At 35.7% G+C, this 288,358-nt stretch overlaps 1 protein-coding gene and 1 pseudogene across 2 annotated transcripts; one reads left to right on the forward strand and one right to left on the reverse strand.

Annotated features, from left to right (window-relative positions):
• The first annotated feature begins 16,922 nt into the window (after positions 1–16,922).
• Positions 16,923–124,417, forward strand: Frk (fyn related Src family tyrosine kinase). 2 transcript variants are annotated; one of them, XM_005340844.4, is made up of 9 exons: positions 16,929–17,122; positions 17,272–17,924; positions 65,509–65,630; positions 104,023–104,186; positions 104,960–105,128; positions 109,607–109,765; positions 117,529–117,710; positions 119,009–119,174; positions 119,557–124,417. In XM_005340844.4, the coding sequence occupies exons 2-9, from the start codon at positions 17,554–17,556 to the stop codon at positions 119,766–119,768; spliced, it is 1,545 nt and encodes a 514-aa protein (XP_005340901.1). In that variant the 5' UTR covers positions 16,929–17,122; positions 17,272–17,553; the 3' UTR covers positions 119,769–124,417. The 2 variants fall into 2 exon arrangements, with proteins under 2 accessions (XP_077875495.1, XP_005340901.1); XM_078019369.1 differs by lacking the exon at positions 65,509–65,630 and having other exon boundaries at positions 16,923–17,122.
• A 137,464-nt stretch (positions 124,418–261,881) lies between these two features.
• On the reverse strand, positions 261,882–265,574 carry LOC106145406 (kinesin-like protein KIF2A; annotated as a pseudogene).
• Between the last annotated feature and the right edge of the window lie 22,784 nt (positions 265,575–288,358).

Here is a 288,358-nt window from a genome sequence, read left to right on the forward strand (position 1 = left end):
TTCCTTTAGATATCTACCCAGTCATGGGGTAGCTAGATCATATAACAGTTCTATTTTTAGTTTTTTGAGGAATCTCTATATTGTTTTCCATAATGGCTATACCAACAGCAAACAAGGGTTCCCTTTCTGCACATCTTCTTCAGCATTTTGTTTTTTGTCTTTTTAAAAATAGCTACTGTAGGACTGGGGCTGTAGCTTAGTGGTTGAGCGCTTGCCTAGCATGTGTGAGGCATTGGGTTTCATCCTCAGCACCATATACAAATAAATAAGTAAAATAAAGACATTGTGTCCCTCTACAACTAAAAACATTATATATATAATTTTTAAAAATAGCTATAGTAACTAGGGTGATATAATATCTCATTGTGGTTTTGATTTGCATTTTCCTGATGATTAGGGATGTTGAACATTTTTTTTCATATACTTATTGGTCATTTGTATATCTTTTTAAAAGAGTTGTCATTTAAGATCATTTGCTCATTTTAAAGTTGGGTCATTATTTTCTTTTGTTGTTGAGGGGTTTGTTGTTGTTGTTGTTGTTTTGTTTTGTTCCTTGCATATCCTGAATACTAATCCCTTGTCAGATAAATAATTTTTAATATTTTCTCCTGTTCTACAGGTTTTGTCTTTATTCTGTTAATTGTTTCCACTGTTTTACAGAAAATTCTTAGCTTAATATAATTCCATTTGTCTAGTTTTACTTTAGTTGCCTGTGAATTCAGCATCTTCCAGAAAACCATTGCCTAAACTGATGTATTGAAGTGCTTCCCCTTTGTTTTCATAGTTTCAGGTCTAGTACTTTCATAGTTTTGGTTTTAAGTCTTTTTTACCACCATTTGTTGAAGAGAATGTCTTTCCAAAGCATGTTTTTAGTGTTTTATATAGAGATGGGTTGCTGTAGACACATGGGTTCCTGGGTTCTCTGTTATGTTCCATTGTATTATGTGTTGCTTTTTATGTCAATACCATGTTGTTTGGGTTACTATAATTTTGTGCTGTGCTTTGAGGTTGAGTATTATGATTCTTCCAGTTTTGTTCTTTCTGCTTAAGATTGCTTTGGCTATTCAGGGTCTTCTGTTTCTCTGTATGAGTTTTGTTGTTATTTTCCATTTCTATTTATAATTCCATTAGCATTTTGACTCGGATTGCATTGACTCTGTAAATCACTTTGGGTAGCATGGACATTTAATAATTAATAATAATTAATAATATTAATTATTTCAACCCATGAATCTTGGATTATTTTCCAGTATTTTGTCCTCATCAACATTTTTCAGTATTTCTAATTTCCACTGTAGAAATCACTCACTGCTTTGGTCAAATTAATTTACAGTTATTTTATTTACTTATTTATTTTCATAGCTATTGTGAATGGGATTGCTTTCTCAATCTTCCTCAGCAAGTTCATTATTGGTGTATAAAAATGATACTAATTTTATATGTTGATTCTGTATGCTGTAATTCATTTATAAGTTCTAGTAGGTTTTTGTTGGAGTCTTTAGATTTTTCAATGTATAAAAGCATGTAGTATGCCCCTTATTTCTTTCTCTTGACTTATTGATCTGGCTAAGATTTCCAATTCCATGTCAGATGAGACAGATGAAAGTGGATATCCTTATCTTGTTCCCAATCTTAGAGGAATATATTTCAGCTTTTTCTCATTCAGTGTGATTTTGACTGTGAGTTTGTCATACATAACCTTTATTGTGTTGACATACATTAATTCTATACTTAACTTTTTGAAGATGAAGCTTTTTATTATGAAAGGAAATTGCTTTTTTTTTTCTTTTTCTTTCCTTTTTTTATTGTATTGGGAATTGAACCCAGGGGCACTTTACCACTGAGATACATCCCCAATCCTTTTTATGCTTTACTTTGAAACAAGGTCTTGCTAAGTTGCCGAGGCTGGCCTGAAACTTGTGATCTCCCTGCCTCAGCCTTTCAAATTGCTGGGATTACAGGCATGCATCACTATGTTCTGCCGAATACTGCATTTTACTGAATCTTTTTCTGCATCTATTGAGGTGATCACATCGATTTTTGCTCTTCATTCTGTTGATATAATTGATGCACTATCTTTGTTAAATTGCATATGTGAACCATCCTTATATCTCTGGATAAATTCCACTTGATCATGATGTATAATTCTTTTGATGTGCTGTTGGATTAGATTTTTTTGAGGATTTTTGTATCTGTGTTCATCAGGAATATTGGTCTGTAATTTCCCTTTTTAGTTCCTTGTTTAGTTTTAGTATGAGAGTAAAGCTGGACTCAGAATGAGTTTTGAAGGGTTCCCTTTCTCTCAACTTTTGGGAGTATTTTGAGAAACATTGGTGTTAGTTCTTTAAATGTTCAGTAAAATTCAGCAGTGAAACTATCTAGTCATGGACTTTTGTTTTTTGGGAGATTTTATTACTGATTCAATTTAAATAACCATTACTGGTATGTTCAAGTTTTCTGCATTCTAATGATTCAATTTGGGTAAATTATGTATCCAGAAAAATTTCCATTTTTTTAGATTGTAATATTTTTCTTTTTAAAGAGTGACATTCTTTGCCCCTATTTTCTTTCTTTCTCCTCTTCTTCTTCTCCTTCTCCTTCATTTTCTTTTCTTCTTTTTTGTGGTTACCAGGAATAGAAGCCAGAGGCACTTAACCACTGAGCCACATCCCCAGCCCTTTTATATATTTTATTGAGAGAGAGTTCTTGCTGAGTAGCTTAAGGCCTCCTAAATTGCTGAGGTTGGCTTTGAACTCGAGATCCTCTTGCCTCAGCCTCCTGAGTCACTGGGATTACAGGCATGAGCCACTATGCTCATTTTCAAGTGTAGGGCTCAATCATTCAACAAATATCTGTCATTTTTCAGATTTTTTTCCCAAATTCTGTGGGTGTTACAAAGATCAAACAAGTATAGATCTAAAGAATCTTGTTTATAATAGAGTATAATATCTTTCTTGTAGCCCTTTGTACTTCTGCTTCATAACTCTTAGAAAAATTATTATTTCTATAGCTGTATGTCTAATACTGTCTCATCCATACACTAGTCTATAAATTCTTTTTTTTAAGAAATTCTTTTTTTTCCAAACATACATATACATATATATTTAGTTGTCAATGGACCTTTTATTTATTTATTTATTCATTTATTTATATGTGTTTCTGAGACTTGAATCTAGTGCTCACACATGACAGTCAAATGCTCTACCAATGAGTCACAACCCCAGCTCCATAGACTATATATTCTATATAGAATATCACTATATCTTGTTTTATGTCTACTTACTCAAAAATCAGGCACTATGCCTAATACCTAGTAGGTGATGCTCAATAATTATGCAGTGACTAAATTATAGAAAAGAAAACTATTTTGGAATTTGAAGAGGGCGACATTACTTCCAAACCAATTTACACCTTATTTAGATCTGTGTCACCGTTTGCACCGATAGTGTTCATCAGTCACATTTTTTGTTTGTGATGCTGTCCTTACATAAAAGACATAATGCTTCATATTAGCCCAGTGCCTAGCACATAATAGGAGCTCATTAAATATTTCTTGTCTCAGTGAAGCAAAGGCAGTAAACCTTAAGATGAAACAAATAATTGTCAATAGACAAGTCACAGTTTATAACAGCCTCTAGAGTACGCTTCCTTCAACTGGTCCATTGTATGGTTTGATCTTCTAAGGCATGAGTGTTACAATTGCTTCTGATAGACTAGCAAATGAGTGCTTTTGTCATTGGATAAAAGTTTGATTGCATCTGACACTGACCAGGCAATGAAACCAGTAAATGGTCTCCACTGACTGAAGATGGACCCTCAAGTAGAGGACAAAGAAGAGAATGATGAAAGGGAGAGATTTTTCACTTTCTGTACATTGGAGCTAGGCTCATAGAATGGATTTGTAACTCAATTCATATGTGCTTTTTAAAAACTTGACAGTGAATTTCTAATGATCATAGAGACATACAAGTGTGTAAGGTCAACCATGTTGTAATGTGTACTGCTTTGTGGAGGTGAGAATAGTACACAGATTATAGGCTTTTTGCACTTACATTAAACTATATGCATATGTAACATTATGTACATGGGGGACAAGGTATGACTTGTGGTTTAACTTCAACTGAGGAAAAGCACACCACCTGTCAATAGACTTTTATTATATATCGAACATGTTTACTTTGATTATTATCTGAGGAAAATTAAACCCCTGAGACTTGGTTACTTTCCTAAAATGAGCAATTCCAAGTTTCAAGGCCCAAGACACCAGTTACAAGTCTGTAAATTGCTATACCACATATGATATTATACATTATGCAGTTTAACAGATTTTTCAATATAACACTACAAAACATCATTATTATAAACTTAGCTATTAAAATTCCAGCACTCAACAGATAATCTAACCATTCTAAAGAAGCTTTTATTATTTTTGAAGACCTATTAGAGCTATTTATTGAATTTAATAAAATATTTCTTTGAGTTTGATTTTAAATAACAGGAATTTATGAGAACAATAAGTTTTTTTAAATAGAGAAGCAAAGGAAAAGAAATGCTTCAAAACACAAAAAACAACAGTAACCCTTAGTGTGAACAATAGAAATCTGAACATGACTGCTTAGAGATAGTCCAGTATCAAAATAAAGATAAGTATACTACCTATTCATCACGAGACCAAGAAAAGGCCTCACTGGACAAGAAATTCTTGAAGTTCTACCCAAGTACTTGGCGTGGACATTGGAAGATTCTAAATCTCAGAAGTTTAGTACAAGAATTTCTTTTTCTTAGATTCTATATAAAGTCATGCATGTGTGGGTAAGAAGCAGTGCATTTGTTCCTGTTATTGTTGCTTATGATTAAAAAAATTAGTAATGTTTTACAAAGCTCTTTTAATTTTAAAGTACTAATTAGATATATGGCAAAATTCTGTTTCCCCTTGGGTTAGAATTTTGTTACTGTTATTGGGATTTTTGCAAACACTACCTCAGAAATGCAGTATTATAAGAAAGGGAAGCCTGTGGCTCAGGTTATAGATTTGTGTTCATTATAATTAGAAGGATATAAAGTGAATTACTATTAGCATAATATAAACCTAGACTGGGGTTCAGGAGCTAGGGAGCCTAGCCCTGGAGAATTGAATAGTCACTTTCCACCTTGAAATGTACCTTAGCTACATTGTTTTCTTCTTTCATTCCAGAGCCAGGAGTCATCGGTGTCAGCTAAGGACAGCTCAAAATACTGTTTTTATTTTTTTAAGTGCTTTTTGGTTGTTAATGGATTTTTTATTTTTTAAATTTTTATTTATTTATATGTGGTGGTGAGGATCGAACCCAGGGTCTCACACATGTCAGCCACAACTCCAGCCCCAGAATTCTTTTTTGACTGGACTTCTTGAAGAGAAGCTGTGTGGTGGTCAGAAACGACCCTCTTGTATTGAGCTGAGGATTCCTGACTTTATCGTCAATAATACCTCAGTGTCCTGAGGCAAGTCACTTTATTTCTAGGCTGTTATTATTTTTTCCACTTTAGAATGATGTAATTGAACTAGTGGTCTTTCAAATATTTTGCAAATATTTGCAAATTGTAGGGATTAAGTGATAACAATGTTTTCAAAAGTAAGCAGTTGTCGTCCATTCCTTCATCCAGTTGTGATTCTATCTGACCTAGTAATGTACATTTAAAAAATCTTTTCTACAATAGTATTAGGTAAGAATTAATCTTTGACAGGAGTTAAACTATAACAGAGATGCAGCTCTGCTAATCTCACTTTGCACACAAGGTTTGAAATTAGCCAATAAACTTGAAAGATTAACAGTAAGAAGCATACTGACGTCCTACAAACATTCATGTTAAGTCTGCCCAATCACAAATTTTTTTATCTCATGCTTGTCAAAATATCAAAGAGAAGTGCTTAAAAGAAAAACAAACAAACAAACAAACAAACAGACAAACAAAAACCTCCCAACAATCCAGAGACTTCCAGGTCCTTCAGTTGTCTGTCATTTGGGAGAAAGTGTGTTATGTCTAACAGATTAGAGAGGCTCCTTAGTATTACTAAAATAGTTTTGCTTTAGATCAGAGTAAAACCCATTTTATGAAGTATATGGCCTTAGCAAAATCAATTCACCCAGTAGACCATGGTTGCCTATCCCCACTTTATTTTTAAAAATGTTATCTATTTATTTTTACAGTGCTAGAATTGAACCCAGGACCTCACACATGCTAGGCAAGTGCTCTACCACCAAGCTACACTTCCATCCTGATTTCCCTTTTAGGAAAGGCTTCTCAGTTGCTTCTGGGAGATTGTAATGCTAGAATACTAATGTGGTCTTATTAGAAAACACATTTTCTACCTAAACCTCTTTGCAGATATCTTTAGATGTTTTTTTCCAAATCTATTTATACTATGCCTATTTCATGTCTTAGACAATGTTAAACAAAGAAACAAAGAGTTTTAGTTGTTTTTTTTTAAGCTGAATTGATTTGCTTGCAAACAAGAAAACTCATTAAATGGATCACTGTGGAGAAAATCCACGGGTTTTCAGGTGTTAAAAATGAGGATGGTAATGTTCCTTGAATATTGAAAATGCACCCTCTAGATAAGACAGAATGAGTCCCATGTTCAGTGTTGGTTGGATGTTTAATGCAGTCCATTGTTGTTGGTCAGGAATGACACTATAATTGTTAACAGTAAAGATCTAGCATGCCAAGGCTCCTCAAAGTTCATGTCCTTCAACTATTTCAGCTATTTAGATAGCACTAGTTGTGATAAAATTCAGCATTTGATTTTGATGTCTTCCAAATGCTACTGTTAAGTAAAAAAATAGAAATTATATATGAAAAAAGAAATTGAGTTTAACTTGGGATATATCCCCCCACACAATTTTGAGCCCATGTCGACCTTCTGGAAATCATTGCTTCCCTTTAAATTCTAAGTCTCAATTGAATATGTCTAATGGGTTCCTCTTTCCAGAATGAGGATTATGCTCTTTAGCTAAGCAAACTAGGATAAATTTATAATTAAGTTGTTACCATCTCCTTCAAATACTAAGGCTATTCTTTCACCATCATCATCATTTTCCTCTGAAATAACTCAAGCTCTTCATAATGTATTTCCCATCCTTTAGCTCATTTTAACAGATGTTTGTCATTTCCCCTGGTGTCAGGCTAATGTCTAAACCCCAAAAGATGACTAAATGAGGGACTGGTGGAGGCTAAGATGAAACAGATGAAGAATCCCAAGGCATCAGCTTTTATTACAGCCAAAGGAAGTATTTGAATTTCATCTAGAAGAGAAATTAAAAAAAAATAATTGAGCTGATGAATGATAGCAAGGGGTAAGATGAGACTTTTTGGGGTCTAATTATGTAATGGCATCAGACAAAACATCTGGAGCCTGAGAAAGTTTCCATATGAATCTTGGCATCAATCTCCACAAAAATGTACAGGCATCATTATTTGACTTTGGTTATAAGATAATATCCAAAAAAGGGATATTCCACTTTTTCTTTCATATTAAAAAATGGTACTCTATAATTAGTACAAGTGTCCTGAATTCTCTTCTAGAAATAAGAGTTTTCCACTGAACTATCAGTATCTTTTTATCTAATGCAGCTATATAAATATTATTTGATCAACAAAAATATGTTTTTGATATATCAGCTGATTATATGACAATTATTGTTTGATCATCTGTGGATAGCTAAGTTTTGGGGACATTGCAGTGATGAGGGTAAACGAGGTCTTTATTTCACTGGAAGCAATTTCTAGAAGGGGTAATTGTATTAAACAGACAGGCAAAGAAATAGACCACAAAAATACAGATTGTGATGAGTGTTGCAAAAGCACAATTGTGCTGACAAGCTGTATTAGTTCCCTTGGGCTGCTGTAACAAAATGCCTAAACTAATGGCCTAAAACAGCAAAAAATTATTGTTTCTTGGTTCTAGAGGCTATATTTTTGAAAATCAAGGTATTAGTAGGCTCCCTTTCTCTAGCTAGCCTCTTCTAGAGTCTGGGGTCTGTGGTAATCCTTAGTATTCATTGGCTTATGGATGATCACTTAAATAACATGGCTATCTTCTCCCAATATAACTTCATGTGGTGTTGTCTCTGTGCATGTGTGTGTCCAAATGTCTCCCTTTTAATCTATAAACTTGTCATATTGGATGAGTGCCCGAATGACCTTATTTTAACTTTATAGCTGCACCAGGACCATATTTCTAAATAAGGTCATATTCGTAAATGCTGAGAATTAAGGCTTTGACACAAGTTTTTTTTTTTTTTTTTTTTGCGGGGGAAGGGGGACACAATTAAACCCATGACACATGATAAGAAAGAAGCTAGGCTGAGCAGTTTTGCAGCTTTAGACAGAGTCGTCAGGGTAATCTCTTTAATGATGTATTATTTAGGCTGAGAACAGAAGAATCCATCCACATGAAGAATGAGAACAAGAATGTTGTTGACTGAGGAAACAGTGAGCAAAAATTCCTGGTCAGAAAAGGGCCTTCTCTATTGCCTTGGTGAGCAGAAAAGTGGCTGCTGTGGCTGGACCATAGAGAGTCAGAAGAATGGTGCCCAATAGAGAGAAAGGGGTAGGCTGAAGATAGCCCCAAAGGGCCTTATTTCCAGAGACAGGGAATTTGGAGCTTATTTTATGTGTAATGGGAAGCTATTGAAAAACAAATCTAGTTTATATTTTACAATGATTGTTTTTGGCTACTATTTGGAGAATAGATTTTGGTGGAAGAGAATGGAAAACAGGAGACCACCTATGAATAGAACCACAGTCTAGATTCTCCTTAGGATATTAGGAAATATAAGACATAAGTTCCAAGTAGGAACATAAGAACTGGTAATCTATCCAGGAGTTCCAGAACACTCTCTGCTTCATCTGAGTCTCTTTAGGGTTCTAGAAATTATAAATAAACCTAAAATAAATATTAAAAAAGGAATATAAGAAACCACCTTATGTCTCAAGTACAGAATAATATGTATGGCTGGGGAAAAAACACACACACACAGATACTAGACTTTATAAGCTCTTATTAACTATGTTCTAGATGAATGGTATTCATTAATTTTCACTCAACATAATATATTCATTGAGTGCCCATTAACTATTAGGCATTGTGCCAACACTGTAAACAAAAAAGTCTAGGGTAAAAATGATAAAGAGGTTAGCATGAGCTGAGTGAGACAGACATGAAATGGATGATAGAAATAGGTATGAGAGCTGGGCGCAGTGCTACATGATTGTAATCCCAGAAGCTTGGGAGGCTTAGGCAGGAGGATCAAGAGTTCAAAGTCAGCCTCAGCAAAAGTATGACACTAAGCAATTCAGTGAAACCCTGTCTCTGAATAAAATACAAAATAGGGCTGGGGATGTGGCTCAGGGTTCCCTGAGTTCAATCTCCAGTACCACCCCCTATACCCCCCAAAAGAAATGTGTATGAGACATGGTTAGGGGACACAAATGAGGGAGTAGTGAATTCTGTCTAATTAGTTGGTCAGGAAAGAGTTGATAAAGATGGACACACTTTTTTTTTTTGATTCTTAAAGGTATCAAGTACCCATATTTATCTGGCAATACATTGGATGACAGTAAGATAAAGGGATAGGGGTTGAGGTAATCATATCATGTAGAAGACAGGCTTCAGCAAAGGGCAACAGGTGCAAACAAAACAAAACAAAACAAAACAAAATGACATGTTTGGCTACATTGAGAGAATGTTATCCAGAGTATAGTTTGGAGTAAAACTAGACATAGTAGAAATTTTTCTTTTTATTTTTTGTGGTTGCTTACCATATTGAGCTCTTTTTGATGTGTGAGAAGTCTACCACTCTGTGAGCTGGGGAGGAAGAATTCAGTCTTCCTCCATGAAAGATCTGTCTGAAATCTGGTGCTGAAAGCTAGCTCAGACCTTGTGGAAAAGACAGTGTTATCTAGTATACAGTGGTGATGGAGCCAGTAGTAAAGAAGCCATCAACCTCTGATGGTGCAGTTTCTTTTAACTTGTCCTTATAGCCAGACTTTGAGGGCAGTCTGGTCACCTAGCTTCCCTTTATTTTTGTTGGCTTGCACACCTTCAAAGACCACTCCCTTCAACTAGATCCTACTTCCTACAGTTTCACCACCACCCAATAGTCCATTCAATTATGAAATCAATGGATTTATCCATTGATGAGATCAGAACCCTATAATCCAATAACTTCCCAAAAGCCCCACCACTGAACTTGGCTGCATTGCAGACAAAGGCTTCAACTTGTGTCTTTGGGAGGACATTCAAACCATAACATACAATGGAAAAGACTGAAGTTAATGAAAGATGAGATGATGAATGTGACTTTCAATGCCATCGTAAATATGGCCTTCATTCTCAAGGGGCCAGTAGCCACTGAAGTTTTGTTTCCTTCCTTTTTTATAACTTTAAAATTTTGATATAATTTTATATTTGCATGTAGTCAATACATATAATACAGAAACATTTCATGTGCACTTACCTATCTCCCTCAGTGATGACACCTTGCAAAACTACACTGCTTCATCACAACCCAGATACTGGCATAGTTACATGGAAGACACAGAATATTATCATCCATTTTAGTTTGGATTTAAAATATCCCCCAAACGAGGACTCATACATGGGTTAATCCATTCATGGGTTCACAATTGAATGGACTTTTGTTCGTTAACTTTTCTTTTTAGCTGAAAGTAACAACTGAGAGGAGAAAAAGTTTATTTTGGGATCACAGTTTCAGAGGTTCATTTCACAGACTACCTACGAGAGAGAGAGAGAGAGAGAGAGAGAGAGAGAGAGAGAGAGAGAGAGAGAGAGAGGAGAAAAGGCTGCAGGGGAAATGAATCCTTCTAAGGCATGCCCCTTCCCAGAGTGACCTACCTCTTTCAGCCATGTCCCACTTGTTCAGTTTCCACTCAGTCCATTCAAACTAAGATGGACTGCTTTGGTCAAAGCTTTCAAAATCTAATCATTTCACCTTGAAATATTCTTGCATTAAAACAGGAGCTTTTGGGGGATACCTCATATCCAAACCATAATAGGATTATTGGAAGGTGGTAAAAACCATGGAAGGTAGGGCCTAGTTTGTCACTGGGGGCATGCCCTGGAAGTGCATATCTTGTCCCAACTCTCCTTTCTCCTGTTCCTATTTCCACGCTGCCATGAGATGAGCAGCTTTCTTTCACCACACTCTTCCACCATGATGTTTTGCGGCATCTTAGGCCTAAAGCAATGAAGCCAGCTCACCAAGAACAGAAAACTCTGAAACCTGAGCCAAGATAAGTCTTTCCTCTTTGTATTTTTTTTTCTCAAATATTTTTGTCACAACAATAAAAATCGGACTTATACATTATCACCACAAGAATCCCTCATGCTGTCTTTCTATAGCTACATCCGTAACCTCCAACCTTTCTGTCAATCACTAATGTATTTTTCATTTCTATAATTTTATTTCAAGATTGTTTTATAAAGTGAATCATACAATAATGTATTCTTTGGGGATCAGTGTTTTTTTTTTCATTCAACATAATTTTACACAGATTTACCCAGGTTTGTGTATATATACATATATCTATATCTATCTATCTATATATATATACACACACACATATATATAGACACAAACATATATATATGTGTGTGTATGTATAAACATATATATATATATATATTTTATTGCTAAATATAAGTCCATGATATGTATCTATCACTTATTGAAGGACATCTGAGTTTTTTCCAGTTTAGACCTATGATGAGTGAAGATATCATAAACATTTGAATGTACATTTCTTTGTGACCATAAATTTTCATTTCTGAAGAATGTGTCCAATATTATAGCTGCTGGTTTGTGAAGTATTTACATGTTTAATTTTATATTTTTAAAAACCCTGCCATTTATATATATAAAAAAAACCTTGAGAGGTTCTACAATTTCATATTCCTATCAGCAATTTCTAAGTGGGAATATATAGAGAGCTCATGCTCTAGCTATGGAATGAGTGGATCCAGTCTCTCCACTTCGTTACCATCCTCACTTGGTGGTGCTGTTTTATTTAAGTCATTATTATAGGTGCATAAAGTTATCTCATTATTATTTTAATTGGCCTTTCTTGATGATTAATGATGTTGAACATTTTTTTCCATGGGCTCATTTTCCATCTATTTATTTTCTTCAGTGAAATGTTTGTTCATGTCATTGTACCTTCTCAAATTGGATGTTTTGTTCCTTACTATTGAGTTTTGAGACTTCTTTGCACATTTCAGATATTTATTCTCTTTTTAAAAATTTTTTGTAGTTGTAGATGGACAGATTACCTTTGTTTTATTTGTTTATTTTTATGTCATGCTGAGGATCAAATTCAGTGCCTCAGGCATGCTAGGCAAGCCTCCACAACTGAGCTACAGCCCCAGCCCCAGATATATATTCTTTGTGAGATATTTAGTTTAAAGTACTTTATATGTTTTCTCTCATTGTTTTCATTTCCTTAACAGTTTTTCAGGGATCAAATTTTTAATTTTGGTGAGGTTTATTAATTTGTCCTCTTATGAATAGTGCTTTGTCAAGCATCTAAGATCTCTGTCTAGATTTAGATTCTGGATATTTTCTTCTTTTTCCCCCCAGAAGTTTTATAGTTGTACATTTTACATTCAAGTCCATGATCCATTTTGAATTAAATTTGTATAATATGTGAGATTTAAATTGAGTTTCTTTTTTGTGTGTGTCTTGTGGAGGTTCTCTTTTTTTTTTTGTCTATGGGTGTTCAACTGATCCAACATCATTTGTTGAAGGCTATATCTCTTTGACTGAATTCCCACCCCCACCTTTTTCCATTTTTAAGATCACCATAGGTGAAAAGAAAGTGTAAATATTTGTGATACATTTTTTTGATTCAAGAAAAGGAATGAGTGAATTAATATCAAATAGATTTGGAATTTCAGTGAATTTATACAGCAAAGCTATCAGGGAAAGCAGGTAGCAGCAGAATCCCGGAAAAGAACAGTGGGTGATTTAACAGAGTTATGAGAAATTGCAGAAAACAGCAGCTGACCAGATTGACGTATAAAATAATGCTGAGCAGTGCTGAGGGCCTAGCAAGAGCTGGAGACTGACAGTTTATCCTGGGATGAAACTGAATAGCTGGGGGATTTTGCATAGCAGGGGAATGATGAAATTTATTTAATGTTGTGTGTATTGAGGTGGGTATATGGAGTCCAGTACTTTCTCTCAAGAGTGAAAGAGATTATTTGGGGCAGGAATGCATGAAGGAGGTATGGGATTTTTTATTCGTACCTTGAAATGTAGGCTGAAATCTGCTGGGAGGAGAAGGAATATGAAGAAAAAGAATGCCAAAGGAGGCAGAGTTAGATATGGGAACAGATAAGTCTTATTGGGAGACCTAGTAAACCAATTTGGCTGAGCCAAGGGTTACTGTGAGCCCCTAATGGAGGGGGATGTTGAAAGGGTGCATCTGATAAAGACGGAGTGAAGCACAAATTCTTTAGCTTTGAATTTCTTCTAGGCAATGAGCATGTGTTGAAGGTTATAGTGCAGGAGAGTGACTGAAGAAGATTAATCTGGTGGCAATTTGCTATAAGAATGGGGCTCAGAGGGAGGGATGGAGAGGGAGAGATTTAGGAGACTGGCAAAGGAACCCAAAGGTCAGTGAATCAAAAAAAGGAAAGGAAGGGGCTAAGACAAAGGACAGAAAGTCACTCCTCTGTGCCAAGGCACTTGTCACACTATAGACCTTTCACTTCTGTTGGTGAATATTAACTTAATATTATGTCATATATAATATATTATGACTTAATATTGATGTTTTCTTCCTTCTTTCTTCCCTTTTTTTCCCTTCCTTTTTCCTATTTTTCTCCTCTCCCCTTTCCCTCCTCATCTTTTTTCTTTCCTTCTGTCTCTCTCCTCTTTCTTCCTCCTTTCTTCCTCTCTCCCTCTGTTCTTTCTTTCATTTCTTCCCTCTCATCCTTCTCACCCTCCCTCCCTCTGTCCTTCTTTTCTTTCCTTCCTTCCTCTTTCTGTCTTTAGTAATTTATTCAACTCATACTTATGAGTATCTGCTACTCACACACTGGACATTGAACAAGGCTTTGAGAATTCAGAGAAGGGAATTCTATTCTCCAAGGAAAAGCAGACAACTATGGGAACCCAAGAAGGACTCAGCAAGCAACTGAGTATAAGTGTATGACAGATTTCAGGGGTGCAGAGTCCTACTAATCTATTACGGCAGAGAAGGTGATGCTTCAATTCATCCTGAAAAAATCACAAGGAAGTCATCAACAGAACAAGTAGAAGAGGAGGCAGGGGTGCTGCAGGAAGAGGGCTTGGAATCTCAGGAGCTGTTTCTTTTCTTTTTGTTTGTTTGGGGAACTGTCAGAGCGTGTGCTTGTGAAGGAGGGTCTGTGAGGTTGGAGGAATTTGCAGGGCTGTGTGTGAAATACTTAAAAGTTTAGGTTTTATTCCAAACATCTGAAAGGTTACTGAAGGATTTTACATAGAAGAATGATATTAGATTCTTCCTGATCTGCAAAACTGAGGATTTGCAGTCTTAGGCTCTGGAGTCAGACTTGAGTACAGGGCATGACTCATCATTCAACTATTTGATGGCTGTGTGACTTTAAGCAAGCCACCTGACCTCTTCAAGCCTTTTTTTTTTCTAAAATAAAATGAAAACTACTACCTTCCTCATAGTTTTCTTTTTTATTTAAAGTTTCGTGAGAATTAAATGATGTGTCAATTGTCACATTCTTAGCAGAGTGCCTGGTACACAGAAAGTCCTCTGAAACTGACAGCTTCTCTTAATTAGTGCTTGCGTCACCTGGGTCACTGCTACTATCATAACCATCTCTCCATAAGCTGTTACAAACACCACTTATCTTGGTATGCAAGATGAGCCAGAGATAGGAATGAGCTGAAGGAAGGGAGACCAATTAGGAGGCCTTTGAAATAGTCTAGAGATAAATACTCTTTTTTCTGTTTAGTGGCCAACTGTCATTCAGATGGAATTTAAAAAAAAAAATCCAAAAAGTTTGTGGAGTCAATGTAAAGGAAGATTGAGCAAAATTTAGTGATTGATTAGCTGGAAGAAACCAGGGAGCCAGTAAAAGATGATGGCAAGCCTTCAAACTTGGGTGACTGGAGGATCCTGGTACTTTCCTCAGGAGGAAGTCTCTTCCCACCCTGTACTCTGCTTCTCAGGCCATCGATGGACAGAAGTCCATCATTGGATGGTTGACTGCTTCTTCACTTTCATTCACTTGCTCTGTGACTCTGCCATGCAAGCTGCTGCTTTGTCTTTTTACAGAATGCCTTGTCATAACTATAGTGAAGTCATATTTGAATTTGGAATCTTCAAATTTTGGAAGTCTCAAGCCCCACTTACAATTTGGGTTTAACACATCTCTCTGGTTGTTTCCAAATCTGCTTTCATTTCTAGATCATGTAGACTTCAGCATCTGCAACTTTGTTTAGGGGCATTAACAGGATCCTATACTTGCAGGGTACCTATTGCTTTTGGGACAAAATAATTTTATGGTTTGTCAGTATTACATAATTTTTATTTTTCTCTTCTGTCTAAAATATGGAATTATAAATGCCTTCTATTTTAAGTCCCATGTCATAAAAAAATCAAATCAAAACAAAGCAATACAATAAAAAACCTAGCTCAGCTTTTAGCTTTTCTATTCCTGAAAATTTTTACTTCTACTCTGACAAGGGGGACAAGTGGAGAAACCTGGGAGCATGACAAGATTTTGTTCTAACCAAATGATCTGTCCCTTGTACCTAGTTTTAGAGCAACATAGCTGTGGCTATGATTCTTTGTTTTTTTTTTTTTTTTCTTTCTTTCTTTTTTTAACTTTCATTATTCTAATTGCTGAAACTGCCTTGCAATTCGAGAAAGAACAGTAGTGTTGAGATTGTGTTAGGGCTAGGTTATCCAGGTTCCAGACTCTGACAGCTCTTATCTTGTTTTTAAGAGAGAAACTTTGTTTTGCTGCTGGGATTTGAATCCAGGGCCTTGTGATTGTTAAGCACGTGCTCTACCATTGAGCAATACCTCCAGCTCCTAAGAGAGAAAATTTTAAATAAATATCTTATACAGGAACAAGTGGCATATCTCAAACAATTTGTAATGCTCTCTGCTGGTTGATCTGCCCAAAGTCCTTGTCCAGTTGTTCTTGAGATTCAGGAAATACATTTGTGAGAAAGCTGCCCTAAATTAGGGGAAATAGATCAATGCTCTCAGCCTCATCAGTCCCTGAACTCTGCCACCATCCCTGCCAAGTTAGAAAGAACCAGTATAGAGCTGGGGGTCAAAGTTTAACAGAAAGATTCTTCATGGTGGTTCACAAAGAGCACTTCCACTTGTTTTTCTCTACTGGTCACCTAATGTGTGTGTGTGTGTGTGTGTGTGTGTGTGTGTGTGTGTGTGTGGATGTGTGTGTGTTTCAGAAATAGTATGTGAAGGATGGGAAATCAAATGTCTCTGTGGGAAAAAACAGTGTTTCAGGTTCTCAGAGTTTTAGTCATCTGCTCTCTTACTTTTCCAGACTGTGAATATACTTTAAGGCCATTAAAATCTATTCCTGGTGGTTAAAAAAAAAAAAAAAAAAAAGGGTAGGGACTCAGTGGTTCCTTCTCAATTGCCCTGTGTCTGGCAACAAATATCTGAACACTCTGATTTGCCTTTTTTATTTCCCCTAGTGGTTGCAAAACAATTCTACTCATATTTGTGGTGGAAAAAAAAAATCCTCTGCCCTGATTTCTGCGCTGGGAATATAGCAAAACACAGGCTACCTGTGCTAGCCTGTTTCTCCAGGATAAAATGAAAGGAATTTGGCTCCCTGGTAAGGGGGCTGGCCTATCCTGGGTGTGTGAGAAGGGAGGGGTAACTGGGACGGGAATCCCATTTAGATCACAGAAGAAACCAGGAAGTAAGGAGAAATTATTACAGTCTGTACATAGCTCAGGATGTTAAAGGCAATCGTTTCTGTCTGTTGGTTATTCATTAGCAAAACAGAAAAGAAAAGTCAGGATCAGGACGGGTGGAACCACAGGAGCACACTTGAAGCCTGGAAAGGGCTGTGGCACAGGTGAGACATGGAGATTTTACCTGGAAATAGTATCTTTCTCTTGCTAACTTTTTTCTTTAGACAAAGGGCAAGGTGGCTCTTTCTGCTCTCAGATATTTATTTAAAGTCCTTTTAATTTACTTTTATTTTGTTGTGGGATTCCTGAGCAGACAGGAAGAAGAGGCATTTTCCCCCTGAACAACTGCCCAGTTCCCACTTGATTTTGCTCTGGGGCAGCAGCTACAGCTGAAGAAAACCAGGAGGTGAATCTCCCCAGGCAGGGCTTGCTGCAACCAGATCTGCGGGACTGCTCTGAAACAGGACTTAGCACACTCTCCAAAGTATGGTGAGTTGGAGCTGATTTCAAAGTTACCTGGAGAAGAAGAGAAAGTGGATCTGTGGAGACGACGGGGAGAGGGAAGGCCCTCTCCCCCTCTCCTAACCAGGGCACCATGGGCAATATCTGTTTGAGGCTCCGGGCACACTTGGAACCCTGTCTCCCCTGCGTGTCCCAGGAGCCAGACAAGTCGGTGGTAATTGAGAATCCAGGGGCCCACTGTCCCCCTGAAGCTCCTCAGACTGGGAAACATGAACCCGAGAGAAGCCAGAGGCGCTACTTTGTGGCTCTGTTTGATTATCAAGCTCGGACAGCAGAGGACCTCAGTTTCCGTGCAGGTGACAAACTCCAAGTCCTGGACACTTCCCATGAAGGCTGGTGGCTGGCCAGACACTTGGAGAAAAGGGCAGATGGCTCCGGCCAGCAACTGCAGGGCTATATTCCTTCTAACTACGTGGCCGAAGACAGGAGCCTACAAGCAGAGCCGTGAGTAGTACAGACCTGCACTTTATATGTTAACTCTCTGAGGGCTGGGTACTGAGTTTTCCTTCCTACCTATCTTCAACCTCCTATTCTCCAGAGTTGCATAGAGAGTGTATGGAAGTGCTGGTAAAAAAAACCCATTAGTTGAAACATACCTTTCTTGCAAAGTCAGTGTGAAACTTGCAGGTAATTGTTGCTGAAATGACTTTGATTACAGTATGCATACCCATGGGCCAGGTGCACTTCCATCAACAGAAACAGGAAATAAGCCAGCGGTCACTTTAAAAACAGAAATATATTTCATTTGCAGGTAAACCATAAGACTCTCTTAAACCATCCTTTAAAATCTAAAGTTCAGCTCTCTTTTGTTTTTGTTTTGACTTTTGAAGCACATATCAAGTCCTAACATGATTCTTTTTTTAAAAAAAATTTATTTGTTCTTTTAAGTTATACATGACATCCTAACATGAATTCTAATTCTTTTCATTCTTAGTAGTCACACACATAGGCTAATCAACATAGAAGGTGACTTCTATACAATTCTATTTTTTTTCCCACTAAAATCATGACAGAGACATTTTTTCTTTGAATTCCCAGATTCTGAAGTATGTGACTCAAATTATGCTATCTTTTGGATATGATGATTAAACATTGGCCAGGTACAGAGAGTTACTAAAGTTTAACAAGAAAAATAAAGAGAACATTTCTCTGAAAGAGTAGATAAAGATTTGATCCTGGAAAAAAAAAATGAAAAGACTTTATCTGGGTATTTGAATAAGTCCTATGAATTATAGTGCAACAAAGGAGCAAAATTTTATGTACTTGGTTGTTCCATGCATCCATCCATTCATCCATCTATCCAACCACCAGGAGGAACAGTAGTGGATATGATGAGTGGGGAAGAGTCAGCTACTGCTGATAGTTGAATATACAACTATCAGCTGATAGTTGGATAAACTGCAGTCTTGATGATGGATATATGGGGTCTGGTGAATTGAGAGCAAGTGGAGACTGTTGTGGGCCCCAGGCTTATTGCTGCCTGGTTTCAATGAAATTCAAGACTGAGAATGTCTCTCATGAAATGTACTCATTTTATAGAATGATTCTTTAATGGAAGAATCTTGGGGATTCACTCATGATCTCATATAAGTATTTTTTTTTTCTTTTTATGTGGTTTGCAATGTCTCTTACTGTCCCAGGGAATAAGAAGATAGGCCAGGGAACATTATTGTTAGTTTCCAAATTCATATATCCTAATATGAAAGGTGATTTGATGATTTTTGAGAGTCTTTTCAACATCAAGAGCTTATAAAAAGTTTTAATTTATACCTAAATAGAAATGAATTGAATTTGTACTTTTGATGAATGGAATTGATTAGTTCTTAAATGAGAAAATCACCTGTGTGAACATTTATTTTCTATAATGATCTACAAGAAACATATTTTCTTATCCGTGGAATGTTTACTTATATGTTTTTATTGTCACATGATTTCTATGTAATAAATGGCTCTATGCATATTTTATATTCGGTGTAACGTATTAGAAAAATACCATAATGTTAATATTTAGTGCCTTGAATTCATAATCTGCTAGGTTTAAATAAATTAAATATTCAGTTCATTTAACTGTGTAATGCCTCCATCTCCTCATCTGTAAAAATCTCTAGAGTTGCCTAGATTTCTGAATTTTCTGATTATTTGGGAACACAAACTCTTTTATTTTATTTTATATATATATATTTTGGTACTGGGGATTGAACCCATGGGTGCTCTACCATTGTTCTACATCCCAGCCTTTTTATTTTATCTTGAGACAAAGTCTTGCTAAATTGCTCAGGTTGGCCTTGAACTTGTGATCCTTCTACCTCACAAGTTGAAATTACAGGTGTGGGCCACCACATCTGTCTTGGAAACACAACTCTTATTCTATCAAGCATTCATTCTATAATGCTGAAAAAAGCAGGCTGACAGACTCAAGATAAGCAATCCAAAGGTGATCATGCACTGGGTAAAAGGCATGAGTAGTGTCCTTATTAATTTAGATGGTCTTTGCCTACAAGCACAAAATAAAGCAGCTAAAGTATTGTGGCTATTTTTTGATTCTCATGGGCCATCTGTAGCCAAGAATACTCGTTTTCCCTCTGTACATAACTCCTGACCTTTCAACTTGAAATCAGTTCTCAGCAGTGTTTCCATCTGTCATTGCCAGCTCAGATCTTTGCAGTGAGCCTCCTTGGAATCACTATACCTACTGGAATAAGATCCAGAAAATGCTACCATTCTGCTTTCAGCCCAGGACAGCCCACTTGTTTCCTTCTAAGTGCACATAGAGGCCTCACCTTTGAACCCAGATTACTTCTGGAGGTCTTTGCCACCATATGGCTAAATTTCTTTAATACTTTTAGGGCAAGTAGCTGCAGCCTCTTGAATTCTACTCCATTTCAAAGAGAAATAATGTGGGGTGTGTGTGTGTGTGTGTGTGTGTGTGTGTGTGTGTGTGTATGTGTGTGTGTGTGTTGGGGGAATTCTTGGGATTGAACCCAAGGCCTACACATGCTCTCTACCACAGAGCCACAAAGAGAAGTGATTTTAACTTAGCAGTCATCAGAAGGATTGTCTCAAGAGGCCTGCTCAGTGCTGTACTATGGAAGGAATTATACAAAAATAACTTACTTTAATATCTTTAGTGTGTTTTTTTCAAACTATAATTCATTTTCACTATGAACACTGTGAAAGTTCATGTGGTTTATTGAGCTCAGGAAATATTACTAAGGGAAGATTATTGTTTATATTCATACATGTGAGATGGGTAGGTAATGGGAAGCCAATGAAAGTTGGATCATCTAATTTCTAATTAGAACAGTGTAATGCAGTGTATATTAGTGTTCATATGTTTATGTCTTTTTGTTCTGGTACTGGCTACTGAACCCAGGGATGCAACATTCCCAGCCTTTTTTATTTTTTATTTTGAGACAGGGTCTTGATAAGTTGCTGAGCCTGGCCTCAAATTTGTGATCTCCTGCCTGTGTTTGCCACCCTGCCCAACTGTTTATATCTTTATTCTTGACTTGCATAAGTAAGAAATTTAGTGCAAGTACTTCAGGAGTTATTAGTGCCAGGGTAAATCAGTTTGGTTTGTCAAATTCTTTTCTTTTTTAGTACTTGAAAGTAGAGATGTTGACAAAAGAGCTAGTCTATTGATAAAAAAAACCAATTTACTAATTGATGATTATTCCTCTTAGAAAGGCTGTAACTTTTCTGAGTATCTTACATTAAGTGATATAAAAGCTCAATTCTTAAATAATTTTGTCTCTGTGAAGAACCATTACTGCATTTATCTTATCTTCAATTTGAACTTATTCATACAACCTTTTATAGAATTTTTTCCCCTACATCTTCAAAATGAAATCCCTCATGAACATTACTCTCGGGGCCTTTTTACTCAGAGCTTTCTCTCTTTTTAAAAATATTTATCTTTTTAGTTGTAGTTGGATACAATACCTTTATTTTATTTATTTATTTTTATGTGGTGCTGAGGATTGAACCCAGGGCCTTGCATGTGCTAGGTGAACATTCTACCACTGAGCCACAACCCCAGCCCCACAGAGCTCTCTTTAAATATAATATTTAGTGTTTTTCAAGATATAAAGTTAACCCAGAAAATAATGAAATGGAAATTACATATGAATCTTGAAGTCAAGAAAAATGGCTTCACATTTTGCTAATTTTAATGTAAGAAATTCAAGCATTGCAATATATTGATGAAAAACAAAATGATCAGCAATAATGTAGCATCATTTATCCATAACTAGTTTAAAAAGTTGTTTGCCCACTTGCTTAGTGTCATGATGGGCAAAAGGTGTGACTTATGCAGTCGAGGGGGAGAAATAAAGAATGTCCACATGTTTCTGCCCTTTTCAATACTTTATTCACTCAAATCACTCAATATAATTTCACTCTATAGGTTATTAAAATTCTTAATCAAGAAAATGACAAGCCTTAATGCTAGACACTACAATAGACACAATCAATTCACAGCAAACAACTCTAGATTAATTCTAAGCACTGCAGACACACTTAATTATGACAGGCTCATGACAGACATTCCCTCTGCATGCTAAGCTCAAGTGTCAGATCAAAAGTCTCAAGCCTTAGGGTCCAAGTCCAGCAGATGCACATTCACTCAGACTGTGGTGATCAGATCAGGGACCAAGGCAGACTTCTCCTGGGGTAGAGCTGACAGTTGGCTGAGGAGGTGGGTCATAGGGAGAAGTCCTTTTCTCACCAGAGTCAAGAGGCTGCTATAGAGTTTGAGAGTGGTGAGAACAATGCAGAGGATCAGGCAGATGATACGAATTGGGATGTCAGTCTAGGTCCTCCTCAGGTCCTCAGGCTTGTGTGCATCAGTGTAGGTTGGCTGAAAGTCTGTTCATTTGTTCCATCATTTATACTAAATTTTGGGGCTTCTGACCACCCTTTCAATCCTTATCAGCTGCTGTGGGATTTCTCAGTGATGTCATTCGCCCTGTGATTAAAGCATCTGGTCTGGTGGTCCCCACCCTGATTTTCTTGTTTCTTGCTTTTATCAGAGTTAGGACAACATAACATTGACTTCACTCTGAGTTTATCAGGGTGGGGATTAGTGACTTGTTTGTACTTGAGGGCCATACTGGAAGGCTCCTTAGGCATGCCTGGTTAGACTTCAGGTTTCACACTGGAGTTTTTAAATGAAGTTGCTTAGGCTAAGGCCTAAGGCCATCTTTACATTTAGTTGTGCCTTAGCTATTGTCTGTGTCTGAACTAGGGTCAGAGATGAAGTCCCTTAGTCTCCTGGAGAGAGGACTGGTAAGAGGGGAGTGTGGAGAGAAGCACAAAAAACAGCAGCTGATGGTTTTCACTTCACCCACTTGACCACACAGGCCAAGGGGTAGCAGTTAGCATAAACAATTTGAATTTCCTTTGCGGGTGGAGGATTCTTGTTACGGTAACAACAGTGAAATACACTGCTCCAGTTCTACTCCATAAGCTTCTCAAAGGCATAAATTTAGGTTTTCATAAAAAATAAAATCTGAGCTTGGAGTGTAGCTCAGTGATAGAGGACTTGTCTGTTGTGCATGAGGCCCTGGATTTGATTCCCAGCACCATGGAGGGAGAGGGGGTGGTGGAGTGAGGGGGACAATGAATCAATAGAGTAATATCTAAATCTCATATTTTAATTAAGCTCCATCTCTTTCTGTGTTGTATTCTTGTGTATGCTCCTGCTGGAGAGTCCACAATTGTGCTCTCTGTCCATTCCATGAGCCAGGTATGGTGCTAGGTGAATGATTCAGCAAAGTCGAGGAATCAGTCTTTGTTTTGTTACTTGCCTAATGTGGCTTTATGTTCAGAAGTGTCTCAGCACTGCATCCGAAACTGTAAAGGCTATGAAGTTCTGTCCCCCCACTAACTTGAGGATGGCCTACCTTTGTGTATCCGAAGCCTGGAGGAGCCAGGGCTACAATGGTGTCTTTGTATGTCTTGTTAGCACTTTAGCAAAGAAAGCACTTTAGCAAAGGAAGAAGCAAAGTAGAAAGTTTTTTTCTTCTCCTCAATTATTTTTGATTCTTTACCTGCTCAGGATTCTAGGGGCTGCCTTGAAAAAGAAAGCAAGAGTAAATATTTGTAACTTATAATTATGTTGGTAGTTTATGGGCTAAAAAGATTAGAATGTTAATAAGTACAAAGGTAATGAAATTTCTCTCTTCGTTTAGAGAATATTTTCCTTCTCTTTAATGTGTTAGACAAGATTTAAGATTTTGTATCATCCAAGGTCACTGCCATTGTCTGGCTTGAAGAAAGTACATGGTGAAATGCAGTAGTCTATGCTCTGAAGATTCTTACATCTTCGTTTTAGAACCTAGTAAGGTTTTCCTGTTTGGTAATTTAAATATTGAAGAATTTAATAATTATCAAATACTAGTTATATACAAGGTTGCTAATCATTTTTTACCTAGATGTCAGTTTCTTTCTTAGCTGGGATGTGAATCCAGGTTTTGAATGTCAAATTAGTCAAAGAGAAATAATATGGCTTAAAAATTAAAATTACTATTATAAAACAAGAAAGAAAGAAAGAAGAGAGAGGCATCAAAATATTCCTAAGTCAATCTTACATAATGGATTTTTATCTACTTTGAGTAGTTAAGTCACTAGAAAGTGGTTCTTTATCATTCCACAGTGGTTCTTTATCCAGACTGTTTCTTTACCTTGGTGTTTTTTTTCAAGGAATAATAAAAGCACATGTGTTGACATGAAAATAATGCATTTTCAGTTCTTCTCTAAGATAAAATATATTTAAATACTCTAGTTTTTTGAGACTAAGCAAATATATATGTGTGTGTGTGTGTGTGTGTGTGTAAAATATACATATTGCTTTGTATCAAATCAAATGTTTTGGATAAATCCAAGATGAGATTTTAGAATTTATAATTAAAATTTCTCAAGAGCATGTTTAGATGCCATGTGTTTAATTAAAAGCATCTATTATTAAACGACATTATTACCTATAGGATTACGAGGTATTCTACTCTCTCCATCCATTAAGTTGTCATTATGAACCATTTCTCAAGATGTTAAATAATAATATAACAAATATGTTGCTAAAATAATTAATTTAATACAGACTTTCATCTCAGGTATAATATTGAATAATTTTTCATGTTAATATTACCATACAATGTTTATGTTAATAAAACTATTTACCTCAATTAGTTACATAATGAAATTTTATGTAAATTGTCAACATTTTGACACAAAATTATAGTTAACTACTAAATTAAAATAAACTGTATAAAAAAATGACAAAGTCTCCTGAACTATGAAAAAACGTCTTTTGTTTAAGCCATTGAAAAAAAGGAAAAGTCAGAAAAAGAGGAACAAATTGAGATACATTGATATCAAAGTTAAAGTTTAGTTAATAGCATTTAAAAGTAATGGCGATAAAACTTGATTACCTGTATTTCAAAAATACCTTTGAGAAGCAATGAAACATCATAGTATGGAATCATAAAAATGAGCTGGGTATCATCTTTTCTAGGAAATGTAATAAAGGTGATAATACTATAAAAATTTCAATTGCAAGTATTGATTTTTTTTTCTTTTAGGTTTTCAACAAACAATGGAAAAAAAATCTTGTGAAAGTAAAATAAATCATTAACTACTGAACTGTAGTCTTAAAGATTAAAACCTAAATTCCACCTTGATTGAATTTACTCTTTGAAAACACAAAAGATTCTATTGGATTTGAATGGGCTTGTTTTGATGCAAGTAAATTCAGTTAAGTACATGGACTGTCTCTGATCATTTATCTTGATGTTCCCTTTTGACAAATAATACTTAAGCATCTCACCAAAATAATGTTGTCAAAGAAGACACAATCTTCTATACAGTGAAGCATGACTAACTTATTTTTTTTCTTTAGAACCTACTATGTACTATGCACTTTAATTTGTCTTGTGTTCCCAAGGCAGAAAAATCAACAAACAATTCTTTGCCTCAATTAACTAACTGGTTGTCAGCTCAAAAAAAAATTCCCTTTGGATTTTCCAACTATGAGTACTACACTGAGAATTTACAGGGTAAATAAAAACTAGAGCTACTTTTAGGTTCTTCCAGTAGATATTTTAACAGTCCAAATGTTAGTGGTCTAGAGTTTTAATAGGAATAATATGCTGGTTGTTCTTTTTGACATGTAGTGTAGTATGCTTTAAAGACACAGTATAAGGACTCAAAGATTCTGGAACTGAATTTGTCTTTGTTATCACTTAACTATCTGATCTTGAGTAGTTTCTCTTCTGGGAAATAGAAATGATTATGACATCTATCTCACCTGATCATTGTTGGACATTAATGAGATGCTGTGCAGAAAGGGTGCAGAGCAGAGAACCCGATACATACGAAATTTGTAAATATTGTATAATATTATTTAGTCAGTAGCTTTTCCTTCACCTATATAAATGGATCATTCTTTGTACATCTCCATTCTAGTCCAAGCTCCCGATATTCTTTCCCTGGGCTGGTCTCCTGTTCTGAGCATCTTTTCTGTCTTTGAAAGTTCCATGCTGTCACCAGCAGACTTGGCCTTCCCATGGTCTATTCTGTCTGACGGCAATCCTCTCCTTCCTCTACTTTCCCTAACCAGCTCTAACTCATTATTTAGGACTTGCCTTTTTTCGTCCCTCCCATCCCAGGCCTTTCTGAGAATTCTAGTCTAGATTAGGTGTTCCTGCCTTGGAGCCTTTTAGCATGCTTTGTCAATATTATTAATTTGTTTTTGGTCAGACTAGGAGCTTTGGATGTGAGTGATGGGAAGGGGAGCCATTGCCTATCCCCTGAGCTTAGAGTGATGCTAAGCATAATAAACATTGGTTGGGTAAATGGATAATTAAACGAATGATCACTCCAAATCTCAGGTCTTTTAAAAAGCAGCTGTCAGAGTACCACCCCCTCTTTTTTTTTTTTTTTAACTTTTTCTCTTTCAGTTGCTTTTTAATACCAGGAAAACTACATTAAAGGCACAGACTGTTATCCATTCTTCTCTCAATGAATTGTTCATACTTTAATTTTTGTTTAGAATTGCATTAATAGTAGCATAATTCCAGGATCACAGAAATCAGTTGCTCTAGTATGCCCCTGGGATGAAAATACAAAATTCATAGACTGATTCAGATATTCGTTATAATGTAGAATGAACATAAAGCAAGCAACAGATTGTAAATCTCATGAAAATGGCATCTAAATATCACATGAACACATTTAAAACCATATAATGGTTACATTCAAAGTTGAGGAATTACTGACCAGAGCATTTAAATGGACAGAAAACCAAAACCCAATTTATAAAATTAACGTTTTGGGACCAGACTTATTTCAGTTTTTATGGTTGACATACATAATTTAAAATTATTATGTATATGAAATACTTTTCAGCTAATACATACTGAAAGTTTACTGAATATTAATAGATTTTTCACTGTTACATTCCTAAACCTTATCAAACAAAATAATTATATCTTCTTTTTGCTAATTTTCTTTCTAATTAGCTGCTAATTTCTCTGCAGCATTTTGTGGCTCCCATTTTTAATGGGGGTTCTTAGCACTTCTTAGCATTGAAAGCATTGGGTTGCTTTCCCCGGGGAAGGTAGTTGTGCAGATTAATAGCAGCTTTAATGATATTTCAGGGCTCCTTACAGCTATTTCCCAAAGCCTGCAACTTTAGTATTAGTTTATGTGGCTGTTTCTTTGAAGATTAATGTAATAGAAGAATTTTGCTAAAATGCATAGATGCAAATATAAATCACGTGATCCATATTGCCCACCTTATTGCTTATTTGGCTAAATTCATATGCTTAATAGACTATCCTTTGTCAGAATCTTTCTGTAGTGTCATTTTTTTCAACAAAAGTGTTTTTTAGATGTTTTTCTATTTAAAAATTGAGTTAATTTGCATGTTAGTCTTTAATGTTTTTATTAAGGTCTTCTTTTTAAAAACTTACATGGCATATTTTATAGTGCTTTTACATTTAGGCTACATTTCTCAAATCTTTTTTTATGATTTCTGTGGCATTTTGAGAGTAAATGACAATGCAACTCAAGAAATGGCAATTACTATAAATTTTGAACTTTATTTATGTAAGGTATACATAATATATTTTATGTGTATAATTTTTAAGGAATTTAGGATCTTATCACAAATATTTTCTTTAACAGAAATGTTGCATACTGCATTGGTAGCTTGATTTGGATGATTTGGAAGAATCCCATATAGTTCTTAAGGTCACTGTAATGCTATCCTAACCTCACATATGTCTTTTTTGCCATTTCTGAATATTAGCCAATTATGACAGACCAAGACACCATCCTGCAAGCCCCAGCACTGTGCTGACTGCCAAGTCATTGCCCAGGAGTCATTCCTCTAAGGAGCCTGTTATTCCTCTGAGTAACAGGACTCAGAATGATTTCCTTAAGTCTTTTTGGCACTTTTGATGATTGAAGAAAAGAAGTCCTAAGAGACTCATGTATGCATTCAACAAACTTTTTGTATCCTTTCACTTTATTAAAGGCATTGTTTTTCCATCATGGGAGTTATAAAAAATTAATAAGATGGTGTTTCCTCTGTAGAGAATTTTGCAATCCCTGGAGGTAAGACTGAAAAAACCAAGAATGTTATGTCAATGCCCTTCAACAAAAGACCACCAAGACCCCATCTGTAGTGGTACATTACTTGTTGCAGAGAAGAACACACAGCATGGAGAAGAGTGGATCATTTCTGTAAGAGGATGTTAGAAAGGATTTAGAAGTTTGAGGGTGTGATTTTGGGGAGAGTTGAAGCAAGCAGGGGTTTGCTCTGGATCAATGCTGTCAAGACACGAAGATAAATATATGATTGGGTGTCAATAAATATTTTTGAGAAGAAGGAAAGACTAGTAGCAGATTAATGCTGTAACTGGTGCTGAAATAACAGTCATTCAGGTTTGTCAAGATAGATAGATGTTTGGTCATTTTTGTGGTTGGACAATGTTCATTTTTTGTGGATGTTCAAACATGATTCTGGAGTGATACGATCATGTTTTTGACTTGATATACATCATGGTCACAGGGTGGTCTTGTCTGATGTTGATGTTCTATGAAATAGTTCATTCAACAGGGAACGCTGAGGCCTGACCATAGTACCTGGCCAGCTCCCTGATGCCAGGGGCTGCTCATCTTTCTCTCAGTATGGACAGATGCTGATCAGTGTACAAGAGTGGCACAAATTGTCATGAAGTACACACTTGAAAAAATAATTACTTAATGCCTAAATGAAGAAACAAATATGAGAATAAATGTGCAGAAGTAGGAGAGATCAGTCTTGATTTTGGGGGAAGTTGTACCCTTTTTTCAGTGTTTAGCTTACATGATCCTCTTCTTGGAAGCATTTTCTAATCTTTGCAGAAGGAATGAACATGTTTTCCTATGATTTTGGTTTATTGTTAGCAGAACAATAGATTGTAATAATTAGCATTTGAAGACTTACTATTTATTGTGTTACCCACCATATAAAGAACTCCATTTGCATGTCTTGTGTACCTCACAACAACCCAATGAGATAGATAGATATTATTATCCTCATTGGCAAATGTGGAGGCTGAAAGTAAGTAAACTCCTTGGTGGAAGGTCATTAGAGCTTAATTTTGATTTGTGTCAGTTAAAAAAATGAAGAGTATGGAGGTGAACAATCTCATGAATAAAGACAAGAAGACTTAAGAGGAAAGGAAATAACAATATTTTTGAGTACCTTCAATATGCTAAGCACACAAAACTAATTTAATCTTTATAATAGCTCTGTATGGCAAGTTTTCTTATCACTATTTTTAGGGTTGGAAAATGGAAACTAAAATTAAATAGATTCTAGAGTATTCTTATCTGGTAAATAGTAGAGGCAAAACTATAAATTAGATGAAGAAAAAGAGAAAGTGACTGGAATAGAAAAATATGTGATTTGGCACCAGGTGCAGCGTTAGCAGAAATAGTCATTTCGCACAGTAATTTTTTATGGGGATGGAAGGAACAGTTAAAGCAGAAAGGGAAGAAAATGCATTCAGTTTTTAGGCATGTCAAAATTTGAAGTTGTAAATAGGACATCTCAATGAAAATGTCCAGGAGAAATTTAGAAACACAAAAGTCAAGACAAAGGAACAAGGCTATTCTGTAAGGATGGATTCTGAAGTCTTTCACAGAGAGGTGCTGTTATGGATGTAAGAGGAATATATAAACAATGGAACATTGTAGACTTCTTGAAGATTATAAGAACCATAGCAGCAGAGTCTAAAAACACAGGAGAAGGAGGCATTTCTTTAGAAATGCCCATAGTTTAGCTGAGTATATGTGATGTGTAGGTTGTGGCATGACTCCCTTTGTTCCTGCCTCCTTGTGTCCCCACTCTTGGGTAGTCTCCTGCCATATTGACAATGAGCTTGATGAATTTACTTGTTTTGATGAAGGGCATGGTAGCAATTGTGACAAAAGCAGAGACTTCCTTGGAAAGTACTTGCATGTTGTGGTTTGCTCTCTCACTGCTCTTGGAATTCTGCAGCTACCATGAAAAAAACTCAAACTAACCTCCAGAAGGATGAGAGGCCTGATTGGTCCCAGCTGACCAAAGATTCATGATTAATCCTGCTAAGATCAGTGGAGCCTGTCTCAAAGTCCTAAGCCTTTAGATTTGTGAATTAGCTAAACAGTATGCAGCAAAACCTAATATAAGAAAGAACAGTCTGGACAGGAAACAATGAAGAATTAATAAAAGTAGAAGGAAAAAAAGCATCTTTTTAAATTAAGAAAATTGAATATAAAGGATTTGGGGATATAGCTCAGTTGGTAGAATGCCTGCCTCTCATGTACAAGGCTCTGGGTTCAATCTGCAGCACCACCACTAAAAAAAAAAAAAAAAAAAAAAAAAAAAAATCAAGATGGTGGTTTGGGGTCAGAAAGATCAAGGTAATGAAGAAGAGAAAGGATTGTTGGCTTTTTGGAGGATTATTGGGGAGACTGAAAAACAATTTCATAAAGTAATGGTAGGTCAAGGCATGCAATAAAGATAAAGTGCTGTAAAGAGGAACTGGCTTTTCTATCCAGGACTCTGCACTGAGAAGTTTAGGCTGAGTTGGGTCCTAGATGCGTATTGTATGATAGGGGTCACACATAGAGTTAGGTTCACCCTGAGAATGAGAGCTGACGGGAACCCAAGGCCAAAGGACAGTGGAGCCCAGCTGCCTCCACTTCTAAGCAGAGTCTGTAGGGTCTGAAAGGATTGGATCTGATTAGAATTTGAAAAAATGTTTCATCCTCTCTAGGGTGTCAAAGTTGGTAGGTATTCGTCATCACTGGATATCCAGCATTTGAAAATTGAGGTATGTTGAGAAAAGGTTTAGGGTTCATTTCTAATTTTGTGGGTCTGATCTTCCCAAAATTATTTTTAAAAATTCATCAGTTTTTCTCCTAGGTACTCAACTATCAGATTTGGGGGTCATGCTGTGGGAAAAGTGAACCCAGTTGTAAGTCTTAGAGAGGCAGTAAATATAGGTTACTTTAAAGAAATTTATCTGTGAAGGAAAGTTCACAGATCAGATATAGAACAGCAGATTAAGGAGGCATAAGGATCAGAATTTGCTTGGAAATACTAAATCAGCCTAATTATTCTTTAAAAGTACTTCAATAGTTAACTATATATTCTGCATCTATGTTTAAAAAATTTCCTTTCTATGGTATTCTAGTGACACTATTTTGTGAAACAAAAATAATGCACTCTGGTCCACCTATGTGAGGAATCTTTTATATACAACATAAATACCCTGGTCTCTGCACTTTCTGGAAAACCCCTGAGGAGTGGGTTAGGAAAGCCCTAAGTTTTCTCCTCTGATATACTATAGTTACAGAATATTCCTCTGTTTAGCCTCAGGCTATTATAATACAGCAACGACAGTGATGTTTCAGATAAAAACAATACAAAACTGACTCAGTAACTTGTATTTGGGTTATGTAATAGTTGATACCAAAACAGGCAGATATTGGTTTTGATGCTGAATCACTTTGAACTCTGTGATCCCTTATCAAAAGTCTGACTCAGGGAACTAGTAGTTAAGAAAAATAAAAATTCATGTTATTGACTTAGCAGGTCCTGGCAGAATGATGGAAAGCAAAATAGTTTCATGACTGTTAGTGGAGACTAAAGAACCCCAATAGATAACTTTTCACTTTTGAAGATTTTGCTCTTTAGTAAAATTCCGACTATTTTTTGAAGACTTAATGTCCATTTCTAAAATTTTTTAGTCTTATAAAATATTCTAGTATATCAATAATTTTTTAAAAAATGTATCTTTTAAAAATATATTTGGTAAATACAAAGAATCTGTATAAATTTTAGTAAATTTTGAATTATAATTTTTTTTAGCCCATTTTTTTTTTAGAGACAGTGAGAGGAGAGAGAGAGAGAGAGAGAATTTTTAATATTTTTTTTTTTTTAGTTCTCGGCGGACACAACATCTTTGTTGGTATGTGGTGCTGAGGATCGAACCCAGGCCGCACGCATGCCAGGCGAGCACGCTACCGCTTGAGCCACATCCCCAGCCCCTGAATTATAATGGTTAATGAACATCCCTACAACTGGCTAGCCCAAGAATTAAATTATTACTAACAATGAACCTTTGAGTTCCTCCTCTAGGTCCATCCTTAGAGTAAAACCTTCTTCCCACAAAACACTCACAGTAACTCAGTTCACAATAGAGAAAGACGGGAGTTAGTCCAAATGTCCACTAATGATAGAGGAATAATTTGTGGTTCATGCATTTAATGGAATATTATACAAGAGTGAAAATAATGAATTGAATGACATGCAAAAGTATGGATGTACTTTGGAAGCATAAATTAGAGTGAAAAAATAGTTGGAGAGACTAAATAAAGTCCCTCAATAAGGAAAACCAAATAATATATTGTGTTGGCATGCATGTTAGTACACTACAAAGTAAGGGAATGATAGGTTGCTATTTGATTTACTCATCTGAGTATTGTGAATTCTATACTTCTGTAGACTTTTTTTTTTTGGTACTGGGTATTGAACCCAGAGCCTGTGCATGCTAGGCAGATACCTCACCACTGAGCTACATTCTTAGTCCTTATTATTTAAAGTTCTTATTATTTAGTCTTCATTATTTAAAGAAATTCTAAGAAGTCGGGACTGGGAATGTAGCTCAGGAATAGGATGCTTGTCTAAAATATGTAAGGCCTTGGATTAAATTAGCACATCAAAACAAACAAAGAAACAAAAAGCAACAACTTTTTTTTTTTAAGAAGTCTCTTATTCTATAAAAAACAAAGGCTAGCAAGTATGTTGGTCATAAGTGGTCAGATATAAACATATGTAGTTCATGGTTTGTTCTATCTTACAATATTCTTTTCTTTTCTTTTTGGGATCGAACCCATCCCTAGTCCTTTATATATTTTTACTTAGAGACAGGGTCTCGCTAAGTTGCTGAAGGTCTCCCTAAGTTACCAAGGCTGACCTGAAACTTTTGATCCTCCTGCCTCAGCCTCCCAAATCAGTGGAATTACTGGCATGCACCATGTGACTGGCACAAAATTGTTTTCACAGAATTATCCTTTAATATTCTGCTTCTAACCTAAATAGAGATAAAAACTGATGATGACTTTTCCAATTTCTGATGTCATTATTTACTTTTAAAACTTCTCTACCCCTTAACCTGTGAACCATGGTCTCCTATAGTTTCAAAAATATGCTTGAGATTGTCCATGAACACTCTGAAATTGCACATAAAATTTATATGACATTTTCAGACAAGGAATTATAGATTTTATGATATTCTAAAAGAAATCATGTTTAGAACGTAGAAGAACCTGTATTCTCAAATTAATGTTAGCAAAAGGTTGAAGTTTGTTCCTCTTGAAAAGTTGATTTGTTTCCTTATAGCAGATACTAATAATTTATTGCACACCACAGTTTTCTTCCTTCTTAGCTGCCAGGAAGCTCAGAGTCCAGTTAAAAGCTTTGTCATAATGACAGCATTTGACCTTAAGTCTGTTGTTTTCCTCTTTTCATTCTCTTCTCTTTCTAAATTCCTGTTTGTTTTTGTTTTGTTTTGTTTGTGTAGTGCTGGGAGTTGAACCCAGGATTACTCTACTACTGAGCTCTACCTGGCTCTTTTTATTTTTCCTTTTAAAATTTCTTTTCTTAGAACATATATTGAGTTTTTCTAGGGGTCTGTATTGTAATCAACTAAACATGTAAATACTAATGATTAGTCTAGATGTATGTTACACTTTTGAAACCCTAAATTATAAAGAAAAAACAATTTTACATTTTAATCTGTACACTCACTAATCAAAAATACATTTTCAATAATTGTCTTTCTGAGCTTGGTTGGGATACTTATATTCTGCCTCTTACCTTGTTTAGTTCATTGCTTCTCAATTCCTTCAGGGCACATCTTTGCCCTTTCTCCTTGTCTATGTGTGTGTACATGTGCACGGGATTAATTTTTTTGGTAACTGGGATTGAACCCAGGGGTGCTTAACCACTGAGTCACATACCCAGCCCTTTAAAAATATTTTATCTAGAGACAGGGTCTCATTGAGTTTCTCAGTACCTTGCTAAGTTTCTGAGGCCAGCTTTGAACTTGCGGTCCTCCTGCCTCAGTCTCCTGAGTGAGCTGCTGGGATCATTCTAGCCATCTCTTGATCTGTAAAGTGAGGCAGGAAAGCATTCTCAGAAGGGCTTTTAACCCTGAATGAGACCCAGGTACATTAGAAAAGACAAAAAAGTGTGAAGAAAAAATAGAGACAAAGGACAGGAGGGGACATAATGGCTTACGATGTAAATTTTTTTAAAAAGGCACTTTTTTCTAAACTTTTAAAACAGACATTAGAAAAAGTGTGAGAATACACAAACTTCTGTTTAATAGGAGTATAAATAAAAATAAAAGGAAATAAATTAATGTTCAAGGAAAGCAAATACGATGAGATTATACTAGGAACTACAGAAAACGAGAAGAAGGATTGGTGAGCAGATGATAGCATTCATTGGTTTACAGTTGAGGATTAGGGTTAGGGTTAGTCAGGGATAGTGTGTTAGCTATGGAAGTAAGTCAGACGAATGTAGGCATTCAGGAAGTTCATGATTCTGTGCTTACATTATTTTAACTATATTTTAAAAAATATCTCTGGAGTTTTTGCATTTGTGTTCTGAAGCATTTGTATTAAGGAGACGATCACCCGATCTCAGCTTTTCAATTCATACTTTATTGCTGGGTCCAAAGTGAAGGAGATATAATGCTAATCATTATTACTGAAAGTCAGTTAAACCCATTTCTTCCTGCATTATATCTCCTTGATACCATCTAAGTTACCTGTGAAACTTTGTTGTAGGTTATCTTTCATAAAGAAATACAGAAACTTGTTGGATAGAGAGAAAACCAAGTGATTTTAGGGACCTAAAAATGAATTGACCTGTAAATTTGGCACAAAGGGTTAAACAAACTTGGGAGTGAGGCAAGAAATCTTTTATGTTTGCCAATGGAAATTGGCTATATAGGCAAGTTGGTAAAACCAAAGGCTGCTGCAGGGAATTAGAATAAGTTAATAGCTTTTCTTGCTCCCAGTGACTCAGAAAGTCAAGAAAGCACTGGTATGTTCAGATGGCTCTGCTACTCCTATTAGGGCAACTCTGAAAAAAGTGTTATTTAATGACTTACTAGTCAAAGAAAAACCATGTTAATCATAATAATAACAACTTTTATTCTGTTGGCATCTTCACAAGTAGAATAGAAAATAGCTTTTTAAGGAGTTAGAAGAATAGTTAAGACATGAATGACAGAAGGTTTGTATAAACTTCTGCACAGTTCTAATGTTGATTTCTAGGACAGAGCTTACTTATTTCCTTCAACCTATCTATACCTTTACATTTATAGTTAAATGGACTGATATTTGTCTTGTAAATCTATTTCACTTTAATGGACAAAATACTATTTTTTTTCCTTTCCAAAGGAATGTTATCAGTTGATCTGAGTTTGAAAGTCACTTCACAGAATCTAATCTTTCTCAAATGTAAAGGAAGAACATCTCCCAGGAATCTTTGCTCAACAGTTCTGGGAAGATAAGATATTTTCAAAAGCATTTTGCCTTAATATTTCTATCTGCATCATTGTATACTGACAGGTGCTTGAGAGCCCTTGGTGATTTAGTTTTGTACAATGAGTATTATAAGAAAAATGATCCAAACTTATTTTTCAAACCTTTGTTTTTCATTATCCATTTGACATATTTTAGCAATTTTTGGTTATCATAATTTTGTGCCACTGGAAAGGAAGAGGAGTATAAATAATAAATGGTTTAGTTTGATCCAGCAGAAAGTCATTGTATTTGCTGAGGACAACTTAAGTAATTGGCTCACTGCATTCTAGGAGCTTACCTTATCTAATGATCTCAGCCTCTGCAGAGAGAGAAGAGCAAATTACCCCTGTTACTGGAAGATTTGTCATGGAAAGAAGCTTTGTCCAAGCAAAGAAGGAAACTTTGCCATTTCTTCTTAAATTGCTGGTCTATTTTCAGAAACAAAGTATTTACTCAAAGTTATTAAAGAACAGAACAGACAGCTCTCCCACTGCCTGCTCTTTTTGTCCACTTTACCTGGAATGGAAAAATGAAATTAAATAACACTTAATGGAATTTGCAGGTAATAGTGATTAAGAAAGAGAGCCAGATGAAGAGAAAGAAAATATATGAAATGAGGACAAGATGGTGGAGAAAAAGGATAGGAAAAAGGGAGGAGAAGGCAATACTTAAAAATTTTTATCACCAAGGAAGGTAGCAAGTTTCAATCTCTATGAATGCTCTCTACTGTAAATAGAAACCATAGTAACAGACATTCACCTGCTCACTGTTTATTTGTGGGTAGTTGTTGCAACACAGAAATTCAGTACCTGTTAGTACCAAAATGAAAAAAAAATCAGTACATTGGAGATTAAGGAAATATTTAATAATAACTCTACCAAGGGACCAATGAGTTGAACACTTGATTTAAGGACATAGCTCATGAATGATATTGACAATTATCCTTGCTTTTTCCTTTTTTGATATAGGCATTCATTACATTTAATCCAAATGTTCTAGCAATCATGCGCTGATAGTTTGTTAATCAAATATGGTAGCAGATTATAACTTTGAAGCAGAATTTTCAATCATTGTTATTAGGAAGAGTGTTTCAGAGAATATGCTTTAAATGGGTGGTGGGAATGAATAACGATTGTGGTTAAATTGGAAAAAAAAATAAGGCTGTTGGCAAGTTTAGAATGTACATGATTTTTTTTTCCATCTAAATGCTTTGGCCCTGTGGTGATCATCTTTCTTTTCTTTTCATTCTTTCTTTCTTTTTTAACTTTTTTTAGTTGTAGATGAACACAATACTTTGTTTTATTTATTTATTTTTATGTGGTGCTGAGGATCAAAACCAGTGCCTGAACCATGCTAGGCAAGTGCTCTGCCACTGAGCTACAAGCCCAGACCTTTTTTTAAATTAATTTTTTATTTGTTCTTTTTAGTTATACATGACAGTATAATGTATTTTGACATATTATATGTACATGGTGTATAACTTCCCATTCTTGTGGTTGAACATAGTCGTACATTCATATATGAACATAGGAAAGTTATGTTCAATTCATTCTATTGTCTTTCCTATTCCCATCCCCACTCACTCCCTTCCCTTGTCCTCTTTGTTTGACCCAATGAACTTCTATTCTTCCTCCCACGTCCTTATTACATGTTAACTTCCACATATCCTAGAAAACATTTGTCTTTTGGTTTTTGGGATTTGCATATTTCACTTAGCATGATTAGCCTCCAGTTCCATCCATTTACTGGCAAATGCCATAATTTTATTCTTTATGGCTGAATAATATTCCATTGTGTATGTATACCGCATTTTCTTTATCTATTCATCTGTTGAAGGGCACCGAGGTTGGTTCCATAGATTAGCTATTGTGAATTGAACTGCTATAAATATTGGTGTGGCTGCATTACTATAGTATATTCATTTTAAATCTTTTGGGTTTATGCCGAAGAGTAGGATATTGGGTCAAAAGGTGGTTTCATTCCAAGTTTTCTGAGGAATCTCCATACTGCTTTTCATAGAGGTTAGAATGTACATGATTGTTAAGCATTCCATGGGCCCAACTGAAATTGGAAAAATGAGTATTGATTTCTTATAAAAATTTCTTGACCTCTTATAAGTTTACATTTATAATTTAAATTCTGGTTAATAAATAATTAAGTTATTTAATTACAACTAATTTCTTTTTGGAAGGCCATGCAGCAGCAAACAAGTAAAATCAATATTCTTAACTCTTAAAAACAATTCTTGTCTCTACCTCCCCTCCAGCTATTGCACATTAAACTCCTTTCTTATATAGCAAATCTGTTTGCAAAAGTTGTCTGAACTTAGGTCCTATTTCCTTCTTTTTCTCCCTCTTTTAAAATTGTTTTATTGTGGAAAATTTCAAACATCCTAAAAGTATAGAAAATAGTGCCCCCACATACTATCAGTCAACTTCAAAATTATCAACACATGACAATCTTGTATCTTTTTATTTCTTCTTCCCATTTCTCTACCACCTCTTCTGTATTATTTTAAGCAAATTCTAGACATATACATGTTCAAATGCAGATATATTTCTATCTGAAAAATATTTTGTAAGTAAAAGACATGAAATGCTATTGATAAACAAATAAACATAATTACAATAGAATAAGTAATCCTAATATTATCAAATATCCAACATGGAATTTCCCATAGTCTTGTTGTTTACTTTTTATGGTTTATTTATTTGAATCCACATTCATGGATTTATTTTGTGGTTTGTTTGTGATCCAGACACAGTTTATACATTGTGACTGGTTGATTTGTTTCTTTTAATCTCTTTTATTTATTTATTTGTGGTGCTGGGGATTGAGCCCATGGTTTCTCACATGCTAAGCATACATTCTAACACTGAGCTACACCCCCAGCCTCAGTTGCTTTTAATATATATCGATCCTCTATGTTTACTTGGATTTTGCTACTTTATTATCTCTTGAACTCATTGCAATTAGACTTCTCCTTTTTACCACTTTAGAAAGCTGTTCTTATCAAAGATCAATAGAGAAACTTCACATCACAAAGCTTATTGGCCAGTTTCTAATCTTTGTTATCTTATCAACATCACTTAGTACTCTTGATAACTCCCAACATCCTAATCCTTAATACACTTCCTTTAACCAATCCCCAAGATAGCCACTCCTTTGGTTTTCTGCTATACCACTGACTCAGCTGTTTTTGCTGGTTCCTTTTCTTTCCCTTAAACCATTAGATATCAGAGTGCCCAGAGCTCAAAACGTGGTTCTTTATTTGCCCCCACTTTCTTGTCCCTCTCAGTGATCTATTTGACATTACCATTTCCAAATGGAAATGTCTAAATTCTAATCATTTCCAATACTTCCAAAATTGAATTCTTTTATTCTCCCCATGAACCTTTTTCACAAAATCTTCCCCAGCTCTTTACCTGGCAAATGTTCCTGTTTGCTCAGACTAAATATCTTACAATCATCTTGACTTCCATTTTCCTTTCACACCTTTCTTCCAGTCAGTCAGCACATCATTTTGTCTCTTCCTTCACCATATTTCCACCAATCCTCTTACCAGCTTCTGCTCTCATTGGGTCCGATCCACCTTGATCTTTGGATCTGGCTTAGTAAGGTCATAGTCTTTACAAAACTCTTCCATTCCAAATTCTCCAGCAGTTTCAGATCTCCTTCAGTTAACCCTTGAATCTCCTTGCAGTGGTTTATAAGGTCTTAATGATCTTTTTTTTTTTTTTTTTGTGGGGATTGAGGGTAGGGGTGAATTGGAGGCTTAGTTGAAAAATCATTTTATAAATTCCGTTAAGAGCCTAGAATTTGAATTTTACTCTTCAATAAATTTGAATAAGGAGAAAAATAACTGGCCCAAATGGAATTTAAAAGCTGAAGAACTTTGTAAATGGTGTTATAGATAAAATACTTTGCTCTATACTGAACCCTTGATCTATAGGGGTAGGCCAAATTACCCCTAAATACTTAATTTTGATATTTATTGGGAAAAAATGTCCTTCTTTGTCCAGGTACGTATTTACAACCATCCTAAAAATACTGGTAAGCATAGCCAGCTTCAAAGTCTTTGTGGGAAAGACTATTATTTTCACTCAGACTTTTTTTTTAGTTGTAGGTGGACACATATCTTTATTTTACTTTTATGTGGTGCTGAGAATCAAACTCAGTGCCTCATGGGTGTGAGATGAGCACCCTACCCCTGAGCCACAATCCTAGCCCCTTCACTCAGACTTTTGAACTGAACCGCGGCCTTTTAATTAGCTTATGCTTATGTTTCCTCTGTGTCTGGCATTTCCAGCTGACTGTGATTAATAAGTGGCTGTCTATGTTTCAGTGCAGTCTTGGGAACACAGTCTTTCTTACTTCAGAATCTGAGCACAAGAAGGGAACATCTGAGAGCTGAAGAAAATTATCTCTAGTATTTCTAACAATGACAACAAAAGGCTGTATTGTTAATAAACAGGTATCTGGATTTTAATCAGAGGCATTTCAAAATTTTGATTACATTTTTATTTGTATCTTTAAAGAAGGATTTTGATTTTCAGTGAATTCAATATAATATGTACATGCCTAAAATAGTTTTTTTTAAAGCTCTCTTTAAAAATATTTTTTTTTTTTTTAGCTGTGATGGACCTTTATTTTATTTATTTATTTTTATGTAGTGCTGAGAATGGAACCCAGAGCCTCACACATGCCAGGCAAATGCTCTACCTTTGAGCCACATCTCTAGTCCTCTAAAATAGTTTTAACATAAAAAAATACTGAGTCAATTGTGCAGCACCACCACATAGAATTACTCTCTGAGAGATGTTTTTCCCTCCCCTAGGAAATTAAATACAGCTATGAAATATAAATGAATATGTGTTTGCTAAAATGCTACTTGACATTTTAGTTGTAATTAACAGGACTTCTAATATTAACTAACATTAATTAACAATGCAAAGTGTTTAAACATGGAGTATAATAACAATGCCAAGTAGATTATGCACACTCATCAGTACACCTCATGTTTCTTGAAGATTTATCTTAGAATTCTGTATTATTAAATGTTTATTAAGCTTACTGCACAGATGGTGATTCTTCTGCTGTGTTCGTTCTGCAATTATTTCACCCTTCTTAGCATGCTGTGGTGCTGGAGGAGACTCCATGGTCTATGCTAAGGTTTAGAAAGGGACCACCTTGGGTGAGGGATTAACTGGAGGTATGATTCAAAGCTGACTTCGTGATTTGATTTTGGTTATGTTAGCATTGTATTTTTTTTTTAAAGGACCAAATGTTTACTACTTTCTGCTTATGAAAACTAATAGAACCTCATTATAATTATAAAAAGTATCTGGCAACAATGAAAAATGTGAGGAAAAATTCTGTCTCATCTGAACATTGGACATAGTAACAGTCGGTATTTTTCATGTATGTCTTATTAGGAATTCTTCTGTTGTTGCATGTTGGTCTTTTAGGAATTGTGTGTTATACATGTACATATATATGATGCCAGATTTACATACAAGACTTGTATGCATGTGTGTATGTATGTGTTTGTATAGTTTTTTAAAAAGAAAAATGAGATCTAATAATATATATGTGAAGCTTCACCACATACATACACCATAGCTTGGTGTTATTTTTTCCTCTTTACCTTGTCATTTCTATTAGGTGAAAACTAGTATCACATTAGTGGGCATTCCCCCCCCCCCAGTCCTGGGGATTGAATCCAGGGTTGCTGTTTCACCACTGAGCTATATTCCCAGCTCTTTTTAGTTTGTTTTTGTTGGGGGGGGGCAGGGTCTTATTGAGGGTCTCATTAAATTGTTGATGGTCTCACTAAATTACCCAGGATGGCTTCAAACTTTTATCCTCCTGCCTCAGCCTGTAAGTAGCTTAGCTTACAGGTATGTGCCATCAGGGTAATATACATTTTTAAAAAAATTAGTAGAATTTGAAGTATTTAGTATATGAATTGATCATTATGAGCATTATGGGGAGAGCAACCCTTTTCCTTTTATATGGGTTGTGAGTAATGTTTACCTGTTTTATTTTGTTTGTTTGTTATCTCTGCAGATCAAACCCAGGGTCTAATGTATGCAAGGCATGGGCTTTACCAGTGAGCTCCATTTAAGCCCTTTGTTTGCCTTTTGACTTTGATTATGGTGTCTTTGTGTACAAAACATCATATTTTAAAAATTTCATATAAATCTACTTGTCAATGTTTTCTTTTATGATTTTTTTACTTGTCTTGCTTTTCTCAGAAGGTACAATATTAATGTCTGCTGTGTGCTCAATATTGTGGGTGAGTCTGGGAGGTATTACAGGGTCCCTGATTCCATAGACCTTGGAATTCCATGAGGGATTCTTTTTATCAGGAAATAATCTTACTTTGGGTATTTCTCTGTTACCTTCTCTTGTGTGTATTTTGAATCTCAATTTAGTTGTAGTTCAGAATAATGACAAAGTTTTATTAGAATGGAATGATGATAAATCATTGTGTATGAATCTAGAAAGAATCGTAATATTGGTAAATTTGGGAGAGTTCAATTTGCTACTTAGTTAGATTGACATCTTTAAGTAGTTTATCAGAAACTGTTGTGATCATCTTTCAGGAATTGAGAATATCTGAGAGTACGGTACATTTTTCATGTGAATCGTTGTGTCATTTCTTAAAATGAATTTTATTCCCAATCCATTGTCTCATATTTTGAACATAAATGGGTCAAATATGATTTATTTTTATGACAGTCCTACCCTTCAAAGAATAAATTGAAAGAAACTCAAACTGCATCTATTTCTAGAAGATCTTAGGTATTTTGATGGTGAAGATGGAGGTCACATGATTTTGAGGTGGTCCCTGGACCCTAATTCTAATTGGCTTAGATGAACATAGACTCATTAGATTGATTACTTATTTCTTTAAATTGGATGATGTGGAGACCAGAAATTTGGAGTGTTGTTCTGAATGTGCTTTTTGAGAAGTTTTTTATTTTCTATTTTTGTTTGTTTCTCAGTCATCCAAATTGTTACAGGTCTAGGGTTTTTTGTTTTTTGTTATAGGACCTTGAAGGTGCTCTACCTCTGAGCTACATTCCCAGCAATTTTTATTTTTTATTTTGAGAGAAAGCTCTCACTAAGTTGCCCAGACTGGCCTTGAACTTGCTGTCATCCTGTCTTAGCCTTCCGAGTTGAGCTGGGATTACAGGTGTGTGTTACCACGTCTTACTGAAGGTCCTGTTTAAATCCAGCTGCATTATGTCTCCTTCTAACCACTACAGATAGATGTGATTTTCCTCTTCCCTGAAATTCCCTTAAATATTGTCACTCAATCAAATGATCCTGTGATGACATTTTTGAATATTACTAAAAACCTTTTCCAAATAAAATATGTATTATCAAATAAGATATGTATTTTTCAAATATGCAAATATTAAAAATATCTTCTTAGTTTTCATATGCATGTCTTTTACATGAAAGTATCAAGTATACACATTCTATTTATTCCTATGCATTTTAAGGTACTCTTCAGCCTTCATATTAATTTTTCCAATTTCCATAAAAATCTGACAGTAAATGGACTAGAATTTATTTAGCAGTTCTTTTTATAGTAAGCATTTATGTTTTCTGGCACTTTTTATTTTTCCAGTGTTTAGAATAATATAGCAACAACGATCTTCCTACACAGAAATTATTTTCCAAGTTTCGTATGATTTCTTTAGGATTGATTCCCAGAATCTGAATTATTGAGCCAAAGGGATGAACTATTTTAAGGCTCTTAATATGTATTGCCAAATTTCTTTCAAAAGGATTCCACTGATATAGTACAGAGTGGTTACATGTTCACAAAGTCCTCATCACTACTTGATATCATGATCATTTTTTCTAACACCAGGAAATCACAATTGCTTCAACAAATCTTTTTCTATACTAACAAATTTGAACGTTCTTCCATGTGTTCCTTTTCTAATTAGGCTAATAAATTTTTAGACTTTTGACCATGTAAAAATTAAATATACTTCCTCTTTTTACATTGTGCATAGACTCTGTCAAAAGAAAATCATCCACCCAATGTATTAGTTTGCTAAGACTGCTGTAACAAAGTACCACAAATGGGGCAGCTTAACAGAAAAAAAAAATTTATCGTCTTACAGTTCTCAAGGCTAGAAGTCTGAGGTCATTGTTTGGTGGGCTGTTTTCTTCTGAAGCCTGTGAGGGAGGTTTGTCCCATGCCCGTCTTGTGGCTTCTGGTTGCACTCTGTAGTCTTTGGAGTCCCCTGTCTTGTAGGTATGTCTGCCCAATCTTTGCCTTCAAGTTTACACATGTTCTCTCTGTGTGCTTGTCTGAATGTTCTATTCCTCCTCTCCCCAACTCTTCTAAGCACACCTGTCATATTGGATTAGGGACCTGTTCTACTTCAGGACAGCATCATCTTACTCATTATATCCACAATGACCCTATTTCCAAACTGGGTCACATTCTGAGGTACAGGTTTGGAGGACATACTTCAACACGTGCCAATCAGTAATTCTCTTACACTGTATTTAGGCAGAGAGCATTTATGTGGTGATTTCTACTACGCTACATCTCATACTAATCATTGGGAGTAGAGATGCAAGGTACAGCTTTGGTCTTTATGGAGCAGAAAATTGAGATGTGGAGCCTACTGCTCTCTGTTTAGCTCAATTTGTGTACATATGGATGTATATAGGCAAGTATACATGTATCTGTGTGTGTATATACGTATATCTTACAGTAAGCTGGAGTTTAATCTACTTTGGCCCCTCTAATTGTCCTTATGTTCTGGCTGTGGCTGGTAGGGTCTTTAAAAAAATACACCAAATTTTTGGGCACTGTAACAACTCAAGAATTATTCTAGGCTCACCTTTTCCTCAGTTACTTAGAATTTTCTTATTAATCTGCATGTCTTGTTCACCATCTCACTGATTGACCCAGGGCACAAGCGTTGGTGCTCTGGTACATTTCTATGCCATTTTTCCTGAAAGTAAATGCTTATCTCCTGTTTGTTGTACCTTTTCTCTTTTCTGTTTTTATCAGTATATGTTATTTGTGCTTGCTATTCACATTTTGTTCCATGAGTGTAGAGGAAACTCAATTGCAAATAATAATTTGAATATGCCTGAATTTGTGGCACAGTCTACATTTTGGATCTTGCATTGCAAATGCCTATAGTACAAGTGAAATAAACCTCAATTTCTTCTTTTTAACACTTTTAATCCCACTATGATTTTTAAGAGAAGTAGTTTGTAAACATCAGTGGATTTTTTAAGTGAAACTTTCATTTTGAGATAACTATGAACTCATGTGCAGATGATAAAAATATGATGACATCTTTCAAAGTGACACTACAGTATTGCAATCAAGATACTGACACTGATACCGTGAAGGTACAGTTTATTCTATACCAGGGTCCCTGCTGTTGCTTGTGACAGCCAGCTTACCTCACTTTTGCTTCTCACCTCCACTTCCTCCTCTTCTGCCTTCAGCCTCCAGCCCAGAACTCTGGAAATCACTAATCTCCATGTATTTTATTTTATTTGAATAATATATAAGTTGAATCAGATATTTTGGAGTTGAATTCTTTTCATCTAATAAAATTCCCTGGAGATTTAATCCAGGTTGCTGCATGTATCAGTGATTTCTTCTTTTTCATTGCTGTGCAGTTTTCCAGGGTTTAGATCTACATAGTTTAAGCATTCACTCATTGAAGGGGATCTGAGTTGTTTCCAGTTGCTCTCTGTTATGAGTAAAGACACTGAACTCTCTTGGACAGTTTTTTTTTTTTTTTTTGTGTGTGTGTGTGAACAGAAATTTTTATTTCTCTGAAATAAAGGACCAAAATGCAATTGTGGGTCATTTGATACTTGTATGTTTATTTTTATAAAAATCTGCAAAGCTCATATTCAGAGTAGTTGTAACACTTTATTTCCATCAGCAATATAAGAATGATTGCTTCTCTGCATCCTCATTCTCATTTATTCTTTTTAATTTTAGCCATTCTAATGAGTGTTAATATTTTCTGATTTTAATTTGCATTTTCCTAATGGTTATGATGCCAAACATCTTTTTGTGTTTAACTTCTTTTTATTATCTTCCAAGAAATATTTATTTATACCTTTTGCTCATTTTTCTACTGTTGAGCTTTAAAGAATTCTGTATAATTCTAGATATTAATTCTTCATAATATATGTGGTTTGCAAATGCTTCATACATTTTCTTTCAGTCTTTAGATTGTCATTTTATCCCCCAAGCAGAATGTTTTCACTTTGCTGAGGTTTAATTTAATGTGGGGGACAGTTATGGGGACTGAACTCAAGGATGTTCTACCACTGAGCTGCCCCAGTCCTTTTTACTTGTTTTCGAATAGGGTTTCATTCAAATTGTCAATGCTCTACCTGGAACTTGTGACCCTCCTGCCTCAGCCTCCTAAGTAGCTGAAATTACAGGGTTGTGCCACCACACCTGGGTATTTTGAGGTTTAATTTATTATGCTTCCCTATTATGAATCATACTTTTTAATGTCAAGTCTAAGAACTGTTAGCTTTCTGTCACTGTGACAAAATACCAGAGATAAATAACTTATATTGTAAAAGGTTTATTTTGGCTCATGGTTTTAGAAGTTTCATTTTGTGGTTGTTTGGCTTCGTTGCTTTGGGCCTGTGGTGGCACATGTGGTAGAGGAGGCCTGATCACTTCATGGAGGACAGGAAGCAAAAGGAGAAGCAAGAAGAAGCTGGGGCCCCAATATTGCCTCCCTATGCATACCCCAAGTGACCTATTTTCCTTCACTTTGTAAAGGTCCCACCATCTCCCAATAGCACCACATCTAGGGACTAAGCCTTTAATGGATAGGTCTTTTGGCAGGGATATTCCAGATCCACATTATAGCAAGCTTTTATGTAGCTTTAGATCTTGAAGATATTCTCGTTTTTGATTTGAGAATTGGGTTAGAGAATCAATTGGTGTATCTTCTCAACTGAAATCAGTAGTCTTGACAGCAAAATTGAAACCTATGTAAATGAATAAATGAATGAGAGCATTAGCTATAGTCTCTCTCTCTCTCTCTCTCTCTCTCTTTATATATATATATATATATATATATATATATATCTCGAGTCTTTCCTTTAAAAAATATGTATATGTATATACTGTGTGTGTGTGTGTGTGTGTGTGTGTGTGTGAGAGAGAGAGAGAGAGAGAGAGAGAGAGAGAGAGAGAGAGAGAGAGAGAGAGAGAGAGAGCAAATGGTGATGGGGATTGAACCCAGGGCTTTGCATATGAAGCAAGCACTCTACTTACTGAGCTATAATCCCAACCCCTAAAATATATTTTTGATACATGTTAGCATTGTAAAGAAACATTAAGTGCAGGTTTTGTTGGGAAGAAAGGAAGAACCTGGAAAGAGGGTACCCTCTTTCTCTGTTCTTTACAGAGTTACTGGTAGATTTATAGAATGAAGGGCATGCAATAGAAATGTTGAGGAGTGATTAAAGTATTGGGTGTTTCCTTGTTTAGTTCTACTTTGCCCTTTGCAATAACCCTGTATGGAAGGCACGATAATTACCTGTTGCAAGATGAGAAGACTGAGACCAGAGGTTGTGTGACATGCAAAACTTACTCATTTACACTGACTTAACTGGCTGACTTTGGATCCAAGTCTGAACAGAGAATGACAGCTTGTTCTAACACTGTTTACCATCCTGAATTATGGAACCAATGTTAGATGACTCATTATTAACAGAGGATTATAACACATGAAGATTAGCGATAGGTGAGGGCATGGTTGAGAAACAGACTGTAACAAACAAAGGCAGAACCTCCTACGCTGGGTCTTTAGGTCTTCTAATAAGACTTTCAGGTCTTTTAAAAGGTCAGAATTACAAGGATCTGTCTTCAGGCTTTGTTATTTCTAGAAAGAACTTGATTACTTTGAAAGGATGTTTATGGCCCAGATATAAGTTCTTGCTGACTTCATTATTACTGATAGGAGTTTTCTTCAGAATTGAAATTCAGTGGAATATTTTACAGTTCAATATGGAATAAATTTCTTATATAGATTTTAAGATAAAGTTTTAGTCATTTTTGTAGTGAAAGTGAAAATGGACAATGCATTTTGGTTTAGTTTCTGATCTTAATATATGCTTTCTAAAACCCCTAACTGATTAGAAGCATAATTTTTCACAAGAAATATTACAGATTAGTGACTTTTGACTCCAGGCATTAGCCCTGACTAGACCTCTGAGACTTGTGAATATTTCTAGGCCTTTATAAACTAGGAAAATTTTCCCTTTCATGAATCTGAAATTCATGCTATTCTTTAATTTAAAGTTTTTATCTTCAGAAGCCCTTTTAAAAATGTAAATAGCTTACCAGAAAGCAGATATTATCTGCAACCAACTTACATTTTGATACCTATCCCTTGCTGAGAATAGGGAAACACAAGGTGGAAGAGTTACATTCACAAAGGTCATTCTAACTGAGGTGTGTGTGTGTGTGTGTGTGTGTGTGTGTGTTGTATTTAGGAACTCATGGCAGTAGAGGCATAACTGTTATGAAAAGCAGATTTCTGAGGTCAGACTTTCCAATTGAATATTTTTTAAAAAAGCAAACCTAGTTCTTTTCAAGTCTAAGGAAATGTAAGGGTTATACAGGGCACATAATTTAGTTGTTCTGTTTGGTTTGTTTTTTGCAATACCAGGGATGAAACCCAGAGGCAATCTACCAGTGAGCTACATCCCCTGTCCTTTTGTTAAGAAAAAATTATTTATTTATCTTAGTTGTCAATGGACCTTTAATTTGTTTATTTATATGCATTGCTGAGAATTGAACCCAGTGCCTCACACATGCTAGGCATGCACTCTGCCACTGAGCCACAACCCCAGATCTTTTGTTTTATTTTTGAGATAGGGTCTTGCTAAGTTGCTCAGGCTGTACTTGAACTTGCAATACTTTTGCCTCGTGGTCCCAGTTGCTGGGATAACAGGTATGCACCACTGCACCCTTCACATACTATAGTTTTTAAAAACATGTTTTTTCCTGAACTATAGTTTATATATGCCAGAATATACAGATATTAAACTTACACTTTAATAAAATTTGATAAATTTAAATACTCATGTAAACACACAAAAATTAAGATGTAGAATATTTTTATTACCTCAGAAAATTCCCTTAAGTCTCTCCTCTTCTCCTACCCCTTCACAAACACCATTTTGATTTCTATCATCAGACCTTCTTTTTTGCGTTTCTGACACTCACATAGATGTAATCATATATTTACTTCTTTGAGTCTTGCTTCTTTGGCAATAATAGTTTTAAGCCCCAATTATATTGTTGTTATCATTAGTTTGTTTATTTTTAGTGTGGATTACTAATTTGTTGTATGACTATACCACAGTTTGTTTTTTCAGTCTCCTGTCGATGGGCTGTTCTCCATTTTTTATTACAATTTGCTAGCAACAATTTCTTGCAAGTCCATTTGTGACCATAATGTTTTCATTTTTCTTAAGTACATATCCAAGAGTAAAATGCTATGTCATTGGATAAGTAAGTTGTCAAATTTATTGTCATATAGTTACTGATATTTATTATTATTTTAATATCTTTGATGGTCCCACCTTTATTAGCTGATATTGATAACTGGTTTTTGATTAGTTTTCTTAGACAATATTGCTAGAGGCTGCCTTCTCTTTTTTCCTTTTTCTTTTCTTCTTTCTTCCATCTTCTTCTTTTGTGGTGCTGAGGATTGAACCTAAGGCTTTGCACATGAAAAGCAAGCACTGTACTGCTGAGCTATATCTTCAATCTTTTTTTTTTTTAATTTCATTCTGAGGCAGCATCTTGCTAAGTTGCTAAGGCTGGCCTCAAACTTCCAATCCTACTGCCTCAGCCTCTTGAGTAGTGGAAATATCAGGAATGTACCACTGTGCCTGGATTGAGACCTTTTAGTAATCTTTCCCAAATCAACTTGTATCTTTGTATGTTCTTTCTATGATTTTTAAAATTTGACCATTTTCCACTGTTGTCTTTATTTTTTTCTTTCTTTCTATGTTTTTAAAGTTTAATTTCTCTTCTTTTTTAATGCTTCTAAAGGGAAGATCTGACCTGTTTTTTTTAAAAAAATAGAAAGATTTGCATTAGGGTACGCTTTGAACATTTATGTCAAACAGATTTTGCAAATTTCTTATTTTTGTTATCAACAGATTTTTTTAAGTGACATGACCATTGCTGTAAGTTTAATTTCAATTAATTATGTATAATGAGCATGAAAACAGCAAGCAGCATAAAGTAGTCATAAGGCAGAAAATCCTTTTTTCCTATTATTGTCAATCCAAATTCCTAAAAATAGTACTTTAATTTGGAGGCAGAAGTATGATTATATATCTCAGACAATTGTACTGCCTAGCTCCTTTTCTTGGAGCCTCTACTTTATCAGCCATTACATGTGATATTTTGTCTGCACCATTGACATATTGATCACACATGTCAATTATGAAACATTTCGTTATGATAAATTTATCTTGAAATATATTTCTCCAGTGACCTGATATCAAAATGATGTATAGCATGGGTAGGTAGCTTTTTCTGACTTCTTGTGTTTACCCCTTTCTTTACTCGACTAAATGTGTGTTTTGCCAACCATAATGTAAACTTGTAAGTGTTCATGGTCTTTTCTGTCCACCCCCCCAGCTCATAGTAGATAAGTATTGATCTATTTCAATGTTTTTTTTTTGTATTGATCTATTTCAATATTTTTGGAATGTTTCTTAGCCTTGAAAACATTTATAACCCATCCACATGGTTAAGATTAGAAAATTGATCCTTGTTGAAACTGGGTGTTAGATAAAAGTGAATATTATGCTGTTTCCTTCACTTTGGAATGTACTTGAAAATTTCTATAATGCAAAGTTTAAGAATGTCTATAACAAACAACACATGGAAACCCAAGGAGTTGTGAAAACAGTGTTTTGCCATTGAGATTTCCAGTCTTTGAAAATATTTCTTTGAACCCAGATAGAGTCAGTGAGTCTACAGCACATAGAATTTGAAGGGAAAATTTACTTAAATAAAAAGATTACAAAACTATGTATATAGAGCTTAATAAGAAAGGGAATATTTACCTAAATTAAAATAAGAGATCACTTCCAATTACTTAAAGAAGCAGTTAAGTAACACACATTACAATAATAGCAAATTTAATTTAATTTTATTGATGCTTTCTATATATTTTTTTTCTCTATTTTTCAACTTAATTCTCTTTGACTCTTCACGTGTCAGTGATTTGGTAATATTTTCTGTGGAAAAAAAAAACAAGTGGTTACTTGGTTTTACTTTCAAATGTTTGATCAAATTTTTATTGTTGTTGATACCTTACTTAATCTATCAATCAGTTATTATATATCTATTTTTGAAGTACCAGAGATTGAATCCTGGTTGTTTTACCACTGAACTACATTTCCAGTCTTTTTAAATTTTGAGATAGAGTCCCATTAAGTTGCCAAGTTGCAATCTTCCTGCCTCAGTCTCTTTCTTGAAGAGTTGGGATTATAGGTGTGTGCTACACTGCCCAGTTATTATGGATACTCTAGAAAAGTTTCTTTTTGTTATTTAATTGTTCGTAACATCAGCTATGATTTTAATATTGCTTTGCTTTTTTTGAATCTCATTCTACTTTCCATTTACAACTTTTGATTCTTATGCAACCAAACGTACATCAGAACTACAAATGGGAGTTAGTGTTTAGCTTCATAGGAGTGTATTCTGTTACTCTGCAGGAACATTTTTAGAACCTGTAGTATTGCTCTTAAAAAGCCATAGCTGCTTTGTACTCTGCCAATGCCCTAGCAATGCTGATTATTGCATTATTGCATTAGAGCACGGAAAGTAATTCTATTTCTCTAGTTCAACTCTCCACAAAATAGAAATATTAAGGCATCTTCTTAGACCACCCCAAGATTTGCCATAAGAATGAAGCATAACATAGATCATGATACTGTGAAGTATAAAGTGGAATACAAATATTGTTTTTGTTTTTTCATTACAGTTATTTTTGTCACCTTTCTTATAGGGTTGTGATCATCTGATTGACTCTAAGATTACTCATCTGGGTAAAACCTGTTTTATTCCTTTGCTGTCTATACCAGACCTCTGATATTTCTTTCTATATGCTTGTCCTACTGAGTGAAATGATTTCATCAGCTTTAACGTTTAGCTATAAGAGTCATATCTCCAAATAATCCTTTGCTCATTCACTTATGTATTCATTTTACAGTATTAAGGGTATATTTAATGCTAGTATTACTGGGCCTGGCAGTTGTAGTGACAGACTAAAATACAATAGCCTCTTGTTAGCTCCAAGAGAGATTTCAAATATAAAAGGAGGAAGAAGGAGTTACCAAATAATACCCAAAACAGGTTGAACCAAGGAAAGGTGTATAAAGGAGAGGAACATAGGAACTCAGACACAAATGACCTAGAGAAGGTTTTTCTACCACAAGTCTTTGGGTTTCCACTCAAAGGATAAGTAGGAGTCAATGGGAGAAAACTTATGTAATGAATCTAGAATCATTTGCCTTTGCAGAAATCTGCTCCTCAGATCTATTTGGGGGGTCCCAATTCTAAGGCTGTGGTGTACTTCTGTTCTGTGCCCTCATTCCATCATCAGGGCATTTCAAATATATAAGATTTAAAAATCTCTTTCCTGGGTTGTGAAGGATACGTCAGAATTTACTCTGTGTTTTGCTGAGTTGTATTTTTTTCCCCCAGTTAATCCTGGACAAAGGGGCTAGTATTATGTTTTAGTATCTCTAGTAAAGTCTTTGTATCATCAAAACTGTGGAATGAAATTTTATTTAATAAAATTTGCTAATTAGTTAGGCAGCCACTGAGATGGGACATACTTCCGTTTCTTCAAACACATATCTGAATATACACAATTTACATGATTTTTATAAATACTATTCACATTGTGGATCATTAAAGTATATCCCCATATGAAGGCACTTTGTAAGAACATTTTAGACCACTTCAAGAAATTCATAATTTTAATAAACGGCATTACTTAAAACATAAATATGACTGATAGACACTCTGCCCATCTTGTTTTCCTAGGACACAGACTTGTTCTAGACAGTAAGAGTATGTATAATTCTGTTGCCACTGTACACCATAGATAATGGTGTGAGAGATGCTCTGCCTAAGGATTTGATGTGCTAAAAAAAAAAAAATTTCTATTTTCAAAGTCTGGCTCTTTGTGTTGCTGAAATCAAGAGCCGAAATAGATGAGCTTTTATTGAGCAGAACATTTTAATGAGTGTTGGAATACACAAAGGTAGTTCCACAATCTAGTATGGAGTGAGGATGAACCAAACTGATTTGCATACAAAAGCAAGGGGAAATTATGTAGTAAAAGCCTGTCAAAGAGAGGAGAGGAAGAAGAGAGTAGACTTAGCAATTGGACAGGGGCCCTGGACAGAAGGGAGAAGAAGGTTTGGGAAAATTGCTCTTCAAGGCAAGGGCTATTACATTTCTATAAACAGAGTTTTCTGGTAGTGTTTGAGCTTATTTTGTACTGTGGATTGTATTTAAAACTTTGTTCTTCATTGACTTTGCACAACATTTCGATAGAATTTATGTTTTGCATGGATTGAAAATAAAAGGGTGCACTCCAGTGTGAGGCGGATTTTAGCAGCACCACTTAGGGCTCAGGAGTGGACTCCAGACAAAGTCCTTCCCTTGCAAAAACAGGGCTATGCTTTTCTAAAGGCAAGTCCTGGGTACTGTGCCTCAGAATTCCCTGCTGTGCAGGGAACCTGCAGCACCCTGAGCTCTACTTCAGCCCTTCTTGAAGTATTTACTTGTACGCACACTTTACTTGGGACATTTCTCAGAAACTGGAGTATGAGAACTGAGTTCTCAAAAAAGTTAATCCTTAGGTAGCCCTGGCAGAGCTGGGGACTGGGGACAAGGTATGCCATTCCCCTAAATTCCAGGGAGTGAGACTGTCATTTATCTGCAACTGTCTTTTTTGCTAATTCTATGCAAAAGCAATCAGGAGTCTAATTTTAAAATTTCAGAAGAATCTACCACTGCTGGCTGAGCCTTCCCTTTGTTTCCTGACAAATAGCTTGTTGACATCAAAAACAAAAGGTGTATTTTCTGGCACTGATTCTGGCTTTCTTTTTGAAAGGAACAAGCTGCTTTGTGGACATGATCAGCGTCTGCTATTTTCAAGTCAGTGAGTGGCATTTGTATAGTTATAAACAGCTGTAAGTTATTAATCTTGGTGTTACAATTGGTAATTATTAATGCTAGCCAAGTTTAGTGAGTACCTGGGTGCACAGAACCAAATTATTTAAGACAGAAGATGAAAGCCTGCTCTGATTTTTGGTGGATCCTGTGTCTCACATCTTGGTTGCCTAGGGGTGGAGGGAGACCTGTTTTATTTTAACCTCAAAGAGCAGTGAAACTAGAACACATCTGTGCATCCATGATGGTAGCTGCAGACACACACACACACACACACACACACACACACACACAAGCTTGTCTTTGTGAAACATATGAATTAAAATTAGGCAATATAGAGATTCTGCTATGCATTTTATGTTTACCAAAAGTGAAAAACAATTTCATTTCAACATGTTGCCTTTTATATGAATTTAAGAGCTATTGATGAAAAATCCTACCTTAAATAATTCATTATAATTAAAAATGTTATTTCTATTCTGAGTATGATTATTTTTCATTTAACGGATTCCTCCCTTTTCCTTAGCTAAAGAGTCACAGCTCCCAAGGAGCTCTTTGGAGGGTCTATTTAGCTTCTGCTGTTTTGTATTTCCATACACATCTGTGATAGAAATGAGTAAAGTTGATGGGCATTGTTTATTTCTTAATTAGAAAGAAATGCTAATAGATCTCAGTTAAGCTGCTGTTGAGAAATGTGGTTATTGGCTTCAGTCCTACAATGGATTATGATCCTCATTCATTTATGGCTGTGAAAGAGTTGATCCAATTTTTCTCCATAGCTCTATTTATTCTCTTGATTACTTTGACTTTAGAAACACAAAGGAAAACCCTCTGGAATTCCACCTGCCATATACAGCTGCCTACTAAGAGTAATTTTAAAAATGCACTCCTTCCTTCTTACTTTGCTTTTTTTCTCTACTCCATTGTTTTTATCACCTTCAAATACACATATTTATTTTGCCCATTGTCTTTCTCTATTAGTATATGAGCACCACAAAGTCAGGAGTTTTTGTACCATTTATTGCACTATTTTATTCTACCAAACTATAATTGTGCCCAGTACATAGTAGGTACTCCAGAAGCAATTGTTAAATGAAAGATAATGAATGAATTTTGTGGCAGTAGGCCATGGTGGTGGTTTTGTTACCAGTTCTTCTGTGAATTTGGAAATGAAAGTTAGCCTTATGGAAGGAGATGGTTAGTTGCTGTCATGGCCATCTTTGAAATTTTAATGAAATAACAGATTATTTTCCAGAAAAATGAATGTACTTATTAAAACAAAATTTCCTATGAATTCATATAAAAATTTCTTTTCAATTCAGAAATCTGATGGTTCCCCTTTTTTGTCTTTCCCCAAAGAATAAATCTTCCTTGATCTGCATTCCGTATGTATCCTCACTTAAATTTGTTCATCAATTTTTGAAGAACAAGCTATGTTTTCCTGTCATTTTTGCTGATGAACTCAGAACTTGAAACTATCTACTGTGTTAAACATTCATAAAAGTATCTGATCCTCATAATATTTTTTCACATTTTGCTGAAGATCTGTTTATTCCATGGAATTAGTAGTTTCCATATGAATTACCTATACACATCAAAGACCAGTACACATCTCTTGCTTCTTCCTGTCCACTGTTACCCATAAAACCAATCTGCTCACAGATATATAATGGTTCACCCATGTGTGCCTACGTGGTTGTCCTTCATTTCTTTGGATTTCTCATCTCTTAAATCCTATTCAAAGTGTATTTGCCTTAGGAAGTTTCATCCTTGTTATAGCTAACAGTTAATTTCTCCAACTGCATATCCTTACAATTATATTCTCTTGTTTTGTTTTTGTATTTTCTTTCTTTTTCTTTTTCTTTTCTTTCTTTTTTTTTTTTTTTTTTTGATACTGGGGATTGAACCCAAGGGTACTTAACCACTGAATCACATCCCCAGCTGTTTTTTTTTTTTTTTTTGTATTTTATTTAAAGACAGGGTCTTGCTGAGTTGCTTAGGGACTCACTGAGTTTCTGAGGCTGGCTTTGAACTTGCTTGCAATCCTCCTGCTTCAGCCTCCTGAGCCACAGGGATTACAGGTGTGTACCACTGTGCCTGGCTATACTTTCTTTTTTTATACCTTTATTTATCCATTTTTATGTGGTGCCAAGGATAGAACCCAGTGTCTCTCACACATGTTAGGCAAGCGCTCTTCTACTGAGCCACAACCCCAGCCCTTCTTTTTGATTAATTGCTCAAAGTAGTTTTATTTTTTTAATCTTCAGAGTCTCAAAGGAAAGGTAATAGGCTCTTCTTTTGCCTCTTCAACTATTCTTCATATAATATTTTTCTTTTTTTTTCTTTCTTGTTTTTTTATTGGTTTTTCACAACATTACAAAGCTCTTGACATATCATATTTCATACATTAGATTGAAGTGGGTTATGAACTTCCAATTTTACCCCAAATGCAGATTGCAGAATCACGTTGATTACACATCCACAATTTTACATAATGCCCTATTAGTAATTGTTGTATTCTGCTACCTTTCCTATCCCCTACTATCCCCCCTTCCCTCCCCTCCCATCTTCTCTCTCTACCCCATCTACTGTAATTCATTTCTCTCCTTGTTTATTTTCCCATTCCCCTCACAACCTCTTATATGTAATTTTGTATAGTAATGAGGGTCTCCCTTCATTTCCATGCAATTTCCCTTTTCTCTCCCTTTCCCTCCCATCTCATGACTCTGTTTAATGTTAATCTTTTCTTCCTGCTCTTCCTCCTTGCTCTGTTCATAGTTGCTCTCATTATATCAAATAAGACATTTGGTATTTGTTTTTTAGGGATTGGCTAGCTTCACTAAGCATAATCTGCCATCCATGTCCCTGCAAATTCCATGATTTTGTCATTTTTTAGTGCTGCGTAATATTCCATGGTATATAAATGCCACTTTTTTTTATCCATTCATCTATTGAAGGGCATCTAGGTTGGTTCCACAGTCTAGCTATTGTGAATTGTGCTGCTATGAACATTGTTGTAGCTGTGTCCCTATAGCACGCTCTTTTAAGGTCTTTAGGGAATAGTCCGAGAAGGGCAATAGCAGGGTCAAATGATGGTTCCATTCCCAGCTTTCCCAGGAATCTCCATACTACTTTCCAAATTGGCCACACCAATTTGCAGTCCCACCAGCAATGTACAAGTGTACCCTTTTCTCCACATCCTCGCCAGCACTTGTTGTTGTTTGACTTCATAGTGGCTGCCAATCTTACTGGAGTGAGATGGTATCTTAGGGTGGTTTTGATTTGCATTTCTCTGACTGCTAGAGATGGTGATCATTTTTTCATGTATTTGTTGATTGATTGTATATCCTCCTCTGAGAAGTGTCTGTTCAGATCCTTGGCCCATTTGTTGATTGGGTTATTTGTTATCTTATTGTCTAGTTTTTTGAGTTCTTTGTATACTCTGTATATTAGGGCTCTATCTGAAGTGTGAGGAGTAAAAATTTGGTTGTTTGGTTTCCACTGCACAGCGCACCACCCAGCAAACTCTGTGATGTCCTCTTTGGATCTGCAGGTCAGACGCCACCCTTCCACTTGATTTACTTGGAATCCTTTGTCATTCATAATGTCCAAAATGGCAAGACTTTCCCAACATTCTCTGGTGGGCAAACCTGCCTTGGCTCCTGAGAGTCACAGCTCCCTGTAAGCAGCTCTGAAAGCCTCTGGTGTGCCTGATGGGGACGGTGCTTTTAATTATCATGAAATCAATGTTAATGACATATTTCAACACATTAAACATGTAGAAAACTGTTTAACTGTTAGTTGTTCAGGTAATAAGGTATATCAGGCAAAAGTAGGTTCAGCCACCTTCAAGATGTATATGATGTTTGAGATGAAAAAATTTCATAAGGCTAAGTGATGGCGTAGTACATGGGATACTGTTGAAATTTAAGACAAACCTATGGCTTTGCTGATGTCTGTTCTGATGGCATGTGTATGTGCAGTAACATTCATGAAATATTTGAATATCATCTCTGGTATAGGCAAAAAAGAAGACCAATGTTCTCTTTTTTTCTTTGTTAGAAAAATTTGGATCCAAGAAATACTGAGTGGGCTACTAAGCCCATAGCTTAACATTATAACCCATCTTAAGTGAGTCCATACACCAACTGGCTAAACTCAATGTTAGTATTTTTCATTCCCTGAAGATAATGCCCAAGGAATGTTATTTTGTAGATCTTTTAGGAACACTCCATGCTTTAAATAAAGTAAGTTGATATAAGACAATTTATGACAGTGTGAATTAATTCACTTTATTATTAATTAAATTAAAATATTCCTTTCACTGGACATGGTGGCGTGTGCCTGTAATCCCAGCAGCTTGGGAAGCTGAGGCAGGAGGATTACAAGTTCACAGCCAGTCTCAGCAACTTAGTGAAATCCTGTCTTAAAAACAACAAAGAAACAAAAACCAAATAAAACCTAAAAACAGGATGGGGATGTAGTTGAGTGGTTAAGCACACCTGGGTTCAATACCTGGTACATTTTTTTTTCTCAGAATGAGGAAGAAAATGATTCATGTGAAAGAAGATTATTGTTTTTGGAGGGGAAATAGAAAAATAGAAAACTGCTACTGCCACTTCAGAAATTTAATGCCCCATCTATCCATTAAGAAGAATATGAGTACCCTAAGCTTATTCATAGAATCATAAGAATGAACATATGTAATGTTTTGTGACATAAAGGAATTTTTCAAAGCATTATATAAGATCACTTGCATTTATCTTCTTTTGATGTGACACAAAGTATTCAATGGTTAATAATGTTAAGTCATAATCTAATTTCTGGGACAAACATTAGCACAGATATTATTGGAAAACAAAGTAGATGGATTAAATTTACATTTTTACTTCAGACTTGATGATTGTCACACTCACACACACACACAAACACACTACAATTTTAAAAGAGAAATCATTATTGACTTCCATTTCTTTTTGCATAAATAGGGGCTTTTGTAAAACAACAGCATGTTTTGAGATTGAATGCCTGTTTGAACTGTGTTGTATTCTTTGTAAACTTTTCCTGTGAGCAATTCATACTTTTGATAAGTAGACTCAGGGAAATGGGTTCAGGGTATAACCAGATTCTTTTGCAAATAGTCACCTCCCCCAGTGAGGGACACACAAATTGGCTCACCTTACTTCCTCTCTCCTACAGTAGTTCCTTCAAAATTCTACTTTTAGAGTGACTATCAAGGTGAGCAACAGCAACAAAACAAGCTTTATCCAATGACCCAAGAGAGCACTTCCTGGTTTCTGTGTGACTGCATGTCCTATCTCAGATACTGACCTAAAGTGACATTGTTACTTTATCACACATTCTTTACATGTGCGTAGCCCTGACAGGCTTGTATTTTGAAGGACAGAGAGGTCAGATTAATTTTTGATCTTTACTTTCATGTACAAATGGTCTCTTTGGGAGAAGAGAAAGAAGTCAGATCAGAATCTGTGTTCTAATGCCAATTAACATCACAACTATGAAGGAACTGGCCCATAGAAGATAAGGCACTTTATGTTGTTGCAAAGTGTGTAGCAAACAGAAGTAAAAGATTACATGAAAACACCACATTATCTGAAGTTCAATGGTCAGTATAAACCCAAAGACTATATAAAACACCCTCACTGGAGTACAATGTATTGATGGTTTCATCAACAAGTATTTAACTGCTCCAAAGGCCAAAGCTTCCTGCCAGAAATAAGTCAAGTCAGACTCAGTCCTTGGGCCACAAGTGTACATAAGGAATAATCTAAAATAAACAAATAAAATATGTGGTACTAGTTTGTGTTTGCTTCATGTCAAACTAGAAGAGTAGTAGTCACTGAATATTGCAGGAATTCTGAATAAGCATCATGTGTAAGTAATTCTTTTACAACTAATGGTCACAGTACCAATTTAGCTGGAGCAGATGAAGGAAAGACAAAGTTGAAGGCACAGGTGAAGTACAGGTGGTAGAGACCCTGCAATTCCAGCTTAATGGGTTTTATTCTAAAAGCAATCAAAATAACACAGTGAAACAACAAAATCCACATTATTTATGTGTATATGTTGGTAAGATGTACCAGTTCATACTTTTAGAAGATAAACCCAGTGTTGGTGGAATGAGCAGAGAAAGGAGACTGAGATCATGCCTGTAAAAACTTGTGACAACATTGCCTGGCTCCTGGTACATGATCAATAAATATAAGCTCTTAATTTTAACTTATTTTAAAGAGAAGAGATTGCAGAATATTGTCATAACACATGTGGTGATGATGAACTGGATGGAGGTTATACTGGGGGCAAATGGAAATGAAGGGACTTCACAGAGGCCTTCCTGGCAATGTTGTTGAAACACAATAGCTGAAGGGAACATGGAGCCAAGCCTTTCATTTAGGTAAGATAAATGACTGAATGTGGTTACGAGTGTGAACTGCAAACTATAGGCATTTTGCCAAGTTTAATACCATGGAAATATCCCAAGCCACACTGGTGAGAACAAGATTTGGTTTTAGCTGTCATTACACATATGGCTATGATGACAACAATAAAGACACCCTTAGCCCTGAGCTACCACAGGGATCTTCTCCCAGGTTACTTTCCCCAGTCATCAGGCCAAGTTGACCCCAAACTTTCCTTTTTGCATTTTCTGGGAGAAATATATATTTAAATATATATTTAATTTTTTTCTGGGATAGGTTTTAGGACCTTGTTTCTATTTTTATTTTCAGGATTTGTCTATGGTAGTTGAAGACCAGCTGTTCTTGTTTTATTTAGGGAGACAATGGAAAAAATATACATTTGGTTGATATCTATATTATGTGAGTGTTGATATTTAAGTGGTAATGCTATTTTTTTTAAATTAAAGCTCACTTTATTTATTTATTCATTTTGGTAAAATACAGATTAAGGTCCTCTTCCTCTTTTTGAATTAGTAAAATGGGCTACTGCCACCTGGTGGCAGATTATCAGGAACGATAGGCAGGGATGAACTATGAACATAATTACAGATCATGTTCAATCATGAGCTCAAGTTCAACAGGTCTAAAACAATTTATAATTTATCCTTTAAATTAGTTTTCTTAAAATGGGTTGAAAACAAATGTGTCCAGATATCAAGCTCTACACAGATGTGATTTTTTCTTAATCTGAAAACAAGGCTGTGAGGGTTGTTGTTCCCACCTACAAAGGAGAAAATTGAAGTTGGGAGGTTAATTAACATCTCCAGTGAGATGCTGTCACTCTTAACCATTAGTCTACACTGCTTTCTAAGGTGTTGACGGGCACACCATCTGTAGTCATTCAGAGTTGAACCCTGGTGGTGCATGGACTCTCCCATCATTGCACTTCTCATGTTCCTTTGGGTTTTTTCTTGTCTCTATCAATTCTAATTGCCAACTTTCTAGTCCACACCTTTACAACACCTAGAGTTTGTTAAATAACTTAATTTTTTATATTTAAATAAATTATAATGTGATCTACAACTACGTCTCACTGTAGACATTCAAATTATACAGAAGAGCACAAAGTAAGAACTGAAAGTCCTTTGTCATCACTTTTATCATATCTCAGAGAAGAAGCACATATGAGTTTCGATTGGTCTTAAAAATATAAATAGGACTATATTATTCCGATTGCTCTGCAATGTACTCTTTTCATTTAATGATGTCTTGAAGATTTTTCTCTGTCATGTTGTAGCCTTTTACCCACAGTGGATACTTGATAAATTGTTTGCAAAATAAAAGTTAGACTTTAGTCACATATTCCTTTTGCCACAAATAGGCATTAACCTTTTTTTTTTTTTTTTTTTTTTTTTTGGTGGTGGTACTGAGAATCAAACCCAGGGCATTTTAAAATTGAGCTATACATCCCTAGCCCTTTTTATTTTTATGTTGAGACAAGGTCTTACTAAGTTGACCAGGCTGCTGGCCTTCAACTTGTGACTCTCCCTCAGTCTCTTGAACCATTAGAATTATAGGCATGTGCCACCATCCTTGGGTTTTTGCTCAGTTTTCATCTAATGGAAGCATTTATTTCTCCTGGGATATAGGTTATCATAGGTATTGTGTCCTTTTAGTTATTATTAATCAATAGCTTCTTCATGGCATAGTTGTGGTACAGCAAATAGATTATTTTCATGAAATATCAATAGTGTGTATCTGTCTTATGTAAATATCTAATTTCTTTACTATTTCTATAGGTCAATAGTTCTCAAGATTTAATGTACATCAGATCCACCTGGGAGGCTTGTTATAACCCAAATTGCTGGATCCCACTTCCAGAGATTTTGGTTCCGTAGGTCTGGAATGAGGCCTGTGAATTTCCATTTCTAATAATTTCTGTGTGATGCTGATGCTCCTGGTCTAGAAACTCTACTCTAAAGACCACTGCTCTGTTTGGGTCACCTGTGCAATTTATATCTCATATGATATCTAGATCCCTTCTCAGTACTCATTGTTTTACTCCCTATAAGAACTGCAGGTTAAAGAGGGGGTCAAAAATGGCTGTGATGTGCCACCAAACCTCTGGTATGCATGTCCTTTCACAATAGGGCCAGCAGGGACACTTAAAGGCAGAACTGAAGAGAATGGCAGTCCTGCCAACAGCTCAGACCTCAAATTCAGGAATAGTTTTCACGAGTGCAGAGCGTGGAACTAGCTATTGTTTTCTCATTAGTCTCTGTGGCATCACATGCTCCAAAGATTGCAATCCATAGCAGGTGCGTCATCTTAGAGTATGAAGGATGGTATTACGATGCCGCTACATCCAGAAAACAATTTATTATTTATATTCTCTTCCTGGTAGGAGCTCAGCCAAGTAAAAAAGTGACCTGATGCATCCAGTCAAATATTTATATCAATTTCATCATTACTGTAGATTCAGTACTGAGTCCATAAAGCAATTATACCCATCTGCTAAACAAAAATCCAAAATTGAGACAGGATTTTTAAAACTTACTATAGAGTTTCTTTATAGTAAAATTGCTTAATCTTTAATCATTTGGTTTACAAAAACTGCTTGCTTATATGTATGTTGGGTAATGGAAACATCATTTATAAGGTTGATTATCTAAAATACTAATATAATGTGTATACATAAAACATAATGGAATGTTTGTACTTGAGAATGAAATATAGGAGATAAAAATTATAATTTAAAGAATTTAATTTTCTAGGTAAGTTGTAATTCTTGTAAAGGTTTACGTATTTATGTTTTGACCAAGCATTTTAATGTATATGAATAATCAATGCACTTTGAATGAGGAAAATGCATTGAGCTGATTAGGAGTATTTCATCCATGGTGCTTCTTCACTTGAAATACTGTGTGAAGAAATTTTGTCATTTCTGTAAATGGATTTTAAATATTAAATTTCACTAGGCATTCATGTATTCATAAAAACATGTATACTTTTTTTAATGTCTTTGCTTAAACTTTATGCAAAGGATATTATATTGGTATGTAAATTTCTTCTACTTCCTTTTGTCTCTGAACAATTTATGCATTTCAACTTCTGAGTAAAAGTACACTTAATATCCATAACTAAGCTTATATATGTCGAAAACAACATTTATTATTTATTTATTTATTCATTTTTTTGGTGGTACTGGGAAATTAACCCAGGGCCTCATGCATGCTAGGCAAGTGCTCTACCACAAAAATTGTGTCCAACTTTTCAATGTTTGAGTTCTTTAGTGAATTTTTTTGTCATGTTTCTCCTTTGGCACACTCACCATATAAGTCAGGAAGTGAAATTGAGTAATGCCATATTGCTCTATAAATTTGTTGAACCAAATTATATTGCCACTAGTATTGTGTGAAGTTTTTTTTTTTTGGGGGGGGGGACTGGTAATTGAACTCGGGCACTTTGCCACTGAACCACATCCATAGCCCTTTTTATTTATTTATCTTTAAATTTTGAGACAGAGTCTTGCTGAGTTGCTAAGAGCCTGTGTTGCTGAGGCTGGCCTTGAACTTGTGATCTTCATGCCTTAGGCTCCTGTGTTTGGATTACAGGCATGCTCCACTTGCTGGCTGTATAAAGTTCTTATTTCATATTTTCTCCAATATTTGATAATGTGAGAATTTTAAATTTTGGTCAGCATGAAAAGTGTGAAATTGTTTTTCATTGTGGTTTTTATATGTAATATTTAATTAGCATAGATAGACTGTGCTTCTTCATTTTTATTAATTATTTGGGTTTCCCATTTCTGTGAACTATCCAATTATGTACTTTGCCATTTTTTTCCTACGGTTTTGTCTTTTGTTTTAGATCTCAATATAATCTGAATATTAATTTTATTTTTTGTTATATACTTTGAAAAATTTTCTCCAAGTTTGTGACTTGTATTTTAATCTTATTCCATAGTAATCTTGTTGGTGAGGGAGTTTTAAATTGTAATGCAATAAATATTATTAATCTATTCCTTTAAGGTTTGTATATCTTTTTCTTTTTGCTCTAGTCTAATGTCCTTAGAAAGTTTTAAAGTTTGCCTTTTATATTAGATCCTTATGTGAAATTATTGTGTAAGCTGTTGGTAGCATCTATATTTCTCTATGGATTATTAATGATATCAGCATCATTTATTGAATAATTTGTCCTTTCATCACTGTTCTATATGTTCGGTCAGTTTGAGTTTTTATTATGTTTTTATTATTTAGTATTCCCTTGACTTATTTCTGAAATAGTAGGAAACAGGCATTTGTATTTTCTATGAATTTGTGACCTGCTACTTTGGAACTTTTCCATGTTTTTCATTGTTTCTGTTGGACCAATAATAGTCTATGACTGTTAATTTGGTGCTGACACTGAATCAGTGTGGCATCCATTAGTTTAGTTCCCCCCCAGTGTTTCCAGTTCTCTGTCTTCTAAATGGTGGATTGCACTTTCCCCTCTTTTTGATTTAGGCATGGCATGTGACTGCTTGCCAATGGATTCATTCATGAGTCAAAGCTTGAAATAGAATCTCTGCATCTAACTCTTATATTTTTGAAAGGGTAAAGATAAGAGGGTAAAGACAAAGGGTGAGGTGGCACCAAGAAGGTACTTCTCAGCCAGAAGTAGCTTTTTCATATAATCTCTTCATTGACTAAAGTTTCCTTTGTATTAATAAATTCCTCTTACATGTATTTTAGTGGGGTTGGGCCCCAATGGAGATGGGAAAAGAAAGGAATTAATGTTTGGGGGAGTACACTTTTAATCCCTCACACTGCAATATTAATTGAAATATTTGCCTCCTAACATCTAGGTGGTATTAGGTAAGCAGTGGACATTTGGATAGTGATGATGAGTAATTTTAGAGACTGGATCATGTTGGCTTACATGACAAGGTCTAGAGAGGGGCTTTGGCTTTGATAGAAGGAGAGAACAAGATTTCAGATTGTAGGGATGAGGAGGGGTGTGGAGCAGGCATCCCCCAAGTTTCTGCTTCATAATTTATTTTATGGACATCCTGAAAAATCATTCAAGTGCAAAAGTCACTATTTATATTTGTAACAACTTATTTAGTGTGTCAGATGTTTCTGATGTTAGGACACTTTCTTGCTAAGTTTCTTGCTTTTAAAACTGAACGCTGATGTTTAATTAAGGTTTTACATCTCTCTCTTTTTAGATGGTTCTTTGGAGCAATTAAAAGAGCAGATGCAGAAAAACAACTATTATATTCAGAAAATCAGACGGGTGCTTTTCTCATCAGAGAGAGTGAAAGCCAGAAAGGAGATTTCTCCCTTTCAGGTATGGACATTATTTTGTGGAGTTGGAATATAAATTTGAGAGTCTGCACTCATGAACCTGCTGTGTGGATATGGACATGTTAAACATGCCTTCTTTTGTTTTCTTCATAATAACTCCAAAATTAAATCTACAGAACTACTCAGGAGTAATATAAAAATTAACACAAAAATTTCCTATGGCTAGTAGTCTCTATAAACAGTTTCAAATATATGTACTCAAGATATGAAAGTGTAAGCACATAAATCTGGCTGTGTTTTTTCACTTCAGCATTATCTAGGATCCTTTTAGGGAAATGATAAGCAAGAAACAAAAACTATACTGTCTTCAAATTTAATTTGGCCATGATATAATTGTATATATGCACATATGCACACATATAATATGTGCATTATAATGTATATGTAATGTATAAATTTTAACATATTGTAACACATACAAACACACACATATGTATGCATTTGCATTTTACCTGTCTTTGCCTGGTAAATAGGAAGTGAATTGAAATGCTGAATGCAAATGCATTTAATTAACTCATGATATGTATGATGTCATCAAATGTAGTTTTCCAGCTGAAGGTCAAGTACGTGTTTCTCCACCCTAGAAAATACAGAATCTTAGGAGACCTGAGAAAGAACTTTTGAGAGTTCAGGTGATACATGTAGGTCTTTGCTTTTAAATATCTTTAAAGGTTTATGTTGCAGTGTTGCAGAATGGCCTTTTCTTAAAGTCTCTACAGTAGTTTAGCTCTAAATATCAAAATTTCTCTCCACTTGCCTTATCCTGATCTCCAGTGGAAAAAAGCCTGTCCTTTGTGTTATTGTCCTCTTATTCAATTTTCCTGACTAGATGTAAACCTTGTTGGGGAAGAGACTTTGCTTCCTTTCATTCCTTCAGATCTGGAGTAAGTGCTTAGTACATGTGATGTCCCATACCTCACTGTGTCTGCCTGGCTCAGAGCTAGGAGTCAGGACAGCTTCATGGAGTCACAGTGAAGCAGGTCCTGAGCCCCCATGTGTTGGGAACTTTGAACCTGTACTCTGGTCATGAAATGTGTTTTTGGCATCTGTTACCTTTCTGCTTACCTGGTGGTCCTAAATATTAGAGCAGGTGGGTTGGAGCTGGAGAAAATCAAGAATGGTATTATTGAGTCAGATTTTGCAGAGGGTCCTTTTGCCTATTCTGATACTAAATCTATATGATTTTTCAAAATCATGTGGATTTGACTCAACTCCTACATTCACGGACGAGAGGTTAGATAATGCTGTTCTGATTATCATTCTTGAAATGTGTCCAAGTTTAACATGTCCCTAACCTTTTAAAAGTTGCTTATACCCAGGGCAGTAATCAAATACTTCATTATGAGCTCAGAATAATACCCTACCTGGTTGGGACTTCACACTAATGTATACCTGTACAAATTCAGGTGACATGAATATTTTATATAACATTGTTCTGATTATAAAAAAATTAAAAATTTATATAAACAGAAACAACTCAAATAAGAATTATCTAACATATCACTTTCTGAAAATAAATTTTGTGTTTAAAATATTTTTTCTGTCAACCTTTTTTTCTACACTCCATCTGCATATATTTATATACAATCATATACACTTACACCTTCATACACAGGAAACAAAATTGAGACCATCTTGTAAATATGGAAAAATCTATCTATGTATATGTATGTTTATGTGCACATATAAGCATATGTATACACACAATTTTGTGTGCATGTGTAATGTGGATCCAGGCTCCATTTTAAATTCTGTTTTGCAGTATCCTGTGACCATTTTTGCATGCCTTTTAATATTTTTTTAAAAGCTACATAACATTCCACTGTATAAACAAGGATCATTTTATTTGACCTATTTCAAGTTTTGCACATTTTGTTATTTTCAGTGATTTTGCTATTATAAAATATGATATAGTGAAGATTCTTGTAGATAAATACTTGAATATTTAAGTATTTTCATGAGCATACTATGTATGGATGAAGAAAACTGAATCTTTTGAAGTCTCTATGCTTAATAAGAAGAGATACATGAGAATTCCTTGTTTAAATGCATTCATATTAGTTTATTTGCCTTTGACAATATTTATATATTAAATTAGGTAGTAGTCATTTACAGTTAGGTGAAATGTTTCAGATCAGCATTAAAAATACATAAGACTAATATCTCCATGAGAAAAATAACAGCAACAGCTGAATTACGTGATTTTATCTTTGAATAACATTTAGGCTATAGCAATGGCTCAGAACATTCTCTAAAAAGAATATTATGGAGCAAAACAGATTTACAGGCTTAGAACAAAATTACGAGGATATTGGCTGTTGTGTGCTGTGAATACTCTAGAGCTTGCTCATGGATTTAGGAAGCTTTGTAGGCCTTGCTCAGAGACCAGCATATCATTATAGATTCTTTTTCAATGAAGTCAAACAATTTAGAGTCTTTCAAACAAATTATCTGATTGCCGTGTATTCACTGGGAGATAAAGTAAATGCATCCTATTATGTTCCCCTGAAAGGAAACTTTTCTTATTAGCCAGAGGAAAGGCTATGTTGGGGAAAAAAATGGAAAGAAAAAGGTCTTCAATATATCCACATTAAATAAACAAACAATCCAATTGCTGACTGTTGATTATCACTAAAAATCTTCAGATGTACCGCTCATGGATTTATTTCTTAGTGCAGTTGTCTCCTTAATCAGTCAGAATTGATGGTCTTCAATTTTGCTGACTGCTGTGCGGGTAAAGGCAGGCAAATAGTATCCTTTTTCTACTCCATCTTTCCCACATGAGTTTTCCTTAGAAGTATTGTCTTTATTCCTTGGGCAGCACTGGCTTGCAGCTGTCAGGGAAGAGCTTCATGAGAGAGCATGATTTATTGATGCTGGGGTGGCTCTGAGAAGCAGCAGCCCAAGGTTGGGGTGGGTGCTAATTGGGTTGTTGTGATCCTTGCGTGTCTGTCGGCTCTTGTGAGGTCTGAGTAGATCGGAAAAGAGAGTTAGGCCATGACACCTCTCATAACGGCAAGACACTAATTAGCTGTGAATTACAGCAGCGCTTTTGGATATTACATATTATATGTGGTAGCCAGAGAATCTGTCTTCATTAGATGCATGACAGGTAGTTTTAGTGGCCCTACTGTTATTTGTCATTGGTAGTGAATTGTTTTTCTGATGAAAAATATAAATTTCTGACTGCATGTCACTGGTTTGGCTACTTCTTGACATCAGTCAATTACTTAAAAGGAAATTATTACACCATTATGTACAACTATAATGCACTAATAAAAATATGGAAAATAGAGAAAAAACAAAAAGGAAATTATTATTGTTATTACCATTAATATTAATTTAATATTTGGTGTCCTATAAAGCATTGATATTATTGTTTAGAGTAAATTTTAAGGAACGTGCACTTTGAGGGCTAAAATTCAGCTGTGAAGAGTTTTTCAAAACTCATTGCACCTTATAATTTTGCTTTAGATGGTTTACATATAAAACTTACAGAGAAGGAAGGGGAAATAGCTCAGTTGGTAGAGTGCTTGCCTAATATACCCGAAGTCCTGGGTTCACTCATCATCACCACCAAAACAACAACAACAAGAACAACAAACAAACAAACACCACCAACAAAAATCCTACAGAGTAGGAAAGAGACTTCCAGATTCATCCTTGGTGAAACACTTTAAAGAACAAATAATAGCAGCTTGCAGGTGGTTGAAAAAGTGACTTCATTGAAGACAGACAAAGGGCTCGTTGACAATGCTTCCTGGAGGTGAGCTTGTTTATTTATACATTAGTTTATTTCTTCAAGAAATATTCAGAGGGGGAGTTTAGACGGGGAAGGAAGCGGTACAGTCCCATCCCCCACAGCGGGCACTCCACCAAGGGAATCAGCAGTCAGCATCTTGAGCAGCTGATATATCCACCGCCATTCTCCGACAGATCTCAACAACAAAACAGGTGTGTGGCACTCAGCCCATCCCCCATACATCGGGAACTCGCATAAAATCTCTCCTAGGCTTGCTGGGGGAGGGAGAATCAGAGTGAGCCTGCATAAAGATTAGGGGGGAACTAGAGGCACCTGACCTGCAACCCCCCCTACCCATCTGCAGCCAAAACGAAACCTGTCTAGCTAGCGCTGGGGAGGGGCAAGCAGGAAAAATCCAAAGGACAGAGTGCCTTGGATCCCAATTGCCAACTGTGGGACCCCGGAGATCCAGGCCCACTGATTCGTGCGGCCTGCCCTGCGGCTACAGAAGGCTAGCAGGAGAAACCAGGAGGCTAGAGGCAAGGCCCTTGAGACTGGGCAGCTGGAAATTGCAGGCCCGCCGGCAACAGTTCACCCACTGCCCGCCGGCAACAGTTCACCCACTGCCCGCATAGCTGGGCGGTAGGAGAACACCCGGCCGCAGGTGACCGATCACCCGCCCGCGGCCTGTGATACTGGGCGGCTAGAGACCGCCTGCCTGCCGCGACTGGGAGCTGAAATCAAACAGAGACAGTCCAGTCACACCACCTCATCAGGACACCCAGGCAAGGAACTGGGGCCGGTCATAGCAAAGTAGTGTCGTCACTGGAGCTCGGACGTCGGATCTTCCTTCACAGTGGAATCCACGTCAGCAGGCATAATTTAACAACACTAAGGAGAGGCATCAGAGTAATACAGAACCAAAACAAATCTATAGAAGAGAGTAGAAACACGACAATCAAATAGAGCTGGAAAGCAACGGGGACAACATGAGGAAACAAGGGAAAAAAGGAGTACAAACAATGCAAGACAACTTAATTCTACAAGAGGACATAGAAACATCAGAAGCAGGGATAGGGAAAGAACTCAAGGCATACCTAACTCAAATGGAAAGGAATATTAGAGAAGACATGAGACAGCAAGTCCAAGCAATAAAAATATATTTTGAAAATGAATTAAACAAACAAATTCAAATGGCAAAGAACGAGCTCTACCAGGAGATAGAGATCTTAAAAAAGAATCAAACTATAATCCTAGAATTGCAGGAAACTATAAACCAAATTAAAAACTCAAACGAGAATATTACAAATAGACTTGATCAAGTAGAAGTCAGAACATCAGATAATGAAGACAAGGTTTATCAACTTGAAAAGAGTATAGTCAACACAGAAAAGATGCTTAAATCCCATGAGCAATCTATTCAAGAGATATGGGATGTCATTAAAAAACCAAATTTGAGAGTCATCGGGATAGAAGAAGGCACAGAGATTCAAACCAAAGGAATGGACAGCATATTAAATGAAATAATTGTAGAAAACTTCCCAGAGATGAAAGATGGAATGGATTGCCAAATCCTGGAAGCCTACAGGACCCCAAACATTCAAAACTATAATAGACCAACTCCAAGACACATAATTATGAAGATAGCCAACATACAGGACAAGGAGAGATTATTAAAAGCTACCAGAGAAAAGAGACAGATTACATTCAGGGGTAAACCAATTAGGTTAACGACTGATTTCTCAGCACAGACTTTGAAAGCGAGAAGATCCTGGAACAATGTATTTCAAACGCTGAAAAATAATGGATTTCAACCAAGAATACTGTATCCAGCAAAATTGAGCTTCAGATTTGACAACGAAATTAAAATCTTTCACGATAAACAAAAGCTAAAAGAATTTGCAGCAAGAAAACCAGCACTGCAAAGCATTCTGAGCAATATACTACAAGAAGAGGAATTGAAAAATAGTGCCCAAAACTAACAACAAGAGGTATCTCAGTAAAGGAGGAGGAAAATAACCAAAAAAAGTAAAACTAGCCAAACTAAAATAAATAAATAAAGAAGCATGACTGGAAGTACAAATCATATCTCAATTGTAACTTTAAATGTTAATGGCCTAAACTCACCAATCAAGAGACATAGGCTAGCAACCTGGATCAAAAAAACAAATCCAACAATATGCTGCCTTCAGGAGACTCATATGATAGGAAAAGACATACACAGGCTGAAGGTAAAAGGTTGGGAAAAATCATACCACTCACATGGCCCTCGGAAGCAAGCAGGAGTGGCCATACTCATATCAAATAAAATCAACTTCAAACCTAAGTTAATTAAGAAGGATAAAGAAGGACACTATATACTGTTAAAAGGGACCATCCACCAACAAGACATAACAATTATCAATTTGTATGCACCAAACAATGGAGCTGCAATCTACATAAAACAAACGCTCCTCAAGTTCAAGAGTCAAATAGACCATAACACAATAATTACGGGTGACTTCAACACACCGCTCTCGCCATTAGACAGATCCTCTAGACAAAAACTGAATAAAGAAACTATAGAACTCAACAGCACAATCAATAACCTAGACCTAACTGACATATATAGAATATACCAACCATCATCAAGTGGATACACGTTCTTCTCAGCAGCACATGGATCCTACTCAAAAATAGACCATATATTATGCCATAAGGCAAATCTTGGTAAATATAAAAGTGTGGAGATAATACCATGCACCATATCTGACCATAATGGAATGAAATTGGAAATCAATGATAAAAAAAGGAAGGAAAAATCCTACACCACATGGAAAATGAACAATATGTTATTGAATGATCAATGGGTTACAGAAGACATAAAGGAAGAGATAAAAAAATTCTTAGAGTCAAATGATAATACAGACACAACATACCGGAATCTATGGGACACAATGAAAGCAGTTTTAAGAGGGAAATTCATATCCTGGAGTTCTTTCATCAAAAAAAGAAAAAACCAACAAATAAATGAACTCACACTACACCTCAAAAACCTAGAAAAAGAAGAACAAAACAACAGCAATTGTAGTAGAAGACAAGAAATAATTAAAATTAGAGCAGAAATAAACGAAATTGAAACAAAAAAAACATTGAAAAAATTGATAAAACTAAAAGTTGGTTCTTTGAAAAAATAAATAAGATAGACAAGCCCTTAGCTATGCTAACAAAAAGAAGAAGAGAGAGAACTCAAATTACTAATATACGGGATGAAAAAGGCAATATCACAACAGACACTACAGAAATACAGAAGATAATTAGAAAGTATTTTGAAACCCTATATTCTAATAAAATAGAAGATAGCGAGGATATCGATAAATTTCTTAAGGCATATGATTTGCCCAGATTGAGACAGGAAGACACACACAATTTAAACAGACCAATAACAAAGGAGGAAATAGAAGAAGCCATCAAAAGACTACCAACCAAGAAAAGCCCTGGACCTGATGGGTATACAGCGGAGTTCTACAAAACCTTCAAAGAAGAACTAATACCAATACTTTTCAAACTATTTCAAGAAATAGAAAAAGAAGGAGCTCTTCCAAATTCATTCTATGAGGCCAACATCACCCTGATCCCAAAACCAGACAAAGACACTTCAAAGAAAGAAAACTACAGACCAATATCTCTAATGAATTTGGATGCAAAAATTCTCAATAAAATTCTGGCGAATCGAATACAAAAACATATCAGAAAACTTGTGCACCATGATCAAGTAGGATTCATCCCTGGGATGCAAGGCTGGTTCAATATACGGAAATCAATACATGCTATTCACCACATCAATAGGCTTAAAGACAAGAACCATATGATCATCTCGATAGATGCAGAAAAAGCATTTGACAAAATACAACATCCCTTTATGTTCAAAACATTAGAAAAACTAGGGATATCAGGAACTTACCTCAACATTGTAAAAGCTATATATGCTAAACCTCAGGCTAGCATCATCCTAAACGGAGAAAAACTGAAGGCATTCCCTCTAAAATCTGGAACAAGACAGGGATGTCCTCTATCACCACTTCTATTCAATTTAGTTCTCGAAGTACTAGCCAGAGCAATTAGACAGACAAAAGAAATTAAAGGCATAAAAATAGGAAAAGAAGAAATTAAATTATCGCTATTTGCAGATGACATGATAATTTACTTAACAGACCCAAAAGGATCTACAAAGAAGCTGCTAGAGTTAATAAATGAATTCAGCAAAGTGGCAGGATATAAAATCAACACGCACAAATCAAAGGCATTCCTGTATATCAGCAACAAAACCTCTGAAATGGAAATAAGGAAAACCACTCCATTCACAATATCCTCAAAGAAAATAAGATACTTGGGAATCAACCTAACAAAAGAGGTGAAAGATTTATACAATGAAAACTACAGAACCTTAAAGAGAGAGATAGAAGAAGATCTCAGAAGATGGAAAAATGTACCCTGTTCATGGATAGGCAGAACTAACATCATCAAAATGGCGATATTACCCAAAGTTCTCTACAGGTTTAATGCGATGCCAATCAGAATCCCAAAGACATTTCTTGTAGAAATAGATAAAGCAATCATGAAATTCATATGGAAAAACAAAAGACCCAGAATAGCAAAAGCAATTCTAAGCAGGAAGTGTGAATCTGGAGGTATAGCGATACCAGAGCTCAAACTGTACTACAAAGCAATAGTAACAAAAACAGCATGGTACTGGTACCAAAACAGGCAGGTGGACCAATGGTACAGAATAGAGGACACAGAGACTAATCCACAAAGTTACAACTATCTTATATTTGATAAAGGGGCTAAAAACATGCAATGGAGGAAGGATAGCATCTTCAACAAATGGTGCTGGGAAAATTGGAAATCCATATGCAACAAAATGAAATTGAATCCCTTTCTCTCGCCAGCCACAAAAGTTAACTCAAAATGGATCAAGGAGCTAGATATAAAAACAGAGACACTGCGTCTGATAGAAGGAAAAGTTGGCTACGATCTACATATTGTGGGGTCGGGCTCCAAATTCCTTAATAGAACGCCCGTAGCCCAAGAGTTAATGACAAGAATAAACAAATGGGACCTACTTAAACTAAAAAGTTTTTTCTCAGCAAGAGAAACAGTAAAAGAGGTAAATAGAGAGCCTACATCCTGGGAACAAATTTTTACCCCTCACACCTCAGATAGAGCCCTAATATCCAGAATGTACAAAGAACTCAAAAAATTAAACAATAAGATAACAAATAATCCAATCAACAAATGGGCCAAGGACCTGAACAGACACTTCTCAGAGGAGGACATACAATCAATCCACAAGCACATGAGAAAATGCTCACCATCTCTAGCAATCAGAGAAATGCAAATCAAAACCACCCTAAGATACCATTTCACTCCTGTTAGATTGGCAGCCATTATGAAGTCAAACAACAATAAGTGTTGGCGAGGATGTGGGGAAAAGGGCACACTTTTTCACTGCTGGTGGGACTGCAAAATGGTGAGGCCAATTTGGAAAGCAGTATGGAGATTCCTGGGAAAGCTGGGAATGGATCCACCATTTGACCCAGCTATTGCCCTTCTTGGACTATTCCCTGAGGACCTTAAAAGAGCACACTATACGGATACGGCCACATCAATGATTATAGCAGCACAATTCACAATAGCTAGACTGTGGAACCAACCTAGATGCCCTTCAATAGATGAGTGGATAAAAAAATTGTGGCAGCTATACACAATGGAGTATTATGCAGCACTAAGAAACGACAAAATCATAGAATTTGCAGGGAAATGGATGGCATTAGAGCAGATTATGCTAAGTGAAGCTAGCCAAGCCCTAAAAAACAAATGTCAAATGTCTTCTTTGATATAAAGAGAGCCACTAAGAATAGAACAGGAAGGAAGAGCATGAGGAAAAGACTAACAGTAAACTAAGACGAATGGGGGGAGAGAAAGGAAGAGAGAAGGGAAAACATATGGAAATGGTAGGAGACCTTCAGTGATACACAAAATTATAAGAGGTTATGAGGGGCAAGGGGGTGGGGGGAAAAAATGGGAGAGAATTGAACAACAGCAGAGGAGGTAGAGAGGGAAGATGGGAGGGGAGGGGAGGGGAGGGGGGATAGTAGGGGATAGGAAAGGTAGCAGAATACAACAGTCACTAATATGCCATTATGTAAAAATGTGAGTATGTAACAGAAGTGAGTCTGTATTATGTATTTGGGGAGTTCAAAACCCAATTGAGTCGAATGTATGAAAGATGATATGTCTTGAGCTCTGTAATGTTTTGAACAATCAATAAAAAAAAAAATCAAAAAAAAAAAGAAATATTCAGAGTGCCTATTATGTGCTAGGCTTTCTGCTAGGTGAAGGGAAGCAAAGCTCAGAGGGGAACAGTCTCTGGATTAAGTCTAGATATAATACAGTAGTCTTATAAGAGAAGAGGGGGCAGGGGCCAAGCCTCCCAAGAAGATTTTGGGAGGGCTTCCTGGAGGAGGGAGCATTTGTGTTCTCTATCAATTTGTGTTACAAGGTGGCAGTGTGATTATTTTTGTCAATGACAAGTACACAGACCTCTGAGTACATTTTGTGTTTTGTGCAGTGGTTGGAAAGGTGTAGGAGAGTGGAAGGATGTGTGTATGTGAAGTGTGTATGTCTGTGTGTGTCTGTGGATGGAGGGGCAGAAAATGAGTGGGGAAAGTTGGAGCTAGAAGGTTGAGGACTTTGTTCACCATACTGAGAAATTTGGGCTTTGTTCTACAAAGGAAAGTCCTAGGCAGGAAGTGATTTATCTGATCTGTTTTAGGTAGTTGCCTTCAATGTGAAGTATGGATGAGAAATTTATAGACATAAGTCTGGGGATATGTGAGGAGAGCAAAGACAGGGGCATCTCTTGTTGCTCTCTGAAATCACAGGTGAAAGGCAGAGTCCATCAGGTGAGAGGCAGAGTCCATCATTATTCTGCAGAAAAGCATTTTGGAACCCAAATTGGTGGGTTGCACATTAATTCCCTGTTCCAGCACAGAGTGTCCCCCATCAAAGCGATATGGTCATTCTATGGCTTTCTTTTTCTTCTTCTTCTTCTTCTTCTTCTTCTTCTTCTTCTTCTTCTTATTATTATTATTATTATTATTATTATTATTACTATTATTTTTTTTTTTAATGGGGCAAGTATGAGAGTGGTCCTAGGACTAGGGATAAGAAGACTACTTTGGGTTTAGCAGTCTCATTGTAATGTCAAGCATTTGCAGGGTTGTTTAGAAAGCCCCAAAACTTATGGACTTCAGGTACTGTGGGAAACTGCAGCTCCTCTTTCTCAGAGAAGCAACTGGGGAGCCAGTAGGAGCTGAGTTTAGGTGCAAGCTTTCTTGCTGGGTGGGGGTGATGGCATTCATGCTGAGTGGACCCTTTGCATTGCAATCCAGAAAGAGCTCCTAGGATTTTCTTAAAGTCCTACTTTTCTGCACAGATGTTGGCCTGAGAAAGGATCAAGTTATGAGAAATGAAGAGAAGGGAATACAGGTGAGAGATATCTAGAAGATAGAACCCATGGGAATTGGTAGTTGATCAGAAATAGAGTAAAGTAAAGGAGGGTGAAAATTGGCTGTCAGACTTCTGAATTGAGTTGGGGAGCAGTGGTAACTTCAGCCAAAAAAAGTCTGTAGGAGGATGTAATTTGTAGGGAGAGAGAAGGGAGAACCAGGGCAAATAGCCTCAAAGGTGTTTGATGTACTTGTGAGTGGACATTGTAGTAGTTCACATTCTTTTGTGAGCTGTTTCTTGTTTATTTATTTTTAAAACCTTAACTGAGGTTAATTGAGCCAAGAATAACCAGGCAGTCCTTGAACCAGGTTCAGAGTTGTTTCTACTGATTTTGAGGATAGCATTTCCTGAATTTAAATTTCATTACAGTGAACATATACGTCCCATAGAATATGCCAGAGTTTTGTAATAAGTTTATGATTACTGTGAAGTCTTTTCTAGAGGATGTAAGACATACTTTCTTGTGACATAATTTTATCTTAAAGTAAATATTCTAGAATTATATTCTACAATTTTTAGGACCTAATGAATGTTTTACTCTCCAATGTAATTGATCTCTGTTGCTCAAAGTATTGCACAAATGGTAGAATTGTCTTCATAGAAAGAATGGCTCTTGATGTAGTATGTAATATTCCTATGATGGGGAAATCACGTGTTTATTAAGAGGAACATTGGTACTGTGAAATGACCAGAATTATCTGAAGCAACTTTCTGAATAATATGGATGAATAATCTGAATGACACCATAGATGTATAAATGTTATTATTTCTGCATGACTTATAAGTTAATTCTGAAGGCAATCCAAAAATAATGAGAACAAGTCACTCATGGTGGTGCATGCCTATAATCCCAATGACTCAGAAGACTGAGACAGTAGGATCCCAAGTTGGAGGCCAGACTGAACAACTTGGTGAGACTCTGTCTCAAAATAAAATAAAAAGGGCTGGGGGTATGTTTCAGAGTGCCCCTGCGTTCAATCCCTCATTACACACACACACACACACATACACACACACACACACACACACACACACACACTTGCATACATGCACACACAAAGTTATGAGATCAACAGCAGCTTCCTTAGGAAATATTCTCATGTTGACCATTGACCTTGTGAGTATACTTCATTTTGAATTTACACATTGAAAGATTCACTTATTTATGAGCAACTCTTTCACTATGGGTAACAATGTGCTTTTCAAACTAGACTGTAAACTCCTTGAGCAGAATAAACATTTTCATTGCTTCTGTTGCATGCATGTTTCTATCTCTATAGTTTCTACTAATTCTGTGAAGATAGTAGACCCTCTAATGCTTACCTCTTCATGCTGTGGCCTACTAGGAAAAAAGCTAAGCAAGGCCACTGTCACTTTTTAAAAACCTCTGAAGTTTGGGCTGTGTAAGATCACAAATAATTCTCCTATCTGTTGTGTTTCAGACTTATGTTAGAAAGACAATTTCACACCTTGACAGGTTAGGTTTTTTCCAGGTAATAAGACTTTTATAGAAGAGACAAATTGGAAAAGGATATCACTTGTTAGTGTTACCCTCTATCTCTCTGCCAGGCGCCAGAGTTCAGACTGAAAGTCACTTTACAGAGGCTACTCAGCTACCATTATTGCTCCCAGATCTTCCAGATCTGCTGACTCATTCTAAACTAAGTTTGGCCCAGTGGCAAAAGTTCAGGGTTTCCTTGTCAGTCTTCTGAACCATCCATTCATTCTTCATTGAAAATTGATGTGAACCTTGTGACCACTAGAGTTTCTCAGTATCCTGTTCTGGTTTAGCCATGAATGTAAATACAATTCTTTATCCTGAGTAGGGCCAAGTATTAAATGTTTGGAAAAAAAATTGCCTCTTGGATTTACTATGTAATGAAACTTCTGTGGACTCTGGGAGGATTTTGATGTTGGTTAAAGATGTTTTGCTTTTTTAAAAGTGCACATGCTGCAGAAAGGGAATTTTATGTTGATAACTCTGGTATCTCATATAAAATGTATTAAATTTTAAACATGTTGGTGCCATCTTAGAAAATGTCTTTTAATTAAAGTCATAATTTAGTTGTGCTCAGCTTAATTGCAAATATCATTGACTATAATTGCAAGTGACTTTTTGTGAGTTATGGTATATGGAGGCTTTTCTTATCATTGCTACTGATAAGTTATATTTCAAATGTCTTAAATACTCTATAAAATTAAATTAACATTTTATTATGCAGTACATATATTTGTGTTTGTCTGTATACACTCACATGCACAGGCAAAATACGCACCCCCCCAGGGCACTGACTTATTGGGAAATCCACAAGGAATCCATAGTATTCTTTATAGGACTTATTCTTTATCATCCCCCTACCTGCCCCTTTTTGTTTGTCTGTGAACCCCTAATATTGATGCATTAAGGAAAGGACTTCTTGTTATGTGTACTTAGTTTTATTAAAACATTTTTAAGCTATTTGAGGGTAAGAGCAACAAAGAAGTGATGCATATTATTTCACTTTGAATGTAACTATAAAAGTCAATTTCAGATATTAAATAAGTAGAAATTTTATTGATAAGTCATATAGAGGTCAGTGAAGTTGCTATCTTTTTGTAATTCATAATACATTCTACTCCTTTTTTTTCCATTATAATGCTACCAAATTAAATTTATTCTTTATTTACATTTGTCTCATTGTTATAGTTACAGATCAATCTGGTGGCTAAGAATCTCTGAACTTGGCATCCCCTTAGTTTCTCTTCAACTGTTCAAGAACAGATGTGAGAGGTTCAGAATTATAGTAGCCCTATAAACTAAGTCTATCAATCAGTGATTTGTTAGAATCTGGATAGATATTTTTCCCAGATTCCCAGGGAATGTAGAGAAACTGAGATGTTGTAAGTGGCTGAAACAGACTTTGACCTTGGCATCAGATTAGGGATGATCAAGAAGAAGGTAGAAGGATGCTTTGACTTCTGCTCACTTTGTATGAACAAGGTGTTTTGGTTTGAATCATCTGGAATGTTCTCCAAAGGTTCATGTTTGTTAAAGACTTGGTCCCTATGTAGCAATGTCATGAGGTGGGTGTTTAAGAAATGATTGGATCATGAGGGCTCTGACCTTATCAGTGGATTAATCCATTGATAGTTGAATGAACTACTAGGAGGTGAGGCCTGGTGAAGGAAGCAATTCTCTGAGAGCATGCTCTGGAAGGCCATATTTTGTCCCAGTTCCTTTCTTCACTGCCTCACCCCCCCACTCCCTTCCTGGCTGCTATGAGCTGAGCAGATTTTTTTTTCGTGTACCTTTCTGGTCTTCTGCCCTTCTGCCATGAAGTTCTTTCTCATCTCAGTCCCAGAGCAATGGAGCTAACTGACCATGGGCTAAACCCTCTGAAACGGTGAGCCAAAATAAGCTTTTCCTCCTTTAAATTGTTTATCTCAGGTATTTTAGTCATAGTCACGAAATGCTTACTAACACACCAGGAAACTAGTCGGTCTGTGCTCTCCTGTGTGGAAGTGATGTTGATCTGGGCCTTTCTGAAGCATCCATGTGTTGCCCTTTGTTTTCTACATCCAAGGGACAACAGCTTCCCACCCAACAAATGTTACAAGTGCGAAAGATGATGACCGATACTAGTGTGTTGCAGACTGGCGTGTGAAGCTGACCTTATGAAATAAAGGGAATTAAAAGCATGGCTTTCTTGTGGTCATTTGCACAAATTTGTTTTATTAAACAAACATAAACCCCTCAGCATTACTGTCAATTTGAGGTGGTTTGAAACAATGAATATTGATTTCTCACATTCTTAAGGCTGAAAGTCCAAGATCAAGGTGCTGGCAGCTTTGGTGTTTGGGGGCAGGGGGCTAAATGTCTGGTGTGTAGACAGCTGCCTTCTTTGCTGTATCCTCATGTGACAGAGACAGAAAAGAGGTCCTGGTTTCTTCCTCTTATAAAGTTAATCCTATAATGGGAGCTCTACCCTTGTGATCTTCTCTAACTAATTGTCTCCGAAAGGCTCCATTTCTAAGTACCATCGTGTTGTGGATTAGGACTTCAATAGATGGACTTTTTTGGGGGGCAGGGGAGGGCGTTGAGGGAGGTGGGTACAGAAATCATTAGGCCATAGCAATGACAAAGTATTGAATTCTGTTTTTTTTTTTCTTTAATTGCCAGAAAGCATGCCAGGAGAGTAGGAGAAGATCCACCCTTCTTCCAGCAAACTCATGGGGGTTGGTGTTTGCTAGTCTTAGGCAATCTTTAGAAGCTTGGTGACTTAGCAGCCCTGCTATGTCTGAGCTAACAGAAGGAAATGTATCCTCTCCAAATGGATAGATGAGCACAGGTGCATATGTTTTCCCCTAAATGACAGTTTTTTTTATTCAAGGATGAATATAAAAGGAAAAGAGGTCATGACATTCTGGATACTCAATAACAGAATTTCCCAAATTATTTTTTAGAACATGAATTATTTGGTAAGCCAACAATGTTCCACAGAACAGAAGGTTCAGCAGCTAAGGGCATTAAAAGAACATCATACTACATTTCCTCTGTCTTGACTCTACAAAGCATATTAAAGAGTCTCTGGAGTCTGATGGAAAAATAATTATATTTTCTCAATGGAGAACTTCCCAAACTAGTCGGCATAGAATTATTTCTTTTTATATGAAACATGGTTTGGAAAAAAAAATAGGAGCATAAGAGATGGCAAACCTGAAGGTAGAGAAAACATTCACTAAAAGGAACAGAAGAAAAATTTTGAAAACCATTTGGTTTGAAATCATAGAATACAAGAAAGCACACATTCTATGAAATTAGGTATAAAAAGCAGCATGAAAAGGCAATAGATGAGAGATAGCAAACAGTAAAATTGTCACTGCAGGGAAGCTTTCAGTGATATAAAGGGCATTCTTGAGAAGCTCTCTGAAGAGATAAGAAAAATAGATCAAAGTTTGTGAAGACAGATGATGCATAAACAGGAGATATATCTTAGAAACTTATCAGAATAATTAAATGCAAACAATAGTAAATATGTAGTAGAAGGAAATTTTCCTGAGATTTTGTTCTATAAACCTGTTTGCAAATCGAAAGAATGCAGTTACAAACAAAATATATGAAAAACTCTATACCTAAGGTGTCTTTTTAAAGTGCTTTAATGTCAAGGATAAATGAAAAAAAAATTCTGTGAGCATCCAGGAAAAAAAAATCACAAAAGAATGAAAATTGAATTGGACTTAGAATTCTCCTTTATAACATCAGAGATGAACACCCAATATAAATTTTTCCCCTTATTGATAAAGTAAATATATATATATATATATATATATATATATATATATATATACATTTTGGGGGCCTAACTTTATTGATAAAGTTGGTAAGTTGCATACTTTGATCTAAACTCGCCAGCTGTTAACAGTTTGTGATGTTTACTTTCTCCATCACTCATATGTCTGGATTTTCATACATCTACTTATAAGTTACAGTTTTCAGGTGGCTTCAGCTCTATAAACTTTAATATTAGTCTGCATGTCCTATGATTGCAGACATTCTTCCCCATTTCCATAGTGCCATTATTAAACCAAGAAAATTTCACACTGGTTTCTATTACAGACTACATACTCGGATCTCTCCAAATGTCCTTTCTAGCTCTTTATTTATTTGTTGGCTGATACAATAAGGGCTTAGGCATTGCATTTGGTTATCATATCTCATTCTTCTCTTTTATCTGGAGGAGTCAAAAGCCTTCAATAGCTCTCTTTTACAAACCACATAAATTCCTATTTACCTTGCATTTCAGCCCTTTAAGCTGAAACCCATTTCCAGCTTAATCTTTCATATTGCCTTAGATCACACTGTGCTTCTTGAAAGATTCACACCAGCTATTGCATGATTAAGGCTTGAACTTCCCAGCTTCCTAATCTTTATTTTCACTTTCTTTGAGCAAGGTACTCAGGACTTAGCACCTTGTCTGGCATATACAAAGATTTTTTTGTTTGTTGGTTTTTTGATAAATGCTTGTTTATGAAAGCTGGACGATTTTAAAAGGATGCTACTGACTTTTTTCCTTGCCTCACCTTGCTTTCATATAGAAAAGGAATTTTCAGAAATATTGGGAGGGACATTTTGTACTCTTTTAAAAACATAAATGTATTCTTCAAGTCATCCATTCACTCACTCACTATAGAACTTTCATTTGTGTTTACTATGAGGCATGATTGTGTAGGCAACTAAGTAGCTTACATTGTGACAAGTATAATGATCAAGTTGTGTGTACAGTGCTCAACAAAACAGAACAATTGATTTTCTGGAAGGGATTAGTAAGGTAAGCATGATGGGAGAGATGAAACAATTTGCACTGTACCTGGTAGTGAGTGAAACTAAGAAAAACAGTGTGCACAAAAGTTAATTTTTTGTTGAGATAATGTCCATTCTTAAGAATTTTCTTTCTTTTAAAAATCATGATACTCCTTAAGAATTGAAAATTATTTTTTTTCTGACACACTTTTGATTTCTTTAACAAATAACTGGCAGATCTGTAAATTGCCCATCCATCATCCGTATGCCTGAATAACTAACAAAGGTATTAGGTTGTAATGTTATCAATGTGGTTATGATAAATTCAATATGGGTTATATTTTTAGATAGCATGACAGTACCAGAACTGAGATTGACAGGTCTCTCTGGTTCTTGGGTCCATATATTAACTTAATAATCTCATACTGGAAAAAAAAAGAGAAGGATTAAAAATCTTGAGCAGTGAAGACAGAGGGGGGCAAAGAGAAGAAGGAAGAATATTTGAAAAAGCATGGTGTCACTTTTGGATTGGACAGGAAATTAAGATGTCTTGGCTCAGTAAATGAAAGCCAGTGACCCACAACCCTCCTAGTTCCTCCTTATTTCCACTAGGCCTGAGAAGTTTAGTCTAGTTTATGTCTCAAGTAAGTAACATCTAAACAAGCATTGCATCTCAATTTAAATTATGTAAGAGATTTCTTTGTTACTCTAAGTGGCAAAAATGTATTACTGAAAAAATACTACAAAATAAAATCTGCCTAGAGTATTTTATGTGTTGGTAAAGAGACATTGTCTACAATTTATTTTATGTGTGCCATATGTGATCTGTTTATTTTGAAATCCAGACCCTATGGCAGCTTTTCTGTCCCCCACTCTGAGCATGGGCCATTGGAAGACTTTCAATCAAATTTGCTCCCTCTTGTGGAGTGTCAGGAAATAACATACCATTATACAAACAAAATACAGGGTTTTGTTTTTAGTTTTCATAGCCCATTCATTTACAGAGAGGGGGAAGATATCTGATTTTAGCTGAAAACAAATTTATAATTTCAAAATATTTCTAGGAACTTGTGCTCTAAATGAAAATGTATGCAACTGGCAGGAGTTTAACTTCATTAATCTCTAAAGATTGAAGAAGGTTTAAATTTTCTTAATGATTTTGACATCTATTATCTATGTGGTGATTGCTATGCAAAATGTGTTCATAATATAAAAGCTGAAAGAATAAATACAATCCAATTTAATAAGATAGTAGCTCTAATTTTAAACTGTGATTTAAAATGATATATGCATATTAGCTAATTTATAACTATTTATTAGTATCCCATCAATCATGAAGTCATTTCTAATGCATTTTAGAAACGTGCTTTGCATTAATTTATTAGAAACTTTGGCACAGAAACTATAATCTGAGAAAGTATTCTGTTGTCTTAAAAGCCTATGCATGACAGGGACTAAATTTATTTTCCTATTTATTTCAGTAGGGCAGGGACTTTCTTTCAATCCCTTCTCCCTGCAGAGCTATTTCTTTACCACCTGCAGATGTTTGTAAAAAGGTTTTGTGAAAATTAAAATATGGAGGAGGAGAAAGCATAAAATAAAGGGCAAAACCAAAAATTTATATTGCCTGTTTTTATATAATTATAGAGAACATCATTTTCTATATTTCTGTTACATGTATAATTCTGAACAAAGAGGTAATCTGGGCCTTAAAGAACTTGAGATTCATTAATTCATCCATCAAATATTTATTGAATGCCTACTATGCATCTGTTAGTATTCAGAGGGCGGAGCTACAATGGAGAACAAGATAAACTCTTCCTCTAGAACAAACATCCTAGTTGACAGGGGAGAAGAGGTGCCAACCATAAAGAAAGGACATACTTATGAAGGAAACATAACTATTTGTTGTGATACTCTAGTTTTTAATAAGTAAGCAAATACTCAAATTGAGGAAACATTTTATCTCTCTGTACACAGTAGTAGGCATAATAATAATAATAATAATAATAATAATAATAATAATAATAACAGGTGGAGTAGAATTGGTGATGGTTTTCTTACATTGGGAATTTGAAAGAAAACTGAGAGCAGAATTTTTTGCTAAGATTATCTTCATTGGAAAGATAAGGTCATCACAGTTTCAACTGGATAATCCCATTAACAGAATTGGTGCTTATAATACACAATTGTGAAACCAGTTTGCTTGGTCTGGGTTCTTTCTCTTACTAGCAGTGGCTTTGGGCATATCACTTTGCTTTTCCATGCCTCAGTTTCCTTTTCAGAAGAGTAGAAATTAAAAAGAGCATCTACCACCAATGGTACAGAGTAGAAGATACAGAGACAAACTCAAATAAACACAGTTATCTCCTATTAAACAAAGGGGACAAAAAATTCTCTGGATAAAAGGTAGCCTATTCAACAAATGGTGCTGGGAAAAGCAGATAGCTACATGTAATGAAATGAAATTAAACCTCTATCTTTCACCCTGCAAGAAACTCAACTCAGATGGATCAAAGACTTAGGCACAGAGACCTTGCGCCTACTAGAAGTAAAAATAGGTCCAAATCTTCACCACATCAGCCTAGGATCTGACTTCCTTAACAAGACTCCTAAAGCACAAGAGTAAAATCAAGAATCAATAAATGGGATGGATTCAAACTAAAAAGCTTCTTCTCAGCAAAAGAAACAATCAGTAATGTGAAGAGAGAACCTACAGAATGGGAGGAGATCTTTACCACCTACACATCAGATAAAGTATTAATATCTAGGACATATAAAGAACTCAAAACACTTAACACCAAAAAAAAAAAGTAATCCAATCAATAAATGGGCTAAGGAACTGAACAGACATTTCACAGAGGATGAAATACAATTGATCAACAAATATATGAAAAAATGTTCAACATCTCTTGCAATTAGAGAAATGCAAATCCAAACTATTCTAAGATTTCTTCTCATTCCAGTCAGAATGGCAATCATCAAGAATATAGGAAACAATAAATGTTGGCGAGGACATGGGGGAAAAGATACACTCACATTGCTGGTAGGACTGCAAATTGGTGCAACCATATCAAAAGCAGTATGAAGATTCCTCTGAAAACTTAGATTGGAATCACCATTTGATCCAGTTATCCCACTCCTTGGTTTACACCCAAAAAACTTAAAATCAGCATACTATAGTGACCCGGCCACATAAATGTTTATAGAAGCTTAATTCACAGCCTATGAAACCAACCTAAGTGTCCTTCAATAAATGAATGGATAAAGAAAATGTGATACACACACACACACACACACACACACACACACAAACACACACATTACTCAGCTTTAAAGAAGAATGAAATCATAACATTTTCTGGTAAATGAACCGAGTTGGAGAATATCATGCTAAATGAAATAAAAAAACTAAAAGGCCGAATGTTTTCTCTGATACGCAGATGCTAATTCACAATAAGGGGGGCTGCTAGGAAGAATAGAATTATTTAGATTAGGTAGAAGGGAGTGAAGGGAATAGAGGGGATAAGGGAATAGGAAGGACTGTAGAATGAAACAGACATTATTACCTTATGTATATTATATTATATATTACCTTATGTACATATATGACTGCACGACCAGTGTGATTCTACTACATGTATAATCAGAAAAATGAGAAATGATACCCTATTTTTGTATTATACATTAAAGTGTATAAATGCATTCTATTATCATGTATAACTAATTAAAAAGAATAAAGAAATTTATAAAGTAAAAAAATAAAGAAAAGAGCATCTACCTTTTTATGGTGTTATTTGGATTAAATGATTTAATAAATGAAAAGTGCTTAGAATGCAACTTGGCACAAAGAAAGCCATATAACATTTGCTGTTGTCATTAGTGCTCAAACCTGATCAACAAGAAACATGTATTGAGCTTGCCTGTGATTCTAGCTGAGTGTCCCTAGCATCACAGTGGACTATGAAGCTTTGACAATTTCCGTGGGAGATGGACAGAAGAAGATGTTAGACTTATTATTTTTTCTCTGTAATTTGTGGTGTACTGTCTATATTTCATTTTGTTAATTTTAGCAATTTAGGAAACAAAACTGGAGGATTAGGTAAATTGGCAGAGCTACTATGAAGGGTCAGAGGAAAGCCCAGTGAACAGAGCAGGTCCTGGTGTCAATCCCCATTATTCCACGCATAACCCATGTTTCCCTGGCTGTGACTTTGCCATGATGATTAAGCTCCAGAATTTTCAGGTTTCAATTCAATGTTTAAATTTGTGTCTTGGTTTTCTCTTTCAGAAAGTGGATATTTTAGTGTCTACCATATTAGACTCTCTTTCTGTAAATCTTCTTGTTAGAGTATTAGTTATAGAGAATTTGAACAGGAGGGATCACCTAGTCAAAACAGTTTTCCTAACTAAAGGAATCAGAGGCTCGATAGGATAAGTTACTTGACCAAGATAATCAGATGGGAACATATAGCTAGGTCTACAACTGGATTTTCTGATATCTTTAAATAGTATTCAGGATTTGCAATGCTTTCTTTAGTGTGTTCTATAGTAATAACTTTTTGCACCTAAAACTTAGTCACTTGAGGATTGCAGGCTGGCTGTGGCTCAGCAGGACACTGCATGGGTTGCCAGGCTCAGGCTCATCTCCCTGTCTTTCTTCCTGGGATGCAGGCCAAAGGAGCTACCCTGTGTTATGACAATCTCATGGTGGAGAACAGAAGATTACGGGAGAGATTGAAACCATTCATACTACTTAAAGCTTCTGCTAGGATCTGCTTATGTCAACTGGGATTACAGGGAAAAATAAGAGAAATAAATATTAAAACACATACAATAGATCACATTCTGCTTGGGCCTTACCTCTATATATTTATTATTCATGCATTCCTTTATGTATCTACCTGTTCTTGAAACAGGTACTGAGAACTCTCAATAGTTAGCTGCTCCATTTACTAAGGTCAGTCCCTGGCCACAGCCCTAAGTCAGTGCAATGGAGAAGGATGGTCTGCCTATTGGAAATTAAGACATAAATATCTACACATACTAGTGATGAAAAAGTGGTCTTAACTAACAGTTAACCTTATGAAAGTACAACTTTATTGTTGTACTTTCTGACTACTACAAAATGTATGTACACTACGATAAGCATTAAATATTTTAGTAGTAATGATTTTGTTGCTTCTTGGGAACTTTCCTCTTTATCTCAATAATTTAATACCTTCCTTTTTATCTCAATAATTTCATTCTAGATTGTAAATCAGAAATTATGGCCATCTGCTGTGTGCACCTCAGTTTCACTATCTGTAAAATAACTTCAGCACCTGTCCTGTCTACTTTATTGGTTGTTGAAAATATACATAACATCTAAAAGATGCTTACTATGTGATGGGCACTGCCCTGAACCTTTTTCCATGTGTTAACAAATTTAATTTGTACATCTCTATGAAGTACATTCTATCATTATCACCAATTTATAGATGAAGAAACTTGAGGCACAAAGAGATTAAGATAACTTGCCTGAGGTCACACAGCTAGAAAGAAAAGACTCTGGGATTTATAGTTGGATAATCTGTCTTAAACTTATTTGCACATCTATCCCACCATACAATAAAAAAGAATGTGTAAAAAATGCATCACAAACTCTAATAAAAGAATATAGGGGGCTGGGGCTGGGTCTCAGCAGTAGTGCACTTGCCTGATATATGTGAGGCACTAGGATTGGTTCTCAGCACCACATAAAAAAAAAAAAAAAAAAAAAAACTAACAAGAACTAAAAACTAAAAAAAAAAAAAAAAAACCCCAAAAAACAACAACAAAAAAAGAATATAGGATAGAGATTTCATTTCTCATTCTTTTAAAAACAAACATTGTAGCATCTGTATATTTTAAAGCATTACTGAAAAAGAAAACTGAGCTGCAGTGTGTTAGCCCCATTCCATCTTCATCTTCATTGTGTTTCCTATTTTCTGAAAGGGCTGATGATGAGAAGCCACTCAAGGAGAGCCCATGTCAGGGACAGACTTAGGGGTGTCATCTGCTTGGAGTTTTGGTAGCCTGTAACTACAACTTCCAGGCATGGAACAATGGCCCTGAATTAAGCATATTCATTTTAATCTTTATAATGATCCTCTAAGGAGTTTTGTATTCTGCTGTACAGACGAGGAAACTGAAGGTTATAGAGCACAAATTGCTTTGCAAGTAAGTAGCCCAGCTCATTTCCATCCCAAGACCAAGTCTACGCACTTCCCCACCATGCTGCCTCTCAAGGGAGAGGCTCAGGGTGAACTCATTTTCACCGTCAAGGGACATTCTTTCCGCAGGTCCTTAAGGATGTTTATTGAAGCTTTCTTGAATTGTGATAGAAAAATGCTTCATGAACTTAAAATGAAGACCTCTAAATTATCACCATATCAAAACAAATTTTATTTCCAAAAGTAATCAAGTAACATAAATTGGGCTTTAGCAAATTCATGATAGGATTGGATTTGGGGCACGTTATTCAAAGTCTAATTCAGCAGCTTTTGGAAGTTTGCTAGTCCCTTAGACTTGTTTGGATAGGAGGAAGAAACACAGGTTTATGATCTTTCGACTGGGATTACAGGGGAAAATAAGAGAAATAAATATTAAAACCCATACAATAGTTCACATTCTGCTTGAGCCTTACTTCTCTATATTTATTATTCATATATTTATTTATGTATCTACCTGTTCTTGAAACAGGTACCAAGAACCCTTAGTCTAATCGGTTGCAGAGTTTAAGACATCAAACTATCTGGGGTTCACTCTCAGCTCTGTTACTTAATAGCTGAGCTGAATAACCTTAACAAATTATTTAAGTCAACTTTGCCTGATTTTCTCACAACAGGGCTGATGTTAGAATTCACTGAGTTAATGTATACCAAGCTCTTGGCACCACATTTGACAGACAATAAAAACTTCATATTAGTCATGATGATGATATAGTTTTGTGCCTGTTTGAGGATAATAAAGAAATTAAGACATGGTTTCCACAATCAAAGGGCTCAAAGTTCAGTGGGAGAGGTATAGTGAAAATATATAGGAACAATATTACTATTGAGTTTAATAATAAAATGAGTTTAATAATAAAATGAGTTTAATAATAAAAATGGAGGTACAGTGGGGTATTAAGGACCTAGGAGCTGCTCTTGTTGCTGTGTTTCTGGCATAGGCCAGGAGGCTTAAGAAAGGAAGAGATGCCTGAGCCCAGGCTTGAAAAATGAATTAGTCTGTAATAGATAAATAGAATGACATTCTAGTTATACTTAGTAGTTTATGTAAATACACAGAGATGGGGTACAAACAGAATAGTACCTTCAAGGAATTATAAATAAGTGTTTAAAAATTCAGGATAGGGTGCAGCAGAGAATTCCATTATAGGACCTGAACTTCAGACAATGGAGTACATTTGAATTTTAAGGAGGAGAGAAAAAAGTTCAGATCTACATTTTAGAAAGAGTACATTGGTAACCATGGGAGAAAGACAGTAAGCCTGGAGACTGAGAAAGTAGCATATGACCTTATTTCAACCAGGAAAGAGAGATGAGGGGTCACTCAGCAAGGTGACGCAGTTGGGACGAAGACCGATGAGACACAAAGCTCAGTCAGAGATAAGAAATTAAGAAGAGAAAGGAATCAAGGGTGATCCTCAAATCTGTTGCTTCAGAGTCTGGTTTTCAGGATGGCGGTGCCATTCACTGGGATGGAGAATTCAAGATAAGAGGAAACTTGGAGAATAAGAAAATGTGAGTTAAAATTTTATTGGTTTTATTTGAGGTTCCTTCAGGCATCCAAAAGATGAGTGAGGACAGCATCCCAGAGACAGAAAAGTCATCACACATTTCCTACAGTAGTGGAAGCTGAAGGTCTGCAAATAATAAGAACAAGTTGTGACAGATTAAATGATGTCCCGGGTCAGAACCCATATTGAAAAAGCAAACAGAGGGGAAAAGCCTGAGAAGTTGTAAGACCAATAATGAAGTCACAGTATTAAATAGGGTAAATGTTTCAAAAAGGTGTCAGTTACAAAAATAGACCTTATACACAGCCTGATCATCTTATTATTGAACAGCACTGTAGCACTAGATTTGTTTATTTTAGAGCTGTGAGCAGTGCCTTGTGATAACAACCTAAGAATCTCTGCTGGTTGACAATAGATGGAGATGGTGGATGAAGATTGTGTGTTTCAGAGTTTCACTGCCTGGTTTTGAACTATAGCACTCATATCTACCTCTTCTGTGTCCTGAGCAATTTATTATCTCCATATGTTAGTTTTCTGTCACTGTGAGGAAATATGTAAGATATACACCTAAAAGAGGAAAGATTTATTTTGGCTCATGGTTTCAGAGGTTTCAGTTCATGTTTGGTTGACGCCATTGCTTTTGGGCTTGTGGGAAAGCAGAATATCATATCAGGGAGCATGTGGTGGAACAAAGCTGCTCACTTCATAGCAGCTGGGAAGTAAAAGAGACAGAGGTGAGGGGCTGGGGATGTGGCTCAAGCGGTAGCGCGCTCGCCTGGCATGCGTGCGGCCCGGGTTCGATCCTCAGCACCACATACCAACAAAGATGTTGTGTCTGCCGAAAACTAATAAATAAATAAATATTAAAAAAAAAAAAAGAGACAGAGGTGAAGAGGTTGTGGTCCTAACAGCTCCTTCAAGGGCATACCCTAGTGACCTGACTTCCTTCCATTAGGTCCCACCTCCTAAAGGTTCTACCACAATAGTACCGCAGGCAGGTGATGAAGCCTTTAGTTGTTCTTTGGGGATATTAAAGAACCAAACCATAGCACTCCATAAACTTCATTTTTTTGTAAAATAGCAAAAAATTTCATATTTCATAGTGTTATTATAAAGATTATTAAAGTATTTCACTTATGAAAGCACTTTTGCACTGTGCTTGCTTAAAGAAGTACTTAATAAATTTTTATTATTATGCATGAAGAATGTTACTTTTTGCATAGAAAGACAGAGATGTTAGCCCATCTTGCATTAGAATGTGTACTTTGAATGATTCTCTGAGAGTAATGATGGATTTTACTGAGTAATTCTCACTTGTTTAGCTGATTCACCCCTGAATGGGTAAGAGTGAATTGGAAGAGAATTGGCCAGCATTTGAAGTGTAGGTTGTGACCGGGTCCAAAACGTAGGAGCCCTGATGTCTATAGACAGGAGAAGATAGATCTTCCAGTTCAACAAGAGAAAGCAAATTTGTCATTTCTTTACTTTTCATTCTATTCAAGCCCTCCGTGGATTGTATGATGCTGGTCCACAGTGGTGAGGGTGATTCTTCTTTAATGATTCAAATAATAATCCTTCAAGAAATATCCTCACAGACACACTGAAAAATTCTATTTTACTAGTTCTCTGGGCATCCCTTAGTCAACTCAAGTTGATGCGTAAAATAACGTCCCCAGTACCCTTTGTCTAATACATGTTTGAAATAAACAGCAGAAACATCTTTTATCATGGATCCTTGTTTAATATGGTGAGAATTTGGAAGGAAAAGAGCTACATGTTTTTAGAAATAAGAATGAGTAATTAGCAAATTAGTTCCCTTGAATATGTTAAAACAAGGTAAAAAATGGAAGGAGACAATATTCTATTGTGAAAGTAAATTAGCTTATACACAAAAATAATTCTTTGTAATGGAGAGGAAAATTAAAAATAAAAAATTAATCTGAAGTCATTTTAATTACCATCCATTACATTTCTTAATGATTTTCATGTTTACTTTGTTTAATGGGTCCACTAATTACTGGAACTCAGTGAGGCAAAGGGGAACAAGAATTGAGGCTCACATTCTTCACCAGGAAGGTTTTTTTGAGAGTTCTGGGAGTTTTGAGGAGAAATAACATTCAGAAAGCTTTGAAATATGTAACATCCTACTGAGAAATTAACAAATTCTTCAATCAGGAAACAGGCAATAAGTGGTTAAAAGTTCCTATAGTTCTTACTATCATTATGTCACCTCCATGACCAGACTTGGATTCCAGCCCTGCAAAAAGCTAGCAGATTACTTGTTGTTTTTCTCATCATTAAAAATATTTTAAAAAATCTTTAAAACTTCTTGTAGTTCACATTCACTTTCTATTTTCCCCATGAATTTTCATTAACATTAACAGAACACTAAAATTTGCAAGAAATGTCTAACCTAATATTGTCCTTTCAGAGGAATCTCATAATTTGAAGCTTCAAACATCCTATGAACAGTATCCTGTAGAACTAACTTATTCCATTATTGAGTAATTCACTTTTATTTGAAATTGGGATTTTTTTGTGTGTTTAGGAGGGGTACTAAGACATTTTGTTATTTCTTATTTCATTTGTGCATGTATTTATGTCTACAAAATGTTTTAAATTGATTTAAAATAACAAAACAATATAAAATACAGATAATTATAAAAAAGACAAAATCAATGAAAAAGAACAGAGAAATAAGTCTTGCTGTGCCTCTACTGGGAGATAATTATCACAGTTTAGAAATCAGTTTAGCGAGGGGTTCTCTGGCAGATAAGGTAAGGTAAAAAGGGAAACATTATGCTTCTCATGGGCTTATAGAAGATAAGATAAATTATGATTTTAAGAATTAAATTAAAAGAGAAATGAGTTTTATGGGTTCTTAATATAAAGAATATCAAGTATCACACTGGACAACGTTTTGAGCAAACTCTGTAGCCATTGTCTGTAGATAGTTAATTTTTAAATTGTTTCTCTAAAAATTCTAGAAGCATTATATGTATGTTCTTATTTTAAAGGCAATATACCTTTATGACAGTTGGTTTAGAAAACAGATGTAATAAAACACCCACAAATCTGCCAGTCGAACGGTTATTTTCATGTTGGCAAATTTAATCATCTTTGCTCATATGTAATTATGGCTTCCACAAGGAACCTCAGCTGGATTCCTTTAATAGTAAATGGCTCCAGGACATGTGAGCTGCCAGATATATCCTCATGTTTGCAATTATAATATTCTGTAAATTTTATATCCCCTCATTTCACTTAATACATTATTTCTAGATAATTTTTGCAATTATACAATTTTTAAAATTAACTCGATTTTTGATTTACTACAATTTAATAGTTATTTCATTCTATAAGTATACTGCATGAACATCCTAATGCATATTGCTTTTCATCTTTTGTTTGATTAACTGTGCTGTTTTAGTTTCCTATACAAATGTTTTTATTAAATTTCATGTTGGAAAATGGCTCACAATAATGGACATTATAAGAACCAATTTTTTTTTTTTTTTTTTTGCTGTGTGTTGATGTATTTACCAGTAAGGATGTTTTTGATGATATTGCTTATTACATTTTCTGTGTTTTCTTTATGAGGATCTATGTGAGAAATTTCTTTCTCATTTTAATACCAGAAATTAATAGGTGTGTGTGCGTGTGTGAGTGTGCCTGTGTGCATGCACTTGCACATGAATGCTTTGGACTAATAGTTTGTTAATATTTCCTTCTGAGAATCAGGTAACTGAATATTTTTCCTTATTTACCATGAGCTGCTAGAAAAGCACATAGCCAAATCTTTGGTCTATATCTCATCAGTTTGGATGGGCATCTGAAGCCACCCATGTAAAACATATTCAGCCTTATCCTAGAGTCATTGTCCTGTCCTTTACCCTCTCTTGCTTCATCCACATATGTTTCTTATATCTTTTTATAATAGAATACTATATTCTTTATTTTCTTAAACTTTTGGGGTCCTGGGGATTGAACCCAGGATGCACTTGGCCACTGAGCTACACTCCTATCCCTCCTCCACTTATTTTAAATTTTATTTTATTTTGAAACTTATGCAAGCCTTTGAAGCTTTCTGAAATAAGGCAGGCACTAACTAAATAAATGCATGTAAATATTTAAATTATTTCCTTAGGGTAAGTTTTGAAAAGTAGAAGCACTGGCTCCTATGTTGCATTTTGTCTTAACCCAGTGAAAGATTTTCTGCAGGAAACTGAGAAAATATAATTCAAGTATGTTAATTTCTGGTGATTTATTGCAGATATAATACTTTGTGAGAAGTTAGAGTCCCAAGAGGAATAAAGAGTCAAGCTGTGGTTTTTTTTTTTTTTTTGAGTTTCTCTGCAATATCAAACACTGCAAAAACCGTTTTCATGCGAAACTGTGTTAGACTTTCAATTAAATTAGCTGACAAAATATTGAATGCTACAATTATGTATTGTTAATTTACCCTTCTGATTTAGACGCCAGATATACAAACAATAAAATCGACATTCTGTTCTGAAAATTTAGGAGCCAGCTAAATTGGATTAAATTTAGGAGTCAGAAATTGATGCAGGGGTGGAGGGTTGGCTTCTTTCCATGAAGGGTTGAATTATAAAGGTCTTGAGAGTAGGACCAACATTTTCCTCAAAAAATGCGACAAGCATTTGAACAGATACATGGTTCAGGGCACAATTTCTGTGCTTCATGGCATGGAAGAGAGAACTTGATTTTTGTCTGCAAAGGTTTCCAGTTTCCGATTCTGTTTCCTCTGTAACCTCAGCTGGGCTTCTAGACTTGTAACAATCCTGGAAGTCCCCAGGACACAGGAGCTATCAGCCATATCCCCGAATAACTGTTTTAGTGAAAAGCTTTTTTGAGTCATCTGAAATAGACATTTGAACCTTTGCCTGATCGCTTGACCAGTTTAAAAGTAAAACTTACTAACCAACATCCACAGCACAGTGAATATTCTTTACTAGGAGCCAGGGATATTCTGCACCCACTAGTTGAGTTATATGCATAGAAAGAATCAGTTCTGTTTGTTCTCTTTGGCCTCAATGGATGTTGTTTCCCCCAGAAAAGGAAAGAGCCACTCTTTTTTTTTTTTTAACATCTTATGTATTTATTTATCTTTATGTGGTGGTGAGGATCAAACCCAGTGCCTCACATGTGCTAGGCAAGTATTCTACTACTGAGCCAGAACCCCAGCCCCAAGAGGGCAACTCTTTAACATGATGCCACTTCAATGTTTTAGACAAAACTAAACTCCTTTCAAAGTGCTCATACTGGAGTTCTACTCTATAATACTGAGCAAGAATTCAGTATAGAATAAGTACCTGTGTTGAATTCTATTTTAATGGGGAATGCAGCCTAATAACTCAATTATGTGTTATTTACTTATTAGTGAAGAACTAACTCAGCATAACTTCTGAGGCAATAGTATGGGGAGAGTCATGGTTTCAAAATGTACAAACAAATCCCCCAAAGACCAAATAAACAAGAGTTTGTAAGTACAGAAATCTTCTCACCTGGAATTAATAGCAATTTCTTCACTGAATATGTTGGGTAGCCACTGGGCTCTCTAGGCATTAGTTGCAGAGAGTAGAAAATGTTGCTTTGGAAGTGCCTCTTTTCAGTAGACAAAGCTATTTGATAATACTGATATTGTAATACCCGAACTTGCACATTGCACATTAGAAATATCTATCATCCTTTGTGAACAATGACACTCAAACTATCCCTGTGGGGTATATAGATAAGATCATTATTCTCATTTTCTAGATAAGGAAACTGAAATGAAATTCCTTGCCTAAGGTCAAAGAACAAATCACTGGCAGAATAAGATTAGGGCAGAGAGTTCTTGATTTTCAATCCTTTGCTCAATCAATGGAGTCATATTGTTTTACTCACTATGGGAACAGATTATTATCAGTCAGTAGGAATAAGACTGTGCCCAGATGATGCCAGAAAACCTGCTGAAAAATGAAAATCTGTTCACTCAACCATTCATTTATCTATAAAATACCAAACTACTTGTTAGACTGATATTTTTCACTGAACTGACTAGGCGTCTTTGTGTCTTTCAGAGACAGCTTCTAACTTCATGTCTATGTTGTGTTCCAAAGTTAGTTTCTGTCTTTTAAAAACCTAATTTTGGAATATCTTGGCTTTCATAATTATTTAATAGGTTCTGGATGATATGTGACCTGTGTTGTAGAGTTGGGACAGATTTACGAAAGTACCTTATGATAAAATCTCACAGCACTCCTTTATTTTGTGCCAGATAACCTGTTTTTTTACTTCTGTAGCAAAGTGAATAAGACCTCAGCTTTAGGAGAAAGCTGGGCCTGTGTACCTGTCATCAACTACATATAAATGCATTTGGATCAGGCAAAATAGGACTGAAATCTCAGACCCCATCTGAGTTTACCTGGATCTCTTCAGCTACTCTGGTTGTAAAGCCAGCCAAATAGGTGACCTGTGGTATAATCCACAGGGAAAATAATGTGCAGAAATAGATGAACTCTTTCAATATTCAATGAACATTTTTCATACTCTTCATACATGCTTACGTGTGGCTCTGCAATATATCCTAATTCTTGGACATGTTCTGGTAGATTAATCAGTTGACAGGTGAAGCACTTCCCCCTAAGTCAAATAGCAAACATGAGAGTAAAGATGTAAACTCAGGATTCCATTCACTCAATTCAATCATGACGCCACTGACTTTGTTGATGAATGATTCCATTACATTTTATAGTTAGCTTTATATATTTTTGAGGTTGAACTACTGAAATGCTTAACTAATCTGAACACATAGTAATTCACAATAAAAAATGGCATAAGAATTATCATTTACTTATAATATATAGGATTTGGAATAGTTTTGGTTCAGTAATAAAGAGCACAATACATTACAGAAGGAAAAGCAAATTCTTTTCTGCCTTGTTCTAAGACCCATGAATTCATTTTTATTGAGAAAGAGAATTTGCAAGTGTATGGACTCCACTACTAAAACACTTAAAATTACTTTTAAAACATAGTTATATGCTGAGTACGGTGGCACACATCTATAATCCCAGCAGTTCGGGAGGTTGAGACAGGAGTATCTCAAGTTCAAAGCCCGCCTCAGCAAAAGTGAGGTGGTAAGCAACTCAGTGAGATTGTCTCTAAATAAAATACAAAATCAGGCTGGGGATGTGGCTCAGTGGTCAAGTGCCCCTGAGTTGAATCCCTGGTACCTCCCCTCCCCCCGGAAAAACACCATATTTATATATTTTGTATTTGATTACTTAAGAATTTTGTAATATTAAAGGTATTCATCTTGACTACACCGTACTTAGTTTCCCTGATGTTTCTGTTATCTGATTTTAAAAGAATGTATATATTTCAGTCTTATTTAAATTGAAACCTTGAATGAACCACATATAAATGGTCATGATGCTAGATAGAGGTATGTTGAAAAGTCAAAAAGTTAGATATATACCTTAATTGGCTATCCCAGTATTTATATCCTTGGGCTAAGTTTTTCTTCTTTTAAAAGTAAGATTCCAGATTACTCTTAAGTCTTGAAACTCTTTGTGTGATTGTCTATTTAACTTTGTAGTGGACACTTCAGAAACTTATATTTCACTTAAAATCCAAGAGTTGATGACATCATTCATTCATTTCATAAGTATTTATGTAAATCACCACTCTGTGCCAAGCTTTGACTAGGTATTGATTGAGTACAGCAGAGCCCTTATCTTCACAGAGATACCTTTACAGTGATAAGTGTCATCACAATTAAATAGTGTTATATGATAAAATGAAGAGCTTGGGTGGGTAGGAAAGGCTAGTTTAGGATCTAAATTGATACCCAGAGGAAGGTGTTAACTACTAGACAATTCATAGGAAAATATTAAAGTATGGTTCAAGTGTTTCAAGATGAAGATTATTTGTTTTGTGAATGGACCTTAAAAAAAAGGAGAGAGAGAGAGAGAGAGAGAGAGAGAGAGAGAGAGAGAGAGAGAGAGAGAGAGAGAGAGAGAGAGAGAGATATTTCAGAATTCTGTGATCCTGGGAGAGGAAAAAACAACTATCACAAATAGTTGAACCTAAAGGTGGAAATATTTGGAAATTAAAGAATTTTTTAAAGCCTACTTTTGAAATTTTAATAATAAAAAAAATCAAAGCCCAGAGAGCTTGACATATTTTTGGTTGCATACTAGATAAATTTTAACCAGTGTCTCCAGTCTCCTACTCTAATGCTTTTCCTATTAAATAAAATCACTCTTATTGTGCTTAAAAACCCTAGATGTATTGCCAAATTTTGGGTTTTATAGTTGAGAGCTTAAACCTGTATCTACAAAGATCTGGCAAACATTTGCTTGGGCTTTCTTTATAATCAATAGCAATTGCCAAAGCCATATCAATCATTGTGATTTGCATCCCTTACTAAGAAAATAACAAGGAGTACTTTAACCCTTCAGTTATCTATTGACTTTAATCTCTAGCTTGCAAACTATTAGATATTTTTGTGGTACATTAAAGTGAGATCCATAAATTTGTGTCTAATTTACACATAGTCCACTTCAATTTGGATCCAGAAAATGGTCAATCTTGTTTAAAAAAGGAGAATTTTTTTATTGCTTTTCATCATTTCCAATTACAGAGCTATTGGCTTACCAGACATCTCAGCTATAATTTATGCACTTTTCTTTTTGATAAATGGCAAGGCTTGAATTTTCAGGCTAGTAATTTATATAAATTGCAGGTATACTTTATATTTTGCTACCCTTCTACTTCTAATATTTTTTATTACATTGAGGAGAAATGAATCGAGACTGACATGATATTGTTTACAGCTCTCTTTGATTTTTTTGTTAGCTTTTTAATCCATATACAGAAATCTATTATGAGCTAAGCTCTATATCCTAATAAAAGCCTTCTATTTGGTGATGATTATACAGGGCAATTAACCTTGCCCCAAGAGTCACACAGTCAGTGGTATTGGTAACTTGACAGATCAGAATATCATGATGTATTTTAGCCAGTTTAAAAAAAATCTGTAACTTAAGAAACTGATTCTCTTTGGAGAAGTTGAATATACTCTTGCTCTTCGTACTTTAATCAAAAGAATTGAAAGGTAAACATTTCACATATTCAGATGATGAAATTTTATTGTCATGGACCAGAGGTGTTGTAGTCAATCTGAAACCCGCTGGATACTGTGAATCTTAGCATCATCAGATCCTGAATTGAATCTGGCTGTGCTACCCATTCTCTTCTATGAGCAACAAAATTGGTCTGGTAACATCTACCCAGTGGGACTGTTATGAAGCTATGACAAAATAATGCAAAATAATGCTCAGCAGAGTGCTTGGCTCAATAAATATGAAATGTTTAAATGGAATTTTTGACTGAGGCTATCAAATAAAAGTCAAATTCCAAAGCTAGATCCCCATACCCAGATTTATAAAGGATTTGGTCAGAGATAGGTACTGCTGCTCATGGGTTCCTCACATGTGGAAGGCATGGATTTGATGAGAGCATTTTACTGTGTGGGGGCACAATCTGAGCCCAGACTCTCTTCCAAGTGATGAGTGGGAGCCCCAAACTAGTGAGAAAGACCTTCAGGAAAGGCCACAAGAAGCTTGCTCTCTGTTCTCTGCTATTGGAGGATAGAACACAGGTGGCCAATGTAGGCTGAGAAGTATGCATAGCCTATGGCATTGGGATAGAAGTGCCTTGTGACATCAGCCTTTCCTCCCAGTTATCAATTGGCAAGATAAGAAGTGCCTCATCTCCTGACCATAACTGGGCCTCCTACGTGAGCAAATGTGCCAGGGAACCATGAATAGATGGCCTGGAGGAGCTCAGAGTTCCACCCAGGTGCACTTCTGTCAGAGGGTGAGGAGAGACCTCCTGGGGTGAAGTGTGGTAGACGAACTGCCAAAGAAAGAGCTGAGAAGCCATAGGGTGCAGGCAGCCTAGGAAAACCTGCCTCTTGGGAGCTGTAATGGGAGGTCCTGCAGGGATGAGAAAGCTCTAGAGGGCCTATCTGAGTGCCCACAGGGGAGTCAGCTGGAAACATTGTCAACATGCTCTGCCTGGGAAGCCCACTGATGTTGGACCCTTCTAAGTGTGGGCTTCCCGTTCTTGCCCTTCCTTCTTCTGCTTCTTCCCTGAATACTCAGAACTCAGCAAGCAATGCCAAGGAGAGGGAGCAACTCTAGAGAGAGAAATAGAGAGGAAGCCACCTAGACCACTTTTTACGTGACTGCCCTTCAGCTGGAAGCAGGCCTGGGCTGTAAAGGGGAGAACCTTGGGCAGTTTAATCAAGGAGTAGAGTGAATTGTGAGTGTGTTTCTGATTTTAAGTAGGACTGTCTGATACCTATAAGTGAGAAGCAAATCTTTTCTGGAGCTTTTATCTAGGGATACGGCCGTGTAATTGCCATGGAGTACAAACTAAAGAGTGTTGGGAAGAAAATGAAAGGTGTGCTATTAAATTATAGTTGTGTTAGTTTGCTGTATTGGTTACTTTATTGTTGTTGATACTGTTATAGGCTACCTTCAAATTTAGTATTGAATTCCTGTAGTTGCTATTTTGTTTGCTATTCCCCCTGCATTTTTCTGGCTTGTAACAAATATCTTATACCACAAGTCAACCCATTCAGTGATTTAAAGGAGCATTTTTGCAGCTAGGTTTCTCACAGTGTTTACCAGAAAATTTATTTGGTTAAAGTTAATGTTCTATGAATACTTGATTGAGATTTCCTGTACTCAACATAAGAATTAGGTGGCATTTACTTTAACTTTGCAGACTTAAATATTTCAGCTGCATGCACCATGATGTAGCATTTTGGGAACTTGAACATGAACAGAGGCAGATAACTATTCTCTTTTAGTGTTCTTTTAAATTGATGTATAGTCACATAACAAAAGTACACAGTTCATAAGCATTTAACAAATATTTACATAATATATCCAGGTAACCAATACTTAGTTACTGTGTGGGATACTGCTGATACCTCACTTACTGACTCCTCATATCAATGATTTTGGGTCATTCTAAACTTTTTAATAATGGAATCATATGTAAAATTGTTTGTGAGATTCATTCATGTTAAGTGTAGTCGATTGTTTATTTGAAAATCTGTATTGTATTCCACTTGACAAATAAGCAATAATATATTAATTTATTCTATATCTTAGTTTATGGCATTTGGGTTGTTTTTGTGCCACCAAAAGCATTCTTATATATGTGCTTTGGCAAATATATTGTGCATTTTTTCTGATTTCATATGTGCTGGTAGAGTTATTATAGACAGGACTATATTCAACCTTAGTACATAATAACTTAAAAAATAGAAAAGCACTGGGGATGTGGCTCAGTTGTTGAGTGCCCCTGGGTTCAATCCCCAATATCAAAAAAAAAAAGTGATAAAATTATGCTTTGCTCAACTATGTATAAGAAGTCATTCCACTGCTTTTCCAACACTTTTAGATATTGCCTTCTTTCATTATACCTAGCCAGGTGTGCGCCAATTTTTTTTTTTTAAGAAATTCTTTTCCTAGCCATGGGCATACCTTCAGTACACCTCCATGTTGGGATGAGAACGTCTTCTTTCCTTTCATGAAAGTTTTGCTCCAGTTAAACCTGGTTATTGGAGCATAAGTTTCTATATTTAGAAGGAACTCAGAAAGCTACATTCACGGTAAATGCTGTTCAATGCTCATCAATAACTTTGCTAAGTGAAAGAATAGGTATGAATTGCACCAGTCAATATTTTGAATGCAAATGTAGAAAACCCAATTCAAACTAATTTAAACAAAAAATAATCGACTCTTGCAGCTGTAAAGCCAGAATTGGCTGGCTCCAGGGGCTACCTCTCTTCTCATGTAAGCTTGCTCCATGCTGGAGGCAAGGATTCTGCCAATAGCTCCAAATCCCCATCAGTAAAAACAAAAACAAAAACAACAGCAGCAATAAAACTCCTCTGGACCTCCTGGAGCTCCCTGACGTGAACCCTGGAATTGGTGTTCCTTGGATTTAATTGGTCTGATTAGGCCTCCCTCAACTCAAGGTGGGCACCAAGTCTCTCTGCATCATATGTTCTTAGAGAAGCAATAGTTTTATGAGAAAGACTGAAGTGCCAATAACAGAAGAAAGAACAATGGTTGGTAGCAAGGAGAAATAATAAAATATTCGCTGTAAGTCAGACTACCTAAAAATGATGCAGGTTGTTTATTCTTTCAGATCCTATGAGATTTATCTTTGGATTAGTCAAAGCTATAGGAAATTTGCACATGTGAACTGCATCATTTTAGGACCTGTGGAATTTCTTTTATTGAGCTGTGCTGGGACATTCTGGTATCAGCCTACATTAAAGGATAGTACAGTGAGTGGCCCTGCAGAATCCCTTATAACATTGTAAGATAGTACTGAGGACCCTCTTTGTTCTATTTCAGTCTCATATTATCAAACTCCATGGAAAAATTACCAGAAAGGGTTCAACTGTTTCTAAACACCTTTGTGATTTTATCACAGGGACACTGTGATTTCTGAAACTGACAAGATTTTTTTACCTTGAATTTCTGGAATGAGAGTTAATTTTATGGCTTTTTAAATCAAGTGTAGTCCTCAAAGCATGGAATGGTTTTAGTCTTAACCTCACTTCTTTATTTTTTAATCTTGTACTTCCTTTAGTGCTAGGATCTTGAAATTCTTTTTCCTTTTCTCCTTCCTTCCTTCCTTCCTTCCTTCCTTCCTTCCTTCCTTCCTTCCTTCCTTCCTTCCTTCCTTCCCTCCCTCCCTCTCTTTTTTTTTCTTTCTTGATATTTCCTTTAACAAGTACCTATACTATTATTTTGAACAACAGAATGTTAATCTTTCTTTCTGTGTATCCTTGATCAACTTCCTTAACTCTTCTGAGACAAAGTTGAGAAACGTTGAATTCTATATAAATTTCATGCCACACATTGAAAAATCTCCACAGAATGAATCTACTTAGCTTTGGTAATAAGTTTATTAACAGGACTTATTTTGGGTTCCAGTTTTAGATGAAGGAGTTGTGAAACACTACAGAATCAGGACACTAGACCAAGGGGGCTTTTTCCTTACCCGGAGAAAAACTTTCTCAACACTGAATGAATTCGTGAACTACTACACCACCACAAGTGATGGCCTGTGTGTCAAGCTGGAGAAACCATGCTTAAAGGTGAACTACTTTCTGCTTTCAAACTGTTTTTAAGTATTTGCCATGTGATATCAGTTCAGGAAAAAGAAATTTTATCATTTGTTTACTTAAGGCAAGAAGAGGAAAACTATCTGTTTCATATTCATTTTTGCAAACGAGTTTTATTGGAAGGGATATGCTCATTCATTTACTATTGTTGGCTGATTTTGTGCCATTACAGTGAGTTTAATAGTTGCAACAGAGAAAGTGTGTCAGATGGAAATCTTTACTATGAACTCTAAGGTGGCAGGGGCCTTGCCTGTTTTGTTTGCTGAAGGGCAGATAGTTCCTACTTAAAAATTTTTATTTATTAAATTAATGAACAAACAAACAAATTAAACAAAAATGACTTGATTTTATTTTGATTTTGCATAAATGTATAATATATCTAGTTAATACTACAGCCATAGTTTGAGAAGGCCTTGTGAATGAGTGGAACTCCAATGGAGGCTGAAATTAGGAGGGTTTAGCTGAGCACAGAGGCGGAAACATCATTGCAGACCTGTGTGTGAGCATGGTATTGGCTACAGATGGACATCAAAGTGCAGGATCTGAGAGAGAATGAATCTAAAGAGTTAACAATGCAGAATCTCCGACAACTGTTTTCTATTTTCAAGGAATTAGAATGTAACTTCTAGTGTTTTTGTTTTTAAAAGTAATATTTCCCTCAACAAGTACCTACACTATTATTTTGAACAACAGAATGTTAATCTTCCTTTTTCTCTTACACATATTCTCATTATTCTGCAAAACAGATACAAGTCCCAACTCCTTTTGATTTGTCCTATAAAACCGTGGACCAGTGGGAGATAGACCGCAACTCTGTCCAACTTCTGAAGCGATTGGGATCCGGTCAGTTTGGAGAAGTTTGGGAAGGCCTCTGGAACAACACTACTCCAGTGGCTGTAAAGACGTTAAAACCAGGTGTGAAAATATTAAAGATTAAATGGCATACGTGGATTTTTATGGGCTCAATTTGTCACTGTAAAATGTCCAAGAGGTCATGGGACAGTCAGTGCTAGCAGCAAACAGGTGTTGTCATCTCTCTTGCCACCCCAGGTGACCATAACATGTGGACAAGCTTTAAAATATAAAGGCCAACACGCTCCTTGGATTAGCTAAGCATAAAAGGTTCTCAGATGAAGATTCCAACAACACATTTCTTATCTAAAGGATTCAGTCTTCCATTGTCCTTCTTCCCTTTCATTTCTATCTTAGTTAAAAAACAAAAACAAACAAAACAAAACAACAAACAAAACCAAAACAAAACAAAACAAAAACCCCACTGACTATAAAAACTTACTGAAAAGTCAGATGGAACTTTGGTGATATTCAGGGAATGACTGTTTTATTAGATGCCAAATGACTATGACTAAAAGATAAAATGGTTCATCTAAAGAATCCCATATTTGAACTTGTAGGAAGTATTTCTTCTCCTATCTTCACTTATCCCTTTGAAGGCAGAAGAAGTATGCTAAAATGAACAGTCCCTCATTTTTAAAGGTGGGATAAGAGAATTTAGAGAGATTAAACATAACTTTCCTAAGACTTTATATTCAAATCTTGAGCAAATTTTTGAACTACTCTATCTCTCAGTTTTATCATTTATGTGATGGGGGATAATAAGATATACCAAGCAGGGTTATTATGAAGATTAAATTAGGTCACTAGTACAAATGCTTTGCATAATGCTTGGCTCATAGTAGGTGACCAATAAAAATTTTATTATATTATTATTATTATTATTAAACAGTTAGTAAATGGCAGAGCTGGGATTTTTGACTTATCACCATTATATCAGACCCCATGGAAGTGAAATTCTGTAAAAGTGCAACATCACTGTGGCAGTCTCCTATCTTCCTCTAATAACATAGAAAAGAATAATAACAGCAACAAAAGATTAATCTTCCTTTTTTTTCTTACAAGCATTTTCATTATTCCACAAAACAGATATGGGTTCCAACTCTACAGGCTATATGAGTTTTCTGGGGGCCCTCTGTTACTTGCTGAGCCCAGAGTTCTTAGAAATTTGGAAAGCTTCCTGGTGGCAGAACTTGAGCCCTTGGGATTTGCTGGCTGTCAGAGTGTGTAATAGCACTGTTTCCAAACTGTTGAGCTAAGGCACATTGAGGCATCACAGTGAATTCTCAGGGGTCTGTGGGATATTTAAAAGTTTTGAGGTAAACATTTTCAAAACTACACAAATTGCTACCTTCAGGTAGTTTGTAGATTCAGATTTAGATCGTTACATTCCTTTTTCTGACATCATATTTTTGTGAAGCTGGATTTTTGATGATCACTGTGGACCAATATTGGCAAGATACACACAAAAATTGACATAGATCAGGAAATAAAAGTGGTAGAGCTGAGCCTGAAGGTCAGAGAGATTTTGGTAACTTGTTCAAGATTTCACAGGGAAGAGTAACAGAGCTGAGATGTTTCCAGGATCCAGAACTTCTGTTTGAACTCTTACTTGATTTTGAGAAGTTGTATAGTACTTATATCACTTTAGTAAATAACTTTGGTTAAGAATGAAATAAATATTATTTTTTTTCCTCTTAATTTACCTGTATTAATTTTTCAAATGGCTATTAAGTTATTAGGATGGATGCTTCTTAGTTGTTTAGTAATTGAACTATTAAATATGCATTTTAACCTGGCATACTATAAAAATATTACTGATGCAGTAAGGATGCCATGGACTGAAAAGGTTGAAACCTTGTGGTGTTATTAGTTAAGAGCATAAAGGTAAACCTGGCTCTGTCCTCTGTAACTTATATAATTTTTTAATCTTTCTGAGTCTCCTCATCTGGACATGTGAATTAAAATAGTCCCCACTTTATAGGATTGTATGAGGATTGAGTAAATATGAATAAAATATATGCAATGAGTTTTTAATAAACCTTAGGTTCTGTGGTGCTGCTGATAGATGCACACCCTGAATTGTAGATTCACTGGTGCAGGAGTTTAGTTCTAGCATTAACATCTGGCAGAGGAAACAACAGAGAGGCACTTTTTAGGGGCCAGATGCCATCACTCAGGTGAGGACAATCTATTTCAGCATCCAAGATTTTCAGTCATCATGTATATGTGCTTTTAAATCCTAAACTTGTTGAACTATTGAGACATAAATTTTAAATTTATTGTTAATCTAATCATTCCTCCCTCCCTCCACCCCCAAAAAAGGAAAAGAAAGAAAAGCATCAAGCTATGCTTGCTAGCATTGCTTTCTAAGGAAGGCCTTCTGGAGGTCAAAAGAGAACAAAAAATCATCTTTTTTATAGTAAAAAAAAAGCACAATAGTTTTCTTTCCAACAGGAATAATTATTATTGATTTACAGTGTAATAGCAACAAACAGCTTTGGTGATTGGTTAAATGTCTTCACTTCACTGGGGCCATTCATCAATCTTAGCAGCTATTTATTGCTTAGCAGACTACCATGCAATAAAGATGAGCCTGAAATCAACTCCTGCAGTAGCTATGACAGGCAAAAATTAATATTTAATGTTGCATTACTGAGTTGAGATTGGGTCTCTCTTGTGCTACCAGCATAGCCATGAAGGAGTTCCCTGAGTTCTCTACCTACAGAGGCTCCTGGCATATCATGATTTCAGCTCTTGCAGATAGTGTGGCTTGGGCATGGTTTAAGTGTCCTGCATAAACAGTCTGAGTGATGATACTAATTCTGTTATCACGGAATCCTTCATGAATCATTATATTTTGAGGGGGGCAGTCATACGGTATCCGTATTTGATCCCAGACAAACTAGTTATACCAACCAAGAACAAAGTACTTTATTTTGGTGTAGAGGTCTCTTTTCCTTCCAGTGTTATTTTTCTATTATGATTCCAAATTTTAAACTTATTTGATTATGTGGATTAAATTTAATGTCAGAACTAGAATTGAGGAAACTAAAAAGAAAGGAAAAAATAGAATGGAAAAGAAAATAGAAGAAAACATTTTTTTCCTCTCAACACCTTACCTCTTTTTTCCTCAGTCAATGAAAAATATTTACAGTTGGTCTGTTTGGTTTTCCTATGAGTGTGCATGTTAATAATAATACATATAATGGTCAGCAATCTTTGAGTACACATTTTCCAGGCATTGTTATTATCCTGATAATGATTTCCTGATGTTAGTAGGATCACTAGCTGTACTTTGTGGATGAAGAAACTGAAGAAAGTGAAGTTCAGAGAGATTTGGTAACCTGCTTAAGATTGCACAGGGAACAGTAACAGAGCTAAGATTTTTTCAGGTTCCAGAGTTTTGAATGGACCTGGATCCTAAACTTCTGGGCTCTTAAAAGGTAGACTGTTTCCATGTTTATGTGAAATAACCTGTATGTAGGTCATATGAAACTCTTCCTAACTTAACATTAACAAACAAGTCATAGTGCTACCTTGAATTGTCAAAGCTTATCCACACCCAGGTTCTAATGTCAGTTGTAGAGTCTCTGACATTCAGAGGATGATGAATGGAATGGTCTCTTTGGACATCAGTAGAAATGATCTTTGCACCATCTATAGTGAATACTAAGATGTGAAATGACAGTATTTCTTCAATTACAGTAATGTTTCTGAAACATCACAGCCTAGAAGAAACAAAAGATTTAAAAATTACTGATGAAATGTCAACTCCAGGTATCCTTCCTCCTCTTAGATTTTTTCTGACATTAACTGCTGGGCACCTTGCATGGTGACTCAGAGTCAAACCATCTAAACACAATTTAATTATAGATGAGTCTTCAAAATATGCTTCAATGCCATCTCCCTAATCATTTGATCCAGCTTTTGAGGCTCTGGTGGTAGTGGAAGCAAATAGTATGGGAGAAAATGTTGAGTATTATTTTCACATTAAACATGTAAAATTGGTGGGAAAAAAAGCTACTATCTTTTGGGGATGCCCCTTGAATGTTTTCTATGTGGCCCATAGCCTGTGTTCCTACAGGAATAAGAATATAAATTTGGCAGAATAGCATTGTTTTAGAGTTGTTTTTCAGCTGTTCCCACAGTGGGTACCAAGGCCAGGGCAGCCATCGAGTCCTCCAGTGTTCATGTTGATAGGATGTCTTCTCTTTGTGTTCTTCAGATGCCTGCCGTGTTTTATCAATTAGACTGTCAGTCTCTCCTTTGCTCTTCATTTTTCACATGGGCCCAAATCAACCGTTTTTCACCTACGGGTCATAACATATAAAGTGCACATCCCTGATACAACACCACATCTAGTAATTAGGTTGCCCTGGCTGAACTGATTCTCTCCTCTGATAACTCTGAAGATTTGTGACACTGATGCTCTCCTGTTACTGAGAGGCAGGAGGCAATCTCGGCGATTCCCACCAGGCTGCTGTGAGGACAGGAATGCCTCAATAACATAAAGTGATTTCCTCCTTTTCTTGTTTCAGGTTCAATGGATCCAAATGACTTCCTGAGGGAGGCACAGATAATGAAGAGTCTAAGACATCCAAAGCTTATCCAGCTTTATGCTGTTTGCACTTTAGAAGATCCAATTTATATTATTACAGAGTTGATGAGACATGGAAGTCTGCAAGAATATCTCCAAAGTAAGCTAAAGACTCAATAAAAGGAAAGAAGAAAAGGAGGAATTTAGTTTAGCTAGTCCTATAAATGTCAATTTAGCCAGCTTTGTCTAACCCAAAGGATATTTACTATGTGTATATCTGTAAGAATGAATGTTGTAACATTGAATGGCTCAACTACTATTTAATAGGATATATTCTGCGGACTCAAAGGGAGAAAAATATTTATGTAGTGGAAGAATAAATTGTTCACAATAGACACATCAGAGAGCTTAAATGTAATGTGGGAAACTGATCAATGTATTTTTTGCATAATGCTCTACTTTTTACACTAATTGAACACTGTCAGCCATATTTTCTATGGTACAGAATCTGGAACATGGGAAACATCAGGGAAAAGAGCAAGAGAGGTATCTGACGTTTTTGTCTTTGTCAGTATTTGCTAATATTGTACTTGGTGTTAAAAATGACCTCTCTGCTAGGCAACATTAGAATTTTCAGACTGAAAAGCAAAAATATACTATTAGCTTTATTCCTTCATCCGCTTTCTGCAGTCAAAAAGGACTTAAGGGCATTGTGAAATTGTGATGTTTATTACAAATGAATAATTTAATAAACAATAAAATAATACATATTAAAATATGATATTCAAAGAAATTGAGATCAAATACTGAGAGAATCGTTCATGCTTGAAAAACAGACTTTTCCTGTAATTTCTTGAAATGTCAGAGCGAGATTGATAGGCTATATACAGGCAAAAGGAGGTGAGGATAATGGAACAAAGATATCAGAAAGATAAGAGTGTTCTCTGATTTCAGGGTAACTTGTGAAGCTGATAATTCTAAATTTCAAAACAACAACAACAAAAGAATGGAGAATATATATAACATAATAAATTTTGTTAAAAACAAAAATATACTTACCTATTGTATAAAGATCATCACATTTATCACCCTTAGAATGCTACCCACCACAGAAAGACTGACCTCAATTGTTGACTCCTTTTGCCTTATTCAGGCAAAAGTACAAGAATGATCCTGGGCTAGATCTAACAAAGTGCATATTACAACGTGCATATTATAAGAGTCCTTACAGCATGCACATTACTAATCTAATTGTCAATTTCTGGTATTCAAATCTATCAGGAGCATTCAAGTCTCTTGCTTTGTTTGGCTTCCAAGATAGTTAACCTGATCACTTATCCTCCTCTTCATTGGTTCTCCTCAATAAGTGATTTTCTCCCAGATCTCTCAACATTCTGGAGTTCTCCAGGATTATTTTGCAATACCATTAATCCCTTTGTTAATCTCTTCAATTTTTAATTTATTTTTAAATTTTGAGATAGGGTGCCAATGCTTTGAACAGGCTGGCCTTGAACCTGCCATTCCTCTCGCCTCTGCCTCCTAAGTAGCTGGGATTATATGTGTACATCATTGCACTTGGCTTCCTTTGTTAACTTCACCCAGTTCCATTGTTTGAATGTTTATGTGTCGACAGTTCCTCAAATTTTATCCCTACCTTGGAACTTCAGAATAATACACCCAGCTGCCTTCATGCCCTCTCTACTGGAATGTTGTATCAGTCTGGACAGTGCAGGTGTCCAGACTGCAGCCACAGTCCTCAAATCTCAGAGGCTCAGCACAGCAATAGTTTTTTCCTTACTTGTGCTTTGTGTGTAAAATAGATTGGTAGCTCAGCTCTTTTGATCACCTTGGTAGAGAAAGGGGATGGGACCAATCTCATCCTGGCTCTTAAAGCTTCTTAACTTTTGTCACTTCTGTACCCTTTTCATTTGGTCAAATCAAGTCCAATGGAATAGGCAGTACAATCTACTAAAGTGCCTTGCAAAAAGGGGGAAAATGTTTGTGAGCAACCCTAATTTCTACTCCAAATGACAATTAGACATTTCAAAATGATATGTCCAAACCTGATTCTCCACGGTGATCTGCTACTCTTGTTTAATTCCTTCTTGGACAATGACAACACTCAGGTCTAATACCTGGGAGGCATTTTTGCTTCTTACATCCCATTACCTAGCCAACCTAGAAATCCTATTGGCTGGCCTTGAAAACATACCCAGTCTTTCCCCTTTTCTCAATGTTCCCACTAAGGTTCAAGCAATCATTGGCCTCCACTTTGGATTCTGCACCCTCTTGGTCTCCCTCTTTGGCTTCTTGTCCTCTTTAGTCTTTCCTCAGCACAGCAGCTGGAGATATCTTGTTGAAGTATAAGTCAGAGCTTGTTCTTCCTCAGCTTAAAACCTTCTGAGACTCCCACTGGTTCTTACCTCTGTTTAATTCCTTCTGACCTGGTTTTCCAGGTCTTATCTACAACTTTCTCTTTGGCCTTATCTACAACTTTGCCCGTGTACTTGAAGTGTCACTACAGTGACCTTTGTGGTTCTTTCTATTCCATAGGCACACTTTTATTTTACCTCAAGCCCTTTGCACTTGAGATTGTTTTTGCTTGATTTTTTTTTTTAATATTTATCCACATGGTCACTTCTCATTTCCTGAAAGTCTTTATTCAGGTTATTCTACCTTGGTAAGTTGTTCACTGGTCAACTCAGGAATGCTCTACCACTGAGCTACATCCCTAGCCCTTTTTATTATTTTATTTTTTGAGACAGGGTCTTGCTAAGTTGCTGAGGCGGGCTTTGAACTTGTGCTTCTTCTATGTCTGCTTCCCGAGTTGCTGGGGTTACAGGATACATCACTGCACCTGGCTCACTTGTCAAACTGTAAAGTTTAATCTCCTACTGATTCTTCATATTCCTTCTTCATTTTCCTCTTCATATTCTTCTTTGGTGTTCTCTCCTTAGCTGTTTATCATCTTATGTTGCATGACATTTATTTAGCTTATTTTTAGTATTTTAGATTTTTTTTTTGGTATTGGAGATTAGAACACAGAGGCACTTTTACCACTGAGCCACATCCCTAGCTCTTTTTATTTTTTATTTTGAGACTGAGTCTTGCTAAGGTGCTTGGGGCCTCACTTAGTTGCTGAGGTGATCCTCCTGTCTCAGCTTCCTAAATTGTTGGTATTATAGGTGTGTACCACTACACCTGACTTTAGTATTTCTAAATGCAATTCCATAAGGGTAGAATTTTTATTTTGTTGTTTTTGTAGTGCTAGAACAGAGTGTTACATAGAAGGTGTGTACTGATTATGTGTTGACTGAATAAATAAGTTGAGACCATTCTGAATATAGTAAGAGTGGGATTGAGAGTCAAGCTAGTTTTGCAATTCTTGGTATCATCTTGAAAAGATCCAGTTAACTATACTGCAAACTCCTTGGGCATTGAGGATTTCTGTGGTTGATGTGGTACTCAAGGCTGTGTGCAAACCCTACCATCTGCTGGATTAGGCCATCAGGGGCAACATTACCAAGGCATTCATTTGTAAGAGTACCTACCAGTCTAGAGGAAAAGTGAATTTATACTTGTTCCCAATCAAGAGTTGTAGATTTAATAGATAGATCTTAAAGTGAATCTGCCATTCATAAGTAGCTCATCAAGATAAGTATCATTAATGTAAACGTCTCTTTAGTAATAGGATGCATTTTTTTTTTTTTTTTGCAGATATAAACTGTCACAGGTTTGTGAACATTTCCATCAGCTTTGCTGTCTGGTTGTATAGTTGTGCTCTGCTCTTAGGCACTCCCTAGGTCACTGCTCTTCAGGATAGGAAATGTGTATTACCCAATTTCTTCTAGTACTATACTTTCCAGTAAAAACCTTTTTATATGCACTGTAATAGGATTAGGTATTGTATTTGATATTTGAAATAACATACATATTTCTAATCATATTTCTCTATATTCCAGTCTTTGTAGTCCCCAAGCTTGGCTGATTTTTTTTTTTTTTTTTTGGTAATAAATTTCTCTCAAATGAGAGAGGCCTATAGGGAGGGAAGGAAGGAAGGAAGGAAGGAAGGAAGGAAGGAAGGAAAGAAGGAGGGGAGGAAGGAAGGAAGGAGGGGAGGAAGGAAGGAAGGAAGGAAGGAAGGAAGGAAGGAAGGAAGGAAGGAAGGAAGGAAGGAAGGAAATAAATAAATAGGGCTGGGATGTTTTTCAGTGGTCGAGAACCCCTGAGTTCACACCCCAGAAACAAACAAACAAAAATTGACAGTTGACCAGTGAATGATTTACCAAGATGGAATAACCTGAGTAAAGACTTCCAGGAAATGAGAAGTGACCATGTGGATAAATTAAAACAAACAAACAAAAACAAACAAACAAAAAAACGGGCAAAAGAAATCTCAAGTGCAAAGGGCTGGAGGTAACATAAAAGTGTGCCTGTGGGGTAGAAAGAATCACAGAGGCCACTGTCATGACACTGCAATAACAAGGGCAAAGCTGAAGATAAGGCCAAAGAGGTAATGGAGAACCAGGTTGGGGGACTGTTGGAGTTAAACAGAGGTAAGGACCAGTGGATGTGGCAGTCATTTTTCTAAGTTCTTTACAAGTGTTAACTTAGTTCATTTTTGAACCACTTTATGAACTAAGTATCATTATTACCCCTACTTTACAATTGAAGAAACTGAGTAATAGACACCTTGGGTGACTTTTCCAAGGTTGAAGTCTGGTTTGATAGTACCCCAACAATTAGAAGCTTAAAGCAGAAAACATTTATTATCTCACAGTTTCTGTGGTCAGAAATCCAGGAGCAGCTTAGCCAAGTTCTAGCCTTGGGTTTCATAAGGCTGCAGCCAAGGTTTTGGCAGGTGTCCCAGTCATCTGAAGGCTCTAGTGGATGTGGATTCACTTCCAAACTCACTCTTATGATTGTCAGGAGGAGTTGGTTCCTCTTGGCTGCAGAATTGAGGGGAGTCAGCTCCTTGCTGGTTGTTAGCTGGAGAGTGGCCCATGCTCCTTGATGTGGAGGGTAGCTTCTAACATGGCAGCTTGCTTCATTAAAGTGAACAAGCAAGAAAGTAACGGAATTCAGAGCATCAGTAAGATGAAGTCACAGTCGTTTATAAGTTAAACCTGGGAGACCCCATTACTCTTGCCGTAGTCTCTGCCAGATGTGAGTCACTGGGTCCAGAACAGTCCAATGGAAAGGACTCTTGGAAAGGTGTGAATTCTAGGAGGCAGGATCACTGCAAGCTATTTTAGAAGCTGCCTGCCACATAGCTTATGGTCAGTCACCAGCTTCTCTTAATGTCATTGTTTCTTTTTTTGAGTGGATGTGATATCAAAAGGCATAGCTCTTTTGACCATCACAGCAGCCAGGCTTTGCCATTATGCTTTTTTACAGAGTTATATTTTATCTTTATATTTACATTTTGTTGTAGACTGAATAATTAATGTTACCTGTTGTAATACACAATTCAAAACTCTCAGTGGCAGAACACACATAACAATTTTGATAGGGCTTAGACTACTCTTTTAGGGAATTAGACTCTTTCCTAAAATTTTTAAATTTGTTCCTCTAGCCATAGAGATGTGAGGTCCTATATGTGATGTACATCATTTCTGAACACACTGTGTTGCCCACAACTAGTGACATGGCCCTACTTAATTGCAAAGGGAGGTGGGCAATGTGGTCTTCTGCTAGTGCCCAGGATAAAAGAAAGTAAAGGACAAAAGGATAGGTGAGCAGTTAGTTTTACCTCACAACCAATTTAAATATGCTTCTGCCTTTTACACACACACACACACACACACACACACACACACACACACACTCACACACCTGCTGTGCTTAAGTCTTTCTCATTTAAAAATTCCTTTGACTCTTTCATTTTTTATCAGAAAAGATAGCATTTATATAGAAAGTACATAAATCATGTAGCATAGTTTGACATGTAATTATAACATGCACAAGTAAGCAACTATGCAGCTACTGTCCAAATCAAGAATTAGAACACAGTCAGCAAGCACCCTAGAGACCCTGGAATACTTTAACCATCACAACTCCCCACTTTTCTGAATTCTATAATGGCTTTCCTATGACATTACATTTACCTCTACCAGATCCTTATTGCCTTCCCTTTTTGACTAGGGTTTTGAAATTTTCCATCTCCTCTTGCTGTCTGTCTGTATGTCCTCATCTCCAAGTTACCCTTTGGCCTCTTACACACAATCTCAAATAAAACCCTTCATCAATGACTCCCTCATTCTTATATTTAACACAGCCCTCTTAGTCCTTGTCTTATTGAACTTATCTGTGAAGCTTGACTATGATGGCACATTTTCTTTCTCACAATTTTTGATTTGTTAAAACATTCTCCTCTCTTATGATTGTGGCTGATTCTTCTCAATTTTCTTTTGTCAGGTTCGCTTCCTGTGCTCACCCTCAATTATTAGTCTTTCTTATGAATCTATATCTTCCTAGGACCTCACCCACTTTTTATGTTTTAACTCCCACTCAAACTATGACTATTAAATCTATGTCTTTAGCTGAAAGTTCTTGTCTGAACTCTAGACTCATAAACTCATCTTCTTTCAGCCATTTTCACATTGGTAATTTATATATATCTTGAGCTTAACAAGTCCCAAAATGTTTCATTTTGCTTAGGAGCAATGATAACATTAAGAGCTAGGATTTATTGTGTTTTTCCTAGATACCAGGTACTGTTTTAAGTGCTGTACATGTGTTCAATTGTTTTGACTCTCATTTAAAAAATTAATACTGTAAGAGTTACTGTTACCACTATACAGATGAGGAAACTCGGGTACAGGGATGCTAAACAGTTTGCTTACGGTTATAGAGAAATATGAGACCCAGCCATGATCTCAAGTCTGACAGCTTTAAGCCAGTTTTCCTAAATCTTGTGCTTTAGTGAGCACTCAAATCAGGGCTTGTGTTTAAACCTCATGTTCATAAGACCAATGGACTCTGTGTAATAGTATTTTACTTAGTCACACAGGGATAATAATAATTTGTATTTATGTGAAACTTTAGAAAACAAAATCTGAAGATACCTATCAATAGTATGGCAGATAAGTTGACTTACTCTATTTTGTAAAGTCATCATAAAATAGCTTGGACCTCTTTTACTAATGATAAAACTGATCCTACTACCTAAATTTCCTGTACTTAGTTTTACAGAATGAGCAGTAGGTGAAATGCTACCCATTAAAGGTATGTTTGTACTTAGAGAGATGAGCAACTTATTCTAGGAACAACAGACTAAGAAAGCAAAATTTAAAAAATACATATTAAACTTAGAGGTACAAATGTTTTATATATATATAGTATTGCAGGTTGAACTCAGGGGCACTTAACCACTAAACCAGATCCCCAGCCCTTTTAAAAATATATTTTATTTAGATACAGGGTCTCACTAAGCTGCTTAGGGTCTTCCTAAGTTGCTGATGCTGTCTTTGAACTTGACAGTCCTACTGTTCACCACTTGCAATATGTACATTTTGTAACTACTGCTAGACTCTTCATTTTTATTAGTGAACCAGTTTTTAAGAAAACTCTTATAAAAAAATGTGAACTTTTCATTTGTTCAGCCATGCAAATTAGGACCACTATAAGCTCAATGACTAAAATAAACTATGTAAAGTTTAAAAGTAATCTGAAAGTACCTAAGCAACAGTTTCCATGAAGAGATAAATTGGTGAAATGTGGTATTGAAAAAATGGCAGTAACTGGACTCATTTAGAAACTTGCTCCTATCTTTGGATTATTTGATACCTTTGCTCCTTTGTTAGCAGATCAGTACCATGGCACATAATTCTATCAATATCTCATTCATCAAAATTGTCAGAATTCACTTCAATAATTCAAATACTTTCCAGAATAAATCTCTTATTTTCTCTTGTTCTTTAGATGATGCTGGATCAAGAATCCATCTGCCTCAACAGGTAGACATGGCGGCACAGGTTGCTTCTGGAATGGCCTATCTGGAGTCCCAGAACTATATCCACAGAGATCTGGCTGCCAGAAATGTCCTTGTTGGTGAGCATAATATCTACAAAGTAGCAGATTTTGGACTGGCAAGAGTTTTTAAGGTAAGTTTAGTTTTGTTTTAATTAGCTTTTGTAATAGGTTAAAAGTCCAACAGACTGATAGACTCATAAATTCACTATTATTTAAAGCAGTGTTCCTCAAAGTTATGTGGTCCATAGACCATTTCAAGTAGCTGAAGATCTTATAGACAAACTACACGTTTCTTCCCATTTCTTTATCAAGGAGGAAAAAAAATAATCAACTGAATTGAAAATGATACCATTGTGTTGGTTGAACTTATGACCTATTTTTCAATCAGTAAAAGTAGCTTCTATTTGTCCTGTATAAAAACCAGGACACTTTGTACAGTTACTCTATCCACCTTTGCTCACTTTATCTACTCATTTACCTATTGCCAGAATTCTAGAGCAATTAATGGCTTTTTTTTTTTTTTTTTTTTTTTTTTTTTAGGGAGGAGGTACCAGGGATTGAATTCAGGGGCACTCAGCCACTGAGCCACATCCTCAGCCCTATTTTGTATTTTATTTAGAGACAGGGTCTCACTGAGTTGTTTAGCACCTCTTTGTTGCTGAGGCTGGCTTTAAATTCATGATCCTCCTGCCTCAGTCTCCCGAGCCACTGGGATGACAGGTGTGCACCACCATGCTGGCCAATTATTGGCTTTTTAATTCTTCCTCCCCACTCAGTGGGTGACATCCATTCAAAAAACACTAAGATAAAGATATAGAATGAGGTATTAATCTCTGAATTTAATTTTAAATTTCCCATATTGTATCCTAAAAATATGGATTTGGGCCAGAAAACATAACAAATAAATTATTCTCATGTTGATACTCATGAAACCATCATCTTTTCTTTGTGTAAATTAATTAGGAGACCAATGAGATGATATATTAATTTAAATCATTTGGATTCTACTTTTTAATATTAGCAAACTGGTTACATGGTAATTATCAAAGTCATTGACTCTTAAATACCAGAATTAAATTTAAAAAAGACCAGACCTATTTTGCTTCCATTTTTCCATTTGGTAAACAGCAGATGGGAAGTCAGAATCCCATTATGTAAGAATTCTTCTACACATAGTAGGATGTTCCTTCCAATATTATTCTTAGTACATAGTAGATTCTCAAATATTTTATGGATGACTTCCCACAGATTGTTTCTGTCTTGAATGTCAGAGTCAGAATTTGTTATGCTAGTTATCAATTGATCTAAGCTCATTTTTTTTTTTTTGGTATTTTCCCTTTAAGTTTTATGTGAAACTGGTTATAACTGAATGAGGGCAGCAAAAAAAAAAATCACTTTAAATTGGCTTGAATCCTTAATGCATTAACAGGTAGATAATGAAGACATCTATGAATCTAAACACGAAATAAAGCTGCCGGTGAAGTGGACTGCACCTGAAGCCATTCGTACTAATAAATTCAGCATTAAGTCCGATGTGTGGTCATTTGGAATCCTTCTTTATGAAATCATTACTTATGGCAAAATGCCGTATAGTGGTAAGTAATTAATTCTGAAGTGGGCCTTTCTGCTGCAGGTCACTTACTTAGGTGTGACTTTAACTGCTTTGCCCAGACTTAGAGGGCAGAGTTATGAGGCTGACCATCCCATGTGCCTGTGGGAGCTAGATAGATAAAATTTGATGGTGATAATTTGCATTAATGAGGTGGTTTATTGCTTCCTTCTCCTTTGCTCCTGAATTGCAGTCTTATAGACATTACTTGCTGCAGGGTGTCGTTTAATCTCTGCAACCTATAAAGGGTATGGTAGATCTCACAGCTTTATCAAAGAAATCAATTTGCTTTGTAACTTAGAGTTTAAGTGTCTGTGGATTGAAGAGTCTAATCCATGCCCCCCTCTTTTGTTGGTTATATTTTTCAGGTATGACAGGTACTCAAGTAATCCAGTTGTTGGGACAAAACTATAGACTTCCACAGCCATCTAACTGTCCACAGCAATTCTACAACATCATGTTGGAGTGCTGGAATGCAGAGCCTAAGGAACGACCAACATTTGAGACACTGCATTGGAAACTTGAGGACTATTTTGAAACAGAGTCTTCATATTCAGATACAAATAACTTCATAAGATGAATACTGAAGAAGTAATTAAGAATTAAGAAAAAAGAATAACTAATAAAGAAATACAATCTTCAATTTTATCAACGAACTGCAAAATCAGTTTTCTTGACATATTCAAGTAATAGGGCAAATTTGGCCATGCATTATAAAAAAAATTTATATGTGCATTTTATTGACTAGGAAATACTGCCGGACAGTCTAAGATGATGTATCATTTTCTCACTGCCTGATAAAATCAAACAAACTGAATGAAGTTATTTTTCTTTGTAAGAGACACTTATATTTCTATTTATTGTTTGAAAAGCCGATCAAGAGAATCAACAGATGATAGTCAATTTTTACTCAGTGACTGTTGTAGCATTTTCCTGTTTACTGATTAGAGCCGTTATTCATTATTCCTCGGATTGCTGAATCCCATCAGGCTGTTATTATGAAGGAATTTGATTGCTTTGCTGCACAGCAGGACCTGTGCTTTGAGATTTTTTTTCTCTTTTAAAATATCCTTTAACTACAATGATGGCAAAGCCGTGTTAAATGACTTGATTGTACTTGAAGTAATTGCACATATTTTTTCCTATGCATAAAAAAATGAAGCAGCTGTTGAGAAAAAGAATTAAAATCTTTCTCATTTTGTGGAAGGAAATGATGGAATTTTTCTATACCTCAGTATGTGTCATCTGAGAATCATCTACATTAGTTTTAATCTCAATGTTAAAGAATTAGTTTGCAAAGCTGATGAGTTATTATGCACAGATATATGTGAGAAACACCTAATAGCCCACAAAATCTGAGAAACAGGTACTAAAGAAGTTTAGGAAAAATAAAAGGAAAGCTGTAGAATGGCTGTGGCCTTCTGAATAATTACAAAAGAGCAGTACCTTCAGGCCAGTTTTTAGTTGACCACAAAGCAGGTCAAGCTCAATTTCAGATATAGAGTCTAGTAATAACAACTGAACTTAGTCGTGCAGTTGCATATTTTTTGTCTAGCAGGACAAGGTTTTAACTACTTTCAATATACATTGACATTGGTAGCAATGTTACTGTTTTCTTAAGCAATGGCTGTGTTAAATTCTCCAATTGAGAAGGAGAAGGACTTCTTCAAGGTGGTTTCAAAGACAAATATATGTTCAAAGATGTTCTGAGGCACAGAAAAATGAATGAAATGTGCCATGGTAAATCAGGATATTTTGAGTATATTTTCTTATCTTTCTTTAAAAGAAGTTTCAAAAACCTTCAATCAATATGGAATAAGCAATCAATAAATTTGTGAACTCTTTTAACTGGGAGCAAGAGGTAGAGAGAGTTTGGGGTATATCATTAACATCCCAATGATGTCAATCAAGACACATGATCTTTCCGACCCTCCCCTCTGCCATCAATGTTGTTTTCATTCTCATGGTCACAGATGTCTGTCTGTGGCAACTGGGATTCTTTTTTCTATGCCTCATCCAACAAGAGAAAAATGGGAAACTTATCTCCCAAGTTTGAATAAAAATCATTCTTATTTTTCTGCTCAAGTCAACCTGAGTCACCTGCCCAGGTATGAACCAATAATACACCTAATGTGAATGCTCTGTGTTGATTGGTTTGGGAGAAGGTCTGCCACTAAAACTGGGAATGTAGTTTACCTTCCCTGGAGACAAGTTGGTTTTTGGTTTATCTGAAAAAAATTAGAGATTAGAGGCTGGATAGCTGTCCATTGAGAAAATCCCGTGAGAGGGATTAACTATTAGAATTAACATAGGCATGTATATACCTATCACCTTCCTCCACATTCTCCCTACATATTTGTGTTAGGCAGATAGGTATGTGCATATACATTAGAATTGTTCCAGGACCTTAGACTAAAATAAGTCTCATGGCACTAAAGTTTATAGAGCCATGCATAGAAGTGATACTATTTGTAAAATAAGGTCAACAATATTTTTAGTCTGTAGGCTGAGTATAGGATAACTTTATTTAAAGTCATCTTGACTAATAAAATCAAGTAGATTATAAATAACCAGTTATTTATAAGATTAAAAGAATTATAAAATTAAAATAATTTCTTTTCCTGAGTTCATTTTTTTTTTGGTTCAGTTCTGCTTGGGCATGTATAGGAATGATTGGAAATATTCCCATTTCACTGTGCAAATTCTACTACTAAATAATCTGTCTTTTTGTAGTAGCTGATAATAATAAATTTTTAAGTAAGATTTGGTTTTAAAATATAAAATAGAGGTTATCCTTTCCTGTTTTAATACCACCTGAAACTCATTTAACTTACTATGTTTGATTATTTGGGACATTTATGTTCAAGGTTCTGTCAAAGCAATCTATTATTCTTGTTTTTACCCTGATGGATCATGGAGAAAAATAATGGATTCCGTTATGAGAAGCAGTAATAGATTTTTTTTAACTGACATAAATTTCTCTCCCTGTATAGAATAAAAGGATCAGGAAAAGATAAGTTGAATTTTCCTACAATGAGCCAGCTCTTGTTAAATTTACTTCCCATAAATTGTAGAAAAGCACTTTTCACGTAATGTTTTATTTATGTAATTCAGTTATTTGGAGGTGGTGGTGAGGGATGGGAGTACATCATTTTATGTGATATTTCAAATCTCTCCTGACAAAAACGTTAAGAATTTTTGTAATAGGAAAAATTCAAAATTCCATTAAGCTTCCTTTTAAGAAGGCAAGGAAGGAAATAGGTTTAAATTACCTCAGGTCAAGAGAAGCACAGAATGAAACTCCTAGTAGTGGGGGAAGCTGAATATTTTGTCATCAAAAACAAAGGTAAAGTCAAAGTGAGCAGCAATTGCAAGCTGGGCTGGGGGAATGGGTCACCTTAGAGGGCACTGAAGAGCAAGGCCTGTAAGGAAATGCCAAGCTGGGCTCACTCACCATGTCTACTGACAACATGTGTCTGCATGGTGACCACATGGATCCAGTGAACCATGAGGAACCCCAAACTCTTGTGACTCTCTGGTGGCCTAAAGGGAATCATGGTCTTGGAAAGTTGCCGCCCTGTAACCCAGCTGGAGTTTCCTGGAGGAAGCAGGGCCCAGCTGGTCCTGCATGGTGTGTCAAACATATGCTATTTCTGCAATTGTATTTTTCATGGAATTGTTAAGCACACGCTGTCTGGGCCAAACAATCCTGCTGGTTGTGTATCTGTGGTGACTTCTTGGGATCCTTTGCAAGGACATGCTATGTGAGTTAGAATGGTGCTGGTTTGAGCACCTTTTCCAAATTGCATCATGTTCTTACACTGAGAAAGGCTGCTCTTAAAAAATAGTAAATGAGGTCTGTACACCTTGGAGTTGGGAATTACCAGTGGGCTCATCTAGAAATGTTTGGTTCTTTTATTTCCTGTTATCATTAAGGAGAAGTTTTGGTTTGTAATCATCAACATCAGGCAAAAAGTTGGTGTTATAGGATCGAAAAACAAAACAAAACAAGCTGGGAAATTTAGTGGAGAATACCAACAAATCTTTAAATCCTGGGACCCCAGCAATATTTTAATTTTCATAGGGACATCATTTCCCATGTATTTCCCCATAAACTGAAATTTTTGCCTCTTTTTAATATTAAGGAATAGTGTTGGTAGAACTCTCCAATTAAGGACTAAATTCAGAAATAAACTAGAGAGTAAAAAATATTATGCAAACCTGAATTTCAGAGGCTCTAGCAAGTTTACCTTAATTTAGATTGAGATGATATTATGTACATGGGGTCAATAAGACTAAGTTATAAGGAAAGAGATACCCAATTATTTCCATTCACTCCTCTTGCCTGTGTAATTGATTTATCCATTAGCCATCTGAAGCAAAAGACTTCAATGTAAAACTCTTTCATTCTCATGGAAAATAATCAACTCTTCCAGAAAAGGGTGACCAATTCAGACATACCTTAACTGTCCAGTTAGGAGTATTACCCTGCAACGTATTCAAATCATATGGTGTAATAGCCATGAAATCGTATGTTAGGGGAAAATGGTTAAAAGCAACTAAAACTGCTTTGTTTGGAAGAAGCAAAATGTTGTAATAAATTTGAGATTTTAAAATCCAGGCTTTGGTTATACTGTTTGTGAAAGATAAAACTGGTTAGTATTAAGCAAATTATATTTAAATTTTATGGTCCACAAAATTTCAGGGTAAAAAAAAATCATAGATTTTAATCAACTTACAGAATCCATACTTATTTATAGATTCATAAAATGAGAAATGACACTGATTAGCCAGATTATTATACTGTAAAGTTAGCATAGTGCAATTTGTGTCTCTTAAATATACTCATGTTTCTGTGTGGTATTCTTTAATATTGATATTGTGTAATAATATGTGAATATATATTACACATGATCAGCTTTGGTGTCCAAAAAGGGATTGAAAAAGACCTCTTAATTGTGCAATTGTTATAATGCTATTATCTGGGCTCAAGTGTGACTAATTTTTTTAAAAAATTCTATTTCTGGACTCTAAAACATTAGAAAAAGACTTTTTTTAAAAAATATATTTGTAATTTTACTTGCACTTGATTTTTTAAAATTATTGTAATTATATGTTTTTGTCTTGACTTTTAGAAGTTGACTTGACCATTTCAGAATTCAAATTGGTGGTGGATCCACAACAAAAATTTACTGTATTTCCCTGCAAGTAAAGTGTTTCCTCATTTGACTACATTTGTATTTGTATGGTGGGGAAAGTAATTCTGTGAATATAAGGTGTTAGTCATTTTTTGGGGGGGGGTTACTGTAACCAAAGTACCCAACAAGAACAACTTAGAGGAGGAAAAATTTATTTTGGGCTCAGGGTTTCAGAGGTCTTAGACTGTTGTTGGCCAACTCCATTGCTCTGTGGCCAATGTGAAACAGAACATCATGATGGAAGAGTGTGGTAGAGGAAAGCTGCTTAACTTATGTTAGCCAGGGAGCAGAGTGGGGAGACATAGACAAGATATAATTCCCAAGGCACACCCCCGTGACCTACTTCTCCCATCCACATTCCATTTGCCTATAGATGACGCCCAGAAGACCATTCAAATTATTAATCCATCAAATGGGTTAATCCATTGAGAGGTTACAGTTCCCATCATTGCCTAAAACCTCACCTCTTGACCTTGCATTGGGAATCATCAAAACATGAACTTTGGCAGGGGGACAGAGGGTGACATTTCTAGATTCAAACCATAATGCAGGGTAGATGATCTTGTCTGTGCCACACACTCCCTGCAGGTCACCTTTATCAGGACAGCAGGTTGATGGAGACAACCCAATCTCTTAAGCTGTTAGTCACTCTTAACAGTAGGAATAGAAATTTGATGAGTCTTATATCAGCAGTTATATCCCTTAGCCCAGAAGATAAACAAGTCCTTTTTGCTTACTCTCATTGGCCACAATCATGTGGCTTCACTCAGACACAAGAAATGAGATGTGTGCCATCCTACCATGTGCCCAGACATAACTTCAACAATACTCAGTAAATAGCACTAAAGACTCATATTTCATTAAAACATAGAGTAGATCTCAAGTCATGCTGAGTGATGGAAGACCAGTATACTCATTTGTCTGTTTCTTTTTCACCAATTATTTTATTCATTCATTCAACAAACATTTGTTGGACAAAGTATTGGACAGTTGGCTAGATGTTTGGATAAAATTGTGAAGAGAGAGAAATAGATTCTGATTTCTTAAAGTTTATAATCTACTAAGGAAGACAGAATGGGGTACACAGATCTCAGCTCACAAATCTACATGCATAATTTTATCTTTTGGTTTTCCCTTTAAAAACTAAATTATTATCTGTAAGCTAGTATCGAGTCTCCCTTTTCCTCCTCTCTTTTCACCCAGTAGATCCAGCTGCAGAAGGGACAGAGAGATAGCCTGGGCCTTTTCTTGTCTTTTTCTCCATTGCATATTTGAAGACATCTTAGATGATGAAGAAAACCTGGAGATGGAAGTCACTCTGGTTCCTTGATGAGAAGAAAATTGTCATGCCAGCCTTGGGTTGCTGACCTCAGGAACTCTACGATAGGACAGCAGAAATCTTGTGCTGTTTGAGCAGCTGTCATTTCTAACTTCTGCAGAGATTGGAACACTAACTTTCTGAATGACAGATTATCTATTTGAAATCTTCATTCCAGCAAATATTGGAAAATAAGTCTCAGTTGTCTCTATGAAGCACCTACCCTGAATTCCTAGGTGCTTATGATGTGTTCAAGCCTTGGCAGAAGGAATATGTGTATGGTGCTGGTTTTTAACCTGCTTATCTGACCTCTACTGTGATGTCCTCTCTTCCATAGGAGGTGATCTTGGTTTTAGGTCTTTTTCATCTATATTTATATTTTTCTTCAGGCCAAAGGATGCATTTCACCTCTCTGCCTAAATTGTCCCTAACCAGGAGCTGTGTGAGGAAACACAATGAACCTTTTCTTCTCTGCAGCCTCTCCTTGGAATGAAGGCGGCCCCTTCTTTCAAATTCCCTCCTCAAAGAGATTCATATGGGAGTCTTCTCTTTCACCCTCCTCATGTCTCAGAACAGGATCTACCAGCCTTTGACTTCCCTTTTCCCTATGTCCTTGGAATTTCTTCTTCTTCTTCTTCTTTTTTTTTTTTTTTAATGAGTTGGGATTAGGTGGAGTAGACTACACAACCAAAAATAGCATTTGAATTGCCTTGGATTTTAAAACTCTAAAGATATTAATTTGATGCAAGTTTTCCTATTTGTCAACTGTAATAATCCTTCTTTTAGGTAATAGATGCCTCTTGGTCTAGTAGCTACATAGGGAGAAAAAAACACTTAATTATGGTTGTGCTGAATATTACGAATGCGAGTTGATGTGTGAATGAATATCAAGTACCCATAACTGGGTGTTGGGCTTAGAGGGAAATGAAGGAAGTGGTGTTTTTCTGTGGTCTAAAGAGTAACGAGGTGTTCACTAGCTCTAGGGAGACAGTCAGCAAGATAAAGACATAGGCCTGTATCATACAGTGCAAGAACAAAAAGAAATCCAGTTTGATATGAGTATGGCAGAGAAGACAAAGGGATCTATGTTAGGGCTGGTCAATCAAATCCTGTCCCAGTTATAGAAGGCCCTCACATTTGGGTTGATCATCATAGTCCTATGAGACAGAAGTTGAAAACATTCAAATCGATGATGTGACTTAATCCAGATTTTAAAAATATGATTTCCACAAAAGTATGGCTCAGATGAGAATAAGAATGGATACGAGGAGAGAGTTTAGGAGGATGGATTTTCTGGGTAAGAGATTATACTGTAGTTGATTAGTGGGTAACAGAGAACAATGAACACCTGAGACATTTGGAGACAGCACTTGACAACTATTTGACTGTGTGGGCCAGACATACTTAGGTATCGAGGAAGACTTCATGGGTCCTCCAGGAGCAACTGAAATTTGGAACAACGAAAAAGAAGCAGATGAGTAGGGGTGATCACAGCAGCTAGCTGGCTGATTAGATTAAGATGTCATGAAATGTGCAATTTGGTCAGTGGATTAAGGGGGTGTACCTGGGATGTGAAGTGAAGAATGAAGCTAAACAAAAATTAAGGAGGTTTCTAGATTTATATTTAGAAGAAAAGCCTGCTAAGAGAGAGAGTATAGGGTGAGAAACAAAGAAGATCCAGTGTTGGTCCCTGGAAACATGGGGACACTTAAAATTGGGTGAAGAAGCAATCAGTGAGTGGGAAATCAGTAGAACATTATCACAGGAGCTAAGAACTAGGGAGTGGCCCAAGAGCTTTGGTGAATCTCATATCAGCAGTTTTATCAGAGAAATCAATACAGGTGGAGACTTGAAAGTTTCCATTAGCCTCTAACAACTTGCAGTTCAATGCTCTTCTTAGGAAGAGCATTTTCACCCAAGAAGTGGGATTAAAAGTCAGACGGCTGGGTTGGAATTGTAGCTCAGTGGTAGAGAGCCTGCCTAGTATGTGTGAGAAGGCACTAGGTTTGATTCTCAGCACCACATAAAAATAAATAAAGGTCCACCAACAACTAATAAAATACTTAAAAAAAAGTCAGACTTCTATGAACGGAGGCACCAATGAGAGACAGGAGGTTGGGGACAGCATTTGTCACACCAGCAACTTTTCCTAGTATGTGTCTTTGAATGTGAGAGGATAGATAGCAACTAAATGTGAATGTGGAATTCAGAGGGGATGTGTGTGTTCCAGAATAGGGGAAAGACTAGATTTTGTTTGAATGCTTAAAGGATTGTTGTTAGAAGATATTTCAGCAGGCGTGGAGTAGGAGTATATTATAGGGACATTTTTTTTTGACTAAAGTAAGTCTAAAAGAGTAACCAACTGCTGTCTTGTTCATTGAGTTTGTATAGATTTATAATATAGTTCTTCTTTGTTAAGCTAAATATCTTTCTCCTAGGGAAACTTAGCCTGGAATGCAGTAAAAGCTTATTTTAAAGTGGTACACCTCTTCTTCCAGAATCGGCAGTTTACTTGGCTTTAATGAAAGCCTCCTGGTGACATTTTTATACCTGTTTCCCCAAGACTGATATAATTGCTAATATTCTATGCATAGGTACGTTGCTTTTCTTTGGAAATATAAATCTTATCTAGATTAGAGAAACAAACAAAAAAAATTAAAGAAAGAGAGATTTCAAGTAATTTCAGGTAAAATATCTATTAATTTTCCTTGACTATGGATGTCAGGTCTAATTGTTCAAAATGAAATAATATGGCTCATTTCAGATGAATTATAAAATCCATTTAAGAGTATGTTAAAATAGTGTCAAGGAGATGATAAGAAGCTGGAATTTTAATCTCAGGGGGAAGACATTTGAACACCTTGAAGAATACAGTTATAAGGAAGAATAAAAGAGAAAAAGAAAGGAAAATGAAAACAAAGAAAGGAAAGGCTATTTTAAGAAAATGTTATCGTCAAAGTCTTTGGAAAATTTTTCTTCCTTTATCTGGTTGTTCAGCTTATGAATACTAAAGAAATATTCTTATCTGGCTTTAAAATATCCTTAGTTCCAATTCTTAAGTTTTAGGTTCTGAGTCAGAATTGATTTTGTAATGAAATATTTCTTGGGAATTATCTTCATCAATCTATTTTTGCAGAACTGAAAAATTTTAGACCCGAGAAGAACCTTGGAGATCTTGTAGTTGGACTATTAGGAGCTCTTCCCCTTTGAAAGAAAATTCAGAAGCAAGAAATAATAAAAAGCAAGGGACATATATAGTCATTTGAGAAAGATTTTTCCTTCAAATGAAATTGCTTCATGGTTTCTTTAATACCTTGTAGGATTACATGCATATTTTCAAGAAAAGACACAGCAAAAATAATGTCTTAAGTTAATTTTCCTTTTTTCTGTATTTTAGAAATATTTACAACACTTAATGTAGAAAAAGATAAAATTGCACCTTTTATTTTGTGGACCGTGCATTGAAAGTACTATTAAGAAGCATGTAAGTTTTGCAATGTTGTGCTAATGGGAATGGGTACCAATATCAAGCAACAGCAGAAACCAAGGCAACAGGATAAATTAATTTCATGAATTCTCAAGCTGACCAGTAGATGGGGGCCCAGATTGCTGCCAAAGAGTTTATCATTAGAAGAAAGAAGAAATGGACCTTAAAGATAATCTAAAATTCTCATATAATATTCAATTTGTGTGAAAAGCTTATGTTGAAAGTAAGTTTACTTTTCTTAAATTTTTATCTACACTCAGATCTGCAGCAAAGACATTCATTATAACTGTGCTTCACAGTTTAGAGAAATGTATTTCAGATCTCGCCAAACTCTAATTATCAAAATAACTTGAAGAACATCTCACCAAAGTAGAGCTAATAGCACTTAGAGCTCATGAACGTTACTTTTTTTGATATATGAATTCTAATATTTCAGCTCTTATTTTTATGATGTGTGATGAATATCTTCCCACATGCTCAATTATATTTCAAATGCATTGAAGTACTTTTTATATATCTTTGCTCTCATTCTTTGCTTATTCACTTTTAATAAATATGAATAGGGTTGTTTGAAATTAGTTTTAAAAATTATAGGCATTCAGATTATTAGTAATATAAAAAAACATTTTCAATACTGACTTACAAATTGACAATTAATCATAGTTCATTTTTTTTGTCACTCATAGGAGGAGAGTTAAATTATTATTATACAAGAAATAAATTAGACAATTCTCACCACTCCCACCACCACTGTACTTTAGAACTTTAAGTTGAGGAAACAGTGACAATGATATGTTGTTTGTGGCATTATGTCTACTAATTTGGAAACTTGGAATAATTTTATTTTCTTCCATTAAATCCTTAATGCATTTTCAGCATAAAATTTAAATATTAATATATCAAGCATTGATTTTGTGTTAACACTTTAAGCCTATCTAAATCACATTGATACTTTTGTGGTGGATCTGTAGACCAGCTGATCTATACTTTATTATTTGCTCAATATTATGATTATAAATCAATCTGTTGAATGAAGAAGAATTATGTTTTTCAGGTCCATTCTATCTAAGAAATGGATTTCTAATGATACAAAGTATTACAAATATTCATACACTTCTCCTGCATTAATGACACAATTGAATTCTCTCTATTTTGTTTTTTTAACATTGCTTGGTTAAAGTTTGCCAGTCTTATGTTGGAAAGTCATAGTGAGAAGGATTTTAGAAAGAAATGCACTACTTAGTTAATGCTGGAAAAATGCCAGAGGAAAGTTGGCTTTCCATCTTCTTGGTCTTGTTGTTTTGGGGATACAGTGGATGAGAATACATGGAATGTTAAAATCCCAGTATGATTCTGGCAGACCTCTGGGCACAGAGAAAATTTTGCGTTTGGGCTCATTTCAGAGATCACTTGGTTCAACTGCAGAGCAAGTTTTCAGCAATACTTCCATAACTACTAAGTAGTTGCAGGGAAAGATGAGTTTATTGAAAAGAGAAAGGGTGAAGCTTCTCCAAGGAATTTAGGAATTTTCTTCTTTTTGGCTCCCACAGAGGCTGTCCCAATTTCTCTACTTCATAACTCGTACTTCTTTTTTTTTTTAACTAATATAAAAAGCAAAACATTTTCAGCTCTAACTCACAAACTGACAGCTGATCACAGTTCATTCTCTTTTTTCACTCATAGGCGAGTTAAATTATTATATCAGGGAAACATTTGGCAGAGAGTTGGAATGAGATCATAGAAAAAAAGAAGAAAGACAATTATGAAGAAGGCAAAATGTAGGTAAGCAGAGACTAGGAGAGAGCTAGCAGAAGAAAACTAGTTCTTCCCTCATGAGACTACATAGTTAGATTTATAGTATCTGCTTCAGTCCTAGCCAGAGATTTACTGACAGATCTTTGCCAAATCAAATCACTTAATTTTATAACCCCCTTTTTCTGCCCTTGGTAAAATATTATTGTTAGTATTTATGAATCACAATGAGGGTTTCATGAATAAAAAGCCATGAATATTTCATGAGGTTCATGAGATATTTGGGTCTAAGTATGTGTTATCAAATACAGTCAACTCTCAAATACCACTTACTGGGTTATGTGTGAGGACTTGGTTTGGCGTTGATATCCCCTTGCTACATAACATATTTCTGACCTGTCTCCTTTCACAAGTTGGTCAGTGGTAGTTAGGGAAAGCAATTTAATTTAATTTTAGTGTGAGCAGTAAATCTCCTGTGAAGGCTGAGCTATAAGCAGCTTGGTGAGTGCTGCTGGTGGAGCCGCTTTGGGCTTTCAATCAGTCCCCCACACTTATGGAGCCAGCATCTGCTCTGTGCTAAAGTTGGGATTAGGGACTGGGAATAAAAACAGGAATAAAGGAGTGAGTCCAGTGTGGTTGAGTGGAAAGGTTTTGCAGTTAGATTTACTGGATTTGACTTCTAGATATAAAGTACTAGTTGTTGGCCTTGGGCATGTTATTTAATCTCTTTTATTTGTTTTCTTATCTGTAAAAGGGGGATATTGTCTAGGTCACAGACTTATTTTGAGAATAAAATGAGAAAAGCACATTGAACTGGGTCTGGCACAAGACTATACACTTAGTACATGCCACCTCTACAGATCTAGTCTCTGTCCTTCAAGACTGTCATGTATGGGGAATATGGATAAGAAACCAATGACTACAACATAGAATTAATTGTTATTATCCAGAAATGCATGGTCTATTACAAGGGCTCAGGGGACACTCTGAAAATCAGATTGGAGGGTTGGTCTGAGTTAGAAGAGGATGTCAACGCCAGGTTTCGAAGGAAATTGCATGCTAGGCCAAGGATTGATTCTGACTTGAAAAAATATTGGTGCACAAGTATAACTTTCCAGTCTGAGTTTCAAAAAAAGGAAACTTTTGTCCAAGAAACTCTACTTTAGATTTTTAACCTCTGACCTGCTTCTCAGGACATGAAAGAAATTAGTTTTACATCTTTGACTTTTGATGTTTTTTTTGGTACATCAAAGATTTGATTTAGTTCTTAAGGATCCCTTTATCTTATCAAATGTTAGAAATTAGTTTTATATTTAATGGATTTTTATCTACATTAACTTGTCATATTTTTTGAATCACCATGTTTGTTTTTGACTTTATTCCTATTTTTAAAATTTAGTGTCTTTCTTTAGTGAATTTTGGAATTTCTGGGTTCCTCATAAAATGTTTATTTGCCTCACACCAATTTAGGTGAGCTAGTTTCAGGGAAATAAATGCAGCACATAAAAGGGGAGGTTCTACCAGGCAAGGTCAGACCTGTATACCTGTCATTCAAGCAACTCAGGAAGCTGAGGCAGGATCATTGAAGTTGGAGGCCAGCCTGGGCAACTTAGCAAGACCCTGTCTCAAAATTAAAAATAAAAAAAGGGTTGGGCTGGGGATGTGGCTCAAGCGGTAGCGCGCTCGCCTGGCATGCGTGCGGCCCAGGTTGGATCCTCAGCACCACATACCAACAAAGATGTTGTGTCCTCCGAAAACTGAAAAATAAATATTAAAAATTTTTAAAAAAGTTAAAAAAAGGGGTTGTGGATGTAGCTTAGTGGTAGGGCACCCTTGGGATCTATCCCTAGTACAACAACACAATAAAACAGGTGGAGTCATAGAGAGAACTCAGTGTTTGAACGAAGCATGTCTATTCCCTAACTCTGTAACTTGGGCTAATCAATTGCTGTCTCATTAAAAACAAACAAACAAACAAACAAACAAACTTTAAAGAATGTGAGAATGTATATCACTTGTAATAATTAATGTGGAAATGCCCAGAATACAGAAGGTTCTGAACCCAGTCCATGTGTTCTGAACCCAGTTCAGAATCCCCCTTTCAATTTAAAGTGATCTCTTTGACCTAGAGGAAATTGGCCTCACACCACATATGACCAACTCTTAGCATAGTGCCCTACGTGTAGTAAGCAATCAGTACACTCTATACACATGAATAAATAAAAGAGGGAGACGTCCAAAACCTCCAAAATTAAAACCATAGCTTCTGGCTTCTCAGCAGGTGGCAATATAAACATTTCCTTAAGAGGATACTGAAGGTGGTGTGACGGTTGGTTTGCTTATACCCAGTCACCTGATGCCTGGTAACCAGATGGTGTAACTTTTTGCCTCTGGTTAACACATCCATGCAATTGGCAGGAGTGAATGGGAAGAATGCAACCTGAAACCCAAGTTTAAATCCAAGATATCCCTTATCAGTCATCTATTCACAGCACTGGTTTTACCAGAAAAAAAAAAAAATTAGAAGCACAGATGGAGGCCCTGATGCACTCATGAGAAACCTGTTTCCAGGATAAATTAAAGACAAATAAATTAAATTCATTTTCCTTCAGGGCTGGATTTTACAAGGATTCTTTATCAACATTCCTTTCTCTTAATGTGAAATCAAAGAAGAAATTACCTAGGGTTGGGGTCATTAGAGACTAAATTTAGGATGAGATGGATTATCTCACTTGCCTAAACTAGATAAAAGAACTTTGTTGTCTCAATGCCTGCTGAGAACATTTACAAATATTCCTAAAATATAGGCGACACCTGTTATGGTTGACATCCGTTTGTCAGGCGTGACTTAATGGTTTGAGGAGACTTTAGTGTTAGGATAGGCTGGTTCTGAGAATATTATGGGATTGTTCTATGAGAAGATCTTCTTGAGCCATAATAGGAAAATTTCAGGCCAAGTATGTTATAATCTAATTCAGTTACCCTTAGGCTAAGTCTTTACTCAAGGCCCAAGGATGATTCATTATTTAGTGCTTTTCTCTATTCTACAGATGAATGTTTTAAATTAAGTTGAAGTGTTCATTCGTTAATTTTCACCTAGCAGCTGTCTATTGAGTGCTTATTATGTGCTAAGTATTTTCTAGGCCCTGGGAAGAGTAGGGTGAAGAAAACAAATTTTCACCTCACATTCTAAGGATGATTTAGACCTTACTTTAGCCAAGTATTTCTGCTCCAATCATGCAGTTTTATAACCCAAAGTTCAATATTATGGGAACATCAAGGTAAAATGGAGTTAAAATGCTTCTAATTACACAGTTACTCTTCAAAATTCTAAAATACCTTCTGTCTTTCTGTACTGCTTTTCCTTAAAGTAACTCCAGGGGTTTGGTGATTATTTGAAGTCAGTCTCAACTTCCCTATGCCAAGAAAGCAGAGTTGACATTCTTATCTCTTTGTGCAATAAACATTATCTGAATTTTTCTTTCAGCCTGGAACATTTCTAGCGACAATTCAAACAGAACTCATATAAAATGATTCCAGTACTTTTGCTTAACTATTGTTGCAAAACAAAAGTAGTGTTTCAAACTTTAGATTATCATAGTTTATTAGGAGATCTATGATAGGTCAATGGTGGCAACTGTAGATGTTTCAAAAAGACAGCTACAAAAAATACAAATCCCGTGGATCCTGGACAAACATTTTACTCATTTCTCCTATAAGGGTTTATCTGAGCTTTATCAATTGCAGAGTTTCTGCAGCTGAACCACTATCACCAGCAGCAACATCAACCAAATTTCTCCTCTGAAGCAGCTGGTCACTCGGCTAAAACTTACAAGGACCCTGTGGGACCTCTTGATATCAATAAAATTAGACCCTATCTTGGATTGTAGATCTCAAAAACCCTGCAAACATTCTAATTAACTCTGTACAGATGTGGTATCCTCTTCAGAATTAGAATTACTCAGTGTGTCATGTATTTCATCTCCAAAGATGCACCCTGTAGGGAAGTATTCCCTTCACCTCTGAAGGTTGACCTTATTCTCTGTTATGTTTTCTATGACTTTTCACTCTGTTGCTTTTCTGATTTCTCTGAGAAGACATCTGGTATCTACTTACTTCAACTTTTCTAAGTTTAACTTAAAGTAATTTGCTTAGAAATGTGAGGACTACAATCCATTGCTTCCCCCCTCCCCTTTTTGTTATATTCATTTCTTTCTTACCAGGGGAATCTTGAAGACTGGTCTCTATGTTCTAATAAAGAATGAACACCAGAAGCCTCAAAGTGGATACAGAGTTTGTATGACTCAAAATGTGGAATACAAATATTGGTCATTGAGAATATTCACTTATGCTGGGCATGGTGGTGCACACCTGTAATCCCAGAGGCTCAGGAGGCTGAGGCAGGAGGATCATGAGTTCAAAGCCAGCCTCAGCAAAAGCGAGGCACTAAGCAACTCAGTGAGACCCTGTCTCTAAATAAAATACAAAATAGGGCTGAGGATGTGGTTCAGTGGTCGAGTGCCCCTGAGTTCAGTCCTGGGTAAACCCCCCCTCCAAAAAAAAAAAAAAGAAAAAGAAAAAGAATATTCACTTGAAAATTTGTAGTGTATGATGAATAGTAATGAAAAACTGTAGTGGCCCTCAACAAATGTCGTGTTGCTCCTTTTAAACCTCCCTTTCTCTTCTCATTCCTTCAAAGACGGCATCCTTTAGAATATGCTTCTTTATTTTCTGTTCATCTCTAGAGTTCAGCCTATTATTTTGGATTTAACTATCACATTCACATATGTTGAACAACCACATGTATTCACTGGGTGCTGTGCTGGTTCTTCTCTGCCCTGTTTTGTGCTGAAGGAGGATAATTTCCACAGAGCGCATCCTGGCACTCTTGGCCCTGGCCTCTAGTTGGATTTAGACAGTGGAAAGATGGGAGGCAAATAAGTTAGGGAACTGTTTCTCGTGTGGGCTCTGGATGGCTCATCCCTTTTTACTACTCTAGCCTCAGGTAAACCACTTCCTCTTCTTGCTTCTTTCTATCTACAGTTAATGGCAGCTTCCTTCTGTTGCCAGTTGTGGAACTTCCTATTCCTCCCAAATCCCTTAATCCTACTGCACTTTTGGTCCTCACAGAGGCAACTTCTCCTTGGGTCTCAAGTGCTAGAGACTCAGTGGTGATAAAACAGATAATGATTCATCTTTGTGCTGCTCAAATGCTATCGTGACTGTGTTTAGTGTTGACAGTCACTCAGTGTTGCAGAGTCCTGTTCTAAGTGCTTTATGTCATCTCAATTAATCCACCTTAAAATCTTAAAATTAGAATGTGAGAGGCTGCCCCGCCCATTTCTAAGCATCCCCTCTCAGCCTTGAGTGAAGGGGGTATAGGTCTGGCATTGAACCCCACTCGCTGTGCGCGAAGCAAGTGGCTTTCACTTTTGCTTCTCAAAGAAGTTTGCTTCGGCTCTGGACTTGACCATTACCCAGTGGGATTGGGCAACCCCCTTTGAAACCTTGTCTCCTGCCTTATTTGGTGTAGAATATTCTATCAAAAATCTTTTGTTGTCTTTTCCCTATAAATAAAGCCATTCCGGGTGCACTTGTTCTCTTGCTTTTCAGTGTGGAAGTGGAGGACCCTTGAGGTCACAGAGCAGTGCTGCCCAGGATAAGAAAATGACTTCTGTGTCCTGTGCTTTTTTGCCATGAATTCATAGCTTAATGTTGCAGCCGGTTCTTTTGAACCCAGTTCATCTCGTCAGCGTGGGTCACTGGCAGGGATAGATGTTATGTTTTCTACCTTGTGGAGGAGAAAACTGTGGCACAAAGAAGATGTTTCCTAGTATGGTTTCAGATGTGGCAGCTGCAGGACTAATCTTATGATTTCTAATTCTGTCTTATTTCTGTCAATGAAGTCCTCATTGTCTGAATCATATGGAATAAAACCTTGGAGAGTGTACTGATCTTTTTCTTTTCTCAGACATGAATCTTTATCAAGTGTCCCTTCAAGCATTTCCCGTGTATGCTCTGGTCTTTCCATTCTTGTCCGTAATGTCCTAAGGTAAATCCATTTCCTCCCTCCTGGACCTATGGCTTGCTGCAGACTTTTCCCTTTGTCCTGCCAGCTCAGACCAGCCGAATTTAAGGAAGCTGCCATGCTATTTCATTCTAAAAAACCAGTTTGTCATGTTATTTCTCTTTTCAAAATCTGCTAACATCTCACAATTCTGACAAAAAAGAAACACCATAAGAGAGCTTTGTGGAGGAGCTCTGTTCTCTGTATCCTTTATGTCTGTTTTTTTTTTTTCAAGGTGAGTCTTCTGTTCCTGATTTCTGATTTTTCTATTTTCTGTACATGGAAGAATTGGAAATTCCATGTATACCACTGCTGTCAAGTATAAATTAGGTGAACGTCTGAATTGAAGTGGGGAAAGGCATTAAGAATCTACTCATATTTGGGAGGTTCAAGCACTCTGTTTTAGAAGAGGATCATGTACCATGACTGAAATCATACTTATAAATATGAAAACTGATTTGCTCTTTTTAACAGCAAGGTAGATCCTCTTAAATGTTTTTTTCTTGTGTGTGTGTGTGTGTGTGTGTGTGTATCTCTCACAATTTCATTTTCTTTACTCTGCAGTCCCTCAGTAACTTGAATATTGTATTTAACTATGAGAATTATATTTAAGAAAACTAAATCCATTCATTTAGTTAATATTTACTGAGGCATTATTATGTAAAAGTATCCAATTTTTAAGAGCCATGGGGAGCACAGTAAAAGAATATGCTATGCTTTTTTCTTTTTTATCCTAATGGAGTTTAAAGTCCACCATATTTCAACGTGATGCTCATCTAAGCTCACCTGGAGAGTATAGAACAAGGAGATGATGTTAGTTATCTAGTGGGTAGAAATGCTCATTAATTTATTCAGCACTTGGATATCACTACTTTTGTAATGGAGTTTGAATTTCTTTCCTTTTAGCCTAAAGCTGCTGTCTGGCTCAGTACTTAATCTTCACTTATGCCTCTTGGCATTAAGAAACTGCCAATATTTGTCTGAAATTAAGGATTGAGAAATCAATGTTTCAAAAAAGTGCAGTTACTGATCTCCTAGGGTATTTACTCACTTTCAGAAGCGCTTCTATTTCAATCAGTGCAAAAGCTCTCGGATTTGTTGTTCTGCTTCAAGATTCAGTCTCTTTCCCCAGCATTACATGCTTTTGTGTCTGCATAATTCATTCTAGAATTAATGCCCCAGGAGTCCAGCAGGGCGGTCTATGGTGACTTTTGCTACTCTCTGCACCTCGGGGTAGTCAGAGGATAGGGAGTAGGGATTAGGGTGTTTCAAATCCTTTTGAACCCTTTGCGATGGCTATGTGCACATCAATTTTATTTCTTCTTGGAGGTGTCCCCTTTATATAAGTGGTCTCTATGCTTCTTAGTTTTTCTGATGGTCTAATGTAATAGCTGTGAGACTACACATGTGTGTGCACACGTGTGCGCGCATGTGAACACACACACACACACACACACACACACACACACACACACACCAGAAAGACCAATGTCAGCTCTTATAGACAATACAGTTTAAACCAGAGAATCCCAAATTCAATTGTGTGCATATTATAGCTAGAAAGACCAAGTAAATGCCGGGGCACAGTATCATAGGGAGGGGCGAGCAAGGACTATGGCAGCCCCTACTACTACAAAATGGAAATGAGTTTCCAGTGTTGACTTATAATTTGAATTATGTTAGAGGAATTCTCAGAGATCCATATTTTTAAAAACATGTGATGGAAAGTTTTATGTGTGGACTTGAGTGGGCCATGGAGTACCCAGATATTTGACCAAACATTATTCTGGATGTGTCTGCTAGAGTGTTTTGGATGAGATTAAAAGTTAAATTATTAAATAGAGTGAAGCAGATTACTTTACCTAGTGTAAGCTTACACCAATCAACCAACTGAAGACTTGAATGGAGCAGATAGGTAAGAGAGACCCCTCCTGCCTGACTGCTTGTTCTGGAACATGGATCTTTTTCTGCTTTTAAATTTGACCTGAAAAGTCAGCTTTTCTAAGTCTTCAATGTGCCAGTTTTCATACTGGGACTTATACCATCAAGCATCCTGATTCTCAGGTTTTTGGGGAGTCCCATCGAACTATATAAATGGCTGTCCTGGGCCTGAAGCTGGTTCCAAGGTCACAGATCTTGGGACATCACCTTCCAATATTGCAGGAGCTAAAACTTTATCTATCTATCATCTATCTGTCTGTCTATCTATCTATCTATCTATCTACCTCACTACCTACTATTTCTCTCTCTCTCTCTCTCTCTCTCTCTCTCTATATATATATATATATATATATATAAATATATATATATATATAAATCTATATATATATAAATATATATATACTAATATATATAAACATATATATTAGTATAATCACTTCAATACTTTATGTTATAAATATAAAAGGACTTATAAACATTTTCCTAGCTTCTCCAGTCAATTGTCTCTCTCACAATGACCACATGAGTTCAAGTTCACATGGAGAGCAATACCTTTTCTCCATTCCTGTCTTCCTGTTGGTGATATTTCTAGGGCGTCCTAACAATAAAAACAGCCCTGTTACTGGTCCATATACTTGTCAATGGCTGCTCTGTAGTTGCACCAGGAACTAGTGAATTCTTAAAAATGGGCCTCTTCCTCCTGAGATCCTATTCATTCTAGTATTGTGAAGGTTGGGATGAATGTTTCATTATTCCAGTTAGATAAGAAAAGAGACTTTATTTTTAAACAAAGTAAATCAATATGCATTAAAAGGGATTTTGGCTCCTAAGGTAGTCTCCTTAAAAATAACAACATCTTAACAAAATACTGTCATTATTCAAATAATATTTTAATTCCTTTTTTTCAGAATTGCTTTCTAAACCTGTTTCATAAGAAAATCAATCTACAATGTAAAATATTCTTTGTTTTTTATTCTTATTGTTTCTTTTCAGTTATAAATAACATTAGGATTCATTTTGACATAATTATAAAAACATGGTCCATAATTTGTTCTAATTCAGTCCCCAGTACTTCTTGTTTCTCTCTGCCTCATCTCCTTCCCCCTGTTGCTTTCCCTCTACTGATTTTTCTGCTATTTATTTACAGTTTTTCTAAATTAATGTTTTGTGGATATACATGATGGTGGGATTCACAGTGGTGTATTTGTATATTACATGGAAAAGTTATGTCAAATTCATTCCACTCTTATTTCCTAATCCCATCCTTCCTTCCTCCCCTCAATCTCTTTTGTCTGCTCCACTGATCTTCCTTCTATTTTATTTTTTATACCACCTCCTTATTTTGGATTAGTTTCTACATATCAGAGAAAACATTCAACCTTTTGACTTTTTGGAATTGGCTTGTTTCACTTAGCATGATAGTTTTCAGCCCCATCCGTTTACTGGCAAATGCCATAATGCCATTCATTGTTCTTCTTCTTCCTCTTTTTTTTAAAAAAATATATTTTTAGTTGTTGGACCTTTATTTTATTTATTTATATGTGGTGCTGAGACTCAAATTCAGTACCTCACCCATACGAGGCAAGCACTCTTCCTCTGAGCCACAACTCTAGCTCCCCATTCTTCTTCATATACCCCATTTTCTTTTTTTCATTCATGTATTGAAGGGCACGTAGGTTGGTTCCATAGCTTTGCTATTGTTAATTGAGCTGCTATAAATGTTGATGTGGTTTTGTCGATGTAGTATGCTGATTTTAAATCTTTGGGATATATACCAAGGAATGGAATAACTGGGTCATATGGTGGTTCCACTCCTAGTGTTTTGAAGAATCTCCAAATTTCTTTCCAGAATAGTTACATTAATTTGCAGTTATACCAACAAGGTGTGAGCGTACCTTTCTCCTACATACTTGAAACATTTATTATTATTCTTGATAATTATTATTATTGAAAATTGCCATTCTGATTGGAGTGAGGTAAAATTTCAAAAATAGTTTTGATTTGCATTTTTCTGATTGCTAGAAATGTTGAACATTTTTTTCATACAATGTTGGTTATTTGTATTTCTTCTTTGGGGGAAGTGTCTGTTCAGTTCTTTTGCCCATTTATTGATTGGGTCATTATTATTTTTTTGTTTGTGTATGTGTATGTTTTTTGAGTTCTTTGTTTATTCCGGATATTAATGTTCTATCTGAGAAGCAGATGGCAAAGATTTTCTCCCATTCTATAGGCTCTCTCTTTATGTTTGTGTTTCCTTTTTTGTGCGAAGGCTTTTTTAATTTGACACCATACTACCTATTGATTTTTTATTTTATGTCTTGTGCTTTAGGTGTCTTTGTTAGGGAAGTTAGTTCCTGTGCAGACATGTTGGAGTGGTGGACCTACATTTTCTTCTAGCAGTTGCAGGGTTTCTGGTCTAATTTCTAGGTCTCTGATCCACTTTGAGTTGACTTTGGGGCAGGGCAAGAGAAAGGGATCAAATTTCATTCTTCTACTTCTAGATTTTCAGTTTTGTTGACACCATTTGTTAAGAAGGCTACCTTTTCTCTAACATTTGATTTTGGCACCTTTTTCTGGTATCACATAATTGAATTTATGTAGGTATGTCTTGTGTATTCTACTCTATTGCGTTGGTCTTTGTGCCTATTTTGGTGCAGGTACTGTGCTGTAATATAATTTAAGTTCTGGTATTGTGATGCCTCCTGCTTTCCTTTTCTTGTTAAGGATTGTGTTTTGGGTATTCTAGGTCTCTTTTTTCCAAATGAATTTTATAACTACTTTTTCTAGTTCTATGAGGAACGTCATTGGGACTTTGGTAGGGATTGTGTCAAATCAGAATGGCTCTTTCCATTTTGATAATATTAATTCTACCTATCCAAGAACATGGGAATTCTTTCCATTTTCTAAGATCTCCTTAAATGTCTTTTTTTTAGTGTTCTATATTTTCCTTTTATACGTCTTTGACCTCTTTTGTTAGACTGAGAATGATGGATATCTGTGAAATGTTCCAAGTCAAATGAAATCCAAACCCAGATTCAACAAGAATTTTATTCTTTTTTTAAAAAATGCAATTAGTGAAATTAAACATTTTTTTCAAGTAACTTTTGGTGAAAATGTAAATTTAAACATACCCTTCAAAAACCAAAAGACTTGCTACCACTAGGATTATATAGCAGGATGCACCATAGAAAGAATGCAAAATGTTTTAAACAAAGGCTGTATCACTGAAATAAATGCATATTATAATAAAGAAATGCAAGAACAATTACTTGTTTTAAAGGGGTCATGTGAAGGAGGGCTGAGTATATGCATTTAAAACTCAGTCTTGGTACCTTAAATCAGGGTATTCACTGAGTGTGTTGGATGGGGCAAGTCAACAGAAGTGTGGTGAGTTTAAAAAGGAGGCTCTGTGGAGAGCAAGAAGCTGCTATTCAGCATCAACCAGATATTGTCAGGGAGGTGTCTGGGTTCTGTGTTACTAAATCAATGATTGTTCAGCATTTGTGGAACATGCAAGAAAGACGTGTGGGGTGGAGAAAGTTGAGACCCTAAGCACATGAATTTAAGAAATTTACCTGAAAAAGGAAGAAAACACATTAGATATTAGCAGGGTCCATAGGAATTTCTTTAAGTTGCATATAAAAGGGAAGGGAAGTACCCAAGGGCAGGATATGAGTAATGTGTGTGGAGAGAGGAGTGAGGGTCTTATGGAAAGAAGGACTAATCAAGGGAGCATGGAACCAGGGGACACTGAGGGGAAGAAGTCAAGAGCCCAGGAATAAAAGTAAATTTTGGGAATGAGGAAGGAGATCTCATCCTCTGGGAGAGAGATTTATTCTTATAGAGGAAGAAGATCAATTATTTGTTTAAAAATAGAAGGCATACTTACAAAATGTGTGCATGCTACCAATTTCTGAGGAGTAGCTAATATGATTAATAATAGAGTCAAGATTCAAGAAGTTGTTTTGGAATGTGGGAATGATGAATTGAAAGAAACAAAATGAAATTTCATGATGATAAATGTAAAATTTCTCCTTTCTAAGAAAATAAATCACTTAAAGTACAGAGTGGAGGAGAAGTGACTTAGTACTACTTCATGTGGAAAAGATAAGCATTTTACTTACAAAAAGCTTGTGTATTAATGATGCTAGCAGGGTGACATGCTAGAGTAGCCCTACATTTAATGAATTGAATATAGGGTCTAGCTCAAGAGAGTCTATAATCTAATATGAAAATTGTCTAAAATTGGAATGGGGTGACAGTCTATAATTGAAATACTGATTAAATGAATTATATTATAGTCTTATGATAGAATACTCTGTAGATATAAAAAATAATTAGCTCTTTGTGTACTACTTAGGAAAGATTTTCAAGACAGAGTCAAGTAAAAAAAATGAAGTTGCACAATCTTATACATACCGTGCTACATTTTACTTAAAATGAGGGAAATAAGAAAATATAATCATGCTTATATTTATTTGCATGAACAAATCAGGATAATAAAAATGAATTAAAAATGTGGGAATGAAGTAGAGACTGGGGTAGAAATAAGATTGCTCAAAGTACCTTACTTTATTTAGTTTTGACCATGTGAAAATACTACCAAATTAAAACAAAGTTTAAAAAAAATGAAATTGATGAGGTAGCATGTTGGAGTTACAATGGAGAAGATAAGATCCAGGATAACTATCCCAAATTACTTTCTTCCAAGTGACAAGGCTTAAATTCATTCACCTGATCTTTTCCATAATATCTCTATTCAAATTTGGCATGAAGAAAGTTATCAGTTAAGTATTTGCTGATCAAATGAACAAATGAATGAGTGAATATGTGAATGACGTGAGATGATAGCTGTCCTCAAATGTATGAATGACTTTTGTCAAAGAGGACCTAGCCTTGTTTTTAGTTCTGTCATCAAAATAGAGCCAATGAATGACAACAACAGAAAGAAAACGAATAAACAAAAAACCAATTCTCTCAATAGCATTTTTTTGAGAGTTATTTTGTGGCAGTCACTGGGAATCTAAAGTCAAATGAGACATAGCTTGGGCTTCCAGGAGACTCAGTTTAGAATCAGGGCGTCAGAAACAGAGACAACCACAGCATCTGCAAAGGGGACAACATTAAGAATGGACAGGAAGTTTGGGGAGTGCCCCCCCAAATTGGGGGATGAGTATGTGAATGGGTTTGCAGTGAGAGATTCTTTTCTTGGCCCAATGTTAGTTAGGCTTTTGAACCTTTTTCTAGACCCACCAGCACACTTCCTTGTAAAAGCCAGTCTTAGCAAAGAACTCTGCCAAGTTGGTTTAGCAAGAAATCCCACCCTTGATAATGTATCATCCTTGATATCTGATCAGTCTCCTTACCTTCCAGGTGATGTCTGATCACTATGGCCTGACTCTGGTTATAATCCTTTTAGGTCTGCTTAGGCAGAATATCCAGTAGCCTTGGTGTCTCCTCTTGGTATTTTTCTATCACTGACCCTTATCTTATTGCTTGGCTGTAAATTCCCACTGGTCCATACTGTATTTGAAGTTGAGCCCAATCTCTTCTGCAGCTGCAAGACCCCCTTGTAACAGCCCCTGTACCTATCTCCCTAATCCTAAAGAAAGTCTTTCTTAACATTCTTTAACAAGTATCCTTGGATAATTTTTTTTTTTTTAATATCAGGGGCTGTCTTGGTTGGTTTCCCACAGAAAAGCATGCCAGAGCTTAATTCTAAAATAAAGGAGAGGGAAGGAGAGGGAAGAAAGGAAAGGATAATCCAGGAAGAGGAAGGGCAGAAACAGAAACCCAGAGGAGAGTTGAGTAGAGTATGTTGAGGTGAGCAAAAGGTCAGAACAGGGACAGTAGAATTTGTAATAATGCTTCATCAATAGCTTTAATCTCTGTGTAGGGAAGATATTTCCAGCAGTCTTCCTGATCCAAACAAGGAATGGTGCTCAGTGGAGGGTTGCATGTTCAAAACCTGCGGGCTACATGACAATTTGTTAGTACTACAAAAAGTAAGAGAGCAAGGTCTCAGAATTTCAAATAGAGCTGTCCTTTATAAAAACCACATGCAGGAAGAAAGGAAGAGGAGGAGAATTGTTCTGATGTTTCTTGGCACATGGAAATTGTAGGTTTTCTTTTCAACACTGCTGCTTAAGATCGCCTCCAGCACTGGTTTGTGGCTGGCAGAGTAGGAGGAATTGTGGTACTCAGATAGGGCAGAGACCCCAGGGTCCTAGGTGGTGGATGGAGGGTGGATCTGTAGGTTAAACTTTAGAAGAGGCTATTTGAAAAGAGTCTTGGAACAAATAATGCATAAAACAGTTACGACTTTGTTGAAGCTTGCAGTTACTCTAAGGATTGTCGAGTAAAGCTAACCTACTGTTGAGGGGGCTGATTTTTTGCTTTCTTCAGTAACAATAGTAAACAAAGAAATCTAAGCACAATGTTTGGACCAGATGGTCATTTGTGATGCTATATAGCTCCGAGTTTAGTAATTAGGAAATATTACTGGGAAAACATGCCTCAGGACTGTATTGTCTCATATCACACCAAGAAAGAATATCTTTGAGCGGAAGAAAGATAATTTTGACATTGCTGTCCATTTGCCTTTGCTTCTTGGGAATTAATAGAGAAACTTGCTCCCTAGCAGGAGCATTAAATAAGTTCTTTTTATGAATGAATGTGGTAAAGAAGCACTAATAATTTTCTGATGTCCTTTATCCTCATAGCTAACAATTCTGTGTGCTAAGTAGCTTCCATGAATCTTTACACACACACACACACACACACGCACGCACGCACGCACGCACGCACGCACGCACACACACGCATGCACACACACACACATCCCTTTTTATAGATGCAAAAGCAGAACAGCTAGGTTAGGTAACTTGTGTGAGATCACAGCTACTCAGGGATCGATCAGAAAGTCTTTCCAAGTCCTGAGGCTCCTGTCTGAGACTATTATATTGACAGATTTATTTGGCTTATTCTATTATTTGTTTTCTTTCTATATATTTTAAATTTTAGATCATTTTCAAAAGCTACACAAAGAGAACAAGGTAGGAGTTTTTTCCCCCCCTTAAATTTAGCCACAAGGTCCTTGGGCTTGTTAAGAAGAAATCTCAGGATAGCAGCTTGCATTTCCCATGGGAAGTCCCTGTCTGCTTTAGACATTTGTCCTATAATTTGGAGAACTGGTAGAAGCTGACAGTGGAGTGAGAAAGGTACAATCAGCTTCCTGACATGGCAGGAAAGACTGTGAAGAAGTCAACTCCCCAGAGACACTGGGAGCCAACTGTGGCACAGAGCTAACGACTTCCAGAGGGAGCTGGGGCCAGCCTCGCCTTTCCAGATGGCTCATTGCCGGATGGAGGGCCCCACCGTGGGGGGCTGCAGAAGAAGCTGTCCTGGAGGCAGGAACAAGCAGGAACAATGAGAATCCCTTCCGATACCAACTGGGGCTCACTAGCCCTGAAAAAGAAGGATCCAAACTACTGTCACCTCCCAGCAGGGTGCTGTCTCTCACACTGCTCAGCTGGATGCACCCTGCACTCCCTTTGATGTGAATAATTATAAATACACTAGATACAATCTTGCATATGCTCCATTCTTGGGCAAAAGTCATTATACTAATTACTGGCATTATGAGGGTGTGTCATGATAGTCAAACACTTGAGGTGAATGTGTTTTTTTTTTTTTTTTTACCTCATAAGCTGAAACACCCTGCACATATGGTACTGTATTAATGAGTTACCAAGAATGCAATTTAACAATTTTGACTATTTTCCTCTTAAATACGCCATTTCCTCTCTACTTACCTGGATGTTGGTGCTTGCAAGGTCCGCAGCAATTGTAACCAAGTTCCCATTTCTTGAACTTCTCTTTCAAACTGTATGATAAAGTAAACATAAAACCCACAAAGTTGGTTTTACATGAAAAGCTATGATTTTTTTGGTTATCTTTGTTAATAAAATTTAAGAGAAGCATATGACTTTTTAAGAACCTTTATTTTAGCTTTCCTAAGGTGTGATTATGTTGCACTCAGATTCATCTTTTATTATATCACTAACCTCAAAGATCTTAGACAATGGCTAAGAAAATACATTCAATTACAATTTGGAAACGACTGTTTGACTTATCATTTCCTTATTGTTAATTTGTTAAACAGCTGTAACAATGCATACTTTTAAAAGAGCTTTTAACACCTAAGTTATTTGTTCATTAAAATAACTAGTCTGGTTTTATAGCTAAAATATTTACCCAGGGAATTTAAGTGACTTGCAGATTAGCAAGTGGGAGATTGAGGACCTCTGATTTTCAATCTAGAGCTTTAGTCATTGTGTTATTTTGCTTATCTGAGGGGAAAAAAATAATCTCAGTTACTAGGAATCCTGCCTCAAGTCACTTTCTTCTATTCAGAGATTTAAAAGAGGGTAAGAAGAGGAATAAGAACATGGGGAGTCAATGGATCTGGGGAGTTTGCCTCTACTGGTTTCTTCTGCCTCCTGGGAATACTTCTTTGTTGCTGCTTTCAGTTGGAAGCCCTCTTTCTCTCATAGATTTCTTGTTCAGTTATTATGAAAGAAACGACAAGATTAAGTTGAAGCTCAATGATCAAACAACTCAGTCCCCAAATGCAGTGAGGGATGGGACTGGACAAGTTTAGTCACTCCTCTAGAATTTCCTGGGTCCCTTGCACCTCTTCATTTCCACACTTTCTCTCCACCCTTTCCTTATTCTCTTTTCCCTTTTTTTTTCAATGTTGCTCTGTTACATCTTTCTCCTTCACTAATTTTTGTGAGTCTGTTACTGTCGTTTCCTTTCCTTTATTTATTTATTTATTTATTTGTGTGTGTGTGTGTGTGTGTGTGTGTGTGTGTGTGTGTGTGTGTGTTAGAGTGTATGCAATGGCTGTTGGTAGAATGAAGGTCCTGGTTCATGTTTAAAATATGGTCAAGGAGCCAATGGCTTAGTGACCACATGCATGCTTTCTATGTGAATCATGGTGGCCTCTCTAGAGTGGGCAACACAGTCAGGATATGTCTCTCTATCTCCATTTGATTTATCTCCATCTCTATTTCTCCTCTCTTTGTCAAAGTGGAATAGAAAAAATTATTCATTATATTTTGTTTTAGCTTAAAATGAGAACATAATTTGATTTATACACATCTAAATACAATTAGTTTCCTATTTCTCCTGAACTTGCAAAGTAAGAGTTATGCATAACTACACTTAAAATTAATTTGTTGAAACTAAAAACATAACATTTAATAAGAACATCTGAAAATGTTACAGCTGGGCAAGGAAGGCTGAGAGAGGTCTGATTTCTACCCAAGGGAACCCTTCATTATAATGCCCAGGTCACTGGCAGTCATTGAATTGGAGACTTTGTCCCTGGTTAAATTTTTTTTTTCACATTCATGGAAAATTTTCACAATATATGTGATGTTTATTACTTAAAATCAGTTGTAGGTTTTTTAAGATGGTGGAATACAGAAGGTTACTTTCCTGGCTGCTGTGTGATGTGAAAGCAAGAAAGCAGGCAGGCAGCTTCTCAGCAAGGTGGGTGAACAAAAAAAGGGGGGTTACTTTACTGAAGCTTAAAACTGGACATTCAAAGCAGATTAGGGACTCAGGAGGTTGGATATAATAAAATAAAGAAGAAATTCCCAGCAGCACAGCTGCTGCTGTGGTTGGGCCAGAAGCACCAGTCAGAATGTTTCCTCTGCAAGCAAATTAGAGGGATAAGGGAATTAAAGGAACCTGCATTTTTTAGGAGGCCTGAGGCCGGTCTGGGTATGGATCCTTCAGAGATCAAGGACATTGCCCTACTAAACTGAAAGGCACATGGCATAATAGCCTTGTCTGGGAAAGAATCTGCCATCTCTCCAGGTGGCATGCCGAGGACAAAGGAAGGAACCATTTTGCACACTGCAGCTCAGGGGCCAGCAGCTGTGGGGGCTGATTTCTGGCAAACCAGAGTTTGGCCTGAAATCCAGGAGGCCCAGTAAACAAGTACTGCATGACACAGAGAGAGCTTAAGTGAGCAGGAGAAAATCAAACACAAAGAGAGGTTACACAGGGGACAACTGGTCAGGGAAACCCACCTGGCTCTAACCCTTCCCCCTCCAATTCAGCTGCTTGCAGGACCAGCAGGGAGAAACACATTTGGCTGGGAATTCTGAAGGGTAGGGCCAGGAGAGATTAAGTTTGTACTGAACCCAGACCAGGAAATGGGGGGTCTGCAGGTGAAGTAGGAGACTAAGAATTGGCTCCTCCACCAAAGGAGTGGAATTCAGGGGAGATCGGTGGGGTACCGTCTTCCAGGATGAGCTGGCAATTACTGATTGTAATTGAGGCATGATGATTTAAAGTCTCCAGACTAGTTGGCATTCAGCAAAGAGCCTGGAGCCCACCTAAATCTGAACCCCATCTCCAGGAGTTCTGCCTATGAGATTACCTCTTTCACTCCAGCAATCCAGAGGGTGGAGCATCACGCTCCAGACAACCCCACCTAAAACTGCTGAGAAGAGAAGCTGAGAATCTTTTAAACTCCAATGATAAGAATTCTTTAAATTTTTATTGAGTCTTTTTTGAAATTTTCTCTGTTTAATTATAACCTTAATGGTACATGGACATTCATGCATACTCACATTTTTTTTTTCTCATTTGTAACAGTTTTGAAGACAGTTACTTTTCATGGAACAGTTTTTTGAGGATTGGTATGTTTGATTAGTATATTTTAGTATTGCTTTGTATTCTTATTTTTTTTGAGGATGGAACAATTTTTTAAAATTCTTTTTAGTTATACATGACCGTAGAATGTATTTTGGCAGATTACAACTACGTGAAGTGTAAGCTATTCTATTTAGGATCCTACTCTTGTGGCTGTACATGATGTGGAGTTACCCTGGTTGTGTACACAAATACAGTTAATTCTACTGTCTTCCCCTTCCCCTCTCTTCTCTTCATTTCTCTTTATCTAATCCAATGGATTTCTATTATTCCCCTCACCAACTTCCTTTGTTTTGGGTTAGCACCCACAAATCAGAGACACCATTTGGCTTTTGGTTTTTTAGAATTGGCTTATTTCGCTTAGCATAATATTCTCCAGTTTCATTAATTTACTCACAAATGCCATACTTTTATTCTTCTTTATAGCTGAGTAATATTCCATTGTGCATATATACCACATTTTCTTTATCCATTTATCTGTTGAAGGATACCTAGGTTGTTTCCATAACTTGGCTATTGTGAGTTGAGCTGGTATAAACATGGATATGTCCGTGTCACTGTAGTACACTGTTTTTAAGTCCTTTGGGTATAGACTGAGGAGTAGGATAACTGGGTCAAATGGCGGTCCCATTCCAATTGTTCTAAGGAATCTCCATACTGCTTTCCATATTGGTTGTACCAACTCGAAGTCCCACCAAAAATGTATGAGTGTATCTTTCTTCCCATATCCTTGTCAACATTTATTGTTACTTGTATTCTTTATAATTTCCATTCTTGTATTCTTTTATTATTAGTTTTCTTTTAAACTTTTAAAAAAATTTACTTTATACACATACATACATACATACACACACATATTCTCTTTCCCTTGATTCTCTCTTTTCTTCTATGAATAACCAATCTCTATAGTTCTCTCTCTCATTCTTCCTTTAATTTTTTAATTCTATCTTTTCTCCTCCTCCCTCAAAATCATCACATCCTATATCACTTCTGTTCTCTCCCTGCTCACCATTTGAAATTGTAAACCCTTTTGTACAATTTGCTGTTTTTATTGTACACAATAACTGATCATTCCATTTCTGTTTATTTTGAAAAGTACCTTAGTAGACATCATAGTAGGAACTACTTGGTTTAATGCTGTATATTGTTTGTTTAATTGTTATTATTTGTCTCCCCCTGAAAGTGAGGTATTGGAAACCTTCAAGGACATTTTAAGTCCACAGGGTAGAAACTCTACTGCCTCAGATAGTTAAACACACAAACAACATGGATAAGCAAGGGAACAGATTGCCCCAAATAAAACCAGGATACTCCAATGACAGAATCCATTAATACCAGAGTGGAAGAAGTGTCAGAGAAGGAGTTTAGAATATACATAGTTAAACTGATCTGCAATGTAAAGGATGGTATAAGGAGTGAAATCAGAGGGAAAATACAGGAAGCAAAAGATCACTTCAGTAAAGAGGTAGAGATTCTGAAAAACAAAACAAACCAAACCAAACAAACAAACAAAAAACAAGCAGAGATCCTCAAAATGAAGGAATCAATAAACCAAATTAAATATTCAACTAAAAACATCACCAACAGAATAGATCTTGGAAGACAGAGTTTCAGTCAATGAAGACAAAATACATAATCTTGAAAACAAAGTTGACCATGGAGAAAAGACGTTAAGAGACTATAAACAGAATTTCCAACAAGTAGGGGATAACCTGAAAAGAGCAAATTTAAGATTTATTAGACAGGTGAAGGATCAGAGATACAAACCAAAGGAATGCACAATCTTTTTAAATTTCCCCAAACCTAAAGAGTGAAAATGTAAAATCAAATACAAGAGGCTTACAGGACCCCAAATATACAAAATTACAACAGATCCACATGAAGGGACATTTTTATGAAAATGCCTAACATACAGGATAAGGGTAGAATTTTACAGGATTTCAGAGAAAAACAAAAGGTAACATTTAGAATGAAAACAGTCAGAATCTCAGCTGATCTTTCAAATCCAGTCCCTGGAGGAGGTCTTGGAATGATATATACCAAGCTCTGAGAGAAAATAGACGCCAGCCAAGAATACTATACCCAGAAACACTAAGCTTCAGAACTGATAATAACATAAAAACCCTACATGACAAACAAAAGTTAAAAGAATTCACAACTAGAAAACCTGCACTACAGAAAACACTCAATAAGCTATTTCATGAAGAAAAAAAATGATAAATTAAAGTGCAAACAAGCAAAGGGAGGAACTACACTAAAAGAACAGTGAATCAATGGAAAAACTAATTCAAATTAAAAACCAGAAATAAATAAAAATGACAGGAAGTAAAAATTGTATCTCTATAATAACATGAATGTAAATGGCCTAAATTCATCAATCAAAAGACATAGGCCGGCAGATTGAATTAAAAATAAAAGACCCAACAATATGCTGTCTCCAAAAGAATCACCTCATAGGGAAAAACATCTATAGACTGAAGATTAAAAGGATGAGAAAAGACATATCACTTACATGGATCATGTAAACAGGGTTTTCTATCCTCCTATCAGATAAAGTAGAATTCAAGCCAAAGAGGGTCTGACCCAATGGTACTAAGCTGAGCCAGGAAACCCAGCAAGAATTGCTGGATTCTTCATGGCCTCCCTATGTGTGGCATTCTGACTCCTGGAATGGGGCAGGACTCTGGTCACATGAGGATTGTTATTGTTAAGATATGAGGTATTGTCCTAAAGCTCATATGTGAGACAATGTAAGAATGTTCAGAGATGAAATGACTAAATGAAAGATTTAGCCTAATAGTGAATTAATCCACTGATATGGATTAACTAGGTGGTTAATGAGGCTTGGAGAGGATGGATGGAGGAGATGGATCACTGGGGGTGTGGTTTAAGGTATATATTTTGTCTCTAGTGAGCAAAGCTATTTCTGCTTCTTGGCTGTCACATCTTGAGCTGCCACGCTTCTCCCAGACCTTTAGCATCATGAGGTTCTGCCTCATCTTGGACCTAGAGCTATGGAGTCAGTTGACCATTAACTGAACTTCTGAAACCATAAACCAGAATAAACTTTTACTTCTTTAAACTGATCTTTTAAGGGGCTGGAGTTGTGGCTCAGCTTTAAAGCACTTGCCTAGCATGTGTGAGGCACTGAGTTCCATCCTCAGCACCACATAAAAATAAATGAAATAAATTGATCTTTTTTGGTCACCATGAAGAAAGCTCCTAAAATCAAGGATCTTCAAAGGAGAAGGGGAAAGTTAAGGAGTGATCTTTCTAGGTTTTTATGTCTTGCTTTGGGAAGTAGAATTCTAGTTTTTATGACCTATCCTCGTGGAAAGGAATTTTGACTTCTATGACTCCCTTTAGAGGAGAAAGCAGGATTGAAGTCTAGAGGACAAGGGAAGGTCAGAAAGACTTTTTTTTTTTTTTTTAGGTCCTTCCAATCTCCTTTAGTTAAAAGTAATTGAACTAAATTCCTAAGCTCTAACTGTGTCCCTCTAAGAAGGATGTACTAAAATGGAAGAATGTTGTATCTAATATGGTTTATCAGCAAAAAGAAAATAAAAATTTTCTCTGTAAAATAATAGCATTTGGTTATCATGATAATTACTAACCCACTTACTTGCAATTTGTCTTTCTCTTTTGACTTACTTTTTCCCTTTGTAATTAGGAGAATTTGAAGAATACATTACTGTAATGCCCATTTTTATTCTAATGTGGCAAAACATTTATCTAAAAAATTGTTTTGCCATGTTTTGATGTTTGTTTTTATAAATGCCCTTATTTTTAGCATTTTTTTTATAGGCCATATCCCAGTTAAAGACACCATGGTACAAATAACTTTCATTTGAGTAAGTATAACACAACTGAGCTTGTACATATATGTACAGATCATTTACAAAGAAATGGCCCAGGGACCAATGAATTCATACTCTGAGGACTGAAGTGTTTTTACTCACAACAAACATGTTCTCATTAAAAATTGAAGATATTTTGGAAGCTTAAAGTCTACATTCAAAGAAGTGGTTCTGGTTTCTCAGTATTATTATTTGGTGGACATATTGCATGACAGGTGGTCTTTTGCCAATATCTTTCCTGGTGGCTTAAATGAAAGTTAGATTGGCCCTGCCTACAAACCAGTACTGTGAAAAATCATTACTAGAAAAAGGAATGATCCTTTTGCCAGCTGAGGAAACTAACATTTTTTATCCTTTATCCCCCTCTAGTCATGATGGATAAACACATTAATTCATTGTGTACAAAGGACATGCAACTCAATTATTTACTAGAGGCATAAATTAAATGCTGAGCATAGTTCAGGCTGCCGGGCATCTTTCTTGAAAGAATAAAGGAGGAGAGAAAAGCCCTGGATGTTGCTAATTCTGCCTGTTCATATTATAGTGAACAAATTAGGTTTAATTCATTTCAGTGTCGGGCTTTAAATTTTCATGTTTTCTTTCTGATTTTCAGTGGAAGCTGGTATGCGAACCACCAATAGTAATTGTTTGTTTTTATCTAAAAAAATGTCTCCATTCCCACCAAAGGGCTTGTGTATTCTTCACCCTTTCTCTTCCAAACGACCTGTCAAAACTCAGACATGTCATGTTAATGTTTTATGGATAGGCCATCCTCACTGCTTAGGAAATGGCAGCACCACCTCAATAATTCACTTTCTGTTTCTTCTCTACTTTTTCTGGTGTCTGTAAAATTTCAGTAGTGAAAAACCAAAGGGCAACAGGGCATCTAGGCAGTGCTCTCTCCCTAGAGCTTTGTCTACTTCTACTCCTGCTCCCTACCTCCTTGAATGGGAAAGTCAAGCAATTTCCATTTTCTAGTGCTGGTGGGAACCATCAATCAATTTTCACATAAGAATGTTTCAAGTTGATGTTGTGGTCCAACTTCAACATTTCTGTCTACATATTGTGTATATTGACTGTTGTCTCATAATCGGCAATTTTATATTTATTTGTTTACCAAGGATTCCATTTATAAATATCTTGACTTCTTAACTAAATTAAAATACCTTGGCTGAGAAGAGAAGTTATGGCACTTGCATACATGTACACTACTTTCATGACAGTTTGATATAATCACACATGATGGGGCACATTGGAGCCTCTTAAGTTCTTGTCAAGTTGAAAAAATGTTAGAATGAACAAAGTTTGTCTTTTGTTTAATATGTGTTATGGTGGAGCAAAGAACGAGGCGGCAGCCAGGAGACCTAGGACTCAGTGTGTTTCCTCTTTCGGAATCATGGTCAAGGAGTTCTGTTTTCCACCTACGGGGCAGGAATTCGAGTATTTGTCTGACATTTCAGAGGACTTGTGTGAGGATTAAGTGAGATTCTGTACATCATGTTTCATAAACAGACAAGATTAAACTAGATGAGTCCTCTTCTGTATTTAATCCAAAGCCCTGGAATTTATCAACAAAACAAGCATCTATCAAAAGGGCATATGTTGAAGATTAATATTTAGGATTTTACTTTACATGTAAATTATTTTTTAGATTTGGCACTAAGTATGATGAAAACTGTTAACAAACATAAATATGTAATTTTATGGTATATTTAAGTGACTTTAATCTAAATGTTTTGTACATAGATTTTTGAGATTTCCCAATGTTCCCATATTCTATTTTCCCCCTTATGAAAAGGGTTAATATGGGACTATTAAGTAGTGAGGTTTAATTTATACATATCTTGTGTGTAAAATCATACTTACCTTATGGTTATATCTAGTCTTATCTTACTATTAGACAAGGGATTCAACAAGATTTTTATAAACCACATAATTACTTGAACATGCTAGTTGCTCAATAAATGTTTGAAGAAGGAAGGAATATTTTATTAGGTATTATCTGGAAAAAATGTTATTTTCACATATGATTTTCACAGTTTTTTTCTCCCTGATGTTGACTATGGTATGACTTAAAATAGTCCAGCCTCTTTGGCTTGTTAAGTGTAAGGTCATGTGGCAAGTTATTTCATGTCTATTGGTGTCAGTTTCCTCACCTATAGAATAAAGATGCTTCCATGGCAATTCCAAATCATTGTTCAAGTTATTATGAAATTTCTTATCACTCAACTCTGTCCCACATCTTGGTTTTGTATGCTATCACTTCTACCTGGAATCTCTCCTGTGCATTAATGCACACATGATCATATGGAATCAATGACATTCCCATTCTAATGTGTCTATATTGTCCTGGAAATTCTCTCCACTTTTTAAGGAGAAATTGGGTGGGAGCAGGAGCATTTGTGTGTGTGTGTGGGGGGGGTGCATGCATGTATGTGTGTGTGTAGAAATGGGAAAATGTCGGTAAAAGTAGACATCCTTCATCTGTAGATAGACTCATTTTTCTTATCTAACTGAAGAAAAGAAAATCAGTTTGTTGAACCAGGAAAGAATGCTTTCCAGAGTTCTGGAGCAATCTCCTAGTATATGTAACTTAGGATACTGATAGAAGGGACATCCACACCCACACCCCCACAACATCTTGGAGAAGGTAGTTGCAGAGGATAGGAAAGCTATATATAATGTTGGGAAACTATATTGTTCTTTTTCTTTTTATGGTGCTGGGGATAGAACCTAGGTCCTTGTGCATGCAAGACAAGTACTCTACTAATTGAGCTATATCTCTCCAGTCCTATATTATTCTTATATATTATATTTTCCCAAGGAAGTGACTTATTAGAATAATATAAATAGTATCATTAAATGTATGTAAGTGAGTAACTTGAGTTGAAAACTTTATAATAGTAGCAACTGTCATAAAAAATAAATGGAACTTATTATTTTTCACTGGTGGCTATTTTCCACTCATGTAACCCATGGCATTACAGGGAAGGGAAACATCCCTGACAGTCATCACTAGAATGTTCTGCCTGTAGTGTGCATTGCCAAGGCTCTTGTGCTGCAGAGTTCCAGCTGTTGCCTCTCAATTTTTATCTTGGTTTAAAGAAGAACCACCCACTTCTGCTCTTTGGAGACAAAAGCGAACCATTTACCTCTGCTGCTTGTTCCTGTCAGCAGATGTTACTACTGTCTTTTAAGTAGACAGTAGACAAGAGCCACAAAAACAATTTAACATACTAACTATATTGTAAAATGACCTATCGTTTGGTTTTCTGTATTGCAATTTATGAAAGAAACAAGCAAACAAGAGACATACTTGCAGGAGGAAGGTAAAGTGGATATAGTACCAAACTGAATATCAATGAGACGTGAAAAACCTAAATATGGTTACATAAGTTAGAATATAACATTAGGTCTTGAGAATTTCTTGAAAGCTGAAACATGTAGCTGTGACATTTTCCTTTTGAAGGAAACTGGGCAGTAAGAATTGTGCTGTTTTTGGCAGAAAGTCACTGAGTGGTTCTTCAGTCCCAGCTGCAGGTTGATTGATGGCACCACATCGGAGAGCACTCTTGGGGGAGCCGTTTACCCCCATCTTCCATCTGGAGCTGCTGGGATATAGTTCATTGTGACGATGGCTACTGAATGAGCTGCACTGGCAGGACCTCTGTGACAAGGAAGGATGGTAGCTGGGGAGCTGGTCCGGAATCAAAGGATGTCAAGGAAATGAATGGAGCTGAGCACAAAAACAGTCAAGTCTTCTCAAACATGATGGGGTAGCAATTCAAAAAGAAAGATGGTGCACAGCTTGTAAAAATACAAAACATGGAAACATTGTGTTCCTTTGTTCTTTCATTTTGAGAGTTTATAGAGACTTCAGGTCAAGGGAACATGTTACCTGCAACTGAAATATAATGACTCCATTGGCCTACAGTTTAAAACACATTTGACCACGTTAGGTTATAAGCTTCTTTTAGAGAAGTCATTCAATATTTATTTGGGTGCATCAACAACCAGTATAAGAGAGGACTTGTTGATGCACAGGTTCTTTAGAAATCCGCAATTTACTTGAGAAATTTCAGAAGGCAAAGTACTCCTATAGAATGGGAGATAGTATAGAAAATTCCAAAAGAAAAATAGTACAGAAAAGCTCTTGCAAAGAATGGACACATGTAACACTCATTCTACAACCACAGATGTAGCTGAAGTGCCAAAATGCAGTGATGGGAGGCTGCAGCAGAAGTGTGGGTATGTCTGGGAGTGAAGCCAGTGGGAGAGTGTCTAGAAACTTCTGTGGAAGAGAGTTGTAAGCAGAGCTTGCAAAGAGGGAAAGATGTAATGTTGTTTTTTTAAATTTTTTTGTGGGAGATGATTTAACTCTGCTGTTTATAACTGCATATTATCACCGAGATGGTTTAGTTTTACACAACACTATTGTAATGCATTTTTAATAATAATATTTATTTTCTATATTAATGCTGACAATTATAAAATAGGACATGTAAAATTTCCCAGAGACAGAAAACGTAAGATTTTTGAGGGAGGTGACTACGTAAGCTAGATCTTTAGTTGGGTTAGAACTTGGGCAGATGTGACTTACAGATAAAATTTGTGAGCAGGTCTTATAATTTGGTAGTTAATTGAGTGATGAGGTCCAAATGATAATTGAGAAAAGTAGAGTTAGCTGTGTTCAGTTTCTTAGGATTGTTTAGGAGAGGAAGTTCAATGGAGGTAAAGATGAAGTAGTAAGAACACAATGAAGACATCCTCACACTTGGTTTTTCAAGTAAACAGGGAAAGGACCAGCCTGAGAGAAAATATTTGTTGTCAGCTTAAGTCTTTTATGAAAGTTTTGTTCATTCTGCTTTATGGAATTCATGGATTAATTCTGTGATTCCCTTTTTTTCTCATTATGGCCATGCATTATCACTCTGCTACCCAATTTTTACACAAAATTAATGTAAAGCTATTTCTTTCTTTCTTTCTTTTTTTTTTTTTGCAGAAAATGCATTTCTTCAACTATGCTGATTAGATAAAACAAGCTGCTTTTGGAAGCAAAACTGCATTGTATATTCTTTTGAAAACTTTATAGGCAATTTTATAAAAAGTACTGCACTGAGAGACTCTTGGATTCTTATACACAGGCTTGGAATGACTAACACTTGGACATCAGTGGAAGGTACTAGTCACCTAATTTGGACCATTGCTTTGCATTTACTTACTCTTTAATCTTTTCATGCAATGTTGTGATGTAGGGATTAAAATGAATTAAATACTGTGCTCAAGGTCATATAGTTAATGAAAAGATGAGCAGGGATTGGAACTCAAGTCTGAGAGGAAGCCTAGTGTCTTTCCATTACTCAGTTCTGCTTGGTTTTTTATTGTGCTTGATTATCTATGGCTTGAGTTGTTCAAATTTTTGACATTTTCCCTGCTACATGTTAGCAACCTGCTCAAGGGAAAATGAAAGAAGTTTAATATAGAATTTATCAATCTTATTACTTACTACAACTATTGTAATTTTTTTTGCTAAGGAGGAAATTGAAACATATTTAAAATTAGAAATTTGGTTACTAACTATAAGTTTCATTTTTAAAATTTTCTCTGTGTTGTACAAAATTGCCCCTCAAAAGCAGGGGTCATTGTGTGAAACTTACATATCTACTGTCACCCTATTAAGGGAACAGGAATTTTCCATTTTTCCTTATGTCTGCACAAAATGTGGCTGCTGCTAGTTTATTAACTACAAAATTGCTAGTTTTATTAAATATTATCCTAAAGTATTTAGCTCAAGTTACAATGCCTTTTTAAAAATTGATTTACCTTTTTAAATGATCTGCTGTCTTTGTTTATAATTAACTTATGAAAAAAAATTAAGCTTCATTTGACCCAAGGAGACCATTGACTTTAATGAAAGAATTTGAATATAGGGGTCTCTACTTAGTATTTGGGAGTCAGGTATGGCATATGTTCGGGTCCTCAGCCATGGTAGCTGGCTGCTCATGGTTTTATTTGGAAATAGGGCTTTTGTGCTTGGAATCAAGTTAAGGTGTGCTCACACTGGATTAGGGTGGGCTCTGATTTAATAACTGGTATTTTCATAAGGAAAGGGAAATTTGGGTACAGACTGAGAGATAATCAAAGGGAGAAGAGCACACAAAGAAAGGCAGAGGTTAGAAGGATGTGTATCCAAGCCAGGGGACATTAGGGATTGCTGGAGCCACCAGAAGGTAGGAATGAAGCATGTAGCAGTTTCTCCTTTGGAGCCTCTAGTAGGATCATACTGACTTCAGATTCTAGCCTCAGAATTTTGAAGGAAATTTTTCTATTGTTTTATGTTGTCTAGTTCATGACAGCTTTTTTTCTTTGTTGTTGTTCTGGCAGCCCTGGGAGATGAATACAGATATAAAAGATCAAGCATAGCAAAGGCACATCTTTCTCTTCTAGTATTTCCTGTTTCCAGGGACTGTAGATATTGATAGACTCCTAATAGAAAGCAGACAAGCAATGTACATATATTTTAACACCTTTGTGAAGGCAAAACATTTCCAAGTATAAAGATATGTTTAACTTTATACTTCCGAGTCCATCTGGGATATATATATATGTGTGTGTGTGTGTGTGTGTGTGTGTGTGTGTGTGTGTGTGTGTTTTAAAATTTGAAACGGTATAGGAAGCTTTCCTGATTTGAGATAAAAGTATTTGAACAATTTATATGGAATGTCACACATCAAATAACATCCATTCAATAATATATAGGAGGTGTGCCACTGCTATGAAACATTGTATGACTGGGAAAGCAGGGACTTGGAGTTGTTGGGCAAAGGGACAATGGAAAACATGAGCAAAGAGGCCATTCTCGACTGAACGTTCTGAGCATCTGCACTAAACAGCCTTATTCTCATTTTGCCACTTTTCATTGGGAAAAATGATCTTTCATGCTAATATTTGTTTGTTGAATAAAAAATTAAAAGGGAGAAACAACAATCATTTAGAAAATAGGACACTAATTGGGCACTCTATACTGGTTACTTCTGCATATGTGATCTCGTAAATCTTTTAGTAAAACCCTTGAGATATAAAGGTCATGGACTATGTCTCCCATTTTTTTCAATCATGCATCAGGGATGTTCAGTGACTCTGTCAAGACCTCAAAGCTTGTTGTTTGCAGTCAGGATCCAAGACTCTAATACAAGTTTTCTGACTCAAGAAGTAACCAGTGGCCTCTCATGATTAAATGTATTTGATATGTCACTGTCTAGTAATCCAGAACATAAAACGCATTAGAAGACACATTCAGGTTAAAATCAAATCCAATGAAAGAGATGCAGAAAGTTATTATTTTTATCTGTTTTTCTTTGGAAACCAGAAGCTTGACTTAAGAGTCAGATAAGGCTTATGTGATTCAAATATCTATATTTTTACTTGACTATTTTATGAGAAGATTTCTTTTGAATGCCTGAATCTTCCGTCATTATGAAGTTGAAATAATCAACAGACAATGAGAATGAACAAGCCTACAGTCGGTTCTGATATCAATCTTCAGTTTGGACTCAGGAAGAGACTGCTGATAATGCTTAACTATTGCTGAGAGATTCCACTGCAGCTGGCCCTGTGGCATCCTACACAGGAAATTCCACTTCTCTGGGTGTGATCTGAACTCCAGGATGCTTTACTCACCCTCAATATTGACTTCTGAAATGGACCCAAATACAGATAATTGAGTGCAAGTGATTTTTTCACAATGATGGTATAATATTGCACCTACTTGATCATGCTCCCAAATTGTGTAAATTCATGTTCACAAATGCCCCTTTAACCTTCTATCCAAGATAGAATGATTTACCGACATTTTTCCCCCCACAGCTTCTCTGTATGTTCTCTAATCTCTTAACCAAAGAAAGCTCACCTGGGAATTTTTCTCTAGCACAGATGTATTGACATAAAAAGACACCTTTCTTTCGTTTCTTCTTTTTCTCAGGTGGCCTTTTTTAAGTTTAATTGTGCTTATATCACAGCATTTTCCTTGCTTTTACGTTGAATTTGTCTCTGTAAGAAAGTTACTTTTGGTCATCATGGTCAAAGTGTATTGCCAAAGTTATCTCTGGGGGCTCTGAGTGGGCTCTTACAGTCGATGAGAAGCAGACTTTTGCCATTTTGAGGTCAGTTTGGTTTTATTATTAAGTTCAACTTTGGTATTCCATTCTTGTTTTTTAAAATTCAATTCTTCATTGAGAACATAATCAGCTATAAAGCAACTTTTCTTATGAAATATGCAAATTCTTAAAAACGTGGTATATTATACTTGAGGATGAATTGGAAACTGACATTGTGCTTTTTTTTCCCTTCCTCAAAATTATAGCGTGGAGACTTCCCACTAGAGGGTGCCATCGAGCTGTTATGGTGGGATGACCTGCTGCCTCAGAGGTTTCTTGCTTGGCAGCCCTGGGTCTCTGAAATGGATCCTGAGGACCTTCTAGCAGGCAAGGAGGGAGCAGTGGTACTTTGGGGGTTCCTAAGGTTCTAAGTGTCCAAGAGGGAAAAATAATAGAGGTTTTATGTATATTTTTAAATTTAATGAACAAACTCACAAACACACAGAACCCCAAATAAACTTAAGGATAACCCCATGGTAACTGACTTCAGTAGAAATATTATTTTCTTCAGTATTCAAGGAATCAAAGGTCTATGTAATGCTTTGGGCCTGTCAGATTAATATTGTTTTTATCAGAAAGATTCGTTGAATAAAATGCTTCTCTAAGCATTACTGCTTTTTGCTTTCAATTACCTCTGATTATTAGATTTGACTGTAAAAATTCTAATCCAGATGAGTCATGGAGCAAAATCAGATCAACGCTAACAGGACCCCAGACAACATACAAGCAATACCATATGCTCTTCAAACCTTCACATTAAGTCTCAAGTTTCTTTTTCCTTTTTTGATCTTAGAGGGCTATTAACCTTTATAATGTTTCGGTGTCAAAGTAGTTTTATAATCTCTAGCTTAGCCCCTTAACATATTTTAGTCTGCTTCCTTTCATTAGGTTTTTAATAAAATGAAATCAGTAATGTCCTTAATATTGAAAGACTTATTAAAAATTATCAGGATTCTCTTATAACTGCTTATGAAGAATTTTCAAATTCTTAATTAATTAGATTTCCCAATGTTCCATCTCCATTAATACTTCCTTAGTTTTGAGTTATCACAGCAACCAAATACTACCATTTTGCTGATTTACTGTTGTTCATTTTATTAAAGAAATTCTTAGAAGTGTTGACTTGGCTTGCAATGTGGTTGTTGGATCAAATGGTACAGGTGCATGCCTTTGCTTGTTCTTGTTTTGACCAAGCAGAAATACCTATTAAATACCAAGTTTGACATTATAGAGAAAATAATAAAACCGATGTCTCTCAATTATCCTTTTATTTGTTTTTGGAACTTTCAGGTCTAACCTGGCTCTTGATGAAACTTTTTTTTTTTTTTAATTCTCTTAAATCTACTTAACTATTTGTAACCAGAGATTAGCAATAGTTTTTATTGATTTCTTCTTGAATATTACTTAAAATAATGTTTTGTCTTGGCTATAACTTCAGTGACTATCTATATAGTATATATTTTAACTATATTAAAATATATACACTAGCTCAGTGGTTATCACTTTACTCTTAGTAATTCTTTAAATCCTTAAAATTAATTGGAGGCCTTTTGAGCTTTGATTTATATTATCATATATACTTGATATTTATTGCATTAAATATGAAAGTTGAGAAGGTTCTAGAATATTTATGAATTTATTTAAAATAGCATTAAAATAAAGCATTTACTAACATGTTATAAGTATTAAAATTATGTATTAATGTAGGTAATATTTTAATGGAAAAAACTATTTTCCAAAACAAAAATGTTTTGAGAAGAATGGCATTGGTTTTCATTAATTTTTTTATTCATTATGCTGTATTCATAGCTGCACATAACAATTTGATCAATCTCATTGTTCAGCTCTTCCCCTTTGCTTTTCCTCATCCCTCTCCTGATTCCCTGGCTCTACCAAACTAATGTACTATTTATTATTATCTATTTTATTAAATTAGTGCATTACAATTATATATAAAAGTGGAACTCATGTGGTATATTTTTACATGGACATAATATAATTTGGTTGTTTTTTGTCCCCCAGTACTTCCCATACCCTTCCCTTCTCCCTCTCTCTTAATCTCCATCCTTTACTATACTAGTCTCTCTTCTATTTCATGACAACTCTTTTTTATTTCTTTTTTTTCTCTCTCTAGCTTCCACATATGAGATAAATTGTTTGATCCTAGACTTTTTCAGTCTGGTTAAATTCACTTAATGATGTTATTTGGTTCCATCCATTTACCAGCAAATGGCATAGTTTCCTTCTTTTTTTAATATTTTTTTTTAGTTGTAGATGGACACAATATCTTTTATTTATTTATTTTTATGTGGTGCTGAGGATCGAACCCAGTGCCTCATACATGCAGGCACTCTACCATTGAGCTCCATCCTTATTTATGGCTGAGTAAAATTTCTTTGTGTGTGTGTGTGTGTGTGTGTGTGTGTGTGTGTGTGTGTGTATTTATCCATTCATCTGTTGATGGGCACTGAATTGGTTTCATAATTTGGCTATTGTGAATTGTGCTACTGTAAAGATTGATATGCTTGTTTCACTATAGTGATAATTTCAGTTCTTTTGTATAAATATCAGGGTGTGGGATAGATGAGTCATAGGATAGGTTTCATACCTAGTCTTTTAGAAATCTCCAAGATGTCTGTACTGATTTCCAAAGTGGTTGTACTATCTATAATGTAAAGTGTACTTCCCTTGCCCCATTCCCTGCCTATATCCTGGCCAGCATTTATTGTTTTTTTTTTTTTGTATTCTTGGTGACTGCCATTCTAACTGGATTGAGGTGAAATATCTGTGTAGTTTTTATTTGCAAATACATTCTTGTGAAAAATGCTGAACATTTTTTCATCTATTTTTTGATCATTTGCATTTTCTCCTCTTTTTCATTTTTTAAAATTTTTCTGTTACTGAGGATTGAACCAAGAAGCACTCTATTACTGAGCTACATCTCCAGTCCTTTTTTAATTTAGAAATAGGTCTTGCTAATTTTTGCAGGCTGGTCTTGAACTAGCAATTATCCTTCAACCTCCTGATTAGCTGAGAATATGGATATGAAACACTGTGCCCAGCTCTGCCGCAGTCCGGCTGCAGCAAAATAACCGGGGGGTGACGAGCAACTTGTGTACATTGATACAGCAGGAGTGGGAGCCCTTTATTGTAGGACAGGAGGGTTATTTATATATTCCACACAGCTTATCTAATTAACATAAACTAGATACAGCAGTCAACCAATAAAGAATCTCCACACTTAATGGCTCGATGGCGCCACCTCACAAACCACTCTGTTTGGCAAAATGCCAGGCGCCATCCTGACTTGTTTACAGACTCTAACACAGCTCCTGTATTTTCTCTTTAAGTGTCCATTTAATTCATTTGACCATATATTGATTGGGTTATTGTCTTTCTGGTTTTTTTTTAGTTCTTTATATATTTTATATATTAATCCCCTATCAGATGAGAAATGGGAAAAGATTTTCTCTTATTTTGTAGGCTCTTTCTACATACTCTTAATTGTTTTCTTTGCTGTGAAGAAGTTTTAATTTGATGGCATAACACATATTGTTTTTAGCTTTATTTCTTGAGCTTTAGGATTCTTATTATGGAAGTTGATGCCTACACCAAAATTTCGAAGTGTTGATTCTATGTTTTCTTCTAGCAGTTGCGGTGCTTTTAGTATAAACCCCAGGTCTTTTATTTACTTTGATTTGATTTTTCTACAGGGTAAGAGGTAGGAATATAATTTCATGCTTATATATATGGATATCCATTATTCCCAGAATTATTTCCCTAGAAGGCTATATTTTCTCTAATGTATGTTTTTGGCACCTATGTCAAAGATCAGATGTATGTATCCCTGTAGTTTTGTCTCTGTGTCTTCTGTTCTATTCCTTTGGTCTTCATGTCTGCTATTATGCCAATACCATGCAGTTTTTGTTACTATAGCTCTGCAATAAAATTTAAGATTGGGTTTTGTGATGTCTCCCACTTTGCTCTTATTGCTCAGTATTATTTTGGCTTTTCTGAGACTCTTAGTCTTCCAAATGAAGTTCTGTGAAGAATGTTACTGGTATTTTGATGGGGATTGCAGTGAATCTGTAACTTGCTTTGTTTATGTAGCCATATTGATAATATTATTTTTTCCATTTTTAAGGTCTTCTTCAATGTATTTCTTCAGGATTCTATAATTTTCATTATAGAGGTCCTTCACCTCCTTGGATAGATATATTTTCAGATATTTTATTTTATTTTGAGGTCATTGTGAATACAATCATTTTCCCAATTTCTTTTTCAGGAAATTCATCATAAGTGTATAGAAAACCAGTATATATGTTGATCTTTAGTTCTGCTACTTTGTTGAATTTATTGGCTTCAGAAGTCTTCTGTTGGAGGCTCTTTGGTCTTCTAAGTATAGGGTTATGTCATTTGCAAAAAAGAGATAATTTGACTTCTTTTTTCCTCTATGTGTATCACTTTATTCTATTGCCTAACTGCTCTAGATAGAATTTTAAGTGCTCTATTGAATAGAAGTGGTGAGAATGGACATCCTTGTCTTATTCCTGCTTTCAGTATTTCACATTCAGTATATTAGCTTTGGTTTCATTGTATATAGCCTTTAAGTTGTGGAGGTAAGTTCCTACCCCTACTTTCTTCAATGTTGTTAACATGAATGGATGCTAGATTTTGTCAATTTTTTTCCATCTATTGAAATTATCATGTTATTTTTGTCTTTGATTCTATTTATGTGATGAATAGCATTTACTGATTTGCATATGTTGAGCAGAACTTGCACCACTGGGATGAAACCAACTTGGTCAGAGTGTAAATTCTTCTTAATGCATTTTGAATATGGATTGCTAATATTTTATTAAGAATTATTGCATGTATGTTCATCAGGAATAATGGTCTGTAGCTGTTTATAGTATATGAAGACTATTCAGTCTCAGTTGTATGGTTGGAAAAGGGAGATGTATTTATTAGCATTTCATACAATCATGGATATTTTCATTGAAACTGTAAATTTTAACAAGTGGTGGTTTTATTTTTTAAAATTTATTATCATTATTTTTTGGAGTAGCAGACATTGAACTCAGGGGTATTTGGCCACTAAGCCACTCTGCAGCCCTATTTTGTATTTTATTTAGAGGCAGGGTCTCAATGAGTTGCTTAGTGCCTTGCTTTTTGCTGAGGCTTGTTTTGAACTCCTGATCCCCCTGCTTCAGCCTCCCAAGCTGCTGGGATTATAGTGGTATGACACCATGCCCAGCCAAGTGGTGGTTTTAAAAATAGTATTTGCAAGTTGAATTCAAAATAATAGCAAATAACATTAAAATTCATTGATCTAACTTGCATTTTCCATGGATCTGTTACCCAGGCATGATATAACATCATGAACTGGTCTTTTGGAAAATACTTATTCCCCAAGTTATGCACATTTTCCAAATGTTAACATTTTATCATCCACTATCAAAACAAGAAAATGAACCACACTTATTAACATCACCACAGATGTTATCAGAAAAGTCTTTAAAAAGTGTTTAAAAGCTGTCAGTCTCCTAGTGATGGAGACCTCTCCCTGTCTGCATCTAAGGTGCTGGTAGAATTATAAACCAGCATTTTTGGATCATCAATGCAAGTACAAACACAGTGAAAAAGTAGATATAACTATATCTTAGTGATCATTATTTAAATAATTTTGATCTCATTAGTTTTCCCAAAAGGTATCGGGGAATACCCAGGGTCAGTTTGCTACCCTTTGCAGAATGCTATATTAATTCAAAAACCTTTATTTAACTCTAGACCCATATATTAATGGTCTGCTAGGTTTGTTAAATGCATTGTCTACTCAAGTATATGAACTGGATGTTGTCACATTTTATTTTCTTCCTTCAAGCTGCTTCTCTATCTTATATTCTATTTCAGACATCTTCCTTCTTCAAGCTACTCCAGTCAGAAACCTAGGGATGGCTCTTGATTTTTGTTTACTCTCAACTTCTTTTGATGAATTAGTGACTATGTTCAGTCTCTCAAATATACTCTTTCTTGTTCAGCTCTATCAAGATTTAGTTCAACCGTTAGCATCTCAGACAACTGACTCTATTGAGTCCCTTTGCCCTAAGTCTCCCTCTTCTATTAATATGCCACATGGGTTCCAGAGTTAGTTTTCAAAAAGCAAATCCAGATATGCAACATTCAGAATCAGAGTCTTTATGTCACACAGCACTGGCCTCATTTCTTTCTTCTGTAACTTCTCTGAATGACTATGGCAAATTACTCAGGATCACTGTGTTAACTCAGCAATAAAAGAAAATAAAATCATGGCATTTGCAGGTAAATGGGTGGAGTTAGAGAAGTGAAGTTAGCCAATTCCAAAAAAAAACAAAACAAAACAAAACAAAAAAACAAATGCCAAATGTTTTCTCTGATAAAGGAGGCAGATTCATAGTGGGGTAGGGAAAGGGAGTGTGGGAGGAATAGATGAACTCTAGATAGGGTAGAGGGGTGGGAAGGGAAGGGAGGGGGCATAGGGTTAAAAATGATGGTGGAATGTGATGGACATTATTATCCAAAGTACATGTATGAAGACATGAATAGGTATGAATATACTTTGTATATAACCAGACTATGAAAAATTGTGCTCTCTATGGGTAATAAGAATTATAATGCATTCTGCTGTGATATAAAAAGAGAGGGTCTTTTTTGGAAACGATTTGTATGCAAAAAATATTTATTACATTTGGCTAAAAAGATAGGTGGAGCACAAAACCCAGCGTACAATAAGTTCTTAATGGTGTTTTTAAATTTTTTTGTCCAATTCTTGCCCCCCAAATTCTCACCTTTATATTGAAAACATCAGCTGCCATGATAGAATTAGAATTATGCTCTTTAACTTATTCTTGATTTTATTCCCAGGTCTTAACACCTTGTCTGAAACATGATTGATACCTAATAATTATTAGTTGGTTAAATGAAGAAAAGTTAGATCTAAATTATTGATAAATATAAACGTGTTAGTTGTTTTAACTTTTTCAATGGTAGGACCCAAGGACCCAACCAGCACAATTATAGAGGAGGAAAGTTTATTTTAGGACTCACAGTTTCAGAGTTCTTAGTCCATAGAAGGCCAGCTCCCTTCCACAGGGCTTAAGGTGAGGATGAATATCATAGCAGGAGAGTGTGGCAGAGGGAAGGAAGCAGCTCACATCATGGTGACCAGGAAGCAGAGAGAAAAACTCCACTCTCCAGATAAAAATATATACCCAAAGCCACGCCCCAAATCCCACCCCCTCCAGCCACATCCTACCACTTCAGTTAATTAACTCATTTCTCCTCTAAACTTTCTTGCATTGTCTCACATGTGAGTTTTGGGGGACACCTCACATCCAAACCATAATACTAGTCTTATTGCTGCTCATATTTTTTAGTCATGTATCTTTATTCTTGAAGATCCTACTAGTTGTCAGATGAAAATATCTTGTAATAGTGTAACATGTATTATTTAACCTGAATAAAAATATTAGCCTGTGAACATATGGCCCTCAAGTTGGTAAAATTCTTAAGCCCATTAAATGAAAAAAAATTTTTTTTCTAAAACCCTCTAAGGGCCAAACTTGACTATGGGTGGGTTTGATGAGGGTGGGAAAAGTTCCCCAAACTCCTGAGATTATACACAAAATTTAATGAATTTCACTTATGCAATATTTTTCTTTTGGTGGTGAGGTTGGGTTGTGGGGAATCTTTGCTTTTGCCTGACTCTCAAAAGAGATCTGTGACCAGACAAGTAATAACAACTGTTATAGAGATGGCAGGGGACATAAAGCCAGGTTGCCAGGATCCATGACAAAGTTAGTGGGATGTACTTTTCTGCAGGGAAGATTTCGGAAGGAATTAAATCACACAGTGAAGGCAATTGTCCTATACTTAAAACTGAACTTTGAAAATAAATTATCTGAAGCCTACAACCTTGAACCCAAGTACCTGACCCCTGAGCAGGAGCCAATAAATAAAATCATTAGCTCACAGTGCTATTGTACCCATGCTTCTTTAGTGTCCCTTGGGTTTGTGGCCGACCCTGCTGGGGCTCACATAGCGCCTGTGATGATCATAGCCTCAGGCTTGGTTTCTTTGGTGTAAGTCTCCTGATTTTTTCTTTCATTCTTTGTGTGTTCTCAACGTGGTGCCTTTTATTTTTTTATTTTTAGAACTAAAATCAGAATAGATCTAAAAACGGAACATTGGAACATCGTGGCTTCCCCTTTTTAAAAGCATGAGCAGAGAAAAAAGAGCTGTTGTTTGACCTTCTGACACCTTTTGAAAACATGGTGGTTACTAGAATTTTTTTATCATGCTCCTTTTGAACTTTAAATTGACTATGTGGATAGTTTAACTAAAACTCAGCGAAATATTGGAAGATTTACTCAGATGAAAGATAGTGTCTAAGTGTAAGATCAGGACCAGATGGGACAAGAATTGACAAAGAGCCAAGAAATAGTGAGGAGAATGCCAAAATTATCCAGAGCGGAAATGCTAATTAGCCTCTTTGATCTGAAATTCCATATGTGATTTTACATGTATCAGACTAGATTAGGATCTGGGATCCTGTCCACTCTCCTTAGGGCAATAATTTATCCCCATTTGTCCAGGACGATCCTAGTTTACAGTCATTGCTCAAGAATCTCATTAGTTCCTCTTTCACCCTCAAAGGTGTCTCAGTTTAGACCACAAATCACGTGGACCTGCTCTTTGACACTAATAATGTTATTTATGAGTTCACTATACCCCAGGGATTCGTCAAATATAGAGTCCTCATTGAAACCAAAGAAACAAAGTGTAGAAGAATACACTGGTAACCTAGGGGAACAGGCCACAGATTGTGTTGCTTTAAAGATTCCGTGTTATAGTGGAGACGTGAAGCATGACTGCATAGAAACCTAACCTCGTCACTCAGAGTGTTCTTGGTGGACAGCCCATGGGTCAGTGGTCTGTGCAAAAGAATTGTGATCAAGACCTTGTCGACAGAAGATGGAGAAATGCCTCAATGGGTACCATGGTCAGATTTTCCTCCTTGTGGTATTTTTTTTCTTAGTACTTGTGTGCACATTTGCCAAATTTATGAGAACTGAAACTCTGATAAGGGTGTGGGACTACAGGTGCTATCCAGTGCTCCAGGAGGTCTGATAAGGGACATGCTTTAATCTGATTTTCTGGTTGTTCAGTTTCATGTGCAGCTTTTGTAAATAAAAAGTAGAAATTATTAAATATAACATGCACCTTAAAATAGTTTCATGAGAACTGACTGATTATATTTGGGAGCCTTTCTTTCTTACTCTTTATGTGAAGATCTCTGTTTCTCTCCTTCATCCATGTATGGTTCTCAAAAGAGATATTTTGAGCTTTTCTTTCTCAGTTGCTTATTTATTAAAATTTGGGGATGTACATACATGTGGCCCAGATTTGTGAAGGGCCTTGGTTCCACTTTGCAGTGTGGTTGCACACTTATACCCCTTTGGCCACTCCTAGGCAGACATGTGAATGAGTGAGAAAAATGTGGTTCCTCTTTTTCTGAAAACTTTTATTAAATTAAATGTTTTATTCCCCTACAAAACTAGAAACAAAATTGATCATCTCAGGAGAACTCCATCTTATGTCTCAGAAGTTTTGCTGTAAATTTTTGTTCCTTCCTTCCTTTTTATCTTTTGGGAAGAGAGAAATGTTTTCTTTCTTTTTTTCTTTAACTGTCTCTGGCATTCACATACCTTGAAATTTAGGTTCTTTACAACGTACTTGAATAAATCTTTTTGGAAACAAACTACTTTTTGACACAGAGCTTCTAGTTATGGGAATCAGATTTTAAAAATGAATAGTTTTAAAATTGCTTGACTAAAATATGGGCTTTGAATGGATTTAATGCCATTTTTATGATAGATATTTTGCTTTCTTGAGCTATCCCATCCATACTTCACATACTAAGAATAGCCAGAAGTATATCTCTTTCTTTTCCTTTGCTTTTGCCTTGCTTACTTATCCTAGGCTGTATATAATGGCTATAAAACCGGTGATTTAGCCTTTTCCACATATTGAAAGTGCTTTAGTAATAAAAAGGGTAGGAAAAAATAATAAATAAATGTGGCAAATATTAGGCGATGCCACTTTACTTGCATTCTTTTAGTGATGGGCTGGCTCATGCACACTGAGAAACTGTAAGAGATGAGTGGGTACTACATGGTGTTCTGTAGTGTATTTGGTTCCAGGAATCTTGTATCTGGGATCTTGCTTTGGCTTTGAATATTTTGTGGAAACAGTGACCTCTGGGAGTGATTTAGAGACAGGCTCTGCTTATCCTATTGCATAAAGGCAGATGTGGGTGAAAGGACTACCCTTATGTGTAGTCCTTATGTGTATCAATATGTGACTATCTGTGTTAACACATACATATATCAGTCTAGAAATATATGTGGCTGTGAGAGGCATGGTTCAGTCAGCACCCTATCTGAATGTGTCGATTGATGCCTGCAGGGGTGGTGTGCCATTCCATGGGTGTGCAGGTGGGTGGGCAGGTGGGTGCAGATGAATACACTTTGTGTCAGTCATTCCTGTGTAAGACAAGGTGAGAATCAGATTTCAGCTTGGTTGGTTTCAGGCCAGCATAAGATGGTGACTGGCTTTAAGCCAAGATTACTATTTTCTTACCAAATTATATGTACAGAAGTGCTGGCATAAAGGACATACGTTTAGAAAATTGCAAAGAAAGTTAACTGTGAGCTCAGAGTTCAAATTGGAGCTGTATTGAAGGAAACATATGTAATTGAAGTGCCAGGGGCTCCAATACTGTGGGTAATTGTAGCTTCATTGCTTAATGTATGTGAAATTTGTATAGACTAGGACAGAATTATTCCTATTTATGTATTCCGTTTTGCTTATATTGGGCAATGACACACCAATTATCACTGTTCAAATCACTTAGTGCTCCAATTACCATTCACTCCAAAGTGTGTGCTTTTGATTTCAGTGCCTAACATCAGAGGATAACTTGGGAAATTATGCTTGGCTAATGGCTAGAGCTCCCTCACTCTCCTTTGATAACAGTGCTGCCTTCATTGTATGCTTTTGTACATGAATAAAAATAGAGAATTGCTTCTAAGGGGAAGCAAGTAAGTTGTTTGACATGAGGTCCTCCAGTGCCTTATCCCTGGTGAAATCTCAGTGTCCGCCTGTATTTATAACTCCTTCGGGTCTGTGACAGATTATATAATCACAACTGAATCCCAGGAGGAATGGTAGCTGGATTATCACCGTTTTAAAGGCAGATCCATGTCACAAAGGAGGCAGAGTTAAAGTGACCTGAGTGGAAGTTGACAGGTCGTGAAGGTGAATTAGCTGCTCTGGTGTCAGTGGGTGCAAATCACTGTGGGGGGCGGTCACCACGGAAGAAAAGGTCTCTTCTGGGTTAGCTGCTGGGCCAATTAGGTGCTAATGGCAGCAGAGAACTATTCTTTTGGTGGAATAAGAGGCCCGCTGAGATCAGAGTCAGCAGGACAGCAAAGATGAACATTTTGTCATCATGTGGAAACAACAGATACTTTTTAACCTTCTCTTTATCTACAAAACACACAGAGATAGCCCATGGAAATTTTGAATTTTCCTTTACCTTCATTAAAAACAAAGTATTTCACCTTCTCACTGTTGTGTCTCTATGTGTTTTCCTTCTTTTCAGTTATATATTTGGCAGCATACAAATCAGATATGCCCTTAAAAAGCTAACTTTATAGCAAGAATCTGGTTTTGAATTATATTTTTCCATTGATCCACTCTTAGAAAATTGTATATGTATCCATCTAGAAAGTACTTTATCCCCTAATTGTAAAGAGAGAACCTAAATGTGATTAAAACTTTACCAATCTACTTAAAAATCACATATTATAAAGAGCAATTATTTTATTTTGATAAATTAATGTCTTAAGAAATTAGCCAAGTAAAATAATAATGGTGCTACTATAAACAAATCCTAGCACAGAAAACTATATCTCAATTAAAATTGTGGTGTTTACTGTATGGTAAGATTTAGTAACATCAGTTGGAATTCTGAAAGTTGCTTACAGGTGCAGAGCTGTGCAAGAGAGTCTATAGATCTCCCTCAGTATCCATGGGGGATTGGTTCCATGACCTCCATCTAATACCCAAATCAACAGATGCTCAAGTCTTTATGTGAAATGGTATAGTATTTGCATGTAACTGAGGCACATCCTCCTGTGTTCTTTAAATCATTTCTAGATTACTTATAATACCTCATATAACGTAAATACTACGTACATAGATGTATTTCTTAGAAAGTAATGATAACGACAAAAATATCTATATGTGCTCAGTGCATCCACAATGCTTTTCCAGAGTATTTTCTATCTAGGCTTAGTTGAATCTGTGGATAAGGAGGAACAGCTGAAAACATTCTTTCCTTTTGATTTCTGTTCGGTATCTTTGACTTCTGCACTATCTCGGCAGGAAGTGTCCCATAAAAGGGATCTGACAAGGAGTAAATAATAAACATATGAGACTGAAATTATTTTGAAAGTTAAAGAGGACCAAAAGGAGGACAAATGCTTCAGCCAGAAGAAAGAATTAGCAAACATGCACCACACACACACACACACACACACACACACACACACACACACACAGCATATGATGAAACAAGGAGGGAGAGTAGAATGGCCCTTTCTGCTACCTTTCAACAGTTCTGTAAGTACACAACCTATTTCACGTCCCTAATCTGTACCATTTTTAATAGTATTTTAAAAATAATACTTTATTTTACAGGATCTTAATATATTGGATGTTTTCAATCCTTTTATTTGGTTTTATGGTTTAGATATGAAGTGCCCCCCAGAAGCTCATGTGTGAGGCAATGTAGGAAAGTTTAGAGGTGAAATGATTGGGTTATGAGAGCCTCAACCTAATCAATACATTAATTCACTTGAATGAACTAACTAATTGGTAAGGTAGTGTCTAGGCAGGTAGTGTCTGGCTGGAAGAGGTAGGTCACTGGGAGTGTGCCTTTGGTAAATATATTCTGTCCTTGGTGAGTGGTACTCTCTCTCTATCTTTCTCTGCTTCCTGTTTGCCATGACCTGAGCTGCTTCTCCTCCACACCCTTCTGCCATGATATTCTTCTTCACCTTGGCCCTAGAGCAATGGAATGGGCCATCTATGGACTGAGACCTCTGAAACTCTGAGCACCGTATAAACTTTTACTTCTCTAAAATTGTTCTTGGAAGGTTTTTTGTTTGTCACAGTGATGAAAAAGTTGACTAGAACACTTGAGATATACAGATTAAAATGAATCTCTGAATCATTGAAAATGATTACCAATCAATAGATTCAAATAACCTTCAAATAAAACTGAATTGTTGTGTTCCCAGGAATGCTCAAGTTATTAAAAATTACAATATAAAAATAATTATTTTAGTGAGAAAAAAAGCGAGGAGTTAAGCAGTTTGGCTTTATAATATGAAATTATTGTTTTCTACAAGAAATTTCAATAATGAGCCTTTTAAAATAGTTTTAGATGTAAAGCCCTAAGACCCAAATATTAAGGAGCAAGTTCAGCAATTGATCACATTCATTTCTGCCCAAGAGTATGGGGAGAATTTCTATTCATTCTGAGTGCCTCTATCACTCATCATTGTGCAGGACAAAACACAAATCACCTCAAATTCACCAGCTCCTTGCAGCAGAACTAGTTTTTTTTTTTTTTCCCCTAGCCCTGTCCTGAGCAGAATTGTCTTCTATACTATTGTAGTTAGCATAATAAAAGCTGTCTCTTGTAGTGTATTCAGTTCTTGTTAAAGAACTTTAAGTTGACAGAGAGACATTATTTTTCTTGTCTTTGTTGTTGGGATGGAGACTTATTTATGAGAGACAATATGGGGTCTGTTGGGTCATTTCAGGAGGTACAATCAGGACTTGGCAATCCTGTACTCAGGAAACTGATAATTTGCGTTTCCCAAAGTGGGATAATGGTTTTTCTATATACTTCTCTTCATTTAGAAGCGGAAGAGGGGACAATAGGCTTCCTTTAGTGTCTTTTGTCAATTATTTCCAGTTTTCTCCTATATCTTTTCTACTCTGTCTTGTGAACTCATTCATTTCTGTCTGCTTTCATCTTTACCTTTGCAAAGAGGGTGGGATTTGTCTGAAGCTTAATAAGGAGAATTTAAAGAAAAATGGAGCAGGATAACTGAGTCACTGAGAAGAGATACAGAGATAACAGAAGTTTAGAAAGACATTAGGCAAGTTGTCATTTCGTTCCTATTGTGGTGAAGAGATTGGCAAGTCTTGTGCTCATTCATTACCTATTGCTCTCGACTGCCTATTCCTTTTGAGTGCTTCTGGCAAATTCCCCTTGGTTTTCTGACTCCATTGCTGGAGGCAGCCCAGCCCCCCTGTGCTGGTCAGCACCCAGCTGGCTGCTGCTGGCACTTTCTTGTCATCTTCACACACAGTGCCAGGCACGTTCACATCTTGTCAATCATGTCATCACTTAGCACTTATCAATATTACAGGTGTCACATTCTTGATAGATGCATTTGGAAACTGGTTAATGTTGCACTTTTGTTTTAAATTTTGTTTATGAGCATCCCCTTTGGGTCAGGTAGAAAAAAATGAGTTGAGAGGTTAGGGAACAAAGAAAATGAAGATGGCTAAAAGTTAAAATATACCTTTACATTGGGCTTGCTTGAAGAATTATTGAAACCATACTGGATAGATGAAAAGTAATTCTGACATATACTGGACTCAATTTGAGTCTGAGAAAGTATTTAAATACCTTTTTAAAAAATAATCATCTTGGGCTGGGGTTGTGGCTCAAGCGGTAGCGCGCTCGCCTGGCATGCGTGCGGCACGGGTTGGATCCTCAGCACCACATACCAACAAAGATGTTGTGTCTGCCAAAAACTAAAAAATAAATATTAAAATTCTCTCTCTCTCTCTCTTTAAAAAATAATAATCTTCTTGTGTATCTATATTCTAGTCCAATTCTACAATTAGATGTTACAATGAAAGACATTTGCATTGTCCATTTATTCAGAAGAAAAAAATGAAGTATTAACAATGATTGACTTTGGTTGGTAAAATTATGAAAGATTTTGTTGTTACTTAAAAATGTTTTCTTAAGTTTCTAATTTTATATTCTATGAGTATTAGGAAACTACTGCTCTATGATTATGAAAATATAAGCACAGGACATTTAAGTAAAAAACAAATGGACAAATAGGCATATATATAATCTATCTCTATGATCTCTCTCTTGTATCTTCATGTGTAATACCACAGACATTTGTGACCTCTCAGATGGGTCACAATTTTAAGCCTTTGGCTTTACTGGAGGGTGGGGACAGCAGCAATATGTTGTTCTGTAAGTGGCCTGAATTCATTTTTTTAGTTAAATGTGGTCTACTTGTTTATCTCCATAGCATCTGCAGAAGAATGTCGCTTTGGGGTACTTACATAATTTGCTGTTCACTAGACTCTGATCTCCTTCAGAGCAATAATTATTTTATTTATCTACTTTCAAAACCCCCAAAGTCTAAGAAATTCAGAAAAATAGTTGTTAAATAATTGAATGAATAAATTTAAAGCACTGGAATTACTTTTCACTTGTGGTATTAAATATTGGCAGTCTAGTATATTTTTAGAGAAAGAATTTGTGTGCTTAAACTAATGGGACTTGCAGTTCTATAATATCTCCACAGAATTTATTACCACATGGATTTTTATCTATTTATTTTATATATTTGTTATTTCCCTTTTCCTTTTCCAGTCTTGCAAGAACTCAGGTCCCCAAAAGGCAGGGACTTCTTTTGTTTTTGTGCCAATCCTGAAGCAATTATGTCACCAATGGCATCTGAGTCAGAGTACATATTCATCCAATATTTCTTGGATGAATGAGTCTAATATTCCTTTATAAAATCATTAAGTGTGAGAAATGCTTACAGCAAAAATATCTAACCGGCATAAAAATATATAATGATGACAATAAAAAGTCACTCAAAGTTCAATTACTCAGAGATAAATCATTGTTAAACATTTAGTCTGTTTCCCTTCAATATTTTACTCTGCATGTGCACAATAATGAAATGGAAATGTATATATTATTATATAACCTGATTTTGTCCCAAGATTTGGTATGAGAAGGATATCATCGATTGTCATGACTGCATGTTATTTCACTAAAATTTCTCAAAGATTGTAATATAGGCTTGTGTTTGGTGGGAAGGGTAGAGAGTCTGGAATCAGCCTGATTTGAATTCTGACTCTCCTATTTACCCCCTGTGTAATCTTGGAAAAGCAACCAATACTTCTGTGCTTTTGAGGCAGCATAGGGGAAGAGAAGAGAAAGGACTAGTAGAAAAGCAAAGCAAAGAGACAGTCTGAAAAGGAGGGGAGAAGGAAGCAGGGAGGATGGCAGAGCCCATGCCCTGTTCATTCCACGCAGAACGTCTTTCTTGTCTGTGCACAGTTGCCAGAAGCACAATGCCATCACAAAACAAACGGAATATTTTATCCGCAGTCTCAAAATCTTCTCTGTCTTCAGCTCTCATGGCCAATAATAAACACATCACAGATAAAATTTTAAACACACTCATCTTTCTTGATGGAGCTATGTGTGCAGGGGCTCCTGGCATTACTCTCTCCCCACCCTAGCCATGTGCAAGTGTATTAGTATTAGCAAAGGTGATTTACAGTCTCCCCAAAGGAATGCCATTTAATTTTGCACCAGTTTCTTTTCTGTGGTAGTTATTTAGATTTTTAAAGAAGCTCATAAACTCATTGTAAGTGATTTCACTTGTCAATAGCTGAATCACTTTCCACTTGCCTTCTTTTTCTTCCCCCGTTTCTTTTGTAACTATGAGCAATTCAGGCCACATGTAATGTTGGGATCTATTTTTCTGGGATGTTTATTAGTAGATTATTTCTAAAGAAGAACAAAATTATGCTTTTTCAGGAAAATGGATGAAACTGAAGAACACAGTGTTGAATGAAATAACTCAGACTGAGAAAAGAGTAGTATGTTTTCGCTCATATGCTGAAGCTGGAGGGAAAAAAATACAAGATAAAAAGAGACACCATGAAAGTAGAAGAAAGGTCATTAGGATACAGGAAGAAGCTCAGGGGAAGAATGAGAAGGGCAATTTATGATTGGGATGTGAGGTGTCCTCCAAAAGCTCATGTGTGAGACAATGCAAGAAGGTTTAGAGGAGAAGTGATTGGGAGGCTTAACCCAGTCATGAAAGCTGGTAGGGTGTGGATGGAGGAGGTGGACATTGGGGCCATGGCTTTGGGGTATATATTTGTATTTGGTAAGTGGAGATCTGTCTGTTTTCTGATCATTATGGGAGCTGCTTCCCTCTGCCACACTCTTTTGCTATGATATTCTGCCTCATCTGAAGTCCTGGGGTATGGAGCCTGCAGTCTATGGATTGCGACCTCTGAAACCATGAGCCCCTAAGTAAACTTTTCCTCTTTTACAATTGTTCTGGTCAGATCTCTTAGTCACAGCAGTGAAAGAAAGCTGACTAAAACAGCAAGGGAGGTACTGGGGAGTGAAATTGACCAAATTACGTTTTCATGTATGTACAGATATGCTACAATGTAATCTACCATTCAATGTAGTTAACATGCACCAATTAAAAAAAAAGAACTTGCACACAATTTCTGATAGGCATAGAGTATAATGGTCTTTCACGGTTTAAGTGTTTTTTAAAGAGGTCCAACCCTTCAACTCAGTCCAATTCCCAAAGTGTCCTTCTTCTTTCACCTTGATCGTAGTGATTTATGGCCCTCTTGGAATCTCCATTCTTTTGGGATAAACATTATCTTAATCATAACTAACTTGGTGCCAGTACGTATTTCAGAGCCAATGTGGTAGATGATTTGTCATGAAACAGGTTATTAAAATGGACCTATTATAGGGCTCCATTGAAGTTGTTTTTGTGATTGAGGTACTGATAAGTGCTTCTCAAAATAGTTTATAGAGGGAGGTTCTTTATAGTGACATTCCAATTGTGCAAATATTTAAGACAGTTTCAAAGTTTTTTTCCTGAGAAAACCCTGGCTCTTTCAGGATAGGCCAAGTACGTAGGCCCAAAGAGATCACGGTTTTACTTGAAAGAAGGCAAAGATCTAGCTCTCAGAACAGCAATTTTCTCTCTCAGTTTCTTTATTTTGGTTTTATTCTCAGGAAGAAAATTTCCTTCAGCAGATGGCTAAGGGATAAAATGGTTACCAGTAGCTCCAAGTTTATATCCTACAGGTTAGTAATCCCAGAGAAAGGAGGAGATATCTATCCCATAATCTTCTGTGAACCGTTTTAGACTTGAGTCTCATTAGTCCAACCTGAATCACACGTCTGTGTCATGAGTGGTAATAATAAACACACACATACTCTCTCTCTCTCTCTCTCTCTCTCTCTCTCTCTCTCTCTCTCACACACACACACACACACACACACACACACACACACACACACACACAGAATTGCTTTCTGATCAAAGAGAGGGCTCATGGATCAAGCTTTTTTCCTGTGTGTTTAGATCATTTTTGGAGGCACACAATATAAATGTGGGAAATGATTGAGGAGAGTTCATCTTTGGTAATGGTACCCTGAAGACAGTCCTTTTCTTCTCGTTGCTGTTAATAGCCAAGTGCTGGTTGGTGATAGCCTCTGAAGTCCCCTGTACATTATGCATTTTCAGACTCAGTCTGTAGTCTTCCTCTGCAACTTGGAAATATCAAAATATAGTGTTTAAAGTAAGGAGAGAAAGAGTACTAGATTTTATTAGACATGTTGATTACTTTTAGAAGCTGGAACCCAGACAAAGTGGCTAGTATTATTTTTCAGGGTTAGATTTAGAACATTGGTATCAAATTCAAACCAGTTATTATTTTATTAAAATTACATGATTATTAGAATTTGTGAGAAAAAAGTTTTAGTAAATTTAATGCATTAGTTCTTAAGCATAATTAAAACAATTATGTTAAAATAGCATGTTAATAGTAAGACATATAATTCATTTCAATCTATTTGTATTCCAGATCTCTGGTTTCCAAGTGAATAATATGAAAGCTAATATAACCAAAATTTGCTAATACAACCAAACCCATTTGAGAGGCTCATTATTTAAAAAAAGTGCAAAGGAGAAAAATAGCCCTGAACGGAAAGTTGTTTTATTCCTCATTTCAGAACAATAGTATGACACAAATACAAAGCAGAAGTCAAGATAACCAGTTCCTTTGAACAGGATATACCAAATTGTTCTATGTCATTTCCGAGTGTTTTCTTTAGTCTGGTTGCTTCTTTCCATATCAAGTGCAGAATTGCTATGTGTTCTAAGTTAGATATATTCTACTGACAGCTGAACCAGGTTTGATATGCTTTCCCCTATGGCACTGCTAAAGTGAAGCCAACCCCCGAACTTTGTGTAGACTCTTCTGTCTTATATGCGTGGATCTATTAAACTATTTTATAAATTAGTTCAATCAATTCTAGTAAAAATTCGTGTTATTTATTATTTTGAGTGTAAAATAGGATTCTGTGCTTTATTTTTAGTTTAGCTTAACATTATTTGAGCATCTACAATGGACTAGACATGGTGCTAGAAGCTGAAGAAGGCAAGGTTTAGAAGACATCTCTGTATTTTGAATTACAGTCTGGCAAGAAAAATAGAGATATTAAAAGATAAAGTCAGTGTAGTAGGAATAATAGTGACTAAGTTTTTGAGTAACGTATATAGGGGATAGGGCTGGGGAGTCAAACTCATGGTGCCTAGAGCTAAAGTCCATTCTCTTGGCTGCTGTGATAGTCAGGCAGAACAAGTGCTAACACATATCTATGGGTCTATCTGGGAGCACAGAGGAGTGGTAACCACTCATCCTATGGGGTAAGGCAAGACTTTGTCTTATATGGTCCCCTAAATTTACCACTTAGGAAAATTAGGAATTAGCCAAGCCAAAATGAGAAAAGGCTTTCTAAAGTAGAAGAAAGAGCTTAAGAAAATAAAAACATATGATGAGTCTGGTGCAGAGTGCCAGGAATACTTTAGTAAATTAGGAACATAATGTGCAACAGAGAAAAAATTGACTTTTTTTTTTTTGTCAGAAACTCTCCTAAAACCAAATCATAAGCTCAAACTCAAAGAAAAACCTGTCAGAAACACCGATATTAATTTATGGGAGTACTTTTTGTTTTCATGCAGAATGGCAATGATTTTGGATGCCTATTTTAGAAAATACAGTAAGAAAGTCGGATTTGAGGTAGAATTTGAGGTAGAGAAGCCAGTTAGAAAATTCCTGTCATAGTCCACATGGGAAATGATACCATCTTAAGATTAAGTGGTTATGAGGGGATGGAGGAAGAAATCAAGATATATTCTACAAGTGGGATTCATAAACACAAAGGCAGGATGAAAGAAGGTAGGGTCAGACAGGCCAGGCTTGAAAACTGATTGTGCTACCTATCAGTTATGTGATCTGGGGTGAATTGTATAATCTCTCTGAGATTCAGTTTCCTTGTCTTTCAATTGGGAACAGTAGCAGAACCTATCTGACTGGGTTGTGGAGAGAATTAAATGTTAATATGTCGAAAGTATTTAGAAGAGGGTCTGCCATGTGGATGTGAATGATTGGGAGTTGCTCATTGGTGACTTGGTAGCTGGTGGTACAACCATTTGAAATAGAAAATACAGAAGAAGCTTGTTTGAAAGGAACATTTAAAATTTAAGTTTTATATTTCTTGGGCTTGATGTGTTCATGTTGCACTACCAGGGAAGGATATTTTGTAAACACTTGCACATAGAATTCTGGAACTCAGAAGTGGCTTTTGAGAAGATGAAGATCTGGGAGAGATCATTATTTCTACGTAAGTACCACTGGAAGGCACAGATACCATGGAGATTGTCTATAGGGAACATCCAAGTAATGAGGGAGAAAAATGCAAAGCAATATTTAAATAGATAAGCATTTAAGTTATAGGAGGAAAAGCTGATGGAGGGGCTCAGGCAGGTTTGGAAGACACTGATGTCTTTGCTAATTTATGACTGTTAGATCATTTAGGTCTTTCTTCCACTCTTAACGACAAATAAATGTGAGTCTTTCAGTAGAAGTGACAGAAAGGAAAGGTTTCATTTTGTGGAAAGTTCTACTGACATGAGGGTCAGCCAAATCTTTGGGTTTTCATCTCCTTCATGATTCAGTCCTGCTTTCTGTTTTCTGAGCTCTGCCTCACTTCTTTCTGGTTGGCAGTCTCTAGTTATACCATGCCCCTTGTGAGGGTGGCAATGAAAACTTGCATGACTATTTAGCTATGGATAAATTACAGCTTTTATAAAGAAACTTGTTTTATTTTTACCATTCAAGACTCCATTGACCTCATTTACTGCAAGACACATTGTTGTTCTGGTTTTACAAGCATCTAGCTTTCTGCATGATTAATGGTTTCTTCACTGGATGTAAAAAAAAAAGTTCCAATTCTTAATTCTTAATTTTCAAACATGGATAGAAAACAAAAACAAAAAAACCTTTCCTTCAGGGCCTCTAAGGACAAATTCTTCCGTGTCTAAAACTTCTCTTCCCTTGCAAATCTTTCCTCCGTGGTTTATATTTGTGAACCTTATTCCTACCGTATTCAAAAAGAGCAATAACAAGCTTATCTCATTTTCATTTTATATGATGTGTGGATTATTTAGATCCATAAACTGCATGAATACATAAATGAACCATTAAAATTGATTTAGTCATGTACTCACTGGTGCAAAATACAAAACATGATGGGATGGAACACATTCTTCTTCTTTTTGATATAATTTGAATGGATTCTTTTGTATCATTAAACTGAATCTTTTGACTTTGACCTCAATAACGTTTGAACTATTTTTCATATTAATTTGAATGCTATAAATGTTGTCTATAATCTTGTGAAAAGACCATATATTACTTTTTAATGTAAGGTAAAGTTTGAGCATCAAACTTTTTGGGCTTTATTTTTGAGTGAGATTAAACCACACAACAAGAGACTATGTGGAAAGAATGAGCACCAGTTTTAGAAAAAAGGGCCTTTTTACAATATAAGAACATTTTTCCTTTGAGAGAGCTTTTGAATCACTTTTCTCCTGATTATACATACTTTCTACCTGTAATGTAAACCTTGAAACATAAGGTTGTCAAAGGTACCTTCTTATTTACATCACAGGGTAACTAACACAAATACTGCTTGTCATCTTTGAGAGACTAATGTGCATATTTACATCATAATGATTAGGGATTTGGTTCCTGTGGTTTTCCCACAATGATGATTTGTTCCTGTACAGTGTGAAGAATGAGCTTATCACAAAAGAACACAGACTGAACAGTATTAAAAGGAGCTTCAACCAATAAAATGTTGAAGCTGTCTGTAACTACAGAACTCTGGATGTTATAAAAAATCTGGTATCTCAGTTATCTATTTTTTTTAACCTTATTCCTTTTTCTTAAAATAGTTCAATTGCATGCCTTATTTGATGTTATAAACACATGTTTTAAAGAATGAAGGTTTTTAAAATAGCTTTTAAAAATTTAATTTAGATTCAAGATTTTCTTGAACATATTTTGGTAATTCTCTCTTCTAGGAAAAATAAATTTTTGAAATAGAAAAATAGTGATAATTTAGCCAAAAATAGTTATACTAAAGAAACTAGTTAGTTATTATTTGATATTACTATCATCAAATCACCACTAAAACAACTGTGTGTGTGTTTATATATGAATCAGAAGAGGGTTAAGAGTTAATTTCTGGTTCAGTTGTAAAAGCAGATGAGGGGAGTGGAAAGCAATTTTCTTCAAAGACAGTAATAATCTTGGTACATCCTTTTTAAAATATTAACAGACAGTAGTACCACTTTAACTGAATTCTAATCTAACTTCTTAAAAATGATTAAGATCATTTATATTTTTTTCAAGCAAATCATTTAATAAAATGTTTATCAATAGAAACTTGGAACTAGTTATTTATAAACTGGTGGAGTTGACTAAGTCCTCTGTTTTCTCTATTTACCTGGCAATTTAAGAATCTGATTTTCTTAGTAACTATTCTTGGCTTGTTCTTTTACAGAATTGAGTCCTTACTCTTTAAATAAATATCTTTTCCAAGTCTTTCTCTCTCTTTTTTCCCCCTCAGTACTAGGGATTGAACCCAGGGTCTCGCACATGCTAGGCAAGTGCTCTGCCTCTGAGTTACATTCCCAAATGTTAAATGAAGATATTTTAAAGAATTGTACCCACTACTTCTTAGATCACTGAAACATCTCTCCTGGCATTCATATAATTAAAAGCAAGTCACATTAAAGATCACATCTTAAAGAACAGTGAGTGAAATAGATGGTCACCTTGGCTTAGAAGGGACCCATCACAGAAGCAGTTCACATGAACATAGCAGGTATCAGATGAAGGGTAAACATAGTCTCAACATTTTGGAGAGCAAAGTTGACTTAAAAAAATCAAACATTTATTTTCATTCTAGGTCTCATTCTTTTTTAGGTTTGAACAGAGACAGTAATGAGACATCTATATGGAAGTTTCTTTTTCTTACTGTTCCTTTTTCTCTCTGTTCCTAGCCATGAACTACTTTTTCATTATTAATTTTTATTATAATGAAGAACTACTTCTTCATTATAAATTTTGTAGAAATATTTGGCCTTCTACTCATCAGCACTCTTCATATGAGGCAGGATGTGTATCCATGGGCATAAAATTCACTCTACAATACTTAGGAAAATGGACAAAGTTTCTAAAAAAGGATGTTTGTGGTCTGTTGAATATAAGATAACTTTGGTGATATTTTTGATAAGCAAAGGGGCAAATGGAATGTTGCCCATCATCTTAGCCTTTATTCTGCTTAAACGTGTTACTAATTGCCTGGCAACACTATCAGGGCTGCCATATTTCTCCTATAACAATGAGTAAGTAGGTCATGTTGTAAATAAATTACTCATATCGTCCTTGGGCCAGAAGATGATCAAGTTGTTAAAAAAGCACCATGAAAGTGAAGGAAACATAGACTTGGGCTGCATTAACAGCATTCAAAGGCACCATCAGTTCCAAACACAAATTTAATTGTATCATGCAAATCTTACTTACAACTGTTGTTGGATATCTCATGTAGCTTTTATCCCCAAGTACACTACTATTAACTGTGAAGTGTTTATTTTAATTTTACCATTGCTTACTCTAACTATGGACTAAAAATTATTTTTATCTAACATTTCTTTTGTTATTATGATTCTCCAGTCAGTTTTGTAATCCTTAATCATTTTGCCTGTAATCCTAGCAACTTCAGGGACTGAGGCAGGAGAATTACAAATTCAAGGCCAGTTCCTGCAACATTTTTTTTTCTTTTTTTGTGGTGCTGGGGATTGAACCCAGGACCTTGTGCATGCAGGCAAGCACTCTACCAACTGAGCAATATCCCCAGCCCCTAAATCATTTTGAAATATTTATTTCTAAAACATTTCTGTTGATCAAAAACCACTTTACCCTTAGACATATAACATACATCATAATTAGGATCTGTATCATGAAGTTCCATTTACTTACTAGCCCTTCAGATTTATTGATTAAATATAATGATAACTTTTAGGGCTCTAAAGTAATTTTAATTTAAGGTTCCCCTGGACTTGTACAACACTTCTAAGGTCAAGGGTTATAAAGCATTGTTCAATAAAGAACAAAAATTCAGGAAATATAAACATAATGTAGTTATTAGATTTTATCATCCAAATTGCTTAGCATCAAGAAGGTTTTTCCAAGGTCTCACTCACTGATAACTTCTCAATAAGCATCGGTGATGAATTGGGAAGTAATTCCACCCCAGAGTACAGTCTCATCAGCTGTCACAGGTTTAACAGAATGGAACTGGCCATAGTCAATAAGGCTGGCAAACACCCTCAAGGTCCTAAGTAAAATGCTGTATTGATTCTGTAGGTGGCTTATCTTTCTACAATTCAATATCTTCATCTATATTTCAGTCTAATATTTTTAAGTAACACATCTTTTCTTGGCTATTTTTCTTGGGGTGAGAAGACAATGTTCACATTATACTTTAATAGGGCTACATTTGTACAATCCTGAAATAATTGCATATTAAAAGAAACATCAGTTTGTTCTGGTATGTTCTAGAACACTTGTTTGATTTCTTCTTTTAATTCTTTTATAGCATCATTATAACTGATATAATTTTTTTTTGTTGTTATTGTTGAGTTGAATGTTTAACAGAATTCATTTTTATCTTTTTAACTTTGGCTGTGTGATCCATAACACGGTATGGATGAACTTTGGAGTTCACTTACTCCCTAAGCAAGAATTTAAATAAGGATGGAACTTTGGAGCTCACCTACTCCCAAAGCAAGAATTCTCTAAAATTTTTGAAGGTGCTCTTTGGTCTCTATTGAACACTTTCAACATCATGGTTTTCATTTCTTCATAAGGCTGCCAATTTTCCATTTATATATTTTATGCTATAAGCCAGGGTCCTTGTATATCTCCTTCCTCTCTATTCCTATCCTATTACTTCCAGTTTAGTACAGTTCTCCACATAAAGAATGCATTCATTACCTCCCATTTATTTTACGAATCTGAAATTCACTCTGTGTAAACTATGCTTTTAAAGTCAATGCATCAATAATTCTTTCAACCCTTCTTCTCATCTTCTGATTTTCAATATTTAAGAAACCAGGTTTTTTTCCCCTAAATGTTCATAGGTAGCTCTCACAATAATTTTTTCCACAAAGAGTTTAAAACATGTAGTCTACTTCTTAGTAAAGTTCTCAAGGTCTCCATGTCTTGTCTTTCTTGAAACTTATCTGAGGGTCTAGCACAGATTGTGTCTCCTAAAAGAAGTAAGTTCAAATTAAATACTTAAAAAAATAGAGTGAAAATGTATTATCAAAATATAATTGATAATTTTCTAAATCAATGAATTGTCTAAAGTGACTGATTGTACAGCTACCAGATGCATTCCCACATTTTTTTTCTGAGCTTAGAGAGTTGGAAGAGAACTTGAAAGTTTTTCTGGTGAAGGTCTACTATCCCTAGGGCTTGACATTTGCTAGAAGCCTTGGTTTTGGGGTGGGAGGGGGGCAATTGAATTCCCATGAGTTTGGGTAGATCATTCTCTTTTCCCTTGATTCATTGGGATTCATTGGGTATATCATTTTAGAGGAACAACAATTAAATTGTATTGAAATTATTACTATGATTGTAAGTCTCCTTATTAGACAAATATTATTTGTATATCTTGAGGCAATTTATTTACATTATCATGCTTAATCCTCCTTTTATTCTAATGCAAAAACTGATGCATAGATGTGGTTAGATTGTGTACCCAAAGTCAGGCAGCTATTAAAGGACAAAGATGGATGATTCAGAATTTTAATCTTTGCATTCCTAGAATGGCATACTACTTATTTTTTATATAGCTTGTAATTCCCTATAATTATTGATGGAATAGATATATTGGTTTATATTTAAAATTAAATTTGTGTTTATATTATCATTATTTACATATTAATCCCAAAAGGTTAAATAGTTCTACAAAGCTTACAATAAAAAAAATAGTCCTTTCACCTCTCCTTTCCTATGCTTAATTTAAAAGTTGCAGGGACAACAATCTTAATATCTTTGTTTGCTTCTGGAATTCACCCCTAACTTACTAAAATTGTGATTATTTTATTATATTTGTATTATTACTATTATTTTTAAACTTTTTCCTGGGGAGAGTAAATATTTAAATTTCTTACTTCCCTTTCCACATATACTTGCATATCTTTCCCTCTCTGCTCCTGAGTATAGTTATATCACAACTTTTGTTAATTTCATACTTTATTATTCAAATGTAAGCTGTTTTTTATTAACTTTACAATTGAGCAATATGTTAAACTAGTATTTTATTTCCTATCTTGCACAATACTTTTTGTTTTTCCAGGAGTTGATAATTCCCTTCCACATAAAGAAAAGTTCAGTTTTAGATTTATATGTATCACTTTAGTTCTTCTCTGATTTTATGATGGAAAAAAGGTCCCTGTAACTGTCATTGGTTTTATCAGATAATTTCTTTCTCTCCTTCCTTCCTTCCTTTCTCTTTCTTTTTCTCTAGAAACCTTCATACAGAGAGTTTTAACTGCATGCTCTTGTCTTGACTGGCTTTTATCTAGGCTTACTACATAGATGTCATCTAAGAGTCCCTCTCTATTACTGTGCTCTATTACTCTAATACCTTCTCTCTTGTGTTGAATCTCCTGCTTTGTGTTTTGTTTGAGCAGTTCCTTCAGAGATTCTTCAGAAAGGCTGTACCACAGGTACATTTTTCAAACTAATTATTTAAAATACTTGATTCTACTCTTTTCTCTCTTTTCTATTTGATGATAACTATATTACTTTTTTTTTTTTTGGTACCAGGGTTTGAACTCAGGGCCACTTGACCATTTTGTATTTTATTTAGAGAAAGAGTCTCACTGAGTTGCTTAGCTCCTCACTTTTGCTAAGGCTGGCTTTTAACCTGCAATCCTCCTGACTCAGCCTTCTGAGCCATTGGGATTACAAGCATGAGCCACATTCCTGGCATAACTAAATTACTTTTTAAGTTGGAATTTTTGAAATCAGAATTTTGATGGCATTGCTCTATTATTTTCTAGCTTCCAGAGTTGTCATTGAGAAATAGTAGTCTTATGATGAAAACTGATATGCTTCTTCTGGGAGTATTTAGAAACTTCTATTTATTCCCACTACTCTGGAATTTCATGATGATGTCCTTTAGTGTTGTCCCATTCCATCCATTATGCTAATATAATTTATATATAAATTTACTAAATTTTTCTTAAAATTTTTTGGGTAATTTGTCATGTTTTTCTTATCTGTATTTGTGGAATGCCTATTAATTGTATGTTGGATTTCTTAATTTAATCCTTTATTTTCTTATATTTCACTTTTTTCTGTCTGTGGGATTTTCTTTATTTAGTATTCAAAAGGTACTGGTGACTTTTAAAAATTGTTTTACATTTGCTCAAAGCTCTTTTGTGTTTTCTGAATGTTTTTAAAAATATACTTCTGTTCTTGTTTTATGAATGAAATATTTTCTTTTTGAAAATATTCTTGCAGTTTAAAAAGCAATTTTCTTGCTAAGCATGGTGGTTCACGCTTGTAATCCCAGTGACTGGGCAGACTGAGGCGGGATGATCACAAGTTCAAGGCCATTCTCAGCAACTAAGTGAGACCCTCTCTCAAAATAAATGTAAAAAAAAACTGGTGTAGCTCAGTGGTACAGTGCACCTGAGTGTACTCCCCAGTAGCAAAACCAAACCAAAATAAAACAACAGTTTTCTTGTCATTCCTGCAATGTCTTTTATTCTTCAGATTTTCCCCTACATATATAATTTAAACTTGTTCCATTTTAAAATTTTCCTACAGGGCTGATTGCAGTCATGTAAACATGAAAGGTGGAGGATTCTAGTAGTCTAACTGCTTCTAACAATGGACTTCCAACAAATTTAGTTTAGAACCCATTCTGGAGCCATTGTCCAAAGAAACATCTGCTTTTTACTTAATTTCTTTGGAGTTTATGGTGTGAATCAACTGACTGGATCAGAAATGTACAGGGTTAGGGAAGAGGGAAAGGAATTGTCTAAAGAACTGTCCTAGGTCCAGAGAATAGCTTAAGTAGTATCTTATTAACTATTCTTTTATGTATGTTTGTGTGTGTATGTGTGTGTGTGTGTGTGTGTACCTCTGAAAATTTTATTACACCTGTATCACTTCATTCATTTACTCGTTATTTTTTTTCACAGCAACAGTTCATTCTTTATTGTTTATGTCAACTTTTTGGATCCCAAATACAATCAATAACGAGATTGATATATAAGTACATACATTTATCTTTCAATTACATAGGTGGAGAAATAAATATTTATCTAATTTATCTAATACCTTAGCTCAACCCACTGGGAGAGACTTTGAAGTAGTAATTTCCTATGAAAAATGATCTATTGCATATATAAAGCTTCACCTTTTCTGTCTTATTCAGTTTTCCATATGATAACAAAATAACTGAGATGATTAACTTACAAAGAAGAAAGGATTATTTTTAATTCATTGTTCTGTATACTCTAGCACATAATCTACTGAGCCTGTGGCAAGGCACCATACCACAGCAGGAGCACATGGCAGAGTAAAAACACTTAACTCAGAGTTCAGGAAGCAAAACAGAAGGTCCCACAATTTCACTTGGAAGCCACACCTCCTATGCTTGACTCTGACATTGAATGGCTTACTATGAAATTAATACATGTTGTAAATTTGCTTATTCTTGAAGTTTCTTATTCCATTTTATATCTTCAAGCTTTCATTACATTTCTTTAATATTTATTTTAATGTTTGTATGTGATAATTTCATTATTCACAATCTTTAAGATTCTGAAATTATGCAATCTAGTATTTTTATTGTTCATGGTATCTTGTGCACTTGTGTATTTATGATTTTTTTTGTATTTGTTTTTTACTGTGGATTCATAACTTTTGGGTCCTTTCTCTGGAGATTCAATTTGAGACCTGAGTTAAAAGCTTAAGGTTTCCTTCCTTCCTTCCTTCCTTCCTTTCTTCCTTCCTTCCTTCCTTCCTTCCCTCCCTCCCTCATTTGTTATTGAGTGTTTACTTTGTTCACAATTTTATTTTTATCTGTCTATCTATTTATTTATTGATTGATTGATGGTATCAGGGAATGAACCCCAGGGTGCTTAACCACTGAGTCACATCCCCAGCCCTTTTTATTTTTTATTTTGAGACAGCATCTAACTAAGTTGTTTAGGGCCTTGCTAAATTGCTGAGGCTAGCTTTGAACTTGTGATCCTCTTGTCTCAGCTTCCCAAACTGCTGGGATTGCAGGTATATGCCACAACACCTGGCTGTTTTCAATTTTAAATCATTATAAACAATAGCACAATAAACATACAATTAGGTATTTTTCTGCCGAGGACACCTTCCTAGAAGTGGAAAATCTAAGTCAAAGACTGCAGCGTTTAAAGTCCTGTGATGGTGAAATGGATGAATTGAAGTGAGTTTTTCTCCTTTTGATGTCCTTTTCACTCATCTTGAACAGCAGTCTGAATAGTTGGGGTAGAAGAGGAAAATAGTTATAATTAAATTAGTAAGAATTTAAAAGGATCTTTGCGCAAATAAATTCTTGCCACCTCATTCCTAGTGATTTCCTGGAGAAGATTTAAGGCCAGGTAAGAACCAGTTCTCCCAAGGCATTTTGATAGAACCAACAGTATCTTATGTTTTTAATTGAAAGTCTTTATTTTTAAGTTTTTAAAAACTTACTTCTTTCAGGTTAACCTAGATGAACCAGAACAGAAGTGTTTCTTACTCTAAAAATTTTTGCTTTTTTCAATCAAACAAAATGATAATAATTATTTATTGCTGCCACTGATATTCTTAATCAAATGATTTATGAAATAAAATGTTTCTTGGGAAAGTTTAATTGAAAAACTGCATAAAATAATTGTCCCTAATTCAAACAGATTTTGTAGGCGTAAAAGCCAGGGAAACATTGCACCTGGCCAGGTGGTCTTGGACTGTGTTTGTAGAGATCCATTCCACCATTCCTCTTTGAATTTTAACCTTCCTGCAAGCTTCTGCCCACATTAGAAATCACATATTTTCTTAATGCAGTATTTTTAAACCTCCACAGCATAAAAAGGTTTTAGATTTAAATGTGTGGTGAAAGAAAAAAAAATTGTATGGTGATTGGGTTGGTAGAGATAGAAGTGTTTCATTCACATGAAAGTATCATAATTGACTTCTTTCATGGGGTTAAATACTTGCAGACCCCTAGAAATTTACAGATGATAGTATAAGATAGAAAAAAAACCCACAATTAAATAAAAAAGTCAATTTGGATTTAGTGTCTCTTATATCCTATCAAGAAGTAATACTGTCACTTAAGTGAAGTAATTGTAATGGCATTACATGATTAGGTGCTTAGGTGAACTTATTGAAAAGTGTACATGGAGAATTGCTTGCCTCCTTCTTGCATAAATAGAATATTCTGTACAACATTATAATCACACATAGAAAAAGAAAAAGTTGTTTTTCAGATGACTTTTTCTTTTATGTATTTTGCCTGTATGTTTGCCTCTTTGCATTTTCAAATTGGTTTTGACATTCTGGCTCTTAGGGACAACTCTTGGTAGCCAGCAAACCAGACATCTTCTACCATAACCAAATCTAAACAGAGACAGAAACAAACCCTTCAATATCCTGATGGATTAATGCTTCTTGGAGATAGTTTCCTTCAATAATTGATTATTTGCTGCAGTTTGACCATATGTTCTGGGGACAGCATGTCTGTTGCCATAACAAACTAATTGAGCAATTCAATTGACATGGCTTCTGGTTCCTGCAGTGTGGTGAACTTCAGGCATGACTGCTGAGCACGACTGTCCTCTTAGAACAACACATCTGGGAGTTTTAAGACTTTTCCAATTCCCTTCACCTGTGACCCACTTTATGGATCTTAGACATGTGTGAATCTGATCCCAGAAGGGACAGCCTACTTCAGTCCTCTGTCCCACAGGCCAAGGATGTAGACCATCCATTACCCTCTCCCTCTTGTTCTTAGGTTAATGACTACATTAAATATTAAACGGGTTTCCGTCTCTAGAGTGCCCATGTAAGTGATTTTACATTAGCTCATCCACTTTTGGCACTGTCTTTTCTTTGATTTCTGATAAAGCATGTTGCTTCTGTGTAACATAACTCAGAGGAAATCATGATTGATTTGACAGCCATTAATGTGACGCTTAATATTAACCTTCATCTTTAGATATGGAAGAGGAGGGTGAAGAGGAGGAGAGGGAAAAAGAAGAGGAGTTAGGGAGGGAAATGTGTCTTAGACTTTTTTTTTAAGGTGACAGGGACTGAATGATCTTATTAACATGCCACAAATTTTAACACTTTCTCCCCGCGTCTGTCTCCTCTGAGTCACTGTAGGATCTCTGTTCAAATGCTGGTTCTAACTCTTTCCTTCCCTTCACAGAGTCACACCAAGAAGAAAAGATAATTTGGGAACAAAATGATCTTGGGATTGAAATCTGTGAGCTTTGCTGCAACTTTTCCAAAAGGATGTGTTTCACCTTCAGTTAATTTGACATTTAAGGAGAACAGGTGACTTAGGAGAGGCTTGAAGGAGAGCAGAATTAAGACAGAATCTCTACCCACTGAGATCATTATCAGAGTAGACAGGCAAGGCTCAGAGAAAGCAGGGAGTGGAAATGGCAAAGCATTGAGGAAGGCGGTTACCTGTGGGACTCTAGCAAAGAGACTCAGAGGCATCTGTCAGCAGCAGTTTTCAGAGGCTTCAACTAGTAAAGGAAAGGCTTCTATGTGACTCTTCTTTCTTAAGGTGAAATTTACTTATTTTGCAGTGATGGGGTTTGAACCTAGAGCCTCACTCATACCAGGTAAGCTCTCTACCACTAGCTATATCCCAGCCCCTAAAACTCACCTTTAAAAAATTCAGCTTCTTTTTTATAAGTATGAGAACATAGTCCTGTCTCTTTTTGCTGTTTTTTTAGGAATAGATTTATATATTTTTTCATTTTCCCTCAATGGGTAGGGAAGAGGAAATCTCTGGGTAGTTCCAGAAGTCTGTGGTTTTTGAGGCTAAGGATCCCAACATGGCAAAAGTCCATTCCCACTCCCAAGTTCTCAGAGAGCAGCTGTGTTTCAGGCCTGTTTATGATAGAGTTGTCCTTTCTCACCTCGCAGTGACAATCTTACACATCTTCTAACAGGGTGGAAGAGTGGAGCACTGGCCTAGCAACATTATATTCTCTACTTATGTTTATTAGTATTTGTCTACTCAATGAACCAAGTGTGGTTGCAAACTTTTACTATATATGTATAAATTTCACTCCCTCAAGAGTAAATTTGTAAGTATGTTGCATAAGTATTAAACACACATACACACACACACACACACATGCACAAACAATCATGTTCTAAGTATATGGGTAAACTTTTAGGATAGAAAAGGGGCTTTTAATTTGCCCAACTTTCTATTTTACTCACAAGGCAGGAGATATCTTTCTTGGTAAGTTGTCAAAGTTTTCGTAGCTGATAGTGGATGGTTTAGGGAGACCCAGTCTCATATCCTCATTTTATGAAACACCATACTGAGGATAAAAACAGACAATTTAGCACACCATGCTGGGAAATATGGTTGAGAGCCAACTAGTCACCTAAATTCTAACAGATTATGATATTATTATTATTATTATTATTATCATCATCATCATTATTTTGATAAGTTATCTTATGAAAAGTCTATCATTTGAGACAAAGTCTGGGAAAAATCAAGCAATAGGATCAAAACATATTTTATATACAGATCTGAAAATCTGCTCAGTCTTTTGATTTACTTTCTTTCTTTGTTTCCCCAGGAGCTCAAGAGTATGCAAATAAACAACAACAACAAAAAGAAATCCATAGTGAAATATAAGTTTATGCAAATCAATTAATTAGAACAGTGTACTGAAGCTGATGATTATGGATGGGCAAGGTATCAACAATGCAATCATCATCAACAGCTGTAGGTCCTGAGGAATCTTTCTGTGACCTGTAGATGTTTAGAAGCAGTGTGAATTGAAAGATCAGTTTTTTAGTAGCAGCACTATTGACACATTGAGCTAGATAATTTTTCTTTTGTGGAAGGAAAAAAATGAAAAACAAAAATGCTGTCTTGTCCATGGTGGGCTGTCGAACAACACTGCTGGCCTCTAACTACTAGATGGCAGCAAGCACTCCTCACCTTGTGAGGAGTGCCTTTAAAATGCCTAAATATCTCTGGACATTATCCTGAGAGGCAGCAGTAGGGCAAAATATTCTCCAGATGAGAACTAGTATATTCAATGATAAAGTCACTTTGGAATCAAATTATACAATCTGTTTGTTCCAGACCACAGAATTCTGCCTTTGTTATCTTTAACAGGAGACTACTCCCAAGAATTTGAGTATGTACATGTGTGTGTGTGTGTGTGTGTGTGTGTGTGTGTGTGTGTGTGTGTAGAAAGGTGATCGAGCTAATCACACACTTCTTCAATCAATTAAAGGTAGAGAGAGAAGGGATAAATAAGATGACTAGATTAGGTGAAGTCTAACCAGGAAAATAAACCAGAAAAATAACTGCAAGGAACTGTCATACTGGCAATGCAAGGAACTGATAATTTTATGAGGAAATTTTAGGAAATTTAGAAATTAGCAACAACTATGACCTTAGGCTGGAGAGAATTGGTGGTGGTGGTGGTGGGGTGCTGTTATCTGGTACTCAGAGGTCAAGATCATTCCAAAAGAAAATGGGACCATGACAGACCTCTCAATGGGAAAAGTCCCACCCTCCAGTCGTTTCCTTGCACCTCTCCGTTTTGGGGGCTAGTCTTCATTCTCATGGTCCATGCTGTACAGAATATATCAGCAAGATTTGGAAATGAATCAAAGTGCAAGTGGTCCTAAGGCATGTACTACTAACTATGTTTAAACCTGTTCCAAATATCAAATGGTGCATCCTATTTCCTAAAGAATTGGAAGAGGTAATACTATCCTGTTTTAGGTCCTAAATATGACATAAGTCTACTTTGGTGACTTTCTTCTGCCCTTCTTCTGCTAATGAGGCACATGTACAAGTGCCAGGTGAAGCATGTCTTTGGGCAATAACCAGTGAGTTTTCTACTGATACTGATTTAAGATTAAACAAACAAACAAACAACTCTGCAGTAGAGAATAGCTTACATATATGGAGCACTTATCATGTGTCAGAGTCTATGTAATTACATGCATGATTTAATTGATATTTCCAAATTGTTTATAATGTAGGCACAATTAGTATCTGTATTTTAGAGGCAAGTAAACCAAAGTAGAAAGCAGTGAAACAAATTGCTCAATGTCTCATAAATGGTATGTATAGGAACATGATTTGTATTCAGGTCTACTGTTAATAACTCAGTATCTTGGCACTGTGCTACATTGCCACATTGTGGAAAGATGGTGATGATGGTGGTGGTGGTGATGATGATGATATGAAGATCATGATGATGATGACGACTACCGTTTGTTAAGAAGCTAGTGTACCTAGCTACTTTTTAAGTGCTCTTCTGTGTATCATTTTTAACTCATTGAAATCATAGAATAGCAATTTTTTGATAAGGAAACTCAAGCCTGAAATGATTAAGAAATTTCAAGATCACAAAGTCACTGAGTCGTAGAACTGAGTTTTGAACCTAAGCAATTTTGGCTTTAGTCTTCTGCTTTTAATGACTAAATGATATGTGGTATTTTGTGTATGTGATTTATCTACTCATTGTTCCATTTAAACCAGCTCCATTTAATGCCAGGCACTTTTGTAGGCTTTGGAGCTATAAAGATGGCAAAGACTCAAATGGGGAACTTGTCATTTCATGGAATTTATTGTTTAAAGGAATGCTTACACATATCTAAAAAACTGATGATGATTTCACATGATTGCATTGAAAGAGAAGTTCACCCTCAGAGAAATGGAGAGACTGGGATTTTTCTTTCTGTTTGGGATGGAATAAGGTAGCCCCATAAATGAGAGGTTTGTAAGAGAGCTACCTCTCTTAAGATGTATTTGCACTGTGGAAATTGCACAAGTATATGAAGTCAGCAACAAGAAGAGTGGAAACTGAAGATAATTCATTGTGTTGAGCACAGACATCTAGAAGTTCTGGGCAAAATGTTAATGAAGTAGACAAGATTCAGATTAAGAAAGGCCTCATATGATCTAGTGTGTTGATGAGAGGAATATCCTTTGTAGTGCCTTTAAAATTCCTGCTGGGCATAATGGTGGGTACCTACATTTAACACTCAGGACGTTCAGGCAGGAGGATTCCTGGCCAGGAGTTCAAGGCCTGCTTGGGCAACATAGCGAGACCCTATTTCTATAAATAAAATAATGAAAACAACAGCTATAATTTTCCTTATGGCACGTACTACATTTATTCTGTATTTCCATCTTCTACCAGTTGTAAGATTATATTTTCTGATGCTGTTGAGTGCACTACATGTTATTGACAATAATGAATGAAATCTTTCTCTAATGGTACTTCCTTGTAGCTGTTTTGTGAGTGACACATACACAAGCTCAGAGCTTGGTCCAGCTGGCACTTGGGAGACTCTGGTGACCTGAATTTAGAACAGGCCTGGACCTAAGGCAGTAAAAGCCCTTATGGAAAGATTCCTGCAAGTATGCTTCTGAAATGTCACTCCAACCTCACTCTCTGCTTCATTGCTATCCAGCTATTCCCCAAATGGCTTTCTCTGGTGGTTAGTTTCAGGTTGAATATTCAGGTCATTCAGACAAAGCGGAAACCTTCAATTTGTGATTGAAATGCACCATTGGATCTTTAGCCTGAAGATGTCACAGCTTTTATTGTTAGAATCCATAGAACATAAAAAGGTAGTTAAATTCCCCCATCATGGATGCTGAGCTTGGCTCAGACCTGGAGGAGGATCTGCTCTGGGCAACTTGGCCTCTCCCTTGTTCCCTGGGCATTCGTATGGCATTTCCAGTTTTCAAAATCCTCAGGCGACTTGGCCAGAGAGGAGCGTGGGAATAACAACCCCAATTTGAATGAGATTTCAACTTGTTACCATTGATTCATTTTTGACAAACAGGACAACCTAATGAGTACTCTTAACCTCTTTTCTGAACTGTAATCTGTTTGTTCCATGGTGGCTGATAAGAATGTAGTGAATTGGAGGAAACATTAATATTAAAACAGCAGAGTGGAGAGCAATGACAGAAGTTAGAAGAATGTGGATTTGTGACTGTCAGGTCTCCTGCCTTTCTGTGCATCGCCACTGGGAAATCATGTAATCTGTAAATTTTGGTTTTGTAAATAAAATGCAAAATAATCCTTCGGCTCTGCAGTTGATGTGAAGAGTAAATGGATTTACGTATCGACAACAATGATTTATGAACTATGAAACATACTCCTGTTAATATTTTGACAAGAACAATAGCCTATTAGCAGTATTTTCATCACATTTTGGGTTTTTAGTAAATGCTTGTGTTAGCAACAGGCCCTTTCCATAAGAATAATTTTTCTAATAGCCAGCACTTCGTTTGTGTTTAAAACCATGGTCCAGAGTTGGCCAAGTCATAGAAACTGTTATTGAACCACAATAATTTCACCGTGGCAGATGGATAATGTGGAAGCACCTTGTGAGTTTCTGCATCTGAAAAAGGGGGATAATAATACTTACCACAGAGGGTAGTTCTCAAGATTAAATGAGTTAATTCCTGCAAAGCACTTAGCATAAGCTGTGAAATGGTAGTCAATGAATGTTAGCACCTGTTTTTATTATCATTATTACAAGCCCTGCAATCTGTAGGCTGTTGTAAGGAATATTTAATTTCATTTTGTGCTCATTGGAGAACCACTAAGGGATTTTAAGCCACTTTGGAGTTATTAATTTGTATTTGAAAATCACTTCTATTGTGCACAGTTCAAGGTACGATTAATGTGTGAGCATGGCGTCTTAAATCCCTCCTCTTCCTTGTTTCCTCTAGAAAATAATGTGACCTTGTAAATCTAGTATAAAAAACAGCTTTCACAATGATAATTCATCTATCAGACAACAAATGGAAACTGGCAACTTAAAGGACTCTTCAGAGGAATTTTTGGAACGTGTTCATAAAATTTAAAAATGTTTTATTAGTGCATTATCATTATGCATAATAGTGGAGTTCATTTTGACATTATCATACATTCATGGAATACAATTTGCTCCATTTCAATGCCCAATAAAGAGTTCTTCTTTTCCTCTCCTTCTCCTTCCATTTTCTCTCCTCTACCTTTTTGGTTTTCCACTTATTTATTTATTTATTGGTGCTTTATAGATACACATAAAGGTGGAATTCACTATGCTGTATTCATATATGTACATAGCATAGTTTCATCAATCTCATTCTACAGTTCCTTTCTTTTCCTGTCCCTCCTCCCTCGCCCTCAACCTCTCTCCTCTACTCTACTGATCTCCCTTCTATTTTCTTGAAATCCACACACCCAGCTCTTGTCCTCTTTGTTTTAGCTTCGGCATAAGAGTGAAAACTTTCAACCCTTAATTTGCTGAGTCTGTCTTATTTCCCTTAGCGTGATCTCTAGTTCCATCAATTTTTCAGCAAATGACATAATTTCATTCTTCTTTATAGCTGAATACAACTCCATTGCGTATATTAAATTACATTTTCTTTATCCAGTCATCTGTTCATAAATTTTTTGATGAAAAACCTTATACTAACTTATCTGAGCATTTTGATCCTCTTATTACAAAATTGATTCATATTTAATAAAGAAAAATGAGAAAGAAAAAATAGCAAAGAAAAAAAAATTTAAAACCTCTATTTCCTCAATAAGAGACGATCTTTATTAATATTTTGGCATATAATCTGGGGAGTTAAAATTTACAAATTTGAACTTACTTAAATTAGGCATAAGTACTTAGCATATAACTCTGAGAAAATAAAATTCCTGTCATAAGAACTTTACTTAAAACTCAAAAGGAATAATGTTAAAACCACATTCTAACTTAGAGTTCTTTTTGTAGCTTCATTTAAATATGTAATTCAGATGAGAGTGTAGGAAATCTATTGTGTATTGCTTTCCTAAACTGGAATAACCAACTTTTCTCTTTTGCCTTCTTTGCACCATAAGCAATAAATCATGAATTGTCACTTCTGTACACACTGCTTTCTAGCTAAATTATCCTGAAAATTTCCAAAGGGAGAGCCATTCAAAGAATGATTTAAAATAGGAGACTATATCCACTATATCTCTGCATTTCCACAAATTGCTGAGAATTACTAATGATATTCTGGGTTTCATAATTTACTATTTACTCTTTGATACAATAGTCCTGGGGAGCAAATGTCCTACACTGTGCCAATGTAATGACTGGAGAAAACCTTTCTGTAAAGTAGGGATACAGTAAGGTCAAGTGCAGCCACAGACAATTTCATACTTACCTTAATTTGTGGATACATGAACCATCTAGTCAGTCACAAAATTCTGCTGTCCAGTAAATTGATGGTGCCATTCTTGAATTGTAAAAACTGGTCAAGAGCAAATAAAACTTACTTAAATTAATATACCCTGATATTTGCAATTATCATAGCATCAACCTAAGAAAGAGATGATTATATTTCTACCTCTATTGTGAAATTTAGAAAGGAGAATTGGAACACAATTCCTTCACAAATTCCCATTTATTTTTTTGCAACTATTTCTTCAATTTAATTTAATCCCCAGAAACAATAAGGTAGGATTCCTTTCCTTCCATTTTTCCTTTACATATGGTCATAGGATCATAGAGATGGTGAACATTAACAGCCTGTCATCCCAGTTTAACTCTCATCAAAGGATGATAGAGGATGACACTTTAAAACTCTCCCCACTTAAGTGGGCAGCAGCAGTGCATTGGCTTGCTTAGCTTGTCATGTCAGAGAAAAATTGTACTGGACAAGTTAAACAGGCAAGGAAGACTTTATTCAAGACTATTACAATAGGGGTCAAGACTATTGCAAGAGGGGAGAAAGATCCAAATCAATTCCACTGAAACAAAGTTGAGTTTTTAAGCACTGGACAGAACTAATAAAAAAACACTGAAGAAAGTGGCAGAGGGGGAGAGGTTAGTTAATGTGATTAGGCCATCTGTTTTCTAATTGGTACCTATTGAATTTAGGTTCTTGTCCTCTTACAGAGACCAGGACATAGAGGAACTGTCTTTCTTGATGATTGAATTTTTAAAGGGATGGTTCACTGGTCCTTGAGGAACAGATTCTTGGGTTGTAAACCTGACAAGAGTCTGGGAGTGGTTTCATCTCAAGGGGGAAGCAAAGAAATTTACAACTGCCAAGTTTTCTCAAGTAGATGCTCTGGAAGGGAGACGAAGACATTTAGTTAGGAAGAAAACTGTCGAAAGTTGTCATCTAAGGGGAATTATTAATGCCATTTTGGTCAGTTACTACAGCCACATATCCAGGAAGGCTGTCCTGTAGTCAAGAATCTCAGTCCTCCCAGATCTTGTCTGATTCCATTAACAGTTACGAGTGGAGTTGGTTTTCCTAGATGGAATGACTTATATGTCATATACATATGTGTGCAAATGTATATCATATACATGTACCACATATACATAACACCATACATACATACCATTCATAAATTTTCATATACAATACACATGTGTATCTCTGTATTCCTATCTTTATCTCTTTTCTTATGAAGTGTGTGCCTGCAATTAAGAATCATACTTATGGGGAAAGTTTTCTGCCCTGTTAGGATAGCAACTCCTACATAATTTAAATCCAATTCTTATTAGAAATGTATTACCTTAGAAAGACTTTAATTTTTCTTTTTTATTACAAATTATTGGATAATATATATATATATATATATATATATATATATATATATATATATATATATTATACACATACACTCACATACCAGGGATTGAACCCACGGTTGCTTAACCACTGAGTAACATTTCCAACCCACCCCTCTCCCACTTAAAAAAAAAACAAAAAACATTTTTTAAGACAGAATTTCACTAAGTTGCTTAGGTCCTTGTTAAATTGCTGAACTTGTGATTGATCCTCCTGCCTCAGACTCCTGGTCTGCTGGTATTATAGGTATGTGCAACCATGCCTGGCTGCAGAATCTATTTTTAAAAAACTTTTAGGATGAATAAAGATCTTATTTAGCAACTATTTTAACATTAATTTTTATTGAACTTTAATTGGAGAGAAGCAGTTCTATGGTATATATACACTTTAAAGTTGATTTATCAAGAAACAGGATAAAAGGCTTACATAGAACATTTGAAAAGAGAAAGTGACAAAGCACTGTGGGCACACAGCAAGGAATGACTAATTCTGATTGTGGGTGCAGGAAAAGGTATCCTGGAAGAGAGAGCATTTAGATGACTCTTAAAGAATTTTGATAGTGTGAATGAGAAAAGGGAAGTCTGGATAGGATTGTCTTGCTCTTTGCAAGAGTAAAGGTGTGAATGTGAGTAAAAGGGTGTAAAGGGATGTTGAGTAGATGGGTTAAGACTGGGTTTGGCAAGGATGCTGTTCAGGATCTCATATTTATATGTAGAGACTTAATCCCTGATCCCATGGTATTTGGGGTGGGTCTTTGGGAGGTAATTGGATCATGAGGGTGAAGCTTTTATGAATGGCATTAGTGCTTTTATAAAAGGGACCCGGATGACCTTGTTTAATTCTTCCACCACACCAGGACACAGAAGACAGATAGCCACCTATAAACTAGGAAGTGCCCCCTTCACTAGACACTGAATCTGCTGGTACTTTGATCTTAAACTTCCAGCCTCCAGAATTGTAAGAAATAAATTTGTGTTGTATATAAAGCCACCCAGTCTATGATGTTCTATCACAGAAACCGAAATAAACTCACACGGGGTCAGATCATAAACAGACTTCTATTCAGTGCTAAGTAAGGAATTCTAATTTCATTCATTTAGAGAACAAGAAAGAGAAGTAGTTTTGAAAACTAAAATAACAGCAAATCTATTTTAAGAACATAATGATTGGACCTGTGCATTCTTGGATAGTGGATGGGGAGTTCACAAGCAGTAAGGGCAGAGAGGGAGTTGGGACTGTCTTTACAGTTCAAGGTTTAGAGGAGCTTAGGGAAGTGGACATCAAGGTCTGGACATATAGGCATTTATTGTGGTGTCTTCAGAGTCATGACATTGATTTCTAGGAAGAGGACTTAATAAATATTGGCTGAATGCAATGTGTATCTCTGTATTTCTATCTTTATCTCTTTTGAAGTGTGTGCCTGCAATTAAGAATCACTTACAAGGAAAGTTTTCTGCCCTGTTAGGATAGCAACTCCTACATAATTTAAATCCATTTCTTATTAGAAACGTATAACTTTAGAAAGACCTTAATTTCTTCTGTTTTATTACAATTATTGGAGAATATATGTAATATTATATATATACATATATATGTGTGCGTATGTATATATACCCACACATATATATATATATAGATACCAGGGATTGAACACAAGGTTGCTTAACCACTGAGCAACATTCCCAACCCACCCCAATATTGGCTGAATGCAAGTCTATAAAATAGAAATTGGATATAGGTGATAACTGACAGCAAAAAAATGGAAAAAAAACTCCAATGCTTTTAGGTGGAATCACTTAGAAGATCAAGATATAGTCATTATACAAATTTAACCAGGAGTTTACAGGTTACTATGCCATGAGATCTTAGAAGAAGTAGCACCTTCCTCTGTCTGAGTGGGTCAAGGAGGAAAGTGATGCCCTGTGTATCAGGTGAAGAAGGAGGGAACGAGGCAAGTGGACAAATAGGCACAGAGGTGGTTGGGAAGATAGTTGATTGGAGGACGGGCTTTGTGGGCAGGAATGATCAGAGATGGACTAGAGCTAGAGCTATATTTCCAAGTAAGGGGATTTTGAAAAAATTGCTTCTGTCATTATCATCACTGTTATTATTATGTGTCTATTTGAATAAAGTCTATTAATTTACTAACTATCATTCAAAAATAGCATAAAGAATAAGAGAAAGTCCCTCAAATAGCTGTTTGTTATGGTTTGGATATGAGATATTCCCTCCAAGAGCTCACATAGCAATGCAGGAATGTTCAGAGGGGAAATGATTAGGTTGTTAGAGCACTATTCTAATCAGTGATTAACCCATTGGATGGATGCATAATTCAAATGGACTTCTGGGTGGTAACTGTAGGGAGGTGGGCCATTGCTGGGGGAAATAGATCCTTGGGGCCGTCCGTGCCTTTGTAGTTGTATCTTGTCTTCTCTTCCTTTCTGCTTCTGAGGTAAGCAGTTTCCCTCTGCCATGACCTTCTGTCATGATGTTCTTCCTCACCTTACGCCCCCAGCAACCGAGTCAGTTAACCATGGACTGAATGAAACCTCTGAAATTGTAAGCTCCAAATAAACTTTTCCTCTTCTCATTTGTTCTTGTCAGATATTTTGGTCACCGAAATAAAAAGCTGAATAACACACTGTGTTATCACATAATAATCAACACTGCTGCCTACTCTACTGCCCTATAACTCTAGCTGACAATAAAATAATTGCCTTTTCTCCTTTTTTAGGCATCACTGTACATAGTTTTCATTGCAAAATTATATGGTTATCTCTCAATCATTTATATATCTGAGGAAGCTGTCTCATTTGACATGTGAATAATAACACATTTTACCACTTTAGTTTCCCTAGACCATTTTCTTAAATCCTCTTCCTAGAAATAAATGTCATGACTCTGAAGACAGTTTTGAAAATTATTGTAATGGTGTTATTGCATTTTTAGAATTACTTATGAGTGCAAAATAAAAAGAATCTCTTAGTATTGGCTATACATCTTACATTATGAACTTGGAAGGGAGTAGGTGGGAAGTTTTACCAAAAAAGGGCTCTTCCAGTTTGATTTTTTTTTTTGTGTGTGTGTGTATGTGAATGAACAGATAATTTTGTTGCTTCAGGTAAAACTACTTCAAGGACAGGCAGCACAGTCCAGGATTTATCACTAAATTCTTAAAATTGTTTCATGTTCTCTTTTCTAAAATAAAACTAATCAAATTGATGTATATTTCATCATTTCATAACTTGTTATGTTTCCTTTTTGGATATTCTCCTTCCCCAGAGTCATTTATTTTTCAAGAAGAAATAGAGAAATGATCTAAATTTTATATTATATACAACATATTATTTTGTGCTGAGGTACCTATAGAGTAACAAGAAACAACAGATAAGCTACAGGGAACTTTATGGTTAAGAACCTATGTCTGGGAACATGGATGCTGAGGAGGAAGGTCTCTCAAAGCTGTGGGTACACCTTCCTCAGGAAGGACAATGGCGTTTAACCTGCTGGTTTACATCTAGAAACCAATCTTAACATGAATACTCTCAAATTGAGGGCATCTTTCACTAACCCATATTATTTAATAATCTGTTACTAAATCTAAATTTCAATCCAGACTTATTCACTGGAAAACACTGAGATATGTCTGTTGCTTAGTTGTTTGATATGTTATGTGCCATCTACCATGTCAGTGGCTGCTTTTTGACCCCTCCTTCCATTGTATCCTCTTTTCTCTGATGTCCCATTCCTAAAGATGATCTCAGAGATTTTCAACTCCATCCAATCTTACTTTCTGAACCTATTGGTTATTGTAATTCTTTGTCATGGACTGATTCCCTCTTGAATTTGCCCTTTCTTTAGATGGCCTGGTATAGAAATCCCATACATTTTGTTAAGAATTGGTCCAGATAAATTGGTTCTGTTTGACACTGGGTAATATTGGAAAATCAACAGTTATGGAATTATTTAACCCAAGGCAAATGATTGCATTTTACTTGATATTGAGGGCATTCTGGTATGTACCTGCTAATAGCTAATATATTTTCCTGGAATGGGAAATTTAAATTCATTGGTTTGCTATCTTCCTAATTTTTTAAGAAGAAATTTTATTACATCCAAAGATTTTGGTTACTTCTATTACTTAGGAAAAACCAGTCTTACTGGAAATAATCATGAGAAGTACATTTTTTTATTGTGGATAATGCAGGAGGGATAGATTTTGAACTGTGTACCACATATAATAAAATGCTTATCTCCTGATTCAGTCCTGCTTTATGATAGGTTATAGACACAGAGAGATATCTAGATATCCATTTTCAAGACACACGAGTACTTTCAAATAGCTTGGTTTAAATGTTTCCCTTTAATTCTTATGTGAGAAATGTTCTATGATTTTTCTGAGAACTCAGACTCACTGAAGTAAAAGATTTAAAATCTTTTTAGTAACCTATTTTCTTCTATTTCCTTGGTCCAGTTACTGAAAATGATTCATATTTATTTATATAGAAATGGTTTCAGGGTCTGTAGACAAGTGCTTAATCCTGGGCACATGTGCAGATGGCCTATAAAAAGTGGCATTCCTATCTATAGAGTCAAAGCTATGACTTTATAAATTTTTTATGACTTTTAAAAACATCATTCTTCCATGTTTTTTTCAGTTTTATAACATCAATTTCTTTATAGTAATTAAGAATAAAATCCTATAAAGACAGAAAAGTTGTATTTCTGAAATTCAGCAAGGAAAGGTAGGCTTGGAAAACAATGTCCTACTTCCCAGTCAGGCTGTGAATGAGACAAAGAATTCTGATGGTAGATTTGGTTGTGAGTAGCTTTAAAACAAATGTGAAGGCACATTGGATTCATAAGCCTACTGAACAAAGAGGATGAACTAGGGTGGGCATGAATAATACAGACTCCAAGTTGTTCTCAGCCTGGATGTTTCATGACAGAAACTATAGACATTGAAGTTTTCTATGCATTAGGGAGACCTGCAAGCAGAAAACACATTATTATCTGTAGATAGAACAGCTAGGGGGAAAATCTTTCAGACAAATAGAAACGAAACATCTATGCATGCAGGTAAAGACACACATTGCAGGTGGCAGGCTTCAGCAGACTCTAGGGCAGAATTTGGACTGAAAGGGCTGAGGAAGACGCCACCATTTCAAACAAGTCAAAGTCTCTTAGAATGCTAGGAAGGTCAGCAATGCAGACTCAGAAGCATAAGAGATAAAATAAGGTTTAGGTCCCTAAACTTGGCTTATGATGATTCACCTCTAAGAGACAGAAAGAAGGTGCAGTTAATCTGTGAGGGTTATCAGAGCAGAACTAAAGCAGCTCTAGGAAGAATTGAAACTGAATTCTAGATCTTTTCACATTCTCATACAAAGTGATACTTCTTAATGATACTTCTTAGTGGCAAAATCTTTAAAGTTTTCCTAGGAGCTAAGAATGAGTACAAAGTAGGAATTGTGGAAACATAATTTATCTTGATGGGTCATTTTTTTTCATACTTATTTGATGTTGCTTTTTCTCATCGTATTTATAAACCTGGAATTCCATATGGAGGTTTGTGTTAATCTGGAGTACTGTGTTTATCCCCATACTCTCTGTCTACATCAGGCTGGGTCCTTTTATGTTTTTTTTTTTTCTCTTCTATTTTCATGAAATCCCTATCTTGAAGAATTAAGTGTTATTTGACCACTTTTAGATTTAGTGAAGCTGTTATATTAATAGCTACTATACAAAGAAAAACTTTTTATCAAATAGATATGGAGATTTGAGGGTTAAGATATTTCCTTGCTGCTTGTTGTTTCAGAGTTTTTAATTTGCTCTAGTCATGGTGAATCTCTAAGATATACTATTCATGATTCCCACTCTCATTCTGAAGCCATGGGCCATGTTTAGGTGTAGCATCTGAGAGGCTGGTCTTCTCTAGAACATGTATTAATGAATTTTTAAGATTGTAGACATTGATTATCTTTCACTTTTTTTACGAGTTTATTTGAGTTATTTTGAAGATTGAAATTAAATTTTATTTATTTTTATTTTTCTCCAAATTGAGTATAAGTACCTAACTGTAAAATAACTAAGAATCATTAAAAACTAAGTTACTTGGAAGGGAAAAAGGCCACCTGAAAGGATGTATTGGGACCAAAAACATTGACACCTTAATTTGAAAGATGTATATTCATACATATTGTATGAGTAGCTTAACTTCTTTATTTTTCATTTATGGTCTCAGTGACTATCTATTAAGCCCCTCTTACATTTCATGTACCTTGATAAATCCTGACTTTAAAGATTAATAGGACAAAACATCTGTCTGTGAGGGATGGCTGGGGTGGGGGGTTTATTACTTTTATCCTAAAACATAATCTTTTGTCAAAACTTACCAATAATCCATTTCTTTTTAGACATATTAAAGTGTTTTTTCAATTTATAAAATTAGGTCTCCTGATCTTCTATCTTCTGTGAGGAATAAGATATAACAGTGTTATTTCTTTTTGAGAAGTCAATTAAGAATGAGGTAAGAATTTTTCTGCATTTATTGATCTGGTGTACATTGCTGATTCTACAAATAGGAAATACCTATGCCCAAACTCTGTGAATTTGTTTTAGAAGGAGTTATAAATTTATTTCAACTTCTATCCTCAATTGTTGATAAAATCTATGTGAATGGGAATAGTCTTCAATTTCAAACAGAATAAAATGTTTTAAACATACATCTAATAACTTGTTACATTTCAGAAAAAATGGATTCATATCTTTCTCCCAGGGAATATTAGATGAAAGTAAGTTTATTTGTAATGATAATAGTACTATGTGTTTATTCAACAAGCATTTTTAAGGGATTGATATTATCAAGTACTTCAGCGAGATTCAATATTAGAAAAAATATAAACTTTTGGAGGCCTCACATTTTATTGAGAGAAACAAAGAAACAAAGAAAAAAGACAACACTTCATGATACAAAGAATAAAAAGAATAAGGGCAAGTAGAGCACAGTTGACTTACAAAGGCAGAATAATGGAGACTTTATAGAGGAGAAGAGATAATTCATAAAGTACTTAACATCTGAGTTCTAAACTAAAAGAATAAATTTTTCTGAAAGAGGTTATAAAAGGGAAAAGTAAAACATGAATAGACTCTGGGTTGTGTGACAGTAAATCTGTGCTGTGGGGTTGAAGAGGCACCTTGGGAACTGATCGTGGAAACAGTTGTGTAGGAGGATCACACATTTTGGACAACAGGAAGTCAAAGAAGGTAATTTGCAGGGAAACAACATGTTAAAGGTCGTCTGGCAGGTCGGTTGGCAATGCTGCCATCACAGTAAGAGACAGTAGAGATCTCTGCCAAGACAATGAAAATGAAAAGAGGGGAGAATGGGAAATGCTGAGACAGGATCTAATAGGTGATGGAGTGTGACATTTGTGGAGAAGATAAGAATAAAATATATCTCAAGCATTTCCGTTTTGTTGAGCCACACCATGAATAAAGAAATGATTGGAAACAGCCATTTTTTTCTTTGTGGCTTCATTTATTGGCTTCAGAAATGGTGGAGTGGATGCATCATTGTTAGTCAAATGAAGTGATTGAGATAATTCAAAATTACTGAGAGATAGTCTTTTAGATAAACACAGCAGAGCAAGAATTAGTGAAGATAAAACATGAATATTTTGGAAAGTTGAAAAAAGAACACAATAAATTTCTATAAGTCAAGAACAGAAAGATTTAAAGATGACAGGGAGGGTTGGGTTGTAGCACAGTGGTAGAGCACTTGTCTAGCACGTGTGAGTCACTGAGTTTGATCCTCAGCAACACATAAAAAAATAAAGAAAACAGTATTGTGTCCATGTACAACTAAAAACATATTAAAAAACAGGAAGTAGTTGAAGAGGTTAAATAAAGTCTGAAAATAGATTTTGTAGTTTTAGTCCAGAGGTCCTTGGGGGATATTTATGAGGTATTTCATTGAATTGGGAGGAATGAAAGACAAAAGAGTTTCAAGAGTAAATAGATGAAGAAAGCATATGCAGAAAAGTGCCTACTCCTTTAAGAAGAGTTTTAGTGAATAGAAGGAGGAAGATGAGGAAGTAAGTTGAAAGAGAGAGTGGGGTAAGGGGAGAGTTTAATTTTTTTCTCATGTAGTATCAAACTGAGTTTGTTTCTCAGCACAGGGAAAAGAGCAGGAGAAAATAATGGAAGTAGATCAATCTGTTGGCTTATCATAGTCAGAAAGCAGAGATCAATAACTCCTAATAATTCTTTGGATAGTTATCTTCCAGTATTCAAATGGAAAAAAAAATACAAAAACCTATTCAACAGGTCAATGTTTTCAACAGAATGAATAAATGTTCTGATTGTTGAGGATTGAAATTCCTAGCAATATTCTTCAAAACAAACAAACAAACCAACCAGAAACTCATTTTTTGGTCTGAACAAGGTAAGGATCAAAGGATGCTGGAAACTAAGGTGTGTCTAAGGCCGCATAGAGGTACTGTCTCACACTGTAGGACGAGGAAAGATACAGAGACCAGAACTCTAGAAGGAACTGACATGAATAAATGTGTGTGTGTATGTGTGTCTCTGTGCGTGTGCGTATGCATTTTCTAATAGAATACCAAGTCTTTCATCTAATTAGGATCTAAACCATATGAATCTTTCCTAATCAACAGCACAGGCTATTTGCCCCTTGCATAGATATCCAAATCTTCAATTATATGCTCCTCAGTTCTAATTGAAAGTGGGTTTGATACAATAGACATGGAGAGGGTAAGAGGCTAAGAGCCTAACAGGGCTCTCAACTGGTGGTGATTTTGCCCCTTTGAGGGAAACTTGGCTGTGTCTGGAGATGGTTTCAGCCATTACAGTTGGGGTGGAAAGTTACTACTAGTACTGCTAGACATGTAATGGAAGGATTCCTCCCCACAGTAAAGGATTATTAAACCCCCCAAATTGTGCTGAGGTTGATGGTAGCCGCCATTCTTCAAGGTTCTGTGAGCTTTATCTTTGTATCAAGTTGTTAATAGACCTTTATTTTATTTATATGTGGTGCTGAGAATCGAACCCAGTGCCTCACACATGCCAGGTAAGTGCACTACTGCTGAGCCCCAGCCCGAGCCCCAGCCCCAGCCCCAGTCCCAAAATGCTTTATTTTAAATTAGCCATTACTTATATTTTTGAAGATTATTAGACTATTTCTATGAGAAATTTTAGGTTTGCAGGATAATTGAGTGGAAAGTACAAAAATTTCTTATATATCTACTTGCTATCCTGGTCCGTTTCCCGTTTATTAACTTGCATTTGTGTAGTCCATTTGTTACAACTATTGGGCCAATATTGATACACTGTTTAAGTTCATAGTTTACATTAGGGTTCACTCTTTGTGTTGTACATTCTATGACTTTTCAGAATTGCATAATGGCATGTATCCACCATTACAATATTAAATAGTATAATATCAGGAGCCATCCAGGGGCTATGTGTGTGGACTGTTGCACATAGTAGACAAATGAGGGGATTGGTCTGGCACCCTGTCAGGGATTGGTCGCATGATGCAGGTGAGCTTCCCCTTCAAGCTCTGCCTAAGATCCCACATGGCACCTGAGACAGGTGTGACCCACCAAGATGTCAGTCAGTCTAATGACCACAAGATATCACAAAGCAAGACTCTGTCCTTGAAACCTTATTCTTGCCTTTGATATTATCAAATAAACTAAAGGTGGGCTCAGGCTCTCTCTTTCCAGCTGAAAGCTTGACCCTTAAGGTCAAAGAGCCGTCCTGTCCTTGATTTAAAAACTACTTTCTGTGTTGTGTGATTTTTTCACTGCCTTCTTCTTAGCTTAATGTTGTAGCTAGTTTGTCTCCTTGGCGCAGGACATGGTCCAGGGTGTAATTTCACTGTAATAAATTCCTCTGTTCTCTACCTACTCATTTCTCCCGTACTGTTAACCCCAGATCATTGTCCCCTACTCTGGTGGTGGGAATCAAACCCAGGGCCTCACTCATACTAAGTTTGTGCTCTATCACTGCACTATACCTGTAGCCCTGATCTTACTGCTGTCTCCATATTTCATATAGGTTTATGTATTACTTTCCATTTGAATGAATGACATTCCAGAATGTCACCATGTACATTTAAGAATGTCTCCTTAGTTTTGCCATACCTTCCTGCCAACCACATGTACTTGGTAACCTGTAGGGCTTCTTTCACCTTGCACTTTACATTTAATGTTCCTTGGTATTTTTTTCTGGCTTGATAGCTCATTTATTTTTATTGCTCAATAATATTACATTATGTGAATCTACAACGGGTTATCCATTCACCTGTTGAAGGACATTTTGGTTGCTTCCGACTCTTGGCAATCATGAATACAATTGTCACAAACAGTTGTGTGCATGTTTTTGTGTGGAAATTCTCTGTTTATTTCAGTAAATACCAAGGAGCATGATTGTGGAATCATAGGGTAAAATGCATTTTTTTGAAAAGAAACTTCCACACTGTTTTCCAAAGTGGCTTTATCATTTTGCATTCTTATCAGCAATGAATTAAAATTCTTGTTGTTCCACACCTCATCAGCTTTTGGTAATTTAAGTGTTTTGAACTTTAGTCATTCTAATAGATTTGAATTGGTATCTCACTGTTGTTTTAATTTGTAGTTTCCTAATGATTTATGTAGCTGCGTATCTTTTTCAATGCTTATTTGCCATCTATAAATTTTTTTCCACAGATTATCCATCCAGATATTTTGCCCATTTTAATTGGGCTGTTCATTTTCTTATTCAGTTTTAAAGAATTCTTTGTTTATTTTAAAAACTAGTTCTTTACCAAGTATGTGTTTATGAGTTTTGAAGGTATTTTCTCCCAGTCTATGACTTTGTTCTTATTTATTATTTGGTCTCCTACTGATATCTTTGGTAGAGCGGAAGTTTTTAATTTTAATGAAGTCAAATATTAATAATTTCTTTCTTTTATAGATTGTGGTTTTGGTTTTGTATCTAAAAAGTCATTGTCAAAAGTAATAGTTTCAATATAATGGATTTGTTGTCTTTAACCAATAACCAATGAATGAAATGAGCATTTGAAGCATGTTTCTATATCTTCTGCAAGCCAGATGTTGAAAACATTGTCTTAATATTTTTTTTCAAAATAAGAGATCATCTTATAGATTTCTCATATAATTTAATTCTGGTGAAATATTTGCTTCTCTGCTATACTTTCAGTCTTTCCTTTATCAATTAATATAGTTTAGGTTATAACCTATAACTGAGAAGTACTAAACCCACCACTTTTGGTTTTAACTTCCCAAGAACTAAATTTATTCCTCAATGACAGTGAATACCTCTTTCTTATTTCCTCCCTCCCTCCCTCCTTCCTATCTTTCTTTCTTCCTTCCTCTCTCTCTTTCTTTCTTTCTTTCTTTCTTTCTTTCTTTCTTTCATCTTTGCTTTTTATTAGCTATTTTAGTTCTATAGTTTTTGGATACAGACTTGGATAGTCTCAGAACTTTTTTAAACAATTGTTCCAATTAGTTATATATGACAGTCTCTTTCTTATTTTTATATATCACCCTTTCTTCCTTTCTTTATATGAAATTCTGGCTTCTTCTTTTTCATTGTTTTAATGTAGCCATCCTGTAAGAAATGTTTTTAAGTTGTATTACATAGTAAATATTGGGCAGATATTTTAATTTCTTTCACCCACTCTGACAGGTCTGAATAGATAAAACAATGTCAGACAGACCACCAAAGAAGGGATTTTAAGCAACAGTCAAAGTCATACAATAAGGCTAGCTAAGAGTGCTATCACAGTGAAGGATTAAAGATAGTAGGTTTAGGATCTTGCTAGGAGCTTGAGGTTCATTTATGGAAATATTTGATCCCATTACAGGATGAATAATCTACTGAGGAGTTGGATAATTATAATAAAATGTGAAAATTGCTGATTTTAAAGAGAGAAAAAGGGATGTTGAAAACTATCAAATAAAGAGTAAATGCAAATGGGTATTGTGGTGCATGCCTGTAATCAAGCTGCTAGGGAGGCTGAGGTAGGAAGATTGCAAGTTGAAGTCCAACCTGGTCAATTTAGGGAGACCTTGTATCAAAATGAAAAATCAAAAAGTCTGGGGATATAGCTCAGTGGTAGAGCACCCCTGATTCTATCCCCAGTACTGCAAAGAAAAAAAAAGTATATGTAATTTCATAGCAATGCACTAAGAAGGCAGCATAAGCAATTTAGGTTATAAGGAAGAAAAAGTTTCCAAACAGTGAGAATTGTTGAGTTATCATTGGTACAGAAGGAATTTATTAAACCATTCTGGCTGAACAGACATCTGAAAGCAGAAGATTTTCACGTATCTGAGAGGGTAAGTGTGGACCTGCCTGCAGGCCAAGGGACAAATGATAAGACCTCCTAGGAGCCTTTCAGGGCCAGAAGTCTCTGATTCTATTAGTGAATTTAAAAGTCGAAGATTTGTCTTGTGTATTAGAAGTTACATTAAAAATGTTAAATCCGTCACAAAGCAAAAATCAGTGAAATATTTCATGCTCTACAAGGCAAGAACAACCTTGAGCCTCTTTGAGGCTGAAAGCTAGGGAATGAGAGCTTACCCAAGAGTCTGATGTGTAGCTCTGGGGTCATTCAGACTAGTTAGAGAGATAATAGTTTCTTCCTTGGAAGCTCAAAAATTGACATTCAAATGGCAATTTGCTATTTATGCAATGTTGGGTCATCCATCAACATCAGTGGCATTGATATTTCTGCATAATGTGCTTGCATGATATAGCATCACTGCATCTTCCATGATAATTTCTTTTTCCGTCTGGATTATTGATCATGAGTTCTACATTGTATTTTTTTCTAACCTAGAGGCTAATTTAGTGATATACTATATTTGTGACATTAACTTGTTTAGAAAAACATTTTAAAGTATTTATCTTTATGTTACCTAATAGGCAGAGCAGGAACTTGGTCAGTTAAGAAAGGCCTGGCTATTATCAGCTGGGCATTGAGACCAGTGCCTATAGTCCCAGCTACTTGGGAGCTTGAGGCAGGAGGATTGCTTAAGCTCAGGAATTCCAAACCTAGTTAGGCAGAAAGAAAGAAAGAAAGATGTGTGTGTGGGGGGGGGGTGGGGGAGAGCATGCCTTGAACTCTTTTTAAAGAGCCAGAAATTGTATCTTGAAGAGAGTGCTGGATTGACAGGTGGGAGCCAGGAAAAGCAGGGTTTGCACTAGGCAGGTAGTAAGGGGGTAACTTAGGACGGTTCAGACACAGGAGGGCAGTTGCTAAGAGGAAGCCACAGAGCCTGAATCTTGAGTCAGAAGCAGGGACTGCTTTCTTTTTCCTGGTTTGGGGCAATTCAAGGTTTAAACTGTTAATAATAGGCAGATGAAGGCCAGAATCTGTAAGTGATTGAGGAAGGGGAATCTATATTATCGGGAACAGGGTTTGGCCTAATGGATAAAGATGACCACTATAATCAGCAAACATGAGTAAAAAGATAGCTACTGTGTGCTGGCTATGTGACCTCATTCCCACAAATTAACCTCTTAAATCTTTAGTTTCCCACATTTACAAGGCAGGAAGAATGTGATTCCCTTTATTTGGTTGCTCTGAATATAGTGCAGAGCATATTGTAAGTGCTCAATGAATGAAAACTATCAATGCACACACGCACACACATACACACACACATTCAACAATGTACTACTAAAAATACAAAATGTTAAATAAGAATTGAGGTTGAGACTAATATGTGGGCATTCCCTATCTTGGCAAGTTACTTTAGAATATGCATTTCAGTTCTGTTACAGTTAGAATGAAATAATTTTAACTTGCATAATTGTCACAAGATTGGGCCAGTATCCTTAAAGAACTTGGTTTAGTGTCTGACAAACTGTTTTCAATAAAAGATGTAGCTCCTTATGTTACTGCTATTGTTATTATCAATAAATGACCTTGGGAGGAGCTGTGTAGACTCGCTACTGGACTTGTGGAGTCACTGAGTTATCAGGGTTATCATTTGGATTTATACAGTGTTGTAGAAAAGCAACCCCTAAACTGCAGGCCTGTTAAACCTGATTAAAAAGATTCTATCATGTGAGTCTACAAAAATTGCATCTGTGTTGCCGTCACTTAGGAAAAATAGAGGACACTTATGCTGGAGCCCCCGACAGAGTGCAGCTGGGGTAGATTGCACTGTTTTATTACTGTCTTCTTTTAAGGGTTTTAATTTTTGAAAAATATTTTTATAATGACAAAAATACTGAATATAATATACTTGACAACAGATAAAAACATCAAGGACCAATACATAATTTCCAGTCATCCCCCAACAACTAAAAATGGTCACTTATTATTCTGATGTACATCTTCATACCCCTCCTATCCACGGAGGAAGGAAAGTGTTTCCTGTCTGGGACTCAGGTGCAGCCTTTGACTCCAGGCCAAAGTGATTCTCTTGTAGGCAATGAAACACCAATTCAGTAGCTTCTCTGTCATCTGAATATAATAATTCTCTATCCTGGTCTCTTCCCCATTTATCTCCTATATTTGTGGACACTCAGATTTCAATTTCTCTGCTCTAAGATGCAGCTTCTTTTAAGACAATCAATGTTTTGTGGCGCACCAACTCTATGAAATAGTTTCTTCTTGTCTTTTTGCCGCAGTCTGGCTGGGCACAAAATCACGAGCCGCTCAAGCAGGAACAAACTTTATTTTTGAAACTGCCGCCAATGCCCCGTACGCTCCCGGGACGATTGCCGACCAACCCACGCAGCGTTCTCCCTGTGGAAACACACAAACAGAACCCCGACTCCAGACAATCACTGGGTCAGGACCTTTCCATTGTTCTGTTAGAATATCCTTCCAAAGTACCTTAGGCTTATGTACATTTTTTGGATACAAATGTCTTTCCGCAGCACTAAGCCCTGATGAATCCAAATTTAAAAAGTTTAGAGTAAAAAGGGTTATTTTAAATTTATCTTTGGGGGATATATACCCCTTTCCATCTTTTAATCTAAAATTTTCTCTGAAATCTCCTAGAATAGCCAAATGATCATTGTTTTTCTATATTGCTGCTGATAATTTTGCTAGTCTGAGGGTCATTCACAGGTTCAGAGATGGTTTCAGATGAGAGCATTTCCAACAAAGCGTTTCCATAAATTCTTCCAGGACCTGGTCCCTGCCAGGAGGTTTACATGGCTGTTGCATAATGGAATTCTTGTAATCTCACTGCAAGAGTGATAGTGGAGATATCACATGGAGTACTGTGATATGTACAAGCACAACATGTCAAAAAAAAAAGTAGAGTACTTAGGAAAAAAGTGATGTTTTTAGACTCACTTTACAAAAGAGTAAATCAAGACTCAAAGAGATTAAAATGAGCTTGTGGAGGGTCATACAGACTGTCAGAGGTGAACTTCATGGAATCTCAGAATCCCTACACTTTTCACTAAACCTCAATACTAATTTTCTTCAGCCCACATGAATAATCGCCTCCACCAACTTTCCTTTCAGCTCTAGGCTGGACTGCATTTTGGCTCTTTTCTCTAGTTCATGCGCAATCTCTGTTCACTTTCCCTTCTCTGTTAAAAGTCTGTGATGGTCAGGACTCTGCTTTATGCTTCTTTTATACAAGGTGAACTGGATTCTCCGATGGAAGATTATGTACTCCATAAGCCCTTCGTGATGATTAAAACCACAACTTTTGATAAAACTCTCATACTCTATGAGATAGGCATTGTCCTGCCCTTAGGAATATCTCTATGGAGATATTTCAAGAGACATTGACACTTCCAAGACCAGCGTATGACAACCCACTCTTCTTTTTATGCTCTGGCTTTATGGCCAATCCACATGGAGGAAAATACATCATACTGAACTTTCTCTGGGCTGCTGTGAGAGAACAGATGTAGAAAGGCATCATCAGCTCTCAAGCACGTGGTAAATATTAGTGCTGATGATTGCAACATCAGTTTATTATTACTCAGGAAGTTTGGGGAGAATGAATTTAAAAACAACAACAACAACACAGAAGTACAAAAGGACTGCCTTTAAGAGAAGAGAATTTTGAATCACCTCTCTCATTTCCCGTGGGATTTCAGCCAATGGCATTTAGGATATCAGCATTTATTTATAAATCAAATATTCCCTTTTTTTTTCAGAAGACATGAAAATAAGTACCAATATTTGAAACTACAAATGTAGCTGTGTGTCTTAGTAGTATTGCTGTTATTTTTAAGGTGATAACCAAAAACTGATATCATATCAGGAAAGTGTTAAACGTGATCTTATTTCTAGGAACACCACTGTTAAACCGTCCCTGAGTTCATAGTGGGTCGTCTGGAGAAGCTAATGGGTAAGATGTATGAAGATTGAACTGGACCCTGAGCCCCAGACTTCCATCAACTCTGTGAGGGTGTCTCACCACAAATAGAGCTGTCACTAGCAGGGTCCCTTCGTTAAATCTTTACAACCTGAAAATTTATAGCTCTGTCAGTGAGACTCAGGCTTATCCACATACACGGATTGAATATGGAAGGAAAATAATTGGTGCTGTTGTCAGTAGCTGGCAGAAAATTTGATCTTGGTGAACAACTCTTTCTTATAGTGACTAGCAAAAGCTTGCAGGCTTGCTTATATCTGCCAGGTTCCTGCCAAATTAAGACGGTAGCAGAAAATCTCTTATGTGGATGTGCAATGGTCATTTCAGAGCTTACATAACAGTTTTGGTTTTAAAACTATCTGGTTCTACATCAGATTTTATAATTCTTTTTGCTATTCAGACCTTAGTATTTGAGGAAGACAGTGAAATAATACAAATATGTGCTTTCTGGTTTCTTCCATGACTTTCATTGTTGCTATACAAACACACATATGTCAGTTTAACTATTTTAGTAAAACCAAACTAGTTAATAAACATTCTTGTGTTGTTACCTTCTTAAGAAACATGTAAAAATCCTTTGGGTTGGGTAATAAAGAAGATTTTCTTTTGTCTTTGAGTTTTGGAATCTTACATTTGATTGTTTCTATTCTAGGATTAGGCAAACTTCTAGGGGACTCAGAAAATAAATGATCAATAAAGAGTTTTTTTCAGAGTTTCTTATTCTTGCTCCAGTTTTCAACTTTTTAAAATTTATTGGTAATAATAGTTTACATATGTGGGTATGTGAGACTTCTTTTCTTTCTTTCCTTCCTTTCTTCCTTCCTCCCTTTCTTCCTTCTCTCTCTCTCCCCCTTCCTTCCCTTTTTTCTTCCTCCCACCCTCCTTCCCTCCCACTCCCCCCCCTCTTTCTCTCTCTCTTCAGTGTTTGCTATGGTTTGACCCAAGAAGCACAACTATTGTGAGTGACATTGTAAAAGAGATCTATCATTACTTTTATATATTATGCAGTTGTGTTCATGAGCCAGTGAAGAATTCCATGGAAGAGTATTTGTTGTCTCTACATCTGACATGGCCTGATGTAGGTGTGGGTCTACAGAGTTGGTGATTAGATGGAAAAATTGAGTGTGATGTTGGGGAGGGATATCCTAGAACTGAGGAGAGAAAGGACAACATTTTTTTCTACTGCTATTTCTTATCACCTTAAACCTTAGTGATGCAGATGGTCAATGGAAAAGCAAATGTTCAGAGCAACTGATGGGAAGATCTAGTGGGAGCTGGAGGAACTTCCCACATTAACAAAACAAACCCATGAGATCTTGACAGCGTTAGCATACTGCACTATTTAAATTCACACAGTTAAAGCTATCACAGGGAATTTCTAACACTGTGTACTGATGATTAAATAGAGTGAATTGCATGACAGACACTGGGTTAAGTCCTTCAGAACCAGCAGTGAACCAAACAGACAAGATGCCTGCCCTCATGGAGTTTACAGTCTGGTGAACAGAGAGGTAAGAAATGAACTATAAACAAAAATACAATGTAGTTACAATTTTGAAGGGCAATGAGGGAACAAAATGTTCTGTGATGGAGATAACAGAGAAATGATTGTTCTGGAGCATGGTTTGGGTGAGGTATGAGTCCAAATTTGATGAACAAAAAAGGAAACTACTATTATGAATCACATCAGAAAAGATGGTAACTGGATTAAATTGGTGTCATTGAAATGGAAGAAGTAGAAAGCTCCGTACCATAGTTCTGAAGAAAAATGTAACATTTACTATTGGTTTGAATGCAGAGATAAGAAGAATTCAAATTTAAGAACATCCCCCACTCCTGCCATCATTGACCTGAATTTTTTCAGGGGGAGGGCAGTTTAGGGAGGTGGAGTCAAATATTAAGTTTTGAGCATGATAGTTTAGAGACATGGAAGTGAAAATGTGATATGTGATTATAAATTCTGGAGCTCAGGGTAGAAGTTGGAAAATAATGAAGTGGACATATATATTTGGGAGTTACACTAAAAGAGTAAAGTTTATGGCCATAGCGGCAAATGAAAACTTTTAGAAAGGGAAATATAGAAAGGTAGAAGAGCTATCACAGAACTCAGAGTGATACTACAATTTAGGGAATGGGTAAACAAGGAGGATCCAGTACTATAAAAAGAGAGCAAGAAAATCAGTGAAATATAAAAAACAAATAGAAAGGATCATGTTAAAAGTGAAAAGGAAAGTTCCAGAAAGCAGAGTCAGATATTGTTTGGAGAATGAGTTCTCCTAGAGATAACATATCAAACATTTTGGTCTCAAGAACACTTTATACTCTAAGAAATTATGAAGAGCACCAAAAAGCTATTGTTTCTGTGGATTCTGTTTATTGATATTTATCACATTAAGAATTAAGACTGAGAAAAATGTAAATTATGTATTCATTAATTTTTAAAAAGCAAAAATATTTTAATGTAAAAATTGAAAAAAAATTTATTAGTTGTTGATGAGATTATTTATTTATTTATTTATTTATTTATTTATTTGTATGTGGTGTTGAGAATTGAACCCAGTGCCTCACACATGCTAGGTAAGTACTCTACCACTGAGCTACAATCCCAGCCCATTAATATAAAATTTTTTTTATGAAAATGATTTTCTCAAAAAATACTCAGAACAGTGACATTGTTTTATAAATTTGCAAATCTCTTTAAAGTCTGGTTTAATAGAAGATATCTGTATTCTCATGTCTGTTTTTGCATTCAAACTTGTGCTTCTTTGCTTGGATTGAAGCCATATGAAGAAATCTGGCACCACAAATATATGTGATTGGAAAAAAGGAATAATATTGTGGTAGTCTTTTAAGAAAATTGTGGATATTTTTTAATTCTGTATCAAAATTTGGTAAGTGGTAATTTCTTAAAAATGAATTGCAATGTGGCACTTTGAAACTATATCAGTTAAACTTTTAATATTCTATTTTGCTAAACTCTATTGGTCTATTTTATACTTTGAATAAATATTTTATGCATGCAGCATTTTGTAACATCAAACAGTAGTTACTTGCAAAATATTAGCTAACTGAATTATACAGTAAGCTATGTGATTAATCAGTCACATTTACTTACAAAATGTTTTAAAAATTACATTCATAAATATCATCTATTATCATATTACACGAAGAGACTATCCCACAAAATGGTTTTGAGTACCACAGGGATATTGGAACTACTTTTTTTTTCTTTACTAGGAATTGAATCCAAGGCCGAGTACATACTAGGCAAGTATCCTACATCTGAGCTATACCCACCATTCTGGAACTAAATTTTGACACAAGCTAGTGAGAAAAAAGTGAAAATAGATTTACTGATTTGACAAAAAAGTGGTCATTTGATGACTTTGAAAGAAAATATTGATAGAATGATGGAGACTAATGGATTAACTAAGGTAAATTCATGTAGATTTCCCTTAAGAGTATTGTTCAGAAACATTTATTTGTTAAAAGGCATAGAAAATCAGTAAAGTAGCTTAAGAGGGTGTATGGGTAAAGGAAGTATTTATTTTCTTTATTCTGTTTTAAAAATATAACCATATATTTGCATATTGATGGAAACATTGATAAGACTGGAAAAGACATCTTCCAGTGGAACAAAGAGAATAGAATTGGAGAAACTAAGCTTTGTGAAGATATGAGGAGATTATATTGAAAATATCGCTTAATCTTTAATAAAAGGAGCTAAGTAGAAGAGGGTAAGTTCAGATGTAGGTAGATTTGTGATTGTGTGTTTATTTATTTTTTACATAATTTTATTGGTATATTATAATTATACATAATAGTGGGGATTTATTGTGTCATATCCAAATGTGTACATAACATAATTTGATCAATCCAATTCCTCAGTTCTTTTCCACCTCCTCCCTTTCTCCATGGTTATATTTGCAAATGATCTCTATTTTTTTATTAAGTGAGCTTTGACTTAGATGAAGGGGTTCTGGATATTTACAAAAGGACATGAGGTCTGAAATGCTTCTCTGGAGCAGAGGGATAAAAGGAACAATAAGATTGCTGATTGTCTGGAGAGAGGAGGTTTATGAGCACAAATTTAGAGTGAAATCAAACTACTTGCTTGTGCGATTGTTTTTGTTCAATAGAGTGTAGCTTTTGGGTTGAGGCATGGAGAATGAAGATAGTTGGGCTTCTACAGGATTGGGGTTTTGAAGAGGGTCCAAGAATGGAAGGAAGCATGTCACTTGAGGGTACTTACAAAGGGATTATTATGATGATGTACCATTATGATCTAAACTGACTGGTGAGAAAATGGAAGCCAGGAAGTTGAAGGGAAGTGATAAAGGTTGTGGGGTGGTCAATGGATTAAAGGTTACTATATTGAAGGGGGAAATGAAAAAAGAAGACAAGGAGAAAAAGCAATGATCAAAAATCCGGTTGTTTGAATTTTACATTTAATAGATGGTGCAATTACTGATGGTGATGCATACAACCCGTAAGAATAATTGTTAAATATAAAGGAAGAGAGAGATTCTGGAAGTGCATCAATATATTTTATGTTATCCCTATGGTGTTGGATGGAAATGAAGACTATATTTCATATATTTCTTAACCCAGATGAAGGGTTAAGAAAATGGTGTTGGGACACCATTCTAAGAGGGGGAAAAAGCATTGAAAAAAAATATACAGTGGAAAATTTAAAGTTAAAAAAAAAAAACCTCAATAATCTACCTGATTACTTACCACAATGTGTTTATAAATTGATAATACACATCATTTGCAAGTGTACAATGAAACTCTTAAGTATTCCACTGAGAGTGGCTCAATGCTTATGAAAATGTGCTAATAATTATTAAAAAGCTTAAAATCATTCATAGTCTTTGACTTTGTTCTAGAAATCGATACTTCTCCAAGAAAACAATTTAAAATATTTAAAGTGTTATTCAGAACAGTGTCATGGTATTATAGTTTACTATATTGAAAATTTGGCAATAGACTTAAATTATTTATTTATTTATGGCATAAATTATGGTATACCTAGTAAATGGAAAGCAATATTTATGAAAAATAGTTTATGATAATATTGCTTATGAAAAGCAAAACATTAAAGAATACTTAATAGATATTGAATTAAAAGACAAGAGAAAACTTCATATTGTATGATTTCACATTCATTAAAAAAAGGAAAAGACCTGGGCTAGGGATGTAACTCAGTGGTCGAATGCTTGCCTAGCATGTGTAAAGCCTTAGGTTCAGTCTGCAGTACTGTAAACAAAGAAATAACAAAAATCTCAGAAGTTTTAGACTGATTATATTTAATAGAAGAAGCTACAGATTCTTTTCTAATTTCTACTTTTCTGCATTCCCAAGTTTCCTTCCTGAGATAATTGCTAGAAAAATAAACTTTAATATTATTTTAAACAAAAGAAGACCACAGTTTTAAGGAAAAAAAAAAAAACCAACTATGCATGTTTGGTTCTTAGCCAAAGACAAAAAAAAAAAAAAATCTAAGTGGCAAAAGTCCTTCATTCCTTACCAGAGACTTCAGAGATTTAAAGTGATTCACCTGAGTTGACAGGTAATAATTACATATTATTTCCCTTTTATAGAAGCCAGATAAATATTCCTCCCTCCAGAAAACAATTCAATGCAAACTCAATACTGCCTGTGTAATTGAGCAGGTATAATTAATAAAAAGCAGAGAGGACATAGGAAATTGGATGAGTGCCTCATCTGAAGACTTTCAAATAGAATCCTCCCACACCCTATGCAGTTTATATAAAATGTATCTGTCAAGTGGCTTTTGACTTGCCATTTTGTAATCATAAATCTAGAATTCCTTATTTCTGTTGCTGGTTAGAAAAACAATTTCAGGAACTTTCCCAAAAGATGAAAATCCTTATATTCCTACTCAGCCCTTACAGATGTTAGAAGAGCACCAAATGTCTCTATCTGCTGAATTTGAAAGAGAAAATTTTTTTCTCATTTTATTGAGCTCTATGTATGTTTATCCACTGGAATTCAGATCTTATCATCCAATGGGTTAAATAAAAAAGGGCTAACAACTAGATTCTGATCCAAAATTGTGGTTTTCTTCAAAAGTAGCACAGCTTTTATGCTTGGGGAGTCAAATTTGCTTTATGATTTGGAATTAAATCTCAGCTCTGTGCCCTGGGGCTGGATAATTATTCTTTTAGAGAGAATTAGTCTTCTGATGACACATTAAGAGGCTCTTTTAGAAAACAATACATTTTTAACATTGGACTAAATCCCAGGATATTCGAAATTAGTGTAAGTAATGGTTGGAATGCCCCCAAATGATGGCTGTAAATGACGCCCAGAGTGGCAGACTCAATGAAAGCAGAGACATAATGGGCACAGAGTCTGACATCCTCTAGGAGCAGTATGCCATGCTGAAGGATTAAATGGCCAGTGTCTAGCAGGCTGGATGCTACCATTTGAGATTAATTGTGGCTAGGATGATTTCCTCAAACTCAACATTGGCATTTCAAACAGTGTTTCCAGGGAGGTTGCTTACAATGAAATTCGACTCTGATTGAACAAAAACATTTTAGATTTATGCTAGCTAGAAACACAGTTACCTTATATTACTCTCTCTCGCTTTCTCTCTGTTGTGTATGTGTGTTTGTGTGTGTGTGTGTGTGTGTGTGTGTGTGTGTGTGTGTGTGTGTGTATACTGAGGGGTAGATAGATGCTGTGATACTCAGCAAGTATTATTGCTAGTTCTGTGAACATGACCCCCATATTAATGGAGTCCCAGATGGGTTGCAAAAATGCTCGTGAAGGGTATAGATGAGAAAAGTCTCAAAACTGCTGTTATGTTGAAGAGGAGTTTTACAAACATTGAGAAGAGTTGTACCATTTCTTAAAAAATAATTTAAAAATCTTTTTGTATCCAGTGACATGTACTAACTTGTGAACTAGAAACTGATGACTGGGTGAAATAGTTTTAAGTATATTCTGCTGAAAATATGAAATTAAAATTGATACCAAAAGGAAGCAAAATACTATGAAAAGTCATTTACTATAAACCTTTTTATTCTTGTGATTGTTAAAAAATTATCCTTCTCTGCTCCTCTGGATGTCTCCTTTGCTTATTCCCATTTGCTCACTGTGCATACTCATTCCCCAAGGACTTAGCCATTATCAGCTCTGTTTCCCTCTCTGTTTATCCTTTCAGCCAGCCATGCTAACTTGCCATTATAAATGGGTAAGTGGTCCTACCCTAATGCTCTAAGACCTTGGTGCCATGGCCGCAGGGCAAATGAGGAGGAGATGAATTTTCTGTCAAAGTCATAACCATTTTCCACTTGCTTGTCTTCTCTAAAAGGATCTCTTTAATATATACTGAATTCAACAAGTACTAAAACAGAGGCTGTGAATCCATCTGCTGATACATACTAGAAAGTACAGAAGTAACATGACAGATGGTTGATCCTAGATTCTAGTTGAACTTTCTATACTTCTCTTGCCCATGTTTTGAATGGTTCTCTATTTCTATTCTATTTCTATTATCTTGTAGGATAGTTTGGTCCTGTGACAGAAGCTCAGATTACATCAGAATATAGATAATTTTATCAAAAGAGTCATATTTTCTATTTCTTAATATCCTTGGTGCTATATTGGGCTTGGTCTGGGTTTTAAAAAATGAGGTAAGAATCAGTAAGTCATTATTCCCTGAATACTCATTATTAGTAGGAGTGATTGATGAGGAAGGTGACAATGAAATCTGTGATTTAAGTTGAGTGATCCAAAGTTTAAAACATGTAAGTACAAAGCTGCATCCATGAATGTAAAACTGAGGAATTGGTGAAACTTTTTTTTGAGATGACGTTTTTGTCATGTTATTCTCGTTATATAAACCACAACAATATATACCCATTAATGACCACTGGTATCCAAATTTTTGACTTATAAGGTCTTTTATGATCAGCTATAACCTTATATATTCAGTCTACTTTTTCATTCTTTTCTTATAGAACTACTGTAATTTGCTATATCGTGGGTGAGCTAAAATGTAGGGGAGAAATAAAAGTGGTTCAATGAAAGTAGTTCACAGTAGGGTTCCTCTTAGGTAGTTCTGTTTTCCACTTAAAGGAAAAGGAATTGCATATGCACCAATAAATGTTCTTACTGTAAGTGTGACTTCAGGACTCAGTTGCTAGAAGTAGGATTACAAATGACATTTAAATACATATGTGTTTTCACTAAAACAAACAACTCTCAGCTCTCTTGTATCCTGGAACAATATTGTCCCATCCTATTGTAAGGAGAACGGGGCTGCTAAGTTCTCACTGAGATAACAAATAAACTTACCATAGTAGGACCATTATGACTGACTTGGCTTAAATTTTCCAGGGAAGTTAGTTAACTGAGGCCTGGGAAGGGGACTGGAATTGAGGAAGAGAAGTTTTGAAAAGGAGTTTCACTGACCTGAACCAAGAAATCACTGGAAAGGACCCAGAGAACACCAAGAATGGGTTAGCTTCATTTGTTGGCAATAGACACTCTAGGCTTAGAATCAGAAATTAAACTGTGTTCTAAGAATATTAATTCTTTTTTTTTCTTTTGAGCAGTCAGTAAAATTTCTAACTACTTAAGTACTTAATAATATATATGTAGTACAAGATTCCTTTTTACTTAATGCTCTCTAGTAGTGATAATAATAGCTAATATTACTGAGTGCTTATCATGTGCCAGGCCCTGTTCTACAAACTTCTATGTATCAACCCAACTAATGCTCAGCACAACTCTATGATGCAGTTATCCCACTTTTACAGTTTAGGAAAGTGACCTCTTTGAAGTTCAAAGAAGTCAGGTAACTTGTCCAAGCTTGAAGAAAGGAAGTGGTATGGCTGAGGTTTCAAGCCAGATAGTCTGGCCAGAGTGGGCACCCTTAGACACTAAACTACTTCGATTCAGGAACTGTTGTTGTCTTTCATGATAAACATGAGTGTTAATTCATTTCTTTATATTAATTTCCATAGAATTAAAACATTTACTGTAAAAGTAAATTCAAATAAACCCTAATTCTGTTCTTTATTTTATAAATGAGGAAAAGGAAACTTTGCAAATGCAAGGGTAGTTAGGAGGCATTACATTAAGCTAGTAGAAATGACCTGTAGTTCACTAAGCTTTTGCTATTTTACATTATCCAAGCTCTGTATACTGAAAACTGCTTTATAGGGACCAAAAACAAAACAAAATAAAACAAAACAACAACAACAACAGCACACACACACAAACAAACCCTCAAAGTCCTTATTCTAGTGATTTTTAAAATTTTCTTTTAATGCAGCAATGTTTAGAGGTAAAATGAATAGATTATGAGAGCTATAACCTCATCAATGGATTATTCCATTTGGGGGATTAATAATTGAATGAACTACTGGGTGGCAAATGTAGGCAGGTGGTGCATTGCTGGAAAAAGTAGGTCACTGGGAGGATGCCCTGGGGGATTATGTCTTATCCCTGCCCCTTGTGGGTGGATAATTCTGTTTCCCTGTAAGCTGAGCAGTTTTCTTCTACTGCACACCCTTCTGCCATTGATGTTCTGCCTCACCTCAGGCCCAGAACAATGCAATTGGCTGACCATGGATTGAACCTCTGAAACCATAATCCCCAAATAAACTTTTTTCCCTCTAAATTGTTCTTGCCGGGTACTTTGATCATGGCAATGTAAAGCCAACAGACTATGTGTGTTTATACATATGAACGTACATCAATTCATTTGTATATATCCACATTAAACATAATATGTAAACATTGTATATAATATATATAAGACACATTAACATTAAGCATACATACACACACGTGCATATGTACATTAAAAATATAGTGTTTCTTGAGGCCTGCGCTTTTAAAGTAGAAGCCTGGCTAAGAACTTCCTCATCTATCCACCCTGCCCTCCCCAGAAGCATAAGCATTCTTGTGCAAAATCAGGCTTCTGGATGTCCTTGGTTATCTCTCTGGACTCTATAGCTTCAGTAGCCTCAGGCCCATGCATTCATCTTTGGTTCTTTGGAGTTGGATGGAATCAGAAAATTGAATGAGACCTTCCTTTCCTTTCATTTCAGTATTTTGTACTATTTTGTGTGGCTTAGCACATTTCTATCCAAACACAAATGATCAATAAGTATGTATGGGGTTATCTGTTTTCACATCATTTCCTCCCATGTTAAAAGATAAAATGAAAACTTGTTTTTTTTTCCTGATAAAAGAAATCTATATAAAATATTTGTTTTGTTGGGCAAACTTTTATTATCTATTTCTATATCCTATTGAAAAAATACATATTTTGTGATAGACTCTAACTTCTCATTGTATTCTGGTAGGATTCTATGTTGTATTACTATTTTCAATCCCTTGAAAACCACCTAACTCTCTTTGTCTTTTTTTCTTACCAGCAGATTAGTTTAGTCAAATTCTAAGCCCAGTTAAATTTACTATCTGTCTAATCTAAATCAAGAGGAAAGAATTACTAATCCTGCTTATTGGTCTCTATCTACAATTATGAATGCAAATATCAAAGTGCACTGAACATTCACTTACATTTGTAATTTTTTTTTCCCCAATATGATAGTGTTCTTCTGTAATGCCAGATTCGTGAGACCCCCGAATAGACCTCCAGGAGCCGAATCAGATGCAATCATACAAGAGTCTTTATTGCAAGCTCCAGCCTGGACTCACAACCCTTTCTGTTGCAGCCGTCCCAGGCAGTAAGTCCCGGTCCTTTGTTCAGTGAGATTTTATAGGTTTTGAGGGGATACTCTATGCGTCACAACATCACACCCAAATCATTCCATACCGTAGGAAATCAAACAACAACTCTTAACATTGATTAGCACATTCACTGGCGGGAACAAGTTGGGTAAGGTGATTGGTCAGTACAAGAGGGGCATTCCTTTGAACTTGTTGTTTTAGGCCATGACAGGTGTACATGCTAATCTACATGGTTTCCCAACATGTTATCAACCACCATAAACTACTGGGGGGGTCATCTGGCATCCCAGGTATTTTCCCTGTCTCATGCTGATTGGAGGTTGCTAGGTGGTTGCTATGGGTCCTCACCTAGCCTGACTGAGTTAGGGACACCTGGTTCTGCAGATCTCTCCTGTTATTTACAGACAAACAACTCAGCAGGGTGGATATGTGCTTAGGAGTGCTCTGTGGGTTTTTCCCAGGACAAGGGTCATGCTCCCTTCCTTAGGACAGTCCTTGAGGTAGAAGCTGGTTTCTCAAAAATGAATTCACATCAGTTTTTCACTTCTACTTCCTGTAAAGCCTACATTGTACCTCCCTTCAAAGCTCTTATATGCCTGCAAGGTTGTTATCTTGCCTCAAACATCTGTGAGAAATTAGAAGCAATCAGACTTGAACTTAAATTTGTCTTTTCACCACCAAATTTAACAGTCAACCTGCATTCAAGGCTTCAATTCTGACAATTTTTTTGTTAAAGTACTCCCATCAAAGGTAAGTTCTTCTATTTGTGTTCTGGATCCCATTCCACATCACCTTCTCAAGAACTTTCCTTTTATTTTTATCCTCTGATTTTTCAACATCATCAATTACTAGATCATTCCCCTTGGCTTATGTAGCAATTAACATCTCTGCAGGAAGAAGAAAGAACACATAAATTGATTTGAGAAAAGTTTAATGAAGGTACTATTTATGTGTGGGTGGGTAGGATATAGCAGAGTTCCCATGATAGGGACATAAATCTCCCCCATCTCCATACTTTTAATTTTTTTTAACCTCCTAGGCCTCAAGGGTGAGAGGAATGAATGATTACCTCCTAGAATCAGAGAGAACTAGATGAAGAAAGCAACCTGAAAGGAGTCCTGTCCTCTGGTTAGTGAGGGAAGAACAGCCAACTTGCTGTGACCTTATAAGAGGGGCAAAGGTGGGGATATAAAAATCTTCCTTCCCTCTCCAGCTTTCCTCTGGGATCCACCATGTTCCTCCTGAGCAACTCAAAGGAGAAGACAAGAGAACACAATGAATAGATGAAGGAAGCGGACAGTGAATAAGAAGGCAATCAACATCAAAGCAAAAATGATACTGGAAAAAGTTGAACCGTTAAGGAAGACTATATTCAAAATTATTGCAATAGGCAAGACAGGCCAGACCTCAACTCCACCAAAAAGGAAAGCAGGAAATTTTTTAAAAAAAATCGACACATAATTGTACATATTTGTGGAATATAATATGGTATTTGGATATATGTTTATATTATGCAATGATAAAATCAGAATAATTAGCATAGTTATCACCTCAAATAATTATCATTTCTTTGTCATGAGCCCATTTGGAATCCCCTTTCCTAGTTTTTTCAAAACATATGTTACATTATTGTTAACTATAGTCACCCTCTGAGCAATAGAGCTAGTGGAAAAGTCCTGAAGAATATTAGGGGCTGGTTGTAAGTCATCTTCACTTACTAATAAACTTCACATATCTTTATGACAAAATCTGATTTTACAACTTGAGGCAAGGGGCACAGCTGAAATTAGGCTGCTAAATAGGAACCATGAGACAGGGGTGCCATCTTCCATGATAGTTACATTTCAAAGAGATGGCTCCAGGGTTCTTGAGAAAGACATTTCTAGGGTATGGAAATGGTAAAAAGCCTTTGAAAAGATTTGCATCTCAAAGGGCAGAGAAAGAATTTATAATTACATTTACTTTGCTGAAGTAAATATTCTAAGAAAAGGGTGCTTATGAGGCTGTAATCAGGAAGAAACCATCTAAACTCTAGTCAAGCTGAGCAGAACATTGAGGCATCTTGATCACCAGGTAACATCAACATGACATCTATTAAAAGAAACAAAACATAATATACACTTTTCTGCCTTCAGCTACTGCCACGTCCTCTGCTTATTTTCGCAGCAAAATTTATTGATAGAGTAATTTTTAGTCTTGGTCTCTCATAAATTTCTTCTCTTTATTCTTACAATTAATTCTAATCACTGCCACTGATATTCCCTGGTGACTGTTTAGTTGCCAAATTCAGTGTCCAATTTCCCTGTCCTTATCTTAATTAACCTCAGAAGCATTCAACACAGCTAACCATTTCTTTCTTCCTCAAACTCTTTCCTTGGCTTCTGTTTTATTCCTCCTCTTCACTGAATGCTCCTTCTCAGATTTCCTGGTTTGCTCTTCCCTCCCTGATGTCTAAGATTGTATTACCCTAGGGTTTCATCTTAGGTATTTTCTTTTCTTTCTTCTTCTTATTTTTTGAATGATACATTCCTTCTGAATAATACACTGTCTTATTAATGATCATCTTTATGCTGCTGTCCTGGTCTTGAGTTCCTCTGCAATTCCAAAATCATGTATCCAACTCCCTGCTTCTCATTGGATGTCTAAGGGCTCCTAAATCTTGACTTGCTCCCAAATAGCTCTTACTTTTCCTTCCTTAAGTCAAATTTGTTTCTCCCCCATTTTTTTCATTTTAGTAAATAGCATGTAATACCAACTGCTAAAGTTTAGATGTGGTTTAAATATCTTTTCCAAAGCCTCATGAGTAAAATTTTTGTTGCCAGAGTGGCACTATTGGGAGTTGACAGAATCATTTTATGGTTTGGAGCTGGAATATACCCCCCCAAAAAAACTTACATATTAAAATCATGTTTCTAAAGTCAGCAAGGTTCAGAGGTGGGGCTTTTAGGCAATGATTAGATCATGAGGACTCTCATCTGTTAATTCACTCAATGGGTTAACCCATTGGTAGGTGGGAGATGGGACCTAGTTGGAGGAAGTAGGTCACTGGGAGCATGAGGGGAAGGATTTATCTTTGATCTATTCCCTCCTCTGCTTTCTCTCTCTGCTTCTTAGCAGCCATGGCTGAGCAGTTCTCTCTGCTATGCCCTTCACCAGGAGATTTCTGCCTTGGAGCCAGTTAACCTTGGACTGAATACTCTAAAAATATAAGTAAAAATGAATTTTTCCTCTTCTAAGTTGTTCTTGTCAGGTATTTGGTCAAAATAAGGAAAAGTCGACTAATGCAGAAATTTAAGATGTGGGGCTTAATAGGAAGTCCTTAAGTCTTGCGCAACCCTTATTAGTTAAAGAAACATGGTTGTTATAAAAGGAACAAGTTGTCCTCACCTAGTTCTGTTTCCTGGCTCAAGATGTGGACACTTGCTCCAACACATACCCCTTGCTATCCTCTATGAGGATACCAAGGGCAGCCCTCACCATAAATCCTGCATTGTGCTTTTTGAACTTTGAAATTCCAGAACGGTGAGCTAAAACACCTCTTTCTTCATAGCTAGCCTGTTTCAGGCATTTTGTAATAGTGATGACAGCCAATGGATACACCCATTTAGTTGCTCAAGTCAAACATTTATGAGAATTTTATACTTCTTATTTTTCCTGCACTTCCCACATCCAAAACATTAGAAAGTACTTCCCAAAACATATCCTTTCTACTTCCTAACCTATGATTACTCCTCCTTGCAATATATCTCTAATTGTTTTCCTGCCTCCTCTTAGTTTATTCTTCACAAAGTCAGTAGAGAGATCTCTTAAAAATAGATATCAGATCGAGTAATTTACCATCTATACCTAGAGTAAACCCTGACTCCTCCCGAGCTTGGTGCATCTCACAGGAACTGATGGCTACCTGTCTTGGATGTCATTTCTTTCTTGCCCATTGCCCTTAGCTTCTTTGGCCTGCTGTCTGTTCTTGAAATTCTATTTCCCCTTATCTTTTTATTTATCTATTACTATTGTTGTTATTATTATTATTATTACTAATTTTGCAATTCAGATCTTAGCTTATGTAAACTAATGATGGATTTCCCTCACTTCAATCTAAGGTGGTCCCTACCACTGTATCATATTATTCTAATTGTTAACAGAGCATTTATTATTTTGTCTTTTGTATATTATTATCTGCCTCAGCCAGTCAGAATCACAGGATCAAGTTTTTCTCTTTATTCCCTGCTCTTGGATTATGGTCTACCTCATAATAACTGTCATATAAAATTGTGTTCATTGAGAGATGAAGACTCACATATTCAAGCAGACTCAATTTCATGACTGTGTCTGATCTTTAAGCTAAGTCTATATCTATAAACTTGCTTTATTTTTTTATTTATTTAGCTACAAATTAATGTATGTGATGGTTAATTTTATGCATCAATTTGAGTGGGGTATGGGATGCCCAGATAGGTGGTTAAACACTATTTTTTGAGTGTGTCTGTGAGGGTGCTTCCAGGATAGATTAGCACTTGAATCAGTGTGCTAACTAAAGAACCACCTCACCAGAGCAACTGAGTTATCTTCCAATCCATTGACAGCCTGAGTAGAACAAAAAGGAAGGTAAAGGGAAAATGTACTCTCTTCCTTGAGCTAGGACACCATCTTTTCCTGCTCTTGAACACTGGTGATCCTGATTCTTGGATATTTGAACTTGGACTGGGGATAGAACCATTGGCTCATGTGATTTTCTGGACTTCTGCCTGAATTTTACCATGAACTTTTCTGGGTCTCTATCTTGCAAGCAGCAGATTATGGAAAATTTCAGCCTCCATAACATGTGAGCCAATTTCTATAATAAATCTTATTCTGTATCTCTCTCTATACTCTATGGGTCCCACTAGTTTTGTTTCAATGAAAAACACCGACTCATATGGTGTATTTTAATTAAACTAGAGAAATGACTAAGATTATATGATTAGTCAACAAAAAGAATTTCAAGATTGATGAAATGACTATTTCATGTGACATGGAAGTTCCTATTTATAAGGTTTTATGACAAAAGTCTTATTCTTAATAATGCCTTACATAGATTTATGTATATAACAGGGTTGGGCCATATGGATTACATGAATACAATGTTAATTTATTATCTGTGGTTTTCCAACAAAGAATTAAGTAAACAATGAAACCACTTAATAGTAAGCATATAATTTAAAAGACTAGAATGAAAGAAGCTAATATTTTTGTGATTTAATAAGGTTGAATAAATTATTTTAAAAATTCTTAAAGGAAGTATCCCGCTTTACCTGTTTTCGAATCATCAAGGACATCTCCCAGAAGTTTATTTATGCTTTCTGACTTAAAAAAATTAATCTTAATTATTTGATCAAAAATGATACTTCACATATTGACATATATCAAAGTATTTTATTGTCATCTGATTAGGCTACCTATTGATAGGGCAACAAGTGTAAATATTCAAGAATAAAGTATATTTGACATTCTTTAATCTAGCACTCATTAGAAAAAAATTAGGCTGGAGACTTCAAACTTGTAGCTCATAAATTATATTAGGTCAGAATAATTGTTTTCCTTAATTTATGTAATATTTCAAAAACATATCTCTCAACTGAAAATCCCAATTTTTTTCTTTGAAAATTTGGATATTTGGTTTTCAATGAGCCCTCATTGCCACACAGCAGCAATCAACCAGAGTACTCTCTTGTCTCTTCTCCACTGCTCCCTATTGTTGAATTCTTGCCCAGAGTTTTGATTCAGTAACTTTTACTTCCTACCTGAGCTCTGTATACATTGTATTGCCAAATCTGCCCATTAGCTTTCATTGATAACCAGTCAAGTAATTCTAATTCTTATGGGAGGAATATCAAATTGTTTTACCTGTCTTAATTTCACAAAATAATTGTTTTCACTAAAGTTGCACAGTTGGAGTAAACCAATTATTAACTGAGTTACTTAATTAGAATGTAATGTAATTAGTTTTGTATTTTTTCTAGAATTGGTATTTTTTATGTTAAGTAGTATTAACTAGATAATTGTTTACCTAAGAAAGCTTAATAAAATAAAGCTTAATGAAAATTATCAATTTGAGATATTTTAAGAATACAGTGGCACACCTCTTTCTTACTGGTGGAATAAAAGTCAGTGTTTATTTGGTACCATTTTCTGATGATATGTTTTACACATGTTTATAGAAATGAAAATCTTGAACAGAAAAACTTAAGAATTCACAAACCAACTATATTATGAAATCAGTGGGTATGTTTTTTCCCCTGTGTGTGTACATAGACAAGTATGTATAAGGATTGTGTGTTTATAGTACACAGATTTCGAAAGCAAAACTGAAAGTTAAAATTAAGACTAAAAAACTGTCTTAAAGCAAATTAAAATTAACATGTTGAACAGTAGTTTTTCCACTTTCTAAAATATTATCAACAGTTTTCTATGGCACCAAATTGTGTGAATATTTCAGAAAGAAGAAATATGTTTTTCTTTTATAACATAACAAGTAATCATATTTCTTTAATTCTAAAATTAATCAGTTTGAAGCAATCAGTCTTGCTCAGTTAAGATGAAAGGGGAGAGATCAATGAAGCAACATGTAAAAATAAATAATGCAGAAAGAGAATGAAAATGAAGAAAGTTTTTTTTTTTCTTCCATTTTATGTTTTTACTGTTTCTATTTTGCTTTGGTCTCTTAATTCAAACTTAGAGATTTTTTTTGCATTTTATATGGCAAAAAAAGGTAAATATACTATTCTAAGAAAACTGTTACTAAGGTCTAAAAGATCCTCATTTTTTTGACATTCTGTTTTGATAAAAATAGAGTAGTAATCAAAAATGAATAGTTAAAAAAAGTTGTTATCATTTGTACATAGGAATCCCTTTTCTTCCTTCACTTGATTAAGCTTAAGAACTAGTTGGTTGGATTTGGGGGAACTTTTAATCATTGTGCACGTTTGGAACTAAATTTGGGTCCATTTATGTTGGGTTAGACTTATATTCACAGCTCCACTTTGTTTATCACCAACAATGGTACCAGTATGAAATTAATTACTGAGTTTTATTTAGTATGCTCAACAAAACTCATGTAAGAATTCCATTTCTCAATGGACTTGTTAGGCTTTTTATTTTTTATAATTTTGCCTTATAAATGAGAAAATAGACTCAGAGAAGGAAGTAACTTAACCCAGTAATATTGTTAAGGTCTGTAAACAAGTCAGGATGGTGCCTGGCAAATGTTAGAGTCTGTAAACAAGTCTGGATGGCACCTGGCATTTTGCCAGAGGGAGTGGTTTGTGAAGTAATGCCAGCGAGCCATTAAGTATGGAGATTTCTTATTGGTTGACTGCTGTATCTAGTTTATATTAATTAAGATAAGCTGTGTGAAATGTATAAATACCTCTGTTGTCCTACAATAAATGGCTCCTACTCCTGCTGTATCAACGTACACAAGTTGCTTGTCACCCCCCCCCCCTCCCGTTAATTTTGCTGCAGCCGGACTGCGGCAAATATGGCAAGTTAGCAGGAGTGTGAAGCTCAGGACTTATTGCCCAAGTAATTCTTTAGCTACCATTCTTCTTGTTCCCTGAAGCTCATCTGGCCTGCTTCGAGAATTCAAATAATCTGCAGGCCATATGTTTTCCAAAATGGAATTTGATTAGCTCTTTATTCTGTGAAACTGTTTCAGCATCCAATTTGTTTTTGTTTTCCTGATTCAAGTGCTATGGTTTTGATTTGACTTCATATACCGGTGAAGCATATTATCAATCCAAAGTTTGTGCTTTTCTTTGTTAACTCAAAGATGTAGTTATTAAAAACAAAAAATAAAGATAACTTTATATTGCTTTACATAGCAAGTAACAAACTTCTTTAAAAGTAGAAAATAGACTTATGATTAATTTTTTATTCTTTTTTATTTTTTATTTTAATGCAAATAATGAAAATACTTAATGTTATACAAGCAGCAATGTGTGTTTACTATCTAAAACAAATGGAAGAGAAACATTTCTTTTGGCAAGTCACTGACTCCAGAGACATTAAACTAAGAAAAAGAATTATATGATAACAAATATAATATTACTTTCTAGGAAATGTAGTAAATTAAGTACAGATTGAATCTGTAATAGCCAAAATGGTATTTCATGCAACCCATTCTCCTATTTAAAAAGTAATTATTTACTGTGATTCTATCACTTATAATCTGAGGTTGTAGTGGAAAACATTATAATGTTTTAAGTTGCAGCCATCAGACAAACCATCAGTGATTTTCTAGAAGTCACTCTTCACAGCTCCTCTTCTGCCCCACCCCTTTCCTGCTCTTGTCCCCATTTTCAGCAGCCACAGTTATTTACTTGGGTGTTATGCTTATAGCAAAAGTCAAGGATCGAGACTGGGCATTAGGTACTAAATTACATCTGAGGCCCAGATAAGGCTACCTGTAAAATGCAAGATACCATTTTAACTTTCCCACATAATTGGTTATTTTGTCATTGGCATTACTGTGCTCCCCAATCCTGAACAGCAGGGCTAAAATAACTCCATTTGTTTTCGCCACTCTCTGGCTGTTAAACTGTAGAACAATTTTGCTTTTGTTTCCTTCTAACACTTTAGAAAATAAAGGTATTTAAGCAGAGTTCTGTGATTCTTATTGTTTCTAAAGGTCACCTGTTCTGGCCAGAAAGGTTTCTCAGCGATGAGAAATTGATTTACCCTGAAAACAGGGAGCCTCATTTTTAACTCTTCCTAATGACCTTCACCAGGGAATTAGAACATCCTCCTCAGAAAGGCTGACATGCTCTGGCATAGATGGGGGTCGAGCTGCACTATAAACATGTTAGTGTCTTGACTGTGAATTGCTTGCCACCTAGATGAATGCTCGTCACACTCTCTGGGAGACGCTTGTCACAGCCTCGAGAAGACCTGCTTATCATTCCTGTGGTCACTTCCATCACCTCTGCTCAGACTGTGCTGACCTGCTATTAGTGACTCTAATTTAATTTCCCTCACCAGTGTCATGGGTTATTTCTTCCATTACTTGAGAGATTTAATTTACAGGGTAAACTCCATCACATGAGAGAAGGAATTTTTCATGACAGTAGGAACAAGTACCTTTTGAAGATTAAGATGATGCTGGCTATTTATCTTGGTCATCTCAGTAGCTGGCAGTTGAAACTTCATTGAATGGTAATATATTCATATATTGATGGTCTCTCTGACAGGCGTTAAGCATTGTATGTTTTACCAATTGTATGGAGTCACTTTTTGGTGCAATTCATTCAGAGAATCTTAGGTAAGAGGTAAATGAGGTTTCTGGAAGGGAGAGAAAGAATGAAAGGATATTATATTCTTTTTGTTCCTCTATAAACTTCAGCATTCAACTGTCTTAGATTTTATTAAATTAGAACATTTAAAAATAGCAATAGTGGAGAAAAAAGTCTAATTTGTTTGAGATCAGATAATTCAGCTTGAAAGGTATTATTTTTCCTTTGGTGTACATATAATTGAGACAGAACTCATAGCATAGCCCTGCAGAGGATGAAAAGAATTGAAGTTTGTTTATCATTTTGCCTTTCTATTTTTTTGATTACTAATTGCCAGGATGTTTAAATATTTTTACTCACTTTTCTCCTTACTCTCTTATGTCAAGACCTCGCCTAAATTGCTTATTCTTCTCTTTAGCTTCTTCACTTATAAACACTCCACAGTCCTTACAAAAGGAAAAGTGATCATCGCTTTCTCTGGTCTGGGGTCAGCCCACAAATGACTGGTGCCTTGCACACTTTAATAAAGAATAAAAGCAAACATATAACTTCATGTTTCTGTGGGTCAAGATGTTGAGAAATAAATGAATGTAGACTCATCTAATTTTCCCCTTGCAGTTGCTGGCTTTCTTATTGTTCAGAACCCAAACGTGGGTTCATCTCCTATGCTTCTCTTTTGTTAACATCATAAATTTAATCCTTCAGGAAATATTCTGCTTTCAAAATTTTTCTGGAATGTGTTCACTTCTCCCAAACAGAGATTCATCTGAGAACTGAAGTAGTATCAGTTGAAGCAGTGTGCTGTTCCTCATTGAGTAGTGAGAATAGAGTGGTAAAAGTGGGCAGTAGGAGATATGAAAATGCTAAAGTCTAATAAAAAATTTCTTCATGCCTTTTTATTTTTTTTAACCCCTGTAAAGACAAGTACTCTGATTCTGACCAATGAGACAAACAGAAATTCTGTGGAAGAAATTTCATCCCCAAATTATCAGGGAAAAGCCTCTCTTCATCCTTTCCTTCCTGCTGGGAAGACTAATGTTATATGTGAAGCCAGGAATATCATACTGTGGCAAGAGGGGAAGGCACGGGTTAATAAGCCAGGAAGGGAAAGAACCTGAGCTCTTCTGACATTGCTGAGTGAGTGAATCCTCAGATTAACTACTTGTAGGATTCTAGAAGAAACTGCAGTTAGTTTAGTTTAGTTTGCTCCCTGCAGCAATTTGATTTAAAACTGATGTTCCCCCATGCACTTTTGCCTTGGACTCCATTATGCTCCACCATGGTCGAGTGATCCCATTTCTTTGACTTGGAGCTGTGATATACTCAATTTGCCTAACCAGATTGGAAAATGCATCATCGATTGATTACTTGTTCCCTAGATGGACTTAGGCTAGATCTTATAGACTTAGTACTTTTCTCTCTCATAGGTTACAGGTTAGGGTGTTTAGTATGTTATAAAGCCAGCTCTTGGGCTGAATTTGTGGCTTAGTGGTAGAGTGCTCGCCTAGCACGTGCAAGCTAGGTTCCATTCTCAGCACCACATAAAAATATGTAAATAAAATAAAGATATTGTGCCCAACTACAACTAAAAAATAACTATTAATAAATAAATAAATAAATAAGGCCAGCTCTTCAGCTGTGCTCTCTCTCTAACTTTCCAGCGTGTGCTGATATAAGCCACTTGAATATCCTTAGTAATTCTTAGATTTATGGCTATATTTCTTTCTAAATGGGATAATATATATGAATAATTTTGTCAGTAATGAAAACGAAATATGTACAGTATTATCATTTTATTATTATTTTCCTTTACTATCTTCATGAACATGATGGCCTCCTACTAGGACCCAGAATTCTGACTAATATTTTCATGGCATGGTCAAGGTATGAGGATTTCAATGAGGCCTTTCTCAAATGTTAGCATGATAGCTTTCTGAGAGTTTAATGGTAGAATTAATATTGAAAAGACCAGAACATGTGGGCATAAAGAGTCTCTAAGGATATACAACTTTTGTTTTTTGGTGCTAGGAATTGAATCCAGGGACTTTTGCATGCTAGACAAGTGCTGTACCACTGAGCTACATTTAAGGCTATAAAATTTGATTATAACCTGAATGACTGTGTTAACATAGATAAAGAAAAAGGATTACAATACAACTGAAGGTGGGCTTGAACTGTCAAGGAAAAGTAGTTACAAGGGGTTTTAGAGTCAAACAGTGGCCCTGCCCTTCAAGTAAATCCAGGAAAGAAAAACAGAATCAAGAGGACTTTCATATTCTAGGACATTAAGCTTTCTTCCTTGGAATATTGTAATTTCAATTCCTCCGGAGATTCTCAGATTCTCTTGAAAATAACAGAATTTTCAAGCTACTTTGACAGAACCAATTATTTCTTAAGAAACATTCTAAATGGCTTTTTAGGATTATATAAATTTTTTTTCTTGTTGGTTGTATTGTTTCTTGGAGTATTATTCCTTATATAGTTTCATAAATTCTTTTTTATCTTTATTTTTCTACATGGAGAGTAGGGAGATTGGTCTTAGGAATGATGGAATGAACTGTACTGACAGAATTTGATTCAACTTTGAAAATTGGATGTGTAGAGTAATTGACCTTTAAACTCTTGAGAAACTCTTGATATTCTGAATTGTTGACAACTTTAATGAATCTATAACTTAGTTCTATATCTCCAACCAGAGTTTGTAGAGGCAATATGCTTAGTATTTTTGCAACATAATTTTGCTAATTCTTTTCTATTAATATGTGTACAATATATTATTGAAATTGAACAATTCATTGTGGGTTTTTTTTTGTTAATTTTTATGTAAACTCCCTTTTCCTTGGAAACCTAAAAGAGTAAAATGTCACATCTTCCTTTGGGCCTGTCCATGAGTAAGTGGATCTAATGCCTAGTTGGGTATTGATTAATCAAATCCAGCCTGTCTTGGAACAGCTGTGTCCAGGACATGTCCCCTTGGAGTTGCTCAGGAACATAATTTGCCTCTAGGGATGGCATATGTCTCAGTTGATTTTACAATTTAGCTCAGTTATTTTTTTTTAAGCTTTCAAATGTAGGTGACATTTGTAAAGAACCAGCCTTGTGGTGAAAGATCAAGGTTCTAGGTCTGTCTTGCTCCACTGATTAACAGACTGATCTTTGGGAAATCACTTGTTGGCCACATGTTATGCTCTAGGGTACAGTTTAACACTTTCTTCCTTAATTATCTTGCTGTGTTGTCAGGACAAATAAAGAACAAATAAAATATAAAGACAAACAAAATACAAAAAGACAGTTTTGAAATAAAGAGTTTTACTTTTCTAATGAATAAATTTTATCATCATCATCATACTCCTATAAGCACTGCATTATAATTTTCATAACATATGTTCATGTGCAAGTTATAAAGCTTTAATTTCTATACCTGAACTTAATGCTATAGAGAATTATCGTTTTGTTTAAACATTTGATCTATTTTCTCCTGAGGAAATTCCAACATTTCAACGTTTGTCTTAGTGATTTTGAATTAAACTTGAGACAAGTAAACTTCTTTCTTCTTTTCTTTCTCCCCAGGGTTACTCTGAACCCCAAGCATCTTGCCATACAAGCTCTGTTGGTAAAGACAGAGGCATCCGGTCCATGAGTGTTCTTGCCATTCTTGGTCATAGATCTGAATGTTCAAACATCTCATCTTTTTCTTTTCTTTCTAGTGGTATGCACAGGGGCCCTGGCCCTCCTCCTGGTGCTGCTAGAGACAGTCTACATAGAGATCCACTGCTCTGTCTTTGTCCAAACAATGCTATCTTTGTTTTCACCAGTTCTCATGTGACTTCTCCCTATTCTTGGTCATGTAGGAGGGGCAGGATTGCACCCTACACAGCCCTCTCTCACTTTCCTCACATGTGGCAGACTCTTTGGAGGCTGCCTTCCTGTCAGAGATCAAGCAAAGCAGGTATTTGTTATGCTGTACTATAGATTCCTCAAACCCAGCTGAGGGTTCTGTTCCCCACCCTGCACTACCATCCCACCTGGTGTAGAGTGCAAGGCTGTCCCTTCTCCTGTGGTCAAATTTTATTTTTTCCTTTTCTGCCACTCACACATATATCTAGTAGGAAAGGCAATTGAGAAGCAGAGTGAGCACTGATTCTGCTGGATCATAGTCCATTCAAACCCTGCCTGTGTTAACCCTGCACTGAGACATTTCAGACTTATCAAGAACTTTTAGTTTTCCTGCCTTAGCTTTTCCACTGTGAATTCTCTGCTAGGGTTGTGTGAGTAGGCACTTGTTGAAAGTGAATGAATTTAAAGAACAAGGCCATTAGGATTGTAAAACCCATTAAATATAATCTGTCATATAAATTCATGTTTGTTAATTTCCTTCTGACAAGAAACCTCATAGTGTTGCTCAAAATGAGGATTACTCAAAATGAAAGATGTACTTCAAATATGAACAATGTGGATTTGGATGTTCATAATACTTAAAAATATGTAACTGTAGTCAGGTGGATCACAGTTGGAAGTAGGTCACGGGGGTCATAGCCTTTTTCATTCTCTGTTGACGTGAGCTGAACAACTTTCCTATGACACATTCTTCCACTATGATGTTTTACCTCACTTCAGGATCAGAGCCATGGAGTTGGCCAACCAACCATGAGCCAAATAAACCTTTCCTTCTCTAAGTTGTTCTTGTCAGGTGTTTCTATGGCAGTAGTGAAAAGGTGACTAACACAGTGTTGTCTCATTTATTTACTTATTTATTTTTTGTATATTTGTGGTGCGAAGGCTCAAACCCAGGACCTCACTCACATCAGGCAAACATTTCATCACTAAGCTATACCACAAACCCCAAATGTTATATCATTTATTGGGAAATGAAAGTGCTATGCAAATTTTTATGAACCTTATTGTGATGTTGTAGTCTTCATTAATGTCCATCATTTGCTGTATGCTAGGGGGGAATTAATGAACAGTAAAGTATTAATTACCTTTAAATATTTGGAAGAATATGAACTGAAGGTTGGGATATAAATTAAGTATAATTTTTAAGTTTCTTAGAATTAATAGAGTATGTTTTTCCTTGGGACTACATTTGTAAAATGGAGAGGTCTTAAGGAATAAAAAAATAAAAAGGGTAATAGATCAAAGAGATTCCCCAAAATATTACATATCAAAAAAGTTTTACTTAGAACACCATTTTGATGTCTTGCTTATAACAACCGATATATTTTGATTATTGGTTTTTGTATAACAGTTATTTTGAAAATAAAATAGTCCTTGTTCCTCTTCATAGTAGAGACAAGAAGTCAAAACCAAACAAAAGAAAACATATAATAATAAAATAGTCCCCAGAAAATATTATGGTATAAGTAATCAAATTTTGGCCAAATATCAGAATTCTGTGAGAGAACCACTGAGATATCAATATCTTCATAAAATTGCATTATATCATAATGCATTTTTAGATTCCACTCCCAATATGAAAGTACATCACAACTAGCAAAATTTAACTTGCTAACACTATGCAATTAACATCAATCAAAATTCCTTCAGTTCAGGGTATCAAAATTTCATGTTGTCATCAATGTGCCAGTGAAACATGGCTATGATATAATAATCCTTTGAAAATATTTACAGTTTATGTCTATACCATTTCCTATATGGAAAATTCTGTAGGAAAGATGTGCTGTTGTTTTGAAAAAATAAAAACAAAACAAAACAAAGCTGCTGTGAACAATTTAGCCCACTTGTCTCTGTTAGCCTTTTCCAGTGATTAGGGAATTACTGAATCTGAAGCTCAATCCTGCCCAGCCTTCTCCAGACTAACCTGGGCCAGTCTAGGTGGCATTTTGTGCAACACTTATGAACTAATTGGGCTCCAGATCTAGTTATCACTGTGTGTCTTAGTTTCCTCTTAGCACATCTACGGTTGACACTTTGCAACAAGAAGGTTCAGCAGCAGAGCATGGCAGCATCTCTCCAGCTTCTCTGGGCCAGTCTTCACTGAGCTTCCTAAATCTTAAGGTTTGCCTTCCCTGAAGCAGTAGCATTGGCGGGGCTGGGGTGCGTTATCAGCATGGGTGGCAGCTGTGATATGGGTCTCTGGATGTCTGTCCTCAGGGCAGAATGAAAGGTGGACTAAGTGTGTGGATAATAAACCCCTGCTTTGCCAGTACTTTACACCAATATTTAACAGACCAAAAATTTATCTGGATTCCTATTAGGATGAAGTTTATTTATTTATTTATTTTGTGTGAGTACTTTAAAAAGGCCTCCATGGCTCTTCACTCAGAGGCTTCCTTTTCAGGCATCAGATTTCTTCCAGTGGTCCTACTTACATATATAAAAAAGGTACAATTTCCTGCCGCATGAGGAACAACCCCAATTATTGCATTCTGTGGCTGTAATAGTTATAGCTGCCATAAAACAAATAAACCTTTTACAGTAAGAAAATCAGATCCAGAGGCCCAGCACAAAGACATATTATTTTTAATAAATTTTTATTTTTAAAATGGTTTCAGAGTTACAGAAAAATGACAAGGCAGTGAATTCCTGTATGTCCCACATTTTTTTCTTCTGTTATTAATATCTTGTGTGACTATGGTTCACTTGTCATATTTAATGAACTAGTATTAATACTTTATTATAAAAGTCTATTGGAAATTTTAAAGTTTTTACCTAAATTCTTTTTTCTGTTCCTGGGTCTTATCCAGGATACTATATGAAATTGAGTTTTCCCATCTCAGTTTCCTCTTGGTTTTGACAGTAATCAAGATAGTCTGTATGTTTTCCTCAGCTTAACTAAATTTTCACAAATTCATTAGCTCACTCTTCTTAGCAATTTTACTTTAGAAAACTTGCAATTCTAAATTATTTTTCTGCCACTTTGAAATGTCTCTAAATTTCCTTCCAGCCTATCAGTAGTTTCATAACCCAAAAATATCTTTCTCAAGTGCCTGGGTACCATCTCTTTGAAATATAAACATGGAAGGTGATGGCACTCTTATCTCTCAGTCTCTGTGGGAGGGTGGGACCTAAATTTGATTTGCTCCATTTAACAAACACACAAGCAGGCTTATAATGGAACAAAACATTTTCAAATTCAGGAGTATCTCAATGTGCTCAGTATATCCCATTATCAACCTCCTCCTAATGCATTCCATTACTTTTCCATTAGCTCTTTCCATCGCTTAAGAAACTTTCACTCTTTTCTTTCAATGGAGTTAAGTTAATTTTCCTCCTTTACTGCAATAGTCTTGAATGAAGTTTTCCATACCTATTTAACTTTTAAAAATAATATTGAACCTTGGGAAGTTATGGTTGTGTATAGACTAGTCTTGTGGATTTTTTGAAAAATGGCAGAGCCACGATATGATGTACCATTTTTATTACGTCAATTCAAAAATACCAAAATCAATATGACTCACCACTGCTGATGTTGACCCTGATCATCAGGATGGGGTCACTTTTATCAAGTCCTCCTACATTTATGCTGTTTTCACTGTGTGCACCCCACAGTTAAGGAGGGTTTGTTCTCCTTTTTGAGGATGGAATCTCTACATGTATTATGTAGAATTTTCCTGCTTGGAAGGAATGCATTTATTTTCTTCTCGATTTATTAGTTTAGTCAACCTTTTATTTATATTTATATTTATGTGGACTTATGAATATTTCTTTTATGCTTTGAGTTATAATTTAATGCTACGGTTATCTGTTTTGAGGCTCAGCCACTGGGAACCATTTTAGTTGGCTCCTGTGTCACCTTGTCATACCTCTTTTATTTATTTATTTATTTATTTTTGAGTACTTAATCTGGAGTTTGGGGAATTGAGAAATTTCATGAATGGGAACCAGGGGATAAAAGCCAGAATTCCCACTGTTGGACTGGGAGTTTATAGATAAGCAAAGAGAGGAAGCTCGAATAATCCACAAGGTAATAAAGTTTGAGACAACTGATTTAGCTTATTATTGCTTTTAATTTCATTCTTTACTATTCGTTTCTGGCTGTACAAATGCCCCAGATTTATCTTGTATATTTTATGCCTTAGTTCTAAATTTGGCTGATTTTTTTCCCAAGGAACCCTGGTTTCTTTTATTTAATAATGGTATCAAAAATAACCATCTAGGCATGAAGTGTGCTAGATTGAGGTAACCTTGGTTATAAATCCTTTAATCTCACATAGCAAGGTAATACAAATCCACACATAAATATTTCTATACATAATCACCTGTATCTAATAAGATAAAATAAATCTTTAGTATACTAATTCAGTTCACACTGTCTCAAAATTTATTAATTTGCAGATCATTCTAACTTCGTCTCCTTGTTCATCTATAACCTTCTCTCAGTCCAAAAGAGGAAAACCTGGTTCTACCCTCTGCTACCCATTTACTTGATTTTTCAATTTCAGGATATATGTATAGCAGAATCAGAATTGTTAACCTGTATTTTTGTGGAAAATGACTTTATCTACCACATTTCAGAGTGTATGCATAGCTCCTTTTGCCCTTTGTTTTACAGGCTGCAGTCATTTCAAGCTTTTTGGTTCAACATTCTTCTGCACCTCATTTTTAGTGAGGTCATTTCATGCGTGCATAATACAGTTATACTCATTTTTCACATTCTACATTTCACTAGGAAATTTCCTCAACTTCTTAAATGATGTTTTTAAAACTGCTTGCCTTAAGATTTATTCTTTGTGACTGTTGATTTTAGATATTCATTCTTTTCTAATTATGCTTTTTTTTTTCAGTCATAGAGATTGAACCCAAGGGTGCTCTACCACTGAGTTACATCCCAAGTCCTTTTTATTTTTTTATTTTGGGACAGGGTTTCACTTAGTTGTTCAGGCTGGTCTGGAACTTGCAAATCTTCTGCCTCAGCCTCCAGAGTGGCTGGGATTACAAATGTGTGCTAATCTGCTAGACTCAAATTATACATTAAAGGCTATAAATTTCTGTCTAAGCACAGTCTTTGTTGAATTTCATTCATTTTTTCTTTATGTATACTTTTTATTGTTGAATATTATTTATACAAAATGATGGGTTTCATTGTGGCATAGTCACATATATCAAAACATAATTCAATAAATTTCATTTTCTGCTATTCCCCTACTCTCTTCCCCTTTTCCCCATGATACCTTCCCTATACTTGAATGGTGTCCCTTTTACTTTTATTCCACTAATTTTGATAAGTTGTCTTTTCATTTTCATTTAACTTTAAATATTTTTATTTTCTCTGGAGATTTCTTCTTTGACCCATAGGTTATTTGAAAGAATGTTGTTTAATTTCCTGATATTTGGAGATTACCTAGCTATATTTTTGTTATTGATTTCTAGTTTAGCTGCTAGGACTGAGACCATGCTTTGTATGATCTGTATTCTTTTAAACTCATTAGGGTGTTCTCTGGCCCAGAATGTGGTCTACTCTGATGAAAGTTCTCTGAGCTTTAGAAGATGTGTATTCTGCAGTTGTTGATGGCGAGGTCTATAAATGTCAATTAGATCAGATTGATTGATAGTGCTGTTCAGGTCAACTCTATCCTTACTGATTTTCTGCCTGTGAGATGTATCAATTACTAAAAGACAGATGCTGAGTTCTCCAACTATAGTCATATATCTATCTGCCTGTTTCTCCTTTCCCTTTTATCAGTTTTTGCCTCATGCTATGCGCACACATTTAGGCTTATTACATCCTCATGGAGACAGACTTTACTCCTTTAACATTATCTAATGCTTTCCCTTATCTCTGATATTTTTTCTCATTTGAAGCCCAATTTTCAGAAGTTAAGGTAGCTACTTCAACTTTCTTTTGATTAAAATTAGAATGGGATATCTGTTTCTGTATCTTTACTTTTAACCTATCTGTCTTTATATGTAGTGTGGGTTTCTTGTAGCCAACATATATTACAGTGTGTTTTTCATTCATTCTGAAAATATCTTTTAATTGGTTTATTTACATCATCCACACTTAAAGGGTTTTACTCATGTGTTAGATTACTAAGTACCATGTTTGTGACTATTTTCTATTCATTGCATTTATTTTTGTTTTTTCTTTCCCTTTTGGTTGTCATTAGGAATTTTGCATGGTTCTCTTTTGTCTCTTTCACCAACATAGCAATAATATTTCTCATTTCTTCATTTATTATTGGTTGCTTTAGAATTTAAAGTATACATCATTAGGTACTCCAACTCCTCCTTCAAATACCATTGTACCACTGTACAAATAGTGCAGGTACCTTGTGACAGTATTCCCACTTCTTTGTTCCTACCCTTACCACATTGCTGTCATTCATTTCATTTGTCCCTGTGCTATAATCATCCAGTACTTTGCTCAACTATTATTTTTAAAATCTGTCTTTACATCAACTAAGAATAAAGAAAATGAAGTTTTACCTTAGTTGATTAATTTTTTAGTGCTCTTCCTTTCTTCATGTACAGACAAACTCATCAGTTTCTTTATGCCTGAAGAATTTTTAAAAATATTTCTTACAGAGTAGGTCTTTTGTCAGTGAATTCCTTCCCTCAGTTTTTTTTTTTTTTCTGTATCAGGTTTTAAAACATGGACCTTGTATATGCTGGGCAAGCACTCTACCAGTGTATTAACCCCCCAGTCCCATTTTTTTTTAAATTTTGCAACAGGGTCTTGCTAAGTTGCCCAGGCTGGTCTTGAACTTGCAATCCTCCTGCCTCAACCCTGTGAATAACTAGGATTATAGTCAATCAACACCATGCCTAGCTTCTTCTTCACTTTGGAGAAAATGAAGTAATGAACAATTTTAGTTTTTTGTTTTCTTTCTTATTTCAACATTTAAATAGTTCATTCAGCTCCCTTATTATTTGCATGGATTTTGAAAAAAAAAGCTGCCATGCTTCCTATCCTTATTCCTCTATAGATAGAGCACTTTTTCCTACTAACTTCCAAAATATTTTCTTTCTCTTTGTTATTTATACTGCTTGTTTCTCTCCAAATTTTCTGGATCAGTGATTTGGTATTTTTATTAATTTTGCTTAATCTCTTGACATTTACTGCCTTAAATATTCCTTTGGTACTCTTCTCTCATTCAGCATTCCAATTATGCATATATTTCCTGAGATTTTACCTGAGTTTTTAGATGTTTATTCAATTTCTTCTATTATTTTCTCTTATATTTCAACTAAGAATGTTTTTATTACTATATCCTTAAATTTTCAGTTTTACATCTACTGATGAACCCACTAAAGACATTTTTTTTTCCATTTTTGTTACAATGTTGTTAATTTATAGTCTTTCTGAAAATTTCCATCTCTCCAGTTACATTAGCTGTCTATTTCACCATGTTTCCTACCTTTTCCATTAGCCTGCTAATGGATTAACCACAGTTATTTTAAGTTCCATGTCTAATAATTGCAATATATATATATATATATATACACATATTACATCTGAGTTCTGATGGTTGCTTCATCTCTTTAAACTATGTGTTTTCTTGCTATCTGCATACCTTATAATTTTTGTTGAAAACTGAGTATGTTATAGTATGCCCAGGGATGTCTATAAACAGTTATTCAGAGAACTTAGCATTTTATCTGTTAGGAATTAGGCTACTTTTAATGTTTGCTGTAGGTACCAAAGCCTTTGGATTCCTTTGGTGTCCCTTTTTGTCTCCCTTTTTGACTCTGAGTTTTCCTAAGTGCCCTGTCAGGTGGAATCTGAGTCTTGCATCTCTGTGAGCTATACATTGTTATATTCAAACCTTCTGGGTATGGTGGTAAGGTGTGACCAGCCTGGAGAGAAGGTACTCTATAACTTATTTATTTAATATCAGTCTGTCTCTCTGGTGTCATAGTCCCCTTTAATCTCTGTGCTGTCTCCCTGGTGTTATAGTCCCCTTCCCTCCACCCCCAATTCTCTTCATAGGTTGCAGAATTCCCAAACTATTTCCTTGAGAAGTACATGCTTCTTCCTTGGGTGAGACAGGAAAGCAAGCTGCAGAAGCCTGGAACAGGAAGAATGCCCTTCTACCATGTGGGATAATTCTTTAGTAAATTCTTTTCTCATGGATAGTAGACTTTTATTCATTTAATTTTTTTTTATAGATAGACACAATACCTTTATTTTATTTATTTATTTTTATATGGTACCGGGGATCGAACCTAGTGCTTCATGCATGCTAGGCAAGTGCTCTACCATTGAGCCACAATCTCAGCCCCAAGTAGGCCTTTATTACAGAGAACACTCTGGGTGTATTTCATAATGATTAGTTCTCCCTTCCCCTTGCTAGAATTATGAGCTTTATTTCTTGAATCTTTTCCATAAGAACTTGGTGGGATTCTTGTGATAAAACCCATGTGAGTTTAGGAGGCCCTACCAAGACTGTGGCACCCAGGAATTCAGCTTCTAGTAATTCATCAAAATTACCATTTAAATATTTCTGCCAGGGCTGGGGTTGTGGCTCAGGGGTACAGCACTTGCTTAGCATGTGTGAGGCACTGGGTTTAATCCTCAGCACCACATAAACATAAAATAAAGATATTCTGTCCACCTATAACTAAAAAAATAATTTTTTTAAAAAAGTATTCCTGCCAGTTTGTGGCTGTAACAGTTTTGGCTCCATGCAACCAGATCTCAGATATGACTCTTTAGAAACATCTATTTATCCTGACTTGGGGGTGGCAGTTTGCCTACAGCCTCAATTTTATGATGGGTTCAAGAAAAGTCATTGATTTTCAGTTTACCTAACTTTATTTTTGTAGCATTGGGAGTGATGACCTCAAAGTTTTACATGTCAGAGCTGAAACTGAAAGCCCAAAGATTGTTTTTTAATGTAAATGTCTTGACTAATAAAGCTCCTGCTGAGATAGATAACACAGTCTCTCAGATGTTTCTTATATCTATACCTCTAAAAGTTCATTAAATGGTATCCAACTTCTCCTATCCTCACCTTGAGGAATAAAGAAAAACATTCTAATTGTGCTATAGGGAATATTCTGGAACACAGGAAACTTAAATCACTTGCCAAAAGTGATATAAAAGCATCAACGCACATGTAGGTATAGAACTTAGCAAAATTGTCCATTGTTCTAATCTTCCCACCATTTTTTTGTGCTCCTAATTATTTCTAATAGAAGAAGAAGATGTCTGTGTATTTCATTCTAAAGTTAGACATAGGATCCTCATGGCTAAGTGATCTTCAACCTTTGGTAATTTTGATACACATAACATCCAATTATTCTAAAAGATCCTAGCAGTGATAGTTTTTGTTTGTTTGTTTGTTTGTTTGTTTTTTGGTGACACTGGAGATTGAACCCAGGGGCACTCATCCACTGGCCACATCCCTAGCCCTTTTTAGTATTTTATTTAGAGACAGGGTCTTGCTAAGTTGTTTAGGGCCTCACTAAGTTGCTGAGTTGCTGAGGCTGGCTTTGAACTTGCAATCCTCCTGCCTTAGTTTCCCAAGGTGCTGGGAGTACAGGCATGTGCCACCAAGCCTGGATGCAGTGATAGCTTCTAAATGAAGATCTTTCTTCACCAGGTATATGATCAACATGGCTATGTGAGAACAGAGCTAAAAGCTTTAAAATATGTGACATACTCCATGCATTTTATCAATCCTCTAGTCCCTAGTATGAGTATGTATGCACTGACTTAGGAAACTAGATATGAAAAGTAGAAGGAAATAGCCAGAAGTATAGGGAAATAGCTTGTTCGAAAAGCAGGACAGTGAGTATCAGTACTACTATTAGATATGCCAGGGCTTTTGCAGCCCAGAATCCAAGCCTCGCTCCTAAGTCACACAGGATTCTCCAGTTAGTAAAGCTCAGCCTGCTGATCCCTAGAAATGAGGAAGAGTGGCTTCAACTGTGGCGCTGACCCAGCAGTATGGGAGAGCGCTGACAGCGTGCAACTTTGGAGCCTGCGGCAGAAGAGCATCTTATTTGACAAGGTTCACGAATCCAAAGTGATATTCTCCTGTCTCAGGAGCACGGGCCTCAGTGTGGAGTGTCAGCAAAAAGAAAGGCAAATGCATCTCTTCACTTTCGGTTCTTCTCTTGGAAGATCCTAATAACTGAAGTCAACAGTTGCCTTTGGCATCCATTCTTTTAAACAATAGGTATAGAATCCATTAGTCATATTAAAAATTTACTTCCAAACAGGAAAAATAAAAAAGCAAATTAGAAATGTGACTAGTGAGATTTTTGGTCAAAAACTGATTATCTAGGGAGAAAGAAACTTTGAGGCACACATTTTATAAAATAAATTTTGGGAAAATTTCTATTCTAGGAAGGCTCAGTTATTAAATAAAAAGCAAATATGTACACAGAGAAAGTTTACTGAGAAAAAGTAATAGAACTTAGAAATTAAAGTATAAATAGAAATTAAAGTATAAATAATTCCCCTTAGTATCGGCAGAGGACACATTCCAAAAGCCTCAACTCCATGTCAGTATTCCTGAAACTCTGATATAGACCTACTTTCTTCCTTCATATACAATATCCATGGTAAAGGTTAATTTATAAATTGGACATAGTAAAAGATTAACAACAACTACTAATAAAGTAGAACAATGATAAAAATATTCTATGACAAAACTATGAAAATGTGGTCTGTCTCTGCTTTTCAAAATGTTGCATGTACGTCCAATTTTTCACTGTAAGGGAGCACTTCACAGACTTTCCTTGGCACAACTAGTTGCCAGCATCACTATTCCTGCCCCTTGAGTTCACGGTCAAGTAAAATAGGGCATACTTGAACATGTGCTGCAAGACAGTTGTTCTGATAATTGAAATGAAGATGATTCAGTGCTGGGTGGTGGACAGAGTGGAACTGATGGAGATTTCATCACAGGATTCAGAATGGTGTGCAATTTAAAATTTGTGAATTGTGTATTTCTGAAATTTTCCATTTACATTTCCCAACCATTGTTGACAGCAGGTAACCAAAACTGTGGGAAGCAAAACTGTGCGTGAGGAGGCCCACTGAGCAGAGAATATATAAATACATATGTAATATATATACATGTATATGAATTTTATTTTATTTTTTATTTTATTTATTTATTTATTTTTTTTATTGGTTGTTCAAAACATTACAAAGCTCATGACATATCATCTTCCATACATTTGATTTGAGTGGGTTATGAACTCCCATTTTTTACCCCAAATACAAGTTGCAGAATCACATCGGTTACACATCCACATTTTTACATAATACCATATTAATGACTGTTGTATTCTGCTACCTTTCCTATCCCCTACTATCCCCCCTCCCCTTCCCTCTCATTTTCCCTCTCTACCCCATCTGCTGTTGTTTAATTCTCTCCCTTGTTTTTTTCCCCTTTCCCCTCACAAACTCTTATATGTAATTTTGTGTAACAATGAGGGTCTCCTTCCATTTCCATACAGTTTCCCTTCTCTCTCCCTTTCTCCCACCCCACTCGTCTCTGTTTAATGTTAGTCTTTTCCTCATGCTCTTTTTCCGTGTTCTGATCTTAGTTGCTCTCTTTATATCAAAGAAGACATTTGGCATTTGTTTTTTAAGGATTGGCTAGCTTCACTTAGCATTATCTGCTCTAATGTCATCCATTTCCCTGCAAAATCCATGATTTTGTCATTTTTTAGTGCTGTGTAATACTCCATTGTATATAAATGCCACAGTTTTTTAATCCATTCATCTATTGAAGGGCTTCTAGGTTGATTCCAAAGTCTAGCTATTGTGAATTGTGCTGCTGTGATCATTGATGTGGCAGTATCCCTATAGTATGCTCTTTTAAGATCCTCAGACCGAGAAGGGCGATAGCTGGGTCAAATGGTGGTTCCATTCCCAGCTTTCCTAGGATTCTCCATACTGCTTTCCATATTGGCCACACCAATTTGCAGTCATTCAAAATCATCATTGGCTTGTTGTTCACACCCCCCCACCCCGTTTTCTGTGCAAGAAAGGGATTCATATTGCTTACAAAAACAGTTATTGATTTCTTACAATGGAAAAAGCATTGGGGAAAAAAGTTTTCTGAGTTATCAAAATATATGTTCTCTCTCATAAAATGATCATATTTATTTGGAATATTATGGCTACACAAATTTGTAAGTCAGAAAGCAGTTCAGGGTTCAAATCTACTGTTAAATGAGAAGAGTCAAGTTGTGTAAGGGGAAGGAGAAGTTTGTAGGAGTGCTGGGAAAGGCTTAACCACTAGCTCTCAGAGTAACCTTCATTTGCAATGTTTACTTATTTCTATGGTATAAATCCTCCCACCATGGGTGATTTCAAACTACTACTGTGATGTTGATCATTTAAAAAATTTCCTGAAGACTTGCAGTCAATTCTGGCAAATTTAGATAGAGTTTTGCCAATATGCACCTGGATCAGACATTGATTTGAGATGTTGTGGCTAAGAAATGCATTCTAAATTAAATTAAATTGGGTATTAAAGGATATATAATATGAAACCAGGTTTTGGAGTGGGAGTGAAAGCCTGTTAGTTCCAGACAGGGACTGGTGATGAGTCCAGGCCAGAACTGGAAATGAATACGAGCTAATAGAATGAGTAGTCTAGAAAAGGAATCTGACCTAATGTTATAGAGATGGAAAGATAAGTCATCATCACCACACTACCTATAGCATCTTAAATAACAAATGATGGTCCCTAATTCATACATTATTAATTTTACACCTTCCTGAGTAATTACAAAATCTCATGTTGTCCTACTCTGTCCCTTATGGTATTGGGGTCCATCCCCCCCACCATATCCACCTGTGTACCCTATCTACCTGCTAGTTTTTTAGTTGCCATCCCAGTTGACCGTGGTTTTTGTTTGTTTTTGGTCAAGTCTAAAATAAGATTATAAGGTACCAAATGGTAAAGATTGGACTACAAATGATTAAACTGACATCTGGAACACAGAGAATAATTTTCATTCTATCACAATTCAGGCTCCCTGATGAGCATATTTTGAGACAGAGGTCTGTGTGTAGGTCATTTATTTGGTAGTGCTCTCAGAATCAATATCTGTTGGGAGAATGAAGAAAGCAAATGTGGGTAGGGAGAGCCTTTCAACTGTGATGCAAGCATAACAAAGACCTCATTCAATATTATAGAAACAGTGGCTGGGATGACCCTTCAGCAACTGCAATGGGTTATTGTGAAATGCTCTCAGAAGAGGATTTGACTTTTGTAGACATTTTTTTTTCCTAGTAAGGACAGGTCCTAGAGAGGGACTATTGACACCTGTAAGCTACCAACAATACTCTAAGCAGCTAGGGTAATGACTGCTACAGTACTGGAATGGAGCATCTGTGTGGTACAGCACAGCACTGAACACCTCTTTCTCAAAATACAGGTAAGTTAGGGATTGGGACTGTAACTCAGTAGTACAGTACTTGCCTAGCAAGCCCAAGGCCCTGGTTCAATTTGCAGCCCCTGCCCCCCACACACCTCCTTTGCCTCCCCCTACCCCTCCTCCCTACCGATAGATAGAGAAACCAATACAATGTGGAACTGAAGGAAAGGAAGATATACTTGTGAGATAGTTTTCAAGGGCAGAATTTTCATTATAAAAGCACATTTTTCACTTAATACAAGTTCTATTTTGTTCAAAGTAATTTTCACTGTCTCTTATTGCTTGCTCATTTTATGATTCCTTTGATTTCTTAGAGCATTATATTTTTAAACATCATGGTTTTTATATGTTATTTCAATCATTTAAAATGTTGAGTGTTATAAGTCTGTATCAACAGCATGAGATTTTATCAACCAATTTCCCACAGTCTCACTAATGATGGCTTTGTTGCTGTGTGTTTGGTGACATTTGATTATGAGATCATGTTTATTTGATCAGATCAGTGGGAATCCTGAAGGCCATAATTGAGATACCTTTCTCTGGAGAGGATTCACAGTTGGTCTCATGGGCAGCCAGGTGATCTGCCAATATGAGGTCAGTGCAGGTTTCTTGGGTTCCATCTCTTTGCCCATGTGGAAGTGCAAGTGTTCTGATCTGTCCAATGTTCATTGCTCTCTGTTCTCTCTGTTCACCTTATTGCGCTTTTTCTTTGCTCTTCTGAAGGGAGGGGGTGTGAATTTCCTTCACTGTCCAAGAATCCATTGATACACTGAGAAACAGGCTATGTGGAAGAGGTACTTGTTTGGTAGTAAAAGAGTTCAAGGAAATATCTAGGAAATATGAAGGAAAGACCATAATGCTGGAGGGCAAAGTGACAGAAGCCTTGGTGTGAAGGAAAAGAAGGCATGGAACAAGAATTTCCAATTTCTTGATTATAGCCCTAGAATAATGAAAAAAAAAACCAATATATGAAGACCAGGAAAGTCTTATTTTTTCAGTAAGAAAGGTAGTGTGCCCCAGTATCTTCTACTGTATACTATGTATGATATATAAAAATTTAAATACTCAAGTACAAACCTGTATTAAATTCACATGCAAAAGTATTTCAAATAATAGCTAGCACAGCTATCAAGACTATTTGGTAATATACAAGTAGTACAAGTAGATTTAATTTTAGATTGTTTTTTCTTAGTATTTTGGGTAAGGGAAAATTACATTTTATATGGAACATGACTAATTTGTGATATTTTGGGAGTTAGATGTTAAAAGTGTGATCAGCTATGAATTGAAGTGGCTTAAATTAGTCACATTAGCTATTTACATGAAGAAACTATTAGAAATACTTTCAGATGTTTCTGGTATAATGTTTTGAATAAGTTCTTTTAATTTCTGGAATATGCTTAAATGAATGGAATATTTCATGTACTTAAAACATTTCAGCAATTTTCGCTATAGTTTGAGTATAATATTGATACATTTTGAGTATAATATTGATAAATTTATTTAGGTTTACCTAAAGTGTTATTAATTATTATAGGAACAATATGATATAAATTATGCAAGAAATGTCACAGAAACTTAATTTTTAACACTATTGCTACATCTTCAGATAGAGAAGGAAAACATTGAGTTTTGATTGTGTGCTAGGTCTTTCATATCCATTATGTTACCTCATTTAACCTACAAAGCAATATTAAAAATGTTTTAAATTATATTTTTGTAGATAATAAAATGATTTTTCTCTTGGTAATTTAATTCCTCCTTTGAAATTTTAATTTTCCATAAAATAAAACTATTTTTTTACATAATATATGAAGATAAAATCAACATGGAAATTGGAAAACATTTCTGTAATGTTTCCATGGTGAAGATGAGAGATGAGTTGATCTTATCTGTCTACATTTTCCTAGGTGACAGTTAAACTTTTAGAAGGGACAAAGATCGTGGTCTGCACATAGCTAGGTAGAGAGGTAGCCATAGAGTTCCAATATGATTGTATATTCATTAGTATGGTGACATTTGGCCAATTTCCTGTTCTGAATTTCATTTGGGCTGTGTTTCCTACCCAGCTATATGGTGGAGATGCTAATTCCTAACTTCATACAATTCCTGAACATTGTAAAGTTAAAATTGGATAACATGCAATTATTGGAAACTGGAATGCTCTACCCAAAGCAACTCAGGTGAAAGCAGAACTTCACAAAGGCAATGCACATTCAATCAGACAAGTTCACATGCATTATCTCACTTGACCTTCAGTCCCAAATTATATTTGCTGAAGACTATAGAAATATTACCCAGGCTTTAAAACCTCTCTCAAATACCATGACACAACCCAAACTTTTTGTTAGTCCTCATAATTGTGTACGATTGATCCTTCCTTTAAAAAAACTTCCATGGTACTCTGCACCCGCTTTTTTATGACATTGTCAAAACATTTATAGTTGTACTGTTTACAGATCATTTCCCATGTCCAGTCTGTAAACTCCTAAAAACAAGGACCATGTTTATTTCCTAAAATTCCTGTGTTCTGTCCTTTTAAAGAGTAGGAAGCTCAATTCATACTTTCTGCAATTGGATTCTATAAAGCAGTGTTAATATCAATGACCTTTCTCTGAGATACTGTCAGACTAGCAAACTTTGACTTTGAACATAAATAATATAGGATAAATAATAAAATCGAGGTTAGTAGGGTTCTATATCTGATTTGTCACTATTGTGAAATAATCTCAATTAATTTGATTTCATCCATATTCCTTGACATGTTGTTATAGTTTTTTATGTTCCGGTTAATGAAATTTTATCATTGCAAAGTGATAAAAATATACCCTGTGATCTCATGATATATATTATTAATGTTCTTCTTTAAATAAGATCTAAATTAAGTAGATTCCTTGACATAAGCAGTCAATTTCTATTTACTAGCTCCTTCATGGTTGTTCTCATCAAAAGACATGCTTAAATTCTTACTCTTCTTTTTTCTGAAAGTTCTTTTTGGAAAAGGTAGACTTTGAATAACTGCTTTGATCACCAGGTTAAGACATCCAATATCAAAGTACTTTGAAATTCCTGAAAAGATATTAATTGTTAAAAAAAAAGAAAGCCCATTCATACACAAATATCTAGTGCTTCATTGGGACTTTACTGTTCAAAAGGCCCTGGTCTTTTGAAACTCTCAAAATAAAACACCTACCACAAGGTTGTTTTTAGCCTACTATTAATGAAGCTGGGTGTGGGATAAGAGATGATTCAAAGTCAGACTGAGTAAGAGCCACTGGCAATATTCAGAGCCAGCCATGCTCCATATAAGGAGCCCAAGTGTTTTTTTTTTTTCTAGGACATTCTATGTGAATTATTAGTACTTACCCAACACAAACAGATTTTTTTCATAATGAGAGAACAATTAATGAACATGATGAGGTTACTGCATTCTTTAGACTATGTGTCATGAAGGTAGTTAGCAAATTCCCCCACAATCTTAAAAATAGGCTTCATCATTTGCCGGTATGAAGAGAGTTCTCCATTGGACTTTTCATTTTCATTGGACAACAATATATGACTGATAAGCTATAAATGATACTATTTAATGCTATAAAATACTATTTTTTCATTTATTATGTTTATAGACATCACTATTTGAGTGAAAGTTAGGTTCGCTAAGTGATTAAAAAAAGCATTTTATGATAGTAGTATTTACTTATGTTATTCCAAAAGGATAAAATGCATAAAGCAAAACAGCTGTTATTCTTGATTGCAGTTTGTAAAACTGAATTATTTGCTGATGTAAATAACTTACTGGAGGACTATGCCACCTTTGGAAAATGCCAAATACCTACTTGGTAAAAGCATCAAAGTTATAGCACATCCCAGACTTGTCCAAAGTAGAAGATGTGAGTAACTGACTGCTCTTGACTGATTCTTCCCTGGTAACAGCACTGCCCACTTTGAAAAGAGCCAGGGAGCAAGGTAACATGGAAAAGTGGAAGACACTTTTTGTCTAAAGGCAAAATAGCAAAATTCTTCACTGGTGTAGGTTATTTCTAATTTCACACTCATCAGCTTGTATATGATCCCCTAACTTTAATTACTTTCTCCTTAATGGGCTGATTCAGATTGTCTTGTTTAGAAAGGTGTCTGTTATCTAATGAATCACAAGAGAAAGAAACTTCTGGGGTTACATGTGTGCATATGGAGGAAATTGCATGGGGATTAAATTCATAACCTAACACTTTTGATGTGGCTTCATTCCTTTTACCTTTTCTTTTCAGATGGAAAACTTGTAAGAAATTAAGATACAATTTAATTACTAAATAGCTGCTTGTGATAATAAAGCTAATTTTAAATTTTTCTTCTGAATGATTAAACCACCTTTACCCACTGATGAATGTAATCTCCCAACCTATATTTGAAAACCTAGATGATTTGTGATTGACTTGGTGGCAACATGTTATCTTTTTTTTTCTGCATTTCATTACTTTGTATTATATGCCAACTAGTTTATATTTTAGAATTTTTATAAAGAAAATGTTTAAAAAATCAAAACCACAAGTTATATGGTTTGAAATTTATAATTTCAGAGTCATTTGCATATAGGATGGAATGGTCCAGTCGCTGTGTCTAGATTCACTGTTCAACGATATGGCACATCCTGTAAAATTAACTAGTCACACACAAAATGTCTAAAACAGTAAAAATAAAGGTGATATACACTAATATATTAATATTAATATATTAAAAAATAATAAATGTAATTTATCTTAGTTGTGCTTCAGAAATTTAGGGTCAATAGCCTCACTCAAGCACAGAGTGGGACAAGCCAGCACAAATGTCTAGAAGCAGACAAGACACATGGGAGCCCTGATAAGATGCGCATGCGTGCAAGGAGTCTAAAACTGCTCAGTCTCGCTACGCAAATTAAACCGCATCAGCAAGAAATGCAGTGGCTTCCTCCTACTGTTAACAGCAGGAGTGGAGATCGAGTTCCTGGTCAATGGAGTTGAAGAGGTAAGCAAGCAAGCAGGAATTTTATTAAAAAGGAAGGTGAAAGAAAGACAAAGAACTCCCAGCTCAGCATGACTGAGAGGGGCAAGAGTGCTGTTTAAGTTTTACAACATTCCTTCTCTTAAAGAAGTTGATAAACTCCTCCTGATTGGTTCTTCACTGTTTCTAAGGGTGTATGCTTTATTAGCAAATTCCCCCATGATCTTAAAAATGACCTTCATCATCTGCAGGTATGAAGAGAGTTCTCCATTGGGCGTTTCATTTTCACTGGACAACAATATATGACTGATAAGCTATAAGTGATATGTGATCTTCTATCACTCTTATACCATTTGTGAGTCTGTCTTGTGAAATGAAAACAATTTTGGAGAAACCTCTTTATTTTGTTGATATGGCTTTGTTGATTGGTTCTTGGTATTTCTATTGTCCCGCTTGGGCAGGGTGGGATTACATCGTCACTTTCCACAAGTTGGCAGTTTAGCCCTTTGAGAAACATGTTTTGTAACATGTCAGGGCATGCACGTTTAAATGACTGTTCTTGTGCTTGCTGTCTTATTGACCTTTACTGCCTCCCTTCCCTACTCTATGCTTTTCTGTCTCACTATTAGGGACATCTGGATCAAGTCCCCAAAACATCATTTAGGAAAGAAAATTGGCAAGGATCTCCAAAATTAACCATTATTTGAGTAAATGAAAAAAAAAAGTTCCATCAATTCTGATTCTTGGTTGTGCTACTGGACTAGAAGCATTTTGTAGACAAAAGATGTTTCACAAAATTGAAATGATATTCAGGTGAAGGGCAAGACATTTTCCATAGACCCTAAAAATTTCAAACTTTTCCAGTGACTCTTATAGCTGAACCATTGCATGTTAGGTCTGGGGATCCTTTAGCAGTAGATACTAGTTTAGAGGGCAATGAATTTTCTCTAGTAAAGTTGCTTGCTGGCTTATACTTCTTGTAGAGCTTCATGAAAAGATTTCACTTTATCCCACAGCTTAGTTAAACTATCTTTTGCTCCAAGCATAGCTTCCAGTTGTGTAGCACAGGAATATACATCATAGTCTACTCCTTCAGTCATCTCTGGGAGACCCTTTTCATCTTCTACCATTGAATAAATGTCTGGAACAATGTCCTGTGATCTTCTATCACTCTTATACCATTCGTGAGTCAGTCTTGTGCAATGAAAACAATTTTGGAGAAACCTCTTCATTTTGTTCACAAATAAGTTTTATGTCATCTCTGGGAAGGTGTAAGGAACATCTGCCATAGACATGCTGGGACATGCTGGGACTCACTAAGTTACTAGCCATAAGGAACAACAGCCATTGAACTGCTTAGTCATGTCTGCTTGCAACTGATAAAGAGCTGTAAGGGGCACTAGCCATAGACATGCTTAGCAATGACTGGTTACAGTTGATAGGGAGCATAGCTCTGTGGACATGCACAAAGAACATACCCAATTGCAATATGTCACTGGACATAACCAATGGACATTGACTTTCACAGGGTGTAACCAATCACCAATATACACTACCAACTTGTAATCATATTTAAATTGCTGGTCCTGCCACAGTGAAGAGTAGACAATGGACATCAGTGAGACTGGGTACCTTGCTGTCTGTCCCTAGACTGACTCCACCATTTCCTGACATCTTCAGCTGGAGAGAACCACCAGACAAGGATAATGTCTGCTCTTTGGCTAAGAGAAGTCATGTGGCATTGGAGGTATTTTGGGGCTTGTGGTTGCCCTAGAATTGTGTGATTTGCTTATAGTGTTTAGTGAGTATTGAATGCTAGTTGGGGTGTTCCCACACACCCAACACTTTTTGCATTGATTATTTATATTTGATGATTGGTGCGATCGAATATATGCTTGCATTTAAAGACAATCTGCCTCCGGATAATTATTTATAGCACTGCTTGCCACAGAAGGGAACTTCATAACCCCCCTGTGTTTCTAAATCCTTAATCTGCTTTGCTGAATGACGCATTATTGGGTCACATCACTGAATAAGAATAGATAATGGTTAATAATGGTCAGGCAGTAATGGTTATGGACCCCAATTAAAGTCTTGTTCAAATGCAAAGACTATACCAGACTAACGGTGAAAACACTAATGGACCCTTTTCTTTTTCCATATATACAGACCGTGAGACTTATCTACAGGAAAATTCCAGCCAACTTCTTTATCCCAGAGCAGTTGAAAAATGGAAGGTGGGAATGAACCTGGATGGGAATTACAGAGAAGATTAAAACTCAAGTACCAAAAGACACACCCAATGACTTTGATACTTTATCATTGCCTGTTCAACACAGATTTTGATCAAAACTCATACCCCCAAAAACTATGTAAGCCCCTAGGCTAGCGCACCAAAATGGATTTTCCTGATACTAGGTCCCTTCCGGTATTATAGGAGTTCTATCTCTTCTCTTTTCACTTAAATAAATTTACTCTTTGCTTTACTCTTTGCTGTTTACTCTTTGCTTCTGTTGTTGTCCGTGGACTTATTTACTCAAATTTTCAAGACATGAACCTAGAAAGAAATTGGTAGAGAATCTAGTTTCATCTCAAAATTCCAGTTTTATCACCAGTCATGGTTGTATCAACAGTCAATTCTTTCACCCTGTTTGCATAATTAATATATTAAGAGTATTTTTGAAGGATGCTATTCCTAGACAGATTGTGGAAATTGTACAGATATGAGTTATCCTATATGAATGAACCTCTAAACACCTGAGTGAGTTTATTTTTGGGAAAGGAATATAAGGTTTATTACTACCTAAGGTTCTGATGCACTCCTTGAATACTAAAAAGATTTATTAATTTCAAATCTTTAGGCCCAGTTTGCCTATTTGCACTGAAATTGTCATCTCCCTTTTTCATTCCCAGGCAAATTGATGAGAGAATATTTATCATGTAGTTTATCTTTCCTTATAAGAATGATCTGGAACAGTGTATTGTTCCAAGATAAATGTGCATTTGCACATGTTTGGTTATGTCAATGAGTTGCAGTACATTATTATTACATTTGACTCCCTGTTCCCATACTCCCACCTCTTGAACCTGATATTTCCCTTCTTTAAGAACTTTTAATTTTGTTTTTCTGTTTAGTAAGTCAAACTTCTTTCCACTACAAATTTCAAAAACATTTGCACATACTTGAAGTTGTGGCTTCTTATGGATTGTCTTCTTTACCATTAAAATGAATTGCTAATGCATAAATGCCTTTAGAGCAATCTTTGTTCTTTCCTGAAGAGACACCACCCATAGTGTGAGTTTTTTTCACTTCATTCTGCCCATAAGCAAAGCACCTAGTCATTCTTTTTTAAAAAATTGTTTCTTATAGTGGTCTAGCAGTAAACCAGTAAGCCATTTCATTAGGAGCTGAGTCATCAAAGTCATGATCAAAATCAAATATTTTCTAGGTACCTTGTTAAATCTCCTATCTGTTTGGGTTCATGTACCATCAGAATATCTTTTCAGGGATGGGGGGTTTTTAGAGCAAGATCTTTCATTTGACGTTCTTTTTTTTTATTGAGTGGTTTGTTTTATTGTACAAACACTTATCCTGTATTTATGGTCCATAATCCAAGCTTCCTCTAATGTTTCTGACCATACACATAATTTCTTTTATTTTGATCATATTTACTTAATATTTTATCTAACTATTTATTTATTTTGCGTTACAATTCTTAATACACCTTTATACCACAATTTATCATATCTCTGATTGTATATAAGGTATGTTGACACCAAATTCACATAATTTCTTTTTATTTTTTTTTAATTTTAATTAATTAATTAATTAATTAATTAATTAATTAATTAATTAATTAATTTTGTGTGTGTGTTACTGGGAATTGATCTCAGGTACACTGGAACACTGAACAACATCCCCAGACCTATTTTGTATTTTATTTAGAGACAGGGTCTCACTGAGTTGCTCAGCACCTCATCATTGCTGAAGCCGGTGCACCACTGTGCTCAGCTCATACATATAATTTCGTAATTTGGATTTTTTCCCCTCTGAGTTCTTGCTGTTGCAATTTCCTATTTTCTCATTTTTTTTTCTTGTAATTATTCTACTTCTTTTCCACAATTAGATTTTCTACACAGAGGGGCTCCATTTTCCTTACTTCCATCCTTCCTTCCTTCTTTCATACCTTCTTTCCTTCCTTCCTTCTTTCCTTTTTTCTTTTCTTTCTTTCTTCAGCTTCAACTGGAGATAGATCTGCTACACTACCATTCTGTTATGCAGAGAAAGACTGTTGAGGAAGTTGACTAGGCTGAGCATGTTCAGAACCAATCACTGTGTCATCTTTTGGAGGAGAGTCATTTTTAATAGATTTTATAATATGTTGATACTTTATAATGTTGTTTATTTTGACTGAGGATGTTGGAGGTATTTCTAGGCTGGGTTCAGTTTCTTCATCAGGAACAAGGTCAGGGTTAAGTGAAAAGATGCCTTCCAGATCAACCTCTTTGCCTTTTGTAACTCCATTTTCTACCCATTCAACAGTTACACTTTAGTTATCATCACCTAAAGATGTTTCCCTTGCTTGGAACATTCGGCTGTGGCTCCACTTTATCTCCATGGAAATCCTGATTTGGATCTTGCTGAAGTTGGTTGTTGCCATCACCTCATCTCAAGTTTCTTTATAATATTTTTAAATGAAATTCATATGTCTGTTTGTGTTCTACCAACCCTGTGTCTTGAGGGAAAAAATTGTTAACTCCACTTGTAGGATATTAGGAACTCAGAAGAAACCCAATATTAGAAATATTTTACCTAAATATTGCATATTCTGTAGGAATTATCTATAAAGAAAAATAAAGTGGAGTTGGTTATTTCACTAAACTACAGGGATTCTTCTCTAGTAAGAAAAGTTGAAGTTATCTTACAAGAGGAGGTAAGAGAAAGTTCAGGTTACAGAGCATAGTAACACCCTGTACTCTCAGGCAAGTCAATTAATAATTAATTTCATTTATCCAACAAAGATATTTTGAGTATTTATTATGTTATAGATACTGTTCCATTTATTGGGGATGAAGCATTGAACAAAATAGATATATATCTTTCCCTTGTGGAGCTTGTAATGTAGTTGAACAATTGTTTATTCATGAAAATATTTACATTTGAAATTTAAGAGAAAAGTTATGAAATTTCCTCCTTCATGCTAACATGTTAGTTTCATGAGGGTAAGGATCTTTGTTTTATATTCACTGAGTTATGCCAAGTGCTTAGAACCATGCCCAGCACATATTAGAGTCTCAATAAATATTTGTTGAATAATGAATTAATAATAAAAACTATCTTCAGTTAAAATCCTCTTATATACTAAGAATTTTATAGGACCATGATGATGCTACTGGTGGAGTTGGGAGGCTGGGACAATTTTGTAACATTAACAATAGGAAGCTATATTTTTTTGAGTCTGGCTCTTACTTGCATAAGCTAAACTTCCAATATCCTTCCGATTTTACTAGTTTTTCGGACACTGCTTAGAGTTGTGTTCCAGTAATGGCTAAGTCTCTTCTCTACAGTTACCACACATTTTTGACAAAGTCTCCCCTTGTTGGACCAGGTCTATCTATGAACACCTTCTACCAATATAGCTGCTGGAGGGTGCTCACCATTAATGTATGCGGGGCAATGGGTCTTCACCAGGACAATGATGTGGTTTGTGTCAGCTGCACTGTCTCCTAGTCTTTCTGATGCATCCCCATTTATACTTTATGCAGTATTTTACCACAAGAACAACAAAATGTTGCTGGGAAATCTCTGTGTATTTCAGAACATCTTTTGAGAACATATCTGCAGATTTTGCCATCAGTGCTCTCTCACAGAGCTCTGACATGTGTTGCTAAGTCTGAGTGAAGGCACAAGTGAGGCTTCCTTCTCACATGCCTCTTCTTGTGTAGAATGGTGCTCAAAGATGGTAGAGGTGATACAGCCCCTAGGCTGAGTCTATACTACAAAATTAACTTGATAGTAATGCAGAGTTCAAAAAAAAAAAAAGAAAAGCCCAGTATTACAAAACTAGACTATGAAAAGGAATACTATTACTTCCACCATAATGGGGATAGCAATTTCTAATCTAATCTATTATAAAAATATGACCATCTCCAAAATTTTTATTTTTCCCACTTTCACATAACTGAATGTAAGGGTCCGGTGGAGCGTCGGAGAAAGAGACCACACAAGAGACTGGCTCCATGCAATTGGCAAAAGGGGATATTTATTGGAGATCCATTCCAGCGCGCTGGGGCTCCGTGCTCACTTAAGAAGGGAGAGCAGCCCAGAATCCAGAGCAGAGTTCAAGCGGAGCTTAAGTACACTTTTTGGAGAGGGTGGGGGGCTTTGCATATATCAGAACAAATCATCATGAGGCACGGGAAAATTGAACAACAACCCTGAGTCAGGATTAGTACATACATTGGCGGGAACAATCTGGGCAGGGGTGATTGGTCATTCCTAAGCGGGGTACACATTTAAACTGATTGATTTTGGAGCCTAGATGCTTACATGCCATGTTACCTGGAGCCCTTAGCTATTAAACAACCAGGGAATCAATGGAGATATTTACTGGGCAGTTCAGGTATTGTCCTAACAGCTACAGAGATTATAGGTTCCAGGGGTAGCAGAGGAATTGTAACAATACCTAGTCTTTACTTTTTTTTAGCCCAGTCTTTTACACTTTAACTCAAACTTTTGCAGCTTAGAATCAGCTTAGAAATTTTACCTTTACATGAACATGCATGTTCTTGAATAAGTCAGTCACAGATAGAGAGAATGTAAACATAATCATACTTTGTAGCTTTTTGCTGCATGTTGTTACACTAAAAGTCAGGTTCAGTAAGATTGATGAGAATTTAAAATTAGGTATTTTCTGTGCCTGGAACACGAAAGCACAGATAAAATTTGTGTTAACTTGAAAATTATTATCATTATTTTGGAGAGAACTCCCTAGTTGTAGGAAGATATTAGTAGAGTGTACAGCTATATATGTGATATGATTTTTGAGTTTTGAAGAAGATTCTCTGAAACCCACAATGATTATTTGTCCTGCATGCTTATATAAGAAATTGTATTAGGAGAAATTCTTTTTTTTCTAGTTCAGGAAATTCAGTGCAAGCTTGGTAACACATTACACTTTTCCTTAAAGGAGGCTTTTGTGAAGGGTTTTGGAGCAATTATTGGCTCATTGGTTTTCTGAAGGGGTGAAGGACAGGAGAAGAGTGAAGTTGATAGGTTGAAAGCAAGCTGTGGTTACCACACACATTAAATAAAAAATCGTTTCAATGAAGATTGGATCTGAACCAAAGAAATTTTGAATCAATAACTAACATCATGAAATAATATACCTCTGAACAAGGAATCCAAAGATAGAATGGTTTTAGTTTTGACTTTGACCTTTATTGGTTATGTGATCTTGGGGAAGTCGTTAAAACTCAGTGGACTTTCTTATTCTGATATGCAAAGATGGGAGGCTTCTTTTTCCTGTTCTCAGTTCCTGTGTTTCAGTGGCTGGGTTGTGTGGGCAGACTTGCAGAAAGAACAGTGTGAGCTGGAATAGCATATAAGCTTTGTGGCAGGGTGACTTTAGAGCAGGACCACCAACAGTGCAGGAATTAAATTGAAAAAAAGGGAAGGGGAAGGAGTTTCAGTAAGAAAGCACAAAGTCTGGAACAAAATGCAAATTGTAGATCTCATGGAGAGTGGACTGATTTGCAGAAGGTCAGAGCCCTGTGCAAGGGTTCTGTATTGGATGTAAGAACTGAATTTTCTAGAATTATCTTTGCGATTATATTCTCAAGTTATCTTCTGCAATTGAGTTATGAAATATTAAATGCCTATCCTCTTTTATATTATTTCTATGTGCTGGTTTTCTAATTAAAATGCCTATTCCACTTGCAAATTAGTTTCAATCACAAATATTTTGAATCAAGTATTGATTATTATTGTTTTGGTTTCAGTGACAGAAGTATCCTTTCTCCTTAAAAAAGTCAAGGACTTTTGTTTTTCTAAGGAAAAATGTAGAAAGTTAATACTCCATTAGTTAACACCTTCAAGCAAGGGGGCTGAGCAGGACAACTGATTATTATTATTATTTTATTTTTTTTTTGTGGAGCTGGGGATTGAACCCAGGGCCTTGTGCATGTGAGACAAGCACTCTACCACCTGAGCTTTCTTTGTTTTAGGTGACATACCTATTATATAACTAGAAATTGCAACTATTGACTCATTTAATGATTTCATCTGCATTTTGCCATGCTATGGTTTTTACATGTTTTACACTCAGTTAACATTGCTCTCCTTTGCCAGCAACATGCTCCTTGGGTGAAATTGCTCTGAATTTTGTATTTCACTTAAAAATTGTAGGTTTATTAAACTCTTTAATGAACAGACTAAAAAAAAAAAAAAACCCAAAAAAGTCAAGGACCCTTACTATGTCTCATTTTCGGTAGCAGAGAATCTTAACTTGGAAATGAACTTCTAGTTGCATATCATATGCTGTGCACCACATTTAGCTGGGTGTGTCTTATCTCCGCTCTCATAATATCCTGCACATACTTTTGTTGTTTCCTTGACATTGAAATATCTACATTTGTATTTTTCTTCTGGCTAACCTCTGAGTTTCTCAGAACAGACTTTCTTTTTTTTCTTCCTTCCTTCCTTCATATCTTTTCCCTTCTTTTCTTTTTCTGCAGGTCTGACATAATGAATAGCACTTTGACATGCCGGGCTCAATGAATGCTTCCTGTTCTTAAGCTATATGTCCCATGTTCTATAATAGAAAATGCAATCTTGATGTTGGAAATTGAAGGAACTTTTGAATGCAAGTGTGTTTGAATACAATCTTGCCTTCCTTTTTCTCATGATGTTAATTAGATATTAATTAGATTCCAGCTAGTTGGGGGCGGGGAAGAACTGCAGCCCTATTAGTAAAGAGAAAATATTCAGACCTAAAAGACCTCAAATAGAAGATCAATAGGCTGTGAAGGCAATTATCTAATTCATCTGGGTCACCCTCACCTTTATTGCTAAAAGAACTGGCTTTATTTCAATTCAGTCATAAAACTAGTGGGTTATTAGCAAGAAAACAGGCAAGCAGTTCTTCCACTGTAGCTACAGTTAAGAACAATTATGGTATTAAGTTCATGGATACTGAAGAGATTAATAGACTTTTCAAGGAGTTTTATGGACGATTATATATGAATGATAACTGCACTCTATGTTAAGAGAAAACCCATATATCTGCATTTCCTCAAATGTGAACAAATTTTAGAAGGAAAAAAACCCTTCTTGAATAAAGCTATTCTTCCTACTTAAAACTGCCAAAGTTCTAAAAAAGACTAGGTAAGGTCAGTATGCAGCCACTTCCATTAATGCTTTGCATTAAAGGTTTCATTAATCTTTTATAAATTGTATGGTAATAAGACTATTTTATCTCAAATGATCCTGGCCTGGATTTTGCTTGACACATGTTTTATTAAGTGTTTTATCTGCCATCTTTATAATCCAAGGCTGTTATTTATTAAAATTTTTTGTTAAATCAGATTTCACTATAAGGTTCTTTCATTTGAAGCAGCTGTATTTTACTGTTACTTTACTAGTATGTTCTGTCTTTCTCTGCTTGAGACATGTGGAAGGTAGTTCTCTTTCTTCCATCCTTTTATTTCCTTCAGCTGTGGACCACCTCTTTGTGTTCTTCCTCAAGCCAATGTCTAAAAGAGGAAGGATGAAGATTTTTCTCTGCTAACTCAGGGAACTACTCATCACTGATTCCTCACTGAAATCAAAGTTAAAGGACTGATGAAGTTCACAGAGAGTTGTCTGGAAAAAGATACTCTGAACTGTTTATTAGAATGATAAAGGTTTTTTTTTATATTTCATGAATAAGCTTTGTGTAATCCATCACTAATTGGGATTTTGTTTTGGATGGCACATTTTATAAGAGGTAAAGATAGTCAAGATTTGAATCTAGTGGGTAAGTGAGTTGGCTGGTTTAACAGGAGGTTGTATTAAGAGTAAACCTCTCTGCAGGATAGCAGCCTCAGCTTTTTAGGGAGGATTAGATCCCAAGGAATTTATTCACCTTTAAAATTCAAAATATTTATACTATAAACTATTGTAAAAACTTATTTTTTGGAAGATGTAATATTAATTATTACATTAATATGAAGGATATGTAATAAAGCACTCTGTCTAGAATATTACATTAAGTAATTTATATAAAGCCCCTTACCTGTATCCTTGGCATTTCAAGAGCATATAGAAATTTTATCTGCTTCTGCACTTACAAGGTGCCTGAGGATGGGGGGGGGGACGGATTGTAATAACCAGAGGTTTTATTTGAAATGAGCATCTATTTTGAGGACTCTATGCAGGGCTCTGTTCTATTTCAGGACACCAGGATACTACAATATAAAAACAATTAAAAACCTCTGTTGATATAGTGCTTTTAAGACTACAAAATATTTTCATGAATATTGGCATTTGAGTATAATAAGGAAATTAGGTAAACTGGCTACTCAATTCTCTCATAGGGTTATATAATCATTGTAATGTAGAAGGTGTCATTTCTCCAATTTTCCTCTTCTTTTGTCTTTTTCTTTTCTTTGAAATCTTCCAGGCATTGAAAATTTTATTCTCATCAGGACATTATGTCCAATTTCAATTAATGTGTTGTTTGGGGAGCTTTCCTATCCATGGGTATCATTCATATTTGCTTCAGTCCTATTTAGGAGAGCTACAACAGCACTGAACTCCTTTCCCTTTTCCTGGCCTTCTCTTAGATTGGCAATGAAAGTTTTCTCTTGTTTCAGAACACTTTCGTCATTTTCCAACAAACATTTATCTACCACTTATTTTCTCCAGAAACCCAGAAGCATAAAAAAATGAAGCATTTATTCTTGACAGTCACAGCCATATCCACTTCCTGAGTGAGAAACAACAGTGACTAGTTTTAGATTAGAAGTTCCATCTTCATTGGCAAAGAGAGCTGGGAATCGGTTGTTCCCATGTTACTCTCCTTCGCTTTCCTCTGAAGACAGGTGGGATCTCCCTATTTAATCTCTCCTTCATGTGACAGGCCATATCCAAGATTTCTCATTCCATTTGGAATGGGGACCTCAGCCTTCCCCCCATCCACTTTAGCTAGAGACATTATTTCCATCTTCAGGATACAAGTCTGGAACTATCTGACTCTTACCTTGGAAACTTGGAACTACTTTCCTTCACACCAGAAGCTCCATAGCAGTGCCCTGGCTCACATCAGATTAATCAGCCATGGATGGCATCCAGTCAGGCCAAGGTTCACCAAGCATTGACAGATCAGGATGAACTACTGATTCCTTCTAAAGAGTGTCAATTTGCTTTTCCTAAACTTAGTCTGATCTGGCCAACGGGGAGCATTAGATCCTATGTTCCGGGGTTCTGGAGAGGCTCTGTCCTATATGAAGTGATGTTATCACCTCTTTTGACCGAGAACAACAATGTTCAGGTTCTCTAAGAGTTTTTCCTTTCATTTATGTCTTAAACTCTCTACCTCACTTGAATACAGAATCTGTGCTATTGACTTCCTGGAAAAATATCATATTTTCTCCAACATTAGCTTGCTTTCTTCTATTAGTTAAATCTTTGAAATTAGCTTTGCTACCTCTAGTGTGTGGTTTTATTTTACAAAATGAACTAGATATGCTTTCAATCCAATTCAGGGTATGATTGTTATAGTATAAAGAAGACTCTCAGAAGATTTTTCTTTTTACTATTTCCTGTAAGCAATATAACAGAAACAGCATTAGAGTAAATACTCATTATAAATTTATATTTTCCTACAGATACAAATAAAGCCTCTTCAAATTTCTAGATCCTTTCTAGTAAACTTCAACTGAAACTAAATGGTTTAGGGAGATTGCTACAATTATATCTAAGTTTTAAATTTTAAGAAGAGATTAATTGCTCATTTAATCTCATAGCTTCCAAGTGAAAAAAAGCCCTGAGGTAGAATGAGCGAACCATATAATTCTAAAAGATCCTAAAATGCAGCATGCATAATAGTTACTGAGGGTACTTATTCATAAGCCAAATTCCATGGCCTAGCCCAGCGATTCTGAGCCAGCAGCTTTGAGTGGGACCGAGGAGTCTGCCTATTTCACAAGTACCTCTGGAGAGCTGAAGCAGGAGGTTCTGAAACTCACCTAGAGAAACTTGGCCCAAGACTATACGGATGGCAGAGGAAGACAAAGCAAAGCAATTTGTGCCTCAGGACAGGGATCTGGAAGGGAAGGGGGTGTTTTGAGAATTTGGTTCTCTGGCTAGCTCCTGTGTTTCTTTCCAAGTCCTAGGGGAAAGTGGAAATGAAAGATGAAACAGAAATAGTGGCTTTCACACTCAGTATTTCAAGATAATTTTCCTGAAGTTTACCATTTGGGGAAACTGTGACAGAGTAGAGAAAAAGTTGTGTGAGGGGCGAGGAGAAGTGATTCAGCTCATAACATGAGGCCTGCTTCTGTGCCTGGTGGCACTGACATACACAGCAGGAGGGACACTGCCAGGACATCCTACTGCTGATATTTTCTTGTTCTGAAGGTTGTTGGGGCAGTCAAAGGAAAAAAAAAAAGAGCAAGAGAGAGATGCTCTGGTAAGGATGGAAATCATTTAATGCCTTCCAGAATGATCATGAAGACACTTTTTGATAGGGAAAGAAGAAGCATGGATTTGAGGTACTAAAACAATGAGTTTGATATCACAAGAAGGTAAGCTTCAGCACAGTCTATTAAGCATTGTGTTTCCTAACACCATATGTGTCACTTACACAAATGTGTGCTTTAGACAGATTCAGAATAGAACAGCATGCATCTGCCGATGTGATGTGAAAATGTGTACATTTTTAAAATACATTCATGTAAACAATTTCTAAATACAAAGTGGTTTTCATACCTAGCTTAGGTGATTTCCATGGATACCTTATAATAGATGTGATGTAAATGTTAGGAAAATTTAAATCCTTCGACCACTTTACCTAATTTATTCTGCATTCATATGGTTATGATATAGAATGACTCTGAAGCTATGCATATATTCTGAAAATCTTGGTTTGGAGTATGGTTTTTGACAAACAACTGGTTCATTTCTATGTTTGGATATGACTTTATTGCTTTTCCTTATTCTACTCTGGCGCTGTTGTCTTCTTTTAGAATGTGGTGTGGAAGCATTTTGAACATGTTCCTGACTGACTGATCGATGCTAAAGCTGAAAACCGTGATTTAAAATGAAAATGAGATATAAAGAAATAACAACAGTTTCTAATTATATATCAGGTTAATTAAGTAATTGCACATAAATAAGTGTATTTAATCCTTATATTATATCAGTGAAGTAAGTAAATCATCTCAATTTTACCCATGATTAAATTTATCAGTCATTGATAGACTGGCTTACAGTAGTTAGCAAAATTTACGTCTCAAATTTTCTCCGAATCTTAGGGGACAAGGATTTCTTTGGTATGTTATTATGCATTTTTAAAATGCATCTTTCTGTACCATATGTGTTTCCTTTCATCCATTCATTTCTCCATTCTTTCAATAAACAGTCATGAAGGATGTATTATGTATCAGGTAATCTGTCATGTGCTACAGATACAAAGGTAGATAAGACTCACCTCATCCTCAAGGATTTTAAGGTATAGAGAATGGTGGGGTAACATGATCAAGGAGAGGTCAAATGCAAATAAGGACAAAAGTATAGTCCATTTTGCTTGTTTTGTTGATTGTGTTGGGGGGGACATTTTATGGTCTAGTGGAGATTGTTTTCATCACTCACTCTCCCTTCTTACCCCACTCCAAGTGTAAGTCCTGGGGTCCCTATCACTGTTACCTCTTTAAGTGTCTGGAAGGCATCTCCATCACAAAAACATGAGCAGTATCTCCTTGGTTTATCAAATGTGGCTAGATGGTGAGGCTTACTGTTGCTGAACATGCTCAGGTAATTTGGTGTTGGCTGTATTTCCTAGAAGATAAAGACAAGGGCAGCAATCATTGCTTCTTAGAACAGGTGACATACAGCAACTGCTTAAACGGTTACCAGATGTTCTGAAGGTTCTGGATCAGCTACAGCATGGCTCCCTGTTGCTTGTAGCAACTCCTGATCACCAAGCAGAAGGTCCACAAACTTCCCATGTCATCTCTTCTGCCTACTGCATGTGATTTTCATTTTACCCATGCCTTGCATCTGATGAAATCAGCATTTGCTGGAGGGTGTCTAGGTTTTCTATTTTTCCTAATCTATTAAACTACATTAGGCCATGGTATCTTGCTGACATTTGTAGATGGGCAAGAATGCTGTCCTAGTGCATTGTTAAAGTCACAAATAAGCAAGCTGATTTTAAATTCACAATTCAATATTAGTAAATTAGGAGACCCTAAAATATATATGAAGCAAGTTCTCCTAGTTTTTTTTCTTAACAAATGAGTTATCTTTTCTGAGTGTGGCATAAGCATTATACCAAATGATGAGGATGAAAGTAAGTTCAAAGAAATTAAGACCAAGGATATTTGTACTATTTTTTATAAGGAAGTGTGATATTTTAAATTTAGTTTAGTATTACAACTAAATTTAGTGGCATAGTGCTAAAGTACTAAGAATTATTTGCAAAGTTGTACTGGCTAGCAAAGAAAATAAACCTTCAGAAATTAAATGGCATCTACATATAAAAACATAAAGAAACAAGTTGAAAGTGAGATGAATTTCATGAAAGAAAAGGCCTTAAATTAAAAATCCAACAGATTCAAATGTTTCTTATGTCACATATAAATATTAGTGAATTATGAGTGTATTAGTGAGTTGAGTGCATTAGTGATTTGTGAGTTTATAAAGAAAAAGAGATGTATTTAGCTCATAGATTTGGAGGTTCAAAGGCATATTGCCTGCATTGGTACAGTTCTGGTGAGGTCCATGGAAGATGGAGGATAACAGACAGCAATGGTAGAAGTGTGTGTTGGGACAAGTGGTCACATCTCAGCCAAGAGAGATTAGTTTCCGACAATCCTTTTCAAAGTTATGCCCAGTTTACACAGGACCTCTCACTAGACCACACGTCTAAACATTCCATAGCATTTCCCAACAGTAGTACCATCTAGACCAAGCCTTTAGTCACAATTGACCTTTGGAGAACACTCTGATGATATCCAATTTATAGAAGTGGGCTTTATTAACGTAGACCTTTGTCTTAGGAGATGTAAAATATCATGATCAGCTTCCAAGACGTTAGTTAAGGATGTTTGCTTGTAAGTCTTGGTGAATCTGCAACTAAGAAGGTAGCTTAAATTGTACTTCCCAATAACACCATAGATGGATAGTCAAGACATGGAAAATGATATAGAAAGTCAACTCATAAACAAATAAAGCTTCAAATAGAGTGATTGAAACTTGATCAGTGCACAGATATTACTAACACGGTAATTCATTTACTCTCTATACAAGTAAACATTCTGGTGAGATTAAGGAATAATTATTTTTCCCCCTGTTTTATTGCTGATAAACATAATCAGGTCTGAAATGTAAAAAATATGGTTAGACCGCATTATCAACAAATATGTTTTGGAATTAAGTTTGGGGGGAATATATTCTGATGGAAGAAATGAAACGACAAGAAAATATCATGAAGTACTCTGTACAGTATGAAGTAATTATTAGTACTAAGGAGCTTTATAGAACCACCTCTTACTTCCTTTATTTAGAAAGTCTTCCTATGAAAAATAAATAACAGATGAACTAAATAGTGTGGATTTAATGGCATAATAAAAGTGTATTAAATTTGGTACCTATTTTTATTAGGTGATAATATTTAAGTTATTCAGAGTCATCTGGTATCATATGGCAAGGTATGATGTATATCAAGGAGAAAACTTATTTCAATGAATATATAACTACAAAATAAACTTTTAGTTATTCTGCCAAGTAAGAAACCAGTGTGGTCTCAACTTTGTGAAGATGTTAGTTTGGCATCTGGACTTTCTTATTTGTTTGATATAGTTGGTATTTTAGCAATCCTCATACTTTAATACAAGAAAAGAAGGCAATTTTAAAAATAATAGCAGATAAAATAAGCTTAGAGTAGCATAGCTTCTACAGATTTTTCTGACATATCCCATAATAAACAACAACTTTCACTGGTAAATACAATGATCTTGGTATTGTGTATATGTTAAAAGTTCTGATGGAAAACCTTATACATTTGATAAACAATTTTAATTTTATTTTTTTTATCAAAAGAAGGACAACCTATAAAACTTTAAAATCTGGAATCCTATTCTTTTAGTAAAATTTAATTCAAATTAAATCATAACTTAATAGGCTGAATTGTCAGAACTGGACACAGGTGAAGGATTTGTGATAATTTAGTAAATATAACACTATTTTTTATTATCTTTTTAGAATGTAGTTTTGAAGTTATTACTTTACAGAAGAAACATGAAATTCAGGTTAATTAGAATTGCAAATAATTTACACTCTAGATAGAGAAAGGAGGTTCAAAGAAAAAGGTTTGGAGACATTAGGGAAACTAAAATTAGAGGACAATTAAGTCTTCCAGCTCTCAACTCTGGGAATTTAGTATCTAGTAAACAAACTCAAAACTTTGTATCTCTAGATTCCTGAATTTCCTACATTTTAAAATTAGTGCATCTCAATTATACAGAATGGGGGAGAGTTTCACTGTGGTATGTTTATACCTACCTAAAGGCACACCTTGATCAATTTTACTCCCATGCTCCTCATCTCCCTGGTCTTTTCCCTCTCCCATACTGGTCACCATTCTACCTTCATGGAGTCTTCCCCATAGCCCCTTGTTTTTTCCCTCTAGTTTTCACATATGAGGAAAAATACACAATAGACTTTTCTTCTGAGTCTGACTTGTTTCTCTCAAAACTGTAGTCTCTAGTTCTATTCATTTTCTACAAATTACATAATTTCACTATATATATATATATATATATATATATATATATATATATATATATATGAAATTTTTTTTGGTACTGGAGAATGAACCTAAGGGTGCTTAACCACTGAGCCACATTACTAGCCTTTTGTTGTATTCTATTTAGAGACAGGGTCTCACTGAGTTGTTTAGGCCCTTGCTAAGTTGCTAAGGCAGGCTTTGAACTCTTAATCCTCCTGCCTCAGCCTCCTGAGCTGCTGGATTACAGGTGTGCACCGTTGCACCCAGCTAATTTCATTCTTCTTTATGGCTGAATAAAATTTGTTGTGTATCTTTACTTTTTAAAAATCCATTTATCTGTTAACAGATACCTAGCCTGATTTAATAACTTAGCTACTGTGAATTCTGCTGCAATAAACATGGGTATGCACATATCTCTATCATATATTGACTCTAATCCTTTAAGATAAATATCACAGAGTGGTATAGTTGGATCATATGGTTTTTCCATTCGGAATCTTTTGCGGAGCCTCCATACTGATTTCAATACTGGTTGTACTAATCTGCATCCCTACCAATAGTGTATAAGAGTTTCTTTTTCCCATGTCCTTACCAGTGTTTATTGTTATTTGCATTCTTGATGATTGCCTTTCTAACTGGAGTGCAGTGGATTCTCAATGCTGTTTAGATTTGCATTTCCATGATCTCTTAGGATGTTGAACAATTTTTCACATAGTTGTTGGCCCTCTGTACTTCATCTTTTGAGAAATGTCTGTTGAGTTTATTTGTCCATGTATTGGCTGGGGCAGTAGATGTTATAATGTGGAGATGTTTTTAGTACTTTATATATTCTGGATATTAACCCTGTTAGAAGAATAGCTGGGAAAGATTTTCTCCCATGCTGTCAGTTTTCTCTTCATTCTGCTAATCATTTTCTTGCTATGCTGAAGCTTTTTAATTTAAAACCATCTCATTTATTGACTCTTTTATTTCCTGAGCTATAGAAGTCTTATTCAGGAAGTCTTTGTGTCTATATGTTGAAATGTGTCCCCTATTTTTTTCCTCTAATAGTTGCAGTTTCTGGTCTTATACTTAGGTCTTTAATCCATTGTGATGACTTTTGTAAAAGGTGAGAGACAGGGATCTAGTTTCAGTCTTCTACATACAGATTTCTTATTTTCCCAGCACCACTTGGTAAAGAGTCTGTCTTTTCCTCAATGTATGCCTATGGCACCTTTGTACCAGATGCTTGAATCAGAAGATTGTAGTTTTGTGTATTTCTTTCTGTGTCTTCTATTCTGAGTACCAGGCAGTTTTTTATTACCTTAATGCTGTAGTATAATTTGAAATCAGGTATGTGATGCCTCCAGCATTGTTTACCTCCCCCACACCCCTCAGGTTTTCTTTAGTTATTCTGGACCTTTTTTTCTTCCACATGAATTTTAGTTTTGTTTTTTTCTTATCCATAAAGAACAACATGATATTTTGAAAAGGACTGAACAATTGCTTTATTTTGAGCAAAAGTTAAAAATTAATATCTTAAATCTTCAGAATTACATTAAAATATAATATTCTTAACACTTTCAATAACATACTTGTAGGATGCTGGTTTCCTAGGAAGAGTTATTAAAATAAATCATAGAAACCATTTAAAAATACATTTTTCCCTACAATAGGACTGATGATAGTTCAACTTAGGTTAGATAAATAAACATTCAAAAATCAAGCTCATTTGTCAGATTGGAAACCATAAACATTGATATGCAAATTGTTCATCCAAATTATGCATATAGGCATTTGAAATATAGAATTATGTTTTAACATGTTACTTTTTGTATAGTTACAACTCTTTGGGGCAAACTTTTCTGAATTTAATAGTGATCTTTTACTTTATTTAACTAAATCATTACTTTCAAACAGTGCCTAAGTTTTCTTTTCCCTGTGAAAAATTTCTTTTAGTTATTGAAATGTAATGTTATATCTGCTACCATTAAAAGTAAAAATATATTTGGATTTTGTATATCTTTAAATTTTATTTTTCTAATAATTCTTTTATATTACCTCATTAATCTATTATTATGTGATTGATTTTATGTAAAAAGCCCTTCATATCAAACAGTTTGTGAAGTACTGATCTGGAATTCAAAGGAACCAAAGAAAACTATGAAAAAGTCAATAGGCACAGGCTGGGGATCTAGAGCACTTGCCTAGTATGCAAAAAGCTCTGGGTTCAATCCCCAGCACTACACCAAAAAAATAAAATAAAATAAAATAAAAAGTTAATAGACACAATTTGTAGAAGAAACCAAAATTCTAACACACATGTGAAAAGATACTCCAACTCATTAATAATCAGAGAAATGCAAATGGAAAAAAGCAGTCTTGTGTACTCATTGAACTAGCAATTCTATTCCTCAGTACAAATCCCAAAAATGCCACATTGATTTTTTTTTTATTGGTTGTTCACAACATTACAAAGCTCTTGACATATCATATTTCATACATTAGATTGAAGTGGGTTATGAACTCCCAATTTTACCCCAAATGCAGATTGCAGAATCACGTTGGTTATACATCCACAATTTTACATAATGCCCAATTAGTAATTGATTTTTTTAAAAATATTTTTTTTTTATTTTTTTGCATTACAATTATTAATACACCTTTATACCACAATTTATCATAATGTATATAAGGTATGTTGACTCCAAATTCACATCTTCATACATGTATTTTGTATAATGATGAAGGTCTCCTTCCACCATCCATGCTGTTCCCCTTCTCCCTCCCTTTCCCTCCCACCCCTAAAGGAGTTCATGTTACTTAGCTTTTCATTGCTGTGACCAAAATAACTGCTATAAACAACTTAGGGGAGGAAAGTTTTATTTTGGCTCATGGTTTCAGAATATTCAGTCTATGGTTGACTGGCTCTAAGGTAGAAACTTCATGGTGGCATGGCATGGCCGAGAAAAACTGTTTAGCTCATGACAGACAGAAAGCAAAAAGAGAGACAGAAAGGAAAGGACCTGGGACAAAATATGTGAAGATGTTAATTTGGCATCTGCACTTTCTTATTTGTTTTATATCAAACAAATATAATTGGTATTTTTAGCAATCCTCATACTTCTGTGCAAGAAAAGAAGGCAATTTTAAAAATAATTGCAGATAAAATAAGCTTAGAGGAGCATAGCTTCTACAGATTTTTCTGACATATCCCATAATCCAGGGCACACCTTCCCCCAGTGACCTACTCTTTCCAACTAGGTCCCACCTCCTAACAGTTCATGCAGCTATCAATGGATAAATCCATCAAGTAGATTAATACACACACACACACACACACACACACACACACACACACACAAAGTTAATAGAGCCCTTCATTGCTTGAAAGCCCTACGTTTGAATCTTGCTGCATCAGAGAACATTCTTTCAGTAAATGAGCATTTGGGGAACATTCCAGATTCAAACTATAACAGATATGTCAGTTACCTCTTATCTTCTGTCTCAGATTCTCTCTCCTCATCATATTCAGGGCCCCTGGTCACTGTACGGCCTCTACCATCCCATTTCACCACAGCCTACTTTATTTATATAGAGTCAGCATCCATGACCACAGTAAACAACTCTGCAGGGCCTACTCCCTTCAGCCATCAGGGGCCACTTGACCCTTGCTACTATTGCAGTGCTCAGAAGGAGGTCCCTTTCTAATTAATGGATTGGGTGCATTGGTTGTCTTTTCTCCCATTACCCATTTTTTTCTACTTTCCTTATAGGCAGCGTTTTACATGTATTTAATATGCATTTATGGTCTTTGTTTATGTCCCTGTGTAAAGTGTATTGTCTTAATAACTTAAACTAATTACCAAATTACTAACTCATGTGCTCTCAAGGTTCTATCCTGAGTCTCAGGAAGCTTTTCTGGCTGTAATGAACACCGAAAATTTTTCATTCTTTGAAAAGTTATTTCCTCTATTTAGCTTCAAAATTATTCTCCAGTTTCTGATCTTAATTAAGCAATTTAGTCTTCAGTAATTTAATTTCTGGTTTTCCCCAATTTGTTAACATATCTGTTTCTTAACTTCAACTTCTAAAATTAAGTGTTGATTCTGATGGAACCTTTCCATTCTCAAGCATCTTTTTTTTCTTTTTACATTTAACATAATAGCAATTTCTCTTATGGCAAGATAGTAGCATATTTAATAAACATACAACTGGAGAGAAGACTACATCATAACATTCTTTAATCAATTTAGATTTGGGGAATACATGGAGCACAATGTAACTGCAAAAACAAAATTTAGTCTTTATAGTCATTCTAATTCTACCATAGGATTTCAGTATCTTAGTTGTCCTCATGACGTCATCTCTGCTCTGTGCTACTCTCTGGTCTTTTTATTTTTCAATGATATTCTCTTATTTAAGGCACAGAAAACACAAAAAAGGATTAGTAGACTTTTAAGGTCCCTTACTACCCTAAGATTCTATGAATCTGTGATTTCTATGGATCAGTGAATAATCATTGGAATAAAGTTGGGTCACCAGAAAAGACAACTCAGAATAATATGAGAGATAAAGAAAGCTCTTTCATGGTGCAATGACTCTTCTCCAAGCTACCAGAGATGAAAGCAAATCATTTTGTGGACAAAGGCAGGGAGAAAAATCAAGTGAATTTTATTGTTCATTTTCCCAAAATAATATTGTTCATTTTTTTCAGTGTTTACTTATTAGAATTTGTAAAGGAGCCTACATGTGGATCAGTTCTCAAATGTTTTGCCTTTTCCTTTTGATGTCTTCTTCTTAATTTTTTTCCCCAAAGTGAACTTTTCTTTTTCAAGACAGTCTGTAAAATGGGGCTATTAGTTTGTTTGCATAGGCCTTAGATTTAAATTAAAAAAAAATTCAGTGCTGTTTTAACACAGAAAAAAACAGTTGCACTCATATTAAATATTATTTATTGAGTGTATATTCCTGAAATGGAAATACATTCCTTTCTCCAATCCCTTGCTTCTCTGGCATTCTTTCATTTCCTTTTTGTTTTTATTTTCAAAAAGTGAGTATCTTTCCCCTAAATGGACTCTGATAACACATCAGTGGGAAGAAATGTGCATATCCTGTTGATGGAAGGTCTATTCTTATCCTAGCCTATTGGGAAATACCCTCTGACCCTTCACTCTTCTCTGTAAAACTGAGACTAATTTAAAGATAAATTGTTCAGAGCTACTGTGAAGCAGAAGCAAAGATAAAGTTAATGGGAATGTGATTCGATTTATAAAAATCTGATTTACGCACAACTTTTCAGTAGCACATTTATAACACCAAATGAGGAACATCTGTACTAAAGGAAACAACAAATTTCTTGTGCTTTCATTATGAAAAGAAATCAAATTGTGAGGAAAGACAAGATATATAGGCAATTATTCAATATCAACATGGCTGACATGTTCAACTATAGCTGGTTAGAAAAAAATGATTAAATTCCTGAAACCATAAGCTCATTCTCTTTTTTATCTCAAGACTGACTGTAGGGAATAGAATAGTGATTGGTATCCTGTGAAGCCAGACAGGCTTTTGTTCCTAGAGATGTCATGCCTTTTAGAAGACCGTGATGGTGTTATACTTGAATATTTGGTGATAGCCTCTTAGCAGAGACATTGACTGTTCACTAAGCATCCTTGAGCTTTCACGATTTTCAGCTGCCTTTCAGTTATGGGAAACTATGCGGCTTTCTAGCCAACACCTTGGGAAGGAAGTAGAATTTTAAGGCAAGGTATTCATAAAGAGGTGTTTCTTTTCCATTCTCTTTCTCTGCCATAGTAAATGCCAAAGTGGAAGCTTCATGTGCCAGCATCTCTGAAGGAGTGTGTGGAGCAGAAGCTGTCGATGACCTGCACTGACCTGTAGATGAATGCAAAATAAACTTTTTGTATTAAGCTACCACAGTTTGGGGTTTACTTGTTACAATGGCAAGAACCAGTGTATACTGATTAATATGACCACACAAATGTTGCTGGTTCAGTCTAATACATTATTCTGTTATCTTTTTTTATGTATTTTTTTTTACAATAGAAATATAAAAGGGAGGTAAAGAGAATAAAGGAAAATTATCATAGTTCCTAACTTTCCATTTGACTTTATCTTAACATGTTTGATTTTGTTCCAGGAATTGTTTTCTAAGATCACACTGAATGACACACACACACACACACACACACACACACACACACACACACACTCTCTCACGCAAAATGCAACTGCTTCCACTAGTGCACTACTTTTACCAGTAATTTCCTTAGTTGAGTATCTTTTTTCTTTAGATAGAAACATATTTCAATCAAATCAATTTATAAACTTGCGTTTGTATCAAATTTATAAAAGAGCTTATATTTAAAAAAATGCTTTTAAAGACCTGACAGTTGCAGACACTAACTTGTTAACTTCAAGGCAAGTAAGAAAATATATTGTTATGCTGATTTGATATTTCAGATATTATAGTAAACGTGCATACTGTTCAGATGGAAATTTTATTCTGATCATGAAAGAATCTAGAATTTAGGAAGTGGTTTTCAATATAAAATCCAAAATAATAGGCAAAACTTACAAAATAATTTCAAATATGAATGCAATGTACATGCATTTGTTAATATTAGGTAGCATAGAGTGTATTTAATATGTTAATTAACTAATACTTAATCCTCAGGAGTATTATTGCTTGAATTCATCATTATGAAATAATTATCAGGACTTCTTCCAATGATTGTTTTCATTCAACAACAACCCTTTGAAGGATTTTCTATCATGATCCTAATTTTGAATGAAGAACTTGAAGCCATGGAAGGTGTTGGCCTTAAGCTAAGTGGATAGGAAGTAATGTGGTCTCTAAATCCATGATACCTAGTTCTAGAGCCCTCCTTCTTAATCCTTAACCCTTAATAAATCTATTAGTACTGTGAGTATTGTGATAAGCATGCCATTACTAATATTTCAATTGCATCACTGTACTTACGAAGTATGTTTCAATATTCTATTTTGTCAAGAAACCTGTTAAGTAATGGACTAAAATCAAACAGAAATCACTTGACTTCTGGGAACTGACCTGAAATCATGCTCAGAGAGAAACCATTTTGATTTCTATATGAGGTAGACCATACACACACACACACACACACACACACACACACCCATATATGAGCAATACAGTGCAAAGTCCTATTTAAATGATAAATGTAATAATGTCTTAGTGGTCTCCTAAGATGCCACAATGTTATCCCCATTTTTTTTTTATAGGGTTGTCAGATTTGGAAAAACCAAACAAAACTTCCAGTTAATTTGAATTTCCAATAAAACTGCTTTTTAAAAAAATATTTTTTATTAGTTGTTGATGAATACTTATCTATCTATCTGTTTATTTATATGTAGTGCTGAGAATTGAGTTCAATGCTTCACACATGCTAGGTAAGCACTCTACCACTGAGCTACAACCCCAGACCCATAAAAATGCTTTTTAAAGTGTGTTTCCCGCAGTGTTTGAAGCATACTAACTGGAAAATTATTTATTGCTTATCTGAAATCCATATATAAATGAATAGTTTTATTATCATATAAAATGATAGTTTAATAGTTTTATTAAACTATCATATTTTCTAGAAGTTTCTTCACTTGTACTTTTAATTCAAGGCACACTTCTTTTCTATCTTTTGAGTAAAGGAGGCATAAAAATCTGAAGTTTGTTTCCATTTATTTACCTAGAACCAATAGAGAAGACAAGATGGTACAATTTCAGTCCTTCTGCTGTCATTATAGTGGGTGGAATACATAAACATGGACATTCATACAAATTTGTTTCTGCATCATTCTTTAGTGACAATGTATCAAGTTCTCTTCCTTCAGCATATAAAATGTAAACACATAGAGCTGGCTTGTGACTCAGTGGTAAAACACTTGCCTAGCATGTGTGAGGCACTGGGTTCTATCCCCAACACCACATAAAAATAAACAAGTAAAATAAAGGTATTGTGTCCATCTACAACTAAAAAAAACCATTTAAAAATATATAAATACTCAGAGCAAAAATAAAACATAATGTATCTATTAGAATTCCACATATTCAATCTTCAAATACTATATAAATGCCCTTGAAGCCAGATACATTTAAAATTGATACTGTTGAATTAGACTTTTGATAATCTGATAACCTTTGATAATCTAAGCACCATTTAGAGTTTGGCTTATAAATCAGATTCTGAGAAGATCTCTTAGTTTGAATATAAATCTACTGTGTAAATCTTAACTGCCATCATTGTGTTCATTTCTTCATTCCTAACAAATTGCAAGGTAGTTTGAATATGAAAACACTTTGAAAGTTTGATTAAAAATGGTAAATTATCATTGTTCTGGCATTTTCTTCATTAAATAACCTGTCTCTTGTCTATTTATGATTTCTTCCTTGGATTGAGGCTATGGAGAGCATTAACTACCATGCCACAAGCAAATAAGGCCAGTAAGCCTGTTAAAGGAACCTTAAGTAAGATGGAGACTTGGAGTTGTTTTGAAAAAAAACGGTTTCCAAGATGTGCTTCATCCCTGTCTGTTATTAAAATCAGCTGGCTGACCCTGGGACAAGAGTGACTTATTTCCAGTTTTCATTCCTTCTGCCGATCCTCCTCCTCCTCCTCCTCCTCTTCCTCCTCCTCTTCTTCTTCTTATTTATTTTTCAGTTTTTGGTGGACACAACATCTTTATTTTATTTTTACGTGGTCCTGAGGATTGAACCCAGCACCAGGGGAGCCTGTTACCACTTGAGCCACATCCCCAGCCTCCCCCTTTTTTTAAGTTTTTTTCAATGTGTGAAAAGAACTTGTAAAGTTTTTCATCACCGTTGGAATACAATTAAATTCATTGTATTGACAAACTTGTAAGAAGGAATATGATGTACTGTGTAAATGTGAATTTTATAGTAATAAAAGTATATGCAGAAAAAAGAAACCAAAATTTTTCATTGCAGAAATAGAAACAGGGAAGACTAAAGTCTTTCTTTAATCCCAACAATCATATCTTGCTTCTTCCATCATGTGTTCAAGAAGTCCTGAGTCTAAGACTGGAACTCCTGCTTATGTAAATAGTATCAAATATTCATAAGTTCAAAATTTGATGATTATTTTCCCTTTCCCTTCCCCCACTCCTGGGAAACTGTGAAATGGATCAGAAGAATGAAATGTTAGTTATACTCCATTTATGGATGATGTGTTAAAATGTGTTCTACTGTCACGTCCACCTAATTAGAACAAATAAAAATAAGTAAATAAATCCATAAATTTTAAAAAAGAAAAAATGTGAAATGGATTGAGCTGCGATTAGAAATAAAGAAAGTTGTTTACCTAGGAAAAGCATCAGTCTGAATAGATTATTTTAAGGGAGAAAGACACTAGAATAGTGTTTGAAAACACTTCTGTATCTTTCATTAGAGAAAGTGTTCCCTATTAAATATAATGTTACTACTATATATATAGCCATCCATATTAGATATAATGTTTAGTCATCTTGAGGAGGGAGTGTCTACATTTTTCTCTTCACTAATTCTGGGGACGTTGTTCTAGAAGGAGGTTACCTTGTATGGCTACAGATCTATATCAAATCTTTACCACCCGTTCCTAGGTATCAGCCATACTCAGTGTAGATTTAAGTAAATCTTTTAAGCCTGAAAAGTAATCTTAACAATAGGAAACGAGTATAGTAAGTCATCCTCGTTATTACTAAATCAAACTCCTTTTCTACTTGTGTGACCCAGTTAGTGGGCTTTATCGTAGTACTCCAGAGAATGACAGAATTCAGGAAATTCAATTCCAGATGCATGGACTCAGAGTAATCTTTTCAAGTCAGAGTACATTGGTACCTGGGGAAACATCACATGAAATCATGTGCACTGGATAGCTTTTATGGAGCTCATTATCAAATGGGAACATTAGGCAGGAATCTGGCAGAGAAAATGTAATCAGGATTTATAATTAAGTGAGAACAGAATTTATAAACTTGATTATAATTGTAGGGTTTCTAGGCCCTTTTCCAAATATCAACCATGCACATGCACTGCAAATATAAAACAAGAATTTGTATACTAAGAATTCTTTATTATGATTTCTGTACCAGTTATAGAAACTTTGACAGGTTTAATCTCAGACTGAGAGAACTGCAATTCTTGTGAAGAAAGTTTAGTTAAAGTATATTTCTGATAGATTCAGTCTAGAAGTATTTAAAATATGTGGTATAGCTCAAAATAACTCCTCAAGCTAAAACACTCTGCTTTCCTCCAGATTGTTAGTACAGCCATCTTTAGATGAATACATGTTTGAAAGATAGTCCCAGGGCAGAAGTTTACATATTGTACAGGTACCTCTTACCCTGGTAGAACTAAAAGCATTTTCTTCTTCCTCTTTTACTTGTTTTATTGTTAATTCTCTTAGGAGTTTGAAAAACAA

The sequence above is a fragment of the Ictidomys tridecemlineatus genome, chromosome 8 (assembly GCF_052094955.1).
Source record: "Ictidomys tridecemlineatus isolate mIctTri1 chromosome 8, mIctTri1.hap1, whole genome shotgun sequence".
Classification (NCBI taxonomy): domain Eukaryota; kingdom Metazoa; phylum Chordata; class Mammalia; order Rodentia; family Sciuridae; genus Ictidomys; species Ictidomys tridecemlineatus.

What these genes read in the sequence shown, in the direction of transcription:
- Frk (XM_005340844.4), top strand. Translation starts at nt 17,554, where the DNA reads ATGGGCAATATCTGTTTGAGGCTCCGGGCACACTTGGAACCCTGTCTC. An exon ending in TGGAGAAACCATGCTTAAAG is followed by an intron (nt 104,187 to 104,959) that starts GTGAACTACTTT and finishes TCTGCAAAACAG; the next exon opens with ATACAAGTCCCAACTCCTTT. An exon ending in TCTGCAAGAATATCTCCAAA is followed by an intron (nt 109,766 to 117,528) that starts GTAAGCTAAAGA and finishes CTTGTTCTTTAG; the next exon opens with ATGATGCTGGATCAAGAATC.